At 38.1% G+C, this 288358-nt stretch overlaps 1 protein-coding gene across 4 annotated transcripts; it reads left to right on the forward strand.

Moving 5' to 3' along the window:
* Nucleotides 1–32706: 32706 nt before the first annotated feature.
* LOC122908806 (interleukin 1 receptor accessory protein) lies at nt 32707–161312 on the forward strand. 4 transcript variants are annotated; one of them, XM_044252001.1, is made up of 12 exons: nt 32707–32865; nt 79584–79648; nt 117560–117845; nt 121547–121733; nt 133518–133683; nt 135951–136022; nt 138167–138293; nt 140817–140965; nt 149939–150082; nt 151428–151571; nt 160423–161001; nt 161288–161312. In XM_044252001.1, coding segments are annotated over exons 2-12 (1920 nt in total). In that variant the 5' UTR covers nt 32707–32865; nt 79584; the 3' UTR covers nt 161290–161312. The 4 variants fall into 4 exon arrangements, with proteins under 4 accessions (XP_044107936.1, XP_044107935.1, XP_044107934.1 ...); XM_044252000.1 differs by lacking the exon at nt 161288–161312 and adding an exon at nt 37485–37527 and having other exon boundaries at nt 160423–161141; XM_044251999.1 differs by lacking the exon at nt 161288–161312 and having other exon boundaries at nt 160423–161141.
* Nucleotides 161313–288358: the final 127046 nt, after the last annotated feature.

Below are 288358 nucleotides of genomic sequence, written 5' to 3' on the forward strand. Positions count from 1 at the left end.
CTCTGCTCAGCAGGGAGCCTGCTTCCTCCTCTCTCTCTGCCTGCTTGTGATCTCTGTCTGTCAAATAAATAAGTAAAATCTTTAAAAAAAAAAAAAAAAGAAAGAAAGAAATAATTTAACGTCATCCCCCCCCTCCCCCGTGGCTCAGTCCGTTGAGCAGCATTGGACTCTTCTCTCACCTCAGGGCTTGATCTCAGGGTTGTGAGTTCAAGCCCTGCACTGGGCTCTATGTTGGGTGTGGAGCCTACTTGAAAGAAAGAGAAAAGAAAGAATTTAATGTCAGTGTTTTAGTTAATGGAACCATAATTATCTTCCTAACAAATATTACCACATATGTCTTATGAGGCATTGACTGTAACAGCTCGTACTTGAGGGACGGGTGGAGCAAGAGTTTTAGTTTAAAAGCTTCTTACAAATGTAAAAATAAAATAAATCCAGCCATGACAAAACCAGGAAAATGTTTTAACGTTTCTTTAATTAGCCCCTAAGTAGTTTGGAAATAACTTAAGAATAACAGAAAGTGGCCCTTTTTAGGGGGTGCCTGGGTGGCTCAGTCCGTGACCTCAGTCCGCATCTAACTCTTGATCGCAGGGTTGTGAGTTCGAGTCCTGTGTTGGGCTCCATGCTGGGTGTGAAGCCTACTTAAAATGGCCCCATTTTAGGGGGAGGATTCATCAGCAGAGTTCTCAGCAATGAAGAGTCTTTTATCCTTAGCTGAACCACCTTCATATGGTAGGATGTCAGAGCAAGGATTCACCCTCTTGGTGTGAAAAAGCAGGCTGGCTCTTGAAGGGAAAGAGAAAGGGAGAGGTCAGGAAGAGGAAGGCGGTGTGGACAGAACAAATGGTAATGAGTTCAGAGGAGCCGCTTAATCATTTGCCTACCGTGGGCTTCTATCTGGATCGGACCAAAAGGGCTTCATTTAATGAGAAGATTTATCTTTGGCGTCTATGAAGCGAGAGTTGATCTGACACTGTTTAAACAGGCAACATGAGAATGCAAGCGTTTAAAGCTGGTATATTACTGAAATGTTCAAGAAATCTCATCACAAATACATTCAAAATACACAATCTAAATCCTTTTTAAAGGGCACCTCACATTAATCCCTCAGCTGGGGTTCCTCGCTTTTATAGCATCATTTATCACTTTAATGTAACGTTAGTTTAGCAGCTAAAAGCCAAGGCAGAAAACCTGCTCCGAATGTTGGAACATTAATGACTTGAGCAAAAAGGAAACACTTGAAAGACCAGCCGACGCTCTAGTTCTTTCCCCTAGGTTATAATCACAGATGTAGGAAGCAATTGCTGCTATATAAATAATACTGCAATGTGGTTAATGTTGGCAAGACAAGACTTATTTGGGACAGAAAGGGTAAATAACAAAAGGTTTGACAAACTGACTCCAGGGAGAAATGTGTGTTTATGTGTGCAGAGAGGGAGGGTAAGAGGGAGAGAGATGAGCTCAAACCCTTCTTTGATTCCAGTGCATATTTTTCTAGACAGAAAATCTAGGGGTGGAGATGAGATGCAGGGGGTGGAGGGTGGAAATACCAGGGCATCCTAGCAGCACAGATGGCATCGGGACTCATGCCTCCCACTACACCTGAGGCTGTGGAGGCTGCAGGAGAATGCACGGGTATGTGGATGTGGGGAGGGCTGGGGGCGGCACTCCATTTGGGAGGGGAGAATCCCAGTATTTGTGAAACCAAATTCCCCACACTGCTTCAGCAACTCCTTTTTTTTTGCTTACCTAAAACATACATCTGACATATATCTGACTCTCTCCCTAGCTAAGCAGGATTTGGGGAAAGACATGTACCTTTTCTTGAGTCACCTTGTCCACATTTGTGAAATGCACCAGGGGTCAGATGGTGAGGGTGAGGATGTCTAGATGGACACGTTGAGTCCTTCCAGCACCAATCTTTCATGGATTTACTTTGCTATTATTAATATAGCTGATGACTTTTTTTATGCTATCTTTGGTGCTCTGATTATATCATATCAAAGGACTAACTGTGGGCCTATTTTCCAGGTTTCAGAATTTCCCAAAGGCAGAGCCATGTAGGAACTTCTCAGAACCCTTGATGTCACAGTATTTAGTGACAAAGATTTTCTCCTGACCAAACTCCAGCCAGGGTCCTCTGAACCCTTTTCTTGACGAGGCCTTAACCTTGGCTTACAAAGACGTGAACAAAATACTATCATAACAGATTAAGGCTCTATCCCTAGGAGGACCCTAGGTCCTCTTAAAGTACCTGCTTAAGGAAACTCAAGGCTGCCAAAGAATTGACTGCTTGTTCCAGTCAACACCTGAAATGGGACCCGTGTCTCCCAGCCTGTATTGGAAACCACGAACCAAGTCTGATGAGCGCCGGTTAAGAAATTCAGGTGGGCAGGGCACCTGGGTGGCTCAATGGGTTAAAGCCCCTGAGCTCGGCTCAAGTCCTGATCCCAGAGTCCTGGGATCGAGCCCACGTTGATTCTCTGTTCAGCAGGGAACCTGCTTCCCCCTCTTTCTATGCCTGCCTCTCTGCCTACTTGTGATCTCTGTCTGTCAAATAAATAAATAAAATCTTAAAAAAAAAAAAAATCCAGATGGGCTTCACGGGCATCAACCCCCCCCTTGCTGCTTTTTGTAATTTTGACTTTCCTGACTCTGCTGAGCCCCTGCTCACTCCCTTCTTTCTTCCCTCATTCTCCCTTTAAATGCCCAGTCACTTCTGTGCAAATCAAAGTTGAATTCCGTTCACACTGGACTTTTTTCCTCATTGCAATAGTATATTACTGATTAAAATCTGTTCTTACCTCTTTATTATCTAGCTTTTTTTTTTTTTTTTTGACATTAGACAGCTGAGCACCTCATTTCAAGGTGAATACTTTCCTAACACCCTTTTGGTTCAAAGGGTAAAATACAAGTTTCTTATCATGCATTTTTATATAGTCCATGGTGGGCATTTCCTATCCACCCCACCTCTTCTGTCTTTGGGGCCCATCTGGCTTTTGTTTCAATCTCAAACACAGCAGATGACATTCTCTGCCAGTGAATCCTATTTTCAGCTCTCTTGGGGAAGCTACAGAAGCTGAGCTATGCTTCCAAATTTATTGCCAGGTTTAAAACAATAAAAATCTCATACTTATTATTTCCCTCTGACCTAGGGCAGGGTCTAAAATGACTGACTGCAGTTCCTCTGCAAAGGTATGAAAGTCTGTTTTAAACACGTATTTATATATCAAGTGACTACTTTGGGGTGGCCCTCCGTGGCTTGGGGGTCTCACAGGAGTGCTTCCCTGCAGAACGGAGCCTCTTCCCCAACTGTTAGCAAACAGAGCCTGGGGAGGTAGATTGGGTTTAGCTTTGTGTTGAGCTCTTTCATTCTGCGTAGCAGAAGCTGGGTGATCCCCACATGCTAGTTTGGACTTTGGAATTTTCAGGAAGGATTCTCACCTAAGACAGTGTTAGGGCTCCTGGTAGCTCATCTGTCTTGACTCTGTTTTGCTTTAGAGCTTTGTTACTCAGCAGAGAACCATAAGCATGGTCAAAATCTGAGAGCTTGTTAGAGCTGCAGGATCCCAGATCCTACCCCAGACCCATTCAATCAGAATCAGCATTTTTGAAAAGACCTCCAGGTGAGCCTAATGCACCTGAAAGTTTGAGAAGCACTGCTGTTGAGAAGCACACTCTGACTCTTTCTTCTTCCTGTAATCATTACAATTCTGAATCCTTGTCTTCCTGATATGCTCAACAGGCTAGAGATAAAGAATTTTCCTTACTCTCTAGATGCTTCCTACATAGACTACAGGTTTGCTCAGTAACCTGCCCCACCCTACAGAGTCACCTCTTTGCCTGCCTACCCCGGAGCATCTCTCATTCATGTCCCATTTTCCTCCAAAAATACAGGACTTGCCACCTGCAGGCTGGTCACTCCCTAGCCCCACTGTAATGTCCATCTTGGTTAATGCATCTTGGTTAACACACCTGGTTCTAGGTCAGCCTGAGCCCATGAGCCTTATACTGTGGAGCATACCCCTTTTGTGCCTAGAGCTGCCCAGAGAACCAAGATCAGATGAATCGCAGTGCTGCCCCACAGTGCTGACTGGGGATTCTAGAACACTGGGGACCTAGAGACACAAAATATGGGATTTAGCTCCATCTAGGAGATAACATAATTTCACTTATATATCTTTGTTGTGGGACTCGAATGATAATGTGTACAGAAGCACTTGGTCTAGTCAAGCACTAAAACACTATTTGACCAAAGGTAGTTGTGGGATTGAATTGTAGATCCACATTGCATCTCTCTTACAGATATAATTTAGAAAATATTTAGGGACTGTGATAAATGAGGGGCAAAAACTTAAGGGGAAAAAAATTCTCATTTAAAATGGGATTATGGGGACGCCTGGGTGGCTCAGTGGGTTAAAACCTCTGCCTTCAGCTCAGGCCATGATCCCAGGGTCCTGGGATCAAGCCCTGCATCTGGCTCTCTGCTCAGCAGGGAGTCTGCTTCCTCCTCTCTCTCTGCCTGCCTCTCTGTTTGCTGTTGATCTCTGTCTGTCAAATAAATAAATAAACTCTTTAAAAAAATAAAATAAAATGGAATTATGATTAAATATATTTCCTTTAATTTTATTTTTTGTTCAGGTTGTTGTATGGGTTTAACACATTTTTGAACCTTCTCCAAAAAGACAGAGGGGGAAAGAGCTGAGTAGACACTCCTTACTTTGGCATTCCAGAGCCTCTGTGATGTGATCACAACATACCAACATTTTCCCATTTCTCACTTCATTTCTCCCTTTACCATCACCGATGTCACTCACATAATTATTTCTTCACCTATTTACTTTCCTTGAACACATTTTGAGTTGTTGCCTTTTCTCTCAACCTAAAATGCTTCCTTCTCCTTCCATCTGTACTTGTGGAAAGCTAAGGTTTTGTTTGTTTGTATGCCAAAAAGCCTCACATTTCTTTATTATCCTAAATGATGTATATCTGGATTTGTGTCTGTCCAGGAAATGTGAGGGGAAATGTTATCTCAGTCACTGTTGTTAGAGGGGCATCTTTTTCTTTTAGGATCATGCAAGAATCTGAAGGGAGAGGGCTTACAGAATCCAGGAAACTTGGACAACAATTTATGTACCTCAATCATGCATATCTTTATGCATGATTTACAGACAAGTTGAAAGAGAGCTGTGACCAAATTTGACCCACAGGCTGGAAGTTGATGACCTCAGCCCTAGACTTTAAGATACAAATTCTTACCTATCCACCTAGAATGGCGGAAAGAGAAAAATTTTCAACTGACTTTTCATTTTCATAAATTTCTTACAACTCTGATAAGACAGAATTTGAAGTTGAATAGATGATCCCACTCCACGTATTGAAACTCTGCGAAGTCTTCCCAGCTTAGCTCAGATGCCATGACTTTCCTGGACACAAGGAGTACTTTCTACATTGGAATCAATTAGTATCTCTTCTGTGTTGGATAACATTTGTATCCTTCCTTTGCTCCCCTCTTCTCTTCCTCCCTCCCTCCAGTTCTTCTTGCTTTCCTCTGACTTGTTTAATGTCTGGGATTCAAATTCAGGGGATAGTGTAACTCAAATTCAGGGGATAGTGTAACTCAAAGACTGGGCTCTTAGTCATGGAACTTACAATATAATGAATGCACTGGTTAATTAGCCAAGCCAATCCTCTTCTAAAGAAATTTCATGTGGATTTAAACATGACTGCCTTGTATTAAAATAGTTTATAGATATAAACTTTTCCTCTATCATACCTTATATAATGCTTTTGAAGGGAATATTTATACCTGATTGGTTTTTTGATCTCCTATAGCACCTGACACAGTAATTGTCCCATGAACTTTCCCTCATATTTTATGTAAGCATAAAAAAATATGTATTGAACTATTTATCCATATCTGAACATTACCAGTTCCTTAGGCTCTGGTTTAAACTCCTTTAACAATTACCTCTCTCCGTATATAAGAAGATTCAGAAAAACATTCCATAGCATCAAGGGGAATCTGATGTCCCTTGTGATTTTGTGTGTTGGAAAATGTAACAGACAAGGAGGCAGGAGACATAGACTTGAGCTCTGATTCTGTGAGTCTATGTCATACACATCATTTTTCCTCTCAGAACTATTTCTCCCATAAAATGAGGTGTGGACCAAATGATACCCAATCTCCTTTCAACCCTGGCAGTGAAAAAAAGTGGCTTGAGACCCAGGCATGGTAAGATGCAAATCCAACATCCGTATGAATTTAACAAATTATTTAATCTCTAAGACAAGTATAGTGCTTACCATAATACTTGGAAACTAGAGTGCTCTCAGTAATTATTAGTTATTTTAATTATTATACTATTCTCAATTATTATAAATTCTTTATGGTGACTTTATCTAAGGCACCTATCTATATATGGTAGCTCATTTTCTATTATGGGCTGTAACATCTTTCATTGCTTACATTAATGCACCTTAAATTGTCTATAGTTACATATCGTGCTTGAGACACTAATATGGACATGGAAACTGAAAAACTGAATCATGCAAGGAGTTGTTTTATAATTGACATTTCCTTGATTTATTTCCCACTCATTTGACTTGCTTTTCTTTTCAACCTGAATTGACCAGATTTATGGTTTTGTGTAGGCACAACCCATGTCTGAACCTTGGAAACTGATAAAAGAAAAGAAGATCAAGACAGTGAACTCTTTATATTTATGAATCTTTCTGAAAATTCATCAAGCGTTTCACTTTTACCAAAAGCAATCAGCAGAGACAGGCAATACACATGATTTCTCATTGAGAAAATAGTCAACTCCCTCTCCTTTGGGGAGAGTTATAAAATGTTAAGAACTTGTCTTAAAATATGAATCTACTGAAGACCCAGCTTTCATTTAGAGTCATTAGAGTGTTTAGCTTCAACTCCATACAGATCCAAATTTGTGGTTCTTTATTCTATACCGATACATCTATTATGCTTTGCACATTCTGTTATTTGAAAGTTTAACAAATCTTCCCTCTTTGTTTTTAATCCAGTAGCAGAAACATTGAACCAAATTAGACACAAGATGGATTTCTCTGTCACTCCACCAGAATCTTCTCTCCAGTTGAGAGAGATACTTTAGAAGTTCCTAAAAGATAGAAATATCCAGACAGAAACCACCTAAGGGTGGTGAGGGGGTCAACTTTACTCTCAATTGTGCCAATAGCTCCTACCCTTCTTTTTCATTACAGAATGGTTTCACAGTATTAAAAATAGGAAAAGAAGGGACAGTTTTTGGAGCTAAACTGAAATGCATTTTTTCAATGACCCAAATTGCTCCTCAAACCTTCCGTAGGGTTGGTTGCTAGACCTGTTTTTGACAATCTTCTCTCCTTACTCTATTCATTCCATTTGTATGACACTGAGGTCATTATAAATTGAAAGTTATCTTTCTTTAAACTATGATATTCTCTAAGATGCTATTTTTTTAAAACAATTAAAAGCTTCATCCTCTCTACAATAAATACAACTCCGTGCTGAAATGTATGACAATCTTAATTCCACTGATGTAGCAGTCTGGGTCCAGTCAAGAGGGAAATGGAAACCACTTAGATTAAACAGGGGAAATTGAATATTAAAAAAAAAATAACCACTATAAGGGAGTTACTGCAAGATATAAAGAAACTCTATATGATGCCCTGGGGCTAATGGAGTGCCAAGAAAGCTCATACTTGGAAGAAGTTCAGACCCCATAGGAGAAGGTATGGTTTAGCCACAGGATAACAAAGATGGCTAGAACTGGGCTGGAGATCAGGACAAACAATAGATAATCCTCTGACTACAGGTGAACTGCAGGAAATCAGCAGTCTGTGGCACAGGGGCACCGTGGAAATGCTGGCAGCCCCCCGGGCAGAAGGGCTTCAGAGCCAGGCTGTCCATGCTGAGTTGAAGAAGGGCCGTACAGATGAAACCACTGCTGGGTATGTGACCCTCCAGACCATAGGAGCTTAGCACTCACCCAGAATCTGAGCAGGTGGCTGAGAGGTTATCATCAGACAGAGGCTGTAGGATCCTAGAGAGGCTGTCTTCTGAGCTCGTGGCTGAGGGAGGCTCCACCAGATTATTTTCACATCCGCTTGCAGACCCCCAGGAGGCATAGGGAGTCTCTTCCTTCCACAATGTCCCACTGGTGCACTCTATTGAGCAATCTTGGTGCTCTCTTTTAAGGAGAAATGATTATAAACATTCCAGTGTTGAGGCACCCTGGTAGCTCTGTTGGTTAAGCATCTGCCTTTGGCTCACACCATGATCTCAGCTTACTGGGGTGGAGTCCCACATGGGAGTCCCTGCTCAACAGGGAGCCTGCTTCTCCCTCTCCCTCTGCAGCTCCCCCTGCTTGTGTTTTCTCTGTCAAATAAATAAACAAAATCTTAAAAAAAAAAAAAATTCCAGTGTTGATCAGAGGATGTTTTGAAGGATACATTTGGAGAAGAAAGACAATAAATTGCTAACTTAGTTTTCTAATTTTATTGTAACTTAGCTGTAATATGGGAGAAAGTTCTCTATACTTAAGAATCAAACAATCAGAATTAAAATACTAGTTTTACTTATAAATGTTAGTTGTGTGTAATTTAAGGTATACATTTTGCTTTCCCAAGTTTTCTTGTCTGTAAACGATGCACACTACCTTCCTCAAAAGATTACTGGAAGGATTAAATGAGATGTATAAGTGAGAGCACCTAGTACTGAAAATGTAGATGTATTTTATTTATTCTATGTCTCTTGAAATCATCACATTTTGCTAATGTAATGCTTTTGCTAATCCTTGCTTCAGGAAGCTAGATTGTTGACAAAAAATAAGATTAATTCCATCACTCACTTTTAGGTGTCGAAGAGGCTGTGGAGGTCACTGATCCTCCGTTGACAGTTGAGGAAAATGGATCCTAGAGTCCAAAAGTGACTTAACCCGGTTTATATGGAGATAAGGTGGCAGGAATAAAATTGAGACTTGGATATACCAGCTGGCTGATCAGAATTAATAATGAAACCCAAAGCAAAAACCCCAAATAAGAAAAGTTCAGTTTTTAATTTGGTTTTAACTTATCTCCGTGGTTGGTGGGTGTGTGGTAATAAGAGCAATGAATCAAGTTAGTCGGGAGGGTTAGGGAGGATTTGTGTGCTATGGATCTATTTTGGTTTGTGAAGAACCCTTTGTAATCTGACCCGAGTGTACTCTCTAATTTAGATGATGACAAGGTTTACTGTAAAAAGGGGTCTTTTCATCATTAGATGTCAGGTTCATGTTTTTTCTGGAGCAATTGTTCGGAACTCTTTCTGAAAAGCACTCTTCCCTAATTGTTTAATATACTTACTAGTTCCTAAATCCCGTCACAGTTTTAGCCCCAGCATTACTCTGCCCTCTTTGAGGAGTGAGCTCAGTACGAAATGCTGGTTGCTAAGCAGTGCCTATTTTTACTCCACTTGAGCAGAACAGAGAGGCCCACTCAATGAGATGTTATCATTGACACTAGCTGCAAAGCGACTTCTGCAGGTGAAGCATTCATGGGTGTTTCTGTATGAACTCTATGGACTCCATAGTGTGGCATCCAGGATGGGGGTGTAAAACTGAGGCCGAAAACCTGCCCAAGGAATGTGTTAATAAAATAATAGAAAAACCTCAAAATATATCAACTCATCAAATACTTATTGAGCTCCAAATATGGTTTGGCATTTGGAACAAATTACTGGACTAAATAAATTATTGACCAGATCTCCTGCCCCTGATTATATAGTTTATAGATTAGATGGGATAAGAGACAGAAAAACAAAAGCACCAGAATGACAAATTGGGATAAGAAATAAACATGTAGCTTAGACAGAATAACACTGAGAAGGGGAGTGTGTGTGTGTGTGTGTGTGTGTGTGTTTTGTTGTTTTTTTTGTTTGTTTGTTTTGTTTTGTTTTTTTCAGACCCATTTAACAGTTAAGACAGAGGGCTGCTGACATTGACCTTCCCATACACATCTTTGTTTTGTTGTTGTTGCTTGTTTGTTCGTTTTTAATCTTAAAATTATCTATCTATTTATTTATTTATTTTCTTTGTTAGTCACAGTGCAGTACATCATTATTTTTTGATATAGTGTTCCGTAATTCATTGTTTGCGTATAACACCCGTGTTTTAAATAAGAACAAGGAAGACAGCTTTCTGAAGCCAAAGTATAAGGACCAAGTAGGTGCCACTCCTGGGATATGTATTCCAGCTCCAGCTGCTCCTTCTGCAGCAAATGCTCTGGGGGATGCAGGGCAGGTGGGAAACGGAGAACAGGGCCGGAGGGAGGGATGGAAGAGCGTGCTATGGAGGAACTGAGAAAAGACCTCAGTTTGAGCTGCATTTAGTGAGTTAAAGACTTGAGGTTGAAGTTACAGACAGAAATTTGGTTTCAGCTACAGAGAGTGAAAGACAATCACTTGGACAGCTTAATGCTGTGAGTGATTTGATCCATTTACATTTTTATTTTTTTATTACTTTTTAAAAGATTTATTTATTTATTTATTTGAAAGAGAGTGCGTAGCAGAGGGAAGGAGCAGATGGAGAGGGAAAAGAAAATCTCCAGCAGATGCCTCCTGAGCAGGGAAGCCCCTCACAAGGGGCTCTATCTCAGGACCCGGAGACCATGACCTGAGCTGAAATCAAGAGTCAGAAGCTTAACTGACTGAGCCATGCAGGCGCCCCAATCCATTTACATTTGGAAAAGGTCATATTCATTTCCAGGAAGGAAACTGATAGGAAGAGGATAAGAATGAAGCAGAGAGTCCAGTTAGGAGTCCATGGCAAAGGTCCAGGAGAAAGAACGATGGATATTTGATAAGACAGGTGACAGTGGAGACAGCAGAAAGACAAATTTGAAATGTATTTAGGAGGTAGAAGAAATGTAACTCGATGAGGAACTTTTGGTCTTCCACCACAAACCTGCTCATTTTACAGTCTTCCCCTTTGAGTTTATGGCCATACATCCTTGTTCCACGGAGTCCTTCCCTCAGACCCTTCTTTCCAACAGTTAGCATTCAATTGTTTTTTTGTTTTTTTTTTTTTTAGATTTTATTTATTTATTTGACAGAGAGAAATCACAAGTAGGCAGAGAGGCAGGCAGAGAGAGAGAGAGGGAAGCAGGCTCCCTGCTGAGCAGAGAGCCCGATGCGGGACTCGATCCCAGGACCCTGAGATCATGACCTGAGCCGAAGGCAGCGGCTCAACCCACTGAGCCACCCAGCCGCCCCAGCATTCTATTGGTTTTATGTTAAAAATGTATCTAGAATCAACCACCTCTCACCATCTCTACCTCTAAATCCCTAGCTGAAACCGCTATCATTTCTCATCTAGATCACTGCAACAGACTGCCTGCTTCTGCCGTTTTCCCTGCAGTCTGTGATCACGGCAACACTCAGAAATACCCCATCCCTTGAAAAATGGATCTGATCGTGCTGATCCTCTGCTCAGAATCCACCAGCAGCTTCGCATCTCACTCTGAATGAGAGATAAATACCTTACACTGTGGTCACACTCCATGGCGTGGCCAGCCATCATATGTCGGATTTCCACTGTAGTACGCACACTGGTGTCCTCCCTATTCCTCCGACATGACAAGCTTGCTCCTACCTGAGCCTTTGCCCTTCTATTCCGTCCTCTTGGAATCTCTTTCTCCAGTTTGCTATGCGATCCCTGCCTCACCTGTTAAATCTGTTCAAATGCTACCTTCTCCAATAGACCTTCTCTGACTGCCCTGGATAAGATCATACTCTTCCCAGCACCCTCTACTCCATTTCTTCCTTATTCTTTTTCACATAATTTATTTCATCTGACATACTGTATATTTTATTTTTATTTTGCACTAGATGTTAAACTTCATTAACTGGTGAAAATTTTTAAATATACTTTAATTGTTAGGACAACTTTGTATTTTCAAAAAAATTGAGAAGACAGAAGAGAGTACCCATACACCTGGCACCCGGTTTCTCTTATTATTAACATATCCCTCTACTATGGTGCCGTTGTCACAATTAATGAATCAATACTGAAACATTACTTTTATTGACGAAAGACTGTAGTTTAGTCAAATTTCCTTAGTTTCTCTGTAATACCCTTTTCTAATCCAGGATCCCATCCAGAACATGGTATTACATTGAGTTGTTGCCATGTGTCCTTAGGCTCCCCTTGGCTTGGACAGTTTCTCGGACATTCCTTGTTTTTGATGATTTTGAGAGTTTTAAAGCGTACTGGTCAGATACATTATAGGAGAGCACAAAATATCCTCTTTTGGGAATTTTCTGATGTTATTCTCATGATTAGACTGATGTTATGAGTTTTGGACAGGAAGGTCACAGAAGTCAAGTGTCATTTTCATTACATATAGAGTGTCCCTACTATTATTATGACTTATGTGCTGCCCTTGATCACCTGACTGATGTAGGTTTTTCAGGATTCTCCAGTGTACTGTTATTTTCCTTCTACCCACTCTTTCGCGTTGTAATCTTTGGAAGGAAGTCACTACATTCAGTCCATATTTAAGGAAGAATGATTACACTCCAACTCCTAGGAGACAAAGTGTCTTGTGAATTATTTGGGATTCTTCTGCATGGGAGATTTGTCTCTTCTCACCAATTTAATAAATTACCATTTATTTTTATCAGTATAAACTTGAGGATATTTTATTTTATACTTTAGGTTAGATTCCAATCCTACTTTATTTATTTATTTATGTATTTATTTATTTATTTTCAAATTGTCCCAGCTCTGGCCAGTGGGAACTCTTTCAGTCACTCTTGTGCCCATCAGATGTATTACTATCAATTTCTTTTAAAGCACTTTACTACTTTATTGTATTAAGAGGTGCTCTAGGCTCATCTTGAATATTTCCTGCCCCAGTTCTAGAATCAGCCATTCCTCCAAGAAGCAGTGGTGAATCTTTGTCAGTTCAATTATTTCTATATCCCTAAACCCAGTCAGTACCTGGCATAGAGGATTTCCTTCATAATTTTTTTTGAATGAATGAATGAATGAATCAAGGAATGAATTAGAAGCATGACTGATGAATAGGGCTCTTTGGGTCAGAATCCCCTCTGCATATCTGTTTTCTTACCAGGGAAGGTGGGATCTAGCACTTCGGCAGAAAACCTTCCATGAGCAGGATTGACGGCCTAACTTTGCATCATTCTCAAATATTATTATATTTTAAGCAAAAGTCAACTTGAGCAGGGTGTATGGAAATTTGCAATTCATTTATTTTTAATTACTAAGCATTGCTTTCTTTAGTCAGAATTAATCACTCTCCCCTCAAAACTCCCTACCTCTTCTGCCCTAATTAGAGAACTTATTTATTCTTCCTCACTTGTCTTATCTTTCTTTCTGTCTCTCAGTTGGCAACAGGGACCATGTCTTATTTTGTGCGGGGCCCATAGCACCAGGGCAGCTGACACACAGGAAGCTCTCAGTAAGTTGTCAAAGAGGATGGGTTGCAGAAAGAGAGATTATGAGAAAAAGATGAACTGTCATTGTTTGAAGGAATTGTTCAAATTACAAAGCAAATATAGTCAAAGATTACATTTTTAGCCATGGACAGTTGGCTGAAAAATTTGAACAATTGTGGGACAGAGGAAATTAAAAGAAAAAAAAGAAGAAGAAGAAGACGAAGAAGAAGAAGAAGAAGAATCCATTCTCTGATGGGGTCAAATAACTCTCCTTTTTTCCCACTTGTATTTTCTGTTGTTTCTTATGAATTCAAATAAACAAGAGTCTTTTTCTGTATACACTATCACCAAACTTAGGATGACCCTGAGATATGGTGTAACTAACTCATTTAAAGATAGAGGAATTGTGACTCAGAGGATGGAGAAATGATCTGTCCATGGTCACAGTCCCTGCAGTCTTGCCTTCATTCTCCTAACTGCCATGCCACCTCGTTAGCATCTAAGCAGGAGCGCTCACTGAGATTAACATTCCTGGGTAAAAGTGGATGGTCACAGTTAGTTACCTTTTCCATTGGAAGATACATGCTGGCTGCATCACATAGTGGAAAGTATAACTGAACTAATTCAAAGGTCTTACAATTTTATGCATTTAACTTTCCTTTAAGTAGGAGAGGGAGTGCATTATTTAAATGCCAGGAAAGACAAAGTTCTTACTTCCAAATATTAAACAGCTGAAACTTAGAACAGAAGAGGAGAAAGTGTGCAACAGGTAGCAAGTACTGAGCAGGTACAAGTTGCCTTTAGACAGCTTGTTATTTAGTTTGCTGTCTCATGCTTCAGCAGGCGTATACTATTAGGAGATGTTAAATTGTCCCTGGTCACAGGGCTCTTCAGTAGCAGAGCTGAGACTCACACCCAGATTCTGTGAATTCCATGTCTGGGCATATATGTCCTCTTTACTGCACCACAATACTTCCACTCCCCAGGACTTGAACTATTCTGATTATAGTTTAAAGCCAAGTCTCACTGTGCCTGTGATACCCATTCTATCGATACTGCATTGATTTAATTCATTAGTTACGGCATTCACCATTCAATCCAGTTTAGTTCAAACAATATTTACTAACTTCCGACTGTGTTTTGGGACACAACATACCATGCGTGGGGTCAAAATAGAGATGGATTCACCTGATCTTAAATTGGAAACACGTGCACATTTAACTCTCTTGAAGGGAATGTATGGAAACTTCTTAAGCAGATGGACAAAGTGTTATATAAAGTATTGTGCATGTGTGTTTGTGTGTACACACACATATATATAGTAAGAGTACTGCCTGGGCTGTGTGGGCAGTGCATGGGCACTGGTGTATACATGCATAAGAAAAATCAGCACTATAAATTTATAGTTGCCCTCTATACATATCATATCTATATATATCATACACATATATAAATGCTATTATTTAATTTTTGTAGGTTCTGTAACCCACCCCTCCACCTTGAGGCCTAAAGCTTAAAATGGAACTTAGTGGTTATGTGTTAGCTTGTATACAACTCAGGAAAAAATGCACACTCACTTTTAATGTATTTTTTCCATGATGATGACAGTGGTGATGATCTGCTTATGGCTCAAGATTTTAGAGACAGAGAAAACAAGAATAACAACAAAAAGATGAAAAGAAAAAAATAGAAAAAGGACTGGATGAAAAAAAAATTTTCTTAAGAAAAGAGACTTCTTCACAAGGACTTGGGATTTTCTCATAAGTTCATTTGTTATTTCAGTCTTGGCACATTGTAAAAGCATGCCTTATTTGTCAAATTCCAAATTTATAACTCTCCCTTCCTATTCTCTAGTCTCAAATTAATTTTCTCTGTCATACCTCAAAGAAATTCAGAAAAAAAAATGCTCTTAGGCTGCTCCATTTGTCCTGACATACATAAATGGTGAGTTTATAATAGTCATTTTATCTAGCTAATCTCTTCAGAACATTTGTTCTTTAGTCACTGTGAAATTCACATATAAGAGCAGGTCACTTGCAGTCAGACCTTTAAAATTTTTCGTAGTAGTATGCATGTCTTGCTGTCATATGTTGTCTCTCCCTCACTGTCCTTTGTAAGAGATGATCCCAAGTAGGAAGTCATGTGCTTGAGTCCAGACAATTGGATAATCCCTCTTTCCTATCTCCTTTGAAATTTTAGCTATATGGATGCTAAGACTTCTATTAGCAGAAAATAAAACATAGTATTTAAAACCACTTAATGAGCAGAACTAATCTATTTCACGTGAAAACCTAGAGTAGGAATAGTAGGGGCAAAGAGAGACCTTAATTTTTTGGATGGAGATTACTCTAGGAAGAACCAACATAGGATACAAAGTGAGAATGTGTGATCTTAGATTTTAGCAGAATTGTTTAAAACGAAGGAATATACATGGAGGAGACAGTTTGCCAGATAGAGGAAATTAGGGTGATTTCTTTAATTTTTATTTTTTTCTAAATTCCTTTGCACTCTGTAACTGTTTATAGCTCCCATCTTCTTTCTGTGGTATCTGTTTGTCTACTTTTTTTTTTTAAGATTTTATTTATTTATTTGTCAGAGAGAGAGAGGTTAAAGCAGGGGAAGCAGCAGGCAGAGGGAGAAGCAGGCTCCCTGCTGAGCAAGGAGCCTGATGCAGAACTTGATCCCAGAACCCTGAGATCATGACCTGAGCCAAAGGCAGACACTTAACCCACTGAGCCACCAAGGTTTCCCTGTTTGTCTACTCTCACCCCTTCTGAGATTCTAAAAATTTGTTGAGAGCAGAGAATGGGTCAGATTTAGAATATTCTTCCCCAGGGGCGCCTGGGTGGCTCAGTGGGTTAAGCCGCTGCCTTTGGCTCAGGTCATGATCTCAGGGTCCTGGGATCGAGTCCCGCATCAGGCTCTCTGCTTAGCAGGGAGCCTGCTTCCCTCTCTCTCTCTGCCTGCCTCTCCATCTACTTGTGATTTCTCTCTGTCAAATAAATACATAAAATCTTAAAAAAAAAAAGAATATTCTTCCCCATAATCCTTGCACAGTACTTTGTAAGTAGTGGATGCGTGGTAAACAATGATTTATCGGCTGCAGGCCTGAGAAGGGAAGCAAGGCTGATATGAAGAACATGTATATTATAGCATGTGGTTTCTGTATCCTTGAATTGTGCTGTCAATCAGTTGAATTTTTTGTCCCATATCTTAGATTAAGACAGGCCAATGCAGTGGTAAAGCCAGCCACATTATTTAATATTCCCTAATACACCAGAGCTTCTTAAGTGACCAGATACCAGGTTATCATATCAGCAAGACTGGCCTGTGAAGCCACATCACATGGCACTTGGGCTCATGACAGACAGTTGCTGTCAACAATGCCTGGGAAGGATGCTGGCAGTCTCCCTCTTGAGATGCCAATTTTACCTAATTAGTTTGCAGACTAGACCATTTTACCCACTCCTTTTACACTAAGATGCTTTTCAAAACCTTAGCTCTGAGTGGTGGGTCTTCAAAGGTAAGGTAGAAAATGTCAAAGGTAATGATTATTTAATCAGAACAGAATATGAAAACCATTGCTGTAGCAGTCCATATGAAATAATAATGACGGTTACAATAATTTTAATAAAAATCATCTTTTTTTGTCTTTCTCAAGGGGAAGTCAGCTTGTCTCAGTAAATCACAATATAGGACTAGGTGTAGACTCAGAATACTGTGAAGCCAGATGATGAAGAAACTGACTAGTTCTGTGGGACTTGGAGATAGGCAAATTATAAGGTCAGGTCTGCAAGGCCGTATGAGGGCTTGTGTTGGAACACATCTTGTACTGTGTGAACCAAAGCAGTGCTGTCACGAGAACACGGGGTGGCCAATCTGGATCCAGGTCCCTTTGCTGACAATTTTTATATATTTGCAAGTTACATTACCCAATCTGAGCCTCATGCTAAAATGGGAATAATAATTACTGCTTCTTAGGTTTCTTATGTATTGTTTTGAGGATCAGGTTATAGAGATTAATGCCCTATATGGTACACTGAAGTGCATAAACATAAAAATTGTAATTGTTACAGCAATTCCAGGAAGACTCTTTCCCTCTTTTTAAACAGTAAGGTAGGAGCTGGGTCCCCAATTGCTTTTTGTTTGGTACTTTGGACTCCTTATAATAAATCAGGAGAGAATTTTATAACCAAATGTTTCCGGCTGCAATGTTGATCCAGCAAAAAGTGTTTATTGAATGCTTGTGTTAATCAATAAATGTATATGAAATACCTATCACATGGGAAGAATTGTGTTGGACTTTGGGGAGAATGAGAATTAGTATCAGCTATGGTTCTCTTACGGTACCTGTAGTTCCTTGGGAACAAGAGACAAATTAGAAATTAATTTTAAGTCAAGGAGTGGGGGCGGAAACTTCCATTTTCTGTTCACAAATAATGTACTAGACACCTGGTAGGCAATTCAAATGCATAATCCCTTTTCATCCTCACTGGTAACTTACCTTTCGAGATAAAGGTTTTTTAATCTACAGGTATAGAGAGTCACATATCATTCAAGAATCCATCATCAATTAGAAAGTTGAACAACAGCCCAAGCTGGGTTTTGGGCAAATAGTAGGAAGGGCCAGTCAAGTATGGTGGGGCCTGTTGTGAGTGTTCCTTACTCTATTGTTTTTAATATGCTCCCACTTCCATGTGCTCACAGAGCCACATTTTGGGGACATATAGTTCGGCACTATCTTTCCTTCTATCTCTTTTTCCAGGGTTCTGCTTCATAAGGAACTCTTCATTAAATCTCAACTGTTTTATAGATGGTGGTTTCAATGATTTCACTTAGGCTCACAGAATAGTTGACTATCACAAAGGAAATGAAGGCTCTTACCTCATTTTTACAGTTACAAAAAAAAATGTGGCATGTTAAATAACCTCTAGAAACATCCGACATGTTTGTGAATTTTAAATATGTTATAAATTATTTTGTGAAGAAAAAAATGTATATTTATTGAATGAATAAACACTTAAAGCTGACATTTTAAAGCTTCCTTTAAAAAGTACTTATTATAAAGAATATTTACTGAATTATGTTTTTCTGTTGATGCGCATTACAGAATTGGAGATACAGTAAACAATAGCAAATTTTTTTTGCAACATTAGATATGAACAAAAACAAAGCTTACTAATCTCATAATACCAAACATCTAAAAGGAAAAAAATCAATAAAACAATAATAATCATATTAAAAAAGAATCACAAATTAGATCTGCTAAAACATAAACCATTCAATAATACTCTTAGTTTCTTTGTATCCTTGAGATTTTCTGTAGTTCATGGTTCAAATTCCAGTTTATGCACTGCCCTTATCCCAGACTAAATACATCTTCTGATTTCTCTTTCTAAAAAGGCTTCTCTATGTGGAAGTTACTTATGTGTGCACTTTTCCATGGTGAAGGAGCTTAAGGGTACACTTATCATTTCTTTAATAAAGAAAAGTTTATGAACTTGTGTACCTCATGTATATTTGGGAGTAACTCCCCAAGATAGCCTGAACCACCAGCTTAAATGCCATGTTTAGCTAAAGACAAAAATAAAGTGGAGGCAGAGAGGTCACTTATGGGGAGGTTACCGGAAAAACCACAATAAGCAAGAGTGAGCTCTGTGATACGGATTTAAATCCATGCCCTTTCCATTGATAACATTCTCTTAAAAGATTTTCTTTATGTATTTGAAAGAGAAAGATCATGAGAGGAAGACACAGAGGGAGAAAGAGGAAAGGAAGAAGCAGACTCCCTGCTGAGCAGGGATTCCCAATGCTGGGCCCAATCCCAGGACCCCAGGATCACGACCTAAACTGAAGGCAGCCACTTAACCAATTGAGCCACCCAGGCACCCCAACAGTACACTTATCATAATAAGCACTGAGAGATATACAGAATCACTGAATCACTGTATTGAACACCTGTATGCTAACTATACTGCAATTAAAACAAAAAAAGTTAAAAAGAAAAGAACACTTATTTTTTATTCTTTCCCATAAAAGAAATGATATTAAAACTCTGTTTTTGGAGGAGTAGTATCAATTTATTCTTTCACAAATATTATTGTAGAATAGCATAAATAAAATATCACAAACTTTATACATATACAGTCCTACACATCTTAATGCTTTACTTATTTTCATTTTTATATTTGATTGCATGTCTATAAATATGAGTTTTGAATTGTTTTCGAATTTAAATATCATAAGATTTTTTAGGTTATTTATAATTTTAACATCTAAGGATACTCTATCACATGACCTGTCAATATGGACTATAATTTTCTTACTTCCTAAATATCAGGTTGCCATTATTTTCTTTAAATTTTTAATGAAATACACATAATATTAAATTTACCATCCTAACCACTTTTAAGTGTACAGTTTAGTAGTAAGTACATTCATGATCTTATGTAACCAACATCCAGAAACATTTTCTTTTTTTTTTCTTCAGAAACCTATTCTTTCTTTTTTTTTAATTTTTTTTCCAATTTATTTTCAGAAAAACAGTATTCATTATTTTTTTCACCACACCCAGTGCTCCATGCAAGCTGTGCCCTCTATAATACCCACCACTTGGTACCCCACCCTCCCATCCCCCCGCCACTTCAAACCCCTCAGATTGTTTTTCAGAGTCCATAGTCTCTCATGGTTCACCTCCCCTTCCAATTTACCCAAAAGCACATACCCTCCCCAATGTCCATAACGCTACCCCCCTTCTTCCAACCCCCCTCCCCCCAGCAACCCACAGTTTGTTTCGTGAGATTAAGAGTCACTTATGGTTTGTCTCCCTCCCTATCCCATCTTGTTTCATGGAATCCTTGAGGAGAACACAGGCAGCAACCTCTTCAACCTAGCTGCAGCAACATCTTCCTAGGAACATTGCCAAAGGCAAGGGAAGCAAAGGCAAAAATGAACTATTGGGATTTCATCAAGATCAAAAACTTTTGCACAGCAAAGGAAACAGTTAACAAAATCAAAAGACAACTGACAGAATGGGAGAAGATATTTGCAAACGACATATCAGATAAAGGACTAGTGTCCAAAATCTATAAAGAACTTAACAAACTCAACACCCAAAGAACAAATAATCCAATCAAGAAATGGGCAGAGGACATGAACAGACATTTCTGCAAAGAAGACATCCAGATGGCCAACAGACACATAGTAAAGTGCTCCATATCACTCGGCATCAGGGAAATACAAATCAAAACCACAATGAGATATCACCTCACACCGGTCAGAATGGCTAAAATCAACAAGTCAGGAAATGACAGATGCTGGCGAGGATGCGGAGAAAGGGGAACCCTCCTACACTGTTGGTGGGAATGCAAGCTGGTGCAACCCCTCTGGAAAACAGCATGGAGGTTCCTCAAAATGTTGAAAATAGAACTGCCCTATGACCTAGCAATTGCACTACTGTGTATTTACCCTAAAGATACAAACGTAGTGATCCAAAGGGGCATGTGCACCTGAATGTTTATAGCAGCAATGTCCACAATAGCCAAACTATGGAAAGAACCTAGATGTCCATCAACAGATGAATGGATCAAGAAGATGTGGTATATATACAGAAGGGAATATGCAGCCATCAAAAGAAACGAAATCTTGCCATTTGCGACAACATGGATGGAACTAGAGCGTATCATGCTTAGCGAAATAAGTCAAGCGGAGAAAGACAACTATCATATGATCTCCCTGATATGAGGAAGTGGTGATGCAACATGGAGGCTTAAGTGGGTAGGAGAAAAATCCATGAAACCTATTCTTTCTATGGCAAGACCAAAAATCTATACTCATTAGACAATAACTCCCCTTTCTCCGTACTCCTAACCCTCGGTAACCATCATTTTATTGTCTGTCTCTGTGAATTTGACTACTCTAGGTGCCTCATGTAAGTGGGAATCATATAGCATTTGTCTTTTGTGATGGCTTACTTCACTTAGCATGATGTCTTCAAGATTCATTCACATTGTGCATGTATCAGGATGTCCTTCTTTTTTCAGAGTGAATAATATTGGATTGAATGTATATACCACCTTAAGTTTATCCACTTGTCAGTCAATGAACACTTGGGTTGCTTCTACTTTTTGACTATTGTGAATAATGCTGCTATTAAGAGAGGTTTACAAATACCTATCTGAGACCTTGCTTTCAATTTTTTATCCAAAAGTGGAATTTATGGAATCAAATAGTAATTTTATTTTTTAAAAAATTTTGGAGTAATTACACTGTTTTCCATAGAAGCTGAACCATTTTACATTCCACCAAGAGTGTACAAGGATTCCAATTTTTCCATATCTTTGCCAACATCTGCTATTTCCTTTTTCTTTTCTTTTCTTTTCTGTTTTTGTTTTATTTTGTTTTTCTATGTGATGGCATTTCCTTGTGGCTTTCATTTATATTTACTTGCTGATGAGTGATGTTGAACATGTTCTCATGTGATTGCTGGCCATTTGTATAACTTCTTCGAAAAAATGTGTTTACCCATTTTTTAGTTGAGCTATTTTTGTTGTTGTTGTTGTTATTAAGTTGTAGAAGTTCTTTATGTATTCTAGGTATTAACCTTAGAACTATTGCATTTTCTAATCAATATCTTTGTGGATACATTTTCCTCTTTGAATTATTTCTTTAGGTAAATTTTTTCTGACTCAAAGAATATAACATTTTTAAGATCTTGATTTTAATTGCCAAATTACTTCTTCAAAGAGTTGTGGTTATTAACTTTAGCATCATGAGAATATAACAGTGTACCAGTAATCCCAAAATTTCATTATCAAAATTAGTTTTAAATCTTTTTCAATAACAAGTGTAAAAATGTTCTTTATTGTTTACATTTGCATTCCTTTGATAACAACTGAGGTTCAATACTGTTCCAAATATGTTTAGAACTATGTTTCCTTATTTATTAATAGTTCGGTTACATATTTGTCTATTTAACTACTGGGATGTGATGTTTGTCACATGACTTTTCAAATATTCTGCAATATTAACTCTATACATATATCTCAATTTTAGTAATGTTTTAGTTTTCACAACCAAAAGTTGTGTGTGTATGTATGCATAATAAAGCTCCTTGACTTTTTTTAAAAATTATTTATTTATTTATTTGACAGGCAGAGATCACAAGTAGGCAGAGAGGCAGACAGAGAGAGGAGGGGGAAGCAGGGTCCCTGCTGAGCAGAGAGCCCGATGCAGGGTTCGATCCCAGAGCCCTGGGATCATGACCCGAGCCAAAGGCAGAGGCCTAACCCACTGAGCCATCCAGGTGCCCCAAGCTCCTTGACTTTTAAAATGTGGTACTAGATTTTACCTTCTACTATATTTTCTACAATTGTATATTTTCTATGATTTTTTTTTTTTAAAGCAAGGTCAACCTGTACAAAAATTTTTCAAGGTACCTCACAATTGACATGTAGAGCTGTGGAATTTATACAATCTGAGTCTCTCCTGAGTGGTGACCAAAATGTCAGCCTATGTTATTACGTAGCCACCTGAACATATTGGTGGAAGGAAATGCATTTAGAAACATAGCACCAATAAATAAAATGGCCTTCAGGGGCAATGAAAGTGTCTTGGTGTCAGCGGGAGCAATCAAAAGCATATTGGAAGCACTGTGGCCAAGAAAAGAAAGTAGGGTCCTGGTTTGGGGGTGGAAGGAAGGCTGAGAAATGCTATCCCATGAATTTTACAGAACAATAAAATTAAGGTCTCTGACCACAGAGGGTCTTTACAAGGACCCAGGATGAGTGGTGATATTAAATCCTGAGACCTTGGCCAAATTCCAACTTGGGTAATTGCATTCGGTCAATTTTAAATTCCCTCTGCAGTTTCTAATGCAATGCCCTTCTGTGCTTCCTGTTGCTAACCTGCTGCATGCAACTGATCTACGTGGATAAGTAACTGGGGCTCTCTACCCTGGAGAGCCTTGAAGGTTCCAGAGGGAAAGTCATTACAAATGTCATTTTTGTCTTTCACTTTCGTGGAACCCACCTCATAACACTTAGACTGCTACAGAAAAGTCTTTGAGTGTTTAAGTGTGGGGTATTTGGGATGGGTATTCTTCCATGAGTCTACTGACACCTCTCCGGTAGTTGGGGACAGCAAGAATGATCTTCTGACTTCAGCTCAGACAATCTAAGTTATCTGACCCTTCTAAATCCTATCACCTGTGTGACCTGAAGCAACTCATTCCTTTGCTTGTCAACTTTGAAGGGCTTCCCAAGGTTTCCAAAGACGATGCTTTAATATAGCTAAGCCTGCCATGACGAGATTCCAACTAGCCTTCCTTAACTTATTTTTACCTACTCCCAGCAATAGAGACTAACGTCAAGAAACAAGTGACATTTCTTTCTTTTCTCCTTGTTGCGAACATTCACACCACCCTGCCTCTGTCCCTGCAGTGTTTACTGCCTAAGTGCCTCCCACCTCCCTCCTTTCTTGACAAATCCAGTCCATCTTGTAAGACGGATCTCAAATACCCTCTCCATGAATCTTCCCTGATTTCCCAGCTGGAAGTCATCTTGTATTCCATAGTGTGAGTGTGAATGTGTATGGTTGCTCAGTTTTCATAGGCAAAATCTATCTTTTTAAGTTTATTGTGCATTTTCTGTGGGGTACAATACAGGGTTTTACGTGCTCTAGTTGTTTCAATCTCTGAATTGTTTTCATCCTCGTTTTCACATGATAACCTTTCTAAATATCAAAACAGATCTTACATAAGTAAACAATATGATAGTTCATTTGAGATTAATAAGCATATGCAAAAACAATCAAATAATCTCTTAATTGGTCTTCCTTCCTGTGGACTTTATGTGATACTCAACCGTGACAAATGTGCAAATTTTATTAAATGTATTTTGCACTTAATTATCTTAATTACTCTTAATTATCTATTGTGATAAAAACCCTGGGGTCATTCTCTCAGATAAATACATTTTAAATATACAGCTTTGGAGTTAGATTAAATGACTATTTGTGAACTTTTCTAAATTTATGTTTGAACTAAAACATGATCTAATATATGCACTAATATATGACCAGCAAATTCAGTCATTCTCTAATCAAATTTCAATTATTAGAATCACTCTGGAGTGATTAATTTCACTCTATGCCCACAACCCGCAGGTCAGCCTAAAGACTGGGCATCTCTAATTATTAAAGACAAAATGAACTGTACCAAAAAACCCACGAAAACAAAATTAAAAAGCAAGTTCATGACCATTTTAAAGGTAAAGAATCAGAAGCTTGGCGAGTAGACATGACTGTGTCCAGTGGCACAGAGAATGAACAGTCACACCCAGATGGCAACCCAGGTCATCTTGCCCCAGTTAAGTGTACCATTATGCCTCTTTCCTCTCTGAAGCATCCACTCGTCCTTCTATTTTGCAGGATTTCTCCATATCTGGGCTAACTCTCTGACAACTATGACTTTCACAGGTTATAATTGTAGGAATACAACAAGCCAGTATGCTAATTATGAATAAATTTCCAAATTAGAGAAGTCTCATTGTTGCTTTTCTTTTTCCTGGTTGGTATTTAGACAGAGCCATATTCGCCCCAGGCCCAGCGATCCCAAGGTATGCCTCTGATGCTGTGCTTAATAACGACAACCTCTGACTTTAGGGAATGCACATGCTCCCTCAAGAGGCGCCCCTGTTGAGTGACTCACTCATTTTCTAGGGAGGTTATCGCTTAATAACTCATGAGTTCCCATGAATCGTATGTGCATGAATAAAGACTTTCCGGGGGAGTACTTTACTGCAACGGAAATGAAGATATTGGCTATCATAGAAAGTCAAAGTCTGTCACCTGTGGTAATGGGATTTTCTTGATCTGAGTACTAGTTATGTGGTTGTATTTACTTTGTGAAAATTCATTATGCTCTACACATGTGATGAGTGCAAATTTACATATTCATGTTACACTTCCATAAAATATTTATCTACAATAATAACAAAAATGCTAACAAGACAGCACTGCCTTAGCCTGGCTTTTAGAGCAGGGCAGAGAGCAAGGGAAAAAATGCCAAGTTGTAGAGTCAAAGCTTAAACCCCGGCTTTCTACCTTCTTAGCTCTGTGCAAGCCATATTACTTCACTGGGCCTCACAGATTTCTTCATACGTCTCGAATAGGATTAAAAAAAATACCTATCTCCTGGAGATGTCCTATGTCCTGGAGATGACATGATGCTTGTAAAAAGCGCCAGGAGTAGAGAGCACCTGGCCCTCGGTAGGCATCAGTAATGCACGCATTTGTTCAAACACTTTTTATGTCAAGCACCATTCTGGGATGTAAAGCCCAGCAAGTTAGAGTTCTTGCTCTCTAATGGTTCATTTCAAGAGGACTTCCCTCCTTTCTTTCAATATCTAATTAAAATACAGTTTTCCAGCCCTTTCTCCCACTGCTTCCCACATGTTCTACAGACAGTGAGAGGATTCACCCCACTCTCCTTTCCCACCTCTCAGGGCCATGTGCAAGCCTCTCCCTCTGGGCATCCATGAGCATTGTGCTATGCTGTCTCTTTCCAGAACACTTACCACCTCGTGTTGCAGTTCTTCTATTTATATATGGCATAGAACTTGGATGGATGAATAAATGAATGTTCCTTGTCACATACAGTTGCTCACCCCTTCCCTTCTTGTCATCATGAATCGCAGTTCCACCTGTCTTTCCAGTCCCTCCTACTGGCACCTTCTCAGTTTCCTTCCTTGATCCCCTCCAAGCAGAAGCAACTTTCCTTCCTGCATACTCCAAAAGTATTTTATTTGACCTTTCTCATGGACCTTAGTGTAGCACGGAGAAGTCTGGCCTTCAGAAGGTGTTAAATCTGAGGCTTGCCACTGGATTCAACTCCAACCAGCTGTGTGGCCTTAGGCAAGCAAGCTTCTCTGACTTTATTTTCTCCAAACGGAAAGTAGGGAAAACTAGGTCTATCTTTTAAAACCATTGTAAAGTTTAGAAATCATGCATGTCGGAAGGCCATGCCATGTAAGAGTTGTTCGTTGAAGAAGAGATACTATTCCAACCCTTCTCTGCAGAATCTAAGTAGACATTGTGTCTTCTTCTATAATGAAAGATCCATGCCTACCCTACCACAGCATCCCCCACAGGGCCTGCATAGAGCAAATGTTGAACCCATGTTTGAATAAACGAATGAATAGAAGATAAAACAAATTTATTAATGCTGGTGGCAGAGAAAAAAATCCCATACAAAGTCTCTGAATCCCAGAGGACATTTGAAAACCCTTCTCTGGCGATGAATAATATAAGCGCCTGACTGCTAAGAGATCATTCAGTTTTCCTGCTGCAGCACGGGGAAGGGGGGGGAGAAGCAGGAGAGGAAGGCTGAATGACATAGCCCTCTTATAGTGTTGTAGGAACAAGCAAATATTAGCATGACTTTACCTGGCACTGATTGGTTGTTACTCACCAGATGGTGAACCACAAAGATTAAGTCTGCTCTAAAGAATATTGCGGTGGCTTGGCTTATGGGATAATATAGGTGATGATATTTCTATAAAGAGAATCCCTTCAATTCGGATTAGATTTTGGAGGCTGGAAGCTGGTAAATGTGTTGTTAACTACATACAAGGCCAAGTGAGCACCATAAAGGTAAGTTTCTCCTTTCTGCATGCAAAGTTCTTGTCTTTACATTTCCTGCTGTAGTGAAGTGTCAACATTGCATAATAACCATCCTCCAAGACTTTATTAAAATCCTGACCTTTACTTCAAAGCTTCTGTTTGGAAGGAGAAAAGCAGGGTGAGAAAATGAGGTCTTTTCTAACAGTCTCCAGGAGCTTTAGGCCATAGGCCAAGAAGACTCAGGCTGTCTTTTGGAAAACATGTCTTTGCCCGTCACCCTGTCACTCATCTAGATCTGCTCCTGTGACGGATTGTGCAGGAGGAGCCTGACTATGAACACAAGCATTCCAAGGGAGGCGAAGCTAGCTTTAAAGGAGAAGCAACGGGGAGAATGGGGTGTCTGGTTCTGCGACGATGGGTATCTAGTGGGAGAATCTAGCGGCCTCTGAGCAGGACAGAATTCTTAGCACATAACAACTCCACCCAAACCCCTGTGCTAAGTAAGAGACTGGACCAAACTCTAGCATGACTTTTGACTTTTAGCAGCATAAGGCTGTGCCCCTGTGATGACCCCAGCCTCCCACTAAAATGCCTGTCTGAGAAAGCTCACGGCTGCCAGGAAAATTTCCTGTCTGTTCTAGCCAACATCTGATGATAGGCTTCTGACCTCCTTTTCTTAGAGCATTTACTAAAAAGGGCTCACGATTGTGAATATGTATCTCAACACTGAAGGAGCTTTCTCAAGGACCTGAGAGCCACTGCTCTGAAATGTCATCATAAGGAAGGACAGTCTCTGTGGAGGACAGGAGCTTAACTTCAATAACTGCCGACCAGAAGATACAGCTGGCCTAATCGTATTTACATTGGCCAATCTCCTGTTATTTTCTTTTTTTTTTCCTGACTGTCCTGAACCCTTCTCCTCCCTACTCCCTCATTCTCTTGAAACACTCGAATTTCCTCTGCACAAATCAGAATGAAGCTTAGTTGTTTTTTTTTCTTTTAATTTACATTTGAAGCATTTCTAGATTTCAAGCTGTCAGTAGTCACAGAAAAATCCATCTTCTTTGGAATTAACTAATGTCCAGCTGTGTTGAACTTTGACACCTCCATACGGAGTCACCTGATCCCGGGGCTCACCCCTACCCCTAGGCTAAGAGAGTTCTGGAAGGGATCCAGGAAATCCCCCCCTTCACCTCTCTTCTTCCAGGGCTTCACCTCACATAGCCTGCTAGATTGAAGGATAGGAAGGAGGAAAGTCTCCCTCTGCACAGCCAAATTTCCTCTTCCAAACCACTTGACTTTCAATAATATTTGGGCACCTGAGCACATATCACTGGTGAGATAAGCCTGAGCTCTTAGTAGTCTCAGCTTAACAAAACTATGTTCAACCTGCTTCTCTACCTACACCTAGATGAACCAAACCAAGGGGAGAGGGGCTTTCATTAGGGGCAGAGACTCTAAGGAGCAAGAAGGAGCACTGACTTGGAAAACAGGGCACTGCAGAGGCAATGGGAAATGGCATGGTTGAGCCTTGCAAGGGGACAGCCAGAGAGCAGCTATTGGGCTTGGATGGAGACCGAAGGGAAAAGGGCTAAGGAATCTAAAAAGGGGAACGTAAAAAGACAGAGAAGGTGACACCATTAATTGTTTCATTGTTCACATTTTTCCTTTTGGCTCAGTCCTGCTCTTCACCTTCCATCCAAAAACTTAAAGTAGAATGTCTCTGCTCTGTACTTTCTTTCCTCTGCACCCAGCCAAGAAAAGCTTATTGTTTTATTTCTTCTCTTCCAATTATTCTGGCAAAAAGATGTAAATCAAAGGAAGGGGCAAGGAACTGGTCATTTAATATCTTTGGGTCTCAGTTGAATCATGAGAGTTTTGGACTGGATTCATAGTTTAGCAAATGTTTAATAAATGAGTAGTATGTCCAGACTACTGTCTATATGCTAGGGAAATATCATATCTCCCTCCTGGAACTTACATAGCAGTGAAGGCAATATCCTAAAGACAAATTTAAAAAAATAACAAAATTCAGATAGGGAATGAAAGTAGTATTTGATATGGTTGTCAGGAAAGAGATCCATGAGAAGGTGACACCTGAGCAGGGATGTGAATGAAGTAAGGGAGCAGGCCAGGGGGGAAGAGGATTCCAGACAGAGGGAACTGGAAGAGCAAAGGGCCCAGCATGAGAACATGTTAACATGGGCAGGCAGCAGAGAGGAGCACACAATAAGAGACCTGGAAAAGTAATTCAGTGCCAAATCATAAAGGATCTTGTGGCTACTGTAAGCACTCTGGAAATTTCTCTAATCATGATGAGAATTCATTGAATATTTGAGAGCAGAAGATGACATTTTATTACTAGTAAAAATAACTATTAATATTTATATGGTACTTCATATGTGCCCATCTCTTTTCCAATGAATTCATTTAATTTTACAACTCTCTGATGTAGACATTATAATATTAGTTAATTTTACAGATGATGAAACTGAGGCACAAAGAAGATAAGTAAATTGATCAGTTATATTAATACGTTACAGATTTTGACCTTGAACCCAGGTGGTCTGCCTCCAAGGTCCTGGCCCTCAATGCCTAGCCTGTATTTATTTTCTGATTTCCATTGCTAAGACCCTCCGAAGTGTGAAAAAAGACCTTGGAGGCAAGAGTTTAAGCAGAGGGCCAATGAAGGGAGAGAAGAAGTGATGTGGGGTGTGGTGGTTGTGGTGAAGAGAAGTAGTGGTGAGATTTGAGCTGTATTTTGAATGTAGAGGAAACCATATTTGCTGCTGGATTGCAGCAGATGAGCTCTGAGAAAAAGCCAGGGATCCATGGCGAATCCAACTTTCTGGCCTGAGCAACTGAGTAGAAGATGGTCTTGCTTACAAAACTGGGGAAGCTGGGAGAAGGGATGGTTTGGTGAGGGGTGGAAATAGTTTTTTTTTTTTTTCTTAATATGTAAGGTTTGAAATATATATATATATGAAACACCCAAGAAGATATATAAAGGAAGCAACAGGGTAAATACAGTCTGGGTTTCAGACTGTAGATATAAATTCGTGGGACATTGTCACACCAATGTTTGAGAATGCTACGTGTCTGGATGTGATCTCCCACGGAGGGAACATAAGCACATCAAGGATAGGCTCTGGGCCATTCTAACCTTCAGAGATGAGGAAGAGGTGAAGGATCCAAGAAAAGAGTCTGGAAAGGAGCAGCAATGAATCAATGGAAAACAAGAAGTCAGGTAAGATGGAGTTCGGAGGAGAAACTGATCAACTGTGGGAAATGCTACTGATGGGTCAAGTGAGATGAACACTGAGAATTAGCTACTGAATTTGGCTAGGAGGAGGTCATTTGGTACCTTGACTCTAAAGTGTTAGAGCATCAGGCATCTTCTACACACCCAACACTGTTAGGTGCTGATACCAGTAAGATCTCAGTCATTCATTCATTTAGGGGACAATTGTTCACTGAATGCCTAGTATGTGAGTTTGAAAACATTTTTTCTTAGTTGTTATAATAACATTTTGACATTAAAGCAAATTTTAAAATTATGCCTATACTGTCATAATCCCAACACATTAACACTTTTCCACATTTCTTTCAATTATTGGACATACATTTCCGTAATTGTTACACAAAGTTATTAGTTATTTCATAAGCCTTTTTTGTTTGTAGACATATTTTCATAATACCTTAATTTGACAGCAGATATTTTATTGTATGAATATACACCGTTAGTTATTTCCTGATTTTCCATTCCCAACCATTTATGTTATCTTAAGACTACGATAGATATTATAATGATTGTTTTTCTGTATGTCTGTCATCCTCATTAAGCTATGAGTATTCCTTCCAAGTCCAGGATTATATGTGGTTCAGTTTTGAACCACCAACATGTCCCAGGCACTCAGTCTTGACTTCTAGGAGGTATAGTGGAGCAGCTAATAAGAAGACTCACTGCCTTGGTTCTTATCTTGTGTTCTCCACTTGTAGGTTTGTAGCCATGGGCAAGATACAACTTCTCTATAGCTCATTGATAAATTACACATCATAATAGTACACTTGAATGAGCTGATATATGCAATGTGCCTAGTACAATGTAAGCACCTATATAAGTGCTTGATAAGTGTATTATATAAGAACAAGCGTCCATGCCCTGAATATGTTCAACGAATGAATAATAAACCAAGGAACAATTTTATTTGTGCTTTGCACAGGTAATTTTAAAATAATCTTTTGGATTATTTGCTTTTGGGCTCAGTAACCATATTGTGAGCATGTACTACGTGTCAGGTATCCAGAGACAAATAATCATTTCTTTGGATTAATTTCCCTAAGTGCTATCAGTAAATCCAAGAACAGGAACATTTCCACAGCTTTGTTTATCCTATTATTTTGCCTTGGGGATTTAAGCTCCTTGAAGGCAGGGGCACTGTCTGAGTTTCACACTGCTGGCCATTGTTATAGAGACTGCCACCTGCTAGTTCCGACTGCTAGTTCGTTCAGCCCCCTTTCTTTTTTCATATCCTTTTTTCTCCTTTACTTAATTGCTTTCTCTGGATCTCGATTTCTTGGATAATTTAATAATATTCAATTAGGTAACTCTGAAGGTGGAAGGAAAAAATTGAGGAGGTGGTGGTGGGCAAGGCATGCGTGAAGAGACAAGTCTACGTGGTAGACAGCCTTTGTGAGGAGGGGTCAAAAATGCGGACAGGTGACGACAGGGCACTGCCAGTCAGGAACAAATCACGAGGGACTACCAACAGAAGATTCTTGAACAAAGAACAATGAAACTCATTATAAACCCTGTTAGGATGATTATGCAGACTACCATCTAGAATAGGAGAGAGCACTTGAGGTCTCTGGCAGAAATCTGGAGAAATGGGAATGAATGAAAGGAAAGAAACATTTTTTGAGATTATTTCCTTCTATAACGATTCATTCATTCATTCAATACACATGTACTGGGGGCCTATTTTGTGCCAGGCACTGTGCTAGGCACTGGGTATCCGCCCATGGAAAATACAGATTCAGTCCTGCTGTCATGACCATTTGTTTATCCCACGACTGTCACTTGTGGCGAAGCAAGAGCTCCGGAACACCAAAATTGAGTCTGTTTCTTCCTGTCGCACTCTGTGCTTGGCACATGGTGGGCGCGCTCACATCCTGTAGTCTGAACTGATTCATGGCTTTGGTGCAGCAGGACAGCTAAGTACACAGAGCCGGGGAGAAAAGGCAGGGTGGCATCGATCTCGCCTGGAAGACCAGGACCCTGCAATGAACGCATGTGTGCAAATCTGTGTATAGTGGGGGCGTATCTTCCCAGTGCGCCTGGCTGCGGGCCAATCACCGGGACCCACCCTCTCCTCTGCGGGCGCGTTCAAGCCAGCCCAGGCGGTGGCGGAGCGCAGACCCGGCCAGGCGCAGCCTCGCGTCGGTTCGCAGGCAGGCCCAGCGCGGCTCCTCCTCGCCGCGGGCGGGGCTGCCCTCGGTGCCGCCCCGCGGCCGGGGCTCCGCGAAGCTCCGAGCGCCGGGGCGGGCGAGCCAGGGAGGCGGGTGGAGTCCGGGCAGCGCGGCGGCGACCAATCGCGCCGCGCAGGGGGAGGAGCCCCAAAGGGGGAAAAAGAAAGTGCGGCGGAAAGTAAGAGGCTCATTGGGGGAAGACTAGCCGGATCAGAGTCCCCGGGGTCCGCTTTGGCCAGACTCACCGAAAGAAGCAGTGTCGGGCGACCCTGCCACCCGTCCCCACTGGTTCTCTGCGCCCGCTCTGCTTCCCAAGAAAGGTGAGTCTCTCCCTGTCGTGAGGGCTCGGAGGAATCACCTACCCACAGGATCTCAGGGTGGAAGGACTCCTGAAAATCGTCTCGTTCAACCCTCTTATTTTCCAGAAGGACAAACTGAGGCACAGAGCGAGGCAGCAGCTGGGATAGATCACACAGCTAGTTAGTGCTGTGGTCGGGACTCGAACCCAACTGTCCAGAACCCCATCTTTGCTTTGTGCAGATTGAGGTACCGCAGTTTGGGGACGGCTGCGCGTTGCTGCACCCCAGTTCCAGCCCTCTGAGGGATCTACCCTGGCGTACCCCCGCCTGGGTATCTCCAGAGCGCTGCTGCGAGGGTGAGGATAGAAGAGGGCAGTGTGTCCCAGCGTGTCTCATGCCAGGAGCTGTGACAGCCCGAGGAAAGGCTGCTTGCAGCCTCGCTCCGTCCTCCCTGACCTGCTTTCTCAGAAAGATACCCCTGCCGAGGGTGTCTGGCTGGCTCCTGGGGGAGGCGGTGGCGAGGGGAGGGACGTCGGGGCGCGGATGACTGGGGTTGGTACTCACAGCTGTCTCCCAGCGCGGGGAGGAAGCTGGTGGTCCCGTAGGGGATAGGATGCCCCTCGGTTAGGAATGGCTAGCTTCATGGAGCCGTGGTCCCCGTCAATTCTGAGTGCCGGGAGGCAACAAGGAAGCTGAGTTGAAGGGAAAAATCACAAGCAGAAAAGCAAACTTCTGCCGTTTTCTTTAAGAACCAGTACCCAGTCAGTCTTTCCCCCACCACCGGCCGTGAAATTGAGATCCACCGCCGCTGGGAGGGCTTCTGCTGCTCCTTTCCACAGATCCTGGGTTAGCTGCCAGCTGAGGAGGAGTATTTAGACCTGGTTTTGATTCCAGCTCTGCCGACTATTAGCTGTGTGAACTTGGTGGGGCAAGTTATCCAATCTTCTCGGTACTCAGTTTTTGTCCCTGGCCGCCACAGGGAGATGATAAAGATCACAATGAGCCCTGAGGGTAGTTGGAAGGATGAAATGGGATAATTCAAATGGTGTGTCTAGCGCAGTGCCTGGCCTGACATCTGGTTAATTTGAGATTGGTGTACACTATTGTAAATATTGTTACACACTAACCCTGGAGACAGTGGATTTTCAGAACGGTGATTTCATACTACCTTAAAGTGATTTTTTTTTTTTTTTTTTAATCTGGAATGCTGTGGCATTTTCTTATTTGGAGTTTGAACAGCTTTTATAGAAAGTGTTTTCTGAGTGCTGTCTCCATGTGACTTTGATCATGGATGCTTGAGCTGGAAATACCAAATTAATGTTTCTCAGTGATACCGAGCCCCCTCGTTTTTAGGCCAAGTCTCTGTCTGTGAAGCCCTGGTCTGAGGCACCCTTTATTTGCAAAGACGGTCTTGAATTTGATGAGAAGTAGGAAGACAAGAGAAGTTGGAAGTTCCTTTTATGTTACAGACTGTGCTAATCCTTGTTTTCCTGCTGTCTTAGGTCAGACAAGCAACTTTATGTTTTCTTTAATAGAGGAAAACAGCAACACAATTCTCACGTATTTCTTTGGGATTATGCCATTATGTTGCTAAATTCAGTCCCTCTGGACACAGGCATACCTTATTTAAACATAAATACTACACATGCCTACTCTAGTCGTCCTTAATTATTGTTATTTTAAAATGAATAGGTCCCCTCATATATCCCCACGAGGCTCATGAAAATGGATTTTATTCTGATTGACTTTATACAGTTATTTACTAGTGTCTCCTGGCTATGCCGTTAAGTCCCCGAATTGAGTGTTCAGCATTTATAGTTGGCTGCCTGCTTCCCAGTTCCTTCCATTTGCGTGGGGTATTGATGAGTGCATAGGAGGGGGTGTGATACATCTTGAGGGAAGAGAAGAACTTGGCCATGCCCCTGTAGGTACCTCCTGCACCAAGCATTTGCAGGGGATGGGATCTCTTGCTTCCATCAGCCTGTTCTGTGTGCATGCATTGTGTGTGATCAGCGGGCCAGGATACGTCCGACTGTGTGCCTGAGAACTAGGGGGCCTGTGGGCAAAAGGAAGATGTTAAAAAATGAGGTCAGAACAAGGGGATGGAAGGGAGATTGGAAGGTAATTTTTTTTGGTTCTGGCTCTTTAAAGAAAGGATACCCAGTTATACCTTTCCTTCTTATCCGGATTATTTGTTACAAAATTCATACATATAGATAGATAGAGAGAACTTTAAAATTTCCAAAACATATTCCATCTATATCTCTTTCTTGCTACTTGCGATAGCCCTGAGAGAAGGACACGGGGGGCATATTAATGGTGGAAGGAGCTTAGGTTTTGTGGTCAAATTCAAATTTCAGTTCTAATTCCTCTGCAGCTAGGTCATACTGAGCAGTTTTTTTCACCATTTAGGGCTTTTGTTTTACTCAGTTCTAAAATGGAAAGGAGAATGCTTACCCCGAGAATTCGTGTGAGGATAAAATTAAGTGGAATAATGTAAAATCTATGTAGTGAGTAGTTGCTCATTAAGCGGTATCTCTTCTTAGCTGGTCTCAAAAGAGATTGAGTGAGACTCAGAGAAAGGAGAGGTTGCTAAGAGTCACATGGTTATTATGTTTCAGCCTGGAAGTAGAGCTTACACCTTGTAATTTCTAGTTAAGGGTTTTTCCCTGTCACACCCTACCCCGTCACTGCTCCAATGAATTCTTTAACAATTTACCTCAGTTAAGGTGACCTTATTGGGCTGGTGTAGGGGATCCTTTCTGTCCCAAAGAGGAAATTTCCTTGCTGAAGGAACAGCCCATAAGCATGCTCTGTAGAGGTTAGGGGGGTCAGCTCCTAGGAGAGCAAGTTCAAAAGCCCTGGATCTCTAAAGCAACGTTCCTACTCTCCTGCCTTTAAATAATGCAGCTTCCATTCCTAAGAGGAAGGGGACTGTGAAGACATGAAGTTCAGAATTATATTACGTATTTCTTCCTGTTCTGAGTGTTTTCTTCTATCTGTCATCCTTGTGCTAATTCATAGGGCAGTAAGAAGGTTGTGCAACAAATGTCATGAGTGACCATTGTGTTCTTCACTTCTCTCACTAATGCTGGGGCTACAGGATGGAATGGAGAGCAGTAGGCAGAGGCAGCATTTGCAAAAAAGACCACTCGCTGCTTGTTGACAGTGCTGATCACTGGTCTGGAGCCTCAGTCCTCCCTGTGGAAACTGATGGCTGCAGGCTTATGTAGGAAAATGAACAGATCTGTTTCTGGCCCAGGCAATGGGGCCATTTATCCATTGAGACTCCCCATAGGCCATCAGGTTTCTCTGCTTTGCAGCAAGCAGACAAGCTTGCAAATGCAGTTCTGGGAGAAACGTTTTTGCTCCTTGCTTTTGGCATTTGGAAGCATATGTTTGCCAAAAGGTATCCAGTTAGCGTCATCTTACCTGGCACTGTTAGAAAAGCAGAATGTGGCTGGACGAAATCGGAGGAGGAGGCAGAAGAGAGAAAAAAAAAAAAAAAGGTTATCTCCAGCATACACACAGTTTCATTTGTTGCTCAACTTTGTCAGGGCTTCTGCTGGTGACACAGATGTAGGATCTGGTGAGTCACTGTCGCCTTGCCCGTGAAATATTAAAGAGAGCCACCTACTGTGCTCTTTGCAAATTTTGGAAATTGCTTTGTGGGTGAAATAAAAACCCCAAAGAATGGAAAAGTTACAGAACATTTGGCATCCGATCTTTTGTGGGATTAATTCGGTTTAGTTACTCATTGGCTCAGGTTTGTTTGTTTGCTTGTTTTCTCTTTTAGAAATTGAGAATGTACCAAGGGGATTGTGGCACTGATGGGGAGACCTCCTGGTAGCCTGACTTGATTCTGCCCAGCTCTGGCACCTGGGGCAGTGTCCAGTTGTAGAATCTGCCAGGGACCTGAGGCAAGTTAGGGTACTGTGGTGAGCCTCTGTCTCCTCAGCCAGGAAACAGGAACACTGATGCCTGCCCAGAAGCTGGAGTCCCTATCCCAGCACCTTATTCACGGGAGGCATTTAATAAATGTGAATTCTGCCATTAGTTCTTTCAATTTATTAGTCTGTTAAATTGTGAAAATCAAAATGTAATAGCTATTCGCTACTGAACTCCATTGTGGATTGTACTGTTTTATAAGTATCACCTCATTTAATCCCTGCAGTGACCCTGTGTATTTTTGGAGGCAACTGAGGCTCAGAGACGTTTAGTAGGTTGAAAGGTCTGAGACTGTGTGGCCTCTGGACTAGAAGGGAGAGCCTGGACGGGGTCCGATGACCCACCCATCCCCATCCTGCCATTCTGAGTCGGGGATTACCTTGCCTGGAACTGAAAAGTCTCTAGCTCTGGGCTTCAAATGGGAGGTTCTTCTGCCCCAATACATTGTTATTTTTCATTAAGATTCCCTTCAACTCCAAAATCCTGTCTCCATATCTCATTGTAAAAGTCAAAGCTAGAAGGGGAAAGGGGAATAAAGAGAAAATATCCTTATGTTTTATGCCAAGAGATCTATTTTCCGGTCAGACAGAGGAGGGCAAAGGAAATCAGCATTCATTGGTGCGTGCACTTCTGTCATTTCACTTAAGCATAAAAATAACTCTCAGATATATATTATTATCTGCCTTTTACAGATGAAAGAACGAAGGCTCAGGGAGACTTACGGACTTGCTCAAGGTTAGTCAATTAGTAAGAACTAGAACTGGTGTGTTTCTGAGCACAAAGACATTAGGGCTACCTGACTGTGTTTGCTAGACACCACACCATCAAATCAGAGGACTTGGAGAGTTAGATTCAGGAATGTCCCCTCCCTGTGTCCTCATACCATACCATCGCAGTAGCCCTGTCCTTTCCTCCTCTACCTTCCTGTGCCTGCTGCTAGAATCCTTGCCTCGTTCTTCCCAGTCTGTGGGACCACATGAAATGCTTGTACCATCTTCTTTCTATCTCTACTGTGAATTTCAAACCTTATTTGTTTGTTTTTACTCTGGGCCAGTAATTTGTCCCCATTGTTTCTTGTCCAAGTCCCTGATTAGCACCTAAGCAGCGGAAGAACAGAGCACAGTGCCTTGTATGTAAAAAGTGCAGAGTGAAGGGAATGATGGCTTCATACTGTGTCGGGTGGGTCCAGTGTTGACATTCTCATTTTCTTACACTTCACTCTATTACGAATTATCTCAAAGGCTGTCTATATAAACTTGGAAGGTAGCTTTCATTTCCTTTAATGTTATGTTTACAAAACCAGAAAAATGCTAAGGAGTCACAGTCTCTAAGAAGGTTGGACATCCCTAGCTCAATGATGGACAAAAAGACATTTTTATCCTAAGAAAAAAGGGCGTTTTGCAGCAAACGTAGGGAAGGAAGAGCTTGCTTGCATGTATTGACAGCAAGGCCAGTGTCAAGTGTCATAAATTAATTACCTGAAAGAAAGTAGGAATTTTCCAGGGAGGTGGGCAGCTGCAATGAACTTCGAGCTTAAGATTTCTAAAAACAGTGAAGAATGAGCATCCATCTGGCTATTATTTGATATAATTGGAATAAAGGCAGGTGACCTTTTATATCTAGCTTCCATCAGGAGAAGGCTGTGGTTTCTACCTGTCTGGCACATAAGTCCTTATGATTACACTGGCTTCCTTGTTTCCCAATCAATGCTAAAGGCAACAGAAAAGAGAACCAGTCATTTTATAAACTCTAATATCTGAAAGTGTTCTTTTCATAGGTAACACAGTTCCTTAAGCCAGTTATGGTTAGATGCTATGGTAACTTTGCTCAAGTTATTTGGTCTGTCTTTGCTTTCTTTTCTCTTCTTTTCTTTTTTTAAAGAATTTATTTATTTGAGAGAGAGAGGGTGAGAGAGAGAGAGAGAGAGAGCGTCATAGTGGGGAGAAGGAGAAGCAGGCTTCCTGCTGAGCAGGGAGTCAGACACATGGGCATTGATCCCAGGACCCTGGGATCATGAGCTCAGCCAAACGCAGGTGCTTAACAGACTGAGCCACCCAGGTGCCCTCTGTTTTACTTTCATCATCTATAAAACGGGATAATGAAACCCATTTCATCAGGCTTTGATAGGTGTCAATCATATGCTATAACATTTGTTAAGGGCCTGATGCATTGGAATTTTAACCTTTATTATGATTAACAGCTGCCGTGATACTCAGTTGCATGCCCAGATTGATATGGGAACAGAAAGTTTAAGACTTAGGTTCAAATAATAACAGTTTTAGTTATGTAGAACTTTAACCACCCAAAATGACTTTTATTACATACACAGGCACACACACTTTTTTTTTTTTTATAATAATCTGAGGTAATTAAGGCATGCGTTGCCAACAACATTTATATACTGAGTCTGAGAGGTTAAATATTGCTAAGGCCACACAGCACGTAGTGGATCTGGGGCTTGGACCCCAGCTTTCTAACTCCAAGTTATGTTTTTTCCCCCCACTTAATGATTCAGTCTAACAGCCCCACTGCTGGTTAATTGCTTTTCCTTCTCAGACTCCTTTTTCTCATTTCTAAAATGAGAAATTTAGACAAGGTGCCTTCTAAGGTATGATATTCTATGAATCTGTGTCTGTGGAGTGATGACTTGGGAGATACCATGAAAAGCTAAGAGAAGAACAGCTGTGTTCTTTCCACAGAGGAACCCACACACCATGATGTGGTGGAGGCCCCGAGTCCCAGATACCCAGCAGCCTAACTGTCCTCAGTGAGACCCACAACTGAGCACCACATTGGGAGTTAGATCCATAAAGACACCTTCCGTGTCCTTCAGGATGTGATTCTACCACATTCCCATGACCTGTTAACTATTTTCCTCGTCAGGATCCAGGTTGGGGGCTGGGAAGAGAGAATAGCTGGCTGGCTTATGCACACTGACATTTATTGTATGGGAAATGAAAAAAAAGAGGCTTTTCATATAAAGCAAGCTCTGTATCACCATTAATCACCATAATCTTCCACAAAGAAGTAAAGAGATAAAATATTTGGCTTTCATTTGAATTTTAGCATTATGAGTGCATATTTTCTGCTTTCTTCTTTTGAGCTAATTTAGTGCCCATGGAAGAAGCTTGGCTTTCATTGAATAAATATAGGAGTTCTTTCAACTTACAGAAATGATGGATGCTGGAGACTGGAAATACACACTAAATAGCACTTTTCTGGAAGATTAGACTTCGGTTTCCAATTAAAGAATGAAACAATGGCAGGGGTTGGGGACTGAATGGTTAGAGTTGGTGGTGGAAAGTTGGCTGGTTTAGAGTCATTGAATCCTAGTTATTGCTTGCTTAGCCTGTGTAGACTTAGTTTCCTCATCTGAGAAATGGCAATTAGCATACTCTAGCTCTCTCCTAGATATATATTACCAAGGTTAAAATCAGATGAAATGTTTTAAATCCCTAGCACTTAATACCAGGCACCCAAAGTGCCCTCCATAAACATCCATTCCTCTCCTCACTCAGCACTGTTATATACCCCAAAGCCTCAGCCCTATGATGAAATTCACACAAAACACAGATGAAGAGGGGGTGTGTATTGAGTAGATGTTTCCACTGGTCTCAGGAAATCTTCCCCAATTTGATGAACAATGGGGATGGTAAGGATAGGAAGTGAGAGTGATGTTTACCTTAAAATATCTGCAAAATTTTCATGTGGAGGAGGAATTAGACTGGTGAGAAATTGTGGTGCATGGACCATCTCCATCTGAATCATCTGGACAACTCATTAAGGAAGCAGGTAGTTAGGGCCTCTGCACTGAAGTCTCAGTATCACTGGATCAGTCTAGATCAAGAGGGAGCATATTGTAGGAGTCTGGAGTCTTGCTACATAGGTTCATATTCTGGCTCCATTTGTATAATTCTGGACAAGTGACTTAATTTCTTTGTGTGAAATGAGATAAACACAGTATGTAACTCATTGGATTGTTAGTGATGACTAAGTTAATACAAATGAAGTTCCCAGAATGGTGACTGGCACAAGAAACCACACATTATCTCGTTCAGTGTGTAAGATGGTCTTTAAAATACGTGGTAAGGCCATGTATGATTTACATTGTTTCCTGTCTACCCCACTCTCTCAGATAACCACTAAGCTAACTCCTTCATCTCCTTGAAACTTTTGCTGCAATGTCTTCTCAGCAAAGCCTATTTGGTTGCTCTATATAAACTTACCTCCTTCCTGCTTCCCATCTCCACCCATGCCGGTGTTCATCTCACTGACCCACTCTGCTTTTCCGTTTTCCATAGCGGTTGTCACCGTTACCAGCTTCCACATATTTAGTCTGTCCATTGTTTATTGTCTAATTCACCCCCCACTAGAACACAACACTCACAAGGCCAGAGACCCCGCTCCTTGCTCTATCATGAACAGGGCCTCACGCATAGCAGCTGCTTAGTCATGAGGAAATGATGAGTAAATATACATGCATAGACAGGTGTTTATATATTTATATATAATTTATATATAATTATATATATAATTATTTGTCCTCAAGGGGTAGAAAGAAAGAGTTGGAACTGGACAAGAAAATAAATTACAGGGCGCCTGGGTGGCTCAGTGGGTTGGGCCGCTGCCTTCGGCTCGGGTCATGATCTCGGGGTCCTGGGATCGAGTCCCGCGTCGGGCTCTCTGCTCAGCAGGGAGCCTGCTTCCCTCTCTCTCTCTCTCTCTGCCTGCCTCTCTGCCTGCTTGTGATCTCTCTCTGTCAAATAAATAAATAAAATCTTTAAAAAAAAAAAAAGAAAAGAAATTACATATGTAATACTGAAATTAAAAAAAAAACTTGTTTCATACACATACATATACACACGTATATACACTAATACACATATGTATGCATATTGCCTTGTGAAAGTGGCATTTAAATTAAGGGAAAAGCCTGTGAAGGAGCCAAGCTGGTCTGAGATGGTGGTTGAGGTAGGAGGGGCCAGGTGAAAGGGGGAGTAGGACTGGGAATAAAGTCCCAAAATAAGCTGGGAGGTCACCGGAAAAATTGAAGGAGGGTGGTGACCAGGTGTGCTGTATTTGGAGCCAGAGAGTGAAGGAAAATGGAAGAATTTATGTATAAGATGAGTTAAACTGCTCTGATCTCATATAAGGACCTATGAACAGAGGAGAAAGAAGGTTGAGTCATTTATAGACTTCCCCATTAGAATGTCTCAAAACAAACACACACACACTCAAATAGGTAAAAGAGGCAAAACCAGATTCCTTTGCTTTATCTCAAACGATATCTTCTTATTTCCACATGTACCAATTAATGGGTGAAAATGTATGCACTGTTGCTCAATTCAATTCAGCTGGAAATTTTACAGTTCTTGTGTAGGTGTTTTATGTAATCAGACCCCCCCAAAACACTGGACCCAGAGCTATTTCCTTATAAGAGCTATTTCCTTATATTTTCCTTATAAGATTCTTAGTAGCAGTTTCTGAAATCCGATGTATCAAGGAGTAAGCATATGAAAAGCAAATTTATTTCCACGTAAGATCAATTTCTTCTCTCTGGCTCTACAAAGGTAAATAAATGGTGCCTAACTCTTCAAGAAGTGGAACTCCTCTGTGAAGTCTTTACTGATATGGGTATGTAGTCTCACATATGCCAGGCATCCTTCAAGTGCTTTACAAATATTAGCTTGTTGAAACCAAGAATAACAGTCCTCTATTATTTCTCTTTGTAGAACGGAAAACCGAGGCTCGAAGTCATGGAGGTTAGTTAGCGGTAGAGCCAGTATTTGAACTTGGGGCAAGTGTAACCATATGGTTACACAAATGTAACCATTCTGCCTTCTGATTGTAAGTGACCCCGAATATTTTTTTTCGTCTTTGTCCCACTTCATGGTGATTCATTTGAAGGAGTAGTTCAATAAATGTCTTGAATCAGTGAATGCATACGTAACCTATTCTTTCATGTTATATTATTTCATTAGCATATAGTGGTAAAACGTGGCTTTTAGACCGAGACGGTCAGTATAGGGTCATGCTACTCACTGTCTCTGGGATATGGCAAATTTACTTAACATCTTTAAACTTGTGTCCTCATCTGCATTGTTGGCACAAGAATAAAAGCATCGTTAGGATTAAGTATGTGCATGAAGTGCTTAGCACAGTGCCTAGAACATAATTAGTGCTCAGTCCATTTGAGCTATTTTTATTATTTTTTGAACTAAAATAACCTCCCCAAACATCCATACACTTACATACTCAGGCAGTTTTTCAGTTGTGCTTATTTTATTAACTTCCTTTAAAAAATCAGAGCCAAAGACCCAATCATATAATCAGTGATACTAATTTTGTTCCAGGAAATTACAGTCCCTTAACCTCAGCAGAAAACTCCTACAGGTAGAAGGACCAGTCCTAGGGAATGATGTGGGAGCAACAATGCTGCAGGACTGTCCTGTCCATCTCTGACATCTGACATACCTGCAGACAGGTATTTCTCACCCTGCCCACCCTCCTCCTCAGGCTGACCTGGCTTGTGGGAAAGTTATTTTGTACTCCAGTGATGGTTCGAGAACATTCTGGGTGACAAAAAAGAAAACAAAAGAAGACTCATATTTTACCCTAGTTAACACTTAATGAGACTCATTTATAGAATGTACTGGAAGTTTTGGACCTTTTGCTAATTCGTAATCACTCACATTGAGCCTGTGCTTCTTGTGTGCCAAGAGCTGTGCTGAATGCTTTGTTTTTATTGTCTCATTCAGTCCTGTTACAATCTTATTTAAAGTTGAAATTTTAATTTTAAACTAGGGGGGAAAATGAGAGTGTTAAGAGTTGCCTCCATAGGTGTATCGGGGAGGCTGTGATGATAAAATCGAGTATTTCTTGCCTGTGTTTTGCCACAGCTTTGCTCCAAAACAGACTGTGCAGGGTTGCAGCACCGTCGGACTCTCTCGGGACCTTCCCTGCAGTGAAGAGATGTTTGGCAGAGAAATGAGGCAAAGGTTGTATGGGGAAGGCAAGAAGCTTCATTCTAGTTGACAGTTTATTTTGCCCTGGAAGAAACTAGTAACAATGAACTCAGTCCTCTTTTGCTGATTGCATTTGCTTGCTTCTTTGTAAGAAGCCAATATGGTGCTGACATACAGTGACCTTCTTTGTTTTTTTGTTGTGATATACTGAAAAGGTGTAACTTTTATTGTCCCACCTCTCCCAAGTTTGATGATTTCCTCAGAGGAAAGGTCCACACACACAACACACATGCACGTGCTCACAAACATGAGGACAGTGCCCCAGTCATAGCTGACACTCTCTATATATTTGCTGAATGAATGCATGAGAAAAACAAAATAAAACAAAACAAAATAACACACACACACACACTCCCACCCCCCCGAATGGTAGGGGCTATGGATTTTTTTTTTTTTTTTAAGATTTTATTTATTTATTTGAGAGAAAGACAGAGAGAGCTGAGTGAGGAGAAGCTCAGAGAGAGAAGCAGACTCCCTGTGGAGCTGGGAGCCCCAAGCGGGACTCGATCCTGAGACTTCGGGATCATGACCTGAGCCAAAGGCAGTCGTCCAACCAACTGAGCCACCCAGGCGTCCTGGTTTTTTTTTTTTTTTTTTTTTTAATGGTAAGATTCGGTATAACTTTTTTCCAAAATTTTTGTTTTAAAAATAATTTCAGAAGAAGATTATTCTAAGATGTGTGGTGTTACTTCATCTTGGTGATTCAGGACAGCTTATTGGAGTGGACTATAATTCCTTTAAAATTTATTGAGGTGAGATCATTTACCCATGTACTAAATGGCCCTAGACTGGTATACTTTTACATTTGTGTAATCTGATTTTCATAAATTTTCTGACCTCTCTCTCTTTCATTGTCTGCTATTTTTTTCTTGCTTTCAGCATGTCTTGCTGTAGCAGCTTTCTTTCCATTCCCCATATAATTAGCTGTTTCCGCTTTACTCTAGACTAGGGAGTGGGCTCATGAGTTTTGTTAGAACTGTGTGTACGATAAAAATAAACAGGATTGGATTCGGCTCTTAGACAGGCTCTTCTCTAAGGGAAGGGGATGGGAAGTGGCTACCAAAGAATCTCCACACGAGAGAGGCTATGGCATATACAGGAACTCCAGGTTTTAGTTACCTGTGGTATTAAAAAGGGACTGATAGCATTGATCATTCATTTACTTGTTTGGGCCATAAGCATTTGCCAAAAACCTTTTGTAGGCAAGACACGGGTGAGATACAGAGGTTAAAATATAGTCACACAAACACAACCCCTGAAGAATAAGAATTTATAGATCATTTTGAAAGATGTGATATTCACAGGCAATCAACTTGTATAATATTTAGAAGAGGGTAGGAATAGACAACATAACTTTAATAGATTATGGAAAAACATGTTTAGTTTTAAAGAGACAGCTGTGCCATTCAGGAAGGGGTTTCGAGGACCTGGTGTCTGAAGAAAGTCTTGAATCGATGGGCAGGTTTTGGACCTAGAGTAGAGGGGAAGAGCATGTACAAGTTAGGGTCCAACCGAGGGAGCGTGAATGAAATGGGTGGGGGATATGGAATATGGGATTTGTCGTAGGGATTAGACCTACAACTGCGGGAGAAGCTGAAACATTTAAGTCCAAAAGAGGACAATGGGAGATGAGAAAAAGTCACTCACTCAGGACCCTAAGGAGGAGGTGGCCACGAAGTCTGTGGAAGACCACTTCCACCTCTGGTAGGCAGGCCACTGGGAAGAAAAAAAAGCTGGATGTGAAGGGGAAGAGAAAACCTGGAACCCAGGAGGACAAGCTGCAACCCCTAACTATCTCTCACTGTACCTAACCTAGATGATGTGGGTGGCCCGTAGAAGGAGCTGGTGGGCTTAGCCACAGAGCTCTGCACCTGCTGGCCTTGGACTTGGAGAGGTTGGAGGGAGAGATTTGTCAGGAGCTGAAGGCATGGTGGGTGTGGCTGCTGCCCCCTCTTAAGAGGTCAGCCACTAGATCAGCAATGATGTATGTGAGAGGCAGTTAGTAGTACCCAGGGGCCTACAAAGGCTCTTGCAAAACAATGGATACTGCTGCACTTTTCCCATCCAGATCTCATGTACAGTTCCCTGTGGCTACCCTGAAGAATCATACAGAGAATGGGATTCTGGAAAACACAATTCCAGTTGAACTAAAGTGACACAGTTAAAAACCACAAGTGATGCTCCAGATAAAGGGAAAAGGATGAAAACATGAAGTGAAGGAAGGAAGCTGGTGCCTTGCTTGGGGAGAGCCCAGTTTTACTGGGAGATGGTATTTGAGCTCTGGAGTCATTGAAGATCATACTTAAAAAACGTTGACCCAAGGCCATATTGCTGAGGTCCTTAAATATTCTCTTGAGGAAGTTGCTCCTAAACCTGTAAGGCAAGGAGAAACACTGAATATTTTGAGCAAGGGAGGGGGCATTACCAGATCTGTGTTTTAGACAGATCTGATATTGTGTCATAGGCATTGGAGTTTAGGAAAGGAATGGGGGGACAACTGAACATTCTATTATCATAACCCAGGCAAGGAAACTTGCGTTCTTCTATTTTCACTTGGGAAAGTGACTCAGAATCATAAGTGATTGTTCAGAACAATACTAAAAATATTAGTGTACAATTGCAAGCCAAGTTGATTTGATGTATGGCTAGTATGTTGACTCTAATATCTTTATGGCAATGACTCTTTGATAATGACTCTTTAAAATTCCCTGATGATTCTGCCTTCAGTATGTGAAAGGCTAGAAAAAGTGTACATGTAGCTGGAACATTGACCAACATGAAACTGGCTTACGCAACCATGTCAATTCCATTCTGAGAGGAAGATCCTCTAAAAATAAATATCACTTACTTAATTTAGTAAATAATGCTTTTTGGCTTTACTGAGTAAAGAGTAAGAGTATTCCTTCTGTTTGTCCAAGTGCTTAACAGTTTGCAAATGACTTACATGTCCCTTATCTCATTTGATTTGACAAGGACTCTGTGAGGTCACCTAAGTGGCAAAACTGAAGCTCAGAGGCTGTGGTAACCATCAAGAGCCCACTTATCCCTTGATTCAAGAGCACTCACTGCACTTGCATAGATTCAGTGGACACCTTGCTGTGGTTCATCCCTCCATTTCGCACTAGGCACCACTGCCTGATAGTCTTGGGGCACATTCCTGTTCTTCCATGTTCCTGTTTTAAATCTGCTCATAGTTTTGGGACTTCATTACCTCTAAGGTCTTTTAACACCCAGAGTGCAGGCCCTTTGTAACCTCTCTGTGACAGTTCCAGCTGTCTCATCCCTGACCCCCTTGTAGGTTTTTTGCTTCTTCACACCAAAACACAGAACACCAAACGCAGGGTAAAGAAGAACTGCTTTACCAAAGCATACCTGAACAGGTATCTTAACACCCCCAGGAGATCCACACATCTTCGAATTAGGTCATTCCTATCAGCGTTTCCAAGCACATACTCCCATATGTTTATAAAACCTATCTCCTGGCTTCCTACCTATTGAAACACAGCAGAACTTAACTCATTTGTCTTGACTTATTTAAAACACACACACCTACTGCTCTATCTGCTGAGATGGCAATGGCCAACAGCGAGTGAATACAAAACCTAAAACCTCTATTCAGTGCACCCCGATCCTCTTAGAGGGATCCTTAAGGCATACCAAATTGGGGAGATAACCTCAGGTTCTGTGCTTTGGGGTGTGTAGGATTTTTGCAGTTACTGGTACAGAGACATCGTTCAGGGGAGAAGGAGGAGGCATCCAGAAATCAAGCCTTATTATCTGTCTTTACACAGACTACTCTTTTTTTTTTTTTTTTTTTTAAGATTTTAGATATTTATTTGACACAGAAAGAGAGATCATAAGTAGGCAGAGAGGCAGGCAGAGAGAGAGGGAGAAACAGGCTCCCTGCTGAGCAGAGAGCCCAATGCAGGACTCGATCCCAGGACCCTGAGATCATGACCTGAGCTGAAGGCAGAGGCTTAACCCTCTGAGCCACCCAGGTGCCCCTACACAGACTACTCTTAATGGTCCTCCAAGAATGCTAGAAAGTTAGGGTCAAAGGCTAAGCTCCTGGCTCTGCCAATACAACAGAGAGGGATGTGTCTTGTTTAGAGTTAGCCGAAACTCTGTACTTCGTCTTCTAAGTTCTGGTACCGTGTACTTTCCACTGTAATGTGCTGCTTCTCTTGCTTTCATTCTCCCACGTGAGAACTGACCTCATTTCACCCTACCAGAAATATGGGTTTTCTGCTTCCTGCATTGCTATGCTATGTAGGAAAACGTTCCGGAGAATTGAAGGCTAGACTTCTGGTGATAATAATAAGAAATAATAGCTGTGAAATCAGAGTGTTTACTGTGTGCCAGGTGCTTTATAATATGATCTCACGTAATTGTTATACTTGATTCCATGAGATGCTTGACCCGACCCAATAAGGCAACGGAGAGTCTGTGTGGTTAAGAAGCTTACATAGCTCCAGAGGATTTGAGTTCAGTATATGTGAGTCTGAAGCCCGTGCTGAAACTTTATGCTTCCTTCACAGTGCTGAGGCATGCCTTCTATCCTGTGGCCCCATCCAGTTTGCCTACGGGTTCGTGGGCATCTATGACAGATGTTCGGTTACTTGTACACTGATCAGTCTGACAATTCCCTAGAAATCCTGCTTGAGCTAACCCACTGATCATTTTGCTTCCTCAGCTCCTTTTTCAATTTCCTTTTAAGCCTAAATAGCATAGGAAGTGCCTTAATCAATTGACACCAGCTCTTCCTAGTTTAATGATCTTTTCATTTTGTCAGTATCCTTTTCTAACAATTGAGGTTTAGAGCAAGGGAGGGAATAAGTGCTTTGCAAAAGCCTTAGTCGCCCATTTTGGAAAGTGAGGTCAATGGAGATATGACAATGCTGCTTTGAAATGCCAGAACCCCTGGGCTAAATGCCGCCCCCCCCCCCCCCCCCCCCCCGCCGGTGTCTGTGGAAGAGAGAAGACCTCTGATATGGCACCAGAGACCTCAACCAGGACAAGTAGGTACAAATTCCAGAGGATCTGAGTCCAGCGCAACCTAAGGAGACACTTATTACAGTACAGGCCATATGAAAACTAACTCGGTAATGAGTTCATCCTCATTAGAGATATTTAAAGAGGGACTACACATCCACTTGGCAAGGATGTTAGAGGGATATTTGAATTTTGGAAAATGTTTGAATCAAAATGATATTTGAGGGCCTTTCCGGCCTTGGGCTTCTGTGTTGAATTCACTTAGAAACTTCGTATTGGGAATAAAGCTTTCCCCTTGTTATAATTAACACCAACTAGTGATGTCGCCTCCTCCCTCCCCCCATGCTTTCCCCTTCGAACAACTGCTCGATTTAAGAAGGGGCCCTAGGATGAGGAAGGATGTGGTTCTTTCCCGCTTGGCAGCACTCCGTGTCAGAATGGAGGACTTGTGTCTGGGCCTGGCACCGATCCGTCGGGGCCTCTCACCAGCCCAGTGGTGTCTGTGACCGGAGCACGTGGGAGGTGCACATCCGTGGAGGAAAACCTCCCACTGGCTGCCGGCTCGGGATTTTAAAATTTTTTTACATCACTAATGAATACAGTCTTGCCCAGGGCAGGCCTCTTGGAGGAATGGAGACACACCCTGAAACAAGCCCTAGTCAGCCCAGACAAGCATCCCCTGAGAAAGAGCCACTCTGAAGCTGGCAGCATATGAGAAAGTGTCTTTGAGAGCAGTTTCTTCTTGCCGTTTCAAAGGAGAGCCGCTTGCAGGCCAGGATATCAGGAGGGCAAAGCTCCTTTTTCCCCCGATTTTCTTTCTTATTTCTTTTTTAATTGGCTTACCACTAATCTGAAAGCTGCACCGTTCGGAAATGATAATCCTTTGATTGAACATCAGAATTGAGACACGGCCTCGGTTCTCGAAGGAAGGAGTGGTACAATGAGAGAAAGTGTCCAGAAGTTGATTAACAGCTTTAAATTAAAAGAACAAAACGAGGCAAAACTTAACAGCAGGTCACACCGACGAGTGCCATATGTAAGAATAGACGGTGCTTTCCCATCAAATCCAGTGATCTTTCCCCACAGGATTTACAAAGACCTTACCAATCTCCAACCTAGGTCAACTTTTTTTTTTTTTTTTTTTTTAAGGGAAAGCTATAACTAAGTATGTTTTGCTCAAATCTTTCATGTGTGGATATCTCAAAGTATGAAGTGCTATTATAGGGAAGCTTCAGGAGCTCACAGCTGTCTTGTCCCCAGCAGATAAACATGTGAAAAACTTCATAGCTGCGAGGACTCCTTTAGGGATCTGGTCCAATACTGCCTGGAGGTAGTTTGGCCAAGATCCCCCATGTACACCATAAATCTTCACAGAGTCGTGGGAAGAGAACAGCGGCTTTAGCTTTGCCGGCAGCTGACTCGCTGCTCCTGCGCTGTCTTCCTTTGACACAGGATCATTGCCTGTTTAGATGTGACTCTTCCTTGGGATATAAATGGGGTGTTATTTTTAGGGGACCGTTATATTTCCTAGTAATTTTTCAAAGTTGGGAGGCAGTGTGGCTTTATCAGAGGAAAGTATGAACTGGGAATCAGAAGCAATCCCACATTTTCACGAGCAGTCTCTCGACCTCCTGAAAGTCATGGATCCTTCCTGGGCTCCTATTTCCTAAATAGTGCCAAAATAAATAACACTATTTGATCTCCAAGGCCCTTTCTCGTTTTCTAGAGGTGATCTTCATAAGAATATAGAAAAACAGGGAGAGAATTAAAAAAACAACACAACAACCAAGTGGAGTATAGGGCTTAGGAAAAGAAGTCCCTCCTTTTAAACAGAGCTCAGAATGTCTTTGTTGCAATAAGCCTTTGTAGCAAATATGTGAAACTTTGTCTCTATTGCATACTGCATGGTACTTGGATTTCCCCTATTTGTCTCATTTCTATTTGCTAAAACCTGATTAGAAACATGAATCATAGCCCTGAGGAAACTTCGAGATCTTCAGATTCAGTTCACTCACTTTACCGGTAACAACCCCAAGGCCCTTGCCCAGAGTTACACAGAGCCTCGAATGGGTTTCTCCTGCCTCCAAACGCAGTTTTCTTTCAAATACACGGCCTACTCAGTTTATTTAGCAATGATGAGTATTCAGAAAAAGAGTCAGGCTAGATTCTCAAAGTCGAATGATCCTCAACAATACTTTACAGGCTAGTGAGGAGATACACACACACACACACACACACACACACACACGACGTGTTTTTTTCCCATGCTAAATGTGTTGGACATCGTTCCCTTTTGTGCAGCCTTCTTCCTGGCCAAAAAACACTGCCTTGCATTCTCCTGGGCTTAGAACATTTACTTTTCCAAGGAAAACCATGCCTTACCACTCACTCTCTGTTCTCCAGCGGGACCACTCACTTTCACATTTCTGATCACAGGATTGCTTGAAGGTAGAACCTCAGCTCTCTGAAAAGACTCCAGGATAACTACTTTCTGGGTTGTAGAGCATGATGAAGAGCTAAGGCTGTAGTTTCTCATTGACAATTTTGTAATTGTGTGGAAGCCACAAACAGTTGCAGAAGATTCAGCTCTCCTGGATCATAGTTCTGATTATTTCGAACAACCAGCCGACCTTGGATCAATCGTGTTATCTTTGTGTTTTTGTTTTTCTGTCTGTCAAGTGAAAAAGTGACTCAAGGCCTTCCCCAAGTCTTCTATGATCAAGGCTCTTGTTGTAACTGTTTTAACAGCATGTCTTTCTAAAGTGTATTCCATACCACACAGCTGTCTAACAGCGAGTATCCTGAGAAATTATACCTTTAATTAATAATTCAGGGCCATGATTTTGAACATCAGTTATTTTATACTGTGCATAATGATGTCCTCGGGGCCTGTTGAAATATGTAAGACTCTATCACTAAATGGCCCCAGACTGCATATCACTGTTTATTATTATTTTGCTTGTTTTTTTTTTTTTTTTTAGTTTTCTTGAAATAGCTCAACTTTTTCACTGCCATCAACATGCCTGCTTATAAAAGCCTTTTGCCTTCCATCCAAATTCGCTTTTCTTCTGCACTTTGGGATAAGGACTCAGATAAGCAACTTATTTGAATGAAGATCTGAGAGTACGAGAAGTGAAGTTGTTTTGTTTTGTTTTGTTTTTTTAAGTTGGTACAGAACTCATTCTGGTGAATATTTAGAGCACTGGTTTGCCTAGTTGTTAGCTGCTGGGTATTTGCTTGATAATTGACACTGGCTACTAACTGAGTTACCCATTGCTGAGTTATAAACATATGCCTTTGATTCTGTGTATTTTGCTTTTATCCCTTTTTAGTTGTTATGCTTCTTAGCCACTGGAAGCACTTTGGATTTTTACTGTGTAAATGCTAGGGACTTATGGATTTTTTTTTTTTCTATTTATACTAAAATCACCACAAGCCTAAATGTGGTATGAAGAGAGCAAATTTCTGAAAATAGTCAAAATGCCATCAATAGGGAAATGGTTAAATACATGATGGGATAGCTGGATAATGGAACTGTATTTAGCCATTAAGAGGAGTGAAATATAATTATATGAGCTGGTCTGGATACATGTGAATGAGATATTGTTAAAGAAAGAAGCAACTTGCGGCACCTGGGTGGCTCAGTGGGTTAGACCTCTGCCTTCGGCTCAGGTCATGATCTCAGGGTCCTGGGATCGAGCCCCGCATCGGGCTCTCTGCTCAGCAGGGAGCCTGCTTCCTCCTCTCTCTCTCTCTGCCTGCCTCTCTGCCTGCTTGTGATCGCTCTCTGTCAAATAAATAAATAAAAATCTTTAAAAAAAAAAAAAAAGAGGGGGAAGGGGGGTTGGGAGAAGGGGGGTAGGGTTATGGACATTGGGGAGGGTATGTGCTTTTGGGTAAATTGGAAGGGGAGATGAACCATGAGAGACTATGGACTCTGAAAAACAATTTGAGGGGTTTGAAGTGGCGGGGGGGTGGGAGGTTGGGGTACCAGGTGGTGGGTATTATAGAGGGCACAGCTTGCATGGAGCACTGGGTGTGGTGAAAAAATAATGAATACTGTTTTTCTGAAAATAAATAAATTGGAAAAAAAAAAGAAAGAAGCAACTTGTGGATCCATACATGATTTAATTTTTGTACAAAGAAAAATAAGGAAAAATTATATGCAAAATATGTAAAAATCTAAAACTAGCAGTTATGTTTGATTATATTGGAAGTGGGATTAAGAAATGCTGACAAGAGGGGTGCCTGGGTGGCTCAGTGGCATAAGCCTCTGCCTTCAGCTCTGGTCATGATCTCAGGGTCCTGGGATCGAGCCCCTTGTCTTGCTCTCTGCTTAGCAGGGAGCCTGCTTCCCCCCACCCCCTGTTTGCCTCTCTGCCTACTTGTGATCTCTCTCTCTCTCTCTCTGTCAAATAAATAAATAAAATCTAAAAAGAAAGAAAGAAAGAAAGAAAGAAATGCTGACAAGAGCGGAGAGGGAGATGTAATGTTTTGACTTTCTACCTACTATAATTTTTATAAGGGGGATAATAGGATTGATAATAGGATTATTGGTCATTTTCCTCTAATAATTTAATTATGTACATTTAAAAGCATGCAGCAGAGTTGAAAATCTGTTACAGTGAGCACCCATATAACCCTACCTTGATTCTACTATTTTTTTTAAAGATTTTATTTATTTGACAGAGATCACAAGTAGGCAGAGAGGCAGGCAGAGAAAGAGGAGGAAGCAGGCTCCCCGCTGAGCAGAGAGCTGGATAGGGGGCTCAATCCCAGGACCCTGGGATCATGACCTGAGCTGAAGGCAGAGGCTTTAACCCACTGAGCCACCCAGGCGCCCCTATACTATTAATGTTGTTTAACACCTGCTTTATCACATCCCCATTCATTTATGTATCTTTGGGTGATTCTTAATGTTTTTATGTTTTTGACTACTTCCAGACTTATTTAAGGAGTCCACATGGAGTCTCTTGCTAAGTGAGACTTATATCCTGCCCCAAAGAGCCATAATGACCTTTATGGATTCTACTGATTTGGACAGACACAGAAACAAATACTGATAGAGGATTTATTAGACACCTTTACCTTAGTACCTTAGATGCCTTATTTTTTCTTTTTTTTATTATTATTATTAATAATGTTGGTAGAGGAGGCAATGAACTTGTCATCTAGGGGTTTGGCAGTTTACTTGAACTTCACAGGCATGCTCTGAGCTCCTCTGTCCTGTGCCACCATGCGTTGACTGTGCTGTGCCTTTCCATGTTGGCTGCTGTGCCTTTCCATGTTGGCTGCTATATACTCCTTTAAAAAAAAAAATTCAATTAATTAGCATATAGTGTATTATTAGTTTCAGAGATAGAGTTCAGTGATTTATCAGTCTTTTATAATACCCAGTATAAGCCTCATTTAGCTTCCTTTTCTAGGATAATACATTATGAAATGTTTTGGATATTATCAGATCTTGATGATATGAGATCTTGATTTATGAGAATAAATACAAATCCTTGATGATTCCACTGAGCCACTGTTTGAGTATAGGGTTGCCCATGGCAGCCAGTATAAAAGCTTGGGACAGACTGTATTTGGTTTCAGTCCTGTATAGTCTTGTTTGAAGATAGGTTATTTGGCTGTGGATGGGCTCTGTTTGGGTGAAAGGCAATTATAGTGAAGAACAATAATGACTTTGGGTACTTAGGTAAAATGTCCAAATGAATAAGTTTAGACCAGACCTACATCCTAGGATGTTTTATTCTGCTTCATTTATTTTAACAGGAGGACTTTGCTTCCCTCGTTGGAGATGATTTTGAAACTTAGAATGATGAGAGAAAGTTCTGGAGATGGATGGTCCCATCCTCTCCCCAAAAAAGAGTCAAATCCATATGATCCCCATCATTTCTTCCTTGCTGATCATTCCAGACCTGTCTCCCATAAGTTCTCATCACCCCCTTTGCAGATTACACTCTAGTCGTACCAGATACCTTGCTTTTCTCTAAATTTCTTATGCATTTCTCTGCTTTCTCAACATCCTTTCTCTTTTTTCAATTCTTTCTCCTCTTTCCTTGCCTCCTCTCCTCTACACTCCCCGCTCTCCTCTGTGTGGTCCTTCTGCTCCACACCTACTTGCACAGACACACACATCTATAACATCTGAAGTTCTGCCTGTTTACAGGCAGAATCTTCTCTGTGGAACCTATCTGAACCTATCACCTGGAAAGAATCACTTCTAACTTAGCATTTCCATAGCCTTTGGCTTGCATTTTATTACTTAGACTGTGGCTTCTCAGTCTGTGGTTTGTGGCACAGTTGCAACAGCTTTGTGGGTGACTAGAAATGCAAAATCTTGAGTCTTGTCTTGAGTCTAGTGAATCAGAATCTCCCATTCTACCAAGATCCGCAGATCATCCTTTTTTTTTTTTTTTCCGCAGATCATCCTTATGCACATTACTATTCAAGAAGCTCCATCTTAGAATGGATATCTAACTTTGCCTTTCACTTGAATGCTTTTGTGTCAGTGGATTCTGATAGACTGTGTCTTGTGATCAGAGCCTGTATCTTCCTCACCTTTCATCTGCAGGACAGAGTGGATGGCTTTGCGCATAGTAGAAGCCCTTCAGTGTGTGTTGTTGAATGAAAGCCTCTGCTTTCAATGAGCTTGGATATGTGAGAGAAATCTATGAATAAAAGGCATTTTCATGATTCTTGTCAGCAAGATATCTTTCAGATGGTCTCAGTCATGCCATTGCTGTGGTCAGGTTTTATAGACCCTGGCACAAAAGGGCTTCCCCCATATCAAATCTGTTTTCTCCTTTCACTTCTTTGAAAAGTACTTCGATGACATGGACTATTTGAGTTTTCAGAAGCTCGTGGGAATTCACTGTCCAAAGGATTATATTAAGGCACAGAAAAAACATTTTGTACTGATATTTTATTAATAGGATTATAAAAATCTGTACAAATGGCATAGTTGTGTATTTGTTTTAAGAATTGGAAGCCTGATCACAGGGTCAGAGTAATGTCCAGAGTTAGATTTTGGTGCATCTGATCTCAGGAAAATAACATTGTTTTAGTTGATTGTATTTGCTTTTTGAAAACTTGGAAAGGGAGAAGCTTCATAATTTCAAAAGGATTTCTTTGGTCTCCTCTTAGTCATTCCCTTCAGATTCTTTCCGCCAGCATCTCTGTCTTGCCTACTGTCCCTGGCATTATTGTTTTCCTAATTGTCTGGCACTTCTGTCTTCTAGTTTCTACATCTTTGTTTTATAGTTTTCTTATTCATTCCACTCATTTTTCCCATAACCAAACTTCTGGTGATGTTCCTCACCATTCCCAAAACTGCTGAGTTTAATTACTATAATTACCATAAATATAAATAAAAGTAAATATAGTAAATGGATATATAAGATAAAACAGATAATTAAAATAAAATTAAAAATAAAAATATCAGCAAATATGATGATAAATCAAGTAAAATAAATATAATCATATAAATAATATAATTATAAGTAAAATAAAAATAGAGTAAATAAATAAGCAAACAGGTGATTATTTGACCTATATAAGAACAAGCCCAGTGAACACCTGCTATTTTTCCCTGTTATTAAAAACAAATCTTGAATATGTAATGCCTGTTTCATCTATTTTGAAGGGATTATTAAGATTATGAAAATTGTTTGAATACTTCTTTCTAGTTATATTCATTAATTTATTTAGAAGATGTTTTCTAGTCCTGTGCTCTCCATGTGACATTGTCATAGATGTAAAGGAGAATTACAGAAAAAACGCAATTTGTTTTGCCTTCAAGCCTTTAAGGTGCTCACAATGAAATAGAAGAGATTGAGACATCTATAGGAATAGCTATAGTACTGGTAGAAAGTATAGTATGGTAGAAAGGGATAAATACTCACAACCACGTAACAAAGTTGCACAGAGTTTTTGTTTACAGAAATCCAGGATGTGCAGACATGGAAGGAAGTTCATTAGAAACCGTAGGATGGAGTTTCTGTGAACTCTGATTACTGTATTCATATCCGTATTTTTTCTCTTACTCTCTCCCTCTGTTCCTCCCTCCTTCTCAAGTTCTCTTTGCCTTTCTTCCCTTTTGCCATTCCATTTTTTGTCTTTGCTGAAGGCTTAGAATTCTCCTTTTGGAAGTAATTTCACAAAACTTTTTCATGAGCCTGTCTGTAGGGAAATTTCTTCCTGTCCTGCATGTACCACTCACTGGCTTTCATAACTATCAATACTCATTATTTTAAAATTTATTATTCCTTTTCTTCCTCAAGCTCATTGGCCTCTTTCTTTTGGTTTATCTGCCAGTTTGTAATAACGAGAGTTAGGCTTTTCTCTCATGTGTGTCTATGTTTTAGTTTTTTTCCCCACTAAAATTGATTTTAGTGAAAATTACAGATTTTATAGAATAGGTGTTGTAGTTTTATATATAACTGGGGAAATATAATTAAGAATGAAATTTCTCAGTCCAGAAATCCTTTCCACAAACGTAAGAGAAAATGAAAACACTCTTATTACTAAGTAAGCATTTAACCAGAATATGAAGCATATCACCGGCAACCCACTAAGAGATGGCAAACTCAGAAAAAAATCTTGGCCTTTCCTATGGCCACACAGCTCTTGGCATACACATTTTCAAGATAAACCACAACTTGTATTCAGCAAATGACATCCTTTACTTGGTAATTGTTAGTTAATTGGCTTTATCCAAATGAAAAACTTCTCATGTCTTTAATTTTTTAAAATCTTATTTTATTGTGGTAAGAATACTTAAGATCTGCACTCTTAACCAGTTTGTGTTGTGTACAACACATTATTGTTGACTGTACATACAATGTTGTCCATCAGATCTCTAGAATTCATCTTTCTTGGCGGTACCAGGGTGGCTCAGTTGTTAGGCCTCTGCTTTTGGCTGGGGATGTGATCCCAGTATCCTGGGATCAGCCCTGCATCAGGCTCCCTGCTCGCAGGATGCCTGCTTCTCCCTCTCCCACTCCCCCTGCTAGTGCTCCCTCTCTCGCTGTCTCTCTGCCCAATAAATAAATAAATAAAATCTGAAAAAAAATAAAATAAAAAAGAGTTGGATGCTCTAGAATTCTTCTTTCTTAGCTGAAACCTTATGCCCATTCATTAGTAGCTCACATTTACCTCTCCCTGCAGCCCCTGGCAACCACCATTCCACTCTGATTCTACGAAGTTGAATATTCTTCTTATACATAGAATCAGGTAGCATTTGTCTTCCCGTCATTGGTTATTTCAGTTAGCGTGATGTCCTCAAAGCTCATCCACCTTTTCCCTTATTTCCTTCTTTTCTGTGACCCTAGAATTTCCTCCTTTTTAAGGCTGAGTGGTGGGTATTATTTTGTATTTATATATCACATTTTTTTTTTTAATCCATTCATTTGTGGTTGAGCATTTAGGTTTTCTCCATGTCTTGACTATTGTGAATAGTGCTGCAATGAGTATGGGAGTGAAGATACCTCTTTGAGATCCTTATTTCAGTTGCTTTTGGATAAATACCCAGGAGTGAGATCGCTGGATCTGAGGGGAAGTAGTTTTGCAATTTAGAGCAAGGCGCCCAACAAAGTTAAGTATCTGTTCTCCAACAGAAACTAGATGTATCCCTTCTATCTTAGATGTTTACCTTTCCAAGAGATGGCCCCCAGGTCTTTGAGAAAGACATTTTTGTGTCACAAAAGTGACAAGAGACCTGCCTAGTCTTCAAAAGGATTTATGTACATAAAGGGAGGGGAAAGTACCTAATAATTGCTAGTTTTCTAAAGTAAATGCTCTGATAAAAAGGGGGGGTGGGGGTGGGTGGGTATGGGAATCTCTTCCCTTATTTTCAAGGAAAATTAAGCTTTTTAAAAAAATTTCCATTTGTTTTTGCAGACAAAAATTGTATTTGTTTTTATATCTTAATATGTTTAACTAATACATTTCAGAATTAAAGTCATTTTTTTTCCTGAGTTTTTGATCAACCAGAGATTCAACTGAAGTTTGCCTTTGGCTTTGTATAACAAATTCTATACCTTCATGATGAATCTGATTTGAAAACTCTTGAACTTTTTTTTTGATTTTTATTTTTTGTGGTCAAGTATATGTACAATTTACCATTTTAACCATTTTTAAGTGCACATTTCTGTGTGGTAAGTACATTCACTATTACCACCATCCATCTCCAGAACTTTCTCATCATTCCAAGTTTCAACAGAAACAGTACCCTTTAAGCACTAACTTCCTATACCCTCCACCTCCAGCCCCTGGCAACCACCATCATTAGCATTTTAACTTACCTATGAAAAACTGTCCGTGAAATTTCAATATCCTGCTTATTGCGGTAAGTAAAGTTCTGTTTGCCCAGGATTTGAAACACAAAGGTGTCTTCTTGGGAAACTGACTGGGAAAAAGGATTCTAAAACCTTTGAATGTGGTGCCCCCATTTACACAATTGATGTTGCACTAATTACAAATAATCGAAGTCTGTGCAGTTCCCAGAGATACCTCATTTGTGCCACTCCATTACTTGCAAAGTAATAAAAAACGCTTTTCGAGTGAAATATTTTTTGCTTCTAATTCAGGGATTTTACCAACGTCGCCTGGCATTTTCCACGACCTTTGCTCCGGGGAATCTTTATTGTTTTTAATTGATCTTTTGGGTTGTTCTGTGAAACCCAGCAAGCTACACATTGAACGCTTCCTTCATATACGGAGCTCATAGGCTGCCATGGGTGTTGGAGAGAATGATGTAGGAGAATCGGTCAGCAATCTGCGGCAATCAGAGCCTTATTTAAAACCAACTCTGCTATTTGATTGCCGTGATAGCTTGAGTAGGACACTTCACCTTTTTGCACCTAATCTCTTCATCTGTAAAACAGGAAAATTATAATTCTCTCTGAATAAGCGCCATGAATATCAAATAAAATAAGACCTGAAAAGTAGTGCCATGCATGCGGTGAAACCATGACTTACTCCAGTTGAGGTATAAAGGAGGGGTTTGGAAAATAGCTGTTGAATTAACAGATAATTGTTCTCAGAGTTAAGTTGCCTAGGGGTCTCTCCTCTCTCTACATCTTCCTGGCTTGGCTTATTACCTCTCCACTCTCTGTTTCCCTCTGGTTCCTGCTCGCACCCTTCTCCCCTGACCCAAATCATGCTTCAGGTAAAAACTCCAGTGTTCGGGGTTTTGGGAGTGATAGGAAGGGGCCAAAAGAATGTCTGTCACTCCTCCCATTGATCTTCCTATTGAATCCAGATGCTTCCTCAGCGGTTCTGAGGAGGTAGAAATGGCAGTTAGAAATATGGTCATCCCCAGGAACAGGGGCAGTTAGGAAGAAGGGAATTTATTTTTGCCCAGCAGCAGCAGGCTCAGGGGATTTCACCCTGGCCAAAAAAAAGTAATGAGCTGCAATAATGTCGAATCAAATATTGCGAATCCAAATGACGTAATATTTCGGGGCTAGTTTCCTGTGTGGACACTTGGGTGGGAGCTCGCGGGGGTGTCAGTTGTTCAGTGTCTCCCTGCATAGGATAAATGCAAATGTTTGTAGTGGAAGGCATAACCAAGTCCTCCACGGGCAAAGCAGATGGCAGTCCCAGGCCATTCTTGTAAATTGTCTGACAGATTTTAGTGAGAAAACACCTCCCTAAAGATGATCTGGAGAAAGAAATGAGTGTTGAGAGACCAGAGGTGTAGAAAACAAGTGAGAGAGGAACGATATTTTCCTAGACTGAGAAACAGCCTGTAGAATCACTGTATTCTGAAGACCATAGTCATTCAGACCCAAGGCACCGAGCACATTCTGTGTGCCCTGAATTCATGCTAGGCCCTGGGAGACAAGCAGTGTTCAGAGGTAGACCTCTGTCTCCCTCAAGATCTGGTAGATCTTGAGATCGCAAGGATCTCACGAGGGAAAACACACAGGCTTAATGGTCCTACAAAGTAGAAAATTACGTTATTGGAACCATGAGGCAAAGTTGTAGGGAGAAAGGATAAATTGAATCAGGCTAAGAGGGGCAGGGACATTTCATGAAGGAAATGCTTTTGCGAATAGGTCGCAAAGGATGGGTAGGGTTTGTGCATGTGAAGAGGGGAATGCAGGTCACTCTGGATAGAAGAGATGATTGAAAAGCATGGGAGGCAGGACGGTGATTTGTAGCACCATCCGTATGAGCCTGTGGCCCGAGTCTGGGTTCTGTGAGGAGAGTTTTGAAAGAGGGCTGGGTGAGAAGTTGTGGCACCAGATGCTAGAGGATCCATAATATCCTCTGAAGGACATCAGGGAAATAGAATTTAGCTGTACTGTGTGGGAAAATTGATTTAGTTCTTGTCATCAGTGGCCGTTAGCAGTATCCTCATGGCACTCAAAACTCACCCAAGGCTTCTACTGCCTTCTTGTCTGTGATGTGGTGGTAAGCATGGCTTCTTTTGGCTTTGGAGAGAACAAGATTTTGGTCTGATTTTCAAGTGTCAGTGGACAGAAAGAAGTATTTACCTGCAAAAAACAACAACAAAAAAACCTACCAGTGTTTAGGTCAGCCTAATGAACATACATATTTTTCTCATCTTTCTCTTTTTCAGTGAAAGGCAGACCAATTAAAAATAATAACACTTTTAATTCTTCTAGCATGTATGAAGGTTACAGAGGTGAAAGGGTTATTTGCCAGGTCCCTTTATGTGTTTATTCCTTTTCTAATTGGAGAAATAAGAGCTCCGCACTGTTTTCTGACTCTTTATCCGTGATGTCTTATGTTCTGATTTGACAACGGTCTTTAAGCATCCAGAATGCTAGAAGAAGTGAAATCATAATCAACTCCAATTAGCTATACTGGCTGAGCATAGCATTGGCATACTTACATTCACCAGCATGCCTTATGTCTCATTTTAGCTAGTCATTATGCTATTACTTCTCCATCAAATTGCCATGGGGATGTCTTAGTAAATTAGAAAATTGATTTGAATTTCCCACTTTTTTCCCCAATTAAGAATTCATGACCCATGCCTCATGAGGAGTTTTTAATAATATGTCCTATGAGAGAATTTATGGGAATTTCTCAAAGCTTGGTCTATTGCTGGGTGCCTTATACAGATGACCCCTCCCCCCGCCTTTTTTTTTTTTTTTTTTGAAGGAACTTCAGTCTGCATTTCTAAACTGTGCCAAGAATCCTATCCTAGTATTGGAGGTATTTAAAACAAACAAAAAAAAATTTTTAAAGATCTTATTTATTTATTTGATACAGAGAGAGAGAGAGAGAGAGTGAGTGAGCCCAAGCAGGGGGAGCTGCAGTCAGGCAGAGAGGGAGAAGCAGGCTCCCCACTGAATGGGGATCCTGATGTGGGGCTTGATCCTAGGAGCCTCAGATCATGACCTGAGCTAAAGGCAGATGCTTACCTGATTGAGCCACCCAGATGCTCCAGAGGGGTTTGAAGTGGCGGGGGGGTGGGAGGTTGGGGTACCAGGTGGTGGGTATTATAGAGGGCACAGATTGCATGGAGCACTGGGTGTGGTGAAAAAATAATGAATACTGTTTTTCTGAAAATAAATAAATTGAAAAAATTTAAAAAAAAATTTTAAAAAGTCACTTAAGTTAGAAGAGCATGGTAAATGATTCCTAAGTAATTCTGTTCAGTGTGCTTTATTAACATCCTAAAGGCTCTGAGAAGGCCTGTAAAAAAAAAAAAAAGATAACTTTGTAACCTAATTTTTCATCTCATATTAATCACCTAATATTTTTCTAAAATGAGGACATAGTACCAAAATGTGATTTATTGAAATCATTCTCTAGAAGCCCTAGCTGGACAATATGGATCAATATGTAGCCTTTGGAGGGTTTCGGTTGATCCTAGAATAAAACAAAAGTATCAAGAGCCTTGGATTTGGTAGGTGTATTAGAACTATGTATTGAATTCATTCCTTACCTACTAGGATTTAGGTGAGGATTTTTTTGTAACTTGTCTGTGTCAACAGAGCTTCTACATCTGATACTATTTTCCTGAATCTGAAGAAACACCGAAGGGGACTGAAATAATAGGACATTAATTTCTGCTGCAGAATGCCAATCTTGCTGACCCTGCGGGGTTATTGCAGAGTGAGATTAATTATGCAGATGTGCCCCCCTAGGCTTTGGAGTTGAAGTACCCTGTTGTAATTCACTGCAGGATCATTCATGTAGCCCGCATATTGATATGATTATTATTCCACCAAGGTTTCATCCGCCCCTAGACAATTACAGAACCATTTACCAGCATCTCTCATTGACTTCTTATTTAAAATTCCCAGGGCCACAGCAGGCATTCAGATCCTTTTGTTGGAGACAGCTACAGATCAATGGCAAGAAGCAACATGGGATTTCCTTTAGGACATGACAAATGCTGAGATTGTTTGCTAAGCAGAAGATAGACATTGAGACTTCAGTAGAAATAGTATTTCTGGCCCCATGTCTCTGACACAAACATTTAAAATAATGGCAGCAAGAGAGGGAGCATATAGTAGAAAGATCATGAGATTTGGGGTCAAGGTATCTGAGTTTGAACATTGGTGTCACCATTTATTATCTGTGGACCTCTAGGGAAATCACTACTTTTTCTGTAAAATGGGGTTTATATTAATTATCAAACTCCTAGCAGTCTTCAAAGGTTTAAGCGAATCTTTCTCTCTATATATCAATATGTAAGCTTTGTGGATGGCAAGCTTTTTCTGTAAAATGGGGTTTATGTTAATTATCAAACTCCTGGCAGTCTTCAGAGGTTTAAGCGAATCTCTTTCTATATATGTATCAATATGTAAGCTTTGTGGATGGAAAAGTGTTTTAATAATATTTGTGTGTGCATGTGTGCTAATGAGAACACCTTCCATTCTTGAACTGGCAGTGTTGGCATAATTGAACAAGAGTTTATGGCTCCATTGCTTGGGTAATGTCCTAGTAACTCCTGTAATCACCAGTACTGCTACCTAGGGTAAAATGTGGTAACCATGCATTGATATGATTAGCAGCTCCAGGAAGTGTAAGCCCTTGAAATGATGTGCAGAATAAAGTTTCTATTTCTTAAATTTTTTAAAAAAGATTTTATTTATTTATTATCAGAGAGAGATACAGCGAGAATAGGAACAAGAACAGGGGGAGTGCGAGAAGGAAAGCAGGCTTCCTGCCAAGCAGGGAGCCCGATGCAGGGCTCGATCCCAGGACCCTGGGAGATGCTTAATGACTGAGCCACCCAGGTACCCCAAAGTTTCTATTTCTAATAGTTGTTCTTAGTCTATGGTTTTAGGGACTTCATAATATTTGTTTATTTAGAATTTTTCAACAAGTTTTCCTTCATGTTCTCTGCTCAGTGACAAAAAGTGAGACTCATTTTATTTTAATTTTGCCCTAAATGCCTTTCTTCCTATGCATGGCTACATTTCAGAGTGTTACCTGTCTGCAGAGTCCAGCTGTAATGCCGTGTTATTCAGTGTTATTCAAGGAATCTCTCACCATGCCCAATCCCATTTGCCGCCCCTCCCCCCCAAATTAAAATGCAGGAAATTCCATCTTCAGAGCATGTTGCTTGGATTGATTTGTATACTTAATAATAGCATGAGCAAACACAGCTAAACTGCTTTGTACAGTTAAGGAGATAATAATAGCAAATATTCTTTTAGGCATTTTGTATATGTTAACTCATCTAATTCTGTCATAAAACACATGAAGTATATACTGTTATTCTCCCCCATATTACAGTTGAAGAAACTAAGGCACAGATGGATTAAGTGGCCTACCAATATTCTACCAGTACTAAGAGTCAGAACCAGGGATTGGAACATTTAACTAAAAAAACAGACTTACCTATAGTTTTGTAATTAGCACCATTCATGTGAGAGATCCCTATTCGGTTGTGAGTTCCTGGATGTTCAAATCTGTTTCATACTTTAGCATTTAGTGTAGCCTAGTAGGTGCTCAGTTATCATTTATTAATTTTGCATTGGAAAAACTAATGGTGCAGCCATAAAATCCCCATTTGTATTTCATATATATATATATATATAGTGTGTGTGTGTGTGTGTGTGTGTGTGTGTATGTATATGTTCTGATCTCCTACTCAATTTTCTTGTCAAAGCATTTTAAAACCTCATATTAAGCCCTGCTTGAGCACCTCTCTGTGAGGACACTTTTTTTTTTTTTTTTCTAAGTAGCATATCTGTTGAAAATAGGGTTACTTGAGTTTTTAGTGGTTTATGGATCGGTAGGTAATAGCACTATAAAATTCCAGCTCATTTTCATTCTGATGAAAGGAGAATTGCACAGTCTTACTTTCTTTGCAATAAAGTCACCAAATGTCAAATGCATATGGTAAGAACTGTGGCCTGAGCCCCCCACCCCTTCCCTCCATCCAGAGTGATCTGGTGGACTGAGGTCACATCCCAGACTATGGGACTTGTGGGTGCACATTGCCATCTGTTAGGATGATCCTGGTGTCCAAAAATCCGTGAAAGAAGCCATAGAATTTTCTCAACAGGGACACAGACTCACACAGACTCACACAGTGTTAGTTCATGAGGGGATTTTCTTTAACACTTTAGATCCAGAGAGATGATATTTTCTTTAAGACTCTAATTTTGGCTTATGTGGGTTTCCAGAAAGACTTGGAATATTATCCCTGCATTTCAGCGTCAAGACTAGGGGTAGGGATGGAGAGGATGCATTCTCCAGTAGGCAGAATGGCTGAAAGCAGAGGCTGTCTTGAAGGCCCCATGCTTTCTCACAATTAGCAGTATCAGCCTGGTACATGGTAAGTCTTCTGTGAAAACTCTAAATTAACTTATGATTTTAACTCTTCTTAGTAAAATTAATTGTGGAAACTGAGTTACCTGGAGAATAAAGTTCAGTGGCAAAGTCACAAAGCTCATTAATGCAAGAGTCAAGACTAGGACCCATCCCTCTTATTTCTCAGCGTAATTGACAATGAGGAGTCCCTAGGTGCTACAGGGTCTGTTTGAGTTGCTGAAGATACTGAAGCTTCCAGTTTCCTGAACATGAGAGCAGACAAAGCTCTGGTTTGATTGATGATGGCCAGCCAGTCATTTTTTTTTCTGACAGAAGCAGAGATGACACAGAGATGTCCTCTTGTGAAAGGACAGCTAACTGTGTTTTTAAGACCAAGGGTGGTTGAGACCCATTCAAGTCTAATTTCTGAAGGCAAGTTTCACTTTTTAGGCAATGGGTCTTGAGGAGAGCCACAGGACTCACAGTGACATCTGTCTAGACCCACTCTTAGAGGAGAATACTTCCTCTGGGTGGCCTTGAGCCTCCCTGAAGAATCACGTTTGGGTGTGAATACAGTGTTAAATAAGAGCATCAACATCTCCTATTTGCATCACATGTCCCTCTTATAAAGCTTTTCGATAAATAGTATCTAATTTGATCCTTACAGCAGCCTATGAAGTAAATATTTATAATCCTATCTTATCAATAAGGATACCAGAGTCCACAATAAATTATCCAAGGGGCACACAGTTAAAGAGTGACCAACAGCAAACTAGAACAGAGGTTGCTTGTGTCCTAGGGGGATGTTCTTTCTACTTCCCAGAAGTTGCCCTATGCATATATACATGTTTATTTTGTAACAGCATTGGACTGTGAGCATAGACTTGGAGTCCTGGTCCAAATGAGAGATGAAAAGAAAAACCTAAATAAAAACAGATTGGGATAGAAATTTCTCAGGGCTCTACAAGAAGTACAGATACCTGTTTAGAGTTTTTAGAAAGGTGTCGTTTACTTTTAGCCAGCGACATGATGAGAGATTACCAGGAAAGTCTGTAGAGTGAAGAAGCAGCTGTAGGAAAGTTTGGATTCCCTTCCTTTCCCTTGTGGCCAGTTTATTCTCAAATTGGGCAACTTTAAGAAGCATCTGGATCTGATGGATTGAGGATTGATCTGGGAATTAGGGTTTGGGCTCTCCCTTACCTGATTAGATTTTTTTACTATCTATAGAGGTATTTCCAATGGAACCCTAGGAGATATAACACATAAAAAAGGGGTTCATGGTCAAATAACTTTGGTAATGCTGCATTGAAACAAGTAAACCAAAATATTTACTTGACAGATGACCAGAGCCTTTAAAATGCTAATATATATGTGAATCTCTAAGAAAGAGCTTTGTGACATGTCACTTTTCAAAATCATTTGGCCCCGTGGTCCTTTGGAAGAAGGCTCACTATGGGATGTGATAGTTTGGTAGTTTTCCTCATGTACTTTGGTGTGATTGTATTACACATGACCGTATACCTGTTCTTGTCTCTATTTTTCTCTTTCTATTTAGTGCTTGTAAATCTGGACTTTGCTCCCAAACTGTGAGATCCATGATTATAAGAACTGTATGTTTGTTTCTCTATGCCACACAGTTTCTATTAAAGTCTATGAAATAGGAGCTCAGTAAATCTTTATCTGAACAAAATTTGATTCTGTAGATGCAGAAGCTAGAGCATATAGTCTTTATGGAGAAATCAATGGAAACTTGGCCACAGTTTTGTTACCTGTGGCTTCTCTAACAGTGTGTAGATGTTGTCTTCCTCTCTTTCTGTCTTTCTCTCAGGCAGCATCCTGATCTCCAGACCATCCCTTTATTTATTTATTTATTTATTTATTTTTTAAAAAGATTTATTTATTTATTTGACAGACAGAGAACACAGGTAGGCAGAGAGGCAGGCCGAGAGAGAGAGAGAGAGAGAGAGAGAGAAGCAGGCTTCCTGCTGAGCAGAGAGACCAATGTGGGGCTTGATCCCAGAACCCTGGGATCGTGACTTGAGCCGAAGGCAGAGGCTTTAACCCACTGAGCCACCCAGGCACCCCAGACCATCCCTTTAAATTACAGGTTATTGGTGGCAGTGTTCTTATATAAAATTAAGGGTTGAAAACCTGAGATGGCAAAGAAGCTGTTCTGTGCTGGGAAAGGTGATGAATTCCCTAACCTGGAGGTTACCGGATCTGAGCCTATAAGGTGATATGACTGTTTTGTGTCTGTGATGCTTGTGATTTCTTCACCTAATTCCCTACTTAAAGTTCAGATGGCATCATATTTCCCCAGGAGATGGTTCCTCCTTCTCATCTGTTGTGAAATGTCTCTGGTATAGCACTGTCCTCTAGGTTCTGGGTGTTTCTGTATTTCAGGACTGTAAGCTCCAGGAGGACAGGGGCGTTTTCCTTCCCTCATCTGACTTCGGACTGTGTCCAGAGCTTGATAAATATTTGTTGAGTGAATTGGAAGAATCTTAAGTATATTCTTCATAAATATTCCTGCCCTCCAACCTTAAAACGCCCTGAAATGATTCTCCATCATATTCTGTGTTGGATTTTAAGCTACTTTCTTGATTTAAAAAAGTTTATAGTGCCACTCTGTACTTTTCTCTAAACTCTCCCTGTTTTATCTATTTATTTATTTATTTATTAAAGATTTATTTATTTATTTGAAAGAGAGAGCGAGGTTGGGGGCAGAGAGAATCTTGAGACTATGAGCAGACTCTGAGCTGAGCACAGAGCCCAATGTGGGGCTTGATCTCACAACCCTGAGATCACAACCCTGTGCTGACCTTCCATCATAACTTGAGATCATTACATGAGCGGAAACCAAGAGTCAGATGCTTAACCAAGAGTCAGATGCTTAACCAAGAGTCAGCTGCCCCTCTCTCCCTGTTATTAAACCACACTTTAACTTCAGTCAAGCAAAATTTTTCTATAATATTTTAAAGAAGCATTACATATTAACAGTAAAATACATAAATTCTAAGTGTACAGATTGGTGAATTGTTACAAACTCATCATCGTGTAGCCATCACCTAACTATAAAATAGGATATTATCAGATCTTGGAAGACTTATACTCGCCCCTCTCTGTCAGTATGCCCAAGGCAATCGAGGTTCTGATTTGAATTAAATAATAATTAATAGCTGTAATTTCATAACAAAAACCAAAATATAACACATTATATTAGTATAACCCCATCTAATTACAAAACCTCTGTCTATGTGTTGCATCATTTGTCCTCTGCGACCACCTCATGAGATAGTCATGGCAGAGGCTTTTACTTCCATTGAAAAAAAATGGGATATTATAAGACTAGAGAAGGAAAACCTCCTGGACCATAATTTCTCAACTTCAAATTTAATTGTAGAGGGTATCATAATAATCGTGGCTTTTCCTTAAGTTACTGGATTTAAAACTGCTTTCAGTCAGAAGGTTATCTTCTCTGAAATATCTAGAGAATAGGGCACTAAATTTGGACCTGGTACATGCAAAGGTAGGACATGGCAAATTTTGCCCAATGGTCAATGGTCAACTTGAACCAAATAAGTTGGGCTCTTCTTTGTAAATAATATTAATGGTAGCTCACATTGGCCTATTGGCCATTTTTCACATTTCTAATCTGATTTAATAAGAGCTAGTAATATTTAATAAGGGCATTTACTGAGAGCTTTCTTATATGCTTGGATGGTGCTAATTACCAAGTTTATTCTTCCCAACAAACTAATAAGGTGGGTATTAGTTTCTGTCACTCCCACCGTACAAAATTCATACCTCAGTCTAAGTACAGAATACTTAACCATCAAATTGTCCAACCTCTAGGAAGAGGGTAAAATGGAATACTTTCCTTGTCCCCATTAAGAAGTATCCATGAAGACTTAGCATGTCAGTCTTAAATTAGTCATTAAGGCAGTAACCAGTTTATAACTCTTAAGTGGTGGTTGTGAATCTTTCCCTCCTCTCTCAGGCTGTTCAAGATCAAACGGGCAAACATGAACTCCAAGTGTAGTGCTCTTCTTAAGATTTCTTTCACCTTCATCTCACTGAAAACCTAGTTCTAGTTCTCTCTTCTGAAGGATGAAACTTGATCCTATTTCTTCCCTCACCCCACAGAACATGTTGCTATTCAAAATATTTAAGAACAAAAGGAAATCAATCTGTTCCCAATCTATTCCAAGCTTCTAAAGATGGCAGGTGGTATATTATATATGTCCTCTCAGAGTTCCAAACACTTTGAAGCTATTTAGTAACAAAGGGAAAGGCCATATCTAAGATGAGCGTGCTAATGTTTTCTGGAGCGAACTTTGACTTTGCTGTTGTATCAAGGTTAGCAACACTGGCTTCATATGCTGAAAGTTGGGACATTTCATTGATCTTTCTGTGTGCCTCTACTCCTGGACTTTTCTGGAACATTCAGTACTTAACAACAGGACAGTGTTATTTTCAAAGTAAATGTTGAAAATAGAAACCATATTTAGGTTAAAACAGCTTTCATTTATTTAAACTGTCTGAAAGGGTTCACAAATCATTTGTGGAGCTTTTAAAAAGGAAGACTCATGCCACTTAAAATTTTTTTTAATTAACATACAATAAAATTGACTTTTTTTTTTTTAAAGCACAGCTCTATGAATAATAACTCATGTATAGACTCATTTAATCACTGACCCAATCAGGGTATGGAACTCTACTATCCCCCAAAGGATGCTTTTGTGCTATGACTTCAGAGTTAACACCTGTCCACTCACTACCTCTAACCCCTGATCTGTTCTCTCTCATTCTAGTTTTGTCTTTTTGGGAATGTCTTTTATTTTATTTTAATTTTTTAAAAAGATTTTATTTATTTATTTGACAGAGTTCATGAGTAGGCAGAGAGGCAGGCAGAGAGAGAGGGGGAGTCAGGCTCCTTGCTGAGCAGAGAGCCCCACATGGGACTTGATCCCAAGACCCTAGGATCACGACCTGAGCCAAAGGCAGAGGCTCAACCCACGGAGCCACTCAGGCACCCCATGAATGTCTTTTAAATGGAATTAGACTGTTGGTAATCCATTGAGACTGGCGTTTTTCCCTTAACATAATGCCTTTGAGATTCTTCCAAGTTGTTATGGACAGCTTATTGTTTTGTATGACGGAAAAGTAGTCTGTTTTTCAGATGTACAAGAGTTTATCCATTCGCCTGTTGAAGGACATTGGCGTTGTTTCTAGTTTTTGACGATTAATAACAGAGTTGCAGTAAACATTCATGTACAGGTTTTTGTGTGAACGTAAGTTTCCAGTTCTCCTGGGTGAATACCCAGGAGTGGGATCCTATGGCAAGTGTATGTTTAACTTTATAAGAAGCTTCCAGGTTGTTTTCCAGAGGCTATGCCATTTTATAGTCCCAGCAGGATGGTTTCAGCAGCTCTGAATTATCTTCTGCACTCAGCATTGCTGGTATTTCTTACTTTAGTGATTCTGAAAAGTGTGTAGGGATATCTAATTTTGTTTTTAGATTTTCATTTCCCCTATGGCTAATGATGTTAAACATCCTTTCCTGTGTTAATTTACCTTCTAAATATCCTTTTCCGTAAAATGTCTCTTAAAGACTTTTGACATTTTAGGGGTGCCCGGGTGGCCCAGTCAGTTAGGGATCTGATTTCATCTCAGGTCATGGTCCCAGAGTCCTGGGGTCTAGCCCCATGTCAGGCTCTTTGCTCAGCAGGGAGCCTGCTTCTCTTTATCCCCCTCTGCCTGCCACTCCCCCTCCTGTGCTCTCTCTTTGGGTCAAATAAATAAATAAAAAATCTTGAAAAAAAAAAAAGACTTTTTACATTTTAAAATTGGGTTCTTTAGATGGGTAAAGAAGAGGTGGAGTTTGTATGCAACCTATAGACAGAATGAAATTTTACCATTCATGACAACATGGATGGATGGAGGAGATATTATGCTAAGTGATGTAAGTCAGACAAAAAAAGGCGGGTACCATCCGAGTTCACTTATATTTGGAATCTAAAATACAAACAAAAAACAGAAATAGATTTATAAACACAGAGAACAAACTAGCGGTTACAAGAGGGAATGGGGGAGTGAGTAAAATAGATGAAGGTGATTAAGAGGCACACACTTCCAGTTATAAAATAAATAAGTCACAGGGCTGAAAAGTACAGTATAAAGAATATAGTCAGTATTTTAGTAACTTTGTATGGTGACAGATGGTAACGACACTTAGCATGGCAAACAACTGGTAATATATATAATTGTCACATCACCATGTTGTATACCTGAAACTAATATAATATTCTGTCAACTATACTTCAATTTAAAAAAAAGTTGGGTTGTTTATAGTACAATTCCTACAGTTTTATTATTCCTTTTCAAAATGTTGTTCAATATTGAAGGTATTTCTCGTTCCATATAAGTTTTAAAATCAGCTCGTCTGTATCTATAAATAAATCTTGCTAAGATTTTTTTCTTGGAATTTTACTAAGTCTGTCAATAATTTGGGGAGAGAATTTACATCTTTTCTATGCGGAGTCTTTCAATCTATGAATATGGTATGCCTCCTGCATTATTTTCAGTTACCACTCTAATAAATAGTCAAAAACTTAGTGACTTAAAACAACATTCATTTATTATATCACAGTTTCTGTGAGACAGAAGTTCAGATAAAATGTTCTCTGCCTGAGTCTTACAAAGTTAAAATTAAAGTGTCTGCAAGGCCGTGTTCCTTTCTGGAGGCTCTGGGGAAGAATACAGTTCCAAAGTTGGGCAGAAGTTTTTTTTTTTTTTTAAGTTTTTATTTAAATTCCAGTTAGTTAACATACAGTGTAATATTAGTTGCAGGTGTACAATCTAGTGATTCAACAATTCCATACAACACCCAGTGCTCATGGCAAGAGTGCGCCTTAATCCCCATAACCTACTTAATCCATTTCTCTACCCACCTCCCTTTTGGTAACCACCAGTTTGTTCTCTATAGTTGAGTCCGTTTCTTAGTTTCTCTCTCTTTTTCTTCCCTTTGACCATTTACTTTGTTTCTTAAACTCCACATATTAGTGAAATCATATAGTATATTTGCTTTCTCTGACTGAATTATTTCACTCAACGTAATACTATCTAGCTCCATCCATGTCGTTGCAAATGGCCAGATTTCATTCTTTTTATGGCTAAATTATATATATGTATATATATATATATATATATATACACACACACATATGTAATATCCCACATCTTCTTTATCCATTCATCACCTTCATCAATCAGTGGACACTTGAGCTATTTCCATAATTTAGCTACTGTAAATAATGCTGCTGGAAACATTGTGGTGCATATAGCCCTTTGAATAGCATTTTTTTAATAGTATTTTTATATTTTTTGGTAAATACCTTGTAGTGAGACTGCAGGACAGTAAGGTAGCTCAATTTTTAACTTCCTGAGGAACCTCAATACTATTTTCCGCAGTGGCTGCACCAGTTGTATTCCCGTTGACAGTGTAAGTGTAAGAGGTTTCCTCTTTCACCACATCCTCAGGGTACCGGGAGCATTTTATTCCCTATGTTGTAGGCCATAGGTACCTTTTGTCTTACTGGCTATCAGGCTGTCAGCTGAAGGTATCTTTCAGCTCTGGAGTATCACAGGCATTCCTTGACAGGTTGCTACATTTATCTTTAACATCAAAAGACTTTTGGGTTCTCTTCTTGCTTCACATTTCTTTATCTATCCATTGTATCTCTCTCACTTTAACCAGAGAAACTTCTTTGCTTCTAGGGGTTGATGTGATCAGATTGAGCCCATGTGGATAATCCAGTATAATCTTCATATTTTGAGGTCCATACCCTTAATTATATTTGCATAGTTCTCTAGCTAAGTAGGTAACAAAACAGGTTGCAGGAATTTAGGGCATGGGGCCATTTTGCCAACCACATATTTCTATTTATTTAGGTTATTTTTAATTTATTTTACCAACATTTTGTATATTTCAGCATACAGACCTTCCACATGTTGGTTAGACTCTTACCCAGCGTTTCTTTTTTACTTACTGTGATGAGTATTTTAAAAAGTTTTTTCCATTGTTATTGCTAGTATATAGTAATATATTTAATTTTTCTGTGTTGACTATGTACTCTGTGACTTGACTTATTTAGTTCTTTTTTTGTGATAGATTCTTGGGGGTTTTCTATGTTGGAAATTGCATCATCTGTGAATAGCCTTATTGTATTAGTTTAGACTTCCAGTATGATGTTGAATAATAATGTAAATGAACATCCTTGCTTTGCTCCGAATCTGAGTGGAAAAGTATTCAGTTTTCAACATTAGATGTGATATTAGATGTAGGTTTTTTGAAGATACTCTTTATTGGCTTGAGGAGGTTCCCTTCTACTCTTAGTTTGCTAAGGCTTATATCATGAATAGATACTGAATTTTGTCAAATGTTCTTCTTGGATCAATTGACATAATCATGTGGTTTTGGTTTCTTTAGATATTTCAAATACTGAATCCAGACTTGCATATCAGGGATAAACTGTTTGGTTTTGGGATATCTATACAGTTATTTTCTTATGCTATCTATGGCAGAGTTTAGAATCAAAGTGATATTGTGTATCATAGAATGAATTGGTAGCTGTTCAGTCTTTAATTTTATGAACGAGATTATGTAGAATTGATGTTATTTAATTTTTAAATGTTTGATAGAATTCACCAGTGAGATCATCTGGAGCTTGGGAATTTCTTTTTTGTAAGGTTTCTAGCTTCAATTTTAATCTTTGAAAATAATTATAGACCAATAAGATTCTTCTTTTCATTTTGGATGAGCTTTGATAGTTTGTGGGTTTTGAGATATTGGTATATTTCATTTAAATTGTATAGTTTATGTGCCAGATAATTTAGTATTCTCTTATTACCATCTTAATGCCCATACAATCAGTAGTGATGTACCCTCTTTCATTTCTGATATTAGTGATATGTATCCTTTTTTCCCCTTCTTGGTTCACCTGGCTAGAGTTTTAGCAATTTTTGTTGTTGTTGTTGTTGTTTTCAAAGAGCTAACTTTTGGCTTCTTTGTTTTTTCTCTTTTAAAATTTTTGATCTCTATTCTTTTCTTTTTGCTTGCTTGTTTTATTCTTTTCTTACTCTAGGTTCTTAAGGTAGAAGATTAGATTATTGACTTGAAATTTTTCTTTTCTAATATAAACCTTCTAATACTACAAATTATCCTCTAAGCACTATTTTAACTGCATCCCACACATTTTGGTATGTTGTATTTTCATTTTTGTTCAGTTTAAAATATTTTCTAATAATTGTCTGTTTTAACCCATCAGTTATTTAGACACACAATTGGTCCTTGAACAGCCTAGGTTTGAATTGTGCAGATACACTTATACACAAATTTTTTTCAATAAATGTTCTACAGTAATGTAAATGTGTTTTCTCTTCCTTATGACTTTCTCAATAACATTTTCTTTTCTCTAGCTTACTTTATTATAAGAATATACAATATAATACATATACAAAATATACATTAATTGACTTTTTATGTTATTGGTAAGGCTTCCAGTTAAAAGTAAGCTCTTAGTAGTTCAGTTTTGGGGAAACTAAAAGTTATGCATGGATTTTTAACTGTGTGAATGGTTGACACCCCTAATCCTGTGTTGTTCAAGGGTCAGCTGTAAATTCCTTAATTTCTAGGCGTTTGAATATTATCCTGCTATTCTTCTTTTATTTATTTCTAGTTTAATTCTATGGTTAGAGGATATATGTTCAATTATTTTAAACATGTTTAAGGTTTGATTTACGGTACATGACATAGCTGATCTTGCTGAATGTCCTATATATACTTGAAAAGAATATTCTATTATTTAATTTTGGAGTCCTCATATAATTGTTTTATCCATTCTACCCAGGTTTATAGCTGGATTCATTGAGAGCAAAAGAGTAGATTATGCTTATGATTATTATTTTAATCAGAATTAGAGTCTTCCATGTCACTTTGCTGACACTTTTGATTACTGATAAATATTCTTTTCTGAAGTATTCTTCACAAGGGTCCATTTATGGTTCAAACACTGCATAAAAGATTGATGGTGAAAATAACTTTGATTTCTTAATAAATGCCATCTCTCCTTTTCTGTAAAATAAGATGATTAATAACTTGTCCTATGCCCTTTAGAAGCTTGTTTGTCATCTTAGGTGAGCATACATACAAGATCTGCTCAAACTTTATTAATAAGTTAGAGAAGTAAGTTAGATACAGTTACTGACTATCAGTAAGTTAGGACCTGTATGAGTCAGGGCTCAAGAAGAGAATTTGGCTGCAGGGCATGGAGATGACCATCTAGGGTTTGTGGCTTGGTGTTAATGACCAGGTTTTCAGTGGACAGATCAGAGCAAAGGACATCTGTCCTCCAGGAATGAAGCGGGTGATAAGAGCATTGTGGTAACAGGAGGCTTATCCAGCTTGGGAAAACCTTACAAATTTCAGGGGACAAATTCAGGCTTTTGTAAGAGTGCTGAAAAGCACCAGGTTGAAGTTCAAAGCCTCAGCTAGGTTGGTGGGCTTCAGAGAGTGACTGGGATCGGGGTATGGGCTATGTGTGGAATCAGGAAACTGAGGGAGAAATCCAGCCCTGTGGCCTGGAGAAATGTGCAGAAGGAAGGCAAATGTGATTCATAGGTAATTCCAGCCTTGGGGCAGCAGACCTAGTTTCATCCTGTCACCTGTGGACTGGGTGAGAGAATCACTGGTCAGAGCTGATGCAGACAGAGGTAAGGAGATCCTGAAGCTTATAAAACCTAGAGAATGCAGGCAACGGAATTATTCATAACCAGGAGTTACTGTTAAAGTGGTGACCACACGTTAACAGTCATCATTAATATTGTTGTGGATTACATAGAAATGAGTGTATATTTGAAACTCTTTGCCAGGTAGTATAGACATCCGAGTTGATATATCAGGAAACAATGAAATTAAATATGAGAGAAGTACTCAGATCTAAGAGCGGACTATGAAAATGATTATATAGTAGGTATAATGGGTAGCGTGGAAAAGGCCGACTGGGAATTTATTTTTGTAAGTTGCAATCATCTGAAGCAAGGGCAGAATCTTTTAAACACCATGGCAATAATCTAAAGCTAGGTTGTAATTCAGACCATGAGAAACCGTGTGTTATTAGCAGGTTCCTTTGCTTTCTGACAGCTTCTCCATCTCTGAAAATATCCAGCACTCTCTCTCCCCAAGAAACAAGAACCAAAAATGTATGACTAGTCACAATAATAAAATTCTGAGGGAGAATTCAAGATGATGTTAAATGAACCAGCCAACCTCCTCCCACTAACCTTGGTACCTTTAGTCTGTCAAAACCAGCCTGCACAATCACATTTCCTTCTCAGTCTCCTTCATTCTAATTCATCGCAGGACAGGACTGACCCTGGATTTGTGTTTGCACACAGGTTATCTTTAGATTGGCTTTACCTTGATGACCTGACTTCTTGCTGCCTCTGACATAATCCAGTTACTCAGGGGAATATCAATTAAGGCCCTCAATCACACTAATTAGAATGTCTTCTAAGTGCTGCCCTAGGAATTCAGCAGCTTATAAATAGGCAAATTGGGAAAATCTAGAGGTGTGAGTTTTGTTTTGTTTTGTTTTCATAGCCGAAAGCAATTTAGGAGGTAGAGTGCTTTAGCATAGCTGAGTATTGGAGCTGAAGTTACTGTGCCCTGAATCTGCAATGAAATATCTAGTTGTTTTCCACTGACAATGGATTAATGCAGAATTATTAATTACTTTTATTAATGAGTTGGATGAAGACATAGGTGGCATGCTGATCAAGATGATAGATGACACAAAGCTAGGAATTAAACAATTATTTTGATGACAAGTTCAGGAGACAAAATGAATTTAAGACAGAATATAGTCGCAATCCATCCAACACATGCCCAGAAGAAATGATCTCCAGCAGGCACAATCCGATGCTCACATCAGTCTTCTAATCAGAAGCCTTCAGTGGTTCCCTATTTTCTGTTTAAATTAAATCCCAAGTCCTTTGCTATTCAGGGCCTTGCCATATTCTGATCCTAATACTCCCTGCCTTCCAACAAAGTCTTCTGTAGTTCTTTTACTAATACCTTGTGCTTGAGCCAAACCGAATTATCTACAGACTATTTCCTTTTTATGTTCCATGCTTTGCCTATCTCTGAACATTATTCCCCACGGAGTTTCTTTTCCCCACTTTCCTTCTGTTTCAGTTCAGTTCTTGCTCAGTCAAAAGCTACTTCTTGTTCTTGGTCTTTTTTCATTGCTTTGGATGGAATTATCTCTTTCTCTTGCTGATCTTCAGCGATACTTATCTGTTCCTCTCTGTGTTTATCACTGTTTAGTTTGTATCGTCATTATTTTGGTACCCATTTTAAGTCTCTTCTAGTGCTTAGTGCTCTACCTTCTGTCTGAGAAATCTTTGCATGTCTTGTAGTGGCCCTACATGTGTCTTCTTCATAGTTGACGATGATGAAATAGCTTATCTCCTCTCCTGGGGAGAACTGCCTTTAGAGGAGACTTTACATCTTGCTCACCAGAGGCCCCTGCAACTGTGTCAAGGAGACATGTAAACAGAAAGTGCCTCACACATGTTTCATTGAACAAATGAAGGACTGACGAAAGAGTTCCTTAAGTTAACGGTGTAAGAATTGGAAGAGAAGGGTGGTGGTAAGAAAGAAACCTTTAATCTCTGGGATTAAAAATGGCTGTTTAGGATATAATAAATTCACTTGTCACTTTTGAACAGTCATGCTAAAGAAGGAAGTACAATATGAACTAGAGATTTGTGGTGATGTGTGGTCAAGAGAGGTGACCGCTTTTGGAAATGTGCATTGTCCTTTAAAGTGATCATACACTCTGGATTGCTTAGGCTGTACCAGTTTATACCTTTTGTTTCAGTGGCACCCTCTTACAGCTGTCTCCTTTTAAGTGCTATTATCGGGCTACCCTATTTATCAAATACCTCTTTGACCTTTTCAGGATGGTAGGTCCCTTTGGTAGTGAAACTTGTGCCATTGCATTAGTTGGCCGGGGGGTATCAGTCTCATTTCTGGCACTTACTAGAGATGTGATCAGGACAATGACCAAGACGTCTGTAAGCACTCTTATGTGGCTGCTCTGTTCAAAATAGCAACAGTCTTGAATATGGAATTTTTCAGTAATATCCAGGTTTCAGTATTTATAACCCTATCAAGATTTTATCATGGGGAAGATATGTCTAGGGCAGTAGGGAAATAAATATCTCACAGAGTTGTTAAATCTCTAGGTCTTCTGTATTAGAGATCACACAACCAAATGTAAGGGCAGAGTTCTTGCTACTTGGCTGTTCTAGCTGGCTATCAGTAGAAAGGCTGAAGGTCACAAAAACTGGACTCCAGCTTCATCATTTGTCTCTTCCAGGGAGAGGAGGAGAGCGGGCACAGCAGAGAGTGAGGTTTAGATCTTCCCCTTTACTCCAAATTCCAAGTGTGGTGGACTATAGACCAAGTCTGCATCCAGGATTTCTAGACCTTCTAGTCATCACTATGAAGGATAAGTGTCTGGATCATAAAATGTTAATAGTTGGGAACAGACCACATGAATGCCAAGGAGGGAAAGAAGATCAAATTTATCTGCCAGAAATGTGACTCCTGGTGAAAAAAGTCAAGAGGAATATTTTCCTTAAGTAGGCAGTTGTAGTTGAATGATTAAGAGATAGTTCTGCAGCCAGAGTGCTGAAGCTTAATCATTATTCTCCTACTTTCTAGGCAAAAGATGTTGGTTATCTTATTTAAACTTGTCTCAGTTTCCTTATCTGTACTATGGGTGTTAAAAAAAAAATCTTATTGGTTGGTTCCTGCAATTAAATTAGTTAATATTGTAGACATGCTAGAATAGTTCCTCATCCATCCTTAGCTTGTGTATGCGGTAATTATTACTTAAGCTCTAGAGTGTGGTAAAGTACTCTCCCTTAACTTTGTATTTATGTTGACAGGATGGGACTCCTGTGGTGTGTGATGAGTCTCTACTTCTATGGGATCCTGCAAAGTGATGCCTCAGGTAAGCGAATAACTTTTGACAATCTATTAAAATATGAATTATCTATAGGATAATGTGTCAAATTTTTCTGAAAAATGTGTTAAGACTACATAAGGTTTATATCCGTTGTCTTCTCTGGTACCACAGAATCATAGATGTGACACAATCATCAATTTTGGTGATGATACCTCTAGTCTTCAGGGGACAAAATGTACTTAGGGCAGTGGTCTGATTTGTATAAATATAGGAATTTTCCATCACCTTCACATCCAAACGAACTAGAATCCTGCTTCTCTCCCTTTACCTCAGGTCCGATGGGAAAAGAAATGACAGTGATGGTAGCATGTCTCTGTTTTCCAAACTTCAGCCAGTGGTAGAAGAGGCATTGAGGCTAATAGTCTATTAAGACCTTTTAAGAGCAAATGAATAACGATGATTTCTTGTCATACTGCTACAATCTAGGAGAAAAAGGACCTACAGTTACATTCATCCCCCCACCCCACCCTTTGGGTGTTGTTCCTTAAGAGACATTGAGTTTGAATTACCAAGCTCAGTCATCGGGTCTGGATCATATGAAATCAGAGCCAGAAGGGATCTGAAAATTCATCTTTCCAGAACTCCTCTCATCTCCAGAATTACTGGACCACTCTGTGGTTACTCTAACTAGTGATCATCTCATCACAGTCCATATGTCTTTGGACTGACCAAGTTCTTAGAAAGTTTTTAGTGTATATAATTGAAATCCATTTCTGTCATTTCCACATTTCTCTGGTTCAACTCCTTGAATTTCATAGAGGATACTCAGTCCAGTGGTTCTTTAATTTTAATTCAGAGAACCTAGATATCTTCATTTGAAAAGGCTCCTCATGTATAATTCCCCTGAAGACCACAGACAATACTTTAAATATCAGCTTTAATTCCTCTTCTGTGTGAGAGGTCTTCAAAAATGTTAAAATAATGATCGCATAGCCATGACATTGTTTTCCAATATATTTCTTCAATCGTTCTTCACATGGTATGGATTGGATCCCTTCTTATTCTGATTATCTTTTCTGGGTATGTGTTTCGATTTCTATACCACTTAAAGAATTTGGGTGGCTCAGTTGGTTGGGCATCTGCCTTTGGCCCAGGTCATGATCCCGGCGTCCTGGGATCGAGTCCCACATCGGGCTCCTTGCTCGGCAGGGAGCCTGCTTCTCCCTCTGCCTCTGCCTGCCTCTCTGTCTGCCTGTGCTCGCTCTCTCCCCCTCTCTCTCTGACAAATAAATAAATAAACTTTAAAAAAAAAATTAAGAATTTAATTGATACCAAAAATAAGACTAAAAGGCATATAACTAGGACAGAATGCAGCTCAATGCTGAGAGAAGTGGAGATAACTTCCAAACTTGTTGACCCTTTTCTCATGGAAAGCATATTTCCTAATCTGGCTGATATTCAGCATATGCTGGGGTACACTAGTACTAGTACACATACAGAGCTCCTGGCTATTTAAACCAGTGTTTGCCCTGCTTGATTAAGTATCCCATTTGACTGGTCAGTGGTGGTGATGTCCTGATTTTTAAATATGTTACAGACCCCTGATTATTATTAGTTCTTATTTGATTTAGTTCAGTGCTTGAATATTATCTGCTTACAGAGGCCTTACTTAACTTAACCACTTTAGCTAAAATAGCCCTCCCTATCAAACCTCTCTGTATCTACCTATAGTTTCCTTCCTGACTCATCTCATCATTTCTCGACACCATGTTAACTTTCTCTTGTCTCCTCCTCCTCTGCTTTTCCTTCTCTCTGTTCTTTTCCTTCCCATCCTCCTCCTTTCCCTTCTTTTTCTCTCTTTCCCTCCTTCCCTTTCTCCTTTCATCCCTATTTCACTGCTTGTAAATGGTCCAAGGTCAGGAACTTAGCCCCTTTGTTTTTTACCCAAATACTTGGAATAATGATTGGCACATAGACACATAGTAGGTATGCACTCTCTCTTTCTATCTATATATTATAAATAGATGGATATATATATATATATCCATATATATGTGTATATTTATGTGTATGTAAATATATGTATATATGCATATACACACACGCGCGCGCACGCGCACACACACACACACACACACATATTATAAATGGATGGAAAAAAAGTCTTTTCACTTCCCCTTTGCCAAAATTGGCCAATTTTATAACGGGACTTGTTTGGATTAATGCCAATAATTCATCAATGTAGTTTTATGTCCTGCCTTACCTAGAAGGAAAAGGGAGAGGTGATCATGTTATTCTTGCTGAGATCTGAGTGACATCCCAGAAGTTTCTGGGCTCTGGTATCTCTCCAGCAGTCTTGGCAGTGTTGCCTTTCTGAATGACCTTTACTGTAATCCATCTAAGGAGGTTCCCTACCCCCACCCCAAATGCTATTGGAAAGTGAGCTTTCTACCCAGGAACTGTGACTCATAATTCTGCCAGGGAAACTGACTTCTTGAATAAGATAAGTTCTCATACCAGTCCCATTGAGTCACCATGGGAGCAGGAAACATGTTGTAATCCCCTCAGCCCATCTGGCACATACTCATTTGCCTTCCTTATGAAAAGGTATATTGTGTCTGTGTCAGTGATGCACTTCCTAGTTGGAGGAAGAGGAACAAAAAGGAAGTGTTGTTGACAAAAATAAAAAGGACGACTAACTCTGGGCTACTAGGGGACGGAAGGGACCATTGCATATTTTGAAGGAATCAATGAACCTCTCGCGCATCAAGGTATTACTTCTTACAATGATGTAGATGTTGGCAGACTTGTTGGCCTTTCATGAGGTGCTTCCTGGGCTTCAGGTACCCATATTAATGGAATCACAGATTGATGTGAAGAACAAAGAAGAAATAACCAGAAAATTCTAAAACAATGTACATGCATATGATATTAGTAGGAGTTTTGTCTGGTTGTTCTGGGCCTTTTTACACGAACCCTTTTCTTAAGGGAAGGCTCACATTTAAGAAAGAGGCCATATGAACATAAGAGCTTTAGTTTCATGCAGGTTTTTTTTAAGTTATTTTAAAAAATTTTATATATGTACATATATATGCATATATATGTGTGTGTATATATGTATATATATATAATTTTTTTTGAGAGAGAAATAGCATGGGCATGAGTAGAGGTGGGGGTGGGGGAGAAAAAGAGGGAGAGGGAGAGAGAAAATCAAGCAGACTCCCCCATGGAGCGCAGAGCCCAATGTAGTGCTTGATCTCATGACCCTAAGATTATGACCTGAGCCCAAATCAAGAGTTAGCTACTCAAACAACTGAGCTGCTCAGACACCCCCATGCAGTGTGTTTTAAGTGCAGTGAACTTCACTTTAAGGCCCAGAATTCTGACTCTAGAACACAGTCTTTCTTGTAGCAGTACTGTGATTTCATTATTCATTCAGGAAAGTGGGAGCAACATTTCCATCTCAGGTGTCCATATACACAAATACTTAAAAACAAGCATTTACTTTTAAGGAATTAAAGCTTGGATAATTATAATGGTGGTGGTATAACTATAATGTGATAGTTATGTGGTAATAATAAAACTTCCTTTGCTGAGAAAGCACTTTGCATTTTGCGTTTTCAATGTCATTTGACTCTCACACCCAAACTATAGTGTAGTCAGGCTGTTGTAACCCAATTTGGGGGAAAAGAAACTTAGAATCAGAGTAGTTAAATGAATTACCCAAAGTCACACAGCTAATAAGTAATATAACTGCGAGTTCAACTAGTTCCTCCATTCTCAAGATGCATACTATTTTAGCTAAATATACTCCTCTTGGACTGCACTGGGATATATACTTTTTTTTTTTTTTTTTTTTTTTTTTAAGATTAAGATCCAAGAGGTCACAGGTTCTGCTAACTGTTAAGGAACCTTTCAGTAATAAATTTCTGTGCTTTTTAGATAAGAAGTATCTTCCCTCCCAACTCCCCTGCTTAGGTGGTTTCTTTAGGAGGAAAAATCTTACACTATAATGTAAGCTCAAAATTCAATATTCCCATTTTTGCTTGTTATGGTATTGAATATTTCCAATACTAAACTCAAAGTTCTGTTTTGCAAGAATTCTGAAAGCAAACTTGTCACACATTTCTCTTGTGGTGTGTTCCATTGCCAGGATGTTAGAAAGTTGAACTGTTAAAACTGCCTTTACTTTACTTTATTTGCAACTTGTGATGCCAAGTCAGGGAGAGGGTGAGAGTGGTACAACATATAATATGGTGAATTAAAAAAAAAAATTACCACATCAAAATTATTTGTTACAGATACCACATTAAAAAGAGCAATGCATTTTCTTTCCCAAGTGCACACACACACACACACACACACACACAGACCTTTGAATATAGCTTTTTTATTTCAAAGTCAATGAACAGTTGACAGTGTGCCAGGTGCGGGGCTAAATTTCACACACATTATCATTAATGTCACAGAAGATGCTGGGGGCTGGGGCTGGGGGGATGAGTAGAGAGTCTTAAACACATTTTATAGTTCAGGAAAAGAAGAACCAGGGAAGTGACCCAAGATAACAGTGTTCATGGTGGTATGTCTGATAGATCTAGGTTTTGAAGGCTACCTCAACTCCAAAAGAGAGCCCTTTTCTTTAAATGGTATTGCCTTCTTTTAGGACTTTGTTCTGCTAATAGCTGTTAGATCCCATGATTTCATTTCCATTAATTTTGAGGAATTTGCAGAGGGTAGAAATACTCTTTTGGCTTATTGAGAGTGAATAACACTATGTAAAACAAACAAATAAGTAAGTAAAAACACTGGTTTACCAAGAATCAAGAGTCATTGCTTGACATTATGAGTGTTTGACTATATAGGTATTTAATACATTCAAGAAGTCATTTAATCACCCATCAGTCACTATGACCTTACCTATAAACCTAACCAACCAATCAACAATAGCAAAGCTCTGGCCAATTTTGCTTTCTTGCTTTTTTATTAAAGAACATTCAGGTCATTATTATATATTGTGGACATATACTCTTCCTGTTATTTAATTAAGTGATTTCTAATGGCAAGTGTTTGTCTTACAATGATTTTACTTTAATCTAAAGATCATGTGTTTGACAGTTTTATGTTACAGAATCCAGGGCAAATAAGGGAAGGTTTTTTGGAAATATCTTCCAGTCAAGTCTGACAGAAAGAAGAGAAAATAAATACCAAGCAAAATACCATGACAGAGCAGAGAATGTTATTGGCCTTGTAGGGAGGTACTGGTGAACACATCTCAGTCCAGGAACAATTGCTCTTTTCCAGGAGAAAATGCCTCTCTTATTTGGGAATGGAACAGAGCAGTGAGACTAAGGGATAGCGTGAGGGTATTTAGAAGCCAAGCTGGGAGGGCAGGTTGGGGACAGTTTGTGGATGACAGGAATCCCTCCAGGTAAAGAGGATATTTGTGTTGAATATATTTCAGATATAGTTGGCTAGCTCTTTTCTCTTGTTTTATTTTGTCTTAACTTTCATAAGGGTTTATAATATTTCTGATGCTATGTTTTGGTTCTTTGGTTAGGACTCAATTTGTTGCCAGCCCTGGTGGCCTCATATTATTTGAATATGCTTTTTGAAAAACTCCATACTTGGATGTACTTGTGACATTCAGTCCTGTCTCTGTTGCCCATGGCTGGTCATCCTGAACACACTTCGTTTCTATGCAATTTAGTCCAACATTTTGAGAATGTCTGACGAATACAGTTTCATTTTATTCTTAGACCTAAAGGTCATTGGAATTATAACATTTCACCCTACTGTCCTTTAAATGCTGCCTCTTGGGAGCAGATATCTTCACTCTTTTTCTTTTTTCTTTTCTTTTCCTTTCCGTTCCCCTTCCTTCCTTCCTTCATTTCTTTCTCTCTCTCTCTCTCTTTTTCTTTCTTGAAACACACTGGTGCTTATTTTTTAAGTTAACTTATGCTTCCCAAGAGTGAATATTTTGTAACCTGATTGAAAAGAGGTTTGACTCACATAATTTATGGGTCTGATGCTGACTTTGCAAATATAAACTCTCCTGAATAGCTTTTTGTATCATAGTGATAATTCTATGTTTAGAAAAATGACCTGATTCTTCCTTCACATGGCTGCGTTAGTTAAGAGAAACCAGGATTTTTGCATGGAATGTATTTTGTGTATAGGGTTACTGGTGACGGTGTCTGGTCTGGTTTTTGAGAATCTGTTCAGGTTTAAATCACCATCATTTCCACGTTCCCTCCTCCCCCACCCCCACCCCCACCCCAGAACATTTGTTTCTGCCTTATTGAGGTGAGCTTTATAAAACCAGACCACGGTCTTGATGACCAGTGACTTAGTCTTGGGCCAGTTCTCACCCATTTTTATTCCACTGTTTTAAAAATGTCTTTTCTCCTTAGCTGAGTAACTTTAGGGAGGGGGGGAATATATATATATATAAAAGACCACATATATATATATATATATATATATAAAATCTTCACTTTCAAGGTAAAAACACAATGATTGTCTCATTTTTAAATCCACTAAGGGCTGGTGTCTCTCGTTATTTATTTTTGAGGGACAAAGAGAAAATGGATCCATTTTACAAATAATCTGGGAACCTCAGTCAATAACCTCAAGTACCTGTTATTGAAATCTATAAAAGCTGATGTAGAGAATTGCCTTCTTTTGTCTTGCTCTCTTTTTGAGGCAATAGGAACATGATAATACAAGATGGCTGAGAAGATGAGAGAAAACAGATCAAATAATCACACCCTCAATAATCTAGACTTGGCTGAGCTGTGTTTTCATGAATTTTATTTCTCTTTCTGCTGTCAGAATCAAAACTCTTGTTATAGCTATACATTAGTGAGAAAGAAATACCACTTTCCTACAGTGTTTGTAGAGTCTGGACTAATGATAATTTAAGTCTCTTTGTTCAGCAGCTCATTGTTTTGTTTTGTTTCATTTCCTTTTGAGATACTCTCATATTTTTTTGAACTGCTCCTTGAAGTAGGCAGGAGTACGCACTTTGATATGTACATCAAGGTACTGATGTTTGCATTTTCCTGTAACTTATGTAACAGAATGTTGTGGTCCCTTTAAAGTTTTGACTTGCTGTGTCAGCAAGAGGGAACAAGTGAAAAGTATTTGCCATCTTTGCTTCCCAGTGGAACTTGTGGGTCCTGCACCATAAATGTAGATACTCAAAAGGAAAAGAACAGAGAGTGAATCCTTCAGTCCCTAATGGCTTTTCTATGTAAATATAATTCTTTCATAATATTGTATTGTGAGTTTTGATATTCTAATTACTTAAACTTGCATACAAGTGCAACCATAGCTGGAATATAGGACTGCATTATTGTTAAAGCAAACACAGATATACAAATTATTGTTACTAAGTGGATCTCAACCATTATTAACCATTATTTACTAGAGCTTTGTTTGTCCTTTTTTACTTTGGGGAGAAACCCTTAATCATTTGCTGTGGACTTGTTTGCTGTTTAAACACATTATTCCTAATAGCTTAAATTGATGTGGCTGTGTTAACTTTGTTCTCTAGATCCTTTAGGAGTTCAGACTGCCCCCAAAAGTTGCTTGATGAACTAATTTTTGCTTTTCAGAGAGAAAGCATTAATTTTATCCTCATATTTTTTAATTTGCTTTGAACTTTTTGATCTGTCTGGTCCCCTAGAGAAAACTGAATTTCTCTTATGCAAGACTTTTGACATCTATGCCTTTTCATCACTTTTACTGTCTACTCAAGGTAAAGGATGATGAAGAGAAGGAGCAGGGATGGGGAGAGAAAAGGAAGGGAAGGGAGGGAGAGAATAGATACAGACAGACATATAGATAGAGACAGAAAGACTGAGAGAAAGGGGAGAGAGGGAGAAAGGGAGAGAAGGAGGAACAGGAGGAGGAGAAAAGAGTTAGAGATACAAAGAGAGAGAGATACAGATTTAGGCTTCCCACAGAGGGCCTTGCTGGATTTGATACAATCTAGGTATATACTTTCTTTCAGATTATTAAAAAAGCCCATTTGTTAGTACCACTCTTTTTTTTTTTTTCAAATTTACCCAATTTATTTATTTTCAGAAAAACAGTATTCATTATTTTTTCACCACACCCAGTGCTCCATGCAAGCTGTGCCCTCTATAATACCCACCACCTGGTACCCCAACCTCCCACCCCCCCGCCACTTCAAACCCCTCAGATTGTTTTTCAGAGTCCATAGTCTCTCATGGTTCATCTCCCCTTCCAATTTACCCAAAAGCACATACCCTCCCCAATGTCCATAACCCTACCCCCCTTCTCTCAACCCCCCTCCCCCCAGCAACCCACAGTTTGTTTCGTGAGATTAAGAGTCACTTATGGTTTGTCTCCCTCCCTATCCCATCTTGTTTCATGGATTCTTCTCCTACCCACTTAAGCCCCCATGTTGCATCACCACTCCCTCATATCAGGGAGATCATATGATAGTTGTCTTTCTCCGCTTGACTTATTTCGCTAAGCATGATACGCTCTAGTTCCATCCATGTTGTCGCAAATGGCAAGATTTCGTTTCTTTTGATGGCTGCATAGTATTCCATTGTGTATATATACCACATCTTCTTGATCCATTCATCTGTTGATGGACATCTAGGTTCTTTCCATAGTTTGGCTATTGTGGACATTGCTGCTATAAACATTCGGGTGCACGTGCCCCTTTGGGTCACTACGTTTGTATCTTTAGGGTAAATTCCCAGTAGTGCAATTGCTGGGTCATAGGGCAGTTCTATTTTCAACATTTTGAGGAACCTCCATGCTGTTTTCCAGAGGGGTTGCACCAGCTTGCATTCCCACCAACAGTGTAGGAGGGTTCCCCTTTCTCCGCATCCTCGCCAGCATCTGTCATTTCCTGACTTGTTGATTTTAGCCATTCTGACTGGTGTGAGGTGATATCTCATTGTGGTTTTGATTTGTATTTCCCTGATGCCGAGTGATATGGAGCACTTTTTCATGTGTCTGTTGGCCATCTGGATGTCTCCTTGCAGAAACGTCTGTTCATGTCCTCTGCCCATTTCTTGATTGGATTATTTGTTCTTTGGGTGTTGAGTTTGTTAAGTTCTTTATAGATTTTGGACACTAGTCCTTTATCTGATATGTCGTTTGCAAATATCTTCTCCCATTCTGTCAGTTGTCTTTTGGTTTTGTTAACTGTTTCCTTTGCTGTGCAAAAGCTTTTGATTTTGATGAAATCCCAAAAGTTCATTTTTGCCCTTGCTTCCCTTGCCTTTGGCGATCTTCCTAGGAAGATGTTGCTGCGGCTGAGGTCGAAGAGGTTGCTGCCTGTGTTCTCCTCAAGGATTTTGATGGATTCCTTTCTCACATTGAGGTCCTTAATCCATTTTGAATCTATTTTTGTGTGTGGTGTAAGGAAATGGTCCAATTTCATTTTTCTGCACGTGGCTGTCCAATTTTCCCAACACCATTTATTGAAGAGGCTGTCTTTTTTCCATTGGACATTCTTTCCTGCTTTGTCGAAGATTAGTTGACCATAGAGTTGAGGGTCTATTTCTGGGCTCTCTATTCTGTTCCATTGGTCTATGTGTCTGTTTTTGTGCCAGTACCAAGACAGAAGAAAGAGAAATTAAGGAGTCAATCCCATTTACAATTGCACCCCAAACCATAAGATACCTAGGAATAAACCTAACCAAAGAGGCTAAGAATCTATACTCAGAAAACTATAAAGTACTCATGAAAGAAATTGAGGAAGACACAAAGAAATGGAAAAATGTTCCATGCTCCTGGATTGGAAGAATAAATATTGTGAAAATGTCTATGCTACCTAAAGCAATCTACACATTTAATGCAATTCCTATCAAAGTACCATCCATCTTTTTCAAAGAAATGGAACAAATAATTTTAAAATTTATATGGAACCAGAAAAGACCTCGAATAGCCAAAGGGATATTGAAAAACAAAGCCAAAGTTGGTGGCATCACAATTCCGGACTTCAAGCTTTATTACAAAGCTGTCATCATCAAGACAGCATGGTACTGTTAGTACCACTCTTAAGTACTCTCCCTTCCCCCCTGAACTTTATATTAGATAGTATTCTTTTTGAATGTTTCATTTTTTTTTCCTAGGTTTTTAAAATCTTTTTCACATTTTTACTCTTTCTCTCCTTCCTAATGTGTTAAATGATGAGAGCAAATAGAAGCCTTAAATATTATAGAGATGTCCTTAAATCTAGTTCCCTCCAGGCATGAGAGCCATCAACATATCCAGGGATAATGTTTTGTCAACCACATATTTTGCACAATACTTTTATTCTGACGGAAGTGTATAGCAGACACGGTGAGAGCAAAGAGCTGTACATAGTCTTCACAATAATGAAGAGGAGACAGCAGTCAGGAATGAGTGACTCTGTATCCCCCTTTGCACTCTGCATTCATAAAGTCTAAGGCAGAAACAATCTGCTGTTGTTTGCACTTGACACTGAGCCGTAACACGTCTTTTCTCGTAGCAGTATATTGCTTGAGGCTCAGTAGCATCCCAACGTGTATTCAGGTCTCAGGAGGAAGGTGTGGCTTGGGAGAATAATGAAATCATGGAGATTATGACTAGAAGAGTTAGTAAGTGAAAGTGTTGGAGGAGTCACTCCCACTGCATGCAGTTTTCTTAGTGAGATACATAGTGAGGGGCTATCGGGAAGAACTTGAAGCAGGGTCTGTGTTCCTGTTTGCTTTATTAGAGCAAACTCTTAGATATCTCACCTTTATTACTCCAAATATTCTGTTATTAAAAGGGTTGTTTCTCCCATCTACAATGCAGTGATAATTGATGACAATAATAATAGTCATGAAGCATTACACACTGTTGAATTTTTTTAATCGCTAGAGGAAGACCATGTTAAGCTAAGCATGGCTTTAAATCTCTTTTATTCTAATTCCCTGTAAATTGGTAATAACTATATAGTGGAGTGTGTGTGTGTAATAGAAGAGGAGGAAGGTGAGGGAAAGAACATTAATTGAACCAGGGAATGATTGCAGATATATAATATTACATACATTTTTATGAACAGCCCCATTAGATAGAGATAGGAATTGTCTTTTCTTTACCAGTAAGGAACTCCAGATTCAGAAAAGTGAATTTAAAAAGTTAACTTAATAACTTACTATAGCTATTAGGTGGGACAGCTTATATATCTGGTTTTTTTTTTAAGATTTTATTTATTTATTTGACAGACAAGATCACAAGCAGGCAGAGAGGCAGGCAGAGAGAGAGGGGGAAGCAGGCTCCCCGCTGAGCAGAGAGCCTGACGCAGGGCTTGATCCCAGGACCCTGAGATCATGACCTGAGCCGAAGACAGAGGCTTTAACCCACTGAGCCACCCAGGCGCCCCCAACTTGTATACCTGTTTGACTTTAAAACGCATGCACGCTATTTGTGTTATATTGTGTTATGTTGCCACTGCATTCTTTACAGTTAAAACTCTTGGCTTTCAAAATATGCCAACTACAGCTATCTTTCACTAGTTGATGATATGGAGCACACACATTTGAAAAGAAACATTCAACCAATTAAAAACAAAACAAAACAAAACACAGACATAGGATGTGATTTTTCATGTTGCAGATACTATTTTAAATTGATTTGATCCAAGGTTCCTGAAACATACACAGTGTCCTTCCATTGCGTATGTTCAGATTATATACATGTTCCCAAGGTTATAAAAATGTTTCTAAAGGAAAGAGAGCAGTTCTAAATAAGACTGCAGATGGACAAAAGAATGGTGGTTCAGTGCAGATGCAGTGGATCTGAGTGGAGCGGGAGGCCATTACCTTTAGTACGCTGCAAGATTGCTTTGGCTCTATTCATTTGGCTTCCCATGTGGCTAACTCAGAGAGACTAACTGTAGCTCCCTATCTTTTCCTTCTTACTCAACTACAGCAGCTCTGTCCTTCCTCCTAGGTGTTGAGGGACTTAGTAAATGATGTTTGCATGTGGCTCCAAGAGTTTTTTGGTACCCAGCTGTATAAAGCTCTAGAAAATTCTTCTCAGTCTAAAAATAACAATTTTTTTTTTCCTGCTAGGTTTTGGCAGTGATTGGGTGTGAATTTTGAAATTTGTTGATGGTTTCACTCCAAGTTCCATTTTATTCCTGATGGAGCTGGAATGTTTACCTTTTTCAGAAACTGTCACGTGTGTGTGTGTGTGTGTGTGCGCGCGCAAAACAGCCAGAATAATTGCCACCTAGATTCAACAAATGTACAGAAGATTGGGCTGGGGGCATTATCACCAATCCAAACATAGATATGTTATTTCACTCACTGTAAACTCTACAGAATTGAATGCCTGATTTTTTTTTTTCAGGTTTAATGCACAAATCCTCTTCAGTCTCAGGGAAATCAATATTTTCCATATGTTAGTTATCTGTGTTGAAACATGCAATACTTTAATCATAGGAGGATGGTAAGCACTCCCCTCTTCATTTGAGAATGCACCTTTGTGATTTAAAAGGAACAAATCACAGCTCTATATAACCTCCCCACTTAGCAAAGCTGGTTTTTCATGATTAGATGTGAAACCTAGCACAGTAGGTGTTTCCTGGGCGCCTGTTATGGGCAAAGTTTTGTAGCACAGGGAATGTAAACGTGAGTAAGACCCTTGGCATTCATTCATTCATAGTGTATGGATATGTGCTAGATGCTGTGCTTGCCTATACTTATTTGTAAAGAAGACAGAAATAATCTCTGCTTTCATGGAGCTTACAGTCTTTGCAAGAGTGTGGGAGAAAAGAAAATAAATAAACACATTAAAAAAAATAACCCTCTTCTTTGAAGATTATCTGTAGGGCATTCCATTCATGGAAAGTAAGAGGATGGAACTCCCTTTGTTGGGTGATGAGGGAATATCCATTTGAGTGGATGATGTTCTCTTGAGAATTGAAGGATGACAAAGAACCACTACGCAAAGCAAAGAGAAGGCTGTGCCGTGGTGCCTGTGAAGACCCTAAGCTCTGAGGATCCTGACGACAGTTGTTGCTGCAGTGGCAAGAACTCCGGAGAAAGGGACATGAGCTGTGGAGGAGAGCAGAGGCAGGATCCAGTGCATATTAAGGGTGCCATTACATTTTCCTTGGCTGCAACAAAGTCATTGAAAGGATTTGAGCTGGTCCCTGACATCATCTAGTTTTCACATGTTCATGCTAGCTGTTTGTGGGAAATAGATTGGAGATTTCAGTGTCTCTCAGTATGGTGGACAAGGTTTCCTGAACAAGGCTTCTGCTGTAAAGCAACTAGAAATACTGCATTTAAAAATAAATGTCTTTGAAATTGAATTGCTGAGTTAGTAAGAAATCCTCAGAGGACAAAATTGAAGTGAAACCGGGAATCCAGAAAAGAAAGGAAGCCAGCTCTGCAGCTGGCAGCTGCCCAAGGTAGCATCCAGAATTAGGGGGAAAAGATATATTTAAATGCTAGAACATTTGGATAATTTATTTAAAGATAAAGTTACATTCTTACCTTTTGCCTAACCCCAAAGAAACCTCAGTTGAATGAAATATTTAAATGTGAAAAATGAATTAAATCCTAAAAGTACTAGAAGAAAATGTATGCAAACTTTTTCATAATGTTGAAGTAGAGAATGACTTTCCAGGTTTATCATCAACGGTAGGGGCCATTAAAGAATTGATATATTTGACTACATAAAGATTGACACAGTTAGTATAGCATTAAAATATTTTAAGTTAAAGGACAAATGAAAAATTGGAAAATATGGGATGTGGCAAAGTTAAGGTGTGTGTTTTGCACACACACCAAAAACATCCTTCCGATGTAAAGGAGACTATGAAAATTGAGCAAAGATTTTTAACTTGCAGTTCAGGCAATTCAAAAAAAGGTAAAAGCAAATTGATCATAGTAAAAAGCTCAAGATCATGAGTAAGAAGATAGGTGCAAATTAAATCAATAGTTAGGTATCATCTTTCACCCATTACCTTGGCAATGACTGAAGAGAACAAATCCTACATAGCACTGGTCAGGACATGGTGATCCAATGACCAAATGTAGTGTTTGTATACCCTGTGGGTGAGAGTGTAGTTGGAACAGGCATTGTAGAGGGCACTGTGGCTAATTGTTCCAAAGACACCAGAGTGCCTCCCATTAGCCTTGTAATGAGCTGTCCACACATACATGCTAAGGAAATAATCAGAGAAGTCCATCAAGATGTATTCGCAAGTTCATTTTTCATGAGTTGTTAAAGTGGGTAATATTGTAAACACTGTCAAAATATCCATTGGTAGAGGAAGCTTAAATGATTTGTTCTGTCAGTAATGCAGGAAAACCATTGAGACGTTAAAAGCATACTTTTGTATTTATTAATATGGAAGTTGGTTTATAATAGACATTTACTGTTTAAAAACAGGTACCATACAGCAGTACTCGTCTGCAAACTTTAAAAACAGTGGCAGCAGGATCACACCAGCCTCTCATGAGAGGCTGTTCAATGTTCAGGAATTGTGTGAGCCTGTTGGTAAATTGTGGGTAGTTTGAAATTGAACATAGTGAGAGTATTTGCCCCATGGAATTTGATAAACAAATTGTACAAAGCAGGTTCCTTCCACCCCGCAGCTGGTTTACTGCTCAACACCGTGGGCATGTGTGTATGTAGTATGTGCATATGTGTAGAAAACCTTCAGTAGAATATACCCAAATATTATTAGTGATTATTTTTAAAAAGTGGAATTAAGTTTGAATTTATTTCCACCCTTTTAAAATAATTTTATGTATATCCGAATATATTACAATCGATTATATTTATAATTACAAATAAAGGGTAACTTAATTTTTGGAAGAAAGAATGAAGACCTAAACCATTGGCGTTCTTGGGATGGTAACCAAGGAACAATTGCAAGGTACTGTTGGTTAATAAGCTCTTTGTTTCTATCTGTAAATAACGTTGTTCATAACTTTACTAGCACGTGGTGATTTCAATATTCATGAAATGACCTTGGTAGACTACTAAATTTAAAGACTGGTAAGGGAGAAGAGATATTACTTTTGAATTTCTACATTATAACTATGGCTGATATTTGTGTTATGCAATTTCAAGAAAGTAAACATTTAGCCACCCAAATTGTTGGAAGTTGAAATCAATGGAGTCCCCATGTCTCTGCTTCAAAGTTTGCTTATGCTAGATACCCAGCGCCCCAAAATACTCATGAACAATAATTTTTGCCAAGTTTGTCAGCTCATTTAAACATTTCTGTTGATTACAGGCAGTTTTCTGTTTTTGTTTTGATTCTGTTTTTTTTTAAGTTACCAGTGCTACAGAATGTACTCAGCCAGGTGTCAATATTTCAACATCTGTGGACATGATTACAAATGTGTTAAACAAATGAATGTGTCTTCTTTCACCGGTCAGCTGTCCTTCATTTCTCCATCAGTAAACCTATGTAGTTTTAGGCTCATTATGTGCCAGGTACAGTTCACATTGTATCAACTAAGCATGATAGTGGTGAATGCAATTACATAGTATTTTAGAGTTTTAAAAAATGCTTACATTATTGATAATCAGAATAGCAATAAAAAGGGTGTCATATTTCTTTTTCACAGATAAGGAAGCAGAGACTTGGAGAAGTTAGAAGACTTAGCCATAGCCATGCAGACAGTAGACAGAAGAATCAGGACTCCAGCCCTTGTTGTCAGTCCCAAATCCATTATTCTTTTCCCTGGCAGACATAGAGGTTCTCAACCCCTTTCACTGCTAAGGACGTGATTTATTTCAATTTTTTTCTAGACTCCATGTTTGAAAGCAATAGAAACCATTCTTGTTAGCCTGTATCTTAAACCTAAATTAAGAACATATTCATCATCCAAGAAAGAAACTCTGTATCCATTGGTTGCCAATCTCCATCTCTTCTCCCGGTTTCCCTCAGCCTCAGGCAACCACTAGTCTCCTTTCTGTCTCTATAGATCTGCCTACTCTGGCCATTTCATAGAAATGGAATTATATGTGGATTTTTGTAACTTTCTTAGCATAATGTCTTCACTTAAGTTTTTAAATTACATCCATGCTGTAGCATGTATCAGTACTTCCTTACTTTTCATTGATGAGTAATATTCCATCATTTATTCACTCATCATTGATGGACATTTGGGTTATTTTCATGTTTTGTCTATTATAAATAGACAAATGCTGTGAACATTTGTCTATAAGTTTTTGTATGGGTATGTATTTCATTTCTCTTGAGTATATACCTAGTAGGGGAATTGCTGAGTCATAGGGTAATTCTGTTTAACATTTTGAAATACTGCCAAAATATCTTCCATTGTAAAAGCCTTTTTAAAGTTTTGAATAGCAGATGAGTTTCAGGTTGGGTGCACTACTTCAGCCACTTTTAGGAATGGCTTCTTAAGATAAAACACATTACATCAAAAAAGATCATGGTCAGTTCCCAAGACTTAGCCCATTACTTAGCCCATTACTCTCTGATCCAGGAGAGGAATATCTGAGTATTTTCTTTTTTGTCAGTGTAATGAATTTAAATCTCATTGCTATGGGAGTTCAGAAAATGTCCTGGGTCAGAAATGCCCTGAATAATTCACAATATATGATGCAGATATTTCCAAAAAAAAAAAAAAAAAAAAAAAAAAAAGGACTCCAGTCAGATCTTGGCTTCATGTGATTCTTTGTCCTTATCTATAAAATGAAAATGATAATATCACAAAGCTATTATGGAGATACAATGAGATAACATAATTCAAAGGTTTTTTTTTTTTTTTTTCATAATCGGCAAAGCAAGTAAGTAAGCAGAAGCTCAGTTGATGAACTTTAAATCTGACAACACTTGGCATATGGGTAAGCACTAATATTTTTCTGTATTGAGAGATTAGGATTGAGACTTTTACATTCGAAGGTAGGTGTTTACCCCCAAGAATACAACTTCCAAAGCAATTAAACCCTTGCCCAGAAGGGCTTTAATTTTCTCCATATGTTTCTTTACTTATCAATCTTCTAAGAATGCAAAGGCAAATAGTAACATATTCTTCAAAACCAATTGCTTGAAAATTATGCTATGGTACCATGATTCTCTGCCACTTATTTTGGCCTTGATGACTCTAAATCAGCTGAGATTTGTATTGTTTTTAATTTATATTTTTCAATATAATTGCAAAAGAAAATGCATTCACTTATTGAGCAGGGATTTATTGAGATACTTTGATGAGCCAGGCGTTTGCTAAGCATTACGATAAAATGGTGAACAAATAGGTCCTGTTCCTATCTTCATGTGATTTACAATCTCCTGTATCTTAGTCTAAATGTCTTAGGGTCAGGGGCCTGGATGGCTCAATAGGTTAAAGCCTCTGCCTTTGGATCAGGTCATGATCCCAGGGACCTGGGATCGAGCCCCACATCGGGCTTTCTGCTGCACGGGGAGCCTGCTTCTTCCTCTCTCTCTCTCTCTGCCTGCCTCTCTGCCTACTTGTGATCTCTGTCAAATAAATAAATAAAATCTTTAAAAAAAATTAAAAAAATAGGGGCACCTGGGTGGCTCAGTGGGTTAAGTTGCTGCCTTCGGCTCAGGTCATGATCTCGGGGTCCTGGGATCGAGCCCCACATCGGGCTCCCTGCTCAGGGAGCCTGCTTCCCTCTCTCTCTCTCTGCCTGCCTCTCCATCTACTTGTGATTTCTCTCTGTAAAATAAATAAATAAAATCTTAAAAAAAAAAAATTAAAAAAATAAATGTCTTAGGGTCTCTGTTATTGACCAGGACCCATGGATGGCACCATCTCTGTGCTTGCTTTAAAAGTGAAAAATAATATACTCTGGTTTCTCTTCAGAATAGAGCAGAGGTTGAATTTGGACTTTAAAAAGTATAAATAAGAAATAACACAAAGGGCATTAAATGGCTTGATATTGTGGTTTAGCTGTGTCGCTACTTTGTTGGGTGACCTTGGATAAGTTAACCTTTCTGAATCTGTGTTTCCTCATCTGTAACATTGTCTAGCGCCTTCTGAGTCTAACCTTCCAGGATTCCATAATTGCTATTGTAAATTTGAGGTTCAAGAGCTTCTGAACCAAGTTGCCTTTTTTTTTTTTTTTATCACTCCATCTTAGATCTTTCCTGTGGCTTTGTTTACTTCTAACTACCATCCTTGTCCAAGCCTTGACTTTTCTGTAATAGCTTCATAACTGGCTATTCCTCCTCTACTCTTGTTCCCTATAACTTTTTCTTCCCATGGCAACCAATTTATAATGTTAAATTAAATAACCTATCTCCTCTGATGGAAATTGTGGAAGTGTTTCCCATTATTCTGAGAATAAAATTTCAATTCCTTACTGTGGCCTATATGGCTCCATATGTTTGGGTCCGTACCTATTGATTCAACCTCTTTATTTTTCGTTTTCTTGATCTTGGCAATGAAGTTTTCTGAGATATTTCAGACATTCACATAGAGTGTTCCCCTTCTACTCTAAGGCTATCACACTCTCCCCTCAACTTTGTTCCTCACATCCTATAGCACTCTGTACGAAAGTTGGTTCTTCAGAGAGATACAGAACTCACTGTTATATATTCTTTCATGTTACCCTGCACTTCTTTTTCATTGAACCTGTTATAATAGCATTTAACTTATTAAGTGTGTAATTATTTACTTATTTACTTACTTACTTAGTTAATTTTTTATTTAATTTCTGTCTTCTTCCCTGGAATGAAAGCTCCATATCTTTAGTGCCTGGTAGAATACTTTACACTTACCAAGTGCTCAGTAAATGCTCAGTGAATGAATGAATTGATATAATAATTGGCTAAAATTCTAGTCTTTACATCAGCTATGAGGTCATTTGCATGGGAGACCATAATGCATAGATCAGGAAGTTAGAGGAAGAATTGACTTTTATTTCTCTGCAGTTATTGGTCTCTGATTTTATTACAGTGGCCTTCCTCATTGCACCTGATTTGAAACAAATATCCACCAAACTGTGTGAGCCAGACACTGTGTTGTGTTGTCAGGATGCTAACCTTTGAGTTCACAGTCTAGCAGGAGATCAGCCATAACTCCAGATAACAATTCTGCAAGGTGGGAAGTAGTTTTACAAGAGATAGCCAGCCATATCTAGAGAGGTAGAGACCAACTGGGCCCGAGGGCATCTGTGTGATTGAACTTCTTGGAAAGGGTTGGGAAAAGGCACTTTAATGAGTCCATAAGCGAATTCTTGCCTCCCACCAGTCCTTGCAAATAAAGCAAAATCTCGATCAAGCAGCTGGAATTATTTAGATCCATTTTTATTCTACACTACTCTGGACATTTTAGAATTTTTTTTTTAATTTTCTCTTTTATTTACATACAGTATAATTCAGTTTTTAGTGTGAAGAGTCTCTGAATTGGGGCAAATGCATACAGCGGCATAAAAGCTGCTATACTTGAGATACAAAAAAACTCCATTGTGCCCCCAAATTTCTCTCATGCTTCTGCTGTACAGTCAACCTTCCCTGACCTCAAGCCCCTAGCAGTCACTGATCTGTTTTATGTTCCTATAATCATGCTTCATCTGGAATGTTATTTATTGTGTTTTTAAAAGATTTTATTTATCTATTTGAGAGAGAGAGACAAAGCAAGAGAGAGAGAGAGCACACACAAGTGAGGGGGAGTGGGAAGGACGGAGGGAGGGGTAAGGGAGAAGGAGACTCCCCTCCAAGCAGGGAGCTTGGTGTCGGGCCCAGTCTCAGGCCCTGAGATCATGACCTGATCCGAAGGAGACACTTAACTGACTGAGCCACCGAGGCACCCCCAGAATGTCATTTATTTATTTTTATTATGTTCAATTAGCCAATAAATAACACATCATTAGTTTTTGATGTAGTAGTCAACGATTCATTAGTTGTGTCTAACACCCAGTGCTCATTGTCACACGTGCCCTCCTAAATACCCATCAGAATGTCATTTAGGTGGAATCATACGGTACTAGATGTTTTTTGCTTAGCATAATGTATTTTAGATGCATTCATATTATTGAGTATATCAGAAGTTCATTTCTTGGCTGTTGAGTCGTATTTCATTGAATAGCTGTACCACAGTTTGTTTATTCATTCACTAGCTAAAGTTCATTTGGCTGCTTCAAGGTTTTGACAATTATGATTAAGTCTACTATAAACATCTGTGCATAGGCTTTTGTCTGGACATAGGTTTTCATTTCTCTTGGGTAAATATCTAGAGCTAATATTGGTAGGTCCTACTATAAGTGTATGTTTAACTTAATATGAAAATGTCAAGCTGTTTTCTAAAGTGATTATACTTCATTGTGCCTTCCCATCAGCAAAGAGTGGTAAGAGTTTCATCTTCTGCGTATCTTCCCCAAAACTTGGTATTTTCCATTTTTAAAATATTAGCCTTTCTAGTAAGTATGGAGTAGTATCATGTTTGATTTTTAATTTGCAACTAATGACCAATGATTTGGGATATGTTTTCATGGGTGCACTTGCTGTCTGTATATCTTCTTTCATAAACTATTGAAATCTTTTGTCCCTTTTTAAATTTTCTTATTGAATTTTGAGAGCTTCTTATCTAACCTAGATATAAGTCCTTTATCAGATGTGTAATTATAAAATACTTTCTTCTTGTCTGTGGCTTATCTTTGCTGACCTTTAATTTTTCAAGTAATTTTAAAATCCTGTTCCCAGTCCTATCATCAGATCTACTACTCTTCTCTGCTTAGAATATCTACAGACCTTTTTGGCTTTTTTAGGCACAGTGGGGCTGTGGTGATGGAAAGGAGAACTGTCCTGTTAGCAAGGAGCCCTTAGGTAGTTGGAAGGAGAATCTCGGCATTGAAACATCCATAACCATGGAATGGTGGTCTATGTGCCGTAAGGGATGTCTAGATCGTCTGCTCCATTACAGAACACTGTCATTCATTCATTCATTCATTCATTCATATATTTCTGGTTATTAAAATAGTTTGAGGACAGGCTCAAGAGAGAAACAGTAAAGGTTCTGGATAATTAAATTTAGGAACTCGACTAAAGTAGCCGCCCCTCTATAGCCCCGTGGATTATCAGTGGTGATGATGGGGGTTGGGAGATGGAGAGATGGAGAGAGAACAGCAGTGCCTTTCTCACCTTGAAAAATCTCTGTCCTCCACTCCAGCAACTGCAGAGCAAAAGGCCCACCTTAGAAGCGACGAGCTTCGCTGCCTCCCCACTCCTGCCTGCCCAGGTTTCTGTAATGGTCTCTTTTGTCTTCATTTGTGGTTTGTACAAGGAAAGGCAGAGATAACAAGTTGATAGAGACATTCCATACTTGACTCACGTGGAGTTGCACACATGTATGACCCCTCAGACAGCCTCAGGGCACAAATATATTTTCCCATGGAAACATCTCTGCCATGCTTGTAATGAGTATGTGTCATTTCATGCTTCCAGAACCACCAGTGACTGCCAGTTGCTACCGAGATAAAGTAGGAACCCCGTCCCCCCCGTGTATACCCCTAGTCTCCCTCTCTCAGGCTCTGCTCCAACGTCACTCATCCCGGAGTCCAGCCCCGGCTGACTGACAGGCTCCTCACAGCTCCCGCGCCCTCTAAGCCTTTTCTTATGATGTCCCGTCAGCCCGGATTCCTCCGCTTGTGTCTGTCAGCACACACTATATTCATTTTCCAGGCTTAATTCCAATGTCACCTCTTCTGTGAAGGTTTCATTGACCTTCTCACCTCTCACAGTCAGAAATAAGAACGACTTCTGCCTTCTTGTGATGTGCCACATCATTTTCTTTATAGCATTTCCTTCATGTTGTTGACATAATTTTCTGCACAGTCTCTCCAGAGAGTGAGATCTTTGAGACGAGAGACCGTGTCTTCCTTGCGTCTTTATCTCCCCAGTGGAAACGGCACCGTATAAACTGTTGCATGTGGTAGGTTCTCACTGAGGGTTTATTGAATGAAGGACATGCCATAACCCACAGTTCACCTTTCTCTGTGACCCAGACGGAAGAGGTGTCTGAGTGCTGGTAGCTGTAACTGGAGGGGACAGGGTGATCTTATGTGCTCTAAGCGAAGGCAGTTTTGTTTCCCCATTGGCTGTGATTATGCTCTCCTGTCTAGGATAAGAAAAGCATGATTTGATTTTGAGTAATAAGCTGTGCAGCTCTAATTGTGTGCCTTAAATGCCTTCCATATTTCTGCTTAAGGTGATTTTCTACCAGCGTGAAATGTTCTCCTTCGCAGACAGTTGATGGAGGAGCTGAGTCATGCCTGACTATACTTAATAAGACCGAGGCAGCCAATGCCCGAGGGAGCTGCCTTCGAGGACAAGCTGACATTTCTGACTTCCCTGCTTTTTAAAAAGTGGGTGGTGTGGTGAGGGAAAGTTGAGCATTGAAGATAGCTTCAGAGTCCCCACTGGAAACATGACTAGATAATGACACTCTAATTCAGACAGATGTGATCTGCCCCATTGCCTCTTGGCTGTGACATGTGCCTTCTGATGCTGGGAGCAGCTAATCAAGGATTTGATGCTTCTCATTAAAGAGACTCGGTTTGTTCCACTTTATATTAACTAGTGCTGCCCACCCGCTGCAGCTCCACTCTTTTCCCTGAAAAAACTGCCTTGATTTTACAATTTTAAGATTCAGTCTAGAAAACACTCTTGACGTTCACATTGATTCTAAACCCATCATACTGTGGAGGTGGAAGGGGCTCGAAATCATCTGGTTTTACCTTCTTACGTATTATACGTGAAAAAAGCCGAATGCAAGAAAAAAGAAATTACTTGGCCACAGTCAGGGTTCAATTTTAGACTCTGGAATGAGGCAGATCTGTGTTAGAATCCTCTCTCACATACTTCCTATGGCTAAAAGATAAACGGAGGTATATGAAGCATTTTAAGAGTTTATTTGAGTAAATATCATTTGAAGTAGGCAGCACCAAATTGGAAGTGGTTGGGAGCACTCCACCAACACGAACTGGGGGCAAGACTTTTTTTTTTTTTTAAGATTTTATTTATTTATTTATAAAAGATTTTTATTTATTTATTTGACAGAAAGAGATCACAACTAGGCCGAGAGGCAGGCAGAAAGAGAGGAAAGGAAACAGGCTCAGCGGGGAGCCTGTTTCCTTTCCTCTAGCAGAGATGCGGGGCTTGATCTCAGGACCCGGGATCATGACCTGAGCCGAAGGCAGAGGAAACCCACTGAGCCACCCAGGCGCACCAGATTTTATTTATTTATCTGAGCGAGAGAGAGAGAGAGAGAGAAAGAGAGAGAAAGGGAGCATGAGTGAGAGCAAGCACAAGTGAGGGGCAGAAGTTGAGGGAGCGGCAAGCTCTCCGCTGAGCAGGGAACCCGATGTGGGGCTCCATCCCAGGACCCTGGGATCTAGACCTGACCCAAAGGGAGACCCTTAACTGACTGAGCCGTCCAGGTGCCCCTGGGGCCAAGAGTTTTATAGAGAAGAGGCAGAAGCAAAGCAATAAAATTGTTTCACTACAGCTTAGGCAATTTGCATTAGCTAATAAGGTCTAGTTGGCTGTTTGTGATCAGTTTCCCTGCGTTTTGATTTGTTGACCTTGAGGCATTGCAGCCTTAGGCTTTGGTTTGCTTAGGTAGGCTGCTAAGGCATTAAAATCACCTCAGTCTAATGGCCTTCTTGTTTAATTAATTTAACTCTGTGCAATTGGGTGGATATTCTTTCCCTTACCTAAGACTCACACTCCTCATTTATTAAATGGGGGCAATAATAAAACTATCTGAGAGAGTGGTTTTGGGAATTGAAAGAGGTCATAAAATTACCTCACTTGATACCTGACATATGGGAAGCATTCACTATTAGGTGGTGGTGGTGGTACTTATAATAATAATAATGGCGGTCACACTGACAGGGTTAGGGCAAGAAATAAGGTCTCCCAATCCCATGGTGTTATTCTCTATGGAGAATACTGCAATGTATACCTCAGGAACTATTTTTAATGTCAAGGAAGTTTAAAAATATCTGTCTGAAATTGCATCCCTTTATTCAAAGAAAGACACATCTGGATGGCTCAGTTGATTAAGCGACTGCCTTTGGCTCAGGTCATGATCCCGGAATCCTGGGATGGAGTCCCACATTGGGCTCTCTGCTTGCCAAGGAGTCTGTTTCTCCCACTGACCTCTCTCCTCTCGGACTCTCTTTCTCTCATTCTGTCTCTCTCTCTCAAATAAATTATTCGAAGAGAGGCTGAGTAACTAGTTTGGTCTAAGACAGAAGGGAAGAACATGGTTTGAGATGCCGGTTGACATAAAGAATCAAAGTGAGTGAGAAGAACAGAGGGAAGAGATGACACACAAAGTCTCTAAACGGGAAACCAAAGGACGAAGCATGATACCAGAGAGCCTGAGAGGATAAATGGAGAAAGGACTGGCTCTGCGAGGGTTACTGGTTCTGGATTCAGAAAGCTCTGCTGCCTGCTAGCACCGTGACTTTCCCAAATCATTCCAGAGCCTCTCTTTCCAAACTCCAAAATGGGGCAACAATGCCTCCTTCTGTATCCAATGTGTCTAAAACTGCCAGGTAAAATATAAATTATTATGCATCCAGTTATGGATTTGTAATCTTGAATGTATGGTAGGGAGAACAAGGCAATGATTCTTAATTGATGAGTGTGGAACATATCCCTGCCTCTAAGTGTATGGAAACAGCAAACTGTATTTCTAATCAATGACTTTCTTTATTAGTCTCTCCACGGGGTAGGGAACCTTTAGCACTGGGAGGCTGAAAATGCCCAGAGATGAACATTCTGAGCTGGACAGTTTTGCCTGGGGATTTATACCTGGATAAACACACCCCCAGAGATATATAGACCTGGACCACTTCACTTGTACCATGAAGCTCCTTGTTCTCGTGGCAAGGACAGCACACCCTTTTCCTGATCTTGCACCAATTTCTCTTATTGTCATTTCATTTTTCTACTTTACAGTAATTATTTTGCTTTTTTTTCCTATGGTAGACCATCAGTGTATGGACCATGGTGAATGTGTATAGAGAGGGAACTAGTGTGCCATGAGAAAAAGGGCTCACAATTGGAAGGATAGTATGGAAGACACTCTACACTTTTATATCCTTAGAGTTAAACTGGTTTTACTTCATATATGAGAAGTTCCTCCTCCTGTTTTGCTTCCTAAGTTGTTAAGAGCTCTGGAGTTTAGAAAAGTTGGTTTGTCGTTTCCCCTTTCTCTTCAGTACTATGTAGAGTAGAGGCAAATGTCCTTCACGTTAAGACTACAGTGAGTCAGGGGCGCCTGGGTGGCTCAGTGGGTTAAGCCGCTGCCTTTGGCTCAGGTCATGACCGCAGGGTCCTGGGATCGAGCCCCGCATCGGGCTCTCTGCTCAACTGGGAGCCTGCTTCCTTCTCTCTCTCTGCTTGCCTCTCTGCCTGCTTGTGATCTCTCTCTGTCAAATAAATAAATAAAATCTTTAAAAAAAAAAAAAAAAAAAAGACTACAGTGAGTCAAGAAGCTGAATGTATTGCCCTAGCGTTGTATGGGGGACAGATGGTGGCAGCCCTCGTGGTGAGCAGGGCCTAATGTGCAGAGTGGCTGAATCACTGGTGTACACCTGAAACTAATGCAACATTGTGTGTCAACTGTACTTAAAAGCACACAAACAAACAGACTGTAAATATACATATAAAAATTCAACCTCTGACATACTGGGGAAAAAGAAAAAAAAAAAGATTGATTGATGTCAGTGTAGTGAAACTCACATAGTTGGCTTCACAGGCGAAAGTTACATGTGATTGGGGGCAAATAACTAGGACTCTGGAAGGTTTCATCCTGCCTCTGCTACTAACCAGTCTTTCCCTCAGGCACTCCTTCATCCCCCTGGGCTCAAAGCCTAATCTGTATAATGTGTCATGTTGCTGGCTGATTCAGAAGGCCTCCTTCCAGTTCCAACATGTAGCAGTTTCTAAGATGCAAAGGGGATTATAGGTGACTTAAATATTTAGAAATGTGGACCATGATTATATCTTGAGATTTGTCTTCCCAAGATCTGTTTCCTCTCCTGGGGAGTCGACACGTATCTAGGTGAGGGACCACTGAAAACCCAGCCACTCAGAACTCCTCTCTTGTGAATTCTTCCGACCACCCCCTCATCATTCACAACCAGACATGTCCCCAAACTCCATTGCTTATGCTCTCAGCTTCTGATGTTTCCTTCCCCTGGTTTTCTCTCGAATCTTTTGTCTTCTGCTTGTCACTACCAGCCTTCAAGAAAAATCTACATGCTTGACACATTATTAAAATTGAATGAGACTGCACTGGCATTTCACAGGTGATGCCTCTCTTAAATGCAGTGGCAAGATTGTAGCCTGTGTCTCTTCCTGGCAGGTGATGAAGATCTCAAACACCCTTTCACTCCAGGCAATTTCCTGAGGATTGCTGGGGAGGTTGCTGGCAAGGCTCACAAGATGCTCTTTCCTTTGGCTTTGTAGTTGTGTGTAGAATATGGTTGCACATCTTGAGGTGGAGGAATCGTATAGCTCCTAATTGAGTACATCCCTTGGGGTGCTTTCACTGAACAAGTCTCCCTGAACCTCCAGTTGAGAAGTCAGTTGTGGGGAGGGAGGGCACAAAGACCCGTTGGGTACCTAGAGGGCTTTACACTTGCATCACACCGTTGAGTGGAAAAGTGATTGTTCAAGCCATCTTTGCTAATTAAGAAGTCAGTCCATGCTTTGCCTGCCTCCCACATTTTAGGACTCAAATCTTAATTTTGTGTTTTCTGTCCCTGGCTCTGGTAAAATATAATAAAAACTCATGAACAAAGACACACAATAATTCCTTTCCCCTGTCCTCTGCTGTCTTTCTAGTTCTTAATTCCCTCATCAGTAAAAATCAACATAATAGTGGTAGCTAAAATGTATTCAGTTCATACAGGTGCGCCCAGGAATGTGGGGTTTTTTTTTCAGTGTATGATCTTTTTTACCCCTGTCAACACTCCTATGTGGTAAGTACTTTCATTCACTTTGTGTTTTGCTTCCTGCACTATTACATATGAGGGAATAGGATCCTTCTTTCCAGGTGCCACAAGTACGGTCCACATTACCACCTACTTTACTTTCAGCAGCAAAGACAAGATCTGCATATTAGCATCTACCTGTAGAATGAGAGGGAGGAAAAGAATAAAAGTGTAGCTTCATCATGCAGAATGCACACAAAGTTAACTCCTATGGCCCACCATTAGTGTTATTTGTTCCAATATTCTGAGGGGTTTTGTTTTATTTTGTTTTGTTTTTTTTTTTTTGTTTTTTGTTTTTTGCCTATTTCATCCTCTGTTTTGAAGCGGAATATAATATTGTACTATTTACATTCCCAATACCAACTGAGATAATTTCTGCAGATACGTATTTGAAATATCTATTTTGCCCAGATGATATAATAGAAAGGACATGACATTTGGGTTGAAAAGAAGTGATTCTGTGCTTGCCACTCACGAGCTCAACATCATTTATTAAGTTAGCTCTCGGGGCTCAGTTGCCCCATTCACAAAATGAAAGAGTTGTTTTGGGGTTCCTGGGTGGCTCAGTGGGTTAAAGCCTCCACATCCGGCTCAGGTCATGATCTCAGGGTCCTGGGATCAAGCACCGCATCGGGCTCTCTGCTCAGCAGGAAGCCTGCTCTCTCTCTCTCTGCCTACTTGTGATCTCTGTCTGTCAAATAAATAAAATCTTAAAAAAAAAAAAAGGGTTGTTTTAAATGATTTTTAAATTGCCTTGTGGTCTAATGCCCTGAAACACTTTGTCAGAGGTAAGCCCCCATAGGCTAAATGTTAACATTTACTGGGTCACTTTCAGTTTGAAATTGGATACACTCAGTTTGGAATTAAGAGAGGAATGTAATATTAATAATAATGAGGACCACTGAACAGCTCTTGCTAAATACTTTTAAAAGCACTGTCTCATTTAATCTTCAGATCTGCCTTCTTTGACCGTGGGAATATTTAATTTACTTGCATGTACTCACATGGGAAGCAAGTGACAGGACAAGGGTTTGAACTGGGATTGTCAGACTCCAGAGACCAGCTACTATGTCTGCCATCGGGAAAGTCGTTTCAGGATATAAGAGACTTGGTTTGGTCCCTCCCCATCTCTATCCTAGATTGTTGGCCCCGTCTCAGACCTGTTTTTATTTTCTCTTAGCTTCCTTCACTCTGCTGTGGGATGGGATATTACCAGCTATTCTTCTGGCCCTGGGAGCTACGACTAGTTCTAAGACCCATATGATTCTATGATAAAGGGTGAAGTAACTTTACTTCCAATGCTGACAATATGATTCTTGAATGGAAATCTGAAAGCAAGAGACCATGTTTTTTCTTACATTTTGTTTACGGCCGCTGACATTCATAGGACCCTGAATAAATATTATGTAATAATGAAAATAGCGAGTGAAAGGCTGCTTGATTATTATATGAGAATAGTAATTGGATCTTTACATCTTAATCACGGACTAGAAAAGATTGCATGGGGGGGGCATAAAGACTGCTTAGACTTTCCACAGTGTACTGTGCCACACTTGACATAAGCCAGTTTATTTATTGTCACAACAGCCCTGCAAAGAAAATCATTCCCTTCAGCCACATGAGGATGCTCATTACAGTGATTTTTTTTTTTTTTTTTTTAAGAAAATAATGGCACCATGATACAGAGCCAGCACACCCGGAATCCATTCTTTAGCCTGCTAACCCCTGCTGCAAGTTTGATGAGAGAAACAGAGATGTTTGTAGGTAGCTATTAGATGATGCTATGCCATGTTCTTCCTCATTGTGTGCAGCAGCAGGAGGGGGGCTGCTGGACCTTCCTTGGACATTAACACATGATGATTAAGGGTGCTTTTGTTAGAGCTCTGAAAACCGGTTGTGGACTGACTTCATGGAGACAAGGAAGAGCCTGCTGACCTTCCGCAGCTCCTCTAGACCCAGGGACTGGAAACCTCTCTGGAGACCCCAGGGTGTTTCCTCAGGTCCTCAGACGTGAGGGCAACTTTGTGGAGCATGGCATTCACATTCACAAACTCAGAGAAAAGAACCTCTACATGACAGATTGTGTGAACACCAAACTGTTCAGAGCTCTGGGTGTACTGGTCCTGTAATGATAATTCGGTTCTGAACTACCCCAACTCTCAGACATCCTTTAGATAATTTGATTTTGTACCTTTAAGTAGCACCTACAGTAGTATATATTCTGAATTTAAACTTCATAGATTGTTTATTTTTGTCTGTGAAGGTTCATTTTCCTTTTTTTTTTAACCTCTTCCTTTTCATTTTTTTCTTTGTTTTCATGTTTGCCTGGTAATTATTTTCTCCTCATTTGTTTTTAAACTGGCCAGACTCACCCCCCTTTTTTCTAAAGATTTTATTTATGTATTGGGGTGAGAGCATGCATGTGCAGGGGGGAGGGGCAGAGGGAGAAGGAGAGGGAGAAGCAGACCCCCCTGGTGAGCAGAGAGAGCCTGATGATGGACTCAGTCCCAGGACCCTGGGATCATGACACAAGCCAAAGGCAGACGCTTAACTGACTGAGCCACCCAGATGCCCCCAGACTCACCCCTTTCAACTGATATAAAATAGCAGTCTTCAGGTCAGCATCAAGATGAATGTCCCGTGCCGCAGGGAGGAGTGTCACACAGTCGGGAACAAACTCTGATGACACCTGCAAAATTAAGGCTGTAGCTTGTGGATCCCCCACCCCCTGCCCCCGTCAACCAGCTTTCTGAATTTGGCATTCTTTCCTTATCTGGCGAATCTTATCATCTGCTCAGGGCTATTTCTCATTTTCTCCAAATTACTCAATCAAGAAAACTCCCTTTTTTGGTGGGAGTAAGGTATGTCTAATTATCTGGTCCAGGAAAACCATCTGCCGAGTTATTAGCGCAGTGTTGTTGAACAGCACAAGCGACATGAGGATGTCTGATGGATGCTCAGAGCCACTCGCTTCCTTCCTCCCCCACCCCAACTCCTCTCTCTTCTTTTGATAGCTTAGTTGATAACCACAGAACTTCAGAAACACTTTCTAGACCTTTGCTTGAGTAGCTCTCCCCTGAATTTAAAAAAAAAAAAAAAAAAAGAAAGAAAGAAAAGAAATCTGTTTTAATGGTATTTTTTCTACTTACATCCTACTCTAGGAAATGTAGTTTGTGGATTTTTTTTTTTTTTTAAACTGGTTGTTCACTACATAACATTGTTGGAAAATTATCCTGGTGTTTTAAAATATTTTTTTCCATGGAAGGACAAAAAGCAAATATATGTTTTTATATGTAGTCCATCAAAGAGGTAGACTCACCAGGTGGTCCACAACTTGCTGACTTGAACAGATGAAATAAGACATTGTTATTCTTTAGTATGATAACTAGCTGTGGAGAAGGAGACAGAAAATAACAGTGGTTTAAACTAATACGTAGCTAATGCTAATGGGCTTAGGAATCATCTGAGGATCTTATTCAACTGGAGATTCTGATTCAGTTAGTCTGGGCAGGGCAGAGGATCTGCAGTTCTGACAAGCTCACAAGCTGCTGGTGACACTGGTAGGTTATGGGCATGCTTGAAGTAGCAAGGATATGCAGAAGTTTATTTCTCATGTAAAGTCTAGAGCTAGAAAGCTCAGGGTTGGTGAGGCAGCACCTTATGTAACTCCCTTCACTTTCCCATTCCACCATTTTCCGAGTGTGGCCTTCTTTCTCCTGGTCCGTGATGTAACATCCATATTCCAAGCAGCAGGATGGGAGAAATGGGATGGGAACAGGAGCATAGGAAACATAGAAAGACATGAGCACCTCTCAAGAATGGGTTTTAGGATCATGAAATTTCAAATGTATCCCATTGGTTAGAACTATGTCACCTGAACACTTCCAAGTGAGAGGAAAGCTTGGGAAATGTAGCCTTTATCCTGAATGGCTCCGTGCTCAGATAAAAATTCCCATACTTTTGAAAAAGGGGATGTGTGTGGACATGGTAAATGGGCATGTCTAGCAGTCTCTTCAGTAGACTGGAGTGAGGAAAGTGTTTTCCGTAGAAAATGGCAGTCCACAGGTTAATCTTAGGTAATATGTGCATAGACTTTACAGTTGCTATGTATAGTACTTTATGTCTTGGACTCATTCAGTTTTCATAACTACTCTACAGAGTAGAGTACATTCAAATAAATTCAAGTATGAACTTGAATTTCTGGTTTGGGAAGCGGAGGTTCATAATGGCTGAGGGACTTACCCTGACTACCCTCTTTAAAACTGCATGCTCCTCCTTCTTTCTTCTTCCCCTTCCGTCATGCCTGATCTGTCTTACCAGGTTTTATGTGTTTCTTTGTTCCATTGACTTACTTCCAGGATATGCTATGCATTTCTTACTCAGTGTGTCAACTGTTTATCGTCAGTCTCCCTGTGTTATGTGAGCTCCATGCGACCTTGTTTTGTTCCCCAGTGTCTTCTGAGCCTCAACTTTAGCATTTGCCACAGGACAGGATGCTCAGTATGTAGTTTTTAAATGAATTAATAAAGCCAGAAGGTGTCAAAGCCTGCCTCTGAATCCTGTCTGTAATCCTCCATCATGCTGCTCTCTGGGCTCTGTGCCACACGCCTCTTCTGTCAGGGCTCCTGCTAGTGTTTCCGCGTCTGGCACCCTGGATCGTGCCTCAGAAACTCACCGACTCTTAACCTGTTGCCTTACTCTTTGTCATCCTGCCACTCATGCAACATTGCTTACACCTTGGATTCTCCCTGGATCACAGTCCCAGGCTCAATTTTCCCGAGAAGCCACGCACACCTTTAGAAAAACACAATTAAGCAAAACTGTAAGAATGTATTGTAAAACCAGCCTTTCCATGATTCTTACTCTCTGCCCTCAGGCCTATGTAAGATTCCTAGAATGTACCGAAGGGACAGTTTTTAAAGCACACGGAGTACCGGTTGAAGATGTCAAAAAAGGGACTGTTTCTGATCACAATCCAATCTCAGGACTACCCTTCCCCTCTCCCACCTAACAGAATAGAATATAATCATATAATAGCTGTTGCTCTGCGTAGTAGTCTGTTATAATAGTTGGTTCATTCCACCAGGTATTTTCATTTCGTCTTTCTTTTTTCCCAGGTTGTCAGCTTCCTGACAGGTAGGGACCTACTCAGATTTATTAGGCGAACTTAGCCTAATAGGTACTAAGCTCCTTTCATTCTACTGCGCCCTTTAATCCTCATTCAGCACTATGGGACACATGCAGGAACTGAGTCTGAGAGGGGAAGCATTTTGTCCAAGGTGATATGTCAAATACGGGGCCCATGGCAAATAATTCCTTGTGGAATGTAATTCTACCTCAGGTCTTTCAATATTTAAATTTTTTCCTCTTTCTTTTCTATACCTGAGCTCCCTGAATTTTTAAGTCTACATGTCTCTCTACCCCAGCACCCAGCACAGTTCCTTGCTCACAGCAGGTTCTGAATGAATATTTAATAAATACAAATATATGAATAGCTTTCCTGTGGGAAATATCTTGCTTTGAATGTGTGAGCACAGATTTGGGACAAGCATCCGAGATCTATGTTCAGGCAGCTTTTATTTGTGCTACCACTCAGGCAAAAGTAAGTCAATTAATCTCTCTGTCTCCGTTTCCTGGCATGTAATGTGGGAATGGGCATGAAAGCCCAAGAGGGTGTTGTGAGATTAATTAGTTAAAATGTATACCCTGCTATATAAATGCTAATTGCTGTCAGGAGCGTGGGTTGGATTTTCCAGTGACTTGGCTTTGGGAGGCTTGCACATTCCATTAGTCCTCTGTGCCACCAAGCCTCAGCCTTAAGAAATCCTCTGGCCGAGGGAAACGATGACTTTGTGGCTCCCCATGTTGAAGGCCAATTTAGAGAGGACTTCTACTGTGGAGTCAACTGCGTAAGAAAGGACATTCTAAACAAAAAGGTAATTCTCTCTGCCAATAACTTGCTAAATTCCCTTAGCTGTTATTAGAGACAAATCTATTTGCATAACAGCCTTTTTCCCCAGTCTTTTCTTCGGCTGGTGCCTGCAGTGAATCATATAATTAATTTGGTATTACATGACACTTCAGCCTGTTGCCATAGATTTTATTTTTATTTTGTCATTGAATAATTTAAAATGCTTTGAAAAATACCCTCAGGTGGCCGGTGAGGGAAACTTAAAAACTCACAGAACAAATTTCAAATGGGCAAATACCCTATAGGAAAAGCTCAGTACCTTTTTTGGCTAATGTTTAGGAATACCGGTATGTGTGTTTTCAGTCCCTAATGGAATGGAGGCTGATTCACTTTATAGATATGTTCATTTGGCCCATGGAACATTCTGTAAAGGAGATACCTACCAGGTGTAATGATCTCTTTTCCACTTTCAGATGAATCGCATTTAAATTGATTGAAAAGATATTAAGTCTCAGGAATCAACCCCAAATCTTGGTGATTTCTCTATATTTGAATTTTAGTATGTAAGGTCCTGTAACAAACACTGTTTTAAAATGTGTCTGTGCTTGACTTACTGAATTATGTTATAGAAGGAAAATTCTGCCATCTTTTAGTAGTCAAGATAAGAAAAGCTAGTCACTGTAACAACATGCCCCCCCAAGTCTCAGTGATTTACTTATTTATTTGTTTTTAAAAATATTTAATTTATTTCTTTGACAGAAGGAGAGATCACAAGGAGGCAGAGAGGTGGGTAGAGAGAAGGGGGAAGCAGGCTCCCTGATAAGCAGAGAGCCTGATGTGGGGCTCAATCCCAGGATCCTGAGATCATGTCCTAAGCTGAAGGAGAGGCCCAACCCATTGAGCCAACCAGGCACCCCAGTCTAAGGGATTTAAATCAACACCACAGAAGTTGATTTTTTTGTTCAACTACAGCCCCTTGAGAGAGCAATGGCATCTCTGTGGAGCTCTGCTCTAAGCAATGGCAGAGATCTAGTCTCCTTCATCCTGTGAGGCTACCATATTCAAACTTTTCTGGCCCTTGGGGTCTCCATGTGAGGGCAGGCGAAAGCGTCAGGGATTATGCTGGGAGTTTGAAGTTAAACCATTTCTGGCCTCATTCATTGGCCAGAACCAAAACAAATGGCCCCAATTCAGCTGCTCAGGATATCCATGTAGAATCCATACAGGCCAAGGGAAACCAGGGTTCAGGAATACTTAGACAGTCTCTGCTACTTCTGCCCTTGCGGTCACCAGAGTTCCATTTCATACTTCCTAAGTTGGTGAGGTGTCACACTAACTTGTGGTTGAGATGTCACACCAGCTCTCTGTTCATCTCCCTTTCCGCAGTGTGCATTCTCCTACTTTTACAGAAGAAAAATTGACCTGTCACTTATCATCTGTCTTACTAGTAATCATTCCCAGGATGGTAAAGACCTCCAGGGACCAAACAAAGTGACAATTTGTAATATTGGTGTCAGGAAGTCTCCTTTAATCAAAGCACCATTAACCCTCAGAAGGGCTTCCTCTTTCCCTCCAGTTTACCAGTGTGTCTGTTAAGAGAGTCATGGCCCGAGACTGCTGTCTACTGGTCCAAGTAGGGGCGATCTGAATAGAGATATCTTAGAGAGTAGGATAGCAGGAAAGAGGATAATTTTTCATTTAATCGCCTTGCCTCTCCCATCATCCAGATTTGGAAAATTGTGCAGAGCTCTTGAGAGAGGTGCCTTTAGGAACAGTGTAAAGAATATTTTTATGCCATGCACAGGGAGGTAGTCTCTTTGTTATTCAGATAACAAATAATATGGTGAAGTTCCAGACACCATCAGCTGCCCAGCTGCCTATGCTTCTTTTTATTTTTTAAACTATCATCTTATAATTGAAAAGTGAAATGACTGTCATGCCAAAACATATTGATACAAATTTTGGAATTAAAAAATGAAATCAAGGGTTTTTTTCCTAATAGAGAAGAAATACATTAGGATGGTTAAACACTGAGAATGGCTTTGCCAATTTTGTTGCATGATGGATATGCCCTTCCTACCTTCCTTTTTTCTTTTCCTAATTATTATTTTAATGATGTTCAAAGGAAATCATTCATGGAGATTTTTTTTTGAAGGCCAGTATATTAAAAGGCTTATAAAAAATACTCTTTCTGCCTCAACTTTCCTCACATCTGTTAGCTCTCTTCTTCAGAGGCTTAATACTTAATACTTAAAATACTTTTAAGTATTTTATTTATTTCTTCTAGCATTTCCTATCTGTATTTTCTTAATCAACTTGTGTATATTACTACTTTTCATTTAGTCAACCCTGGACACTATTTTGTTCACTTTTTAATCATAGTCCGTAGTTAATAAACATCTCATTGATGTTTTTCTCTCTTAAATGTCCATCCCCTCTCCCTTCCTTACCCATTCCTCTCCAGCTAATAATACTACAGTATTTGGTTAGATCAATAATCATTTAATGAATATGCCTTCACATATTAATGAACTATGATTATGTTTACTTCCTTATTTTTGGAAGTTATTAAGTGCCTTGACTTCATAAGCTTACTTTAATTTGGACCTTTGGGGTAACTGTTTTCATGTTTTATAATTGCCTTTTAGCATAATTTTCCACAGTGCTAATTTCATCAGATAATTTATTAGTCACAATTTTTCTTTTTTCAATTGGACATTTCTATTACCTTTTACTTACACTGGTTCACCCCAAACCCTGCTGCATAGCTGTTAGCCTGGGATCTCCTTCATTGTTATTCTGGGGAATTCCTTCCCCTCTCTCTTGAATTGGATCCCCTCTTCCTCAATCCCATAATTTTCTCTCTTCTTTTCCCCCCCTCTCATTTTGGTAACATGTCCCTTGGAAGCCTCCTGATAAAGAGCTTATGGGAATGAAAATTACTAAGTCTTGATGTGTCTGAAAACATCACCTTCACAGCTGATTGTTTCCTTGGGTTTAGATTCACGATTGGATATAATTTCCCCTCACCTATATTGCTTCATTATCTTCTAGCTTCTAGTCTTGTTTTTTCGAAATTCCCATAGCCATTCTGATTCCTGTCTTTTCTTTTTTTTTTTAAAGTTTCCAGTCTGGAAACCTTGTGGTAGCCAGGTATTTTTTTTTTTTTTAATTTTATTTATTTATTTGACAGACAGAGAGGCAGACAGAGAGAGAGAGAGAGGAGGAAGCAGGCTCCCCGCTGAGCAGAGAGCCCAATGCAGGGCTCGATCCCAGGACCCTGTGATCATGACCTGAGCCGAAGGCAGAGGGTTTAACCCACTGAGCCACCCAGGCGCCCCATGATTCCTGTCTTTTCTATGTGATCGCTTTTCGGTCTCTTTTCTTACTCTTTAACAGTTTTTAGAATCTTCTCTTTTTCCATAATTTTAGAAAATATTTTTGTGGGTTGTCTATTTTCATCAACTTATTTAATTGACAGATCTCTTCTGTTTTTTTTTTTTTTTTCTTTTTTTCTTTTCCTTCTTTTGCTGTATGTCATTTACATCAAGGGACCCAAACTAAAGGAGGAGGCTTAGTCTCTGCACTTTTATATTTATCAGAGCAAAAGAAAAGGGAACATGGTAAAATATGCTCGAGCCCTTAAGATAGCAACACAAGTGACACTACATCGTATTGGGCAAACTCAGTCACATGTGCTCTCCTCCAAAAGGGCAGGAAAGTAGATTCTTACAATATGCCTAGAAGGAGAACCCAGAGATAATGGGCAAATGGCAATAGTGATTCCTTATTGTGGGGCTGGCAGTTCCTTCTGGGTGTTCCCAGTATTCTGAATTGCTCTTTGGTGTGCTCCCCAGTTTTCCCCTACAGGTTGAGGATTTATCCATTAATTTTAATTTTTTAAAACAGTTGAACATTTCTTTAATTTGATAAAAATATATCATTTCTCAGCTCTAGGAGACAGGATGAAAGCCATGGTGTATAAATAGACGAAAAACAAAACAAAGCGAAGTATTTAAATGGGCCGAACTGGTTACAGTTTGTCGATTTTGATGTTACTAGCTTTTCTTCTGCTCTTGCTCTTACTTGGGGTTAAGTCTTGAAAAAATTATTTTGGTTTTAGTGGAGTTTCAGAAAGGAGTGAAAGTGGTTGTATATATTCCATCTGACGTTATGTATCTGAAAAACTGTGGTTGTAATATCCTATAAACCAAATGAACTGATTCTGCAACTTCATAGCTTTAATGAAAATGTATTTGAAGAATCTGCTAAGATAGATGTTTCATTTAAAAAATTACTATCACGTTTGTATTGGTGTGAACAACATTTTGATCTTCCCAATTCTTTCTTTGTATATTGGATTGTAAAAGGTGTTTCTTGTTAAAGGCATAGGTATTATAAATAATAGTAATTTGTTGAGTCTCAGAAAAGCCAGTTTGTTAAATTTCGCAGAGATCTATTACTTACGTAGGGATTTATTGCTTACAAATCCTTCTGCAAGTCATAAAGCTTCAAATTCTTTGCTTTTATCAAAATTAAATTTCCAAAAATTTAATTGTTCTCTCCATTATCTGCTGCCACAAAAATGTTGTCTTAATATGCAACCATAAACTTTAGTGACAAACTTCATTTTATTTATTACATATACAGTTTTGCTCCTGAGACTATGATGTAGATAGATATCTTTGTCTGGGCAGATCTAGCCCCCAAATCAGGAGACCTGGGAAGAACCGAGAGTCTTGGAGGGTTATCTTTTCAGTTACAATTTTCTCCTCAGAACCTCCTCTGTCTCCAGAGGGCAAAAGAGCACATGATTTCTTTTTCAGGTGAGATTCTCCCCCATACCTTATAGGGCATGACAAGCTCAAGTCATTATCCAAGAGGTAATGAAAAGATGCTAAAGGAAGATACAGAAATCATTTCTTCATCCCACAGTGCCCGTTCCACGCAATTATTACAGAGAGGTTACTGAACATCACCAGACAGGGGGGTTCCTGGAAAAGATCGGGTGTCCTGAGAAGGCCTTTAACATGAGGTGACTCACTAGCCCTTTCTTTCCTTTTTGATCGTTCCAGAACGCTGTGATGACTGGGGACTAGATACCATGAGGCAGATCCAAGTGTTTGAAGATGAGCCAGCTCGCCTCAAGTGCCCACTCTTTGAACACTTCTTGAAATACAACTACAGCACAGCCCACTCAGCTGGCCTGACTCTGATCTGGTATTGGACGAGGCAGGACCGGGACCTGGAGGAGCCAATTAACTTCCGTCTCCCTGACAACCGCATTAGTAAGGAGAAAGATGTGCTCTGGTTCCGACCCACCCTCCTCAACGACACTGGCAACTACACCTGCATGTTAAGGTAGCCTGATTCTTGGTGGGGACTTTCTCTTTTCCCTTTCGTTCCTTGGCTTTTATCTGGAGGATGCATCTGCTATGAAGCTATGGCAGAGAAGGAAACATCTAGAAAAAGTTACACCTCACCTCAGTGGATTAGCAGATGTTGCCCAAGAGGTGTGCAGAGAAAACGGTTGCACTCCTGAGCTCTTTCTCCATAACTGGTTCCTTCTCAAACCCTGACATATATCAAGATTATCTAATGATGGAGTCTTGTTTATTTTTTTCCTTTTCCCTGATATTAGAACCTGCCTGCATTTCTGCCTCACCTGAAAGCATCTATTTCCCTAGACAATGAGCACAGTAGAGAGCAGAACCCATTCATTTCTGTTGTTCTTGGCATCTTTCGATGTCCCTGATACAGAAGAAAGCCTTAGGATGTCTTATGGAAGAAGAATATTTGGGAGATATCAAATGTATTTAGAATAATGCCTTTCAAACTTTTTCACCAAAATTGCCTTACAAAGCAAATAAGCACCATATCACTGGGAATCTAAGAATATAGTCCAAAGAACCCCACCAATACTGCAAAATTTCTTTCAAGTCCACTTTGTTGAATCTTAAAAATTCATATAGATTTTGCATTGTAAACCATAATATACCTATTCTTCTATTACCACAGAACTGTTCTTGTTCTGAAAATAAATAAATAAATAAATAAGCTTTAAAAAACTGAGCCCCGGGGCCCCTGGGTGGCTTAGTGGGTTAGCCCTCTGCCTTCAGCTCGGGTCATGATCTCAGAGTCCTGGGATCGAGCTCCACATCGGACTCTCTGCTCAGCAGGGAGCCTGCTTCCCCAACCTCTGCCTGCCTCTCTGTCTACTTGTGCTCTCTCTCTCTCTCTGTCAAATAAATACATAAAATCTTTAAAAGAAAAAAACAAAACAACAACGGAAAAAAAAAAAACAAAAAACAACTGAGGCCCCTCTAAAGAATAGTCATTTTTAAGGCTTGGATCTTTGGCTACTCTTTTCCCAAGGTCCCCTTTTAGCTTCCAAGACTTACTTTGTTTTTTAAATTCCCATCTGGTTTGTGGATTATGGTTTGTTTTTGTTTTTGTTTTGTGTTTGTTTTGTTTTTATACAGTTTCCTACTGTTTAATAGGTGCAGTATGCACCTATTAGTTTGCTAGGGCTACTAAAACAAAATACCACAGAAAAGTGGCTTAAGTAACAGAAATTTGTGTTCTTGCAGTCCTGGAGGCTGGAATTCCAAGATCAAGGTGTTGGCAGGGTTGGTCTCATTTCTCTCTTTGGTTTGTGGACCGCCATCTTCTTTCCATCTCTTCACATGATCTACCCCCTGCATCATCTCTGTCCTATTCTCCTCTTCTTATAAGCATATCAATCATATTGGATTAGGGCCCACCATACTCATTTTACCTTAATCACTTCTTTCAAGACTTGTCTCCAAATATGGTCACATTCTGAATTACTGGAGGTTAAGAATTCAACATATGAATTTGGGGGACACAATTCAGCCCATAACAATAGGGCTGAATGATGTAACGATACAACAGCATAGAATAACATAAGAATAGATAGTCCCACACTGTCTTCTGAATGCCCTTTGTCTCTCATGGATATTGACCATTTTCTGATAGAGAAATGTGACTACATTTTGATATATTTAAGCTAAGCTGTGTTACGATTAAGTGAAAAAGGACTTCTCTGTCACAGAATGCATTTTCATTATTGTGGCCTTGGGAGTCCCTTGGAACCTCTGAAGGCCCTTTTGAGGATTTCACCTGATTCTTTAGTTTTATTGGAATGAACTCTAGACTAGTTTGTAGGCTTCCAAAGAGCACTGTCCACTCTTTAGGCCCAAGACAGCTTTGTAGGAGAAGTTAAGACAGATTATAGTGGAAAGAGCATGGGATGAAAGACACAGAAACCAGGCTGGCATCCCAACCCTTATGCTACTCAGCTGGTGACCTGAGGCACGTCACTCTGTGTCTGAGAGCTTTGGCATCTGTATCCACCCAATGAGAAAAGCAGCCTAAAATCTCCTTTCCATCTTTGGAAATTGTTAATCTGTTACAGGTGGACATCAGAAATAGCTGGGAAAGCGTCATCAGTAGCTTTCTGGATGACCTTGTTCTCTTCTCTGCATTTTAGTGTTTCATTAACTCTATTTCTGTTTCCTACTTATCTAGAGCTCTTCTTCAAACTTTTCTAACCTTTACATTATGGGAGCAGCATGGCTGTTAAGGCCTGAGAATTCCTTTAATGTGATTTACCAATTTCCAGATGGCCATCTCTTCAGTTTACCTGTCTGCTTATCTTCTCTGTCCCTAAAGAAAATCTAGAAGTGAACTTGTCTTGTGGAGATACCAGAAGCTTCCCACAGTCCTGAGGCGATTCCTAAGTGGAGAATGTCCTTGAACTGACCCATGTAAAATCAAAGGCCTGATGTCTTAGGGCCATAAATTGAGATTCATCCTCCAGGATTGTACCACTTATATTCTTGTTTCAATATTCCTCTGAGAATAACATCCAGATTTTGCTTTAGAAACCAGAAAAATCAGTCCTACCACTGTTCATTATTTTTTTTAAGTCAGAGAATATATCTTATGAAGCTGAAAATTACCCCCTGTATAATTTCCACCTATAGAATACTTCTTCTACCTGGTAGACCTTTTGCTATTTCTAGGTGGTGATTATAGCTGCCACTGTCCCTTCTCACCTTATTATCATTGTCATAAGTCATCTTTAAACATCTCTTCTTCCCATCCTGCAAGGGAAATGCATCCCCCATTTCACTGTATTTAGCCTCAATTAATTACTTAATGAATATCTATATGTATTTGGCACTTTGAATTGAAATCACAAAAAAACGGTAGGCAGTGAATGACCCATTTACCCATAACCCTAAGAAATCAGTTATTTTTATTATCTGTATTCTCTTTATTGTTTTCCTGTGCACAGATGCATGTTTTACATCCATTCCATTTATTTTTGAAACATTTAGTTAGTGCCTACTGAAAGTTTAGACACTGTACTACATGCAAAGAACAAAAGAAGATACATGTGACCATGCCCTTGTTTGGACTATGATAAAGTCAATCAAGGAAATGTCTGAAGTGCTCAGAGAATGAGAACCCTAATTTAGAAATGGGTTGCATGGAAGATGGCATGGAAAGCCTCCATATGTAAGGTGGACTGATGTCTTAGGGCCATAAATTAAGATTCATCCTCCAGGATTGTACCACTTGTATTCTTGTTTCAAAATTCCTCTGAGGATAACATCCAGATTTTACTTTGGAAACCAGAAAAATCAGTCCTACCACTGTCCATTATTTTTTTTTTTTTAAGTCAGAGAATATATCTTATGAGGCTGAAAATTATCCCCTGTATAAGGGAGGAGAAGATCCCCTAGGCAGACTAAATGACCTGTGTGGACATTCAAATGTAAATGCAATTCCCCAGTCATCCTAAAATGTAAATATTTTAGTATATCAACAGTAGCTAATTGTGTCTGTTTTTATTTTGTGACCTCAAATTGGTAGAGGAAATACCTCCATAATGCACTTAATTTCTATGTGAACTCACATATAAATGAAATCTCAATGCGCAGCATTATTTCACTTAGCTCATTTTCATGTGATTGCTGCATCAAATCCAATGCAAAGGCAATTGCCCATTTATTGGCTATTTCTCTTTTCAGGAACACCACATACTGCAGCAAAGTTGCATTTCCTCTGGAAGTGGTTCAGAAAGACAGCTGCTTCAATTCCTCCATGAAACTCCCACTGCATAAGCTGTATATAGAGTATGGTGTTCAGAAGATCACGTGTCCAAATGTAGATGGGTTCTTTCCTTCCACTGTCAAACCAACCATCACTTGGTACATGGTAAGCAAACTCAGGAGCATCTTACGCTCTCTAAAATCGCAATGTCTGTCCTTGACTCTTCAGTTTATGTTGAAACTGAGATTTCTCTCGTCAGATTTTTTATTTCTTCCTTAATAATTTTATGCAAATCTTTTACCACGTCTTTACTTTGTGCCATTTTTACTTACCTGTGTTCCATTTTGAGGAAGTGGTGAAGAATGCTTTGTCTCAACTCACCATGTCCTAAATTACATTCACTGGACAACTAGAACTACCATATTTCTATTAACTTCCTGTGAGATACCATTTGAGAAATGCCTGCTTGCTCTTTTCACTGCTAAGTGAGGTCAGAAGCTGCTCGCTCATCTGGTGAATGTCAGCTCCTTGATTAGTCGGCACTGTATTCTACTATCTGTGTGTGTTCTCATGTTTATCCTCATTTGTGGGCACAGCCCATCTGTGGTCTCTTCCACATCTGAGAGACTTGGCAAGTATTTAGTCAAAAATGAAGATGTTGGAAGATGGCACCTGTGGCAGCAGCCTTATTTTTTTTTTTTTTTTTTTTAATCTCCTCACATACCCACATATGCCAAAGCTAAAAACTACTGGACAACATTTAGAACAAACTCAGGGATAAGTTAGCCACAAGAATCACTTTCGATAACATAAGTGAAACAAACCACATATAGAATCAGTGTCTAGGGAAGAGGGGCAGATGGAAATCATGTGGTCCCTGATAGACTGGAGAACAAGGAACCAGCGGTCCTCACTGTAAAGTATGGTGGGCCAGTTTGAGAACAGGAGTTGAAGTTAGGAAGAGTTTTACTTTCTAACAGAGAATGAGTCCAAGAGGCCCATAGTAAGAAGTTCTGAAGCAGCAGACTCAACAAATCTCAAGATTGTAGTTTGGAAGAGGGAGCTTTGTGAAGTTAGAAAATCCTGCCAAATTCAAAATCCCAGAAAAAAACACATTTAACATAAAAATGAATAACAAAAAGAGCCAGGATAGGGGTGTCTGGGGGGCTCAGGTCTTGATCTTGGGGTTCTGAGATCGAGCCCCATGTCGGGCTCCACGCTCAATATAGAGTCTGCTTCAGATTCTCTTTCTCCCTCTCTGCCTCTCCCTGCTCACATGTGCTCTCTTTCTCTAAACAGATAAAAATAAAACTTTAAAATAAAAGAACCAAGGTAAAATCCCGTTCAAACTTGAGAAGAAAAAGGAGAATATGAAGCAGAATAACATTCTACCAAAAAAAAAGAAGCATGCTAGAGAAATATAATGTGACTTACTAGTTAAAAAATGAGCTAAAAGATATTAAGAAATGAGATGTGAAAGAATAACATAGATCAATAAGAATTAGAAACATCCAAAATTAGAAAGTTCGGAAGATGGAAATAAGTCATTCAGAAAGGAAGCTAAAACTAAGAGGGACATAGCAACAAATGAACATGATAGGTAATGCCTTAAGATGAACAGAAAGTAGAAAGGAGAAGGAATTTAAAATTAAAGATAAATGATGAATAAAAATAGGAAGGTTAGAATGGATATACCAGTAACACATAAAGTAGACTGTAGACAATGAGTATTGCCAGAGATAAAGAGGACTTTTCAGAATAATAAAAGGGTCAATTCATCAGGAAGTCGTAAAAATAGTACAAGTATATGTGCCTCGCAGCAGTGTGTCTAACTGCATGAAGCAAAAGTTGACAGATTTAAAAGAAGAAATAGACAATTCATAATCATAGTTTAAAATGTTAGCATCTAATGGTTTAAGTCATTAATGAAATGACTTAGCAGCCAACTTTAAGAGTTTTCCATTGGCCAATAATGGAACAATTTGAGCTTCAGTAAGGTTATTAATCACAATGGGTTGAATCTTATGAATTAAATTTAAATCCATAAGTTCATAATGATATTTTAAAATAATTGGTCACATTTAGTGGATGATAGGAAATCAATTTGTTATCTTGAAAACGAGTAAAGGGAAAAAATCAGCTATTTATTCTTCTTTTCCTGTAAGAAATGTGCACTGAGTAATGAAATAGTGCAGAGAAATGTGTTTTTATAAAAGTATATAATCATTTGCAGCCCCTAATGAACTAATAAATCTGAGCATGAAGCATCAGTGACTGATACCATCATAAGAAAGGGAATAGCTAGACATATTCCTTCTTATGAAAGAATAAAATATCATTTATAATTGTGCCAAATGGATTAAATCTGAGTCTGAAAAACAAAATAAAAAAAAAAAAAACAACAAACCAAACACCAGTTAGATCCTATTGCCATTTTGCAGGATATAGAGAGAAGAGAGGAATGTATTGACCTATACCATGAGTTTGCAGTTAGCAAAATCCAGACTGGAAAATTCTATAGGCCAAATGTCCTGGATTATTCAACCAATAAATTGCAAGGAAAAGAAAGGCATGATGTGGGAATGTGTAGGTTTTGAGACATGTAAGACACATTTAACATTGGATAAAACTATAGTGTCTAAGGATGGGCATGTAGGTGATAAAATTATAAATGAAAAATAAGAAATTGATTTTACCATGAAAGTGTAGATAGTGGCTACTTTGACGGGGGAGGAAAAGAGCTGTGATTGACATGGGGCATGTGGAAGGCCTTCAGGGGTGACTAATAACAATCTATTCTGGACCTGCATGGTGCTTACAGAGTATTTGCTTTATAATAATACATGAACTTATACATACATTTGAGTGATTTTTGTATATATTTTATGCTAAAGTAAAATGATTAAGAGAGGGAGGGAAGGAAGAAGAAAGAAAATGAAAGAGAGATAGAAAGACTGACTTAAGATACATAACAACTAGTTGCAATGTATGGACCTTAATTAGATTGTGTTTTCTTCAGACAAACTATAGAGCAAGTTATGAGAAAACCACTGAACTCTGAAAACAGAATATTGATAATACAATGAGTTGTCACTTTTTAAATTGTTATAATAATACTATAGTTATGCTTGCCGAAGACAAGGTCTTGTCATTTGGAGAAATACATAAAAATCTTTACAAGTGAAATTATATAATGTCTGTGATTTGCTTCACAATAATCTTGGGTGGGTGCAGTGAGTGGGTGTAGATGAAATAAGACATAGGTTGAATTTATACTTTTGAGGCTAGGTACAGGTACAGTTGATCATTGTATATTCTATGATCATAATGTTCCATAGCAGACAGCATAAAAAATGATTAAAATAATAATATTAACAATTTTACATTAATAAGTATAATGCATTTTCCAATTTAAAAAAAAATATATTCTTCTCTTTACCTGCAATTGAGTTCTCTCATCTCTAACCCTGTTCACTTTTCCTATACTTTGAATACTCAATGGTCTGAAAAAAATTAATTTTATTTCCTTATATATTCTATTTTTTTTCCCTTTTTCTTGATGCATACCTACCTGGAAGGCCCCCTCTTCTTTCTTTAGAACAGTTCAAATTCTACCACCTTTATGGAATGTTCTCTCTTCTTTCCAGCTAGAAATATTTTTTTCCCTAATATAATTCCAAAGCAACTTATTTATGCCTATCTCCATGTCACTTTTCACTTCCTTTATTGTTTCACTGTCATCCATGTATACATTCAACAGCTGTTGAAGATCAATTGTATTCAGTGCAATATGTCAGGGGTTTGGGGGAACACAGTGATGAATAAGATATATGTCCTACCTTGCATAGTTCCAAAAAGATCCTACACTTTAATACAGACAAGTTTATAAATAAGAATTCTTACTCTTATTAAAAAGTGGAATTCTAATTTCCGTATGAGTACCAAAGAGAATTAATTGTTGGTTCTAAGAAGAGGGAGAAATGTACATGTATGTATCCTGTGAGATTGACTATTTCTTGAGGTTGAAGTTATGACTTTCCCATCTCTATGTCCTCAAAGATTTCTAGATTTTTTTTTGTTTTTCTGGTTGGATGAATGTTGGTGCTATTAACCAAGGTATGAGACAGCAGAGAAGGAGTGGTTTAGGGGCAATGAGATATCTGTGAGATCTCTAGGGAGCAGTGACCTATAGGTTGTGGTTATATGTATATGGGTCTGGAGAGTAGAAGAAAAAACTGGAGATAGAGAATTGGATGCATCTCTGTGATAGTTGAATCCTTTAAGAAAAAGACAAAATACAAAATAAAATCATAAAGGATAAGGGCTAAAGTCAAAATCTGGAGAGAATGTTCATAGGGTGAATGAAGACAAGAAAAAAAGTCATAGCAGTGAAAATGCAATGGCACATCCCCAGCAATGTTCAGGTGACTAAGAGGACAACCAGTAACAAGACATCCTTCCTATTCTCTGATTCTGGAAAGGTTGTTATTGATGTGCTGCTTTTTATTTCTCCATCCTTGAGTAATTGACTGATACCTTTAATCCTGAGAGTTCTGCAGTCTTGGGAACAAAATCAGAGTTCTTGGCAGGGGGATTCTTCCATCCCTGTATAGCAGGGATGACATTGCTTTCTATTTCCTACCCTCTACAGTCACCTCCTGCATCTGCATGGATATCCTGGCTCTCCTACAGTAGTTCTCTTTCCATTGTTATCAGCTGAATTCCCTACCTTGACATTGGAGAAATAGTTTCTTTTAGTTGTAACTACGAGAGTTAAGACACATTAATCAGTTCCGGCAAATTTGTTTTTCTGTTGGCAGAGGGTGAAAACTGATGAATTGAGAAAAGGAAAAGGAAACTAACATTTCTTGCATTTTCCTAGTAAAATACCTTGTACTGGGTACTTTATATGTTATATGTAATACTCACCACATCCTTCAGAGTTGATATCATTAGGAACCAGAGGCTCAGAGAGGTAAACCGTAATAGCTAACTTTTACTGAGCACAGGAATTCTTCCAAATATTTTGATTATTTTAATTCTCTCAACATTAAGTAGGGTCTATCATTTTCTCCATTTTATCATTAAGAAGACTCAAGTACAGAGTGGTTGAGAGATTTTTCCTGATCCCATAGCTTTAAATTATTTTATATAATTTACTGGAAACAGTCCAGCCAGTAATGGGGGAATCTGGGAACCCACTTTCGTTGGGTTCCAAAGCTAATACTCTTCAGAAATGATACAGGGAGGGTGCTTCAATCTTTATTTCTGGAGTGTGAGGTGCTTTGAAGGACAGAGCCAGCTTTGCACACAGGCTAGGTCACAAGGGAGACTGGGGGCCATAAGGGAACCAGTGGCTCGATCACCCAGGGAAGTCAGAAGGGGCTCAGAAAACTGGGATTGGTGGGAACAGAAAATCAGAAGTTTCTCTTTAAGAATTGCAGGAGAAATGGGATGGGCTTGAATTTTTCTTCTCTGCATGTCTTCTGTCCTGCTGTTTTCTACATGGCCGAGAGTTCTTCAGTCTGGACCAGAATTCATAGTCCCTAGTTCGACAATCCTCTGAGTTAAATTGATGTTCTGTAAATGTTTGTCAAATGAGCCAGGTTTTGTTACTAGCCTGGAAGCTGAACCATGGTTTGGAAGTGATTTACTGAATTTCAAATAGCCAGCTTATAAAAGAACTTTTGAAACACAACACATGTATAAATTGGGGGCTGCATGTTTATTCACATAGGGACTTCTGAATGCATAGGCCTAAAGGTAAGTGTGATCCTGTCGTTGTTGTTACAATTATTATTGGATTTACCCAGAGACAAAAGCTTTAGAATATGGTGAGCCGTCCTGACTTTCATACTACTGGATCATTTCTTGTTCTCATTTTTATAACTGGATATTTCAATAGTTTTCTCCAGAGGCACTTGTAAAAACAAAGGCAATTTCCCCCTTCTTACTGAGGATCAGAGGAACCACTTTAGAGATGTGTTGGATATTACCTTGATAGCAGCTGCTGAAAAGCTCTCAGCTGCCATTTAGCAGGATAGATATCATTCCAGATCTCAATTTGCAAAAAGCTGGTTTTCCTTGTACTCAGTGTGATCATTAAAATTAGAATAATGCCTCCACCTCTAACTTTCAGTGACGTGAATCGGAATTGGCTAGATATTGTTTATAAATCTCTCAGAAAGGGGCGCCTGGGTGACTCAGTGAGTTGGGCGTCTGCCTTCGGCTCCAGTCGTGGTCTCAGGGTCCTGGGATCGGGCCACACGTTGAGCTCTCTGCTCAGCAGAGAGCCTGCTTCCCCGCCCCCGCCACCCCTATGCCTGGCTCTCTGCCTACTTGTGATCTCTGTCTGTCAAATAAATAAATGGAATCTTAAAAAAAAAAAAAATCTATGAGAAAATTGAAAAGCTTTGCTTTTTCGGACATAGTACCGTCAGGAAAACATGTCTGAAACAATGCCAAGCTTGGCCTTCTTGTTGGCATGGCATGTATTTTTAGGTTAGTCCAAGGTCTATGTAATTGACTTTATTTTAAGGTGCTTTTTTCAATCTGATTGACATCTTAGTTTGGTTATCTCTTTCCTTTCTCTGTAGTCCCAATGTAGTGATTTTTAACCTTTGGTATAAAGGAAGTATGTATCAGATTTTCTTTCCAAGCCATACACGTTGAATTATTTGTATGCATATGTACGCATAGCATTTTATGTATAGTTTCTGGACTTCTGAGGATTAAGGTCCATCCTTTAAACTTGAACCCCATTCAAGCATCTGAGAAATCTTGAAGCTGACGTAGGCTGAATGAATCACCCACTCTGTATTGTGAAAGCACTCAAGTTATATCTCATCTTTGTTACTGTAATGATTGCATTTCTCTCTTCTGTACTGGGTAGTGACCTCTTTCTAACCCTTGAATAACAAGCACACAGCCCAAAACAGGGCCAATATACTTTGTATTTAGGAACTGATTCAATAATTGAATGAATTGGACTGGATTGGAAAATTCCATGAGAATAAGGTTCATTTCTGTTTTCACTGTCTGCAATATGCCCAGCTCCTAACACAGTACCTGTCACATGGGAGGCATTTTGTTAAGTGTTTGTTGTGTAAACACTGGATGATGGATGATGTAATTCTGAAGTTCATTGGAAGTGACTGGTGGATAGAACTCTGAGAAGACTTTGTGAACAAATAAGATGCATTTCATAGCAACTTAATCTTGGGTGCAAAAATGTCAATAGATATTCGTAACTATTCTAATGTTATATCTCAAACTCTTTGTATCCTCACCCAGTTTCCCTGTCCATCCTACAACTGCCTCATCCCATGTATTACAATCCTTGTATTCATCTTCTTGTTATCATGTGCATACCGCTTGAACTTCCAACACCATGTCTTGTGTCTTTCCTTCTCTCATATTTCTAACCTACCACACAAATGTACTGAGCATTTCCCATGTGCTAAGTATTGGGCAAGTTGCTGCCCATGCAGGTAACAGTACTCATCCACCCCCCACATACCCCTGGGAATTAGTTTTCTAGAGGAAGAAATAAGCATGGAAAGAGATCATAAAGTTGGTTAAGGCCTAACACAGAGGGTAAAATGCTGTAAGAGTATAGGAGATTTTTTTTAAATTTTATTTATTTATTTGTCAGGGAGAGAGAGAGAGCATAAGCCGGGGGAACTGTAGGCAGGGGGAGAGAGAGCTCTCCATTGAACAAGGATCCTGATGCAAGATTGGATCCCAAGACCCTGGGTTCAAGAGCTGAAGGCAGACTCTTCAGCAGCCGAGCCAGGCAGACATCCCATGCAGGGGATTTTTCTCACATTTTCCCCATGTCTAGGGTGTCACTTCCCCAAGTCTCCCCTCCTCCCACATAGCTGGTGATATTCTACTTGCCATTTAACAATCAGACCCACATCTTCCTCCTCCAGGAAGTTTTTCTAAATGTTTTGTGTTTAATCTTTTCCCTCACTTCCCCACCCCAGTATGCTTCTCATTGTATTTGTTGCAATTCTGCACTAGACTGCATGCCTCTAGGTGAGGAACTATACCATTTCCATTCTTGTGCCCTCCTACAATTCTTTAAAAGTTGTAGGTTTATTGAATGGAAATATCTGTCCTTTTTTAGTCACGACTTCCCCCCACTCACACCCCATGCTTCAGCACGCGATTTATTTCCTCTCAAAGATCTTAGAGTCATTTCTCGTGCTGTTCTTTACCTATATATTGTGGTAGGTTGCTATGGTTACCACTACGTATTAGAAACGTTTATCTCCTCTCGAACTTCTCTCTTTTGAATTCAAAATGAGGAACTGATTGGTCAACTAAGTGGATGACTTGTTTTCTAGTCAGACAAGTGTTTGCTTCACAGTAGAAATCAGCTTACCAGTAATCATTTCTTATATTTGGAAACATTTTTTTTTTTAATTCTTTGGATATCTAGATTTTTGTTCAAACCTTTTTTTTCCCCTTGATTCCAAAGAAATGATTTTGAAACATGCAGTATTTATTTTTAGGAATACTTTATTGTGCTTAAAAACATACTGTGTGTCTCAGGTACGTGTGCCAAAGGGTCTAGAGATGCAACAGCTTATAAGAATTAGAGTTCATCACACGTGATAGGCTAAAGTTGATGGTTATTTATAGTTCACCAATGTCCCAAAGCTACCCCTACCATGCACGTGCATGCTTAGAATGTAAAATATTTATTTTATATCCTTTTCCAACATGCTATAGGTCTAATAACTTTGAAGTGGCTTTTTTGTATTTCTTTTCTTGATACTTCTTTTGGTTAAAACTAGTTAATTTACATTTTTTGAGTGGTCAGGTTTTCTGAATAGTAGATCAGACCTGAAACTTTTCCATCAGTTTTTTGGGAATATTCCTTAATTTGAAAAATTTTTTTTTTTTCTAGACAAAGCAGCTCCGAGAAAGACCTTTTCCTGGCCTACATTTTTATCCTTTGTGAAAAAGAAAAATCTCACAAGAAAGCATACTTACACCATCAACTCATGGGCCCATTGAATACCCTTAAGCATATCCAGCCCGAATTTCAAGTTCATGCTCATGGGTTTAGTTAAGAGGAAGAAAAACAAGAGAGCTAGCAAGAGATCAACACATAGCTATTTTGTACCATTTTCCTTGCTTGCTCTGTTTCTCTGTTCATGATAAGTTCATAAGAGTTGACCCTTTGTTTTACTCAATTCTATATTCTTAGAACCTCAAACAGTGGCCTGGTACATGGCTTATGATTCATAATCAAGGATGAATGAACTAATGAGTGAATGAATGAAAAGGCTTTGAGTTAGAGGTGTTTCTTCATATTTGTAGCACGTACTATAAATCCTAAATCAAATGTGTTTAAATAGTTTTCACATAAGTGATACTTGATAAGTCAAAGAAATAAGTTTCTTTTAGTACATTCTTAAAAAGTGCTGTTGACAAGGGCAGTAGTAATTTTTAACTTCTTATCCGGAACAGTATGTTTTCCAGTTTATCATGAATTGTGGGAATCCACCTCGTCTAAGTGATAGAGATGTAGCACACTATTAACACTGGGGCTGGCCTGGGTGTGGCATATGTGCAGGACCACAGGATAGGGTAGGGAGACAGTGTCAGGTGGACTTAAAACAAGGGCCTCAAAACAGGTGGATCTAGATGTAAATTTTAGCTCTGACACTACCTAGCTCTATGACAGTGGCAATCTCTTAACCTTTCTAGGCCTTTATACCCTCATCTATAAAATGAACATAAAAGCATTCCAGACTTGCTAAGTTTGGAATAAAGGTCAGATGGGATAATGGAGTGCATGTAAATACATGTGCCCATGCAATTTTTCCAGCCCAAGGAGAGGTGTTCATTCTTAGTTAAGAAGCTAGTGTAAAACCTTTGTTCATCTGTCTGGAAATCTGAGCTTTAGCTTTGCTCTGTGTTATCTAGAATATCTCTTTATCTGTCTGTCTCATTATTTTTTTTCACCTGCAAAACTAGAGCATATTTAGTCTGATCTGTCTACTTCATGGGGATTTAAGAACAGCTAAGCTAACAAATGAGAGAAGAAAATAGCTTTGAACTGTTTAAATGAAAGGTGCCACAAAAATCAGATAGAGTTCTATAGATAGTCTAAACTCAATTTAAACCAAATCTGACATAAATTCATTAGAAGAGTACAGGTCTCTGTGGCCTTATACTTTGTGATAACCTAAGAGGATTGAAATATTTTGCTGATGTGACAAGTGTCTAGAAACACTGCTTATCAAAACAGGATAAATTGCATTCAGAAAATAACTGAGCATATAACAGCTTCCTCTTGATGATCATCTCCATGAATCAAAAGTGTAGCGATATTCTTAAAAGACATAGTTCCTATGACAAAGGATTGCAAAATATGCCACTCAGTGTAACTGTCATATTTCAAAACACATGCTACAGGAATTGAAGTAAGAAAACCTTACATATTCAAGAATCAGAGTTACATATGTAGATACAGTAAATCTAAAGTACAAGTCAATAATAACCTTCCTGAATTTTCGAGATCTAAAGGACCTTGGGCATAACCCAGTTCATTTTTGTCACAGATTAATTAATGATTTAAAAAAGAAAAAGAAGTTTTTCTAAAAGCGAATGTTCCACATGTAATTTTTGGACAGTTGATGTATTTTTTTTCTTTGAGAGGAAAAACAACAACAACAACAACAACAACAAATAAAACAATATAAGCCAATTGGTGAGGCTCAGAGAGCCAGAACAGGATCCCAGTTATGTTTTTTTTTTTAATTTTTTTTTTAAGATTTTATTTATTTATTTGACAGACAGAGATCACAAGTAGGCAGAGAGGCAGGCAGAGAGAAAGTAAGGGAAACAGGCTCCCTGCTGAGCAGAGAGCCCAATGCGGGGCTCCATCCTAGGACCCTGAGACCATAACCTGAGCCGAAGGCAGAGGCTTAACCCACTGAGTCACCCAGGCGCCCCGGATCCCAGTTATGTTGAGTGAGGTATTTCAATCTCAAAATTTTACAAATCAGTAGAAGTATATAAAAGCAAAATTTGGAGTAGAAATAAATGACTCTTGATAAGACTTATAAAATATCTTTTCATTTTAGATTCTGAAGTCTGTAATATTTAATTATAAAAAGAAAATGAGATAAGTAGAAGGAAATGCCAAAAATGTTTGTCAGTGACCAATAAAGAGATTCAGCAGAGCCATCAAGGATGCTGAAACCAGGGGTACCTGGGTGGCTCAGTAGGTTAAGTGGCTGCCTTTGGCTCAGGTCAGGATCCCAGGGTCCTGGAATTGAGCCCTTTGTCTGGCTGGCTCCCTGTTCAGCGGGGAGTCTGCTTCTCCCTCTGCCCCTCCCCCTGTTTGTACTCTCTTTCTCTCTCTTTCAAATAAATAAATAAAACCTTAAAAAAAAGTAAAGAGAGATAAAACAAAACAAAACAACAACAAACACTGAAATCAGGCACCTAAAATGAGACCTCAATTGTCAGAGTGGCTGGCTTCCCAAATTAATATAATCACTAAACAAATGTGGAAAAATGAAAAATAAGCATTTCTTAAATAGCAGCACATGAACTTCCTTAAGATGCCCAAGTTGTTTTCCAAAACTTTAACCTTGTTTAACAATTTTTTTTTGTAACCTTGTTTAACTATTAACATGGATTTCCAAAATTTAAATATAGGATCCTGAGACAGGAAGCTTGTACTTTAGAATCCGTATTTCAGTTAGAAGTCCTATTTTCCTTTTGTAGAAAGTATAATGAAACTTCACACTTATTCTTTGCAGAAACGTCATCAAAAACTCAACCAAAATAGTTTGTAAAGGATACAGCTGGCATAGATATTTGTATGTTCTGTGCAAAATTAGCTGTGTGTGTATATATGCATTTGTATGTTTTCTGTGCATGTATTTAAATGCTGAACATCTTTTCTTTTACTTCTTCTAGGGCTGTCAGAAAATACAGAACTTTAATAATGTGGTAGCTGAAGGCCTGAACTTGAGTTTTCTCATCGCCTTGGTTTCAAACAATGGAGATTACACATGTGTTGTTACATATCCAGAAAATGGGCGTACCTTCCATCTCACTAGGACTCTGACTGTAAAGGTGGTAGGTAAGCATGATTTTTAAGTGCACACAACAAAAATGCAATAACTCTGTTTTGGCTCTTGATAGTTTATTACAAACAAGTGTGTCCATTCTATGAGGGAAGAGGTTTATCTCTTTTTGTTCCCTGCACTATCCCTAGAGCTACAGCAATTCCACATACAGAGTAGGGATCCGATAACTGTTGGTCTACTGAATGAAAGAGGATGTGAATGAATGAAGGCAGTTTGGGGAATGAAAAGAGTGCCAGAGGTATCTGTATTCCGCTTGTACTCTTGCCATTTATTTTATTTTATTTTAAGATTTTATTTATTTATTTGATAGAGAGAGAGATCATAAGTAGGCAGAGCAGCAGGCAGAGAGAGGGGGAGAAGCAGGCTCCTTGCTGAGCAGAGAGCCCGATGGGGCCTCGATCCCAGGACCCTGGGATCATGACCTGAGCCAAAGGCAGGGGTTTAACACTCTAAGCCACCCAGGTGCCCCTACCTTTGCTATTTATTAGTAATATGACTTTGATCAGGGTCTGAGTCTCCTTATTTGTACTCTGGGACTAAGAGTACCTAACAATCAGTATAGCTGAGAATATTAGAAATAATATACATATTATGCGAGTCCAGTTCCAGGCAAACAGCAGAGACTCAATGAATTAAGTAGTTAAAATTAATGTAAAAAAAAAAAAGTGTTGTATTTGAATTCAATCAACTCTTCCTGTGGACTGGAATTGGGGTAGCCAAAACTGTTTGCTGGTGGTATTTAATCATTGCTTTGCACTGGTTGAGAGAACAGGGGATGAGAAATTCAGAAAGTGGAAAGACAATGTCCAGACAGAGTCAAAAGACTCCCATCAAACCCAGAAATCGAGAGAACCAGTGTCAGCATTTAGGGGAGAGCCCTAAATACCATTGTACCCATGATACTAAAAATGAGAGCATATCAGAGTGAGAATTTTTCACACCCCATCTTTTCATAGATGGAAGCGTCGAGACCCAGTAACACAAAGTAACCTGTTTAGAGATGCTCTGTGAGTTAGTGTAAGAAGTGATTTCCAGATCTCAGGTTTCTGATTCTGGTGCAGTGCTTTCTCTATTACCCTGACACCAGGTTCAGCATAATTTTTAAGGGCTCTAACATAATAGGGAAAATAAAATTCAAATTGAAAAATTTTGTAATCACCTCTCCTCTTCCTTTGCCTGCTTTTGGAATAATGCTGAGCTGGGGATTAATTCAGAAGAAAAACCAGACTAAGTTTAGAACTTAACACAAATGGGCTTTGTAAGCCAAATGAATAATCTAACCTTAAATCTGTCTTGGCAATTGTTTCTGATACAGATACTTAAACACATCTGTTTTGGGGAAGTTGAGAACAGGCATGCTTGCTCACCTTGATTTATAGCTAGAGAAGTTGATAGACACTGATGTGTGGTAGGGTTCTAATCCAACTTTCAAGCAACACAAGTTTGTTTTTAAAGCTGTGAAGTACTGAGTACTTACTATATACCAGTAGGATGCTTTAACATGCATTACTTAATTTAATATGCATGACTTAATTTAATCTTTCTAATGAACCTGTGCGGTGAGTTTAATTATCCTCATTTAAGAGGTGAGGAAAATTAGCTTCTCAAAGATTAAGCAAAAAACCAGAGTTGTATGGCTAGTATATGGCCAAGGAAGAAGAGCCTTGGTTGTTAAATACTTGAAGCTTCTGTTCTTAAACACTACACTGTAAAACCCCTTCAGGGTATTTTCCTTTCAATTTAGAAATACAGAATGTTATAAAGAGCAGCAGTCCTGTGAACAAGTAGTCAACTGCCAGAGGCATTGGATAGACTGATGGGCTGGCCTCACAATTGTGGTTTTGAATTTTCCATTTACTTATTCATTCATTTAATATTTACTTCTTTAACCAGGTCCTATACTAGATACCTGGGGCATGTTCTGGAGAAATATTTAGAAAAGAAACAATTGAGGAAGATATGAAAACTATTTATTTTAAAATCCGAGAAGGGTATTTCGTGTACTCTTTGGGAAGCAAAAACACTGGTTGAATCTCCATCCAAAAACATGGAGGCTACTTTTCATGTTCTATTTGTCTCTTTGCTTGTCTGAAATGAATGACTCTCCATTGAGCTGTGGGCTTTTGCAAGAAGAATTGACAAACTGTGCCAGGAAGTTGGGCAAACTTTACAAAAGAACTGCTCTTGGAAATGAGTTTTGAGAGATGAGGGCTACATGATTTAACATCATCTCTCTTTTGTTTCTTCCTCTCTAAAACAGGCTCTCCAAAAGATGCATTGCCTCCTCAGATCTATTCACCCAATGATCTTGTGGTCTACGAGAAAGAACCGGGTAATTATAGCTGTGCCTCTTAATTTTAGTTAGATTCTCTTAATGACAAGGAAGAAAATGTCATTTAAGTTAATGCATGCAAATAGAGGGCTTTGTAAGGAAACACATGAATTGAAACTGAAATGTTGTCAGAAACCAAGGCAGCTCTGGAGATTAGCTCCTCCATCAGAGATCTCTCAGGCATCTTTAGGATTCTCAGGTTCTCTCTCCATAGCTACTCCCTTCTTCCCCTGGCTCTTCTCTCCTGATTAGTGATTTCTGTCTGATGTACATGTTAGCTTGCACACAGCTTGGTTTTCCAAGGCTGAGATGTGAGCACAAGATATCCTTTAAGCTTCTGCTTCACTGCAGAGGGGCAAGAGTTGGAGCTTGGAGGTTAGACTGTGAGTTTAACGGGTTAACAGCTGGTAGAACTAGTATGCCCTGATTAGAATGCTATGGGGTGTTCCCTATGGCTATCTGGGTCTCCTTTAAAAAAGGAGGTTTTTTTAGTTTTCGTAATTTTCCATTCTGGACAAAAATCATTTGCAACTGACCGAATAAGCCATCGTGTGTTATTCTTCTGGCTTAAAACCTCCCACAGTTAAACTGAAAACCATAGAAAATTTTACAATTTTCTATATTGTATCCTTTACAATAAACTCTCTCCAACCCAATGAAAGGTATAATAGAACATATTTTTAAAATTGTACTAAAGATAACAGAGGTTGTGATCAAATGCAGGTAGAGCACAATGATGCCCTCCTAAAACTAAGATAAGGTTTCAAATAGCAAGCTGCCTGTTAAAAAAAAAAAAAAAAAAAAAAAAAAAAACAAAGGGGTCTTCCAACTCCAAATGGACCAAATTTCCTAGAATTCATTTGTATAGTTTTGTACAGTAAAGTGCACATTCTTCCTGCTATCTGAGTAAACCCTTACTAATGATCTAGTCTACCTGTCATATGGTTACAGACTCTATGTTCATGTTATCTTCTTGCATATTAACATAGAAACCAAAAGGGAAAACATAAGAATCATGCATTAGAAGAGGGGGTGGGGTAGGACCACTCATTGAGACAAACTTGCTTTCAAATTTGGATGACAATATAATTTGTCATCTCAACCTGCACACTTTTTGAGAGTGAAAGCAGTTGATATCAAGAACTAACTAAGAAAGCAAGCATAGAACAGAGCTTTCCTGGGTAACCTGGAATGGAAGTCAGTCTTGGTCAAACTCTGCTCTGCCTCGTATTAACAGTTTCATCTAGGGAGAGCAGATAACATCTTGAAGCGTCAGTTTTCACATCTATAAAACATGAATTTAAAAAAACACCCCATAATATTTTGTTTAAATCGTATAAGACCACTAGTAAGTATAAACACTTAGCACGGTGAGTATGTGAAGTTCTTAAGTGAGGGTGCCGCTGCTCTTCTTCTTCTTATCATTTTCTGCCCGGAGAGCCTCCAGATGGAACCTCATGTTCCATCTCAGGAAGATAACATAGATTTGTTATTTATAAGTGCTAGTATTTATAAAGATGTAAATTTTTGTTTTATATGTATACACACACACACACACACACACACACACACACCTTTATATGTAAATTGTCTTTTTTTTTTCCCCAATTTATTTATTTTCAGAAAAACATTATTCATTATTTTTTCACCACACCCAGTGCTCCATGCAAGCTGTGCCCTCTTTTAACTTATTGACCACATCCTGACAACCCGAGCATTTCAAGATGTGGCCTGCTCCTAAGTGTTGGCACTGCCCCATCTTTTCTGGGCCAAGCACCAAAGGTCTGGAGAATCTCTCCTTAGTCACTGTTCGTGAGGGAAATAACAAAGGTTAGGGGTAGTCCATGGAAGTTTCGGGCTAAAAAGGATGTTGTCAGAGCCTCTTTGAACAAATACTGTGGTACAGCATATATGGATTGTATAAAAAAGATGGCCATTCTGGAAAGCTTGCGTAAAACTGCTGTATTTCTTTTCTTGGTTTGTTTATTTTGCAATGAGGTATGGTACGGTACTATGGTAGGCCACTTGAAACTTACTCAGAAATAGAGTTTTAAGTACACTTTTATAGCTTCTGATTAGTCTCAGAGTGAAACCAGTATAGCCTTGTGAAGGTTACATACTGATGGGTTAACTTGTTTTTTTAGGAGAGGAGCTGCTCATCCCCTGTACAGTCTATTTTACTTTCCTAAAGGATGCTCGCAATGAGGTTTGGTGGACCATTGACGGAAAAAAGCCAGACGACACCAATATTGATGTAACTGTTAATGAAAGGTACCATTGGCTCAGACAAGGGGTGATCAATGCTTGTCCCTCAGTTGAATGCCTTCTGGTGTATACTGATCATTGAAAGTAAAAATTCTGACTTTGGTGCATCATTACCCCAAATCTGCAAGATTCTCAAGTCTTTAGTGGCCACATCCCCAATTAGGATCCCTGGACTTGCAATTCAAGACCCAGATATCTTCTGATGGTCACACATTCATGATTCCCACTTGAAAGTAGATGGGATGCGGGATGCCTGGGTGGCTCAGTCGTTAAGTGTTTGCCTTGGGCTCAGGTCATGATCCCAGGGTCCTGGGATTGAGCCCCGCATGGCGCTCCCTGCTCAGTGAGAAGTCTGCTTCTCCCTCTCACACTCCCCCTGCTTGCGTTGCCTCTCTCGTTCCCTCTCTCACTGTATCTCTCTCTGTCAAATAAATAAATAAAATCTTAAAAAAAAAAAAAAAGTAGATGGGATGCATAGCCCACATGAATGAGAGGCCACAATACAAGGCTCTGAATACATGAAAGCTGGTTGGCATGGGCCTGTTCTTTTCTTTCTCTGGTCTGGAGTCTAGACCTCTGTATTTATGCCTCAGATAAACTGTGTTATTTATCTTGTCTTGCTATCTTCCTCCTCATTCTTAACTCACATAACAATGTCACGTTTATAATTGATAGTTATTTTTTAAAAATATTGACTAAATACATTCATGTTCTTTAAATTTTATTTTTTTTTAAAGTGGATGAAGTGGTAATATAGCCCACTCTTAAAGTAACTTTTTTTGAAGGGTGTTAGGTCGACAAGGAGGAAAATATGGGTCTTTGAAGATAAAAGATCCTTTTGTAAATGAAGTACACAACTGCAAGACAATTGGTTCATGGCGATAGTAAATAAAAAGCAGCAGCTGACCAACTACTTGACCAAGTAGTTCTAAGACGGGAGCCTTAACATGATATACAAATGGATCTTTAGCTACTTGAACTTCTGGGATTCAAAAGCTAGGTCATTCCTTGTAGTAAATTCAGACTTTGTGCAGAGGTTATAAGATGTCTGCTTTACACTAAGTGCTATGCAAGATACTTCGTCCCTAGCTGAGTAGATTTTATCAGAATAAGAGTGATAGAGCAGAAATTTCAATATTTCGTGATAAATGCAGTGACTGGAGAATATTGGATGTTATCGGAAGCTTGAGTTGAAGATTCCCGTCAGTGTTAGGGGATTAGGCAGTGCTTCTCAGATGGTACAGTACCTAAATAAAGATTTGAAGGATGAGTAGAAATAAACTAGGTAAAGAAATAGAAAGAATGTTCCTGGTAAAAGGAACCTCATGTGCGATGGCTGGAATTTAGAGAAGCAACACATATTTAAAGGCACAGAAGGAGCCTCCTGAAACGAGCAGTTTTTGCAGAAGGAATAGATTCAAGATGTGGCTGGAGGCACAAAGGGAGAGTTATTGATCCCTTCAGGATTTCTGAATATTGTGGTTCCTATCCTCATAATAATACCGAATGAATGATAATGAAAGTCATGCTGTCCATCCTCACTGCTGCTGCAACACAGCTCAGTGCCCGGAGTGGAGTGGTGCAGTTCATTTAAGGCTAAACCCATCACAACCCTTGACCAAGTTCTCATGACCAATGGTCTGCCTCACTGGAAGGAGTACCTGGATGTCAGCTATAGGAGAGAGATTTTGTTTTATCTTTGGAGCAAGTAGTTCCAAGGGATTTTAAATCGTGGTCTTGGACCCAAAGCACTTGATCTCTGACATGCTAAGATTTGGATGTATTTTCATAAAGCATACTTGCTTCGAGAAGTCCCTTCTTTTTATATGTTAGGATTTAACCCATGGAGTTTCATCCTTTTTATTATCTACTCTCTTTTCTCTTTTCTCTTCTTTATTTGTATTCTATCTATGTTCAAAATCCAAGCTTTGGGAACCCCTGAAATGAATGAACTATTGCTGAGGATGGTAGTAATAGCCTATATGAATATGTATTAAGCATTGTTCTAATACTTACACATTGATGTACTCAGTCGTCAGAGTGCTTGAGTGAGTCAATACATGTGCCGTACTGCGTAGGCATTGCTACTTACCTCTCTTTCAAAGGAGGAACTCAAAACTTGAAAAGATTAGTTACTGTACCCAAAGTAAATAGCCAGTAAGTGGCAAAGCTTGGATGAAAACCCAGATGGATAAGGCCTCAGAAGCATCTCTCTACACTGATACAGAATACTGTCTCAGAAGTTTGAGGGAAGGAGACATTTTACTCTGAAGAGAGATCTGCTGTATGTTGCCAGCACTAGGATTTGATCTAGATACTGGGATTGTGTGTGCTATAAAAGGTAAAGAATGGCACTGGAATCTAGAAGCTATCCTCCCTTTGTAACCATTGGCTCTCAGGCAACACAGCTCATGGATGTTCTGGCTGCCCTCACTTGGGGGCCCTGTGGTTGTCTCCTTATCTGATTCATTCCCAGAACATGGCCCTGTGGTATCACTCATGCTTTGATTTTCTTTCCCCTATTTCTAGTATAAGTTTGACCCAAACCGAAGATGAAACGAGGACTCAGATTTTGAACATCAAAAAAGTTACTGCTGAGGATCTCAAGCGCAACTATGTCTGTCATGCTAGAAATGCCAAAGGGGAGGTTGACAAAGCAGCCAAGGTGAAACAGAAAGGTAATGGATGCCCTCAGCAGATGAATCTGTGAACTCCAAGTGTAACAGTGTGGTGATAAGGAAAACGAGAAGACAGTGCTCCAGCAGCTAGCACATCTGGCACATAGTAATGAATCAAAGGTGAATTGAAAAAATCTTGAGGGATAGTTTCCATCTATGTGAAGACTCTCAAAATATTGTTTCTTATGCTTTCAGTAACTTAGTGCACAAATGTGGCCCAAAAAAGCCATACGATTATGAAAATAAGGCATAATTTTATATCAGTACAGTCATGAAAAATGGAAAATAAAGAAAATATTTAAAGCTACCAAAGATATAATAAAGCTGGTATAATCCCATATAATTGGTGGATTGTAAAGACCCTTTTAGAAATCATTGATGGCAGAGTTCGAGGGTCATAAAAATGACCATACCATATGACTTAATACTTTTGGAATTCTTCCTGAACAAATAACAGAAAGAGAATTATGTACCCATTGCTATTCTTAGAAGCATTATCTATAATAATGAAACATTATAAATAGCAACCATCTAATTATTTTCAAGTAGTTAAGGAAAATATGAAATATTTCTTCTCGAAAATATAATTTTAAAATGATCATTTTAAATACTATGTATCAGTATTCAAACAGATTTATAACATACCACTAGCCACAATTGCTAATATGAAAACTATTTAAATTATGACTTAAAGTAATGTAAAAGAATTTCTATGTTGATATTACTAATTTTTTTATAAAATAAATAAAAGTGATAAAGCTCTCTTGTGTGAGCTGTTGCTACTGAAACAGACTGTGTCTAAAATTATCTTTGGGTCTCTCACCTAACACAGAACCCCAGATAATCACTCCCTTCAAGAATGTGTTTCAATGACCTAGAGAAAGATAATGATGATTTATCACACATGTAGTCATGTCATTCAGAATCATTGTGGATCCTTGTGTCAGAGAGAGCCTGTAATACTTATAACAAAAAAAAAAAAAAAAAAACAAACAACTCATACCTATTACATTTTGCAGTGGGATTTAACCCTCCCCCCCCCTTTTTTTAAAGCTGATGCAAAAACAGGCTTCACTTTAACATTTCATTACAATTTAGAAAGTAAAAAGCAAAGTACTGAAGTCTATATGCCACTTAAGAAGTCTTAGTGGATTGGTTCTGAAGAGTTCATCACTTCTGCCCCTCAGAAGCCAGTGTCAAGCAGTGAGACTCAACTGAATAATATAAGAAGTTTCCCAAATTAGTTCGTAAGAACACTACTAGGACTCTTTATAGTACTGTAGTTCATTATTTGTACTCTAGACTCAGATGGCCTGTGTTGGAATCCTGGTTTCTGTGCATCCTAGCTCTGTGATCTTGAAAAAAACACTTAACCTCTCTGAGCTTCAACTTCTTTATATTTAAAGTAGGCAAATGATACCACTGACTCATGAGATTGTTTTAAGGTACTCAGCACAATTACTGTCCTATATACATGTATATTAAGTGCTCAACAAATATTAAGTCTACTTATTATTTCCACAAACTTTTCACAGGTGTTATTTGACAAAGGCTTTGACAGTAAATAAAGTATCATTAAAGGCTACGTTAAACAAAACCAATCAAGTTATTTTAGTCAAGGGCCCTTTGGAGTCTTTCACACTATTAACAGTTGGATATCTGAGGGGACTGGAACATAGGAGGCAGGGTGGGTTTGGGTTTTTTTTCCCCCAAATATATTTGATTCCTGAAGTATGGGGCATTTCGTGGGAGTCGTTTTTTGAAACATGAGCTCTGGGAAACAATTATGGAGGAGGACATAAATTAATTACTTATTATCAGATAGATATGATTAAACAATCAACTAAAATCATGTTTGTTCTTGGAGTGATGGAGAATTCTGCCAGAGCTATGTGAGTAGCTCCCTTTCTCACAGGGCCATGCTCTGAATGGCTGAGTGCGAATGGCGTCAGGAATGTGAAATGACAGGTGCATCCACTAGATTGGCTGATCTCTGCTGAAATTACATCAGTATTATGTAGAATCCAGCCTGGGCTGTGTACATCCTGTGGTACCAGAAGTGTTGTGGATTTGTTACTTGGCTCCTATTCTGGGCCAGGTAATGCTGGGATTCAGAGGTGATAATCTGGGTTCACATTCATACGTTCTATGTATGAGTCCTTCTCTGGATTCATTGACAAAGCATTCTATGTCTTTCATCAAAAAATTGACAGGAAGGGCTCAGAATAAGAAGAATTCACTGGGCTAGGTCTTTGGACAGCACAATTTCATCTAGTCAGTTAAAGCGAAGTATGAAAGGAGAGGCAGCTAATGTAAGTGTGTTAAACATGTGGTGATTTTATAATAGGAGAGAGGTAGGGACTAAGGCAAGGTGTGCTGAACTTCATGAGAAACTGCCAAACCTATTTCCAAAGAGGTTGTACCATTTTCTACTTCCTCTAGCAGTGTATATAAATTCCAGGTGCTCTACATCCTTACCAACTTTTGGAGTTGTCAGACTTTTCAATTTTAGCCATTGTAGTAAATGGGTACTAGTATCCCGCTACATTTTTTTAATTTGCATTTTCAGATACTAATGATGTTAAGTACTGTTTTATGGACATTCTGAAAATAGTTCTTCCTTTATGGAGTATCTATTAAAATCTTCAGCCCATCTTGTTCTTGGGTTGCTTGTTAATATATATATGTCAGATATATGACTTTGTGAACATTTTCATCATTGTACAGAATTTTATTTTATTTTATTTTATTTTTATTATTATTATTAATTTTATTTTGATGAGAAGAATTTTAAAACATTGATGAAGTTCATTTTATCAATTCTTCTATTATGGTTTATACTTCCTAAATCCTGTATTAGCAATCTTTAATTTTTAAAAATGATTTTTAAAATCTTGATTTTTTTTTTTATACTTAGGCCTATGATTCATTTCAACATTTTTGTTTACACTGTGAAGTATGGATTAAGGTTTAGATTTTTGCTTTATTTTTGTTTTCCATATAGAAATCAGTTGTTCTAACCTCATATTGAAAAATCTCTCCCTTTTTTATTGAATTGTTTTGACAACTTAGCCTAAAAAATTAACTGTATGAGTGTGGGTCTATTTCTCCTTTCCTATTCTGTTCTATCAATGTTTGTCATTAGTCCAATACTACTTTATCTTGACTAATAGCTTTAAAGTAAGTCATGAAGTCAGAAACTATTGTCTTCCTCCTTTTTTCTTTTCAAAGATTAATCTAAATATTCTGAAGACCATATTATCCTTTCATATAGATTTTAGTATTGGCTTGTCAATTTCTACATGAGTCTGCTGGGCTTAGATTGGATCATATTAAATTTATAAACCAATTTGGGGAGAACTGAAGTCTTAATGATATTGAATTTTCCAATCCATGAACATGATATATCTCTCAATTTACTTAATTTTCATTGATTTTTCTCAGCTCCTTTTTTTTCCTAGTTTTATTTATACAGGCTTACACATGTTAAATTTATTCCTAAGTATTTTATTTTTGTTGCTATTGTAGTGGTATTTTTTTAATTCTACTTTTCAATTGCTCATTGATCATAACTAGAAATGAATTAGTTGATTTTTATGTTTTGATCTTGGTCTTTTGACTTTTTCTAACTTTACTGCTTAAATAGGCTTTCTTCTTGTTTTGTTAGGTTCCTTAGCATTTTCTATACACTTGATTGTGTCACCATATATAAGCATACTTTCCCTCCTTACTTTTCAAACGTTATGCCTTTGATTTCTTTTTTCTGCCTTTTTTTCTCTCTTGGACTTCCCAGTTCCATGATCAGTAGAAATCAAAGCAGCTTCACTTGCATTGTTCCCTATCTTAGAAGATATGCATTCAGTTTTTATATATTAAATATGATGTTAATTATAGGTTTTTCGAAGCTGACTTTTATCTATATGAGAGATTAATCTATTTTTGGTTTGTGTAGAGAATTATTTATAATTCTCATGTCTGTGTGTGTGTGTGTGTGTGTGTGTATGAGTATCTGTTGAAATTTATCAAATTTTTGGCGTGGTTTCATTTGACTATATCTTACTTAGGTTTCTTTAAACTTCTTGGTTCCATGGGTTTATTATATTTTTCATTTAGTTTGAAAAAACTTCAGCAGTTACTTCTTTAGATATGTTTTGCTCATTCATTCATTCATTCATTCATTCTTTCCTTTTCTTCTAGTAATCCCATTAAATTTAGTACTGATCACTCAAGGATGTTCTACAGGCCACTGAGGTGCTCATTTTCATTTCATTCTTTCTTTGTTCCTGTGTTTCAGTTTAGGTAGTTTCTAGCTTTCCACTAATAATTTCTTCTTTGATGTTTAGTCTGCAGCAATTTTAATTTCAGAATTGTATTTTTCAGTTTTTGGATTTCCATTTCTCCATAAAAACATCTTGATATTTCCTATTTGTTCTTAATGATGTCCATCGTCTTCTTTTTTAATTCAACAGGAATATTTATAATACTCATTTTAAAGTGCTTATCTACTAGTTCCATCATCTTTGTCAATTTTGATTTTTTTTAAAGATTGATTTATTTATTTGAGAGAGAGAGAGCATGCAAGCAGGGTGGGGAGGGGCAGAAGAGAGAGAGAGAATCTTAGGCAGACTCACTACTGAGAGCAAAACCCAAGGTGGGGCTCCATCTTAGGACCCTGAGATCATGATCTCAGTCAAAGCCAAGAGTCAGACACTTAGCTGATAGAGCTGTCCAGGTGCCCCTCTGATTCTGTTTTTGTTGGCTGATTTTTCTTCTCATTATGGGTGGTTTTTTATTTTGTTTTGCTTTTTCTTGTCTTTTTTTTTTTTTTTAACATATGCTGGACATTATGTATGTTGCATTATTGAGTGTCTGATTTTTGAAAGTGAGTATTGTTTTGTCCTCACAGGTAGTTATTTTGCTGGCTTAACAGCTTGCTTTTTTGAAGTGTTCTGCTTCCCATTGCTAGAGGACATCTGAAAAATAGTCTTTTCTCCAAGGCTACATTGGACATATCTAGACTATCTGGGCTGTCTACTAACACATGGGAGCTACCAAAAGTGTCTTTACTCAGGTCTTAACTTAAGTGTCCCCCAACCCTGCATGTGCACCTTGAGCTGTTCAGCTCCTGGTTTCCTGGCAGCTGTTCCTTCTCTGGTAGTTTTTCTTTGACTGGCACCTTTTCTTTGCTTGATCTTATCAAGTGTCATCCAACCTATGCAGAGCTTTATATTTTTCCAAAGATTTGAGATCACCCTTGGAGATTTATAGAGCACTTTTTCCACACAATGTTTTTCCCTCTTTACCCAGCCCTGTGAACTCAGCCCAACTCCGTAGTTCTGAAGTATGCTTTCTGAGTACTTACCTGACCATGATGACTGTACCTGTGGTTTTCTCTGTTCTCTGCCATAGTCTGAAAGTGACTTCAGGCAAAAAAACCAGGGTGATGGTGGGGCTCAACTTTTTGGTGTCCTTTCTCACATGGTTCACACACAGAACAACTACCAGCACGGTCCACCTTAGGAAAAGGGCCACTGTAAATACTACAGAGAGAAAGCCACTCCTATATCCATTCCTTCTCTAAGGCCAGAAACTGAAGGGTAAAATGCACACATTTTAAAATACTATGATAGTCAAACAAAGCAAGTCTGCTGGTTAATTCAGGGATAGGTCTCTGGTTTACCATCATCTAAATAAAGCATTCTAATTGTTTGTAATTCAGAGAAATGGTCATTACGTGGTTCCCCAAATTAAAAGTCTCAGCAATTTAGTGAAGAATAGACACAGGTTCTGTGGCAGGAGATACTTGGAAGTCCAAGCAGCTGGTGTGAAGCTCAGAGCCTCAGTAGACAGCAAGGTCCCACCTCACGAAGAGAAAGAAAATAAGTTAGTTTCCCAAGGAGACAGAAGGTTGGAGACCGATAACTTGAAACAGGGAAAAAGACTGGAGCTAAGGTCTTGGACTGGTTTAACTCAGAGTGGTTAGCTGGAAACGTGGACCTTGGCACCTGTTACTACCGTTGAACTGCAAAAGGAGTGGAGGAAATTCTAATCCAGGGAATAACAGCAGAGCAAGTGGCAAAAATTGGCTCTATCCTAAGTCAATTATATGTGAGATCGAAGAGTGAAGCAGTTTAGGAGTGCAATTTGGTCAAATTGCATCACCCCTTCCTGACTGGAAACCCTTTGGTTTGGGATTGCATCAGAGTAAAATCTGTATGCCAAAACAACAGAGGTTCTGGCTGGGGCAGACAGAAAATGTGGGCTGAGGGTCATCCTTTCCCTGCAAGCCAGCAAAGCTTTATATAAAAGCTTTTTTGAACATTTTCTGCATGTGATTCAAGCCATTTAGAAATTCAGGCTTGTGGATTATTTATCTCAATAGTTCAATTAATTAAACAGTATTAGGAACTTCTGGATATCATCAAGATGGCCCCCACAAAATACAATCTGTAAATATGACACATGTCATGAAATGACCCAAAACCAAAGTAAAAATCCACACTAAAAATAAAACAGGCTGGAGTAGAATGAATGTTACAGAGGGAAATTTATGAGAGTAATTGATCTCTTGGTCATTAGGCAAGATATCTATTGATATTTTTTCTTATATCCGTTTCAGGTAAGTGCATCCGCCAACCTCTTTTTCCCCCCCTCCCTATTACAAAATGTCCAGCTAGAAGGAGCCAAAATAACTGAGCAAATAATGAAGATGACAGTGGGAATTACCCCAGAGTACTGTTAACATAACATGTGCTCAGAAATACCGAGGACGCAGCAGATTTCATGCCAGCTACCCAAACTGATCTTACTAAATTCTCAACAATTGCACTGAGATAGCTTTTGACATTCGGTGGTGGAGTCTTCTTATTTTAAACACCATTATTCATGGAATGAGCATGAGAATACCTGGTAATAATTCCGCATTGCTGAGTTCCAGTCTATCTCTGAGATAGGATTAGCATCGGAGTTGAGGATAATGAACTTGAAACTCTAGGAACTTCAGGCTCAGCTCCAGACTGCTTACCATTTTCCCCTTAGGATACATACCTGTTTTAAAAGGGATTTTTTTCCACTAGTATTTGATCTATAATTAAACTCCATGGCAGAGCTCTGCAAAGATCTCTGGACTTTGGAGTCAGAGAGCAGGGATAACAATCCCAGCTTTGAACTAAATTCCTCTGTGCCTCACCTTGGCAAGCCCTTAACACGATGCTCAGGTGATCAAAAGCCTTTTCTCATTACCTGAACCCATATATCTCTTCTGCCCCAGCCCAGCCTCTCAGTACTCCCCATCACATTACCTTGCTTTATTTCCTTTATAGCATTGATCACTACCTAGAATTCGTTGTCCTATTATTTATTTCCTTGCATTAGAATATTAACCCTAACTGGGCAGAAACCCCTTTGGTCTGATCTACTCTTGTATCCCCAGCAGCTTCTGGCAAATAATAGATGTTAATAAGTAATTGTCAATAAGTAATTGTCAACAAATATTACATAATTTAAACCACTCCTGCTTCAGATCCAAATATTCTCTTCCTTCTTCAAACACTTAGACTTCATTATCACAAGCTAATAAAGCAACCAAATGAAGTTGTTGATACATAGTAGTACAAGATTTCAATGTTTCTGAAGTAGATGGTGTTATATCTGGAAACATTCATTGAGATCCTACGTATTCTAGTGGTAGGATAGATGAAGGAGACATAGGCTTCCCTAGAAGACTATAAATTACAGTTTAGTGAGGAGTGAGAGAGAATGGAGCAGCAGGCTTGTAGACAAATTACAATATAAAACAAATACTGTATAATAGAACTATAGACAATGAGAAGAGTAGGAATTTCTGTCAGGCAGATGTCAGGTTGCAAAAGGAATTTTCTTCTAGGAAAGCTTACACAAAATAATGACGTATGAGCATGGACTTGAAAACTAAAGAAAGAGAAAGAACTATTTTCCCCAGAATTCACAGCGTGAACAAAGACACGAAGCAATATCTTCCTCACGTTTTTGAGGGAAAGGTACTGATAAATGAGACAGTAGGGTGGTTGGTGGTTTAGTCATGACAGACCTTGTTTACAGGACTGAGTTAAAACTTTTCTAGTTTTTGGAAGTCAGGAAGTACCTCATTCTATTTCTGATAGTTGCAAAGAAATTTCTAAAATATCTGTCATATAAAAGTAAGCAGATAACATGGGAATCTGTCCATACCTGGATATTGCAAGTTAATTTTCAGAAAGTGTGTCCTAGAAGTGTAAGCCTGAGAGATACTTTCAGACCTGAGCATACTCAGCATTTGGTGGATACCCTCTGTTTCTATCCAATGAAAATAAGACTTTGAGGCTTTTTTCCAAATATATAGGAAAGGTAATTAATTTTTTTTTCCATATGGCACTGACGAGAGGATGGAATTAAGACTAATGGAAGCACATTAAGATTTTCACTCAGTCCAAAGGCTCTAAGAATTAAATTTCCATCTGAATCATGGTCTGGTCTGGGTAGTAGTAGTAAGGATTCCATCCCAAAAGATGGACACATGGGAGATGAAATAACACTTTTCAAAAATAATTTATGGAAATTTGTGTGTCAGATCATGAGTTGAATGAGATGACCTTCTAAATTCTTTCCAATGCTGGTATTGGAAAATACCATTAATATACCATTTATATGTCTATATATATACCATTTATAATACCATTTATATACCTTTAATATGTATTTATATAACATCAAAGTCTATTCAAGTCATCAAGTAGTTTAAAACACCAATATCAGGTGCTGAAAATGAAAAGATAAATATGACACAGTCTGGCATTAAAACATAATGCTTAAAGCCTATCATGTTATCTCTGCTTTTCACACATATAAGTCAGGTTCATGGCTCAGCTGCCTGGCTTACCCGGCTATTTGCAGGATGATAGATCACTGTGATCACCACGTAGAAGTCAATTGTTTTTTTGTTTGCTCCATTGATAGCTCCAAGATACACAGTGGAATTAGCATGTGGTTTTGGAGCCACAGTCCTGCTGGTAGTGATTCTCATTGTTGTTTACCACGTTTACTGGCTGGAGATGGTCTTATTTTACCGGGCTCATTTTGGAACAGATGAAACCATTTTAGGTGAGTAACAAAAGCTTGATCTAAATACCTTCTTCTACAGTCATTTTCAGAAAACATGTTGCCTAGATAAAAGCTAGAATAACTGGGAGATTTAATCAAACTATCTTTGGTTTCAGCTCTTACTATTAAAAATTCTAATATATATTATTTTGCTTTCTTGGTTCAATATTTGTTTAGTCTAGATTAGCCTATCCAAATAGCAATATAATTTAAAATTTATTTTTATAAAATTTATATATACTTACATAATTTAAAATTTTCTAGTGGTCATAGTAAGAAAAGTAAAAACAAAGTGAAATTTACTTTAATCATATATCTTATTTAACCCAATGTATTTGACATATTATGATCTTAGCATATTGTGCATATTTAAAAGCTAATGGCGATATTTTAGTCTTATTTTTTGGTATTCAAAATCTCACAATTTAACCTGTGTTGTATTTTAAACTGAAAGCCCATCTGCATTCAGACCAGCTGCATTGCAAGCGTCCGAGCGCTACGTGTAGCTGTGTTTGCTGTAACTGGACAGTGCAGGTCCACACTCTGTACTTAAAGAGTGGTCCAGGAACCAGCAACATCAGCATCACATGGGAGCTTGTTAAAAGGAGAATCTTAAGCCTAATGCCTGTGTTCTGAGTCAGGAATCTACATTTTGACATGATTCCCAAGTGATTAAAGGGCACATTGAAGTTTTGGAAGCACGGTACGAGTGTAAATTTGCCTGGTGACAACGAAGGAACAATTAAACATACTGATTCTTAGACTCCTCCCATAAAGATTTCCAGCCCGTCGGTTTGTGGAAGAGACAAAGAACCTATATTTTTACTGAGAGTGATGTTTATAATTAGGCACCTTTGGGAAAGACGGGTTTATGGAATCTGAGTATATTTTTAATTGCAGTTATTTTCAGGTATAAATAATTTAGAGCCTTTCTAAAAGTTTTTCTCCATTTATAATTCTAATGTATTAGTAGTGACAAACTAGGGTGGGAACCATAAATTCTCTGTATGGTATTAATTGCCAACACCTATGATTGACTATTTGTGTCCTGATTATGTTAATTCATAGTTGAATGAGCCAAACCTCATTAATTCTCCACTATAAAAACAAAACTTAGTGATGTGAGAGTAGAAGACATATCAGATAAAATTTGCAATTACACCTTAAAATAGTCATTTTGCCTGGAGACCTGTCACAAGTGGGAAATCAAACTGGAATCTGTCAGATAATTCATACATGTAAGAAAGTTGAAAATGTCTAATACGCACAAGTTCGATTTAAGAAAAAATGCAGTACAATTAGGAAATTTTTCTAATATATATTGGATCTCTCTTCCTTTTGCTAGATGGGAAGGAATATGATATTTATGTATCTTATGCAAGAAATGCTGAGGAAGAAGAGTTTGTGTTACTGACCCTCCGTGGTGTCTTGGAGAATGAATTTGGATACAAGCTGTGCATCTTTGACCGTGACAGTCTACCTGGGGGAAGTAGGTATTTCTCATGAATACAGGTGATGCCACCCTTCATGCAAAGGGAATCCTTAGTTTGGGGTCATGTGTGAGAGTCATGGTCGGGTTCTTTGTTGGCATCATTGGATACTGAATGTTCAGGTGTTTGATGTAATGGAGACTTCTTTAGGAATGAAATTACCTTGTGAGTTATAGATCATTGAGGTGCCATTTATGGTACTAGAATAGTTCCCCTTGTGAGCTTTAAGAACTCCAAGTCAGAAAAGTGTAGGTGCACGGTGGATTAGGACTCTATAAAATGCCTCAGTTTTAAATGTTCTGCTTAGGGACGCCTTGGTGGCTCAGTTGGTTGAGCAGCAGCCTTCGGCTCAGGTCATGATCCCTGCATCCTGGGATCGAGTCCCACATCGGGCTCCTTGCTCGGCGGGGAGCCTGCTTCTCCCTCTGCCTCTGCCTGCCATTCTGTCTGCCTGTGCTCACTCTCTCTCCCTCTCTTTCTCTGACAAATAAATAAAATCTTTTAAAAAATTTAAAAAAATAAATATTCTACTTACACACATTTAGATTTTTAGAAAGTTTAAGCTAACCTGCATTAATTTCCCTTTTTGGGGGGGGCGCAAACATTGAGTTTAAACAACACTTATACCAAGACTGAGGTTTACTTGCTTTTACTAAGAATGAGTTTGTGAAGAGAATGCATGGCATCTTTCTTGATAGTACTCACTGATAATAATTAGATTATTTCCCTGTGACATTTGCTAATTTCCTTTTCCTCACTTTTATTTTCTAGCAAGCCAATGCTATTTAAATCTCCCCTTTTCTTGGGTCTGTTTCTTCCTTTCTACCAGCTCATAGATTTGAGATGTAGTTTAAAATTTTAAAAAAGCCAGTATATTCTAGAAACTTGAATTGCTGAATGTTTTCAGCAATAAAAGTGCATCTCAAATTTTTAAGTCCACCCAGTAATATACAAAGTGATGTTCCATTTCACTCTGTTTTAATAAATACATAATAGCATTCCTAAACTCACTGTTAAACTTTGTGCTGTTGAAATGCATGTAATGTGTTTAATCCTCAGCAAAACAAACTAATTTTCCTCCCCTCCAATCCTTTTTGTGTTCATCATTTCAGATGTTCTAAAAATGTTATATGGATAATGGAGATATAAAATAGACTTAAACGTTTATTCTCTTTCCGAATTAGCCGGACCACTTATTTTATCTCCTCAGCCATTACCTAAAACTCCATCATGTTAGTGTTCTACAGTGGCTGTATCTCTCAGTATTATTTTGCCCGGAAATGGTGACATGATTATACAAGTTAAGGGACAAATTCCATTCACTTTAAGACTTAAAATCCTAAGTCACTTATTCATCCATTTACTCGTTCATTCTGCCACTCGACAAATACTTAGTACAGTGTGAAGTTTATAGAAAGACAAACAGTATAACAACAATGACCCTCCAGAAGGGGTTGATAATGCTTTGAAGAATTCAAGTTCTATGTAATTACTCTTGCATCTTGCTTCTGATGGTTGATCCTTGTGATCTGCCTTCTCCCTGCTGCTCTTCGTCCTCTTTGCCTCTGGGTCTCTGTCCATGCTCACACGTGGTCGGCCTCCAGCAGTACTGCATGGAGCAGGTGATTACTGATTCCTGGATTGTCCTCCAGGCTGCACATGGAATTTTAATTGCAAGTCTTTCCCCTTTGCCTCTGTACCTGTGAAGAGGGAGGAGCAGAATGACTGCTTTGAGGAGTACTGTAAGCCATGAAATGGCTTTCCACAGCACTAGTGCATTCCCTGGAATTGGCTTCTATTGGAATCCCAGGTAAAAGATTATACCGTCCTGGATAAGCAGCCTTGAGGAGATGGATTATTTCCAAGAATTTGGTAATGGGAACTAACCAGATCCCATGACAACAGAATAAAATTACACTGAATTTCCATTTTCTCTGTTTCTTCTTCTTTTCTGACCTGAGGAAAGCATTTGCCTATTAGTGAAGGCAGACACATCAGCTAGCAGCCTACTGAAACACGTGTCTTCATAGTAATGAGAGGAGTTTAAGGAGAAAGATGTAGGGAATAATTTAGGCTCTAGAACAGAGAGCAGAATAGAAAGCTGAGCTGAGAATGTGATGCCAGCCAAAATGCCATTCAGTTGGCTAGATTTTTTTTTTTTTTTAAGTTCCTATTCTAAGGACATAGTGATACCAGTCTGAGTCAGGTAGGAGTCCGGCAGCAGAGAGAGACTTTCAGAAAATGAATGTTCCTACTCTTGCTTTCCTCTGTTAGTGAGAAATGAATTTCCAGGATTTTGCCTCTATAATGATTATCTTTTTGAATAGCCACTGGCATGAGAGAGTAAATACATGGGTATTTTGGGGGAGAAGGGGCTCAAGAGCTGATTTGGCTAGGCTGCAGCATGCCACGTGGTTTGAGGAAATTGATAGCTGTTCAACCCATCTATTTCTCATAATGATTTTGAGGACCAGGGTTATAGAAGTATACTTGGCTTCATGCCTGTTTGGAATTTTTTGGGGGGTTAAATATGTGCATACAGTTTTCAGTATCTTGAAGGAGTGTGGCATTTATTTGACAGAGTAAGTGGGTCCAAGGATTACGTCGTTGCAAATGTTCTTGGTAAAAGTTTCATCCCAATTCCCAGGCTGTTACCCTAAGTTTCCTACACTTCCCTACACTACACTCAAGCCCCAGGCTTTTGGGGAGTTCTTGGCCAACACTAATCCCCATGGTGTTTTCTTTCTCAGTTGTCACAGATGAGACCTTGAGCTTCATTCAGAAAAGCAGACGCCTCCTGGTTGTCCTAAGCCCCAACTACGTGCTCCAGGGAACCCAAGCTCTTCTGGAGCTCAAGGCTGGCCTAGAAAACATGGCCTCTCGGGGCAACATCAACGTCATTTTAGTACAGTACAAGGCGGTGAAGGAGACGAAAGTGAAAGAACTGAAGAGGGCTAAGACGGTGCTCACGGTCATTAAATGGAAAGGGGAGAAATCCAAGTACCCACAGGGCAGGTTCTGGAAGCAGCTGCAGGTGGCCATGCCAGTGAAGAAAAGTTCCAGGTGGTCTAGGAGTGGCGAGCAGGGTCTCTCCTATTCATCCTTGAAAAATGTATGAAAGGGACAATGAAATGGGTAAAAAGAACCAAGGGCACTCCGGGAAGGAAGAGTACCCTTTCTTTACTCCCAACTTGATGTTTCACAGACAGAAAAGAATTCTGTCAAAGCCTCCCCATAGGGACACATTCAGGGTGACTGTAGGACTGGTCCTTCTGCTTCCTCAGGCAATGCTATGGTTTAGAATGGCCGCGCCACCAGTCCGTCACCAGGGAATGACGTCACTATGTTCTTGGCAGGCAAAGACTTGGTTGATGTGAATTTCCTCTTTCTGCATCCTCTGCCCCTGTTCCCACATCTCTATCCCCTCTTTCTCTCTCATTGTTTATAATCTTAACATTGTGGGGCAGTCTTTTGCTGTGGATTTCAAGACCCCTTAAAAGATAACTTACCTTTTGACAAGGTCATTATGGGTTTCCGAGTCATTAAAAAGATGATCGGTGCCCAAATTCATTTGAGCTGACGACAATGAGCCCTTCTGCTCATTCTGCTGGGCACTGCCCTGTGGCAGCCAGACTGACACCCACATAGGACGGTACGAAGCGGTGAAACTGAAAGTGTTCCTTATGACGGTTTGAAAGGGGTTACCTGCATTTTCTCCTACCAAATCCCTTATGCCCTCCATCTCGGTCATCGATGTCACATTTGTCAATTTGAAATACATACCGTATTTGTCTTTATTTCAGTAAACTCCTGGATATCTGTAGGTCGACCCGTACTTGTCACTTCATCTTCCCTATCTACTGTATCTCATATCAACCACTTAGAGTTTGCAGATGGCTCTACACTTGGTTCAGTCTGACAGGAAGCTTCTAATGGTGCTAAGAGAGAGTGAAATAACAGCAAAATGCTTTTAGGGCATTTTCTGGCTTGTGAGAAAAGCACAGAACAGGGCGTTCAGCAATTTGTCTTTTCATCTCAGCCTTGCTAATGTGAATATTAGAAAAGTGATTTCTCCTCACATGTTCTGTCTCTCCACTGTAAAATGTGGAAGTTAGACTCAGTGACCTTGCAAGTTGCTTTTGGCATTAATACTCTAAGAGAATTAACTGGACCACCCAGTATTTTCCATATTTTATTCACTGGTATAATTAATACACTCAGTCTAAACATGTCAGTCTGGAAAGTCTCTTCCATGAAACTTGTTTTACTTTAAGTAAAATCTTAAGACTTGGAAAAGTGAAAACTAAGTCCAGAGTTTACAGAGTGGTGAATACCTGCAGTGTACACACACACACACACACACACACACACACACGTATGTGTATGTACATACCAACGAATCTTGTATGTTTAGATCTACATTGTATGTAGATCTATACACATGTTGATTGTATATGTGTGTACATATGTATGTATGCATTTGTGTGTGTGTATATATATGCACACACCCTTATGTACACATACATGTGACTTTAAATAGCTATTGGCACAATATTACAAACCACTGGGACTCTCATCCAGTTTTTAAGTTACGTTTTTACTGTAATTCTTTTGTTTCCTGTACATTATTTGTAAAATCACAGCTCACAGAGTAGTCGTTGTTAGTTCTCACCTTCCCTAAATTAGTAGGAATAACTTACTGCTGCTACATTTGGTCTGGGTGCAGTGGAATCTGTTGGACACAGAGCTTCTGTGGTCACTGCTGAGCAGTACCAGTCCCTTGGCATTAATTGATCATCTACTATGTTGCAAGCATACACTCTTAGAAACTAAACTATGATAATCTCAGTGTTCAACTACTAGGGAGATAAATCTCTCTTTGGACTGTTAAGTAGTGGAGAAAAGGAAAATAAAATACTTATAAATAAGGCTGAGCATCCTGTGAAACACCATAATTCATAATTTAAGGGAACCCTTATCCCAGCATTATGAATGTTGAAAACCAATTCTAAAACTATCTCCTGCATTTAAGTGTCCTTCATCAGTGTTAAAGCCCATAATAAATCATTTCTCTATAGTGAAAATATCATTTTAAATTGAAGAAAAGAAAAACTTCATGAATTCCTGACTATAAAACTATGGTATGGAGTCATTCTTGGATTTTTTTTTTTTTTTTTTGTCTTTGTAATGCTTCTCTTTGCTACAAACCACAATTACTCTTCCTGTTAACTCTTCATCCTCAAGACCAGAGGAGGGCTGACTCCAGATAAGCTTTGAATATCAATTGCATGAGCTTTAGGTAATGGGGAACTGTCCCATCACAAGGCGGACATTCTCTTGCCATTGCTGCATTCTTTTGCACTTTTGGATTGATATTTATCCCAAATGCTTTTGGGTACCCCTAGAAACTTCTTGATATTCCTTTTCCTATTTGTCTACTGATCTTTGATATTGAACTTTTCCAAATGCTAAAATCTAAACATCTCATATCTAAATGATACATTTTGTCTCATTCTTAGTGAATTTTGTTTCGAGGTTTTTTTGTTTGTCTCATTCTTAAGAGAATTTTGTTTCAAGGTTTTTTTGTTTGTTTTAAGTCCCAGAAGATACCTGTTACAAAATTTTTGAGGGAGATGAAGAAATATAATTTTGAGAGCAAGGAAAAATTGCTCCATAATATTAAAAAAACTATCTCTAATGCTTAAAAAAACCTTAATGGTTCCAGGTATATGATATAAAGATCTTCTGCACCCAAGTTAACAAAGAACCATGACATATAAAGTGTCTAATTATATGATCACATAAAATTTATTTGATTATCTTTTATGTTGTAACTTAGGTGATTCCCTAGGATTCTAATAAACGAGCATTCCATTGTATTGGGAAACAAAAGCATCACTCCACTTGCTAATTATCCATTTATTTCTATAGGTTTTAATATTTTAAGGTTATCTTATTATCTTTTTTATTTTATTCATAAAATTTTGTATTTTCCATTTTCCATTTGATTTGTAAATTTGTTTATTTTAAAAATAAACCATTTATTTTCAGATTTGAATTTTATTTTGTGCATGTGTTTTATGTCTTTATGTTCATGTTTGGGCATAGAAATGAGAGTAAGAAGAATTAATGATACACATAAAAAGAAATGTTAGAAACTACATTAGTTAAATTTCTCTTTCTGACAGAAATCTGAGAAAAATGGGAATTTTATATCAAGAACATTTTTTACATGTGAATAAAAGAGTTATTTAAATAAAATTAATTGTTCTAGTGTGCCAGGTGTGTGTGTGTGTGTGTGTATGTGTGCATGTGTGCCTGTGCATGTATGTGTATGTGTGTGTTTGTGTGTGTATGGAGACAAAGAACAAATAACAGAGCAGCTAAAAGAGATCAATGAGCTAGGAGATTAAATGTTGCAGTAGTATTTTTTATTCACATGTATTTTAAAGTAAACAGACAGAATTTTTAAAATTTATTATTCACTTATAAATCCACTTCTAAATCCATATTAAGGTGATTCTTTAAAGTTACCATGAAGAATTGATTCAAATTCAATTAACATCAGCCCTACATTAGTTTAATATTGTGTTCACTAGATTTAACCAAAGTGATTAATTCAAATGTCTACAATCTGTAGACATTTACATATTGGTATTTTTAATTTTTAACCATCCTGTAAGTTTACTCTTATTGTATGCATTTTATGGATGTATGATTTGCTGCCCTTGCATACATCAATAACCTACCAGAGAACAAAACTACAGTCCTAGTTTTCCTCTAGGCGAATTCCAGGGAGATTATGACTTAAAGGCAGGAGTATTCTAGAGCATTGATGAATTCTAGATCAGAAAACATTACTTCAAAATTAATTTAGTGTCACACAAGACATCTGGTCTCATCAGTCTATAGCCACACCTTCCTTTTTTGAACCCAACAGAATAAATGACCCAGTTTATGTCTCCCTCTCTGAATAATCTTCAGTATTGAAACATAACAATTCACATTCTCAACTGCAGTTTTACAATATGAAAAGTACTAAAATTGGCCATAAAGGAGGCAGCTTCCTTCAAAATAATGTGTGAAGATCCCTAGGTATAGCCCATTCCCCCAAATGATAAGCATCTTCTCCATCACATTCCTCAATGTTATCCACTACTCATATCTGTTTCTTTAGCATTGCCCTATTTCAAATGAAAATTTTACATTTTCAGGATGGGGTGCCAATAATTAGAAAAATACACACAGTCTTTCTTTAGAAGATCTAGGACAGCATTTGATTTTCAACAGTGATATCCCCATTGGACAGAATGTTCATTGTCTTAATGTGACTATTTTGAAGTAAAATGCACAATACACACACATGAACACACATACAATTTGAGTGCACAGAGTTCCTTTTGGTGAAATCCATCCATGCTGCCTTAAGGTTATATCGTATTTCTCATGAGACAGGAGGAGCAGTAGATATTCTACTTGTACATTCTCTGGTTTATGAAAGGCAAGTACAAAAGTTCTCAGTAGGACTGGGACAAAGAAGTGTCCAACACACACACACACGCACACACACGTGCACGTGCACACACACAGGCTTTGAAGATAAATAAAACTTTAGATTTATCTTTTAAGATCAAAGTAAAAATTCTCTAAAACTACTTCACACTTTTGACAAAACTAGTTAAAGGATCCTCAAAATTGAGCACATGTCTCTTCCAATTACCCTTCAAATTCATGTTAAATTTACTAATTGGAAAGAACTAATCTGGCAAGGAGCACAGCTCTTTCACTCTCTCAAATTCATAACGATCAACATTCACTGCAAACTTTCAGCTTGTCTTCACAGACTAGAAGGTCTCTCCATCACTGTTTCATCACTGGCCCCAAAAGAGTAGGTACTCAACCTCCTGGTCTGTCTTCACCTGTTTTCAGCATTGTCAATGGCTGATTTACACATTTGGAAATCCTGTGTCCTTCAGAAAATCACATTGTTTAATTCCTTAAATCTCGTGATGAGCTAAGAATTACATTTATCTCTGGGACTTTCCATAGGAATCTGGCCAAATCCTCCTCCATACCTATTAAAAGTTAGTGCTTTGTCAGAAGTCTTAACTAATTGATACCTGCCCATTGTCTGTTGTTACCCCTTTAATTGATTTTTAATCCAATTTTTTACACTTATACATGAAAAAAAGAGAGATTTTAGTTGATAACAAAATCAATACTATGAACTGTCTGATGTTGTGTCCAAAATTTTAAGAATCAAAAGATGTAACTGTGGTTTTTAGGAGATGGTAATTCCCTGTTGCTCTTTGCTGATCAGACTATGTCTGGAGCATTGTGTTGAGGCCAGTTCAAGGTATTACTCTCAGGAAATACTATGTAAATTGAATGTTATTCAGAGGAAAATGATAAAAGTGGAGGAAGTGACTTGATACCATGTCTTATGGGGAACAAGATAAAAATTCTAAAGTTGATCCTAATCTAAAAATGAGAAGAAAATACAGTGAGGTAAAAATAGTTGTGAAATATTTTAAACATGTGAAAATATCAGATCTAAGACCACCAGGTAAAATTGACAGTGGAGAATATTTCAAAAAATTAATTTACCAACAGGTGAAATTAACTGATTTTAGAGGTGGTATATTCCTTATCCACGAAGGTAGCAGAGACTTGGCAATCATTGATAAGAGTGGTGTTTAAGTGAGATTCATTAACTGGGTAGATTACTTAACACTGAGATCCTATATTCTTAAGTGTTTACTTACTGCTTCTTTGTAGGATGGACAATGATGAACTACAGCTTATGTAAAGTTTCACTAGGCATTGTCCTATCTTTCCATTTTCCTGTAGATACAGTGGAAGCAGTCTTTGACTTCATTCAGAGAAGCCGAAGGATGATTGTTGTCCTGAGCCCAGACTATGTGACAGAAAAAAGCATCAGCATGCTGGAGTTTAAACTGGGTGTCATGTGCCAGAACTCTATTTCCACCAAGCTTATTGTGGTTGAGTACCGTCCCCTTGAGCACCCACACCCAAGCATCCTGCAGCTGAAGGAATCTGTGTCTTTTGTGAGCTGGAAGGGAGAAAAGTCCAAACATTCTGGCTCTAAATTCTGGAAGGCCTTGCGGTTGGCACTTCCCCTGAGAAGTCTGAGTGCCAGCTCTGGCTGGAATGAAAGCTGTTCTTCCCAGTCTGACATCAGTCTGGACCATGTTCAAAGGAGGAGAAGTCGTTTGAAAGAGCCCCCAGAACTCCAGGGCTCAGGGAGAGCATCAGGCACCTCTCCGGCCCCAGACATGATGTCCAAGCACAGAGGGAAGTCCTCTGCAGCCTGTCGCTGCTGTGTCACCTACTGTGAAGGAGAGAGTCACCTTAGGAGCAAGAGCCGGGCAGAGATACATACCCAGCCCCAGTGGGAGACACACCTCTGTAAGCCTGTTCCCCAAGAATCAGAAACTCAATGGATACAAAATGGCACCAGATTGGAGCCCCCTGCTTCCCAGATCTCAGCCCTTGCTCTTCACCATTTTACGGATTTATCCAATAACAATGACTTCTATATCTTATAATTACTGTGTGGTGGGTGGTGGCTGCTATCTATCTATACCAGCCCTCTTTGTGTTATGAACCTATGGGAGTAATTGACATTTTTATCATCTAATGGACTACCAGACTGTGTCCCCTTTATTGATTTTTAAAAACTATTTATTTCTAGGAGACAAAAGACCTGAGGACCCGAATCCAGAATTATTGCTTCTAATGGCCTCAGAAGAGCACACTCTTCTTGGGCCCTAGAAGGTCAGTATGTGAAAGTTGCCTAAAGTCTGATCCTCTATCTTGCCCAATGGTTTCAAACTGAGCAAAGAATTTAAATATGTTTCCTTTGAGTTTGTTGATCAATGTCATATTATGAGTCAGTCAGGTGTACTTGGGCTATGACACTTACAGGGTATGTGTATCCCAAAAGAGCATTGTGGAAATGAGTTGATTGTGGTGGAAGCTGTAGGAATAAGCTCTACTAAAAACCTACAGCACATTTTTCTTGGAAGAACCAAACACACACACACACACACACACACACAGATACATGGTGTTCTGTCTCACTGTAAACTAGTGTTCTATAAACTGCCTAAAGTTGTTAGCATCAATAAAGTTATATTTTTATGTGATTTTATTTGTACTAACAAATTTTTACCTCTCTCTCCCCTCTTATTTTTATGGCTCTTGAATTCATATCAGAAGAGTATTCCACTTCAGGAAATCAAGACTTGGTTTAGGTACTAGGAAAGTTCAAGGTGTCTCTTTAGTTTCTTTCTAATGTGTGTGGAGGGGAGATTGGGGAAAGGACAGAAAGAGAGAGAAAATATTTCAAATGAAATGGAAGTTTACACAAAAAAATCTCCTATTTTTAGAACTGAGAGCTGAAAAATCCAGTATTATTAGGGATTCAGTGTAGCATTTGGTGTATGTAACCCTTCTTCACATTCAAGGTTCTGAGAAGGGATAGTCAGTCCAAGTGCCTACAAGAATCAGAAAGTAAGAAAAAAGAGAAAAGGGGGCTAGAAATAATCATAATACACATGCTGTCCATCTAAGACCTATATGTATAGAGATAGGTATATGTACATATTTCTTTACTTGAAACATCTTAACACAGTCATAAAAGGCACATGGCATTTGATCTGCCAGTGAGGGAGATAATAGAGATGATTGGACCTGTGGGTAATTGAAGAATATTCCTTAAAAAGGAAGCAACCTCTACTCAGTTCCATCATGATAGTTTTCACTCAGTCCCATTGTTGGCAGATTGTCCAGTTTTTCAGAAGAATCTAAAAATTAAGGTTTGTAAGTAGTCTCTCAATTATGGGATGTCTTAATCTTAAAACAAAAGAAAAAAAAAAAAAAACAACCAAATCACATGAACATGTAGTCAGCCTGAGGGCCACCAGTTTGTAATTTCGGAACTGAAGTATTTACCCAAAGAGTATATATCTGAGTGGGAATTCAAGCGTCCTTGGCAATACTGAGACTAGAGAACACAGACAGGACCTAAGGACATAATGGGAGACTTCTATTCCCTTCCCAAATCAAAAACATCTGAATCGTCAAAAATAAGGCTGATCTGACCTACCACTTCACCAGAGGAGAAAAAAATCTGGAAAATAGTATGCCCTCCATCTTCTCTGATGGAAGAGTGTGGGTCCCCTGAGTGGTGAGGTTGCTATAAGAAAATTAGAAGCACAATCTGCTTCCCCTGAATAGGAGCAGAATGAAAAGAGCAGAGTACCATACCAGACATGAGCAGTCACCTTTAATACGTTAGTGCTGGCTGCTAGTAAGCTGTGCCCCAATGAATGTCAACATTTTTCAGCCAGTAATAGTGAAGGATGGGTGGAGAAAGAAGCCAGACATTCTGTTCCACTACTCCACTTGGAAAGAAAAGCAGAAAATCCCTTCTCTGTTGAAACAAACTATTATACCCCTTTCCTCTTGAAAGAAAAAGAGGTGAGAATAAGGACACCCCAGAGTAAATGTGACTCATCATGGAACTTGTAATTAGGAAATGATAGGACACCTTACCTGAATATCTCATAGAAAACAATTGAGCACAATAGATATGCTATACTGCATTTCTTTATGAAGAGATTAATCCATCCTTGATGTGTGTTCAAGGATCTTCACATGGAAGAGAGATAGCAGTTAGTTTCCCAATCTATTTAAATGGAGTAATGTATGTTGCTCCAAATCCTAAAAAGGGAGAGAATTTTTTTACCCATAATCAGTCTTATTCTGTATGAGCTCAGTGTCCCAACTGCAAAATATCTTTGGAAAAATTGAGAATTACTTGTGTCATTTATGAATTATTTTTTTGTTTGTGAAAAAAATAAAGGATAAGTGGCAACAGCATGGAAATTAAACATGGGTTCTTATGAATGAGTAGCTAGATAACCGTGTTCTCAAAAGCTAAGTTAGTTTTGGTCAGTATCAATTTCCATTAACAATATATGGCCAAGATAAGCAGTGTAAAGTCATAGCTTTTGGCATTAGCTACCCAGGGGTCAGAAAGATAATGGACCATACTTCTACTGTATGAAGAAAGGCTAGGAGGTTATGTTATTAGTCTCTGACCCAACATTCCATACTTGAGTGTAATATTCATTGCCATATATTTCAATGAGGCAAATGATAAGAAAATTTCCTCAGGGGTCATGCATATTCATAACTAATATGATATGATTGCAGGTTAAATGGATATCATTTACATAGGAATATTGCCTATTTAGGAGCAGGAGTTTTAAGTCAAGTAGAGATGAATGTGAGTATTGCTTCTCTCCTAATTATCTGATTGACCATGGGCTCTCTGGGCCTCAATCTCCTACAAGTTAAATGGAGATAATATTATTAACCTCACTGGGTTTTGTGGGCAATAAACGATATAATGCATGTAAGTGCATAGCACAGTGCCTGGAATATTATAAGTGCTTTTGTAAGTGTTGGTCAGTACTATTCCCATAGTGAAATCATGCTCATGGTTGCATAAACTTACATTTGTATCATGATTTATGACTCACAAATTGATTTCATATGTATCACTTTTCTTTCCTTATCTTTCTTTTTTTTTTTTAACTCTCACAAAATGCACAAAAGCAGTACATAGCAGGAACGTATTATCCAGATTAAGTGACTTTTCTAACGACACTCAGCCAGTTAGCAATATGGTTGGGCCTCTGATCTAGGCTTCTGACACTTGATCCAGTACCAATGCTGGAACTATTCCTATAAAATTAATGTGGAAGTATTTCTAATTGTAACTATTTAATTTGGACCATTATACACTCAAATCAACAAGTCAATGTAAACCTACAAGCAGCTAATTAAATGTCATATCAAGTGTCTGATGTGTCATCTGGCCTTGTCATATTATGATTTTATATAATTAATTTTTAATATTATAACATTTATTTAAGAATTTAAAAAGTAGAACCATTTTTTTGTGTCTTCCAGACTTTATAATCAGGTTATAATTTTTTCCTCTCAAAATAAATTATTTGTATTTGTCTTAATGGAAAATAAAAATGTACCCACAATTTACCTTGAAAAACAAATTTAATCTTTCAGAAGTGATGATCTGCACTGTGAGTTCTAGTCACCATCTCTTATAACCAGTAAAACCTTGAATAATGTGTTCACTTCCACTTTGAAAAGTTGAAATGGTCGGTAAAACTAATAAGTGTGAAACTGCCATCATAATAAATTGGCCTAGTTATAAAGATATAAGAACACAGAAGGACAATCAATGGTTTAAAAATTTTTGTGTCTAAAAATTTGGGGGGCATCTTACAGCAGAGATCCTGGGAAAAGTTCCTCCCCCAGGGGAGCTGGTTTATTGGGTGCTGAACATTGTCTAGGAGTCTGCTTTTTGATATTGTGCACTTGATAATTCAGATAAGGTATTCCATGGGTCAACTACTACTTACAAGAATTCTTTTAAACCCTTCCCGTATTTTTTTATATTATTATTCAGGTTTAAGAGGAGAAAAGCTTTATTAGGAAAAAAGCTTTATTTATCTATTTCTGGTCCAGGGCTTCTCAAAATGTGTTCTTTGATGCATCCATATTGGAACCATGTTAAAGTGCATATTTCTTGACCCATCCAAGAATAAATAAAATACCTCTAGAGTAGGTAGAGTGGGTAGAGTAGAGTGGGGCAGATTTGCACTTGGAACAAACTTTCTGGGTGATTCTGATGCACAAAAAGTTTAAGAACCATTAATTTTATTTCTCTTTAACTCCTCTTTTACCCTTGTAGGCTCTGATTTTCTCCAGCCAAGAAGGACTACAAATCATCCTTTTAACAAGGTGTTTGCAGGCAATAGATGAAAATACTAAGGCACACTTAGCCCTTGAGTTGCCTTGGCACAGGAGACAATTAAGTAGAGGAGTGGTTGATACAGTGTATTTCTAATATATGAAGCATCAAACACTGACATTTGAAATCTGGTACGATTGCTGTAGTCATCACATGTATTAATCAGATTCAGATAAGCTATACTAAGTAACCCCAACACTTTAGTAGGTTTACATAACAAGACCTATTTCTTGTTTATGCTGTATGTCCAGATAGGGGTTTACCTTTTTGTAGTTTTGCCATCTGAAATGTGTAGCTCCCTGCTATTCTACTTCAGCCTAAATATGAGACCACTCTCACTTACAATCCATTGGTCAAAACTAGCTGTGGCATAGATCTAGTCATAGGGAAGGCTGGAAAATGCATTTTTCCTGTGTTTCTGGGAAGAGAAAAATGAAATGGAACTTGGTGAACACATAGCATTGTCTTTGCCTAAGAATGAGATACTGAGATTGCCTGAAGAGGCAAGAGAACTACAACTGGAGTTATGTTACATACTTTGATAATGAAGAAATGGAATGATTCCTGCCAACACCCCACCACCACTTGCCAAGGTGTCAAGTCAGATACTTATTTTAAAACTGTACAAAAATGAACAAGGCTTGTCACTAATTTTCATAAAGGAAAATTGTTGAAGTCATGCATAATAATTACAGCTCCTGGCTAAAGAAAATGTTTTTAAAAATTGGTAAGTTTCTGTATTTGGTTAATTTCCATTCAGTGGCTTTAGGTAGTTCTCTAAGAATGTGGTGCTCAAACCATCTGTCAATGAGCCATTTCATTTTTGAATATCCAGGGAACCTCAGAAGGAGTGAAGACATTTAGAACACAGCAGAGCATGTAACACGGTTATTAGAAAGCCTCCCTTGATATATTTATCTGAAGAGCTAAATGGGGAATTTGAACTGAACATGCTAGAGCCTAGATGAAGGAAGAGACAAATGCTGCTGTGGGTATTATGAAGTCGGCTGCTATCTATGCATCTGCTCTCTCTACGATTTGGATTCTCTCTATTAAAGATTTGCATTTTTATGACTTGTCTAATGTTGTGCAGTATCATTTGGTCATGACGAAATCTCTCTTTGGTTTGGCGAAGATCAGGGTTGAGGGTGCCTCGTTCCATACTAACAAGTTATGATGCTGAACAAAGATAAAGTTGGATTGCTTAGTTTGGTGAGGAGATTGTTGACACTCAAAATTCTCTAGAGAGTAATTTATGAAGTTTTTCTCTTGGATAATACAAAACACTAATAAATATTTACATGGGAAAAAATGGTGCTTTGAAATGGGTTCATAGAAAGAAAGCAGAAAGATTCCAAATCTGAACTCAGATCATGAACTATTTTTATCCTACTTTAGGTGATGGAAATTTTAATACTCTATTGCTTTAGTGGAAAAAAAAAGATCAAAGCTATAATGTGTTTATTTTTCATTTAAGACGCAAAGCCATACATAATAACTTATTACTTTTCTATTGCCAGAAACTATGCTATATGCTTGCAGTGAGCTTGTAATTCAATACCATGCTTCAAAATACCGGAGGCAAGTGGTTCTTTAAAAAATAAAAAATAAAAAAATTGCACGTATTAGAGGCCTTCTTCAGACCACTAAACTCCCCAAATTATTTAGATGTACACTCTTGTAAACAATAACTGACTTAAGTACCTTTACAATATTTGTAAATATTCCCATGAAAAATCAGTGATGACATATTATACATTTGGAGAAAAAAGAGTTAAAAGCAAATCCTGATCTTTTAGACAATATTTTGTTTTTCTTAAAGAGCAAACCTTAAAACTTACTGCCAAATTCTGGAATTTGAGTCCTTTATTTTCATATCTTGTCTTGAAATTGCATGAAGTAGGAGAAAAACAAAATGCAGAAAACAAAATTATAGAAATAATCAATGTAGTTAATCAACCGGAGAGCCAAAGAAGGCTAGAATGCTGGTATTTATTATATCTATGTCATTGGTCATCTACAATAGACAAAATATTCAAAGCATAACAACTTGGCTATTAGCAAAGACCATTAAATGACTTCTTAGAAGAACCAAAAGAAAAAAAAGTGTGAATAAGTGAACCCACTCACTCCTTTACAAACCTTAGTACTATAACATAAAAGAGACATCCAGAACAATTCCCAGAGCTAAAATATGGAGTAAGTGCCAGAGTTTGGGGAATAAAACGTAAATGGTCACTTCTATAAATAAGGGCTTTTGATATAATGGGATCAGGAGACCTGAACTGGAGTGTCAGTTCTCTTTACTGTGTGACTTTCAGATACTTTTGCTCTCAAATTTTTAATGTCCCCACATATTATATGGGTATAACATAATATCTACTTCATTAGACTGTTGTAAGGGTAAAATAATAAATGTGAACCTCTAACATCTGTAAACTATACGCTTGGTAGTGATATTATTATTATTATGACATTATAAATAAAACCTGTGGAAAAGAAAGAGGTTCAAGAGAAAGTTCCTAAACCTGCTGAATATTAGGGAATGGTCCAGAGCACATAGTCTAACTGTAATCCTTCATCACATAAAAATTAAAGAATGAACACTACAATTTCATATGACTCTAAATGTTGAAGACTACAAAAGAAATCACAGACTCTGAAAAAGTAATTTTTTTAAAAAAATGCATTTGTTTTGTACTACCATATAATTAGTGTATATATATATATATATATACACTAATATATACATATATAACTTCCTAATACCAACTTAAAATAACACATATTGATTATCTCACATTTTCCATGGGTCTGGGTCAGGAATTTGGGAGAGGCTTAACTGGGCGTTTCTCACTCAGAGTTTCTTACTCACTTACTCGTGAGGTTGCTGTCAAACTGTTAACCAGTGCAACGTCCCTCTGAACACCACCGGAACCGGAAGAACCATGTCCAAATGCAGGCACATAAGTTTTAGTCAGAAGCCTAGAGTGCCTAAGCACCTCTATAGGCTGGTTGAGCATCCTAGTGGCACATAGCTGGCTCATCCCAGAGCAAGAGATTCCAAAGAGAGAGAGCAAGTAGGAAACCACAGTGCCTTCAAGACCCAGTCTCCAAAGTGACACATTATCACTTCTGCAATATTCTGTTGACTAGAAATGATTCCCTAAATCCCTTCCAAATTCAGGAGGAAGGGAATTCAGCTCTAGCTTTTGAAGGAGTATCAAAAAATTGGGGGACACCTTTTAGAGCCAGAACTATAAAATAGACAACCATTTGTTTTCAACTGAATAAATTCAAGTCCAGAAAAGGAAAATGACTGGTCCTCAGGCTTCCTAACTTTGTCCCTAACATAGTAAGCTAACTAGCTGTAGAGGTGCCACAACTCAAATGAGAACTGTCTTGTTCTAGCTAGAACATTTCTTTTTCCTGGTGGAAGATGAAGAATGGGGAAGAATTCAGTCATCTGTAGTCTGGTTACCTCTGTCTGTTTTCTCCCTGTCTGTCTGCTGCACTTACTTTACCCTTTTCTTTCTCCCTTCGTTGTCTCTGTCTCTGTCTCTCTCTCAAACTCCTCCTCCCATCCACCCTCCCTCCCTTCCTCCCCTTTCCCTCATTTGGGGTTCTAGTCCACAGGCTCTGAGAGTTGCCGGAGGAACAGATGAACAAAGCTGGTTAGTCACATTCTTTCCCTGGGCTTTGAGTATTGAAACGAATTTTGGACACCTGGATGGTTCAGTGGGTTAAGTCTCTGCCTTTGGCTCAGGTCATGATCTCAGGGTCCTGGGATCGAGCCTCCTGTTGGGCTCTCTGCTCAACAGGGAGCCTGCACCATTCCCCCACTCTCTGCCTGCCTCTATGCCTACTTGTGATCTCTCTCTCTGTAAAATAAATAAATAAAATCTTAAAAAAAAAAAAGAAACAACTTTTATTTTAACCTCTAAAAAGACTGAAAGTGACTGTTTATCCCAAAAAGCAGCCACTGAGAGAGGAAAAATGAGGAGGTAATTGCTTTCTCTGAAGTAACCCAGCTTCTCATCTTAACTCTGAACAGAAATGGTTATATATATATATATATATATATATATATATATATAATCAAAGCATTTCTCTTCTGTATCTCACACTTCTGAGACCCAAAAATGGATGGAATTGGACTAGCAAGTCTGTAGGACATTATCATTCTATCCTTCTTTGATTCACTGAGTAATGTATAGATAACCCCCTCTCCTCCTCCCGTAACACACACACACATCAACATTCAAGGTCTAGTGAGATTTGAAAGAATATTTAAAAGGTGAAAGTGCTCTTCTCAAAGAGTCATAAAGAAAGCTTCTATTTGTTTAGACCTAGTTTCTGTAATGCCTTTCTCCCTTGTAAAGCTAAACAGCTAACTTCTCTTCTCCTCCCTTACCTACTATCCATCACTGTCTGGGGCTCATGGCTATGAGAAGATAGATCAAGTTTACCAGGAGCCTACTGATAGTTCAACTCTGGTGCCTCCAATTTCTCTAAACCAATTTTAATCATAAGTCTCAAGATCACTACTTTGTAAATGAGACTAAAGAAATACTACCTTTTGTCTTCCTAACAGCTTTATGCCCTTATTTTTTTACCCAAGCAAACTTCTTTTATGATAAATATCCATATGGATATGATGCCAAAAAACATAAAGGGACCTAATTTTGAAATTACACAGTGTAGAAACGGCATCAGGAATGAGATCTGAGCTCTAATCCAAATTATAATTATTCTCCCCTCCCCTCCTCCTCCTTCACTTTTCTTCTTCTTCTTCTTCTTCTTCTTCTTCTTCTTCCTGCTTTTGTTAAGAGACATTGAGAAAAGCACTAAACTGTGCAGTGTTCTCCCCATCAATACAGTTCAAGGATCACTATGTGTCTTTCCATCTCTGATATTCTATGAATTAGTATAATAGTAACAATGAGGTACTTTCCTGTGTGTTTCAGGGTATAACCAGGGTTCTTTCCAAGTAATCTGAAGTCAGATATCTAAGAAATTCGATTCTCTGCAAGCGCATAAAATGCTAGTTAAGTTGCACAAAGTGAAACCAGATCTCAGAGATCTCTTCTCTCCACTCATCCTGAGTCAATTGCTTGCCAGACCGATTCTACTTCCAAAAAGCTTTTCAAAATTCTCTCCTCTTCTCCCCAAGAATTCTATGGATTTAAACTACATGTACTCCAAAGACTGTTTCCTGAATAAGCTCTGTACTTTTATGCTCCATGTGCCTCTGCTAATATTTCTTCTGCTTGGAATGCTCACTCTTCTCCCCTGCCCTGTAAGTGCTCTTTCAATGCTTTCACACCAGTGAAACTGTCCCAGGCAGCGTTGAATGTTCCTTCCTTTATTCTTGTGTTGCTCATAACACTTCTGTTTTTGAATTATGAATTTCTCTATCTCTCTCACCTGCTGTACTGTAAGCTCCCATGGGCTAATGCTATAGATTGAATCTCTAATTTGACCACTTAGCGTGATGACAAGCACATAACAGTTTTTCCATTCATGTTTCCTTAAACAAATTAAGTATCATTGACCACTATCATTGGAAACAAAGTAATAGAGTTCTCCTCTTCCTTTCTTCTATTTCCCCTCCATTATAGCTGCAGTGTTATATACAAGGCACCATTTTAGGCTTTTGTTCATCGCTCTATAAAATGAATTCCAATATTGGAATCCTGGGGCTCCCAACACCACATCCAGTATCACTAAATCTGGCCCTTGGCATTGCTTGAGGGCAGATGATCCATGAACTAGTAGGGGTGGAAAGAGCCCCAGCTGTGCCATGCCTGGCCGGGGTGCCCCCCTCACATTAAGGACGCCCAGCCCTGCCACAGTCTATCTGCTGTAACAGCTGAGGCTGGAGTCAGTACCATGCTCATCAGCAGATGTTCTGTTTGTGATATCGCTATTAAATAGACTCAGAATGACAGAACACTGAGCTGTGATAAACATGCTCTACCTACAGTGTACCACAGAGTATTTCTGGCTAAGGAATTCAAGCAGAAAAACATTAAACATCTTTATTGTTTTAAAATCTACATGATATTAGAACAATGAAATAAAGTGCTGTGTTGATTCAAGGTCAGTTGATAATTATGGCATCCGTTCTTCCAAGCACCCTGCATAATACATTCTTTTCCTTTGTGGGTCAATGTACTCTCCACAATGTATGTGACAGTCCTCCCTTCCTCACCACCCCTGTGGTTTAAGACTCTTTACCTCTCCTAGTGGCTTTTTAGTTTATTTGGATGTCCTCAGTCTTCCCTCTCCAAACGTGGATACACTATCACCAAATCAATCTTTCTAGTATACAACTCTGACTGTGATATTTCAAATCTCAAAGAGTATAATTCGGCATCTAATTTCCTACAAGATAAAATTTGTTTTGGTTTGTTTTACTCTGCATTGGAGGCACTCTGTTCTCTGGCCTCAGCCTATCTTCAGCAACTTACTTTTTCTGATTCCCTATTCACTCAGCACACAACCCTACTAAAAGAATTACTGTTTCTTGAATACTTTTTCCATCAATGTGACCTTGTTCAGGTGGTTTACTGTCTGGGGAATCTCTTCTTTTCATCTCACATGTCACCCTCAAGGTGCAATCCAAATTCCATTTTTCTGATACCACCAGCAGACAATATTTTCTTTCTTATTATATGTCCCATAACATTTCTTTTGGGTTTTTTGTTTGTTTATTCACTTACACAACAATAATAATTAAATGTGTAGTCTGTGCCCGAAGCCACTGTAAAATTCAAAACATATCAATGAACAAAACAGACCAAATTGCTTCCTCTTCTCAGTGGCAAGAGACAGAAAATAAATAAGTAAAATCCAGGCATGTTAAATTTTAATAAATTTCAGCAGATTCAGATTCAGCAGAGATGTGGGATAGAAAGTGTTAAGAGGGGATTTTCAATTTTAAATAGTATTCATAGAAAGCCCCAAGGAGAAGATAGTTTTTGAGTGAAGATCTAAGCACTGTGAAGGAGTGAACGAACTTAATAGCAAGTGTAAAAGGCATAAGATGTTTAAAAAAAAAAAAAAAAAAGGAAAGAAAAGAGGAGTCCTGTGGTTGGAATATAAGAAGTATGTGAGAGAATAGAAAATGAAATCACTATAGTGAGGTGATAATAATGTATATGCTTGTAGACCATTTTAAGGACTTTTCAGTTTACTCTGAGTATAATGGCAAATGTATCATCCATAGTTCCAGCAGGAACAGATGGCATACATAAACTAGGAAATTTAATGATAGTTTAATAAACTCTACTTACAAATGTGTGAATAAGATTTAAGAAACCTAATATGGACTCTTACAGTACCTAGTATTAGTAGCTGTGGGCAGGCAGCATATCTACCATTGTCTTAAAGTAGCAAGGGGAGGGGAAATGAGGAACCAAGGGTGTCTGTATGGAGTGAGCTACCAGGCAGCCCCTGTGGCTTTTAATAGAGGGAAATATTCAACACTTGTTGACCATTTAGAATTGGAGGAAAACCTACATCTCACACTCCTCCTGTCCACCAATCTCTGTCCAGTGACTTTCATTGCTCAATTCAACCAGAGCCTAAAGATCAAGGAATATTGTACACATAATCTAAAAAATTCTGTATCTTTATCCATAAAACAAGGTAGGGAAAGACAGAAAGGATCTAGGGATCACACAGAAGATCTTCAGATCTGGGATCTCTTGGAGGGTTCTGAGCAGAGGGGAACATGATATAACTTTAGCTTATTAAGATATTGATTCTTTTGAAGAATAATTCTTCTTTTGAAGATTAAACTCTAGGGGAACATGATCACAGATGAGAGGCTACTACAGTAAACAAAATGAGATATTATGGAGATTTGTATTAGCATGACCCAAGGGAGTGGAGAGAAATGGTTGTAAACTATGCTTTTTAAAGAAGTTAAGTTTACAGGGTCGCCTGTGTAGCTCAGTTGGTTGAGCCTCTAACTCTTGATTTTGGCTCAGGTCATGATCTTATGGGTCAGGAGATGGAGCCTGGAGTTGGGATATGCACTCGCAGGAGTCTACTTGAGATTCTCTTTCTCTGCCCCTAATCCCACTTGCACACATGCACTCTCTCTCTCTAAAATTAATAAATAATTTTTTTAAAGTTAAGCTTATAGGAACTTCTGGCATATTAGATAAAATATTTGAAAGTATGAAGTATAAAATGTAAGCATAAAGTATAAAGATAAAGATAAAGATAAAGATAAATTCATTGTTTGGCCCTAAGACACTGTAAAGGAGGAATAACAGTGTTGACCAAGAGAGTATATTAGAGATTATTTTTTTTTTTTAAGTTCAATAAGTTTTAGACTTCAAAGTGATCATGTTTAGGAGACATCCTAGTGCTAGGAAGCCATCATTCAAGAGGAAGGATTGGTAAGGATGTATTCCTTTTGAAATCATCAGAAGCCATTAGGAAAAAAGTGGATGTCTTGAGGAAAAAAACCTCCAAGTAGTATCCTTGAGGCATCTCATTAATGGAAGGTCAAATGATGAGAAGGACGCAATGAGGAATCCCCAAAAAAAAAAAAAAAAAAGAGCCAGGAAGAATGTAGAACTGTACATGTAGCATACAGTATACTACAGTGTACATAGTGTACAGTGAGGTAGGTGGAAGACAGGACAACTGGAGAAGAGAACCTCAAAAAATTGAGAGGCTAAGGGGTGCCTGGGTGGCTCAGTGGGTTTAAGCTTCTGCCTTCTGCTCATGTCATGATCCCAGGGTCCTGGGATCGAGCCCTGCATTGGGCTCTCTGCTCAGTGGAGAGCCTGTCTCTCTCCCTCCCTCTCTCTCTGCCTACGTGTGATCTCTGTCTGTCAAATAAATAAATAAAATATTAAAAAAAATAATTGAGAGGCTAAAATAGTAGGACGAGAATTTATGGGAATATTTTATATCAATAATTAAGACAGTACTATTTAGAGAGTGACAGTGTCACAAAGGGAGGGATCACAATTTGATACATGACTACATTGAAGAGAAAATCTGGGTAGTATACTGGAATTTAAAGCTGGAGAATTTTATAAAGGAGAGGGAGAAAAGAATCTAGAAGCAAAACAAAGGGAAAGGAGAACACTTATTTCATGGCCAGACTGGTTATATAAGCGGTGTGGGAAGAACATAACCACTACTTGAGCAGGTTAAAGAACAAACAGTATTCTCAAGGTAAACCAGCTTCTACTAGAATAAGAAGAATGGGTAATTTAGAGAGAAGAAACAGAGGATATCAGATATTCTGCTGACGATTGACCATGACTTCCAGGTAGCTTGGTGAAAGTGGTATAGTGCTTGAAGAGGGGAAGGGGAAGTGGTCAGAAATAGGGAAAAACAGAAACACATGTGAATTATAATGTAGATCTCTGGACCTTCGGTTCATAGGTCATCTACGATGCAAGTAATCAGATGGATCCAAGCAGACAGATAGATGGGAGATTAGACCAAGTTGGGGGGGTAGGGGTCACGAAGAGATCTATGAGGAGGAGACTTTAAATGGTTAGAGATGACGAGAGCATCTTAAGTGTATTATGGTCATAGTTGATGCAAACTTGGACAAAGCACGATAGGATTGATTCCAATATTCTCTAGGGAGAAAAAGTCATGAGGCTGGGAGTGCTGGACTTAAAGAGATCACTGGTTTTTCCAGGAGCATAGACAGTTGTGGTGCTCTCTTTTAACCCAAATTAATGGCAGTGTGAGGGATTAAAAAACTTCGTTCTCCTATATATAGCGATTTGTTTATATATTTTATAGCACCCAATTACAGTTCCTTGAAAGCATGATTATTGCTGTTTCCTTAGTTTTTCTATACTCTTTCCAAGATCTTACACTTGGAAGCTACTTTAGAAGCCATTTTGAAGTAATGATCTAGTCACCCTCAGTTCCTACTGATCATTCACTTTTCTATTCTACCCCAAGTTTTCTTAGTATAACTTTTCAGTGCTTGTCCTTGGAATGTCTAGTGTTTCAAGTGTCCTTCCCCTACCAGATGTGATACTGTATGGATGTGATTGCTATGACATTTAACCACAACAACAACTTAATCCCATTTCTCTAAACTATTACCCTCTTGAACCATCCCTATGTATTTGCTATCCTCTTTGACCCAAATACCCACTACTCTATCTTCCACAACTTACTCACTTTATGAATTTTTATACATTATTTGAGACATAACACAAATATTACTAACAAATACATGAGTAAGACTTTTTTTTTTTTCCTTTGCAATCCAGTATCCATATTCCATTTTTGGAATAATAACATTCTGATTATTTTTAGAGCATTCAACCCTTATTTCTCTCAATTCTTAATTTCTGGTTGAGATTAGATCTGGAAGAAGGCATATAACTTAAACCTACCCAATCAGGAGTATTTTTTCCCAACTCCTATAACTAATTGATAAAAGGCATGTGGTCCAAATCAATTCAAAGAAATTGAACGGGGACTACTACCGGAACTTTCAAAAAGGAAAATGATCTTTTGATGAGGTTACTTGGAGAATAGAAGCTGCTAAGCTGTCATCTGCTGGATAACACCAACAGAGGGAAAAAGAGGAGCCAGTCAATGAAGAGATAATAACTTCCTGAAGACTATTTTGAGTTCCTGGATCCAGCAATATCTACAACACTTTCTCTCTGGACTTAACAACAATATGATGCAATATTTTCTTTTCTCTTTAAAACAGTTGGATTTCATTTATAAATAAAAGAACCATGACTAATGCAATAATTTAATATGATGGAGCATCAGAAGTCCTGTGTCCATTAATCAAAACCCAAGCTCCTGAGAATTACTGGGCTTTCAGGGACCCCTAACATGACAGTGTCTTTGACGTGGAGAGAAAAGCCCTTGTCTAGGACTCTCCCCTCAGCTTTAATTCTCTATTTATACTTCAAGTATGATGAATAACAGCAGTTGGGCCATTAATGCAGAGATAATTAGCCAAAGATAATTAAGAGGAAATTCTTCTTCCTTTTGAAAGCCACCCAAAGTCTACAATTAAAGGTTCACTCAATTATGACTGTGCCTATATTCAACACAAGTCACATACTCTGAAGATAAAACCTGCCCTTGAGAGAAACAAAGAAAAGTTTAAAATCAAACTATCTCAAAGGAAGTCTGCTTCCTATTACATTTTATTAAACTGCTTACCCTTAGGAAGAATTTCAATATATTTTATTCGTGAATTTCAAATTTTTATTCAGAGCTATAAATCAATTAATTAATCAGTTATTGTTAATTCAGCAATCCAGAAAAGAACAGAGAAAGGTTACACACCAAAAAGGCAGAGAGAACTTTTCCAAACAGACTGCATAATTACTTGCCAATTTTGAAAAGTAGATCAAAGACATACCATGTTAGTTATTCATGTGAAACACATTATCTTTTGAAAAATTATAAGAGAAAACATAAAATACTCCTCTGGAGTATAACAGAATTACAGTCACAACCTTAATACACTACATTGTTTTGTTACATACACTTTCATCTGAAAAATCCTAGCCAAATATCTGCATTGAAAACTATCAAAGAATTATATTAATTGTATAAAACAGGCCATAATTATTGGCCATTAAGTTCAATTAACCGTAGACAGTGACTGTCTCCTGAAGCATATTTCTGATGGCTTACATTGATTAAACTGTATGAAAAAAAAAAGCCACAGCTTCATCCTTTATCAATAACTGCATTTATAGAGAGTGTTTTCCTTAAAAAACTAAAATATTTCTTCCAACCATATAGGCCTTTTCTATTTTGCTGACCCTGAAATTTGCTATAAAAGATTGTGTTGGAAGGCAGCAGGGGACTGACTGGAAAGAGACGGAGATGAAGGATTTACCTTCCTTCACTCACATCCTGACATTCAATCATTCTAAGAACAACAAGGAGCTGGTATAATTATTCCCATTTCAAAAATTAGATAGCCAAGATTCAGAAAAATTAATTTACTCAGGATCAAGCAGCTATGAAATAGCAGAACGAATATTTGGAAACCAGATATACCTGACTCCCAAGACTAAGCTTTGTCAACAAATCAGGCTGTTTCATAACATTTCAAAGCAACATGATTCTTAAATGATTGTTTAAAAATGTTGGCATATTATTGGCATATTATATAATTGACATATTATAATAATGAAATACGAAATATGACCAAGAATGGCTTGATGATTAATAAGCTTTATTACTTTGTCATTACAGATCACGGAAAATAATAGAACTACATACATGGTCTTGTGAATCAAAATTTAACTTTCTATTATAATGATAGCAATAACAACAAGTCATCGTTCTATAATGTTCAGTTTAAAAATATTTGCACATACACTACTTCCTTCTGATTCCAATCTTATAACAACCTGTAAGTAGGCAGAGCCAATTTTATCCTCACTATTTTAAAGTAGCAGAAATTGAGAGACAGAGAAGTGTTTTCTCAGGTCAAATGGATGCAAAACTTAAATGAAAACACAGGCCATTCATCCATTCATTGATGGATTCACTTTTTTAATAAACAATTTTGCATATCCATTATGTAATACTCTTATTTCTTAAGTGATATCCAGTCTATTATTCATTTCACAAACCTGCACCTTACATTACAGAGTATATGAAATATGTTAATAACAGTGCCTACCAAAGACTAACTAACATCTTTTCAAGTCCCAACCTAAAATCCCTACTAAAAGAAGGTGACTTAGGTTGTTCTTGGAGTTAGCACACTTAGACTGGCTCAAGAGCAGCAAATCCATACACTGGCTGCTAACATATGGTCTAGCATAAAATATCTGCTCACAGAGACCATGTCTATTGATAGGAAGACATTCAAAAAGAGACAACCGAGGGAGTAGAAGTGCCAGACTTCGAGTTATAGGTTGGGCTAAACAGGGCATGAGCTCTTGATCTTACTCTGAAAACATAGTAATGTGAGCTAATATATTTTAAATAAATTAAAAACAATTAGACAGGCTATAAAGAAAAAAAAGGGAAATATATAGATGTCATAAATGAAAAATAATCCCAGACCCATAGCAATAATCAAGAGCTGAAGCCATGTTGTTTCTGGGAAAGTAAGAATATATGTAGTGACTTGAATATTTAATGCTGCATGCAAAAATTAATCAATAGAGTCAGAAATGTAGCTGGGCTCTTAGTCTAAGCCAGAAGCCAAGTAAGTGCTACTCTGTGTATGCATAGAGTCCTGAAAATCTCTGAAATCTCTGCTCATTAAGCAATGGCTTCTGAAGTCATAGGCATGAATGGAATCACCAGCAAGAGTTTGAGATCTTAGCCCCATACTCCTATGCAGCCCAAATTAATACTACCTGAAATATTTGGAAGAACCTCAACTGAAAAAAACACATAAAAATTGGAACCAGTCTACCCAGAAGGCCTAGGCCAAGGCAATGATAAAATTGCTCCATAGAGGAACTTCCAGAACTACAAACTTGCCTAAGACTCCCTAGGAAGGTGACCACTGAAGATGTTCTTAGTTATAGATATGAAAAGTAGAAAGGCAAACCACAGACTTAGATAGGATCACAGGAAAAATTAAATATAAGAAATATACTTTAAAATTAGTGTGGGGGCACCTGGATGGCTCAGTTGGTTAGGTGTCTGCTTTTGGCTCAGGTCAGGAGCCCAGGGTCCTGGGATCAAGCCCCATATTGGGCTCCCTACTCAGCAGGGAGATGATTCTCCCTCTTCCTCTGCCTACCACTCTGCCTACTTGTGCTCTCTCTCAGTCAAATAAATAACATCTTAAAAATAAAATAAAATAAAATTAGTGTATTTATTTGTTGACAGTGCTCAAAGTGATTTTTAAAAACCTGATATAAAAGAAAAAAAAGACAGAAAATTATGATATAAAAATAAATAGTTTTGACCACCAATGAACTTCTTATCAGCAAAAATTGAGGCTAGCTGACTTTTGAAATAAGATTATCAAAACTTTGAGGAAAAAATAAAGCTGTCACCCTAAAATTATATACCAGCTAAACTATAATTCAAATCTGTGGATGAAATAAACACATTTTCAAAAAGAAACAAATGCCAAGTAAAAGTACTCCCCATGGAATTTATAAATAGAAAATATACTCAAGCAAGAAAGAAAGTAAATCCAGAGGAAATATCATGTAGGGGTGCCTGGGTGGCTCAGGTGGTTAAGCATCTGACTTCAGCTCAGGTCATGATCTCCAGGTCCTGGGATCAAGCCCTCCATCAGGCTCCCAGCTCAGTGGGGAGTCTGCTTCTCCCTTTCCCTCTGACTTTCCCCCTGGCTTGTATGTGCGTCTCTCTCTCAAATAGATGAATAAAATCTTAAAAAAAAAAAAAAAAAAGAAAGTACCATGCAAGAAGCAAATAAGAGCAAGGAATTAAATAAATATATTAATAAATAAACAAAAATATTAAATAGTATTTTTAAATAAAAATTTTTTTGCATATGTAAAAAAAGAAGGTGGAATTAAAATGCTAAACAACATGGGAGAGTGGAAAGGAATAATTAAGACACTTCTTTTTTTTTTTCAATTTATTTATTTTCAGAAAAACATTATTCATTATTTTTTCACCACACCCAGTGCTCCATGCAAGCCGTGCCCTCTATAATACCCACCACCTGGTACCCTAACCTCCCACCCCCCCACCACTTCAAACCCCTCAGATTGTTGTTCAGAGTCCATAGTCTCTCATGGTTCACCTCCCCTTCCAGTTTACCCAAATTCCCTTCTCCTCTCTAACACCCCTTGTCCTCCATGCTATTTGTTATGCTCCACAAATAAGTGAAACCATATGATAATTGACTCTCTCTGCTTGACTTATTTCACTCAGCATAATCTCTTCCAGTCCCGTCCATGTTGCTACAAAAATTGGGTATTCATCCTTTCTGATGGAGGCATAATACTCCATAGTGTATATGGACCACATCTTCCTTATCCATTCATCCGTTGAAGGGCATCTTGGTTCTTTCCATAGTTTGGCGACCGTGGCCATTGCTGCTATAAACATTAGGGTACAGATGGCCCTTCTTTTCACAACATCTGTGTCTTTGGGGTAAATACCCAGGGGTGCAATTGCAGGGTCATAGGGAAGCTCTATTTTTAATTTCTTGAGGAATCTCCACACTGTTCTCCAAAGAGGCTGCACCAACCTGCATTCCCACCAACAGTGGAAGAGGGTTCCTCTTTCTCCACATCCTCTCCAACACATGTTGTTTCCTGTTTTGTTAATTTTGGCCATTCTAACTGGTGTAAGGTGATATCTCAATGTGGTTTTAATTTGAATCTCCCTGAGGGCTAATTATGATGAACATTTTTTCATGTGTCTGATAGCCATTTGTATGTCTTGATTGGAGAAGTGTCTTTTCATATCTTCTGCCCATTTTTTGACGTGTTTGCCTGTTTCGTGTGTGTTGAGTTTGAGGAGTTCATTATAGATCCTGGATATCAACCTTTTGTCTGTACTGTCATTTGCAAATATCTTCTCCCACTTCTTCTTAAGGTAGATATATCTTTTTCTTGTTTAGGAGAAATAAGTGTTAAGTTTAATGTTTTAGAAACACTAAAAAATATTTTGGTCTTTTTAAAATATAATAGAAGCCATTAAAATAGTATAAATTATAACTTTAAAAGTGGTAGATTGATGGGGCACCTGGGTGTTTCAGTGGGTTAAGCCCTCTGCCTCCGGCTCAGGTCATGATCCCAGGGTCCTGGGATTGAGCCCCACATTAGGCTCTCTGCTCAGCGGTGAGCCTGCTTCCCCCCATCACTCTGCCTGCCTCTCTGCCTACTTGTAATCTCTCTCTGTCAAATAAATAAATAAAATCTTTTTTTTAAAAAAGTGGTAGATTGATATGGAGGGAAAAATATTGGTAGTTCTGAGAAAAGACAATGCTTTCAGTCCAACAGAAGGCAAGAAAGGGAGATAGCAAAAAAAAAAAAAAAAATGCATGGTAGGGGGCACCTGGGTGGCTCAGTCTCTCTCTGCTTGCCTCTCTGCCTACTTGTGATCTCTGTCTGTCAAGTGAATAAATAAAACCTTTAAAAAAAATGCATGGTAAAGAGATCACACAAACTAAGATGGTAAAAGTAAGTTAAATATACTAGTAATTAATAAAGCTGTAATCTCTTCAAAAAACTTCAAAGCAAAGGAAATACTAAAGGAAATATGAAGGAGTATACTTATCTATATCAGAAGATCATGTACTCTAAATTCACATTAAAAGATACTTCTGTAGAGTAGGAAGAGAAATGTAAATGAGATTCGTTGGAAAGGGGTTCAATTTACCTGTAGCTTTTTGCTTCTTTTAGGAATAAAGAGACTTGAAGCAAATATTGTAATGTTATCAATCATTAAGTCTGAGTGGTGAGTATGTGGGTATTTTTAAATACCATGTCAGTGCTTTAATTTTTTAAAATGTCTCCATTTTTCATCAGAAGTCATAAATCATATTAATAGATCACTGAAGTGAATGTCACAAACTCTGCTTTTGTTGGATGTCAATAGATAATTCCATACCTGGGATTTCTAAGAAACAGCAACAAATATTCAAGGTCCCTTTGAGCACTTTCCTCATTTACTGACACATTGAAATAAACTCACTTTACTTAAAGTAGCTCAGGAGAGTCTTTATTGCTTTTAATTTAAATATTTTGCCTGGAGCTAAGATGGTAGCTTAGTAGGAGGGCCCTAGGCCTCTCACATCTCTTCAACACAACTAGATAACCATCAAATCATTCTGAATATCAAAGAAATCCACCTGAGGACTGACAGAACAAATGCACAACTAGAGGGAGAGAAGAGGCCAGCCACATCGAGGAAGGGAAGAAGTGTGGAGACATGGTTTGGGGTAAAAACAGATTGTGGGTTCTGTGGAAGGGAGCTCTGGTCATGGACAGTGAAGAGAAAGAGCAGAGCACACAGGGGAATGCACAAGGAGGACACATCTTCAAAATCATTGACTGGGAAAATGAGAGGTTGATTACCCTAAGTTTTTGCAGTTGGTGGGGCTTGAAGTCTGGAGTTTTAAAGGTTGGCAGGCCTGGCTGAGCTAGAGCCCTGAGGGCACTGTCCTGCTCCTGGAGAGAAGGCGGAGAAACAACCCAGGGGCAGATGGCAGAGAGGCAGAGATCTGAAGAACTCCAGGGGCACACAGCAGGAAGAGTGTTGGCTCTTCTTGGAGTGGGATACTGAGAAAAGACATCCACAGAGATGTCTCTCTGGGGAAAAAGGAGATGGTGAGTGCCATTTCCCTCCCTAAGCCCTCAGGATAGGCTCAGAGACAAATGCTGAGGGCCGCTCCCTGGACACTGGCTACATGGTCTATTTGCTGCAGGTCCCATACCCTTACACTCTGGTATGACTGCCCTTCTCAGTCAAAATTGTATTTGTCCCAGTGCCCCAAGACCTTCCAGCCCCTGCCAGCACAGACCCCTGCCAACACCACATCCCTAAAGCCTAGAGTTTTAAAAGTTAACAGGCTTGGCTGAAATAGAGCCCAGAGGGCACAGCACTGGTCCTGGAAAGAAGGTGGCAGGCAAACCTGAGTCAGAGAGATTGAAAGCAGCAGACTGAAAAATGTCTGGGATGCACAGAGGGAGGTTGTTGGCTCTTCTCAGAGTGCTTCCCTGGAAGCAGCAAGCACAGAGAACCCTCTGTGGGGACAAAAGAGCTGGCTGGTGCCATTTGACTTCCTGCCTTTCAGCAAAACCACAGAGCTACCTACATGCCATAAGCAGCACAGCACTGACGCAGGCTGCCTAATGTGTGAAGGGTCCCACACCTGCTGTGTTCTGCCAGTATTGCCCTTCTAGGGTACATTTGCCTGAGTCCCAGCATGGTGGGCTCCTTCCCCCAGAAGACCAGCAAGAGTGACAGCTCACACCACATCTCCCAACCAGAGAGCCCAGCAAGACTTCAGCTGAAGTATTATGAGATCTCATTTAACAAGCAGACCAAAACACACTTGGTTAAAACTTGTCACACTCTGGCCTAGGTCGCAACACTCCTCACTGCAGGCAAGGAGAGCCTCTGAAGACAACTGGCTTAAAGCATAGAGCAGCCAAAACACAGCAGCAGAGTGCTCTCAGCAAACACCAGACACACTCCCTGAAGCACCAGTCACTGGACACTATATGACCGCTTCTCATACGGTCATTGCTCTCATGAGAGGAAACATAATAAGCTTTTCTAATATAGAGAATACAGAGACTTCTTAGACAAAATGCCAAGATGACGGAATTCATCCCAAATGAAACAACAAGATAAGGTCATGACTAGAGATTGAATCAAAACATATAGAAATAATATGCCTGGCAGATAATTTAAAGGAACAATCACAAGGATACTTGCTATGCTTGAGGAAAGAATGGAAGACTTCAGGGAGGCCCTTACCACACAAATTAAAGTTAAAAAAAAAAAAAGTCAGAGATGAAAAATATGTTAAGTGAGATTTGAAACAATATGGATGCAATGAACCCAAATGGAAGAATCAGAGGAATGAGTAAGTGATACAGAGCATAAATGATGGGAAATAATGAAGTTGAACAAAAGAGAGAAAGAAGAATTATGGAACATGAGAGTAGATTTGGGGAATTCACTGGCTACATCAGACATAACAACATTTTTATTATAGGAGTTCCAGAAGAAGAGGAAAAGGTGTAGAAAAATTATTTGAGGAAATTCTTAATGAGGGTAAGGAAACAGATGTCCAGATCCAGGAGACACAGAATTCCAGTAAAATCAACCAATGCAGACCAACACCAGGACATATTACAATAAAATTGGCAAAATATAGTGATAAAGGAAAAATCCTAAAAACAGAAAGATGAAATAAGTCCCTAACTTACCAGGGAAGACCCATAAGTCTAGCTAGATCTTTCAACAAAAATTTGTCAAACCAGCAAAATGAACAAAACAGGAAACAACATGTGTGGAGAGGATGTGGAGGATGTGGAGAAAGGGGAACCCTCCTACACTGTTGGTGGGAATGCAAGTTGGTGCAGCCACTTTGGAAAACAGTGTGGATATTTCTCAAGAAATTAAAAATAGAGCTTCCCTATGACCCTGCAATTGCACTCCTGGGTATTTACCCCAAAGATACAGATGTAGTGAAAAGAAGGGCCATCTGTACCCCAATGTTTATAGCAGCAATGGCCATGGTCGCCAAACTGTGGAAAGAACCAAGATGCCCTTCAACGGATGAATGGATAAGGAAGATGTGGTCCATATACACTATGGAGTATTATGCCTCCATCAGAAAGGATGAATACCCAACTTTTGTATCAACATGGACAGGACTGGAAGAGATTATGCTGAGTGAAATAGGCCAAGCAGAGAGAGTCAATTATCATATGGTTTCACCTATTTGTGGAGCATAACAAATAACATGGAGGACAAAGGGAGATGGAGAGAAGGGAGTTGAGGGAAATTGGAAGGGGAGGTGAACCATGAGAGACTATGGACTCTGAAAAACAATCTGAGGGTTTTGAAGGGGTGGGGGGTGGGAGGTTGGGGGAACCAGGTGGTGGGTATTAGAGAGGGCACGGATTGCATGGAGCACTGGGTGTGGTGCAAAAACAATGAATACTGTTACGCTGAAAAAAATAAATAAATTAAAAAAAAAAAAAAACTAATGATGAACTGTACAGTGACTAACATAATAAAAAAATTTTTTTTTGTTAAGCCAGAAGGGAGTGGCATGATATATTCAATATGATGAATAGGAAAAATCTACAACCAAGAATACTCTATTTAACAAAGCTGTCATTCAGAAAAAAAGAACAGATAAAGAGCTTCCCAGACAAACAAAAACTTAAGGAGTTCATGACCACTACACCAGCCTTGTAAGAAATGTTAAAAGGGACTCTTTGAGTAGAAAGGAAATACCAAAAGTGACAAAGACAAGAAAGGAAGAGAGAAGATCTCCAGAAACAATGAAACAAGTAAAAAATTTCACTAAATACATATCCATCAGTAATTATTTTGAATGTAAATGGACTAAATGCTCTGATCAAAAGACATAGGGTGGCAGCACCTGATTGGCTCAGTCAGTTAAACATCTTCCTTTCACTCAGGTCATGATCCCCGGGTCCTGAGATCAAGGCCCACATCAGGCTCCCTGCTCAATGGAAACCCTGCTTCTCCTTCTCCCTCTGCTGCTCCCCCTGCTTGTGCTTACTCTCCCTTGCTCTCTCTCTCTATCAAACGAATAAATAAAATCTTAAAAAAAAAAAAAAGACATACAGTGTCAGAATGGATTAAAAAAAAAAGACCCATCTATAAGCTTTCTATAAAAGACTTATTTTATTTATTTATTTGTTTATTTATTTATATTTAGAGAGAGAGCAAAGGAGAAGGGTATAGGGAGAGGGAGAGAATTTTTTTTTTAATTTATTTATTTACTTGAAGAGAGAGAGAGAGAGTCAGGTTGGGGAGCAGAAAGAGAGGGAGAGAGAAATCTAAGCAGTCTCCATACTGAGCATGGAGCCTGATGCAGAGCTTGATCTCACAAACCATCATATCACAACCTGTTCTGAAAACAAGAGTCAGAGACCTAACCAACTGTGCCACCCAGGTGCTCAGAGAGAGAATCTTAAGGAAGTTCCATAGCTGGTGCACAGCCTGAAGCAGAGTTCCATTTCACGACCATGAGATCATGACTCGAGCTGAAATCAAGTCAGATGCCTAACCAACTGACCCACACAGGTGCCTCAAAGACTCATTTTAGACCCAAGTCACCTGCAGATTGAAAGTGAGGGGACAGAGAAACATTTATCATGCAAATGACATCAAAACAAAGGTGGAGTAGCAGTATTTACATCAAACAAGCTAGATTTTAAACCAGACTATAACAAGAGATGAAGAAAGGCACTATATCATAATGAAGTGGCCTATCCAACAAGAAGATCTAGCAATTATAAATATTTATACCCCTAACATGGGAGCACTCAAATTTCAATGAAACCAGGAGCTGTTAAAAATAATAATAATAATAACAAACATAAAGAAACTAATTGGTAATAATAAAATAATAGTAGGAGACTTTAACACCCCATTTAAAACAATGGAGAGATCATCTAAGCAGAAAATCTTCAAGGAAACAATGGCTTTGAGTGACACACTAGACTAAATGGACTTAACAAATATTTTCAGGACATTTCATCCCAAAGCAGCAGAATACATTTTTTTTCAAGCACAAAAAAGGGTACATGCTCAAGAACAGATCACATACTGAGTCCAAAATCAGGCCCCACTAAATGTGAAAATATTGAGATCATACCACACATATTTTCTTGCCACAATGTTGTGAAAGTTGAAGTTGACCACAGGGAAGAATCTGGAAAGATGACAATTACATGTAGGTTAAAAAACATGCTACTAAATAATGAATGGGTCAACAAGGAAATCAAAGAAGAAATAAAAAATACATGGAAACAAATGAAAATGAAAACATGACAGTCCAAATCCTTTGGGATGTTGCAAAAACAGTCCTAAGAGACAGGTATAGAGCAATACAGGCCTACCTCAAGAAGCAAGAAAAATCTCAAATGAACAATCTAACCTTACACCTAAAGGAGCTAGAAAAAGAACAAAAAGCTAATCCTAAAACCAGCAGAAGAAGGGAAATAATAATGAAATAAACAGATCAATGAAACCAGGAGCTTTTTTTTTTTTTTGAAAAAAGAATCAATGAAATTAATTTACCTCTAGCTAGACTAATCAAGAAAAGGAGAAAGGATTCAAATAATTAAATCACAAATGAGAGAGGAAAAATAACTAACAGCACAGAAATACAATCATAAAATATTATGAAAAACAATATACCAACAGATTAAATATAGAAGAAATAGATAAATTCCCAAAAACATAAAAACTACCAAAATTTAAAAAGGAGGAAATAGAAAATTTGAACAGACCAATAACCAGCAAATAATTAAATCAGTTAAAAAATAAAAACAAAAATCCTAGTAAGCAAAAGTCCAGGATAAGATGTCTTCAAAGGCAAATTCTACCTAGCATTTAAAGAAGAGTTAATATCTATTCTTCTCAAATTGTTCAAAAACTAGAAATGGAAGGAAAACTTCCAAATTCATTTTGTAAGTCCAGCATTACCCTGATATCAAAACCAAAGACTCTACTAAAATATAGAATTATAGGCTAATATCCCTGATGAACATAGATGCAAACATTTTCAATAAAATACTAGCAAATCAAGCCCAACAATACATTAAGAAAAATCATTCACCACAATCAAGTAGGATTTATTCCTATGCTTCAACATTTGTAAATCAATCAATGTGATAACATTAATAAAAGAAATGATGAGAACCATACGTTCCTTTCAATAGATGCAGATAGAGCATTGACAAAGTAAAACATCCATTTAAGATAAAAACCCTTAACAAAATATGGATTGAGAGAACATACCTCAACATATTAAACACCATATACAGAAAACCCCACAACTAATATCCTAAATGGGGAAACATTGATTACTTTTCCTCTATGGTCTGGAACAAGATGGAAAAGTCCACTCTCACCACTGTTATTTAATATAATACTGGAAGTCCTAGTCTCACCAATAAGACCACACAAAGAAATGAAATGTATCCAAACTGGCAAGAAAGAAGTCAAACTTCCATTATTTGCAGATGGCATGATACTCTACATGGGCAACCCAAAATCCTTCACCAAAAAACTTATTAGAACTTGATATATGAATTCAGTAAAGTCACAGGATACAAAATCAACATACAGAAGTCTGTTGTGTTTCTATACACCAATGATGAAGCAGCAGAAAGAGAAATCAAAGAATAAATCATATTTACAATTGCACCAAAACCCATAAGATATCTAGGAATAAATCCAAACGAAAGAAGTAAAAGATCTGTATGCTGAAAACTAGAAAACACTGATGTAAGAAATTGAGGATGACACAAAGAAATAGAAAAACATTTCATGCTCATGCATTGGAAGAACAAAGACTGTTAAAATGTCTATATTACCCAAAGTAATCTAAATATTTAATGCAATCCTTATAAAAATACCAACAGTATCTTTTGTAGAGCTAGAACAAACAATCCTAAAATTTATATGGAATCACAAAAGACCCTAAATAGCCAAAGCAATCTTGAAAAAGAAAAGCAAAGCTGGAGGCATCAAAATTCCAGACTTCAAGTTATATTACCAAGCTGTAGTGATCAAGACAGTGTAGCACTGGCACACATACATTAATAGAACAGACAGAAAAACCAGAAATGAACCTGTAACTACATGGTCAGTTAATCTTTGACAAAGCAGGAAAGAATATCCGATGGAAAAAATACAATCTCTTCAATAAATGGTTTCGGGAAAATTGGACTATCACATGCAAAAGAGTGAAACTGGACCACTTTCTTAAATCATATACAAAAATAAACTAAAAATGAATGAAAGATCTAAATGTGAGACAAGAAACCATTAAAACCCTAGAGGAGAAAATGGGCAACAACCTCTTTGACCTTGGCCACAGTTAGACATATCTTCAAAGGCAAGGGAAACAAGAGCAAAAATGAACTATTGGGACTTCATTTAAAAAAAAAAAAAAAAAAGGAAGGGGTGCCTGAGTGGCTCAGTGGGTTAAAGCCTCTGCCTTCGGCTCAGGTCATGATGCCAGGGTCCTGGGATTGAGCCCCACATCGTGCTCTCTGCTCGACGGGGAGCCTGCTTCCTCCTCTCTCCTCTCTGCTTGCCTCTCTGCCTACTTGTGATCTCTCTCTGTCAAATAAATAAAATCTTAAAAAAAAAAAAAAAGAACAAAAAACAAAAACAAAACCAAAAAAAACTAAAAGGAAACCTATGGAATGGGAGAAGATATTTGCAAATGACATATCTGATAAGGGATTAGTATCCAAATTACATAAAGATCTTACCAAATTCAACACACAGAAAAATTAATAATCCACTTAAAAAATGGGCAGAAGACATGAATAGACTTTTTTTTTTTTAATTCCCAAAGAAGGCATATATATGACTAACAGACACATGAAAAGATGCACAGCATCACTCATCATTAGCTAAATACAAATTAAAACAACAATGAGATATCACCTCACACCAGTCACAATGGCTAAAATCAACAACACAGGAAATGACATGTATTGACAAGGCTGCAGAGAAAGGGGAACCCTCCTGCACTGTTGGTGTGAATGCAAATGTTTTCCAAAATGCTGCAGCCATTTTGGAAAACAGGATGAGTTTCCACCAAAATCTAAAAGTGGAACTATCCTACAACCCAGTAATTGTACTGGAAGATATTTACCCAAAGAATACAAAAATACTAATTTGAAGGGATACATGTACCCTGATGTTCATTAGCAGCATTATTAACAATAGCTAAATTATGAAAAGAGCCCAAAAGTCCATTGAATAAGATGAATGGATAAAGAAGCAGTCACACACACACACACACTGAAATATTACTCAGCCATAAGACAAAGTAAAATCTTGTCATTTGCAACCATGTGGTTGGAGCTAGAGAGTATAATGCTAAGTGAAATAAGTCAGGCAAAGACAGATGAATACCATATGATTTCACTTATATGTGGAATTTTAAAAACAAAACAAACAAACATTGGGAGTGGGGGAGAAGGGAAAACAAAGAAACTCTTTTTTTAAATTATTTTTATTTCTATTTTTATTTATTTATTATTTAATTATTTATTTTTAAGTTATTATTTATTTTAATTTTTTAAATATTTTTATTAACATATAATGTATTATTTGCCCCAGGGGTACAGGTCTGTGAATCATCAGACTTACACATTTCACAACATTCACCATAACCCATACCCTTCTCAGTTCGCATAACCCAAATACCCTATCCCTACACCCCCACCCCCCAGCAATCCTCAGTTTGTTTTGTGAGATTAAGAGTCTCTTATGGTTTGTCCTCCCAATCTCATCTTGTTTCATTTTTCCTTCCTTACACCCCAAAACCCACTGCCCTGCCTCTCAAATTTCTGATCAGTGAGATCACAAAATAACTGTCTTTCTCTGATTGACTTATTTCACTCATTTCATGGAACCTCTAGTTCCATCCACATTGTTGCAAATGGAAAGATTTCATTTCTTTTGATGCCTGCATAATATTCCATTGTGTGTGTGTGTGTGTGTGTGTGTGTGTATCACCTCTTCTTTATCCATTCATCTGCTGATGGACATCTAGGTTCTTTCCATAGTTTGGCTATTGCGGACATTGCTGCTATAAACATTTGGGTGTATGTGCCCCTTTGAATCACTACTTTTGTAACTTTAGGATAAATACCTAGTAGTGCAATTGCTGGGTCCTAGGGTAGCTCTATTTTCAACTTTTTGAGGAGCCTCCATGCTGTTGTCCAGAGTGGCTGCACCAGCTTGCATTCCAGCCAAGAGTGTAGGAGTATTCCCCCTTCTCTGCATCCTCACCAACATCTGTCCTTTGCTGACTTGTTAATTTTAGCCATTCTGACTGGTGTGAAGTAGTATGTCACGGTGGTTTTGATTTGTATTTCCCTGATGCCGAATGATGTTGAGCACTTTTTCATGTGTCTGTTGGCCATTTGGATGTCTTATTTGCAGAAATGTTTCTTCATGTCTTCTGCCCATTTCTTTTTTTTTTTTTTTTTAAGATTTTATTTATTTATTTGATAGACAGAGATCACAAGTAGGTGAAGAGTGGAAAGCAGGCTCCCCACTGAGCCGAGAGCCCAGTGCAGGCCTCGATCCCAGGACTCTGGGATCATGATGTAAGCTGAGGACAGAGGCTTTAACCCACTGAGCCACCCAGGCGCCCCAAGCCCATTTCTTAATTGGATTATTTGTTCTTTGGGTGTTGAGTTTGACAAGTTCTTCATAGATTTCAGATGCTAGCCCCTTATTTGATATGTCATTTGTGAATATCTTCTCCCATTCTGTCAGTTGTCTTTTGGTTTTATTGACTGTTTCCTTTGCTATGCAAAAGTTTTTTATCTGGCTGAAGTCCCAGTAGTTCATTTTTGCCCTTGCTTCCCTTGCCTTTGGCTATCTTTCTAGGAAGAAGTTGCAGTAGCTGAGGTCGAAGAGGTTGCTGCCTGTGTTCACATCAAGGATTTTGATGGATTCCTGTCTCACATTGGGGTCTTTCATCCATTTTGAGTCTATTTTTGTGTGTGGTGTAAGGAAGTGGTCCAATTTCATTTTTCTGCATGTGACTGTCCAATTTTCCCAGCCCCGTTTGTTGAAGACAAACCTCATTTGTTTTTTTTTTTCCACTGGACATTCTTTACTGCTTTGTTGAAGATTAGTTGGCCATAGAGTTGAGGGTCTATTTCTGTTCTCTCTATTCTGTTCCATTGATCTATGTGTCTGTTTTTGTGCCAGTACCATACTATTTTAATGACTGTAGCTTTGTAATAGAGCTTGAAGTCTGGAATTGTGATGCCTCCAACTTTGGCTTTCTTTTTCAACATTTCTCTGGCTATTTGGCTATTCCTGAGGTCTTTTCTGGTTCCATATAAATGTCAGGATTATTTGTTCCATTTATTTGAAAAAAAAAAAGGTGGTATTTTGATAGGGATTGCATTAAATGTGTAGATTGCTTTAGGTAGCATAGACTTTTCACAGTATTTGTTCTTCCAATCCATGAACATGGAATATTTTTCCATTTCTTTGTATCTTCCTCAATTTCTTTCATGAATACTTTATAGTTTTCTGAGTGCGGGTTCTTTGCCTCTTTGGTTAGGTTTATTCCTAGGTATCTTATGGTTTTGGGTGCAATTGTAAATTGATCAACTCTTTAATTTCTCTTTCTTCTGTCTTGCTGTTGATATATAGAAATGCAACTGATTTCTGAGCATTAATTTTATATCCTGACACTTTACTGAATTCCTGTATGATTCTAGTAGCTTTGGAGTGGAAACTTTTGGGTTTTCTGCATAAAGTATTATATCATCTGCAAAGAGTGAGAGTTTGACTTCTTTACTGATTTGGATGCCTTTTATTTCTTTTTGTTGTCTGATTTCTGAGGCTAGGACTTCTAGTACTATGTTGAATAGCAGTGGTGATAATGGACATCCCTGACATGTTCCTGAACATAGGGGAAAAGCTCTCAGTTTTTCCCATTGAGAATGATATTCACTGTGGGTTTTTCATGGATGGCTTTGATGGTATTGAGGTATTTACCCTCTATCCCTACACTTTGAAGAATTTTGATCAAGAAAGGATGCTGAACTTTGGCAGATGCTTTTTAAGCATCTATTGAGAGTATCATATGGTTCTTATTTTTTCCTTTATTAATGTATTGCTTCACATTGATTGACTTGCAGATGTTGAACCATCCTTGCAGCCCAGGAATAAATCCCACCTGATTGTTGTGAATAATCCTTTTAATGTACCGTTGGATCCTATTGGCTAGTATATTGGTGAGAATTTTTGCATCCGTGCTCTTCAAGGATACTGGTCTGTAATTCTCCTTTTTGATGGAGTCTTTGGTTTTAGGACCAAGTTAATGCCAGCCTCATAAAATGAGTTTGGAAGTTTCCCTTCCGTTTCTATTTTTTGGAACAGTTTCAGGAGAATAGGTATTAATTCTTCTTTAAATGTTTGGTAGAATTCCCCTGGGAAGCCATTTGGCCCTGGGCTCTTGTTGTTTTTTTTTTTGTTTGTTTTTTTGTTTTTTTAAAGATTTTATTATTTATTTGACAGAGAGAGATCACAAGTAGGCAGAGAGGCAGGCAGAGAGAGAGAGGAGGAAGCAGGCTCCCTGCTGAGCAGAGAGCCTGATGCAGGACTCGATCCCAGGACCCTAGGATCATGACCTGAGCCGAAGGCAGCGGCTTAACCCACTGAGCCACCCAGGCGCCCCAAGACCCTGGGCTCTTTTTTGTTAGGAGGTTTTTGATGACTGCTTCAATCTCCTTACTGGTTATGGGTCTGTTCAGGTTTTCTATTTCTTCCTGGTTCAGTTTTGGTAGTTTAGGTTTTCTATTTCTTCCTGGTTCAGTTTTGGTAGTTTATATGTCTCTAGTGATGCATCCATTTCTTCCAGATTGTCAAATTTGTGTATAGTTGCTCATAATATGTTCTTCAAGAAACAGACTCTTAACTACAAAGAACAAACTATTGGTTACCAGAGGGGTGAAGGAATGGGTTAAATAGGTGATGGGGATTAAGGAGGGCACTTGTGATGAGCACCAGGTGTTGTATGTAAGTGTTGAATCACTAAATTGTAACTCTGAAACTAATATTGTATTGTATGCTAACTGGAATTTAAATAAAACTTGAAAAAAATAAAAATAAAAATTTTATATTTTACACCAGACACCAACTTTCTCTTGTTTACTCTTGCATGGTGTATTTTTTTTAACCTATTATTTTCAATCAGCCTGTGCTCTGTGTTTAAAGTATATTTCTTATAAATAGCATGTGGTCATTGTTGGGCTTTTTTGTTTTTTGTTTTTTGTTTTTTAATTTTTTTTTTAAATTAAGTTTGCCAATCTTTGCCTTTTAATTGAAGAGTTTAGCTCATTTTTATTTAATATAACTATTGATATGATTTAAATTTCCACTTACTCTATTTACATTTTTGTTTTTGTTTTTGTTTTTGTTTGGAGGGGGAGAGTAAATCATTGTCTTAGTATTCTTTTTTGCCCTCTGAACTGGCTTTTTAATTAAACTAGCTTACACTGTTTTTTTAATAGTTGGTCTAGAGATTATAATAAACATCTTTAAATATTCACAGTTTACCTTCAAATAATATTATAGAGTTTTACTTCATGTGATCTGAAACAGTATGATACCATTTTCAGCCCTTCTCATCTGTTATGTTCTAGTTGTTTCATATTTGACTTCTACATATTATATACATCATAATATATTATTATTTTATTCTACATAGTTAACAGTATTTCACATTTAAAACCACATGTCAAAATAAGAAACTTTTCTAAAAACTATTTTTATATTTGCCCAGATATTTATCTTTTCTCATGTTCTTCATTTCCTCCTGCTGATAGAGAGTTCCATCTGGTATTTATTTTTTTTAGCCTGAGTAATTTCAGTTAGCATTTGAAAAGTTTTTATAGTGCAGGTCAGCTGGAAACAAATTCTCTCCAATTTTGTCTGTCTGAAAATGTTTTTATTTTGAAAGATATTTTTGCTGACTATAGAACCCAATGTAAATATTTATGTTTTGTTCAAGGGTGACACTTTAAAGATTTCTAGTGAGAAGTCAGCAGCCATTTATACTCCTGCTATTCTCTATGCAATATGTCTTTCTCCTTGTATGTATTAAAACTAAGTTAATTTTGATATAATTTACATAAATTAATAAAATTCACATGTTATGGGAATACATTTATGACATAAGTAAATATATACACATACATGTATATTTTTAAAATATATATATTTATTTATTTGAGAGAGAAAACACAAGTGAGGGGAAGTACAGAATGGGAAGGAGAGGGACAAGTAACCTCTGCACCCAGTACAAAGCTAGTACAAAGCTTGACATGGGGCTCAATCCCAGGACCAAAGATCATGACTTGAGACAAAACCAAGAGTCTGATCCCTAACAGACTGAGTCACACAGGTGAACCATATATTTGTATAAGTGTATAATCACCCTCTTTATCATGATATAGAATGTCTCCATCACTCCAGAAAGTTTTCTCTTCCAAATTCCTATGTTTTTGCTAAGAAGTCTGCTATATCTGTTTTGTTTTGCTGTATGCAGTGAGTTGCTTTTCTTTGTTTACATTCAAAGCTTCCCCTTTATCTTTGATTTATACTAGTTTGAATACAAGATTACTATGTGTGCTCTCCTTGTTTCTACTATCATCGAGGTTTGCTAACTTCTTTTGAGTTGATTGGATGATTTATCTTGGACTTATAAGTTATATTTTTCAGCAAACTTAGGAAATTTTGGCCACCATTATTTCAAAATATTTTCTATTCAATTCTCCTTTATTTCATTTTATGAGATTACCAATTACACATATGGTACACTATTTGTTATGGTCTTACGGATAACTGAAATTCTGTTCCTTTTGTTTTCTATTATTTTTTCTCTTTGTTCTTTGACTAGGAATTTTCTATTGACTTATCATCAAGTGTACTTACACAGTATTTTGCCACCTCCAATCTGCTCTTAAGTTCAAGAATTCAAGAGTGAAAATTTCACTTCAGATACTGTAAATTTTAGGTCTAGAATTTCCATTTAGTTTTTCTTTTAAGGTTCCATTTCTCTGCCAATATTCACCACTTGTTCATTCATTACAGCTGTATTTTCCTTTAAATACTTGAACATATTTATAATATAGTATCTGTTTGAAAGTTCTTGTCTGTTAATTCTAACATTGTATCATCTTGTAGTCTGTATTGTTTTTTTCTAAACAATTGATCACATTTTTATTTCTTCATGTCTCATTATTTTTTATATTATACTGCACATTTTCTTAATATGTTGTGGAGACACTGAATCCTCTCATCTTCCAATGAAACATAATGATTTTTTTTTCTAGCAATTGAAAGTAAAATTCTTGTGTCAAAATTCAAACTCCTTTCTCCTGTCTTTGGCAGTAGGTGAAATCTCTGCTTAGTTCTTTCATCCTACTGGTTTTTGCCTTCCTTTTGGTTGTCTGGATTCCATCCTGCATTTATGTAGTTCAGGGGTCAGTCAAGGATCTGGGCAGAGTAATATGTGGGTTTTGTAGTTCTCCCTCTCTGGATCCTTCTTTCTCAGGATTTCCCAATTCGTTTTTCAGGCAGGACAGTAGCATTCAAACTCCTAACCCTTTCTCTCCAAATAGTGGCTTTGTGCCCAAATTCCAGCTGCAGTATGGTGTGCAAACTGGAGAATTTCTTCAGCCAAAAAAGGGACATTAATGCAAACTTCACCCTCTTTTAAGGATAGACTCCCCTCCAGTTTGTCTATTTTTTGTCATTCCTCAGTACTTTCTACTGTTTTTTCTTATTGTGTTCAATGTTTATAATTGTAACCTGTTAGAGGGCCAGATTGATAAAATCTATTCCATCATTACTGGAAGCAGATTTCCCTTCATTCTTATTTTGATTTGTTATGACAGAATATGATTATAATTGCTTCAAGTACTTCATAAGAGAAAATGCATATTTTTATGAAATCAAATATTACTGGTGTAGGGACTCAGAGACCACTTTCTTAACCTTGCAGCAATTAACTTCAGTTATCAATTGCAATGAGTTAATTTGTAGAAGAGGGGTGGGAATGGAGTTGACCTGCCTTCCCAACAGGAGGAACAGTTTTGGTGAGAACTTTTGTGTTCTCAGGATACATGTGAAAATGTCAGTGTGGCAAGAGCAAAAAAAGTGAGGAAAAACTTTGGCTGTAGGAATTAACAGTGGCCAGATCATGCAGAGCTTTATAAACTATGGTAAGTATTTTGATTTTCAGCTTGAGAATAATGGAGAACTATGAAAGGATTTTTTAACAAAGAAAAGAGATGATAGAACTATTTTGTGAAGACTATCACCTTCTATAAGAAGAGTGTTTATAGAAAGGGATAAAAATAAAGGAAGGAGACCAGTCATGGGTTATTCTAGTAATGGTACAAATGAGAATTGATAGTAGCTTAGACTACTAAGTACTTATATTGAAAAACAGAAGACAGATTTAAGGAATGATTAGGTGATAAAGGTAGAACTGGATAGAAATGGGTGTAGAAAGGAGAAAAGTGTTTCCCTTCACATGGAGAGGAATCACATGTGTCCCTTTTATTTAATGAAGTAATTCTAAACATATAAAACTATGTCTGGAACACAAGAAGTCAAATTAATTGACTTCTTTATTTATTCTGTATAACTGAATGAGTGACATCACTTTTCTTCAAGATAAGGAACACTGTTAAACACCGATAAAACAGGGCTTGGGATTTTTGGGTTTCTTTGTTTGCTTTAAGTTATTGTGGTTTTGTTTTAACCTGGTTGGAAACATCATTAGCTCAATGTTAGGGATGATGATCTTGGAATAACTTTGATATACCCAAGTAGAAATATCAAGTCGGCAGTTAGATTAAGATTCTAGATCACAGAAGAAATCTCTGGGCTAACGTACTATGAATCATCTTATTCAGTGGTAACTGAATCCATGGGTAAAAATTAGATTACTTAAATTGCAAGTCTGGAGTTGGGAAAAAAAAGACTACTTCATGTTAAGTCATATTTTAATTCAAAATTTATATATTTAGTTGTCGGGGACCGCCTCCGGCCGGGAAAGTCCCCGCCATTACAAGATGGCGCTTGGCTCACTGCCAGCAAAATACGCTGCAAGTGAACGAACTTTCTGGTGAACCCCGCCTAAAGGAGGACATAGTCATTGGCTGTTTCAAATTTAATCAGCATAGTAACAGGACTCTCATTGGCTCTCCCCATTGTTTGGCCCCTTATTGGTCACCCTGCTCACTGATTGGTCATGTAAATGTATATAAGTGTGTAGGCTTGCGGAAATAAAGAGAGAGAAGATACATCTGAACCAGGGCTTCTTGTCGTCCTTGCGGGTCGAGGGCGACATTTAGTAAAGAAGAAAGAACCAAGAAGAGTAAAAATAAAGGATCATAGAGGTAGGAAAAACAAAGAAACGACAACAACAACAAAAACAAACAAAAAACCCAAGAGAATATGGTATTCCAAAGGCCAAAGAACAATGTTTCTACGAGAAAGGTTGCTCCTTAGAAGCAAGTAAATTAAAGACTGCAAAATATCGATTAGGTTTGGTTATATGGAAGTTGTTGTCAGTAAAAGTCACACCTTTATGCCCCTATTTCTTCAATTTTTCTCATAGCAGTTTATTCTCCAAAAAGGAAACATGGGTACAGATAAAATAAACACATAGGATACATTTTTTAAAAACTCTATCTTTGAGGGTAGTTTTATGTTTATTTATTGGTACAGCCTCCTGCTCAGAGATTCTTTTTTGGTATGCCTTGCAATTTTTCTTTATAGACTGACATGATGTAGCAAGTAAAAGGAACTGCTGTAAATAAGTCTTTAGTAAACTGGTGGTGAGGTGTGAGAGGAGGGGAAGTTTTCTACAGTCTTATGATGAGGTATCATTCTTTTAGCTACTTGGTTATAAGTGTTACTCTACAAGTGTTTCTCAGTGTTTTCCTCTGCCTGAAGTAGAGTAGAGTAGGCTTGAGTTAGTTGTTTTCATCCCCAGGTCAGTAGATTCTGATAATGCCCCAGTAGGTTAGGCTCTGGTTCACTAATTCCCCCTTGAAGGCAGGCCTTGTTAAGAAGGACAGAGTGCTCTGGTATATTGCAAAATGGTGCCTTTCCTCTTCCCCCTGAGAGAAGCCCCAAGGAATGTTTTTCCTATTTTACTATAAGAACCAGATCAAACTCCTGGAGGTAAATCTCACAACATTGTGTTGACTCACCTAACTGTGCTCCACCCTCCGGAGTTTTTAACTCAAGAATTGTCTGTGCGGAGACAACTCAGACCTGTCAGAGCCTTTAGCAACTCATCAGTCACCGTTCAGGTCTCCCACACTGACACTGGTTCTGTGAACGGTCTGCATTTATGAGCCTCTGCTCTGGTGAGCTGCAACTCCCCGTTTACACCTGTCAGTCTCTCCAATCTTTGGGGCAGTAGGTTCCCTGAGTCCTTGCCTGTCTTATGGATCTAAGAAGAGTTGTTGATTTTTCAATCTGTTCGTCTTTTTACTTGTTTTGGGGGTAGAGGGGTGACTTCCAAGCTCTACTTAATGCCATTTAGATGATAAGATTTAAGGCAAGATACTCAAATATACTCCAGTCCTTGATGTAACAGTGAGGTTATAATTGATACTTGTCATCGTTTTCCTTCTCCCCAACTATTCATTCTAGGGTTTCATTTTCCTTGGTTAGCATATTGGCTAGTCTGAGTTGCTTTCCTGGTCTACGCCCTTATTTGCCTTCTTCAGCTGTGTTTACTGCTGTCATCCAGTAATTATTACTGGTTATAGAAACAACATGGCAGTTCCAAATATACACCTTCTTGCTTGTGTTAGGTGACAGGAAACATCAACTTCTGATAATCTTGGATTATTGCATTCCTTTTTATCAATTTCTTACTTTACCTATTGAACCAATGATGAAAGGAGCCAAATTGAAGTTCATGAGAAATCTTACTGTGGCCCTGGTAAAAGTGTTTACTCCTCTAGGAACCGTGGAGTCTAATTTGGCAATGCCGAAGAGTGCAGTGATGAGCAGGACGAATTATGCAATTGAGGTGAGGGAGAAAAGGAGAGAGTGGTGGATCTTGTTTTCCCCATATATGTTTTAAGTCCCAGATAGAGCACTACGCATCAAGTTTTCCTCTTAAAGAAAGAAAGAAAGAAAGAAAGAAAGAAAGAAAAAGAGTACACTATTTTAACTTCCAATTGCATGTACTTTTGTGGCTTTTTTCCTTTTCTTTAGGATTGGAAATCCAAGTGAATCTAGTATATATTTTTTCCACCCAAGAAAAGGGCAGGGTGTGTGTATGTGTGTGTGTGTGTGTGTGTGTGTGTGTATCCATCTGTCTAAAAGTTAAGTCATGGGAAGTATCATATTCTCTAAATATTGTGCATCTAGTTATTTCTACCATATTTCAACTTAAAATGTCCTGCAATTCTGTTTTAATCTTCTTTCCCTCTCCACACCCCCATAGCACATATTTGAGATACCATAGTCTAAACTTGCAACCCACCCTTACTATTTAAGGAATCCCCCCCAACACATCTGTGCATTTAGCTTAAGACTAGCTGAAGAGTTTTTTGTTGGTGTGTGCTGTGTGGGTTTCCCAACTGGAGTCCTAATTTGCAACACCTACAGCTTGCTCAGCTCATTCTGATGCTAGGGTGGTTTCCTTCTGTGAATAAATGTCAGTGAGGTGCTCTAGGCAAAGCTATTGCCCTCACGGAGCCTATGAATTTAGTTTGTTCCAGGAATAGACTCCCTATTCCAATATGCAAGTGAACATTTAGAGTAGGTATATTAGCTAAGCCAGCTTTAGGAGATTAAAAGGAATGACTCTTGCTGCTGAAGGCTAAAGGACATGCTTTGCTGTACATCATAATGCTTCATCCAAACCAATTATACGCAAACATTTTTTGAGTGCCTACTATAGGCCAAGCACATTTCATATTCTACAAATGTTCATGAGGTCTACTGTGAGCAAGTAAGTCTGCTAGGAATAAGCAGAAAAATACATAAATTAAAGAAAGGATGTAAAAACTAGTAAGAGTAATAGGACAAGCTTAATAATTACAAAACATAAGACAGAGGAAAATAAGATCGTGCTGATGACAGCAAAATGTTGGAGCATGTAATACCAGCCTTTGTCTCCCCACACCAAAAGAAAAAAAAAAAAAAAAAAAAAGGACACCTACTTACAAGTGCAGATAGCCTTAGTAGGGCCAATTAAAAACCGGGAGAACGTACTGAGCAACCAAAACAAAACAAGAAACAGAGAATAGCCACAAAGAAAGGACTGCTGTGGAGATCAGCATAGCTAAGACACCTAGACCTGGCTAGGAACAAAGAAGGCAGCAGATGGTACCATGACCCTTAGTGGTCTCCTCTGTGGGGACCACAGCTGTCTGTAACAGCCATGGAATCCTTGCAGCTTTCATAATGGAGGGTCCAGTACTGTTCATCAGCACGGAACCTAGTGACCTTCTCAACAGGGGACATCAGCAGATTTTGTCCCCGAGGTAAGCAACAGCCATCTATGCCTGAGACCCCCTACTCTCACTGCAAGAAGGTGATGATTTTGTGGCTCCAAGAAGAAGCCACTGTTGCCTACCATGGGACTGGGATCCCCTTGACACCAACCCCAATACTTCCTGGACTCGAGAGCTATGGCCACTCCATGCATACCTGTATTCCAGATCCTGGCTCTAGAATTACACTCTCTCTGCACATACACTACTCCAGAAGCTGGCTTCACAGTTGTGCCATGAGTGCCCACACCTGGGACATCACTAGAGCAGTAGTGTAGTAGTTATAGAACACCATCAAGAAGATGAAACACACGCCAGAGGAATACCAGAAGGAGGAGGAAAAAAAAAGAGAGAAAAGAAAACTTCTTTAAGAAATGATGGCTAAAAACTTCCCAAACTGGAGAGAGATATAGATATCCAGGTATAAGGAGCCCAAAGGTCTCCAAACAGGTTCAACCCAAAGAAAATGTCACCAAGTTACATTATAATCAAGCTATAAAAATCAAAAACAAAGGGAGAATTTTGAAAGGAGCAAGAGAAAAAATAATCAGCACATACAAGGGAACCTCCATAAGACTATCAGCAAATTTATCAGCAGAAACCATATGTGCCAAAGATAATGAATGATATATTCAAAGTGTTAAAAACAACAACAAAAAAGCTGACCCTCAAGATTTATATACCCAACAAAGCTCTCTTTTAGATGTGAAGGAGAAATAAAGGCATTCCAGGACAAGCAAATCCAAAAGAGTTCATCACCACTAGACTTGCCTTATAAAAAATGCTAAAGGAAGCTCTTCAAGTTGAAACAAAAGGAAACTAATTAATAAATGGAAGTATAAAAGTAAAAAACTCACTGATAAAAGTTAGTATATAGTCAAATTCAGAATACTCTCTCTAATACTCTAGTTGTGGAGTGTCAGTCATTGAACTCTGGTATGAAGAATAGTAATAATATATTAACAACTATAGGTATGATAATTTGTTAATGGATACATAATGTAAAAACAGGAAAATTATGACATCAAAATCAAAATGGTAGAGAAAAGGGATACATTTTTGTATGCAATTAAAATTAAGTCATTATCAGCTTAAAATAGACAGTTATATCTTATTTATACCTCATGATAACCACAAAGCAAAAAGTTATAATAAGTACACAGAAGATAAAGAGAAAACAACCAAAAAATACCACTAAAGATATAATCAAACTAAATAAGAAGATAGCAAGAGATGAAGGAAACAAAAGAATCACAACCAGAATCATAAAATACTAATATTAGTATCATAAAATACTAATAGTAAGTACTTACCTACCAATAATCTTTTTTTTAAGATCATATTTATTCATTCATTCAAGAGAGAAAGCACAGACCAGAGTGAGGGGCAGGCAGAAGGAGAAGAAGATGGAGACTCCCATGGAGCAGGGAGCCTGATGTGGGGCTTGATCACTGGACGCTGGGATCATGACCTGAGCCTAAAGGAGATGCTTAATTGACTGAGCCACCCAGGCACCCCAAAAATGTAAGTGGATTAAACGCTCTAATCAAAAGACAGAAGGTGTTTAAATGGATACCACAACAAGATCCAATAATATACTGCCTGTGGGAAACTCACTCCAACTTTAAGGGCACACATAGGGATAGAAAAAAAAGCATGTTATTACAGAAGAATGAAACTGGACCATTTCTTTACACCACACACAAAAATAGACTCAAAATGGATGAAAAACCTCAATGTGAGAAAGAAATCCATCAAAAGCCTTGAGGTGAACCCTGGCAGCAAAGGAAACAGCCAACAAAACCAAAAGACAACTAACAGAATGGGAGAAGATAGTCACATATGACATATCAGATAAAGGGCTACTATCCAAAGTCTATGAAGAACTTGTCAAACTCAACACCCAAAGAACAAAAAATTCAATTAAGAAATGAGCAGAAGACATAAAGAGACGTTTCTACAAAGAGGACATCCCAATGGCCAACAGACACATGAAAAAGTGCTCAACATCATTCGGCATCAGGGAAATGCAAATCAAAACCACCGTGACATACTACTTCACACCAGTCAGAATGGCTAAAATTAACAAGTCAGCAAAGGACAGATGTTGGTGAGGATGCAGAGAAGGGGGAATACTCCTATACTCTTGGCTGGAATGCAAGCTGGTGCAGCCACTCTGGACAACAGCATGGAGGCTCCTCAAAAAGTTGAAAATAGAGCTACCCTAGGACCCAGCAATTGCACTACTAGGTATTTATCCTAAAGTTACAAAAGTAGTGATTCAAAGGGGCACATACACCCAAATGTTTATAGCAGCAATGTCCGCAATAGCCAAACTATGGAAAGAACCTAGATGTCCATCAGCAGATGAATGGATAAAGAAGAGGTGATACACACACACACACACACACACACACACACACACACACAGTGGAATACTATGCAGCCATTTAAAAAACCCCAAATCATGCCATTTGCAATGACATGGATGGAACTAGAGGGTATCATGCTAAGTGAAATCAGTTAATCAGAGAAAGACAATTATCATATGATCTCTCTCACATGAGGAATTTGAGAGGCATGTCAGGGGATCATGGGGTCTAGGGAGGGAAAAAATGAAATGAAACATGATGGGATTGGGAGGGAGAAAAACAATAAGAGACCTTTAATCTCAGGAAACAAACTGAGGGTTGCTGGGGGTTGGGGGGTAGGGAGGGTGGCTGGGTTATGGACACCGGGGAGGGTAAGTGCTATGGTGAGTGCTATGGAATGTGTAATACTGATGATTACAGGATTACACAGGATTACAGGATTACACAGGATTCACAGACCTGTACCCCTGAGGCAAATAATACATTATATGTTAATTAAAAAAAAAAAAGAAAGAAAGAAAGAAAAAAGATGTTTCAGGCAAATCCTAGCCAAAAGAGACCAGGAATGGATATAACTATCCCAGACAAGACTTGTTTCAAAAATTGTAATGAGGGACAAAGAAGATAATATGAAGAAGGTAATTATATAATTATAAAGAGATCAATTCATTAAAATAATATAACAATTATATATGCACTGAACATCAGAGCACCTAAATATATAAATCCAATATTAATAGAATTGAAGAGAGAAATAGATAGCAGTACAATAATAGTAGGGGACTTCAATACCAAAATTTCAACAATGGATTTATCATCCATATAGAAAATGAATAAGGAAATACTAGATTTGACATTTTAGACTTGCACTCTAGAACAAATGGACCTAAGCGACATATACAGGACATTCCATCCAACAGCAGCAGACTATATACTCTTCTCAAGTGTACTCAGAACATTCTCCAGGATTGATCATATTAGGCCACAAAACAAGTTTGGATATATTAAAGAAGATTGAAGTCATATAAGCACCTTTTCTGACCACAGTGTTAGGAACCTAGAAATCAACAATGAAAAGAAAACTGAAAATTGAACAAATATGTGGAAATTACCACACAACTCCTGAACAACCAAGTAGTCAAAGAAGAAATCAAATAAGAGAAATCAAAATCTTGAAGCAAATGAAAGTGGAAACACAACATACCAAAACTATGAAATTCAGTAATAGCAGTGCTAAGTTTATAGCAATAAACTCCTATATTGGGACACCTGGGTGGCTCAGGCGGTTGGGCAACTGCCTTCGACTCAGGTCATGATCCCGGGGTTCTGGGATCGAGCCCGGCATCAGGGTCCCTGCTCAGCAAAGAGGCTGCTTCTCTCTCTCCCTCTGCCTGCTGCTCTGCCTACTCGTACTTTCTATGTCTGTGTCAAATAAATTGAAAAAAACCTTAAAAAAAAAAACAACTCCTACTTTAAGAAAAAGAAAAAGCTCAAACAAACAATCTAAACTCCATCTTACAGAAGTAGAGAAAGAGGAACAAGTCAAGCCTAAAATTAGCAGCAGAAAACAATAACACAGACCAGATTCAAAATAAATGAAATAAAGATGGAATAACGAAAAGATTGAAGAAACTAGGAATCGGTTTCTTGAAAAGATAAACAAAGGAGATAAACCTTTCACTAAACTAACCAAGAAAAAAATGAGACAAGAATCAAATAAATAGGGGCGCCTGGGTGGCTCAGTGGGTTAAGCCGCTGCCTTTGGCTCAGGTCATGATCTCAGGGTCCTGGGATCGAGTCCCGCATCGGGCTCTCTGCTCAACAGGGAGCCTGCTTCCCTCTCTCTCTCTGCCTGCCTCTCTGTCTACTTGTGATCTCTCTCTGTCAAATAAATAAATAAAATCTTTTAAAAAAAAATCAAATAAATAAGAGGAACTGTAGCTGATATTACAAATACAAAGAATCATAAGAGACTACTGTAAATGATTCTAATCAACAAATTGGTGACTTAGAAGAAATAAGAAAAATTCCTAGAAACATACAACCTACCAGGACTGAGTCATGAAAAAATATAAAATCTGAACAGACCGATAATAAGTAATGGGGGTTAATCAGTAAGTGTGACACACATGTATTAAAAAGGAAGTTTAAAAGTCCTATGATCATTTCAACAGGAACATTAGAAGTAAAATTCAATATGCTTTTATAAGAAACACTCCCAACAAATTAGGTATAGAAGAGATGTATTCAAACATAATAAAGGCTATCCATAACAAGCCCAAAGCTAACAATGTATTCATTTGCAAAAAGCTAAAATATTTTTCTTTAAGGTCAAAAAGAAGACAAAAGTTATCCACTCTGATCACTTCTATGAAACATGGTACTGGAAGTCCTAACCAGAGCAATGAGCCAAGAAAAGAAAATAAAAGGCTGCCAAAACAGAAAGATGTGCCATTGCTTCTGTTTGTCAATGACATGATCTTGTAGATAGAAAACCCTAAAGAATCTATCAATAAACAGTTGAGATTAATAAATAAATTCATAAAAATTGCAGGATATAAAATCAACATGCAAAAACCAGAAGCTTTGCTATACACTAACAATAAACTATCTAAAAAAGAAATTTAAATAAAACAATCCTATTTACAAGAGCATCAAAAAGAGTAAAATACTCAGCAATACATTTAACCAAGTAGGTGAAAGATCTGTACACTAAACCTATGACACACTGATGGAAAAAAATGGAAGATAACACAAATAAATGGAAAAAAAATTCCTGGAGCATAGTCTGGAAGAGTTAATATTGTGAAAATGTCTGTACAACCCAAAGCACTTTACAGATTTTATGCAATCGCTATCAAAATTCCAATGCCAGTTTTCACAGAAACAAATTTTAAAAAATCCTAAAAATCATATGGGACCACGCAAGATTTCTAACAGAAAAGTCAATCTTGAGCAGGAAGAGTAAAGCTAACAGACATCAAACTTCCTGATTTCAAGTTACATAGTTATATTAATCAAAACTGTATGATACCGGTGTAAAAGAACAGACCTGTAGACCAATGGAATATAATAGCCTACAAATAAATCCATGCATACATAATTAACTAATATTTGACAAGGGAGCCAAGAATATGCAAAGAGGGAAAGTTAGTCTCTTCAATAAATGGTTTTGTGAAAAATTCAAATGCTGAAGAATGAAATTGGACCCTTATCTTACATCACACATAAAATTGATTCTAAGTGGATTAAAGACTTAAGAGTAAGACCCGAAATCATAAAACTCCTGGGAAAATTGTCCTTGATATTGGTCTTGGCAATACTTTTTTTTTTTTTGTATCTGATACCAAAAGCACATGCAACAAAAGGATAAACAAGTGAACCTATATCAAACTAAAAAGTTTCTGCACAGCAAAAGAAACAATCACTGAGTGAAAAGATAAGCTATGGAATAAAAATATTTCCAAACTGTATATCTGAAAGGGGGCAAATATCCACATTATGTAAGCAACTCAGACAATTCAGTAACAAAAAATAAAAAATAAACAAACAAAAAACCCCCAATAATCCAATTAAAAAATGAGCAAATAATCCAAATACAGATTTTTCCAAAGAATATATGCAAATGGCCAACAGACACATAAAAAAAATTCATATGAAATGTTGTACGAGGCACTGTGTGGCTCAATGTGTTAAGCGTCTGCTTTTGGCTCAGGTCGTGGTCTCAGGGTCCTGGGATCAAGCCCCACACTGGACTCTCTGCTCGTCAGGGTGCCTGCTTCCTCGTCTCTCTTTGCCTGCTGCTCTGCCTACTTGTGATCTCTCTCCCTCTGTCAAATAAGTTAAAAAAAAAAAAATCTTAAAAAAAAATGTTGGTCAAAGGTACAAACCTTTGGTTATAAAATAAAGTATGGAGGTCTGATATATAGTATGATGATTATAATTAATAATAGTGTACCTTACACTTGAAATTTGTCAAAAGAGTAAAAAATCCCAAGTGTTTTCACAACACACACATGCAAAGAGTAACTATGTGAGGTGACAGATATGTTCATTCGTCTAATTATGGTGATCATTTCACTTTATACGCACATATCAAAACATAATTTACATCTTTAGTATGTATAATTGGTATTTGCCAGTCTTACATCTAAAAAACTTGAAAAAAGGAGATAAATTAGGATGCATTCCAACAAAGAGTTATGGGTTTTAAATACAATGTAAATGTGAAATCTTTTTAAAACTCTCAAGTACTGGGACACCTGGGTGGCTTAGTCTGTTAAGCGTCTGCCTTCTGCTTAGGTCATGATTCCAGGGTCCTGAGATCTAGCCCTGAGAAGGCGGGGAATCTGCTTCTCCCTCTTTCCCCACCTCCATTTGCACATGTGTGCACTCTCTTTCTTAAATAAATAAATATTTTTAAAATTCTCTACAGTATTGTAAAAATATAAATTGGGCATTAGCAAGCTTTCCTTGGTAAGAAGTGGGTCAACGCTGAAGTTTGGAACCAATATTTCTCCTTTCCCCTGGTCTTTTTCTCTCCAAAAACTCTTCTTTCAAAAATCTCATATATATATAAAATCATAATTATACATAATATATTTAATGATAAATATATATATATATATGTATATATATATAAAATGCTTTCCCCCCAAAGGGAAATCTTTAATGGAAACATACTAAATTAAATAAATAAAATCGCCTTAGATTGAGCTGGACAAAGTACCAGAGCCCCAGTTACTCAATCCTCTCTCCACTACCTTTACCTCTTTAGCAAACTCTGTGAGGTCATTATCTCATAACCTATTGTGAAAGCACTGCATTACCAGATTTCTAAGATCACTTACATTTTTGGTATTCATGGGTGTGAGACTAATGTCTACCTGACCCTATATTTTTTTTAGCTAATCAGGCTTATAGTCTGTGGGTTAAGTTACCTAGTGGCAAATTTTCTGATCTCCCAGGTTCCTCTTCATACAGTGTCCTATCTATTCCACTTAGCCTCTAGCATCTGCTACTTAAAGCCTGCATATGACTTACTTCAGCTTTCTTACATCGAAATTATACGAGGCATTATGAACTTTATATCCCAGAATTCTCCCAGGACTTGGACTTAGACTTCCCCTTTGTTTCTTCTGGTCCTGGACACCAGCGTGGACTAAAAAACCATGCTAGCTTTCTCCCACTCAAAACCACAAATTTGCATAGGTAGCTAATGGACTGGGCTGGCCTTAGTTTCCAGTAGAGAAAATTTAGGCTAAAATCTTTGACAAAGTAGTTATCAGTCCTTGAGTGTTTGTTTTGTTGTCTGTTTGTTTTATCACAACAGGGAAGAAAGCCTTAGTTTGAATATCTGACATACATAGTTTCAAATTTTAACATTCCAGAGTTGTAGGAGGACTTGGGGAAAACCGAGAAAATTGAAGAAATCCCCCAAATATGGAAGGTTACCACCTTTACTGAGATGAATCTACTGGAATTACCAAGAAACGGCCAACGTAAAGGATTCAAAACAGAAAAATCACTTCATATTTCTCATGCAGGTTTTGAGTGGGGAAAAGAGGAAAAAAGTTTTATCTAGCTCCCCCTGGTGGTGGATTTCTGAAATGTAAGACTACCTAATTGTTCAGCAACTTTTTTTCACAATCCTGTGGACCTACTAGGCACGTCTAAATAAAAATTAACTCAGAAATTGAATTACAATTCTTTGCAACTTCATACCCCTAGAAAAATACACTGGTGCTTGGTGTTACAGCAAAATACAGTATAGGAAATAAAAAAGAAAAAACAGTTTCAAAAATTAATTTTCATGATCCCCTGCCTTAGAATTCTAAGAATTATGAATGTCCGAGGAGCAGAAATAATTTGAAGCAACAAATGTTATTAATTAATTAATATTTATTTATTCCTGAGGCAAATTGTGAAATGCTTTATATAGCTCTTTTTTCAGTAAGCAAAGATGATCTAACACAAATTTTGAAATGAAATGATGATACTTGTTTCTAATTGATAAATCTGGTAGCAGTATGGGAAATGAGGGGGAGGGGAGAACAGGGAGGATTAAGGGATTGGATGACAAAGGGACTCTGTGACCAAAGACTTGTAGGTGAAAGATGATAAGGAAAGAACTTCAACTAGGGCAGTAGCAGTAAGTGGAAAGAGCTCAGATCCTGGTGACATTTCTGGAATACAGTTCACAGGGTTTGGTCATTGAGTCAATAAAATTGACAGAGTGGGAGGAATGGAGGATGGAAACTTCATGTCCGTGGGCCCATGGAATTTTCCATTGAACTTCAGATCACGTCACTACCTTCCTGCCATTGTACTTACCCATATCTTTCTTCCTTGACGCCATAGTGAAATCCTTATCTAATCTGGATCAGAGTGAGAGAGGGTGAGATGTATGGACGAGTCTGCCTAATCATTTAACCTGAGAACCAGATCATGTAGATTGACTTAAACTGTTGTTTGAGGACAAGCTATAAAATCAAATCTGTTACCTGGTATAAAATTAGGGAAGATAAGAAAGGTGATGAAGGTGAAGGAAATCAGCCATGTCAGCTCTACTTTGCTTATATAATATAGCATCTTTGTTTATTTATAACTTTATTGTTCATGTTATAACATCTTCTGTACCAGGCATTTTGTTAGGCACTTAGGATTTAAATAAAAAGCAAAGGAAATCCTAGCTGTCAGTAATTTTTCCACCTGGTGGTTGAAATAGGTAAGTAAGCAGGCAGTTCTAACAGTTATATATATATATATATATATACACACACACACACACACACACACATATATAATGTATAAAATATACAATGTATAATATAACACATATACATTATCTAATGTATAATACATACATATTTTTTAATAAAATTAAAGATTATTCAAGGAGGCAGGAGAGGACAAAGGAGGCAAAGCCCAGATTTGGAAAGTTTAGGAAGCCTCCCTAAAAATGATATCTAAAGTAAAACTTAAAGAATGAGTAAGCAATCCTGAGGGAAGGAGGAAATGACAGTCCTTCTAGGTAGAAGAGGAGCCAGTAAAAAGTTCTAGAGAATTAGGAGTATATCAATATGCCTGAAACATTAAAAAAGAGAGAAGGGAAAAAAAATAAGAAGGTTGGGAGAAATGGGCATAATGAGAGGTGAATTTTCAAAAATAACCAGGGACTAGATCATGCACAGTATGCATCTATTCAGTTTGTACAGGGTATTCTTCTGCTCCTAATTCCTATCTTATTATTAGGAAGTTCGCTATGGGCCTTAGCATTTAAATAATGTCCTTTTTGGTTGGCATATGTGGGTCATTTTTACCTTTTAGGGATTCTCCAAACCAAAAGCCTCAATCTCAGAAATTTTCTCCTGCTAGAAGAAAATCTTTTTGTAACAACATGACTGTGCTGTGCTTCAGCCATAAATAAGGCCCCCTTGCACGCAATTTTATAGGAGGCATTGCTGGTCTAGTGTCTAAATGGGAAAGAGAATCAGAGGCTGGTATGTTGTATTTGAGAAGTGACTCATCTACTACCTTCTCAATTCCAACCAATACTTTTTTTTATATAAATTAATTTTAAATATTTTTCCAAACCACTCAAAATGTAATACCCTCCTCTACCCTCCACAGCACAAGCTTACCTGAAAAGATTCTGCAAAAACTTTCCTCAGACCTAAAAGAAGAAATGGATTGTAAAGTGATCTTTGGGCTGGTATAAAAAGCAACAGGGAAATTGTGGAATAGATTCTTACCATCATAAGAAATAATGATACTCTACAAAGGGAGTGAGATACTGAGGTTATTTATATTACTTCAAGATAAGCTAATATAGGGAAATAATATACTTGTGTTCTCTATCACTGTTGGCTTTCTTTGAGGGATGAGAAGCTTGAGAAGGATTACAGAGATCCACTTCCTAGGCCAAGAACAGGTTTGTCAAACATGATTAACACTCAGGGCGATAGTGTGAAATAGGGTGAGTATGTAGGTATGTCTGTGGGGAGTAGGCACTTGAAATACATCTTGTGGCTCATGTTAGGAAGTCCAAAATATGCTAACAAGTTCAGACTTTATATTCAGATGCTACTGAAAAAACACCACAGTGTTTTAAGCAAGACTAATTGTGTAAATATTAGTCAAGCTGTCATGCGTGGACTGAGCTGGAGGAAAACACAGTGAAGGAAGGGATGCTTGTCGGAAATGTACGCCACAGTCTGGGCTAGAAATGGTGGTTGATCTAGTGTGGTAGGAGTGTGGAGGTGAAGACATGGGAAGATTTAAGAGATTTTCAGTACGTAAAGCAACAAGACTTGGAAATAAATTGGACATATCAATTGTGATGAACAATAGTTTAGAGAAGTTTTTGCCTCAGATTTGCTGTGAATACATACTACTACCGCTTACATGTGGGGTTTTTTGGTTTTGTTTTGTTTTCTTGACTGTGGGAGCATACTGGACCTACACTCAGGGGAGAGTGGAAGGGCCATAGTTATTGTTCCAGAAACAGACCTCAACCAATGACAAATGGGCACCTGACATAATCCTCAGCTCCCTTTCTCTCTGAGACATACCCATGAGCTCCTTCTACTAGAGTTCTCTATTTCCTTGGCATGTTCCCTCCACGTGCCAGTGGTAACTGGCTTTCCCATGTGCCTTTAGTTGACATTTGTTCAATTCCTCCTTTGCTTCCACACACCTCTGTGTTTCCTGGGATCACTTGAATATTATGTTCAGTGTCTTTTGGGGAGAAACATGAAGGGCAGCTTTCACTGGAAAGTGATTTATGATGGGATGAAAATGAAGAGTTAAAATTTGGGGAAAGTAAATCTAAAATACTCTACTCAGATTAAGTTTTAGTTTAATTTAGTTTCTTAAGGCCTTCTTAGGGGTTATTCCACAAGCCTGCTTCTAGAAGTCCAGTTTTTAAAGATTTGATCTAAGGCCTGGCCCTCTTTTCTTGGCTGATTACTCTTTTTAGAAATTAATCTGCTATCCCATTGAATGCTGGACTTATATCCCCATTTATTCTGGATTATGTCACTTATGCTGAATAAAATTTAAATATATTGTCCAAATTGCATTAAACAATATTTTCTCTTATGAGTTGATGTTAACTAAACATATTGTGATGATCATTTTGCAATAGTTGTTGAATTTTGTTGTATATTTGACACAAATATAATACTATATGCTCAATTATATCTCAATTTTAAAAAAGCCCACTGGAACATACATAGGATTATATTTGCCACTGTTTTATACAAAAATATGACTGTCTTATTGGTACATCTCTTCTTCTTGTTTATTTAACTTTAACCCTTCACATCAACTAGCTCAAATTCATCCTTTTTAAATGGCTATATAATATTCCACAGCATGGACGTACCACATTTGTTCATTCATTGCACTGTTAAGGAGCATTCTCTTTGTTTTTCAGTTTTGATTTATTTTATTTCACCACTATGACTAATGCTACAATAAACATTCTTGTGCATATAGCCTCCAAAAGAATAATTTTGATATCTTTTTTCACTTTTTATCTCATTTAGATAGGATAAAATATGGTATTATGAGCTGAATTGTGTCTCCCAAAGTTTATGTATTGAAAGTTTAATCCCCAATGCGATTGTACTCAGTGATGGAGCCTTTCGGGGGTCATTAAGACTAAATGAGTCCATAAAGTGGGACCCTAATCCAAGAGAGCTGGTGTTCTTGTATGAAGAGGAAGAATTACTATTTTCTCCTGCCCACCGTTTCTCCCTCCCTTCCCCTTTCTCTTTCTCTCTTTCTACATGCTCACAGAAGAAACGCCATGTGGGTACACAGCATGAAAGTGGCAGTCGATAAACCAAGAGAGCTCTCAACAGAAATGGAATCAGCCAGCACCTGATTTGGGACTGCCACCCTCCAGAACTGTGAAAATATGAATTTCTGTTGATTAAACCACCTGGTTTGTGGTATAATGTTATGGCAGCCTGAGCTGATTAATATATATATGGGTACATTGATTTTTTAAAAAATGTCATCATTATTTCCAAATGTCTATATTGTCTTTCTTACTTTATTTTATTTTCTTATTTTTTATAATCCTTTTTCTTAAGACAATGGATTTTGAACCTGGATTTTCCTTTACATTGGTCAAATTCCTTAACTTTCTTTGATTTAATTTTTTTTTTCAAATGTAAAAGGGGAACAATATTAATACTTGTTTCCTCAGAGGATTTGTTGTGAAGATTAACACATTATTACATTGAAAGTCTTTTAAACATACATGCATTTTTTATTCCGGTTATAAAGTTTCTATCTTATTCCTTTATTTTAAATGAAACAATCATCATTTTCAACAAATTAAATCAAACCTTTCTATTATTCTCATACTCTAACATAGCTCTTTCCTGTCCTTGGAAAGACACTCCCCCTCTCAATTTCTTCTTGCCGCAGACTCCTTTCCCCTGGTAGATAGAGCTTCACAAACTCATCGTTATTCTTCCTCGCAAAGGGTAGTCAAACAGACCATCTATTGAGTTTCCCACCAGATCAATTGACAATTGATTCCGTTTGGTCACTAGGCAACATATTTTAGGAAAAGAATGTTGTGAATACTGTTTTTGCTTTAATTCTCCAGGAATAAAAAATTCTTCGAATAATCCTCTGCTTTGATCTAGGATCTATGTGAGCTTAAAAAGCATTCACGCTGTCTGCTGTTACTTGCCTGTTACTCCATAAAATCTTCCAAAGGATATAATCTACATCAAGACATATGGATAGAAGATACATATTTATATGTTCAAAAATAATACCAAGAAAGAAAGAGTGTTTGGAAAGAGTATACAGGAAGATAGACTGCCAAAATAAACAAATAAAAAAGAAAGGAAAGAAAACTGGTTTGAGCGGAAACACTCTGGCACCAGTGCCTCAGTACCAATTTCCCTTCGAATTCTCACCATCCTTTGTAGAACTGGGGCATTCTTTTCCGTCTCTTTTTCCACAGTGGCCACTGGAGGGCATTGCCCGTCAGCCTTGAGGGAGGTAAGCAACAAGTCTGTAACCTGGGGAAAGGACAAGGTGAGACATGTCAGTAGGGTCAGAGAGCTAAGCTATAACTGATTATCTCAAGGCAAGATTTTGCTGGTACCAAGAATGAAGTTTAAGAGTTCTTAAAATGTGGTGGGTGTTCGCCCTAGATTTTATTCTCCTCCCACTCACTCTTAACAAAGATGTTGTAATTCACTTGCAGCTTAATGGCTGCATTGCCTTAAATTCTATCATCAGCGTGTTACTCAACACTTTGGTATGAATTGAGCTTCTGAAATTCTATTTTAATGATGATGGGTGGTTTCACTATTAAAAGATGGCAGAAGCTGGTCTTTTTCAAATGGAAATAGTTCCTTTAGGAAAGCAAAATATTACGTTGTAACATTTGAACACACCTGCAAAGTCCTTATTAAGTTGATTTAAAGTGTGACACATTGCTAAGCTACTTGAGGCTTGATTCATTCGACCTACATACTATCCAATTAGACCGCTGGCAAAGCATGACTTCAATTTCCGAATCCCTAAAGCAGTCATTTAGCACGTCTACTGATTCTGCTCGTGGGGTACTGATGCTTCTTCCATGTGCCTTGAAGCTGGATCTTCGCCTGCACCTTGTTAAATTTGAGTTCTACCCTCTCATTACCCATGTTGGAATAGTCTGAGTTCAAGACTGCAGGGGGCATGTTTTGAATGCATGTTAATGTGTATATGCGTGGATTGTCTATGTAAACAGCTTTACAGTTTAAGGTCTATTCCTGGCCACTCAGTGGCAAGAACTGGTTTTACATTTGGTTTGTCTGAATGAATATTGAGTTCATTTGCCTGAATTACAAAGTGCACGAAGCAGGTGTTCTAACCTAATGTATCTGCAGAACTTTTCAGCTGACCCTCAGTCCTATGCTCTCCTGCATTGTTTCTCACATCAAAAACTGTTCCTCCTCAATGTCTTTTCTTTTCCTTCTCTCCCTGATGTCAGAACTCTAGCATGCCCAGGGGATAGACATGAAACCTATTTCCTGTGTCTGCTTCATTTCCTTAGTGGTCTCCCCCAGCTTTATAACTTTTAAAACCACCTATAGCCTAGCAATGGATAAATTTGTATCTCCAGGCTATTCCTCTCACATACACTCCAAATTCTTATATCCAAATGCCTACTTGACATGTCACTTGAGTGGCTAATAAGTACCTCGAACTTATGTCCAATACCGAACTGCTGATATTTCATTCAAATCTTCATTTCTCTCTAAGTTTAAAGTAACTTCTGGCTCCCCAGGTGAAAAAGTTTGGAGTCCCTATGACCCTCTATCTCTCACCTTAAACCAAATCCATAAGTTATATTTATAAAGACATTTATAGCTTACAAAATATTTTAAAGATAATTGTTTCGTTTGGGCCCCAAGCTTCTCCACCTACACAAATAGAAAAAGATAAAGAAATTGGGTCTCTAGTTGGTTAAGAAATTTATTCATAGTCACACAGTTTGGAGTTGAACCTTAAGTCCAAATCTTCAGATTAAGTCTTGCTAGTCTTAGAAGTAGTGGTGAACACTAAATTTTCCACTGGTCCATTGCAAAATGAGAATAATAACATTGAAGTACTTTGTCACAAAGCTTAAAGCATTTCACTTAAAGAAGTGTCCTTCCTTCTTAGACATATCCTTTGTGATATCTAATGTCATAATGTCCTCTATTTTATAATAATAGTGATAATATTCATACATGCCTTAATGAATCAAAATAAAAAATAATTTCTATTTGAAAAATATTATGGTCTGTAATATACAGAATCTGGAAATCACTGAATATACTCTCATGTCTCAGGTCACAAGATGTGGGGAGCAGGTTACATTCTTAGTAACATATTTTTCTTCTAGTCTATACTTGGGTTTTAGAGTCTGCTTGTTTTTATATTCCCTTAATGCAAATTAATCATTCTAAAACAGGAAAGACTAAACAGACATGTTCTATAGGTATGCCTCATGTATGAAGCTCTTTTCTGGTCCTCTGCTTCTATTCAGGAATTGAGATTATAATAATTTGGGAAGTGTACAAAATTCAAATTACTTTAAGGTAAATAGTGACATTCATATCACTAAAAAGTTCAAAGGCAATAATGATTATATTTAGGGAAACTGTCTCTGAATTCTATAAAATGTTGCTGAATATTTGTATTTATCTACTTCTTTGTCCCCAATCCCACTGAAATAATGTAACAGATATAAAAATGCATGCACAGAATTCTGTATAACTGGAGAAAAGTACCAGCAGTGATCAGAGCAGTGAAGAGTTTCTGGAAGAGTAGATGCATTCAGTTATTCAACAACTAATTATTGAGGATGTATTGAATGTCAGGCACTCTCCTAGGTATTGGAAATCCTGAAGTGAACATGATATTAAATGTCCTTGTTCTCATAAAGTTTACACTATTGAAAGGTAGATCAGGCAGTTTTGTTTTTTTTTTTAAGGAATTTATCAGATTGCGATAAGTGCAATGCAAATAATTAAGTTAATGTGATAGAAAAATTACTGAGTGCTTGCTCTCATTTGGATAATTATGAAAGCACTGTTTGAAAAGCTGATATTTTAGTTGAGAGATGAACAAGAAGGGACCAGCTGTTTAAAGACCAAGAGAAAAACACTCCTGGGAGAGAGGAGAGCTTATGCAAAGGCCCCAAGACAGGAGTAATCCTACCATGTTTGAGGTTCCAAAAGAAGGCGAGAGGATTGAAAGTAACAAAGTAGGCTATAGAGGGAATCAGAGGTCAGATCGTGTAAGGTTTTGTAGGCAGGTCTCATTCGAAAAAGTCTAAGAAGCCGTTGGAGACACATAGGCAGCAAGTAGCATGATGTGATATGGGATTTTGAAAGACTACTCTGATTAATTTTGGGGAAATGAATTGGAGGAGGTGGTATATGGATTTGGATAATATTGGCTGTAATTGCTCATAGTGGAAGTGGATATAAAAGTTAAAAAATATACTAACTGATAACATAAGGATTCCATAGGTAGGACATCTTCAGCCTTGTTTACTCATTGCCTCAGCAGTAACATCAAAGACTAGAGAGCCCTTTCATCTCTTCGTTTTGACATCATTGATATGTTGGCTTTGTCTCCTGGGCTTCTCCCCCAGCTGGTTGCTGGCTAGCAGCAGTGGCTCCAGATTGCAAGTGCCGACAAGGCAATGGAAGGAGCAAATGCCTGCCAGTAGACCTTCTCTCAGATCTGCCTTTACATTCATGATAATGAAGATTTCCAGTGGAGTGGGAAAAAACCTTCATCTGCTCCCCAAATTTGTCAATCAGACTTCCCAACATGCACATCAAAACATCAACTAACAAAACTCCAAGTTCTCAATTTATGAACCAGAAGAGGGTAGGTTAATTAATGCCTTTAGACAAATTTTTGAGGATACTACATTCAGAGAAATACGCAGGTTTTTTTCAAAAAGAACAATTTGACCTCAAAAATATTATTATTATTATTTTTTAAGATTTTATTTATTTATTTGTCAGAGGCAGAGGGAGAGAAAGCGAGTGAGCGCAGGCAGACAAAGAGGCAGGCAGAGGGAGAAACAGGCTCCCTGCCGAGCAAGTAGCCCGATGTGGGACTCGATCCCAGGACCCTGGGATCATGACCTGAGCCGAAGGCAGCTGCTTAACCAACTGAGCCACCCAGGTGTCCCTTGACCTCAAAAATAAAAGCCCGATTGCAGAAGCAAGGAACAGGTGGCTTAAAATCAGAGTCAACACAACTGACGACAGAACTTCTAAGCTAGAGGACAAAGTCAACAATAAGAGTGCATAGATTTTTTGACCCTCTACAAGTATTTATAAAATTTCAATGAATTAAAAAAAGCGAAAAATAAAGTTGACGATAATGTGATAGTAGTAAACATTAGCAGCAAAAGAACAACAAAAGGCCATCTCCATGGAAAGTATCTTTTAAAAAAGGCTACTTAGAAAGTATTTTTTTAAAGAAGACAACTAAAAAACAAAAGTACTTTTCTTTTCTTAAAGATTTTATTTAGTTATCTGAGAGAGAGATCACAAGTAGGCAGAGAGGCAGACAGAGTTGGGGAAGCAGTCTCCCCACTGAGGAGAAAGCCTAATGTGGGGCTCAATCCCAGAATCCTGAGACCATGATCTGAGCCAAAAGCAGAGGCTTAACCTACTGAGCCACCCAGGTGCCCCACAAAGGTACTTTTAAAGAAAAATTAAGAACTAATTACAGCTAATTATATTGCACAACAGCCACGCAGGTCATCTCACTGAGAGCTGCTACTGATTTACTGAACATATTATAGCACAATATATGGAAATAAGAAGGAAGAGGTCCAAACAGTATTTAGAGGATAAATATTTTGCCATAAATACATGAATTAGAAACTCATTCATGAATCATTTGAGATAAATCAACTATGCTTTCAGCTTTATAAGGAGAGGAACAAATGACACCTAAAAACAAAGATATTTCATTTAGAATTTGATTTTTAGTGAATTTGTCAAAAAATTGGCCAAATAGAATCACAGGTCTTTATGAAATAACACTTAATTCTCTGTATCTAAAATAACAATAAAAGATTTTCAAGGGAAATACAAAACACTTCATAGTTGTGAATAAAACAGCTTTTTTAATATTGAGAAGATTCAGGTTTCTAGAATAATCAAAGACCTGGTAAAAACAGCACGAGGCATAATAAAACACAATCTTTGTTTTCCAGGCAGATTACTTAAAAATTAAACAAACAGACAAACAAACAAACAAAAAACCCTTCTTAATCCTTTAGCAACAGTGATGAATAATCTAAGAAAATTTATAGCTAGCAGTTGAAGGAAAATTAAGTTTCAGTTTTACACAAGTACACAATTGATATTGAAGATTATTTTTTAAAAAGCCCTATCACAAATCCATCCACTTTTAGCCAGCTTCATTATGCAAGGCAAGAATTCTCTTTTCCTCCAACTTTCTGCACCTATTTACATCTATTCAATTCACTTGTTCTTAACAATTATGTTTAGATTACTCATGAAAATTTCATGAGCTATTAAAAAGGTAGCCATCCACTTAAATTATTTTTCTTGCTGACAAATTTTGTAACAGAGACAACATGAATTTATTTGACAAGTAAACCCACGTAGAATAAAAGTTTATGCCTGCATTAATTCTAATGTTGATAATTTGAAGACATAACTATTTTAATTAAGCAGACAAACTACTTGAACTTGAAAAGCATTTGTGTTACTTTCTATATTTCTGAGAGTTTTAGAAATACTTAACTTATATATGAGCTTATTTTAAGCTACTTAAGTAGACCTCTTTTACAGATTTTGGCAATACTGTGTGGAGATAGAATTACATGTATAACATACATCTATAGACCCACATAAACACACAAACAGACACAGAAACCTTATAGCTTCCATTCCAAAATTTTATTCATGAATCACATACAGCAATACAAAACTCATTAGTTCATAAATAATTGTTGAATCCAAATTATGTCAAGTTAAGATTACCTGCTCCCATGGCTAAAGTTTTTATGAATTTTTGTTTAAGATTTGTATTTGCCCTTGACAAGTAGTTTGTAGAGACTATGGACTATATTTTGGGCAAGGGAGCTTCTAAATCCTCTGAATTCTAAAAGCATCTTTCCCCCTATTATTTTCCTTGGTCTCTGTGGGTAGTGTTTTAGTTATCTCCAGGGGTATTTACATTTCAAAGATATGCTAAAATTTACATTTTCAAGGGACAGAGAAAGAATGCAAGATTTTTACCTAAGAGTTTTGGGGTATATTTCTCTATTATCAGAAGTTTTGGGTAATTATTATTTAAAATTTTCCTTTGTATTATAGGTCAGAGGGCATGGGAAGCTTTGTCTGTTTCGCTGACAATCATCACAACACACTTCTCTTGGTTCTCCTCAATTTCCCAGAGATTTCACCGTTTAGTGTCCCAATCAGGCTTTGTCACAAACCCCTGGATCTTAATCCAAGGCAGTTCATGCACTCCTAGCTTGCAAATTGGCATACTAAAGCCTTCAACATATTATTTTTCTCTTCTGCCACCTTGTCTGACAGCCTGGAAGTTGGTAGAGTGGTAGACCCTTCCTTTCTAACCTCAGCTCATCTACCAACTTTTTTTTAACTCGAGCTTCTGCCTCTAATTAGACATTGGTAGCCAGCCAAGCTGTTACATTAAAGGCCATCCCACTGGGGCAGATACGCATTTCCCTTCTTTGCTATGAGTGGTATGCTATAAACAATTCCTCAAACAAATGCATTAGACCAGCCAGCATTTGGGCGGTGTCCCATACTCATACAGTAGTCTATAAGCAACTGCCATTCAGGCCACCCTTTCCCACGTAGATGTTAGTGTCCAACCTGGAGTTTCTCCTAGAGATGCCTCTTTCCCAAGACCTCTTTCTAACGTCTCCTGGCTGGTTCACCAATTATTGGCTTACAACTTTTGAAGTTCCCTGGATGAAATCTGAAGCTGACCCCCATCCACAGAGGGCAAGCAGAGACCAAAGGAAAAGAAGACCACTATAGACTGGTAGGTGGCACTTTTAATAAGCAAGGGAACTTGGGTGGTCATAAGTCAAATAATTCTTGACACCAACCTGCCAGAATCTTAACAGTTTATAGGGAGGGTTTAACAGGGTTCAGTCACATATATAGTCCAGACAGTCTGCACCACATGTTGCTCCTTTGAGGTTGCATCCTTGAAATGGCTCTAGTTATGGGAACAATGGGCAGGGTGTACATTCTAAGGATAGGGGAGGAGGTAAGGAGGCTTTGATTGCCCAGCTTCTGCTCATAGGTCAACCAGTGGTCATGTCCTCTTGATGACCTCCTCCAGCAATGATGGAAATGTACATCAAAATGGGGTAAAATAGAAGCAAATATGTCATCAACAAATGAATTTGATCAGCAGGAAATGTCTATGCAAACTACATTGTGTGTTCGTTTATGAAAGCTGTAGATTGGACGTGTATATCTGACCAAAAGTGAGAACAAATATAGGTCATATTTACTGTGAAAATCACAAGATGATGATAAGAAGCTTCATTTGACTATATTCAGGGCCATGATAGTCAGGACCATATCATGGTACCCAACATAGCTTATTTTATCATAATTACTAATAACAACTTAAGTTTTGTAGTACTTCTTCACAGTCCTTTTAGTTTATGAAATATGATTTATACTCTTTGGACCAGGAATGTGTTCCTGTTGATAAAATTACTGTGAAACAAAACTATGTTCAAAATAAAGAGAAACTTTCTAAAAATCTATTACTATTAGGTGGTGAAGCAATTTCCTTGGAAGGTGAGAATTTTCCTATCCTTTGATTTTTTTTTAATTTTTTTTATTTTTTTAATTTATTTATTTGACACAGAGAGATCACAAGCAGGCAAAGAGAGAGAGAGGAGGAAGCAGGCTCCCTGCGGAGCAGAGAGCCCGATGCGGGACTCGATTCCAGGACCCTGAGATCATGACCTGAGCCGAAGGCAGCGGCTTAACCCACTGAGCCACCCAGGCGGAAATGTTACATAATGGCTAGAAGGTTACTAATAGGTGATACTGGAAAAGAAAGGTATTTGTTGTATCAGATGAGGGTTGGTTTGATCAGGTAGACCCTAAATTCTCTTCCTGTAGTAATATTCTAGGATTTGTGCTTCTGGTATAGAGCTTTTACTAGGATATATTGTATCAATGGACTCCTATTTGAACTGGTAAATAACTCTTAGTATATTTATCTTTGTATTTTCTAGTCATTGTTAACCCTTTCATGAATCCTATAGTTTTACTGAAAAAGGAGAAAATAAGTAATAAATGCTTTTATTCAGATATGATTGTTCCATAAATTCTGGATTTTCTAGCAATGAATGGTGTTGCTCATTTTGAAGCTGGAACTTCTTAGAGATTCTGTTTGGGCTCTGGTAGTGAAGTCAGCGTCACCCTGCACATGTATTCCTCATCTCATCTCCAGTGCTCTTTAAGGATGCCAGGATACTAGTCATGTTGCTATGACTACTGATGGCCAGTCTGATATTATAGTTTGCATCAACATAATGCCTCTTCAGGACTATTTACATAAAAATTGCTAAAATTTACTGAATGCTTCTTATGTACTAGGTATTATTCTCAGGGCTTTACCATATAATCTTCAAAACAGCCCTATGATATTGAAGCTAATTTTATCCTGTTTTTAAGGATGATGAAATTGAGGCACAGAAGAAGTTAATTAATGCACTCAGTATCAACATGAGAGACAGAGAGAGCTCAGATTTAAACTCAGAAAATTTGGATTGCAATCTCCTGAATCTTTAAAATATCTTGCTTCTTATTAAATTTCTACATAAAATGATGTAGTCTATTCTAAAAAAAAAAGTTTTTGTTTTTAAACAAAACTAATGAATGAGACATGGTTGAGATTGAATGGGAAGAATATTACAACTAGAAGTGGAGACTTCAGATTTCTGAAGTCCTGATACACCCCTATTTAATTCTGGGCAAATCATTTAGTGGCTGTTCCTTATCTGTGTAGTGCAAATTGATTTCATATTCTTTATTTGTTTCATTCCAGTCCTTTCACAAATAACCTTTACATCCATGAACTCATCTAAGCTTTACAGAATAGTGGTGATCACCCACTTCCATCCCATACACTCTGTGCACAGATAGTAAGGATCCTTGGACTCCAAAGCCAGTGTCTTTTTCTATTACACCTTGATGGTCTGTTTGATGTACACAAAATCATTTTCTAAAACTGCAATATAATATGCCAATATTAACTTTTATAATTAATGTTGCAAACAAAGATGAATTGGTAATGCTTTCAGTGGAAGGATGTAGCAAAGAAAGGATAATTTTGGAAGTGCTTTTAAGACACCAAACTAGTTTACGTGAAAGCCATGTGCATTCTTAATTGATTTTGCTTAAATCCCAAGACAAATGCTAAACTGGTGGAAAACTATGTTGTTTCTTTGTGCTTCAGTAAATTCCTTATTTTGTAACATGAAATGATAAATGTTTGAACAGCTGCAATTATGAAGTTAAGGAACCAGACAACACACACACACACACACACACACACGTTTTTTATTTTTTTCCTTCAGGGCTATTGATTGGATTCGTGCCACAAAAGGTAATCCATGAGTGACATAAATATATTTTCATTCATTTTGCTGAATCCCTTGCTTGGTGTAACTTTCTCTGTGGGAGGTTAACCTCAAGAATGAAAAGAAAAGAAAAAAATGTGAACAAACCAGCTCTCATGATTTATTGTCTTAGAATCGTTTCTGAGATATTGTTCTCCTTTACCTACAAGTGAAATACTTTTGCAACAATTGAGGACTAATGGGAAGGAGCTGGGGGTGAGATTCAGCTGTGGCCTTGGCCACTGAGCTAATCTTTAGTCTCTATTTTACCTTTGTATACTTAAGAAGTATGAATAGGAGTGTTTGTTATTTCTTATTTAATTTCTTTTTTAAGCACTTACGCTCTAAATATATACTATTATGTAGAGGTGAGCCTGTGTGTCTACTTAATCCATATGCAGTCGCTGTAAATCCTTTTATTGGTTATACATTTGAAATCTGAGAACTCAATACTCTGCCGGTGTTCTGGGAAGTCATATGCAAGCAGCTTACGATATGCCTTAACTCGCCTGTTGTCTGCTACAAATAGATGAAGAGACTTGAATCTGCCCCAACTGTTTACTGAAATACATGTAGATCATATAATATCATATGAATGAAATATGATAGAAAATATGATATGATAGAAAATCATATTTGGAAGGGGCCATAGAACTCATTAACATGTTTCTCAGGGAAACAGAGCCACTTTAAGTATCACTTGAAAGAGGAATTTATAGTAGGAATTAGACCTTACCCAAATGTGGGATGTAGGGAAGAAGTGACAATCTTGGAGGGGAGTTGGAAAATCCATGAAAAGTTCACCAACAGGTCCGTGTTAAGCGCTGATGTGAGTCGACAAACAGATGGGACATATGAGTGGACATTCAGGACATCAAACACATTTAGTCTGTGAATTAAGACCGCAAGGGGGAAGCTGCTGAGGGGTTGAATGGAAATCTCCCCCTGTCAGGAAATTTGGCCTCCGTAAGACTGCAGCCAAATCTTTACTAGTGGGCCTGGGCCATGGGGCTGACAGTGAGAAGGTGAGCTGTAAGCAGAGTGGAAAGAAATACAACTACAAGCAGAGTGTAAGCTGAGGTCTACTGGATACTTCTGCATCTGCTCAGCACCATGCAGAACCAGAGATCTGCGGCCCTGGGGAAAGTGACCCTACTACGTGTAATGACTTAGGAAGTGAAACATTCAGAACAAGATTCAAGGTCTCTTGATTGCTTGGGTGGCTTTTTCACTACATCTTTTGTCTATTTTTTTTAAAGATTTTATTTATTTATTCTGAAAGAGAAAGAACATGAGCAGAGGCAGAGGAAGAGAATCTCAAGCGGACTCCACACTGAGCATGGAGCCTGATGTGGGGCTTGATCTCACCACCCTGAGATCATGACCCAAGGCAAACCAAGAGTTGAGTGCTTAACCAATGGAGCCACCCAGGCACCCCCATCTTTTGTCTAGTTAATATTTATGTATATTCTACATGAACACAATTATTTGAGTTGGACTAAAATCTTTATATAGGTCATTCATCTAATATTTTTATTAGAATTAACATAAAACTTATTATGAACATTAATATGATTGATTTTTTTGGGGTCATTGTTAACATTTCAAGGAAGTTTGCTTCATTTTCCTTAGTAGTAGGAAAAGGACATTTTCTATACAAATGTTAGACAATGAAGACATTATATGACTATTTGAAAGATTTTACACCCAAATGGCATTTCAGGAAAATAACTGATACCAGGGAATGGACTACATATGGCATTTCAGAAAAATAATTGATACCAGGGAAGGACTACATAAAGTTATAACAATTGTACTTGTGATTTATTAAGAGCTTATTATATATCAGTCATTATGTTAAGCACTTCATCTATCACCACATTTTCTCAGTGCTTCTTCCTTGTTTTTAAATGATTTTCATATAAATGTGAAAGCATACACATATACAAATTGATTAGGAAGAACAAACAATGCTATAAAAAGAGCCACATCCTCCTAAGAACAATAATCCTAGCAGAAAATAAATAAAGGGGAGTCTGGATCATGGTTTGGTTTTCAGTTTTCTTTTGACATCAAAGAGTTTCTTTTGGGAAATTCTTTGGAAAAGGCAATTAATGAGCCTTGGGAAATAGAGAAAGTTCCATAGTCTGGCATCTGGCAGATCTGTAAAATAAGCTGGATACTGGATATGGGTGGGAGTGAGATATTTAATCTTTTCTTCTAGGCTCACCATGGTCAACTTCTTGTTCTGAGGAAGTGGTGGGGTGAATGTCCTCAGTTGCCACAGTGACTGGAAGTGAGAGTAGGGACTTCATCAACACATGGTCCATGTTGATAAGAATCTGATAGAGGTTCGCCAGAGCAGAAGGCATCTTGCAATGACAGCCATTGATGTGTCTGCTCCTTGGGCCATGTTGCTTGAATCTGGGCTGCTTGTTCTTTATGTCTCTCATGCAGTTGTCTTCCTGGGATTGTTTCTATCTGCCTCCTGAGTTGGATCACCTGAGTCCTATATCCAAGTGGAAGACAATGTCAGAAGATTTCCGAGAATGGTTCATCTCATCTGTGTGTGTGTAAAATAAAATGTTTCTATCTTATCTTTAGATTTAATTTTTTATTAGGCTGGATTAAAAATTTAGATTTTTCATTACTAAGAATGTAAAGGCATTGTCCAGTTTTCTTCTTGCTGCTTGTGCTGTTTGTTGAGAAATCCAAGCCATTCTGAATTCCAGTCTTATGCATAATATCTAACTTCATTGTTCTCCTCTCTGAAAGCTTATAAAATTTTTTCTTTTTGTATCCTGAGTTCTTATATTTCTTCAATTTGGATTTATTTTCTTCCATTTTATATCAATTCATAGTTCTTATTTCTGGACAAATTCCCCAAATTTCTGTACAAATTTTATAAACACTATCATCTCCTTTCTCTTTCCTCTTCCCTCTTTCTGGAACTCCTCTCACTTATATGTTGAACATCCTAAACTCATTGTCTACATTTTAAAATTTTTTTTTCTCCATTTTCCTAAATCTATTTAACTTTTCTTTTGAGCTCCTCACTTCTGCTATTTCATCTTTTTAATTTCTGATAGTTTTTTTTTTATGGCTCTGAACATGAAAATTTAAGTTTTTCCTAAATTTATTTCCCTTCACCTAGGCTCTATTCCTTTTAAGTTTCTCTTTTCTGTTTATTCTTGTTTCTTTTTCTTTTTTGTTTGATATTTCCCTCAGATATATGCTTATCCTTGGTGGTTGTCTGTTCATGTTTAATAAGGGGAACCCTAAAGTGGTTTGGATGGGCCTTATTATGTGCAAGGTGATTTACCTGGACCCTTGGCGTGATGTTAGTCATACTCTTTAGGCTGGTCAGTTTGGAAGAAAAGACTCCTTCAATATTGTCATTGTATGTTTAATGCCTTAAAACATCTTTCTTGTGTATTTTTAATTTTTTTGGAGGTGAGGAGGTATGATCAAATGCTTTTAAACTAGTATGTGTCGTCATCTTATTAAGCCTCAAGCAAACTAAGATGGGGTGGGTAAATGGAAAGTGTTAATCTTACCCCTTGGAAGTGAAGTTACATGGGTTTTATGAGTTGTCTATATTCTCATAACTTGAATGATTAAGTCAGGATTTGAACACAAGAGAGGCTGATTTCATAGACATTATACTAAAGATGTGTGGACCAGAGCAGTTGCAAGCCTAGAAAACAGCTTCTCTGCCAGTTTATGAGGATCTGGAAGTCATATATATGTATATGGATATATCCATATGCATATCTATATCCATATCCATATATGTACATATATATATATGGACAAATGGACAAAGAAGGAATCAGTACAAAATGCACTTTGAAATGAGAAACAATATTACTTGATTACATAACTTGGGGCATTTTTAATCCTTTTAAACAGACATGTGCATTCTAAATTTTAAATCTGTTGTTCTACATTCAAACTAAAGTCCAAGTGTGTGCATTTCTCTCCAACTCCATTGCCATCTTTTTGTCACTAATCACTCATGTTTTCCTGGATTACCATGGTAGCTTTCTACCTGATCACCTCACATGTATTCATGTCCACTTTTTATATATAACATATATTGAACCTAGAAAAGATATTTTCTAAAACTTGCATCATGGTTTTTTCTGCTTAACATGTTTTAAATTTCTTCCATAATAACAAAAAAGCAAAATATGAATCCTTAATGTGGTCTACAAGGCCTGCATAGGCTGATCTCTATTCATTTCTCCAACCTTTGCTTTTACTTCACTCATCATGCTCTAGCTGTTATGCTTTCATTTCAAATCCTTGAATGTACCTAGAGACTTCCTGCCTTAAGGATTTTGCTTATGCTGTTTGTGCTCTAAATGCTCTTCCTATTGCTGCCAACCTGCAACTACCACATAATCCTCACTCAGCACTCATCTTAAATCAGGTCCTCAAGAGGTGTGGTATACATTCCATGTTAGTTAGGGCCTTTATGCTTCTTAAAATGGTTCAGGCTTTCTACATGTAATATCTAGGCAATCAGGAAAAGGATCTAGAGAATCTGAACAGCCACATCTTTCATTGTGTGTATTTGCTTCTTATATCAACTACAAATGTCAGAAGCATATTTTCAGATAAAAGGGTGCACTTACAAATTTACAGAGTGAGATTTAAACAATCCAGTTGATGTGAGACAGTGAATTGAATTGGGACAGTGAATATCAGGAAACTTGGGGTTTGCTACCAGGTTGATTAGTCACCTCATTCAAGTCAGATTTTCTCTATGGGGTTCCTCTATTCTTGAGATGAAGAGTTTGAACTGGAATAATTCCTGTCGAACCCTCTGGCTCAACATTCTATGCCCCTCTGTTCTAGTACTTGGGTGTCAAATGATTTTCAAATACTGCCAAGAGCTCTATAAAATTTTTCAAAAATTTAAAATAAATCTTAAAACACGTAATTTTTAAGTTGTACTTTTAACAAGATTATGTCCTTGAGTAGGCTTGGATTTGCTTTCATAAGTTCTGTTGTTTTGTTTTATATATATATATATATATATATATGTGTGTGTGTGTGTGTGTGTGTGTGTGTGTGTATAGATAATGGAGTGGGTTAGGTGTTTAAGCATCAGACTCATTTTATTAATTTATTTATTTTTAGAAGTTTTTATTTTATTTTATTTATTTGAGAGAGAGAGAGACTGAGAGACAGCATGAGAGGGGAAAAGGTCAGAGGGAGAAGCAGACTCCCCTTGGAGCTGGGTTCCCAATGCAGGACTCAATCCCGGGACTCCAGGATCATGACCTGAAGCAAAGGCAGTCACTTAACCAACTGAGTCACCCAGGTACCCTAAGCATCTGACTCTTGATTTCAACTCAGGTCATGATCTCAGGGTTGTGGGGTAGAGCCCTGCTTTGGCTTCTGTAGTCTGTTGTCCCTCTCCCTCTGCTACTCCCCCAGCTCACTCACTCACTCTCTCTCAAATAAATAAATAAATTCTTAAAAAAACATTTTTGTATTAATTTTAATTTTACATTAAAATTAAATCATGCTTCCTGAATGTGTACCAGTTGCTATGAGAGAAGTGATGTGTTAAAATTACCACAGAAAACAAAAATACAAAAAATGGAAACATAGTAATTAAATGTCTGAGGATGAGCCTTACAATGGTTACTGTGAGAAGGCCTAAAACTGAAGCATCCTCAAAACTGTGAAAAGAAAAAAGGTGTTTTCTAAATATGCAACTTCCTGCAAATGTTCATAGGGATAGACTCCTGGATGGCCACAAACCAATACTGAAGTAATGACTAGAAGGAAACACTATTGATTAGCCCGTTGCCTCAGCTGTGATGCTAACACTGAAATCTGAATAAGGACACTAATGAGGAATGTTCAAGTTTTAATTTATAGTGACTGACAGGTTTTTTTTAGTTTTTACTTTTTTTTTTAAAATTTCTTTTCAGTGTTCCAGAATTCATTGTTTATGCACCACACCCAGTTCTCCATACAATATTTGCCCTCCATAATACCCACCACCAGGCTCATCCAACTACCCAATCCCGGCCCTCCAAAACCTCAGATTGTTTTTCAGAGTCCATAGTCTCTCATGGTTCATCTCCCCCTCCAATTTCTCCCAACTCCCTTCTCCTCTCCAACTCCCCATGTCCTCCATGTTATTTCTTATGCTCCACAAATAAGTGAAACCATGTGATAATTGACTGTTTCTGCTTGACTTATTTCACTCAGCATAATCTCCTCCAGTCCTGTCCATGTTGATACAAAAGTTGGGTATTCATCCTTTCTGATGGAGGCATGATACTCCATAGTATATTATGGACCACATCTTCCTTTTTGATTTGCCCATTAAAAGTCATCTTGGTTCTTTCCACAATTTGGCAACTGTGGCCATTGCTGCTATGAACATTGGGGTACAGATGGCCCTTCTTTTCACTACATCTGTATCTTTGGGGTAAATACCCAGTAGTACAATTGCAGGGTCATAGGGAAGCTCTATTTTTAATTTCTTAAGGGATCTCCACACTGTTTTCCAAAGTGGCTGCACCAACTTGCATTCCCACCAAAAGTGTAAGAGGGTTCCCCTTTCTCCACATCCTCTCCAACACACATTGTTTACTGTCTTGTTAATTTTGGCCATTCTAACTGGTATAAGGTGGTATCTCAATGTGGTTTTGATTTGAATCTCCCTGATGGCTAGTGATGATGAACATTTTTTCATGTGTCTGTTAGCCATTTGCATGTCTTCATTGGAGAAGTTCTGTTCATATCGTCTGCCCATTTTTAACATGATTATCTGTTTTGTGTGTGTTGAGTTTGAGGAGTTCTTTATAGATCCTGGATATCAGTCCTTTGTCTGTATTGTTATTTGCAAATATCTTCTCCCATTCCGTGGGTTGCCTCTTTGTTTTGTTGACTGTTTCCTTTGCTGTGCAAAAGCTTTTGATCTTGACTGACAGTTTTATGAACAGTCAGAGGGCAATGTTTGCTCATTCTAGTCTGCTAAAGACATCTGTCTTCTCCCAGTAACTCACGATGGGAAGTTATCCTCAAGGAGAATCCTGAGTGGATCCAGATTCATCGCATTTTAACTATGACTCCAGAGAGCATTTAGGGAAACTCTATAAAACAACTATATTGATTTTAATATTTTACAAAACTAAAAGAGCTTGATCTTCACTACTAGTAATATGTTACTGATTATACCTTTTGGAGAAATCTTACAACTGAAACCAGGACTAAGCAAAATTATAAGAACTTAAGAAAGCCATGACAAAGGAGACCAATGAGCAATGGGTCTTGTTCTGCAGACTCTTTCAGCAGCAACTCTAAAAGGCAAGTTTTTGACAAGCATATGGAAGTTGTTATGACATTAATCTCAAAGGTTAATTAAAGTACTATAAGTATTTTATACACTTACAGTGTTGATAATTCCTTATACATGTGAAGCATTTTAGAATTTTCCAAAAGTCTTTCTTATCTACTTTTATCTGCATTATGAGAGCTTAAATAATGCACAACATATCTCAATCATATTTTTTCTTCTAAGCACAATGCTTGGCATATATAACTATGCTGTAAATGCATGTTGAATAAATTAAAAAATTTGATTCATACAAAAATCTATGTAAGGCATATAAACACAAGTATTATTATACAATTTTACCAATCTTTTTATTTTTTTTAAGATTTCATTTCATTTATTTATTTGATGGAGAGAGAGGAATAGCAAGAGAGAGAATACAAGCAGAGGGAGTGGGAGAAGGAGAAGCAGCAGGCTTCCCGCTGAGCAGGGAGCCCGATGTGGAACTCGATGCCAGGACCCTGGGATCATGACTTGAGGTGAAGGCAGATGCTTAATGACAGAGCTATGCAGGCACCCTGATTTCACTTATCTAGAAAGAGTTTTAGTGTGTGGTCACGGTGTCTTATCTAGTTGATGCAAGAAAAAAAAAATGAGTTCTAAATACTCTGCTCTTTCAGCCTTAGAAAAACTTTAGATTAACTCTTGAGGAGGAAAAAGGAAGAAAAATAACCAATAAAAAATCTACAGTGATGGAACTTTTAAAAGAATGTGTACTTTGTTTGACTACTATTATGATGTGTGTGTGTGTGTGTGTGTGTGTATTATATATGACTAGGTAGGCAACATATATTTCTTACATGTATAGAAAACCACCTCAAATCAGAATTTATTTTAATTTATTTGTTCATTTCTCTTACTTTCTGTGCACAGATATATCTTAGTGGTTTTTTGTTTGTTCTGTCTATAGTGACATCACCACTAAATTTTACCTCACAATTTTTATCTTTGTTATTTAGCAGATAAGGAAGGTATTTGAATCTTTCCTCAGATCTCTGATATCTTAAAATAAGGGCAATTTGAATTGAGTCTTAAAAGATCAATGAGTCTGTAGACCAGCTGTAGAGTTGGGTGAAAAGTATACTTCAAATTGAGAAAACCATGTGATGAAATTTCTGAGGTGAGAAACAATTGAAGATACTTGGGAAGATGGGTTTGGCTGAGGCATAAAATACATGAAAGTAGAGGTTTGGGGTCAGAGTTAGATTATGAAACACCTTAAGAGTTAAACAGAGCACTTTGGTCATGAGCAGGAGGAAGCCTTGATAGTTACTGAGCAGAAGATTGGCAGTATGGGTCACTAAACTTGTTTTGGTTTTGTTTTTAACAGTAATGAAGGCATAGCCCACATCTGTGCTTTAGTATGATCATTTTGGTAGTAACAAAAGAAGAGCTGCATGCGTGTGTGTGTGTGTGTGTGTGAGGAGCGAGTACTGGAGCAAGAAGGGGCCAGGGTCAACATCTAAGAAAGACTACTTTAGTAGTCATTTTAAATGGAAAGCATATCTACTTTACTAGATATCTAACACAGAACAAGTTATTTCTTCTCTCCAAGCCTCGCTTTCTTCATCCTGTATCCTATAGGATTGTTGTTAAGATTGAGATTGTATACAATTAAAATCATCATGCCATGTGTATAATAGATACTCAATATGGGTTGATTGCATATTAGGCCTATGAAAATACATTATTTTCATGAATATGTTTCAGTGAAGTATTTTGATCTTTTCTCAGTGAAACATTTCAAAGCTGATACAGCCTATTGGAGAAAGGCAAAAATGCCTAACAACATCTTTCCCAAGGTTGTCCTCTTGACCTCCCTCAGTGAAGAGGGCTTTGCTGAAGGGGCCTATAGGAAGAAGGTCTTGTCACCTGAAGCTTCTGCTCTTTTATACTATACAACAGGAAAGTCAACAAATCCATGAAAGAACATTCTGTCATGCCTGAGAAGCCAAGCATGAGCTCTGGTGTTTGCTCTCCTCCCAGAGTAAGTCAAGCGTGATGTTTCACTTATCTCAGAGTGCTTGTAGACACTTGGTCCTCGTATATGGTTTTGCTTTTCTTCAACCCAACCTGCCTATAAGAGAGAATGGTAGAACTACTTACTCTTCGGTATTTACTGCATTTCTCCTGCCCCATCTTAAATGGCTCAAGCCCTCTTACGACAAATGCCAAGCAGGAGTTCTGTCATATTTCAATGACTGTAAAGGGTTAGCCTGCAACAGATGTCTTAAAATAAGGGAAATTTGAATTGAGTATTAAAAGATCAATGGGTCTGTAGAACAGTTGTAGAGTCTCTTACAATGTTATGGGAATTCAACATGACTATGTAATAGTTTCTTCCCTCAAAATGTTTTTTTTAAGGGGTACCCTATAAGAAATGGGCTGGTTCTATAGCAAAAACTAAGTACTCTTTTTGATCTCTAACTTACGATGTTTAATACTTAAAACAGTCTTCAAGTCTAATTCATCCCATTTTATCTAAGAAGGGTCAGTCATCTGAAATATGCATTTCCATGTTTTGGTTCTTTTTTGGGACACTCTTATCTCTTACACTGCTGGAAAGATAGAACATCAGTATTTTCCTCTCTAAAGGCATTCAAACAGTGGTTTCTCCTCATTTCTATATTGATAAATACTACTTGACACTCAGTTGGATGGCTTTCCTCCTTCTGTCATGGTTGATCCCTGAGATTTTTAAATGGAGCAAATAAGAAGTGAACATTTACACTAAAGGATCTTAGCAGACTGTAGATTTATGACTTTTTGCCTAAATACTTAGAGAATTATATAAATAATTTCTTTGAACTCAAGGTTTTTTTTTTTTTTTTTTTTTAATTTCTGTCATGAGATACAACTCCATGTATGTATACATCTTTGTGGTTGGAAGAACATTGTTTGGGAGAGCTAAGGCATTCCTTTCAATGTTTGGCCATTTGAGTCCTTTTGCTGTGAAATATGGTAAACATTCCTCTGTTATTTATGCCAAGTTTTCATCAGTGACATAAAAACTTATAGATTAGGAAGTAGGGAGAAAGGACTGAGATCTCTGTAGTCAATGTGCCGTATTATGTTGGAATAATCATTTGAAAATTTCATATTAGCTAAATACTAAGAGAAGCCAATAAAAACAAGTAAGTAATTAATCTTTTAAAGTGTCTTCTTGGAACACATAGGGAACTTCTGTGTTTGAGGTTGGTAGTAGCAGTTTAAGATTAGTATTTGTGGGCCTTAATTTCCCAGAGCTGTCTCAAGAAAAGAAAAAGGTAAATTTTCATTTTTGCTTATGATGTGTATTAAAATTCTAGGGTTGAATCTATTTAATTCTTCTATTGAGGGTTTGATGTTGGAATATGTTCAACTTCCTAAGAAAAATCCTCTAAAAATTGTTGCCAAGATATAATTTGACTTCATCATTTAAAAAGCTGGTCTCGGGGAGGAGGAGTCAAGATGGCAGAGAAGTAGCAGGCTGAGACTACCTCAGCTAGCAGGAGATCAGCTAGAGAGCTTATCTAAAGATTGCAAACACCTGCAAATCCATCGGCAGATCGAAGAGAAGAAGAACAGCAATTCTAGAAACAGAAAAACAACCACTTTCTGAAAGGTAGGACTGGCGGAGAAGTGAATCCAAAGCGACGGGAAGATAGACCCCGGGGGGAGGGGCCGGCTCCCGGCAAGCGGCGGAGCAACGGAGCACAAAATCGGGACTTTTAAAAGTCTGTGCCACTGAGGGACATCGCTCCAGAGGCTAAACCGGGGCGAAGCCCACACAGGGTCGGCGTGACCTCAGGTCCCGCGGGGTCACAGAAGGATCGGGGGTGTCTGAGTGTCGCAGAGCTTGCGGATATTGGAACGGGAAAGCCGGCTGCAGAGACAGAGCCGACAGTAAGCTCGCAGCTCGGAGTTGCCTTGAACCAGTCGCAAGCTCGGTGAGCTCGGAGTGCGGCCGGAGGTTAGGGAGACACGAGTTACTAGGAGCTGTTCGCTGAGGGCACACTGGGGAGCGGGACCCCGGGCTCTCGGCTCCTCCGGGCCGGAGACCAGGAGGCCGCCATTTGTATTCCTGTCCTCCGGAACTCTACGGAAAGCGCTCAGGGAACAAAAGCTCCTGAAAGCAAAGCCGAGAGGATCACTCAGCCCGGCCCCTGGTAAGGGCGGTGCAGTTCCGCCTGGGGCAAAGACACTTGAGAATCACTACACCAGGCCCCTCCCCCAGAAGATCAACAAGAAATCCAGGCAAGACCAAGTTCACCTACCAAGGAGTGTAGATTCAATACCAAGGAGAGAGCAGCAGAATTCCAGAGGAGTAGAAAACAAACCACGGAAATCATGGCTTTCTGCCTCTGATTTTTTAGTCTTGCAGTTAATTTAATTTTTTTCTTTTTCATTTTTTTTTCTCTTCTTCTGCTAAAATTTTTTTTAACTTTTACCCTTTTCTTTTTTAACGTTTTTTAACTAGATTATCTAACATATATATTTTTTTCTTTTTTATACTTTTCTTTTTTTTTTTTTTTGAAACAAATCTAATTTTTATTTAGTGATTCAATAGACAGTTCAGCATATTTCTTCTTCCTCAAGATCATGTTTGTTATGAACTTCAAAATATGGCATGGTGCGTAGAGATATAAATGAAGATATTTTTTTTTCCAATTTATTTATTTTCAGAAAAACAGTATTCATTATTTTTTCACCATACCCAGTGCTCCATGCAAGCCGTGCCCTCTATAATACCCACCACCTGGTACCCCAACCTCCCACCCCCCCACCACTTCAAACCCCTCAGATTGTTTTTCAGAGTCCATAGTCTCTCATGGTTCATCTCCCCTTCCAATTTACCCCAAAGCACATACCCTCCCCAATGTCCATAACCCTACCCCCCTTCTCCCAACCCCCCTCCCCCCAGCAACCCACAGTTTGTTTCGTGAGATTAAGAGTCACTTATGGTTTGTCTCCCTCCCTATCCCATCTTGTTTCATGGATTCTTCTCCTACCCACTTAAGCCCCCATGTTGCATCACCACTTCCTCATATTAGGGAGATCATATGATAGTTGTCTTTCTCCGCTTGACTTATTTCGCTAAGCATGATACGCTCTAGTTCCATCCATGTTGTCGCAAATGGCAAGATTTCATTTCTTTTGATGGCTGCATAGTATTCCATTGTGTATATATACCACATCTTCTTGATCCATTCATCTGTTGATGGACATCTAGGTTCTTTCCATAGTTTGGCTATTGTGGACATTGCTGCTATAAACATTCGGGTGCATGTGCCCCTTTGGATCACTACGTTTGTATCTTTAGGGTAAATTCCCAGTAGTGCAATTGCTGGGTCATAGGGCAGTTCTATTTTCAACATTTTGAGGAACCTCCATGCTGTTTTCCAGAGGGGTTGCACCAGCTTGCATTCCCACCAACAGTGTAGGAGGGTTCCCCTTTCTCCGCATCCTCGCCAGCATCTGTCATTTCCTGACTTGTTGATTTTAGCCATTCTGACTGGTGTGAGGTGATATCTCATTGTGGTTTTGATTTGTATTTCCCTGATGCCGAGTGATATGGAGCACTTTTTCATGTGTCTGTTGGCCATCTGGATGTCTTCTTTGCAGAAATGTCTGTTCATGTCCTCTGCCCATTTCTTGATTGGATTATTTGTTCTTTGGGTGTTGAGTTTGTTAAGTTCTTTATAGATTTTGGACACTAGTCCTTTATCTGATATGTCATTTGCAAATATCTTCTCCCATTCTGTCAGTTGTCTTTTGGTTTTGTTAACTGTTTCCTTTGCTGTGCAAAAGCTTTTGATTTTGATGAAATCCCAAAAGTTCATTTTTGCCCTTGCTTCCCTTGCCTTTGGCGATGTTCCTAGGAAGATGTTGCTGCGGCTGAGGTCGAAGAGGTTGCTGCCTGTGTTCTCCTCAAGGATTTTGATGGATTCCTTTCTCACATTGAGGTCCTTAATCCATTTTGAATCTATTTTTGTGTGTGGTGTAAGGAAATGGTCCAATTTCATTTTTCTGCACGTGGCTGTCCAATTTTCCCAACACCATTTATTGAAGAGGCTGTCTTTTTTCCATTGGACATTCTTTCCTGCTTTGTCGAAGATTAGTTGACCATAGAGTTGAGGGTCTATTTCTGGGCTCTCTATTCTGTTCCATTGGTCTATGTGTCTGTTCTTGTGCCAGTACCATGCTGTCTTGATGATGACAGCTTTGTAATAAAGCTTGAAGTCTGGAATTGTGATGCCACCAACTTTGGCTTTGTTTTTCAATATCCCTTTGGCTATTCGAGGTCTTTTCTGGTTCCATATAAATTTTAAAATTATTTGTTCCATTTCTTTGAAAAAGATGGATGGTACTTTGATAGGAATTGCATTAAATGTGTAGATTGCTTTAGGTAGCATAGACATTTTCACAATATTTATTCTTCCAATCCAGGAGCATGGAACATTTTTCCATTTCTTTGTGTCTTCCTCAATTTCTTTCATGAGTACTTTATAGTTTTCTGAGTATAGATTCTTAGCCTCTTTGGTTAGGTTTATTCCTAGGTATCTTATGGTTTGGGGTGCAATTGTAAATGGGATTGACTCCTTAATTTCTCTTTCTTCTGTCTTGTTGTTGGTGTAGAGAAATGCAACTGATTTCTGTGCATTGATCTTATATCCTGACACTTTACTGAATTCCTGTATAAGTTCTAGCAGTTTTGGAGTGGAGTCTTTTGGGTTTTCCACATAGAGTATTATATCATCTGCGAAGAGTGATAATTTGACTTCTTCTTTGCCGATTTGGATGCCTTTAATTTCCTTTTGTTGTCTGATTGCTGAGGCTAGGACTTCTAGTACTATGTTGAATAGCAGTGGTGATAATGGACATCCCTGCCGTGTTCCTGACCTTAGTGGAAAAGCTTTCAGTTTTTCTCCATTGAGAATGATATTTGCAGTGGGTTTTTCATAGATGGCTTTGATGATATTGAGGTATGTGCCCTCTATCCCTACACTTTGAAGGGTTTTGATCAGGAAGGGATGCTGTACTTTGTCAAATGCTTTTTCAGCATCTATTGAGAGTATCATATGGTTCTTGTTCTTTCTTTTATTGATGTGTTGTATCACATTGACTGATTTGCGGATGTTGAACCAACCTTGTAGCCCTGGGATAAATCCCACTTGGTCGTGGTGAATAATCCTTTTAATGTACTGTTGAATCCTATTGGCTAGTACTTTGGTGAGAATTTTTGCATCTGTGTTCATCAAGGATATTGTTCTATAGCTCTCTTTTTTGATGGGATCCTTGTCTGGTTTTGGGATCAAGGTGATTTTATGGCCTCATAAAATGAGTTTGGGAGTTTTCCTTCCATTTCTATTTTTTGGAACAGTTTCAGGAGAATAGGAATTAGTTCTTCTTTAAATGTTTGGTAGAATTCCCCCGGGAAGCCATCTGGCCCTGGGCTTTTGTTTGTTTGGAGATTTTTAATGACTGTTTCAATCTCCTTACTGGTTATGGGTCTGTTCAGGCTTTCTATTTCTTCCTGGTTCAATTTTGGTAGTTTATATGTTTCTAGGAATGCATCCATTTCTTCCAGATTGTCAAATTTGTTGGCGTAGAGTTGCTCATAGTATGTTCTTATAATAGTTTGTATTTCTAAGGTGTTAGTTGTGATCTCTCCTCTTTCATTCATGATTTTATTTATTTGGGTCCTTTCTCTTTTCTTTTTGATAAGTCTGGCCAAGGGTTTATCAATTTTATTAATTCTTTCAAAGAACCAGCTCCTAGTTTGGTTGATTTGTTCTATTGTTTTTTTGGTTTCTATTTCTTTGATTTCTGCTCTGATCTTTATGATTTCTCTTCTCCTGCTGGGCTTAGGGTTTCTTTCTTGTTCTTTCTCCAGCTCCTTTAGGTATAGGGTTAGGTTGTGTACCTGAGACCTTTCTTGTTTCTTGAGAAAAGCTTGTACCGCTATATATTTTCCTCTCAGGACTGCCTTTGTTGTGTCCCACAGATTTTGAACCGTTGTATTTTCATTATCATTTGTTTCCATGATTTTTTTCAATTCTTCTTTAATTTCCCGGTTGACCCATTCATTCTTTAGAAGGATGCTGTTCAGTCTCCATGTATTTGTGTTCTTTCCAGACTTCCTCTTGTGGTTGAGTTCTAGCTTCAGAGCATTGTGGTCTGAAAATATGCAGGGAATGATCCCAATCTTTTGATACTGGTTGAGTCCTGATTTAGGACCGAGGATGTGATCTATTCTGGAGAATGTTCCATGTGCACTAGAGAAGAATGTGTATTCTGTTGCTTTGGGATGAAATGTTCTGAATATATCTGTGATGTCCATCTCATCCAGTGTATCATTTAAGGCCTTTATTTCCCTGTTGATCTTTTGCTTGGATGATCTGTCCATTTCAGTGAGGGGAGTGTTAAAGTCCCCTACGATTATTGTATTATTGTTGATGTGTTTCTTTGATTTTGTTATTAATTGGTTTATATAGTTGGCTGCTCCCACATTGGGGGCATAGATATTTAAAATTGTTAGATCTTCTTGTTGGACAGACCCTTTGAGTATGATATAGTGTCCTTCCTCATCTCTTATTATAGTCTTTGGCTTAAAATCTAAGTGATCTGATATAAGGATTGCCACTCCTGCTTTTTTCTGATGTCCATTAGCATGGTAAATTCTTTTCCACCCCCTCACTTTAAGTCTGGAGGTGTCTTCGGGTTTAAAATGGGTTTCTTGGAGGCAACATATAGATGGGTTTTGTTTTTTTATCCATTCTGATACCCTGTGTCTTTTGATTGGGGCATTTAGCCCATTAACATTCAGGGTAACTATTGAGAGATATGATTTTAGTGCCATTGTATTGCCTGTAAGGTGACTGTTACTGTATATTGTCTCTGTTCCTTTCTGATCTACCACTTGTAGGCTCTCTCTTTGCTTAGAGGACCCCTTTCAGTATTTCCTGTAGAGCTGGTTTGGTGTTTGCAAATTCTTTCAGTTTTTGTTTGTCCTGGAAGCTTTTAATCTCTCCTTCTATTTTCAATGATAGCCTAGTTGGATATAGTATTCTTGGCTGCATGTTTTTCTCGTTTAGTGCTCTGAAAATATCATGCCAGCTCTTTCTGGCCTGCCAGGTCTCTGTGGATAAGTCAGCTGCCAATCTAATACTTTTACCATTGTATGTTACAGACTTCTTTTCCCGGGCTGCTTTCAGGATTTTCTCTTTGTCACTAAGGCTTGTAAATTTTACTATTAGGTGACGGGGTGTGGGCCTATTCTTATTGATTTTGAGGGGCGTTCTCTGAACCTCCTGAATTTTGATGCTCGTTCCCTTTGCCATATTGGGGAAATTCTCCCCAATAATTCTCTCCAGTATACCTTCTGCTCCCCTCTCTCTTTCTTCTTCTTCTGGAATCCCAATTATTCTAATGTTGTTTCGTCTTATGGTGTCACTTATCTCTCGAATTCTCTCCTCATGGTCCAGTAGCTGTTTGTCCCTCTTTTGCTCAGCTTCTTTATTCTCTGTCATTTGGTCTTCTATATCGCTAATTCTTTCTTCTGCCTCATTTATCCTAGCAGTGAGAGCCTCCATTTTTGATTGAACCTCATTAATAGCTTTTTTGATTTCAACTTGGTTGGATTTTAGTTCTTTTATTTCTCCAGAAAGGGCTTTTATATCTCTGGAGAGGGTTTCTCTAATATCTTCCATGCCTTTTTCAAGCCCGGCTATAACCTTGAGAACTGTCATTTTGAACTCTAGATCTGACATATTACCAATGTCTGTATTGATTAGGTCCCTAGCCTTTGGTACTGCCTCTTGTTCTTTTTTTTGTTGTGAATTTTTCCGCCTTGTCATTTTGTCCAGCTAAGAGTATATGAAGGAGCAAGTGAAATACTAAAAGGGTGGCAACAATCCCAGGAAAATATGCTTTAACCAAATCAGAAGAGATCCCAAATCGTGAGGGGGGATTTCTCCTCCCTCACAATTGGGTGAGGGATCTCCTCTGATTGGGATCTCCTTTGATTGGGATCTCCCAATCTCTTCTGATTGGGATCTCTTCTGATTTGGGGATAAAAAGAGGTTCAAAAAGAAAGAAAGAAAAAAATAAAAAAAGAATTAAAAAAAAGAGATTGAATTAAAAATTCAATCAAGAATTTAAAAAAGAATTAAGAAAAAAAAAGATTGAAGAGATTAGGATCTCTTCTTTCAGAAAGTGGTTGTTTTTCTGTTTCTAGAATTGCTGTTCTTCTTCTCTTCGATCTGCCGATGGATTTGCAGGTGTTTGCAATCTTTAGATAAGCTCTCTAGCTGATCTCCTGCTAGCTGAGGTAGTCTCAGCCTGCTACTTCTCCGCCATCTTGACTCCTCCTAAATGTTTGATGTCTACTTTTCTTTTTTTAATCCTTTTTTTTTCTTTCTTTATTTTTGAACCTCTTTTTATCCCCAAATCAGAAGAGATCCCAATCTCTTCAATCTTTTTTTTCTTAATTCTTTTTTAAATTCTTGATTGAATTTTTAATTCAATCTCTTTTTTTTAATTCTTTTTTTTTCTTTTTTTTCTTTCTTTCTTTTTGAACCTCTTTTTATCCCCAAATCAGAAGAGATCCCAATCAGAAGAGATTGGAAGATCCCAATCAGAAGAGATTGGGAGATCCCAATCAGAGGAGATCCCAATCAGAGGAGATCCCTCACCCAATCGTGAGGGGGGAAAAATCCCCCCTCACGATTTGGGATCTCTTCTGATTTGGTTAAAGCATATTTTCCTGGGATTGTTGCCACCCTTTTAGTATTTTACTTGCTCCTTCATATACTCTTAGCTGGACAAAATGACAAGGCGGAAAAATTCACAACAAAAAAAAGAACAAGAAGCAGTACCGAAGGCTAGGGACCTAATCAATACAGACATTGGTAATATGTCAGATCTAGAGTTCAAAATGACAATTCTCAAGGTTCTAGCCAGGCTTGAAAAAGGCATGGAAGATATTAGAGAAAACCTCTCCAGAGATATAAAAGCCCTTTCTGGAGAAATAAAAGAACTAAAATCTAACCAAGTTGAAATCAAAAAAGCTATTAATGAGGTTCAATCAAAAATGGAGGCTCTCACTGCTAGGATAAATGAGGCAGAAGAAAGAATTAGCGATATAGAAGACCAAATGACAGAGAATAAAGAAGCTGAGCAAAAGAGGGACAAATAGCTACTGGACCATGAGGGGAGAATTCGAGAGATAAGTGACACCATAAGACAAAACAACATTAGAATAATTGGGATTCCAGAAGAAGAAGAAAGAGAGAGGGGAGCAGAAGGTATACTGGAGAGAATTATTGGGGAGAATTTCCCCAATATGGCAAAGGGAACGAGCATCAAAATTCAGGAGGTTCAGAGAACGCCCCTGAACATCAATAAGAATAGGCCCACACCCCGTCACCTAATAGTAAAATTTACAAGCCTTAGTGACAAGAGAAAATCCTGAAAGCAGCCCGGGAAAAGAAGTCTGTAACATACAATGGTAAAAGTATTAGATTGGCAGCTGATTTATCCACAGAGACCTGGCAGGCCAGAAAGAGCTGGCATGACATTTTCAGAGCACTAAACGAGAAAAACATGCAGCCAAGAATACTATATCCAACTAGGCTATCATTGAAAATAGAAGGAGAGATTAAAAGCTTCCAGGACAAACAAAAACTGAAAGAATTTGCAAACACCAAACCAGCTCTACAGGAAATACTGAAAGGGGTCCTCTAAGCAAAGAGAGAGCCTACAAGTGGTAGATCAGAAAGGAACAGAGACAATATACAGTAACAGTCACCTTACAGGCAATACAATGGCACTAAAATCATATCTCTCAATAGTTACCCTGAATGTTAATGGGCTAAATGCCCCAATCAAAGGACACAGGGTATCAGAATGGATAAAAAAACAAAACCCATCTATATGTTGCCTCCAAGAAACTCATTTTAAGCCCGAAGACACCTCCAGATTTAAAGTGAGGGGGTGGAAAAGAATTTACCATGCTAATGGACATCAGAAAAAAGCAGGAGTGGCAATTCTTATATCAGATCACTTAGATTTTAAGCCAAAGACTATAATAAGAGATGAGGAAGGACACTATATCATACTCAAAGGGTCTGTCCAACAAGAAGATCTAACAATTTTAAATATCTATGCCCCCAATGTGGGAGCAGCCAACTATATAAACCAATTAATAACAAAATCAAAGAAACACATCAACAATAATACAATAATCGTAGGGGACTTTAACACTCCCCTCACTGAAATGGACAGATCATCCAAGCAAAAGATCAACAGGGAAATAAAGGCCTTAAATGATACACTGGATGAGATGGACATCACAGATATATTCAGAACATTTCATCCCAAAGCAACAGAATACACATTCTTCTCTAGTGCACATGGAACATTCTCCAGAATAGATCACATCCTCGGTCCTAAATCAGGACTCAACCGGTATCAAAAGATTGGGATCATCCCTGCATATTTTCAGACCACAATGCTCTGAAGCTAGAACTCAACCACAAGAGGAAGTTTGGAAAGAACCCAAATACATGGAGACTGAACAGCATCCTTCTAAAGAATGAATGGGTCAACCGGGAAATTAAAGAAGAATTGAAAAAAATCATGGAAACAAATGATAATGAAAATACAACGGTTCAAAATCTGTGGGACACAACAAAGGCAGTCCTGAGAGGAAAATATATAGCGGTACAAGCTTTTCTCAAGAAACAAGAAAGGTCTCAGGTACACAACCTAACCCTACACCTAAAGGAGCTGGAGAAAGAACAAGAAAGAAACCCTAAGCCCAGCAGGAGAAGAGAAATCATAAAGATCAGAGCAGAAATCAATGAAATAGAAACCAAAAAAAACAATAGAACAAATCAACCAAACTAAGAGCTGGTTCTTTGAAAGAATTAATAAAATTGATAAACCCTTGGCCAGACTTATCAAAAATAAAAGAGAAAAGACCCAAATAAATAAAATCATGAATGAAAGAGGAGAGATCACAACTAACACCTTAGAAATACAAACTATTATAAGAACATACTATGAGCAACTCTACGCCAACAAATTTGACAATCTGGAAGAAATGGATGCATTCCTAGAAACATATAAACTACCAAAATTGAACCAGGAAGAAATAGAAAGCCTGAACAGACCCATAACCAGTAAGGAGATTGAAACAGTCATTAAAAATCTCCAAACAAACAAAAGCCCAGGGCCAGATGGCTTCCCGGGGGAATTCTACCAAACATTTAAAGAAGAACTAATTCCTATTCTCCTGAAACTGTTCCAAAAAATAGAAATGGAAGGAAAACTCCCAAACTCATTTTATGAGGCCAGCATCACCTTGATCCCAAAAGCAGACTAGGATCCCATCAAAAAAGAGAGCTATAGAACAATATCCTTGATGAACACAGATGCAAAAATTCTCACCAAAATACTAGCCAATAGGATTCAACAGTACATTAAAAGGATTATTCACCTGACCAAGTGGGATTTATCCCAGGGCTGCAAGGTTGGTTCAACATCCGCAAATCAGTCAATGTGATACAACACATCAATAAAAGAAAGAACAAGAACCATATGATACTCTCAATAGATGCTGAAAAAGCATTTGACAAAGTACAGCATCCCTTCCTGATCAAAACCCTTCAAAGTGTAGGGATAGAGGGCACATACCTCAATATCATCAAAGCCATCTATGAAAAACCCACTGCAAATATCATTCTCAATGGAGAAAAACTGAAAGCTTTTCCACTAAGGTCAGGAACACGGCAGGGATGTCCATTATCACCACTGCTATTCAACATAGTACTAGAAGTCCTAGCCTCAGCAATCAGACAACAAAAGGAAATTAAAGGCATCCAAATCGGCAAAGAAGAAGTCAAATTATCACTCTTCACAGATGATATAATACTCTATGTGGAAAACCCAAAAGACTCCACTCCAAAACTGCTAGAACTTATACAGGAATTCAGTAAAGTGTCAGGATATAAGATCAATGCACAGAAATCAGTTGCATTTCTCTACACTAACAGCAAGACAGAAGAAAGAGAAATTAAGGAGTCAATCCCATTTACAATTGCACCCCAAACCATAAGATACCTAGGAATAAACCTAACCAAAGAGGCTAAGAATCTATACTCAGAAAACTATAAAGTACTCATGAAAGAAATTGAGGAAGACACAAAGAAATGGAAAAATGTTCCATGCTCCTGGATTGGAAGAATAAATATTGTGAAAATGTCTATGCTACCTAAAGCAATCTACACATTTAATGCAATTCCTATCAAAGTACCATCCATCTTTTTCAAAGAAATGGAACAAATAATTTTAAAATTTATATGGAACCAGAAAAGACCTCGAATAGCCAAAGGGATATTGAAAAACAAAGCCAAAGTTGGTGGCATCACAATTCCGGACTTCAAGCTTTATTACAAAGCTGTCATCATCAAGATAGCATGGTACTGGCACAAAAACAGACACATAGACCAATGGAACAGAATAGAGAGCCCAGAAATAGACCCTCATCTCTATGGTCAACTAATCTTCGACAAAGCAGGAAAGCATGTCCAATGGAAAAAAGACAGCCTCTTCAATAAATGGTGTTGTGAAAATTGTACAGCCACGTGCAGAAAAATGAAATTGGACCATTTCCTTACACCACACACAAAAATAGATTCAAAATGGATTAAGGACCTCAATGTGAGAAAGGAATCCATCAAAATCCTTGAGGAGAACACAGGCAGCAACCTCTTCGACCTCAGCCGCAGCAACATCTTCCTAGGAACATCGCCAAAGCAAGGGAAGCAAAGGCAAAAATGAACTTTTGGGATTTCATCAAAATCAAAAGCTTTTGCACAGCAAAGGAAACAGTTAACAAAACCAAAAGACAACTGACAGAATGGGAGCAGATATTTGCAAATGACATATCAGATAAAGGACTAGTGTCCAAAATCTATAAAGAACTTAGCAAACTCAACACCCAAGGAACAAATAATCCAATCAAGAAATGGGCAGAGGACATGAACAGACGTTTCTGCAAGGAGACATCCAGATGGCCAACAGACACATGAAAAAGTGCTCCATATCACTCGGCATCAGGGAAATACAAATCAAAACCACAATGAGATATCACCTCACACCAGTCAGAATGGCTAAAATCAACAAGTCAGGAAATGACAGATGCTGGCGAGGATGCGGAGAAAGGGGAACCCTCCTACACTGTTGGTGGGAATGCAAGCTGGTGCAACCCCTCTGGAAAACAGCATGGAGGTTCCTCAAAATGTTGAAAATAGAACTGCCCTATGACCCAGCAATTGCACTACTGGGAATTTACCCTAAAGATACAAACGTAGTGATCCAAAGGGGCACGTGCACCCGAATGTTTATAGCAGCAATGTCCACAATAGCCAAACTATGGAAAGAACCTAGATGTCCATCAACAGATGAATGGATCTAGAAGATGTGGTATATATACACGATGGAATACTATGCAGCCATCAAAAGAAATGAAATCTTGCCATTTGCGACAACATGGATGGAACTAGAGCGTATCATGCTTAGCGAAATAAGTCAAGCGGAGAAAGACAACTATCATATGATCTCCCTGATATGAGGAAGTGGTGATGCAACATGGGGGCTTAAGTGGGTAGGAGAAGAATCCATGAAACAAGATGGGATAGGGAAGGAGACAAACCATAAGTGACTCTTAATCTCACAAAACAAACTGTGGGTTGCTGGGGGGAGGGGGGTTTGGAGAAGGGGGGTAGGGTTATGGACATTGGGGAGGGTATGTGCTTTTGGGTAAATTGGAAGGGGAGGTGAACCATGAGAGACTATGGACTCTGAAAAACAATCTGAGGCGTTTGAAGTGGCGGGGGGGTGAGAGGTTGGGGTACCAGGTGGTGGGTATTATAGAGGGCACAGCTTGCATGGAGTACTGGGTGTGGTGAAAAAATAATGAATACTGTTTTTCTGAAAATAAATAAATTGGAAAAAAAAATAAAAATAAAAAGCTGGTCTCTAAATAAATAAATAAATAAATAAAATAATAATAAAAAAAATAAAAAGCTGGTCTCCTGATTTCTACCATGAAGTGGAAGGAAAATTGGATCTAAAAATTGGATGCTTTAGTAACTACTGAATTTATAGTCCTAGTTAATTTAATCTAAAAGATTGGTATTTGTTTTTGTTCAACCCAACAGAGTATGTTAAGTGCAGCTCAACATTTTGGGCGATCTAAATCTGTTATTAACTCTATGCAGACAAATTTTCCTTCTGTTAAGCCACTACTAGTTACTGGTATGAATTTATCACCTGGAAAAGCCAAGTTGATATTTGCACACATACAGACCTCTAATTAACTTAGGTCCAAATTGTTCACTGAAAACATCAGCACATTTCTCTTATGTTGGAGAAAATGGCTGTATTTTAGTTCAAAATTCTGTTAGTTGTCAATGGAAAAGAGTCAAATCCGAATCTATATTCCTAATAGAATGCCTTATTAACTTTTTCAGTCAGTAAATACTATTAGAACAATTAATATACTTACATAGACTTGAAAAGTAGAGGATCTCTGATTGTTTATTACTATTTTAAGAATCTCTGAATGAATTACATATATTTAATCATATATGAAGGACATCCATTAGAACATCTTAAACCCACTGCTTTTGTTTCTTTGACCTCATCTGTCAGAAAACTCCAATGGCTATCTGGTTTCAAGTGTATCCACCCCAGTGAAGTGGCAAAAATCCTTTCAGAATAAATACATTGATTCCTTTTCCAAGTTTTGCTACTTGTATGTGCAAGAGTCATCCCTTTAGACAAGACAGACAGATTTGTATTCTTGGTTCTTTCTGTTAAGGTGAATTTGAGTATTTTCTATCTAAGGCAAGATACGATCTTACCAATACTAAGAGTGACCTTTGGCCTTGACATCAGAAAACAGCCCCTAAGACTGTACTTTGTCTTTGCTTCCTGTCCCATTTTGTTTCTGTACAGACGAAGTCTGCTGCTAAAGGCTGATGTCTGAGACCATGGCTGTCATCAAAAGACTACTCTTTGAGATCTCTTTTACCAGGGCCGAAAACCTAAGGCAAAATAGAGTTTTTCCTGTGCATTTATCCAAACAGCATTTCCTATGAACCAAGTTGTTACATTTTTCTTCCTACTGGATTATTTCTTTACCTATTTCCCCTACAAAAAAATGGTTTTATTAAACTGTTCTAAGTGAATTTTTCACCCAAGGGAGTCATTCCTTCAAAAGGAGAGGTGGTGTGTGAGGACAATCTCATAAGACTAATGTAAACTTTTTTTTTTTTCCCCTGTGCAGTTATACTATTAAAGAACACTTAATCTCCTGAAAGACACCTAAGATTACTTTGGTACTCAGAAGAGAAAATCACCAGAAGGAGCTCTGATGACCACAACCCAGATTTAGTTACAGAAAGAGGCTGATGACATTTAGAGAACCACAAGCTGATTGGTAGGCATATTCTTTAACAGGACACTCACATATATAAGGCAATCAGTCATATTGTAAAGTATCATATTTTAATAAAGTCAGTGCTTTGTATAATAACAATAATATGACTCATAGATAAAAATACATGGGTACACTGTATGTTGGCACTACATTAAATGTTCTACCTACAAAATTTTCTTTAATTATAATATCAGTCTTAGGAGGAAGGTGTATTATCTATCCTTCCATTTTATAAATGAGGAAAGTGGGGGGGCGTTAAATAAACAAATAATGATAATAATAATAATCATAACAAACTCTTACCCAATATTTATTATTTATTAGGCCTTAGTTTTAAGAGTTCAATTGTATTAAATTGTTTAACCCACCATAAAACCCACCGAGTAGATATTATAATTAGTCCCAATTTTTAGATATTTTAATTAGTCCCAAATAGAAGCATGGAGAGGTTAAGTAATTGCTCAAAATCTCAGCTAGTAAGAGGTGGAGCTAGATTGCCCTGCTGGTTTCTGGTTCCCAAGCCATCCTCCTCCTGCGGTATTGAATACCTCTGCCTCTCAGAGAGTTGATTCCCGGTGATTAATGACTGCTTTGTGTGAGTGCTGGGCCTTGATTTCACAGTCTATGCTCTTGATTGCAGTATTTTGTTCTATTAGCTCTCATTTACTAAGCACACAGTCACTGTGGTTAGTGCCATGCCCTGGTGCTTTCGTTGCATATGCATGTAAGAGTGAGTGTACAGAGATCATCTTTGCCCTTAAAATTTTTACTTTTGGGGAATGAAACAGTTTACCTTTTAGTTAAGGGACCTACTAACCCAACTAAATACCAGAATAATTTCTCCCAGGATCTTTCTGGAGTCATTAGGGATCTCTCCTAATGGCTTCTGTAACTTTGACTACGGAATGAGCCAAGAGTCTCTCAGTCAATACAGTCCTTGAGTTTCTTAAAGGACTTAATAATCAGTAAGAGATAAGCTACTGCTGAAAGTTCTCCCCGCTCACTAAGACACAAATGGCTGAACTGACGGCTGGACTCTGTGGAGGTATGCCAGCTTCAAAGGGCTTAGCTCCTTGCTTTCTTAGGTGAGAAAGTTATGGTGTGACATGAAGGAATGAATGTTAATGAGTCCAACCTGCAATTCAATTATTTTATGATCCTCAAATAGTCTCTATAAACCAGATGTAGTGTAGGGAAGAAGATATTATTCCTTTCTGGAGACACAAAATAAAATTGAAAGGAAAGTAGATTTTTTAAGAAAACATGATCCTAAAAGTTTTGCTAAATTTATGACTTATAACACCCTAAGTGTTACATGAAATGAGGCTAAACTAGGAGTCTGCTGCCCAAGTTCAAGCCCTCACTTAAATCTTAGATTCCGTCTTACAGATAAAATATTGCTCTATGTAGTAGACTTGGCTTTTATTAAAGGAAGTGGCATATTCTCACAGTCTCTCTCTGGTTAACAGCAACCTCTTCCTTTTCTGAGCTCTTACAGTTGATACAGCTCATCTGAACTGCCATATGTTGTGATGTCATGGATTACCATTTATTATTATAAATGGGGCTCTATATTATGTTATTATGTCACATTATTTAGCACCATTGTAAGCTCTTTAAGGGTGAGGTCTATGAATTCCAACCCTTCACAGTCCCTGTTCCAACTTTTCACAGTGCCTATTCCTTGCCAAATGTGGGAGTTTTGTAATTGTTAACGGATTGAGATTAGGTTGCCAGTAGAAAGCTATTCTTTTCAAATTAATGCTTACCAAAGATATCAGTGGAATTCAAGCTTAATATTTACTGATTGATAATAATGACTGCATTAAACTAGAGACATAACTTCATGCAAATAGTTGCAACTAATTATAGCATGTAAATATGATGATGGATACAATGACTAAAACGATTGTCAGCTAATACAAGCTTATCATTTGCAAGATCATATGTAGTCCTTTCGCTTAAAGATGGCTTTTGAGCATTGACATATCCAACAAATGATGTATTTGCACTAGTAATCATGTGGGGAAGAACTAGTATTTTTTGGATGACTTCTCATAAAAATAGAGAGTATAAATTCACCCTTCTAGACTCAAATGACCAAAAAGAATTGTAATTTCACTACTGTTTTTCCTGAGAGGTTTTGTTTCTCATCTTAGTTTGAACTGGGCAAGGACATTTTAAATCTAGCTCTTGGAGTTAGGAGGCTGTGGATCAGTGTAATATGAAGATTGCAGTTATATACTAGGACCGCGGAAAGAGCACTATTCACAGTCTGGATTATCTGATTAGAAGTCCTGGCAGCTTTCTGTGTGACCTTGAGCAAGTAATGTCTGTATTACAGTCCCCTAACAATAGCATACTCTGATTCCCGAAAACAAAAGTTTTAGATTCTTACTCCCACCGTTGGTCCCAAGTCTGCTATTCTTCTTTCATTCTAGGACTTTATCTTGCTATCTAAGAGTTCCTCTCTTTGGAATGAAAACTTCAAGTTCATAAAGAAAACAATCTAAAGGTTGAAATAGGCTTTTGTGTTGTAAAGAGCTCTATAGTCTCAAGAGATATCTAGTTGACTGTGTAATAAATGCTCTTGGCAGTTTGGATGTCAGACAGTTAACTAGGTCAAAGTGGGTGATTTGGATTGATGCTATTTACCTGTTTTCCTATTGTACAACTTTATTTGCTTTGGATAAATTATTCTTAATAAATAAACTCAAGTCAGAAATTGGGTGCCTTTCTCTCACCTCTATTGCTTAACACTGTGTTATAATGGGCAAGGGATGTGTTAGCCTTGAACTGTAGTTCTCCATGTGTAAAGTAAGGATCGTAATACCCATCTAACAGAATCTTCATAAATGTTAAATGAGCATTATCTAAAATATTTATACCCTACCAAATATTTTCAAATTCAAGGGATGATAATAATGACATTTTCAGAGAATGAACTAAAGATTTGAGGGAGATGCAGTTATTCCTTTAGATGTTAAATAAATGTACAGTGTTCTATGTAAAATGCCAACAGTTTTGAAGTTAAGGTAGCTTTAAAACTGTGTGGGCTTACTCTTAAACTCGAACCTTCGACCAAGATTTGCCTTAACAAAAAGGAATCATTCACCTGAATACAGACTATTTACTATGTAAAAATAAATAATAATAATATACTATTATAACTGTTATCACTATCATGATAATAGTAATTTTGATAATATTGATATCATATTTCCAGAATGATCAACCTCCAATTTCTTTTAAAGTGATGAAATATTTTTTTTTTCTATGAGTGCAGCTTACTACACGTGAGGAACATTTTTTATCTATATCTTTTCTTGGAGATGTTGTGGAGTGGGGTGGAGCAGTTCCTTTTTCCACACAAAGGACATTAAGAGTAACTTAGGACAAATACATACTTACTGGAATGGAAGAAGAAATACAGGTATATATGGGAAGAGAGTTCCCTTTTTTGTTTGAACTGAATCTGTTTTCCCTTCAAAAGGAGAATCTAGCCCATGGCCTTGAATAGGAGCTTAGCTCAGAATCTGAAGTGTTGTACTAGATGTTTCAACACCTGCTCCGAAATCCCATTATTTCAAGAATTAAAGTTGAGCCACAGAAGTCCAGGACTGGTAATTTCTTAGCCAGCTTGTGAAAATCCCAATGCTTCTGAACTATGTACAGCCAGAGAGCATGAGTGCATTGCTTGCCTGGAAACGTTAGCAATCACATCATCATAATATAGGGATTTGGCAGCCTGTCTTCATAAGTCACCTTCACAGCTGAAATGCGTGAGTTCATTTTCAAGTCCTTTGAGAAGTAAAGCATTCAAAAATAACAAGGGATATTGAAGGCATTCATTAAGGAACTAATTCTTCCCAACTTTGTTTTGGAGATTAGCTTGGGAAGCAGTGGCTACTCTGGGGTTTGTGGTTATGAAGATGAAAATTACCCAGAGCAGGCCCCTGCCAGGAGGTCCCAGAAAATGGAAAGTTACTAACAGTAAGCTAGAGATGACTGGAAGCCCTACTGGGAGCAAGAGATAGCCAGCCATTTCTGCTTCTGTAAACAGGCTTCTGGCCACAGGCTCCCTGCTCTACTGTTCTCACCTAAAGCAGTCCCCAGCCCCCAGTTTAAACCCACCCACCAGGAGTCAGCATAGCCCTTGGAACCTATAAAAGCCCTATAACCCCATTGCTGGGGTCCAGAGCTTCGAGCATGAGCTCATTTGTGTCCATCAGCGTAAAATAAATCCGAGTTTTCCTACTTCTCCCAGTGTCACTTGGTCTCTCATTGGTCTGATTATTTTCCGCAACATTTTGAAGCAGTAGATATACATTAACAGGAGTAAGCAATGTTGAGAGGTACACACTGGGGTCTGTGGTGTGTGTTTATGAGCTATTCGGTTCAAAAAAAAAGGGGGGCAGAGAAAAACTTAAAAGCAGCTTAAAGATATTAAAGAAAAAAATCCAGCTACTTGCTGGTAAACAAAATTATCTCATTTTACTGAGGGTATCTCATTTTAAAAAATAGAATGTTCTAATCTCATCAAGTTCTTTGGAGTATTTTTCATATGAGCTAATTAAATGTTATACAAATTATAGATGGCATGATGAGGTAGGGAATTTGCCTTTATATGAAAAACTCTAAATGTGTGATTGCTTATCTAGAGTGAACAAGGGGCAGAATAGTCAGAATTTAAGGAGACACATCCTAGATAATAACTGGCCAGGTAGGTAGACGGCGAATCTTATCTTTGAATTTTGTTTGTTTTAATGGGAAAATGATTCTGTCTCACCTAGGAACTTATTACACTGAATTCTAGTTTTCAGGTAGGTAACATATATCAGGACTGCCTATGAAACAAAAATAAATGGAGGGGGAGTTTCTGTCCCCCAAAACTCTGACTTAAACATTTGAGAAGGCCCTAGAGTTGTGCCCAGTTAAACCAACTCATTTCACAGATGTACCCATGCAAACATACATTTCTTCTGAATTAATCTTGCCCAGACATTAACTTTTGCTATCCATATTCTTTCAAAATAACCAGTTTTCCCTCCCCTAGTTTCTCTATTAGACAATAAGAAAATTAACTGAGATTAACACCTATTCTGAACTGAAATTCTATGCACAACAAGCTTCTCTGTTAATCTATTTGCAAATGATTCCAATTAATAAATATTGTCTGAATGTCAGCTAGGGGCCAGACATTGGGCTAGGTTCAGGAATCTGAAGATGAGTAACACCCAGTTCCTGACCACAAGCTGCTCACAGTTTAACTACAGAGACAGAGATCCAGTGTGTAAGCTGTGAGAATCAATGCCTTTTTCCTTGGGCTATGTCATACTTTATACTGATCCTATAATCTCACTGCATTTTTCTTGTGTCTCTGTGTGCACATACATCATTCCAAGTGGGTTAAAAGTCTGCTGAGGGTAAAGAAATACTATAGACCTATAGGTCTGTTCGTATCTAGCATATAACAGGAATAAATAAATAAAAACTGATTAAGGGTAAAAAGTGGGTGGTTGGGTTATGGACATTGGGGAGGGTATATGGTATGGTGAGTGCTGTGAAATGTGTAAGCCTGATGATTCACAGACCTGTACCCCTGGGGCAGTTAATACATTATATGTTAATAAAAATAATTAATTAAAAAAAAAAAAAACAGAAAATGGAGTAGTGCAGATTTGCTTGTTGACAATCGTTAGTCAAGTTGTCTTAATCTTGAATAATGGTGTAGAATCCACCTGTTTCTAAAGTAGAAAATTCAAGGTCATTTGCTTGTTCTCCACAGTCTTTACATCCATATCCAAAAAGATTTGTACCAAAGAGCACAGAAGCCGAGTGATTATATTATATTTTTATTTTCCTTGATTTGCTTGGAAAAAAGTGATCATTCCAGGACTTCTGAAAAGGACATGGCATTGAATTTCAGACACTTTTCCCCCACTCTGCCTTCTGCTCTTTCACCAAAGCTATATTCCTAGAGAGCAGATTTGATCTCTTTTTCCTGCCCTTAAAAACCTCTTTTGACACTCCAACGCTTACAAAAGAAAATTCAAACACGTCAGTGGATGAATTTCTTCCTTCTTTTTGTCTCAACTTCTGTCTTCAGGCCCATCTACAAACACTCTCCCCACTGTACCTCAAATAAATCAGCCATCTCTTCAGACTGCCTCTTGCCACATGCAATAATTTCTCCTGAAGGGGTCTTTCCTTCTTGATATGCCAGATAAAACCCCAATCAGGTTATAATTCAATCCTCAGTATCATATTTATGAAGCTTCCCTGAATGATCCTTCTAAAGGTAGTAGTTTTCTGCTTTATATAGTGAAGTTCAATTTTCAAGCTTCTACTCAGAGTCCAATTCTAAAAATTTTGCTACTCCAGTCTTGCCACCGAGTGTAACATTTGTGAATCTGTCAGTCCTTTGAAGTAAGGTCATTACAACTACAGGAATTCTTTCTAAAACACAGATAGCTTCAGAAGAGCTAACACACTAACAATCCCTGGAATTTACCTAACACTTCACAGTTTACAATAAATTTACATATTCAATTTCAGACCAGGAAGACAAATATTTCTACTCAATAATATTCAAACCAGAGAGCTAGCCTTATTTTTTTTGTGCAGCTAAATGTTTTGAGAGACCTTTTGAATTTTTCAGGTCTACATATTTCTGGTCAAGGTTTCTCCTGATAATTTCTGCTCTTTTTTTTTTTTTTTTTGAATTTTATTTTATTTTATTTTTTTCAGTTCCTAAACTCATTGTTTATGCACCACACCCAGTGTTCCATGCAATACGTGCCCTCCAAAATACCTACCAGCAGGCTCACCCCCCACCTCCCTAACCCTCAGTTTGTTTCTCAGGGTTCACAGTTTCTCATGGATTCTGTTCTTCTGGCTAGTGAATAGACAGTCTTCCCAGAAGAGGCTCAGCTGAAGGTAGCAGAGGACCACATGGAAACCAATGCTGAGAACAGTAGCTTTTCTCAAAAACACTTTGCGCTCTCTATTTTTTTCAAAGCATGTGCCCCTATGTGCGTGCACGTGCATGCACACACACACATATACATTTTCAAAACACTATACTTTCAAAATAAATTTATGATATGCAGTTAGTTTTTAAAGGAAGAAGTAGATATGACAAAATTTCTATTATCTAAGGTTAAACACTATTCTGATTGTGGTCTTTACTTTTACTGCCTTTTTTATTATTATACAGACACATGCAGTTGACACTTGAAAGTTGTGTTGGTCACTAATAGTGTGATTTGAATATTTTCATATCTTTGATACTCCTTTGAAGCCAAAATTTATAAAATGTTCATTGCAGTTTGATTGAAAACTCAGAGATTTATACAGAGCTAAATCCAATCAAAGTTCAGCTGTTTAACCTATTAGAAGAAAAAGTGGAGGATGATACCTACCCAAGGAAGTTTTGGGGAAGACACCATGTCCTAGACATCTCTCTTATAATTCCTTGTGACAGCTATGCTACATGACATGATTAAGCCTTATTTTCCTATAAAAGATGATGATTTACTCTTAATTCTCTGTGATGTATTTCAAAAATGAGAACTTTCCTCTATATACATATATCCTTACACAAGACTCTGTTGGACCTCAGTTTCTCCATGTATAAAACAAATGTGTCAGTCAGATAGTTTTTTTGTTTTTTAATAAACATATAATGTATGATTAGCCCCAGGGGTACAGGTCTGTGAATCGCCAGGTTTACACACTTCACAGCACTCACCATGTCACACACCCTCCCCAATGTCCATAACCCCACCCCCCTTTCCCTACCACCACCACCCTGCCCTGCCACCCTCAGATTGTTTTGTGACATTAAGAGTCTCTTATGCTTTGTTTCCCTCCTGATCCCATTTTGTTTCATTTATTCCTTTCCTACCCCCCAAAACCCTATGTTGCCTCTCAAGTTCCTCGTATCAGGGAGATCATATGATAATTGTCTTTCTCTGATTGACTTATTTCCGCTAAGCATAATACCCTCTAGTTCATTCCATCCATGTCCTCACAAATCAGCCAGATAGTTTTAAAAGCTTTATCCCGCATGAATATTTCCAGTTTCTGAATCAATTTTCTAGGCTTCCATTTTAAATATAATCAACCTATTATCATTAGAATCAAAACAGTCACTCTATCTTTTTAAAAGCTTTATAGTTTCATTCAGTTAAATTCCCAGCAGTTTGCTAGGCCTATGATTTTGCAAGCATGGTGGCTAATTCATGACTTTTAAACAGAGCTTTAAACTCAAAGCAAAGCCTCAAACTATGTTACTTATTAATACACTGTTTCTTTTAACACTAAATTCTTAGACACTGGTTTGTGGCCAAGTGATCTATTCTGATTTTCTCAGCTTCATTGTTAATTCAATTCAAATTGTCATCTGGCTTTGTCCACTTCATTACTATAAAGTAGCTTCTAAACTTTCCAAGCCTATAAACTCGAACCAGGTCTGCATCTCAATTCTCACTTTTGAATGTAAGAAAGGATGGAATGCACCATAAGGGAGCTCTCTCGGGGCTCCCAGTTCCCACCTCGATCCCCTTCTAACAGTATCATGCTGCCTTTCTGATGTTACTTTGTGAAAGTGTCTCTTTTGATACATACTCAAAAATGTTCCTTTATTTAACACTAAAGGAAATGGTGGTAGGTAATCACGTTGCTACCTTCCATCCTCCTGACCTTTAGATTTTATGCTAAGCGATTTCCTGGAAGTGAATCCTACCACATCAAATGCATTTTTTTTTCTTCCAAAAGTCATTAACTTGCTCTACCTTCTGAATTCATCATGACTCACAGGTGTAACGGTCCCTTGAGGAATTGCTAAATGTCTCAGACATTTCAGAGATGTTCTGGGTCAAATTACCATTTAGAAAGAGGACACTTAAATTAGAGGTGAATAAAATAGTTGAAAATCAACCGATTTACTCCCTGAAGGAAGCAGGAATGTCTCAATTATATGCAGTATCAGGTCAGGCCTCCCTGGAGATTTTACAGTGATATATGCTTCCAGTGTCCCTGAAAAATCAAGTCTTTATGGATGACCTAATTTAGTTATAAAAATAATTGCCGTAAAGGGTAATATTCACCTTACAGTAGACTAAAACATATGCCTTTTAAAATTCATTAGTGCATTTGATTCACTTAGAAATATTACTTATCTATTATCAGGTCTCAATTCCTCTTCCTCATTTGTTTTTCTTCATTCAAACCTGTTCAAATGAGCTCGCAAAATCTTCCTTAGTAAAAGCTGCTCATTCTCATGCAGGAAACTTTATGCCACTTCCTCTTTTCCTTGTGCTGCCTAGCTTTTGTTTTGAGTGATAATAAATTATGCTTCTTTCTTTTCTCCATTAGTTTGTAAGCAACCTTATGTAAGAAACTAGGCTTATTCTCTTTCCCTAGATAAAGAGGTTTATCCCTCTTTCCCAGCATAGGTCCTGGAGTCTAGTAGGAATTCAACAGATGCATGAATTTTTGCTGAACAAAGCTGGTACGTGTTTTGTTTTACTCACTGTGCCACCCACGGAAATGCTTGAAAATGTATGGGTTAATGATAATTACAAAAATAAGTGTTTTCCTTAAATCTGTGGCAAGAGACTCAGAATTGTTCCATTTGTGTTCAAAAGAATAGTTTTTAGTTTTGAGTTGGAAGCCAAGAGAATAAGCTGATTTTGTATGTGAAGAAAACAAAATTCATAAGCCATTTAAGCCACCCAACCGAAACACAAACAGGAGTGGGTTGTTAGGTGTTTACATTAGATTTAACTTCCATTTTTTTAAACGAGGAACTAGCGTTAACTCCGTTTCCAAAAAGTGATAATTTACCAGCAAACGATCAGGTTTGTCTGCATGGCAACAGGATTGGCAGTACTCAGAAAAGGGATCCAACAAAGAGAAATGACCAAATTACCCAAAGTGTCAACCCCAACCTATTTATTTGATTTCATCCATCTCACAGCACTTTAGACTTCCTCAACAAATAAAGGCACAAAAGCGGAGTTAGGTCAGTCATCCTTTTTGGGGAATTTATCTTGCTCACAAGCAAAAGAATGTAAAGTTAGTTTTTCCAACATCTATTACAGCATTTAACAATATGAAGCAAATCCAAAACATCAGCTGAAACTATTAGCTTTAAAAGAAACTCTTTATTTAAATAAAGGCTGCATTCTCAAAGGATATTCTACATTATAGTTGCAATTTTACATCTGCCAAAAAAAAAAAAAAATCTAGGAAATTAAGAACTGAAGCAATGCAGTCATAGGAATGATTATTTACCATATTTTTTGAAGAGCCCAATAGTATTTATTCCATAGTCAAGATAATCAATATGAAGATTTTGTCTACTTCTAAATGTATTCATCTCACTTATGCACTAAGATTAAGGAAATGACTAGAGTATGTGTCTGAAGACATATTGCACACACAGTGAGATGTTTCTAGAACATAATTCTCTTTGTCACCTGGCTTCCATAAGTCCTGATCTTAACGAGAAGTGTGTATATGGGGGTATTGGGCACAATTCATTTCAGAACCTCTACTTTAGATCAGCTAGGCTTTTTTATTTTATTTTATTTTATTTTTATTATTTTTTTTTTTTAGAAAGAGCTGAGTATTTCCTTTTCTCCAATGAATTGTTTTATTTTTCTTAATGGCTGTTGGTTTCTTTGGCAAAGAATGAAGAAGGTATTTATTTTACATATATGGAACAGGATTGCACGGCTTTTTTCTCCACAGGACTCTGCCTCTTTTTCAAAGGATAGATTCTGGATCTAAGAATTTTCTCATATAAGGAAATTGGATAAGGGATCACTATTTTTCTTTGCAGCTGGTACATAAGATTTCTGCACACCTTTTAACTTCTTCTGGTTATACAGGTATAGCCCCTACCTCCATTCTTGCAATCACTATTGTCAGCTAGTTATCTTCTCAGATTCCTAATGTTCTAGACCCCATGGTTATCACCCCAACCTTACAGGTATTTCTAGGTCACTTCTGATGATTAAATGCCAACATCTGGCCTTTCCTATTTTCCCCACATCCAACCACCCTTATTGAAACTGAAGACCCTGGCTCCATCATCATCTCCAATAATCAACTCTGGCTTAAAGAGAACAGTCAGTACTAACATTCTCAGTAAGGCAGTGGTCCCCACTCATACTCTCTCTTAGTGAAGAGAGTTTCATCTTGGCCTTCTCACATAACATGGGGAAGTGATGGGTTCTCTAGTCTCACAAATTATATCCATTCTAACTTGCCCACGTCCTTATGCCTTCTGATTGCTTTTACAACATTCTAACAAAACAGTTCTTGTTCATGTACTATTTGCCATATTTATTGTGTCCAAGATCTAAAGAACCATTCCAGCAATGTTTCAGGACCAACTCTAAATGCCCGTGCTGTAAGGTTAAATCTTGAGTCACAGAAAGTTCTTCTATATCAATAAATATTCTTTTATGCTGCCTTATACTCAACACTTCCACCCTGGCCCACAGCTCTAAGGAGTCCCATACCTTCTCTTGGTTTCCTCTTATACACATTTGCTAAAATGTGAAACAACTTTACAGTAAAGCTATCTATTATCTGAGCAGAGAGTATATTTCCTGCTCAACCTATGCTGAAATTTGACTCTAGTTATTAGTCTACAGGCAATCAGGAGAGACTGGGACAGATTTTAAGAAGGAAAAGCATCAGGGCACCTGGGTGGTTGGTGTGTTAAAGCCTCTGCCTTTGGCTCAGGTCATGGTCCCAAGGTCCTGGCATCAGGCCAAGCCCCGTGTAGGGCTCTCTGCTCAGCAGGGAGCCTGCTTCCCTTCCTCTTTCTCTCTGCCTGCCTCTCTGCCTACTTTTGATCTCTGTTTGTCAAATAAATAAATAAAATCTTAAAAGAAGAAGAAAAAGAAGAAGGAGTTGGAGGAGTAGGAGGAGGAGGAAAAGCATCATCTTGCAAGATCTCCACCTCAGATAAATCATCATATTGCCTCCAGGCAAACCTCAAGGCCAGTGTCTATCAGGAATCTGAAGTGAAGGACTGGGAAAAGTGAGACAAAGAAGAGGGAAAAGTCAGTTATCATTATGGGGAATTAGGGCTTAATTCTGCTGGGCCCAAATAAGAAACTATGCTGAACATAGTTCAGAATTGTCCTTAGAATGGGTAAAAATCCTGGGGGCATTGATTTATCCATTCCTATGCTCTGTTTGTTGAGGGTTTCCTCCAGCAGTATTAATTCCCTTATACTTAGAGGTAGTGTCTGAACATGGCAGAACAGCTTTCAAGGAAAGCCAGGCAGGGAGTCTTTGAGGCATATTCTTGATGGGGGTCATAGAAAGTACATAGAATATTCCATCAGTCATACTGAAATCAAATGAGCAGAGGGAGGGTATCTTGGCACATCACATGCATTCAGTTAAAAAGGATGATTATCATGTCAATCCCACTTTGTAAGATTATTCTTGACTCACAATTTCTGCAGGACAATTTCCATGCTCTTAGCAAGTTGTACAATACCCTCTTTAAATTGACTTGTGCTTATTCTTCAGGACTCACATACATAGAAATCTACTCTCTAATTACTTCACTATCTATTCATGTAGATCTTGGTGTCTACAAGTTTCTAAACATTTATAACTTCCTGACTTTGCATCTATTCTGCCTGACATATCATTAAATCTCATCACCCTTTCTATACAGAATAAACTTAAAAGTCCTTAGTGTGATATTCAAAGCTCTACAATGATTGTCTCTACTGCTTTGTAATTGTGATATCATTTTCCAAACACCTTAGAAAATCTTTATTACTTGTTTTTTTAAAGTCTCAATACAATGGTCACATGCATTATGAAGCATTGTGAGACTTATCCACACCACCCAGACTTCATCCTCACTTGTTGACTTTATATGCTATTATGGTGCTTATCATTTTACATCATGATTATTGGTCACCTGCATTAGCATGTAAGCTGCTGGAAATAAGATACATTGTCTCACTTGAATATTTATATCTCCAGTACTAGTTGTCCAGTTATTAAGTATTGAATCAATAAAGAACTGAAGATGAGATTTTTATATCTTTTAAATTTTATATAAAAAGTAAAATCAGCTCTTTGATGGCTACTCTGCTGACTCAACCCTACTTAAAATTAAAGAAATACAGATTTTAAATACAATATTTTATTTCCGTTTATACCTTAAGTTAGAGTTAACAAATGTGATTGAGTTACACTTGTATAAAATATCTTAGTGAAAATAGAGATAAATTCAAATAGACACTTGGAGAATAATATATATAACTGTATTATACTGTTTTAAAGAAGAAAGGAATTAATTTAGGTATTTGAATAAGGAAGCAGTAGACAGAAAGTTAAAATATCTTTAAAAAATGAAATGCATCCCATCAAAACTCATGTAGAAAATGTTATGAATAATTTAAGCATTTGATCAATAAGGGCTGTTGATATTTTCATAATATTCAAAAGACTCAGTCTCTGTCAAGTGCTAATGCATTGTAGAAACATAAGATTCAGCTGGTGGAGGAATGAAAGCCTTTATTTCCTGAAAGTTAATAACAATTGTTGGCAGCTGAATTACAAAATCATAATAAATCACATCAACTTTTTAGTCTTTTTTCACATTTGTAAAATAGGGAGATGGAATTTCATAAGCTGAATTTATCATTCAGGTAAATGAAAGTTATCATAATTTTTCTTCCTGCCACTAACCTCAACTCATCTTTTAATTTTTTTTTCTTTTTTAAGAAAGCTATCAGACTAAGCTCCCTCACCATTTTACTGTCCCTCCTTTTCCCATCAGGGTCCATACAAAGTTCGAGATAGACTAAGATCGAGGTATAAATGATCTAGAAAGAGAAACCCCCACACATACTTATATATTTATTTACTTATGATCTATTTCTCCTCCATTAGTCTTTAGGAATCATGAAGTTTGGTACTTGTTTGTATTCACTTCTGAGTTCCTGTTACCTTGAATGTGGTAGGATGTAAAAATTCAATAAATCCTTGTTGAATCAATGCATAGTTTAACTTTCAGTTTATCTGGGGTTAGAACGTTTTGTTCTGTTACGTAGGAGTTAATAGATATACACTTAATGATTATCCCAATAAAATAAAACAAAAATAGTTTTTAAAATGCAAATTTTAGGTAGACTTACAATAAAGTAAAACATTATCAAAGGCCCAAACCAAAGTCAAGGCAGGTATCAAAAGATAGGAAAGCTTGGGAGGCAATTTTCATCCAAAGATATTTCATCTGCCATTTTAAGGATTGCATACAGTGATGTAGACATAATGTGAATTCTAAGGCCAGCTGAGGTGAATGCCAACTAGAGAACACCAATATAAGGTTAGGATTACAAATGATCATAGCTTGGGGGGGTGGGAGGTTGGGGTACCAGGTGGTGGGTATTATAGAGGGCACGGATTGCACGGAGCACTGGGTGTGGTGAAAAAATAATGAATACTGTTTTTCTGAAAATAAATTAATTAATTAAAAAAAAAGAAACAGGAAAAAAATAAAAACAAAAAAACAAAAAAGAAAGAGCAGGTGAGGAAAAAAGGTCGATGTTCAGAAAGTGATAGGCAAAAAGTTTGCTTTTTTATATCTTGGGTTTTGAGAAAGGGGGAAAAAAAATTTCCTGGAAAATTTCACAAACATAAATTGACTCTCATATGGTTTTGTAACTCAGAGTTATACACTTATATGAACCAACAAAACTTAGTTTTTTGTTTTTGTTTTTTTTTTTTAGTCTTTATTTTATTTGTTTCTCTTCTCATTTTTATTAGTTCCTTCTTTCTGCTAACTTTGGGCTTAGTTTCTTCTTTTTGTTGTTCCTTGATGCATACAAGGTAGGCTGTTTATTTGGGATCTTTTTTCTTAACATGGGCATTTTTTTTCCAATTTATTTATTTTCAGAAAAACAGTATTCATTATTTTTTCACCACACCCAGTGCTCCGTGCAAGCCGTGCCCTCTATAATACCCACCACCTGGTACCCCAACCTTCCACCCCACCGCCACTTCAAACCCCTCAGATTGTTTTTCAGAGTCCATAGTCTCTCATGGTTCACCTCCCCTTCCAATTTACCCAAAAGCACATATCCTCCCCAATGTCCATAACCCTACCCCCCTTCTCCCAAACCCCCTCCCCCCAGCAACCCACAGTTTGTTTTGTGAGATTAAGAGTCACTTATGGTTTGTCTCCCTCCCTATCCCATCTTGTTTCATGGATTCTTCTCCTACCCACTTAAGCCCCCATGTTGCATCACCACTTCCTCATATCAGGGAGATCATATGATAGTTGTCTTTCTCCGCTTGACTTATTTCGCTAAGCATGATATGCTCTAGTTCCACCCATGTTGTCGCAAATGGCGATTTTGTTTCTTTTGATGGCTGCATAGTATTCCATTGTGTATATATACCACATCTTCTTGATCCATTCATCTGTTGATGGACATCTAGGTTCTTTCCATAGTTTGGCTATTGTGGACATTGCTGCTATAAACATTCGGGTGCACGTGCCCCTTTGGATCACTATGTTTGTATCTTTAGGGTAAATACCCAGTAGTGCAATTGCTGGGTCATAGGGCATAGGTCATAGGGCAGTTCTATTTTCAACATTTTGAGGAACCTCCATGCTGTTTTCCAGAGTGGTTGCACCAGCTTGCATTCCCACCAACAGTGTAGGAGGGTTCCCCTTTCTCCACATAACATGGGCATTTTTCATTATAAACTTCAATCTTAAAAAATATGCTCACTGTTCTTTTTTTTTTTTTTTTGCTTGATAGAGGCTGTTATTGGTTCTTTTTTATGATTTCTTTTTTTTGAACTTTGTTCAAGTATTGTTTTTCTGATTTTGTTGTGTTGTTTATCTGTGTTCTTTGCAGCTTGGGGAGCTAACCTTAAACTATTATTTTGGTTCCTTTATCAGGCAATTCATAGATCTCCAGTTCTTTGGCGTTGGTTACTGGTCACTTTTTGTGTTCTTTTGATGGTGTCATCCTTCCCTGTTTTCTTGTTTTTGCTTTTTTTTTTTTTTTCAAGTTCCTAATCATTATTGACTTTGAAATACTATTGTCTTTGAAGAAGTAGCCACCTTCACAGTCTTATTTTGACTGCCTTCAGGAGGGAAAAATCTTCACCAGCCAATCCAGCTAGGGATTCTGTGGATCTCAGATCTTTTCTATGACTGTACCTACTCCACTCCCATTCCATTTGGAAAGGAAGTGTTTTCTCATCCTACCAAGCTAGACTGGTTCTGACATCCCATTTTTTTTCTCTAGGGCAGTGCCCTGAAATATTCATAGTAATACACCTTCTCCCAATTCAGTAAAGTTGAGCCCAATGTTTGTGCTCATATATAATCTGCAGAGGCTTCCATGTGCCATCTACAGGTGGCGTGCAACAGCAGAAGGAGTGCTCAGATTACTGGGGTGGCATGTGAACTAGTTTGGGGGTCCTCAGGTAATGCATCCTATGAGGTTCGTCGCAGTATCTTGGTGGAGACTGCCAGGCAGTTAGGAGAAACCATATGCCTTTTTTAGTTTACCCTGGCTACTGTGAATCCTTGCCCCCCTTCTCTGTTCCTAACAACCCTCAGACTCTTTAGCTATCCTGATTCCCTACGTGTTCTATGTGAAGCAACAAAGGAGTGGGTCTTTTGAGCAGTGTCCCACATAGCTGGGGAAGCCAGGTACTTACTATGTTCTCTACTTTTTCCCATGAGAGAAATCATAGGCCAAAAAGTCTTTATTGATACTGAGCTACTTTGGGGGAAGAACGACACAGGTAAAGTAAAACTTCTCTTATTCTCTTCAGTGCATCTATTGTTGGATATTATTGACTTTAGTAGGGTTCGGGGACCTCTCTACTGTACTTCCAGGCTTCCACAAAGTTACTCTTTTGGTGGTTGTTCAAATCAGTGTTTCTGTGTTAAGAATAAGTGTTGAAAACTTTTTCTACAATTTGCTCTACATTCATTCTCTGATGTCATTTTCTATGCTGGGTTCAGCCCATTGCAGGGATCTATAGAAATGGGAGTATTCAAGTCTTAGCTACCAAGTAAAATTGATAATAGCAATAATGTAGAAAATGGTTGATTTCATTCTTGAAATACCAAAAAAATCTATTTTTGATAGTGAAAACAATATATGTTAAGGATTGAACTTAGGTCAAGCATCAACCACCAAAGTCACAACCAATTTGAACTCTGCAGAGCCAGTTAGATTTCACATGGGAACAATTCTGCCTCTCATTAAAACCAACACATTGACAATTACCCAAGTATTGGCTCGGGAAATCAATGATCCTAGCTTTCAGGCTGAAGTCATGAGAAGAATAAATTCAGAATAAACAAAAAACAGTTTTTTAGGTGTGATGTGTCTAATGTTAGACCAAGACAGGATGTCTGGATGCTAATTCCAACTCTGCTTTGGACAAGTTTCTTCCCCTGCGTTGGCCACAATTTATTTCTATGTAAAGTTATTAGGTTAAAATAAAGCTTAGGAATTGAAAATATGACCTAAAGGACAAATGTAATTTGCTTATCTCAGGGTAGGGAATCATCTGATATTTTTAGCACAACTTAGAAGTCTTAATTTGCTGGTATAGCTCACCTAATATGGGCCTGAATTGATTAGGCATTTAAGTTTTAAATTACTGCCTCTGGGAAGGGAGAGAAAGAAAAAGAACTGTTGAGTTTTTCCATAGGAATTATCATCTCTGCAATAGGAGATATGTTTTCATCTCTACATGCCATGCCTAATGAGATTTCTCCCATGAAAAGAGGTTTAAAACACCTTTTTCTTTCACAGTGGAAGTAGAACGCTGATTTTGCAGTGAAGAGGCAGACAAGCAGTGGTCAAATGAGAGAACCAAAGAACCACACATCTGAAGTGGTTCTGCTAAGATGGCATTATATACTAGTTGAAGTATTTTACCATTTGTAACTTGGACATGAAATTATAAAAGTGAGTGAAAATATTTCATTCGTTAAAACAATCAGATTTTTAAAAAATCACTTTCCTTGTCATATAGAATAAACCAAAAAAAAAAAAAAAAAGACACATCCCTAATAATTTTTACCTAAAGTTAAGAAGGTGATTCATTTTGGACACTTGCAAAGCATCTTGCATTTTAGTTTTAGAAAGTTAAACTTATGGATACTATTGTGTCCCCATAAAACTCAGTTGACATCAAAGAAGTCAAAGACTTAAGGGACAACTTGTTCCTTGGGTTTACTTTTTCCTGTTTCTTGTTTGGAACGCAAGCAAGGGCTGGGATTACTTTTGAACCAGCTCATACCAATTTCACAATCTCTTGCTCTGGCATGTTTAACGCAAGTGGTTTTGTTAGATATAAAAAGCTACTCATCCAACGAATCATCTAAGACTTGTTCCTGAAGGGTGTTGGGGGGTGTTGAGTGTGAACTTAAAAAGATTTTAAACTCCCATAACATTTTAAAATCTGAGAATATTTGCTGAAATGTTGCTGTCCTTAGAGATGCAGCATTTGGGGGGGGGTCTCTTGAGGAAAAGCCTTATTTTCCCTCATTTCTTTTGAGTGCCGTTTGGAAAATATTGTACTTTAAAAAAATTTTTTTGGAAAATATTTCAAACTTAAAATTGTTTAAGAAATTAAAACAATACAAAGGACATCTGTATAAATTTTACCCAGACTCATTATCTAGCATTTTGTCTTATTTGCTTGATAATTCTCTCTGTGTGTCAGTCTTGCTCTGTATCTCTTTCTTTCTCTCTCTTGTCTTTCTCCTCATGAAATGGAAACTTTATTCTCTTGCTCATGTTGACTTATTGTGGAGGCATGAAAATGAGACATGGACATTTTTGGTTTAAAAAAACAAAAAACCAAACTGATAATCTGCTAAAGCAACTGCCCCTGGGATCTTTGCAAAAACTCGAAGGGATAAGACATCTGATGCGAAGGAAAGGAAATGTTTCTGCTGGGCCTGAGGACTCAGAAGAATCTGGAGGTTCAATGTCCTCAGCTCATTCAATAAAATGTCCCCACTGCAGACCTCAGATTTCATTCATTTCCTATTAGCATTTTGTCTTTGGCATAAAAGGCCTATCAAGTTTATGCAGTAAGTTGTAACTGGCTACCTTTATAATTAAATCTTGGGCCTCTGCCTTGTAGCTGTAGGAAAAGAGGGTCTTTTTAAATGTTGTCATGGAGGTTTCTTATTTTCAAAGTGTAATTACCTGAGTCTATCACTTTATTTTTTTAAGCTTTTGAAGCTATAAATAAAAGCCAGCAAAATCGCCATCTTTAGAATTACTTTAGCCCTATGTAATTTATTTTCTTCTATTTATTTATTTGCAAGAGAGAGAGTAGGGGTGGGGAGACAGAAGGAGAGGGAGAAGCACTTTCTCTGCAGAGCAGGGAACCCAGTGGGTTGGGGGCAGACAAGGTATCGCAAGACCCTGAGATCATGACCAGAGCTGAAGACAGAAGCTTAACCAACTTGAGTCACCAGGTTCCCCTGCCCTATATAATTTAAATGTCAACTCTTAAAACTACCTCAGAAGTTAAATCTTCACCTTCTATATGCCCCCATGCCCATCTAGTGTTGATGAAATCCCTAGGGACTGTAAGCAAGGGTTATTATCACTGGATCACTTACTACCAGCAATGCAGTCTACAGCTTTCTGACTGTTGAGAGTTCTAGCTTTACAAAACCCGTTCTGAACGTGTGATTTACAGGGTCTTTTCTGTTACCAATCAATTTAAGCCAGTTTGCCCAAGAAGCACATGTGAAATCTAAGTCTCCATGCAGATAATTTAATTTTGAAAGTGATCCTATGAGATAGGAAGGGGAGTGGGTAGAGTATAAAAGAGAATAAAGAAGGCCAGACTAAGAGTAAATTATCATACTGATCACCACAAAGGGAAACTAGAGACCTGTCTTGCTAGATAACTTGGAGGAACCATGTAGAAAGTGTTTGTGTACTACCCCTGAATTTCAGAAAAAGGAAGTATTCATTGGCTCCCAATCCTCATTGATTAAAAGTAGCAGGATAGGCTTTAATTCCTTCAAGATTTGAGATTTTCTGTGTGTCAGAATGGCTCACAGTTTTCTGGCCATTGTCCCACAGTACTGTGATAGAGAAGCTCAGGGGAAAAAGTTACATTATTCCACAGAGCTGATGTGGGGGATTGGGGATAACACTTGCACACAGTAACTTGGCACTGTAAAAATGAGCAAAAAGGAGGGCTGAAATAATGTGAAGTGAGACACAAGGTAAGTCAGTTACATTTGTCATTTAAACAAGGGGGAAGGTATTATCTAAAAGAACATATGTTAGAACAGGAATATTTTACTTTGGAGGTAAAGTTCTGTATTAGTTTCCTTTGTCTGCTGTAACAAATTTTCACAAGGTTGGTGACTTAAAGTAATATAAATGTATTCTTTTACAGTTCTGGTGACCAGAAATCTAAAATTAGATGCAGTGCACTAAATTCAATGTGTCAACACAGCCAACTCCAGTTCCTTCCAGAAGTTGTAGAGAAGAATATATTTCTCTGTTTTTTTCCAGCTTCTAGAGGACCTTTATTTTCTGCAGAAAAACTGATTCAGTGTGAATGTTTGTATCATATATGTATATTATTGTTCCCCAAATAATGATGGTTGACTTAGGATTTTTCAACTTTACAATGGTGTGTGATATACATTCTGTAGAAACCATATTTCAAATTTTGAATTTTAATCTTTTCCTGGGCTAGTATATGAAGTACAACATTCTCTTGTGTTACTGGGCTATAGCATTGAGCTACAGTTTCCATTCAGCCATTTGATCATAAACAACTGATACACTTATAACCATTTTGTATTTCACTTTCAATACAGTATTCAATGGATTACATGAGATACTCAACATTTTATTATTAAATAAGCTTTGTATTAGATGATTTTGCCCAACTGTAGGCTCATGTAAGTGTTCTGAGCATATTTAAGGTAGACTAGGCTAAGCTATGTTATTCAATAAGCTGGATGTATTAAATGTATTTTCAACTTACAATATTTTCAACTAATAATGGGTTTATTGGGATATAACCCTTTCATAAGTCAAGGAAGATCTGGAGATCTATGTATATCTGTCTATCTTATCTATATCTATGTATATCTGGTGGGGGAGGAGATTCATTTTAAAAAATTGTGGTGTTGGAATTCTGGAGGCTGGCGAGTTTGAAATTTTCAGAGCAGGCTGGAACGCTAAAACCCCAGCATAATGTTGATGTTATGTTATGTTTGAAGGCAGTATAAGGGCAGAATTCCTCCTCCCTTTCAGATCTCTCAGTCTTTTTTCTTAGATCTTCAACAGATGGGATGAGGCCTACCTCAATTATGGAAGGTGATCTGCTTTACTCAAAGTCTAACTGATTTAAATCTTAATCACATCTAACAAGTACTTGCCTAGCAATATATGGGCCAGTATTTGACCGCTCATCTGGGCACAGTAGCCTAGCCAAGCTGACATATAAAATTTGCCATCAGAGTTCCCTTCCCCCATCTTTAAAATGCATTACTCCAATCTCTATTTCCATTATCATATGATCTCCTCTGTTGTTTTGATTCCTCTGGCACTTTTCTCATAAGGACCCTTTTTATTATCAGGCCCATAAAGATAATCCAGGATATTTTCTTTATCTCAAGATCATTAATTAGATTATATCTGGAAATTCTCTTTTGCCATATAAAATAATATTTATGGGCTCTGGTGATTAGGGTGTGAATTTAATGGGATGATTTCAGGGGCGCCTGGGTGGCTCAATTGGTTGGACGACTGCCTCAGGCTCAGGGCGTGATCCTGGAGTCCCGGGATCGAGTCCCACATCAGGCTCCCAGCTCCATGGGGAGTCTGCTTCGCTCTCTGACCTTCTCCTCGCTCATGCTCTCTCTCACTGTCTCTCTCTCTCAAATAAATAAATAAAATCTTTAAAAAAAAAAAATAATGGGATGATTTCAGTCTGCCCTGTGGCCCCTGAAGATTTGTGTACATTCCACACACAAAAGATATTCTAAGTCAGGTATAGGAGAGACACTGGGCATGATTTATTTATCCTGTCAAAATTCTACTCCATTTGTGAATGTGTGAAACTAGAAAAGAAGTTATCTGCTCTCAAAATATATTAGTGGGACAGGCATAGGACAACAGTTACAGATTTTCCCATTCTAAAAGGAAGAACATGAAAGGAAGAAAGGTCTTAAGAAGTTTTGAAAGCCAGTTGGATCAGCTCCATGAGGTTTCAAGTCCTGGAAATAATCTGTGGCTCCTGGCTTCACCTTTGGAGTCATCCTCTTTCTTTTTTAAAAGTAGATTTTTAAAAAAGAACAGTTTTAGTTTCACAGCAAAATTCAATAGAAAGCACTGTGAATGCCTATATATTTACTCCCCCCAACACATGCATAGACAGACTTCTCTTACTGGAGTGGTTCCATTCATTAAAATCAATTCACCTACACTGACAATTATTATCACTGAGAATCCATATTTTACAGTAGAGTTTACTGTCGGTAATGTGCATTCTCTGGGTTCTGACAAGTATACAATGACATGTATTCATCATTATAGCATTATATGGAGTATTTCCACAGCCCTAAAGATCTTTCATCTTCCACCTGTTCATCTCTCCTTTCCTCCTAAGTTTTGACAACTGCAGGTCTTTCTGTTCTTTCCATAGTTTTGCCTTTTCCAGAACGTCTTATAGTTGAAATCCACACTAGGTTGCCTTTTTAGGTTGATTTCTTTTGACTTAGCAATATGCATTTAAACTTTCTCTGTGTCTTTTCATGGCTTGCTAGCTCTCTCTTTTTAAAATACTGAATAACATTCCATTGTCTGGATGTGCCACAGTTTATCCATTCACCTACTGAAGGACATCTTCGTTGCTTGCAAGTTTTGGCAATTACGAATAAAACTGCTATAAACATCTGTGTGTAGTTTGTGTGTGTGTGTGTGGACATATATCTTTAGCCAGTTTTAGTAAATACCAAGGAGCCCAACTGCTGGCTTGTATGGTAAGGTTATGTTTAGTTTTGTAAGAAATTGCAAAGCCAGACTTCTGTTCCACACATGAAGACCTCGGAAATTATCCCTCCATTACAGCAAATAAAAAGCTATGAGACTTAAAAATCAGTGACCCTTCTTGAAACCGTAAGAGAGTGGAGGACACAGAGCATACTGCTGCTGCCAGAATTGGAGATACCCACAGGAGAATATAGGGGAACATGGCTTCCTAGAGCAGATTTTCAAGAGGAAAGCACTAGGGAAACCAGTGTCAGGGTGGGGGAAACTGAACTGTAATTGCCAAATTGCTGGAGGCTCTGTAGAGACAACTCTGAAAGTTAAAAACTCCAGGGGGATATGTCACAGGGGAGTTCCCAAAATATTGTGAGATTTATCTCCAGGAGCTTGATCGGGTTCCCACAGTAAGTATGGGAGGAAAAATCTCTTTGGATTTCCAGCAGTGGAGGGGAAAAGGGACCATTTTGAAATACATCAGAACTCTCCTTTCTACTTAACAAGGCCTGCCTGCAGAGGAAACTGGTTAACCAGAGACTACTTAAAATGGTTAATTGGAGTGTTATCAGAACCTGACTGCCTGGTCAGTCCACTCTAACCCACTCTAGCTATTATGGCCGCCTAAAGGAGGAGGAGAAAAGGGAGAAACATTTGTGAAATTCATGCTCCCAAGGCACAAGCTCACTATAAGACTGAGACTTAATAATAAGAAAATAAAACTTTTCCCCTAACATACCTCACCACCATATTGCTAAAGGCCTATTTACAGCGGTTCCTTTTCTTAAGTACCTTATACCTGGACATCAAGAAAAAATTACAAGACATACCAAAAACAAAACAACATAATTTGAAGAGACGAAGCAAGCTTCAGAACTGAAAATGATAGGAATGTTGAAATTATCGGACCAGGAATTTAAAACAACAATAATGAATGTGTTGAGGACTTTAACGGATACAGAAGATAGCATGCAACAGCAGATGGGAAATGTAAGATGAGAGATAGAACTCCTAAGGAAACATCAAAAAGAAATGCCAGAGATTAAAAAAATACTGTAATAGAAATGAAGAATGTCTTTAGCTTATTCGTGGACTGGACCCAAGTAAGAAGGAATCTCTGAGTTAGAAAATATATCAATAGAATCCTCAAAAACCAAAAAATAAGAGAACAGACTTAGAATATACCAGAAGGAAAAGAGAGGAAAGATAGAAGAAATAGCTGAAATAATAATGAGCGAGAATTTGCTTCAGATTAATGTCAGACCACAAGCCACAGATCCAGATAACTCAGAGAACACCAAGCTGCTCCATACAACAGTAACAATAAAACCCTACACTTCAGCATATCATTTAAATTACAAATACAAATGACACCATGCAGAATTTGTCTTTCTCTGTCTGGCTTATTCCACTTGGTGTAATATCTTTAAGTTCCATCCGTGTTGTTTTAAATGGCCAAATTTCCTTCTTTCTCATGGCTGAATAACAATCTAATACACATACACACATTATGTTTATGCTTTTATATCTATATACACCCCATTATGTGTGTGTATAGCCATACTATATCTTCTTTATCCATTCATCTGTTGATCAATAATTAGGTTGTTTTCATATCTTGGCTACTGTGAATAATGCTGCAATGATTATGGGAGTGCAGATATCTCTTTGACATCCTATTTTCATTTCCTATGGATATACACTTAGGAGTGGAATTGAGGGATCATATGATTGTTTTGGTTTTAATTTTTCAGCAAGCTCCATATTGTTTTTCACAGTGGCTGCACCAATTTACACTCTTACTAACACCACATGAAATTTCTCTTTTCTCCACTTCCCTGCCAGCACTTGTTATTTCTTGTCTTTTTAGACAAGAATAGCCATTCTATTGATTTGTTTGTAACAAGCTGTTTTTCTTTTGATTTTAAGATTCTTTCTTTGCCTTTAACTTTGGACAATTTAATTATAATGTGCCATGGTGTGAATTTCTTTAGATTCACTTTATTTGGAACTCTCTGGCCTTCCCTGGTTGTGGATGTCTGTTTCTTTCCCTAGGGTAAGGAAATTTTCAGCCATTACTTCTTTGAATAATCTTTCTGTCCCTTATTGTTTCTCTTTTCCTTCTGGGACACCTATAATGCAAATATTTTTCTACTTGATAGTGTTCCATAAGTCTCTTAAGATATTTTTATTCTTTTTCCTTTTTTTTTCTTGATCCTCTGATTGGATGAATTTCACTGCCCTGCTTCTTGGTTTACTTCGGCTTTGTGGGACCCATGAACCCAATTCTACTGGCCACCAGGGCCAGATAATCAACATATGTATGCTCAGGGTAGCAACCACATAAACCAGAGTGATAGCCATGTATACAGACTCCTTCCTGGGTGATACCAGTGACCAGGAGCAGGCTAAAGGGATAACATGAAGATGGTGCCTGCTGTTTTCCCTGGTTTCCAGGTGGGAATCCAAGGTATCTGCTAGGGGTATGCTGAATTAGAAGCCTACTCTCTGGCAGCAGCTTTTAAAGTATGCAAGTGAGACCTCTTTCAGGAAAAGAGTTGGAGTTAGAGTTTTTGTCTGTAGCCTCTGCACTGAGCTTTGGGTGATAGCCATAGTGAGTCCTCATGAGCCTAAGAACTCTTTATTCCTTTGGTATGGTCTTTTGGGTTAAAGCCCCCTTTGATTTTCAAAGCTAGTGTTTTGGGGGTCCAACTCCCAGATGGAAGTCTTAAAATTTGGGATACTTGTTGTTGCCCCCAAAACTTTTGCCATTGGACAGAAGCTGGGAATTAAGAATTCTCTTGTATATATGTTGCTGTGGTGTGGGTGGGGTTTATAGACAATGTGTCAGCCTTTCCTGCACATTTTGAGTAGTTTCTTATTTGTTGGAGGAGTAGAAGTCACTTAGCTAGATTCTGGATTCTTTTTAATGGAATTGTTTCATATATAACTATATATTTTGTGTGTCCAGAAGAGGAGGTGACTTCAGGAGCCTCCTTTGTAACCATTTTGGACTGGGACTCCCCAAAACACCTAGTACAAGTAATTACCTGTCTACTTATTTTCCATTCTGTAATGTTTTATCTTGTCTTGCTACTTTTTTTTTTACACTGAATGCTTTTGTAAAAATTATGCACTTTTTAAAAACAATACTCATTTATAGAAGCCCACGTCATAGTTGTACATGAATAAATTGACAATAAAAAGTAATAATGCATTTCTTCTGTAATTACAATTTATCATTTACTTTACAAAGGAATGTGACTATACAACATTTTTAAAATATTAAGGATAGGTTGAAAATACATTTTACATTTTAATAATATATAAAAATTGAATAATGAATAATGAATTGTTTCTGGGTTCCACAGAAAGCAGAGCCTGAACTAAAGTGTTTATCTGAGACTGTGTTACATGGAAGTGCAATACCGGAGAGCAGGAGTGAGGGGAAAGGTGAATGAAGCAAAGAAAAGGAAAAGCCAGTTACCAGGACATGTTATTGATTTGGATGCTGCAAAATGCAATTGATTGCTGATATCCTAGCCACCAATAAGCTGCATAAACCTCATCCCTCAACAGCTTATTTTAGGGATGGTGGGGAGGAGAATTACTCAATAGCTGCTGTTTCCCATTCATCGATATCTCACCCAAGAATGGGTAATTCTCAACTGCATTTCATGGATGTTTGGTTGGGTGTCATTGCTTCCCAAGCCTTTCAGTCAACAGAAAAATCATGGGAGAGGAAACAAGAGATGCATGGCACAGTGAGATGGAATGGTGCTCTCATAGTTCATGCAAAGCTGGTATCCATAGCAGACAACACAAACAAAAGACAAATGAGGCCAAGAAACTTCGAAGCAGTACGTGAAGAGTTATCTTTTACAAGTCTCAAAAGCACAAATATTTGTTGTGTAATTTGTTTCTAATTATACAATAAAATATATAAATAATGTTTAGGTGAATATTTCACACGTAGCACACTCAAAATGTGTTTACTTAAATATTTACATCTCCTCACTATTGCCAAAAATCTGGAGACATTTGGTTTGTCCCAAAATTGATCATTAATCTTTTTACTACCAGTTTTCCTCCTGAAGAGAGATAATTAATATTTATGATAAATTATACAAAAGTACTAAGTGAAAGATTTTGGAATTCATCTTTTCCATTTAGATGTCTAGCACCAGACTGTCTTGACATCTGCATAAAGATTTGAAGAAAAGTGGTCTGAGAATTTGTTTAACTAGAAGTAGGCTGAAATTTAATCCCCATAGTTGGATGCGTGGGCAAATACTTTGCCATGCAGCAAAGATTATCAATACACTCACCTGAAAAAGCAGTTGATATTTACATTAATGTCCGTACCCTCCTCATTTTTTTTCCCTACATCACATACTTTTTGCTGAATATTCAAACAGAAAATACTTTATCTCTGAAAATAAGATTTCGGTTTAATGCTTTTACTTCGCAAATCTTTCAAAGCAGCTTGTTTTCAAAAGTATTTAAACAGATTTGCAGATGGTAGAGATTTAACATTTTGGTAGATGACATATGTAGCTTTTTCAGTAGGAAAATCTTATGATGATATAATTCATTTTACATGTAGCATGTATGAATGTATTCTATAAAACTTGTGTGTGAGAAGCACTATATTTGCATTTTTTTCTCCTAGATTAACTTAAACCTAGCGTGAGATCCTATCTCCCAACCTGGGAGAATATCCAATATTACTCATTATGGTGTCTCCCAAGCTTACTTGATTTCAAGATAATGGGAAACTATTTAGTACTTTGCTATTGCCATCACCATGATGTGCTTCTTATCCTATAAAATGCTACTGTGGAGGCTAATCCTTTGCTTGTGTGTGTGTGTGTGTGTGTGTGTTCTCTGAAGCTAAGCCCAGAGGCATGATTACTGGTACTCTAAAGGAGTGGTACTGAAAAGCCATCCTGCATGTGTGTTGGCCTGTCCTTCCCCCAGTTATCCAGACAGTTCTCTTTGTGGGAGTAGAGGCTAAGATCCTGACACCCATGAGTGCTCTGGTGCTTCCATAACTCTACAGATGGAGTACCCAACTCTCCCTCCAGGTCTGGCTGTCTCTCTCTCTCTTACTGCCCAAATACTTGTCTCTTTCCTCCCTACCCCTTTAGAGAAAGTAGCTGAATTTCTTCCTCACAGAGCTGGATAGGGTTTTTCTTCCACAATTAAAATCCAGAGAAAGTTATTAATTTTCCCAAAGCAATAAGAAAGAGTCAGACATTATCATTTCAGTGGAAATCTTGACACAAATGTAATTCTATGTCTTCCCCATAAAAATGTTTGCGAGCTAAATTTAATGCTTAATTATAGTAATGATTGTTAATTTTTTTTTCAGTAGCTGTATTCTTTCCCTAGACTGAGTTCCTTCCCCCAAATTATTTCAATATTTAACTTTACTGTGTCGTGTGTCCTTTATTATAAGATGCTTCTAACCTTTTCTGTAACAATACTGGGTACAGGGGAGGAAGGAATACTTTAAAATATTTTACAAACAATAGAACATGTTTTGCATACATTAAGAAATTTCTCTTCAAGGTAACCTTCCTTGCATGAATGCTCTTGAAGTATGAGTGATAACCTCTTCCGTTATCTACTCAGTAGTTTTTGGCTTCCATTCTCAGTGTGTGTGCACTCACACATGGTCTGTAACACGTATACGAAATGATTGCACGGAACTGCACTAAGCTGAGTGGGGCATCCTGTATTTTGGGTAGAGCCTCAGGAGGTGAAGAAGAGATCCTTAATTTCAACTTATAGTACATATTTAAGTTTCTGTTTAAGAGTTGTTCCTTTCTCTTTTGATAAAATGTAAAATCCAAGTGAGACTTCTTTGAAGCAAAGAAGGATCATTCAGTACAAAAGGATATAGACCACAGGCACAGACACAGAAAGCTCACGGTAGTAAAATAAAGACATTCACATCATCTTCAGAGACACAGCACATCACTTAGACACAGCCATTCATATCAGGGCTTATAGAAGAAAATTAAAGCCTCCCATAGAAATAACATTTCTCCCACAGAATAAAATCTGAGATATTGGTGTTTAGGAGACAATTCATTTATAAACTGACCTTTAACCACTGAACTATCTTTACCTTTAGTACCCTTACTCACTGACATTAAAAGAGAGATTATAGAAATTGTCCAAAGTTACACAGCTAGATGACTGATGGAAAAATGATTTAACTTAGAATATTTCTACTCTAAAAAGTATGTCTTTTCCATTTGCAGAACACAGGGCATTTACTTAGTGCTGATATTAATACTGCATCCTTGGGAATATTACAGTTTGGACAGCAGGACAGGATGAGTGTGAACCTAACCTCTACAGCTAAGGTTCAGTTATAAATAGAAAATCTTATTTCTGTTGACATTTCGGTTTATTTCATTATTAAGAGAGAAGAAACCTTTGCTTTCTTATTAAATGTTGAGTGCCTGGTGTATAAAATATGGTTAGGTGGGAAAGGAATAAAAAAATCAGGGAAACACAGAGACCAAAGAGAAAGAGAAAACCCGTAAAAGTGGCTTATCAAAGGGGTAAAATGTATTGCAAAAACATATTCATTTTTCCTGCTAGTCACTATGATTTAAAGGGCTACATATTATAATTAAGAGACAACATACACAAAAATTCTAATCAATTATCTATTCACTGATTTTAACTATAAAAAATTTAATTTAAAATCGCAGAACTTGACTCAATTCTGCCTATTTGAGCTGTTTAGTTTGGTTTTGTTCATTTGTTATTTCCATCTGGGATTGAAATATATGCTGCCAAAGTAGGCCTAGGAAGGAGGCTTGTATGGATTTCCCATCTGGAATCTCTGATATGGGGCCAGAAATCTCCTGGGAGACTTTGCATTGGGTCACAGCCAGATTTAGGGGTTGTTATTTTGGTATTTAATGTTAGCATGGAACCAACAGGATATTAAGTGAGGTGCAGAACATCCAGAGGGAAGGCAGGACCTTCAGCAGGTAAGCAATAGTGATTAAGAGCAGAGCTTTTAGAGTCAGGCATTTGATGCTGGATTTAGACAGTTATTGCATATTTGATCTTAGGCAAATGATATAATTCCTCTAAACCTCAAGTTTATCATATGCAGTTATTGGAAGGATTATAAGAAGTGTTCGTAAAGCATTTACCATGATACCTGTTACATAATAGAGCTCAAAAAACCCAATGAAAATGGATTGAGTAATCATTAGTCATCATTTATTATTTTTCAAGATGTTATTTATTTATTTGAGAGAGAGAGATGGAGATAGCAAGAGAGAGGAGAGAGTGTAGGAGTTGGGAGAAGAGAGAAGCAGGGTCCCCACTGAGCAAGGAACTGGAGGCAGGACTCAATCCCAGGACCCTGGGATCATGACCTGAGCCGAAAGCAGACACTTAACCAACTGAACCACCCAGGTGCCCCAGTCATCATTTATTTTTTCTAAATGTATTGCCTAAACAATATTGTAGAACTAACACAAATAAAAAGTGAGAAAAAAACAAACAAACGAACACCCAAAATTCTATTCACTACCTTAAGTGTCAGGCACTAGGTCTTTTTTCCCTTTTTAAAATTATTAACATATACACTAACAATATTTGCATGGTAAAACCACACTATAGATACAGTTTTGTAAGACTAAATAAAATTTCAGCTCCTTAAGGACAGGGATAGTACCTGTCTTTTTCACTACTATAGGTCCACAATGTAATACAGATTTATTGAGTTGAATTGAATAAGAATTTTAAATGTAGTCTTCATCACCATTATTTCTAATAAGTAGACTATAATTTACCTAAATAAATTAATTGTTGCTGTAACCATGGTTTCTAGTTTTCTAAGGATAGTCCTAATATATAACTGTTACAGATCAATAAGTACTTATTTGTTTTTAGTGCCATCTTTCTCTCTAAATCATGTCCTGATTTGAATGAATTACATAATTTTGGTTACCAACTTTTTGACTTTATAAATAATGCTGTGATAGGCATCTTTAATATATAGCTTTATACTTCTGTGATGTTATTCCTGTAGGAGGAATTAACAAGATTAGGATTTAGTCAAGTACAGATATTTTAACATAATTGTAAATCCTTCCATTTTTTGTGTGATTGACTCTTCTAAAAAAGATACTCAATTAACTTTTTTATGATTTCTTATTATATAAAATTATTTGACTTCATCAAAGTATTGATGGATTTAACCATATTGTCATTATTACTTCTCTACCAATAGATTTCAGGATTAATAAAAAAACACAAGTCAAAAAAACCTCAAATAAGACAAAAATGTTACCTGTTCTCTATAGAATTTTAAGTACTTTATACATGATTTCCAAACTGTGGCTTGATTAATCAATTCACTCATTATCTCCAATAGGTATTAAATGTTCTACAGCATTTCCTTATTTTCCTAAATCAAATGATAATTTCCTATATACTCCCAACTTGTTAAGATTGGCAATAACTTGATTATCAATTTTTAATAGACTCCTTACCCCTTTGGAAATTACATGGTCCTAACAAGTGTGTTTATGTGGAGAAGTCTTAGAGTCTGGTTATTTTGATCAGTATTGTTTTCCTTATGCTTGAGACATCTTTATAGAATACCAAGGTTCTCAACCTTCCTCAGTGCTGAAGTCCTTTGAGCATAGCCTTTGAAGGAATGCACATGGCTATTTTCCATCTATTCCCAAGGAGACTATACCTGGCCGGATTCTAAGGTTACCATGTTTTTTAGTCAACTCCAACTGCTATAACAAATCACCATGGACTGTAACATGAACAATAAACATTTATTTCTCACAGTTCTGGAAGCTGGGAAATACAAGATCAAAGTGCTGTCAGATCCAGCGAAGGGTGAGGGCATGCTTCCTGGTTTGCAGATGGCCGTCTCCTCATTTGGTGCAGAGCAGAGAGAGAATGAACTCTCCTGTCTCTTCTTATAAAAGCAATAATCACATTCATGAGGTCTCTGCTTTCATGACCTAATTACCTCTCAAAGGCTCCACCTCCTAATACCATCACAATGGGGTTTAGGACTTTAGTGTATAAATTTTGGAGGGTTGAACACAAACATTCAATTCATGACATTCTTCCTTTAGTACATTCTAGGGTTTCCTGTTGGATAACTTGATCTAATTCCCTCAGAGGCCTAAGTCTTCAAAAACACTGGTTATAAAAATTAATGAGGCAGGAAAGAACAAATGTTGGAAAGGTTGTGGAGAAAGGGGAACTCTCTTACACTGTTTGTGGGAATGCAAGTTGGTGCAGCCATTTTGGAAAACAGTGTGGAGAGTCTTTAAGAAACTAAAAATAGATCTACCCTATGACCCTGCAATTGCACTACTGAGTTTTTACCCCAGAGATACAGATGTAGTAAAAAGAAGGGCCGTATGCACCCCAATGTTCATAGCAGCAATGTCCACAGTCACCAAACTGTGGAAAGAACCAAGATGCTCTTCAATAGAAGAATGGATGAAGAAGATGTGGTCCATACATACAATGGAATATTACTCATCCATCAGAAAGGATGAATACCTAACTTTTACATCAACATGAATGGGACTGGAGGAGATTATGCTGAGTAAAATAAGTCAAGCAGAGAAGATCAATTATCATATCATTTCACTTACTTGCGAAACATAAGAAATAGCATGGAGGACCTTAGGAGAAGGAAAGGAAAAGTGAATTAGGGGAAATCAGAGGGGTAAATAACCATGAGAGACTGTTAACTCTGAGAAACAAACTAAGGATTTTAGAGGGGAAGGAGGTGGGGTGGGGTGAGCTTCGTAGTGGGTATTAAGGAGGGCACATATTGCTTGGAGCTTTGGGTATTATACATAAACAATGAATCTTGAAACACCGCATCAAAAACTAATGGTGTGTTTTTTGGTGAATAACATAACACAATTTAAAACAACAACAACAACAACAAAAAACACTGCTTATGTATGTTGAAAATATCTTCAGATCTTCAGAACTACACCTCCAGTTTGAGGGCATGAAACCCAAAATAGTTATTAATTACTCCTTGAGAGAAGATAACTTAGAACTAAGAACTCCAAGACCTATTTGGTCTCCATTCCTGGAGGAGAAAGGATAGAAGACATGATGGATATTTTCATTTTTCTTTGTTGAGATAATATTAGTTGAACACAGTAGTCCCTCCTTATCCACAGTTTTGCTTTCCATGGTGTTAGTTATCCACAGTCAAATGCAATCTGAAAGTATCATCAAAAGGTCAATAGTAGCCCAATGCTACATCACAGTGCCCATGTCACTCACCTCACTTCATGTCATTATGTACGCACGATATCATCTCACATTATCACAAGAAGGGTAGGTATAAGATCTTTTGAGAGAGAGTGACCACGTTCACCACGTTCACATAACTTTTATTCTCTCTCTCTATGTATGTATATATACATATATATATATATATTTGTTGTTATAATTGTTCTACTTTGTCATTAGTTATTGTTAATTTCTTATTGTGCCTAACTTATAAATTACACTTTATCATAGTATCTATTAAGGAAAAAAAGCATAGTATATATTCATATTCATAGTATATATTGAGTTTTTACTATCTATAGCTTCAAGGCATCCATTGGGAAGGTCTTAGAACTTCCCCTCCATGAATAAGGGGGGACTATAATAAAAAAATATATAATAATAATACTGTCTTCAAATGATACCAGTTGAAACTTTTTTCTTTTTTCTTTTCCAGAGCTTAACTTATTTACTACCTATATGAAGCTCTGTTAAGTGCTATGAGGAGTTAGATGTTTATGTGAAGTGGGGAATAGGATCAAGGTAGAAATTGGTGAACCGATGATAAGGTAATCACCACTCTCAAGTAACTCAGAATCCAGTAGCAAGACAGGTAGCTCACCACTTGTCCAATGGTTAGGAGCAGGTTCAAATCCCAGATATATGTCATTAGCCCTGGTCAAATCCTTGATTTCTCTATACCTTAGTTCTCTAATGTCTAGAATGGCTAATAATAATCCTCTTGGGTTGTTGTGAAGATTATATGAGTTGTATACAATATTATAATAATGTTAATGTAATAACAAAAGCAACTTAGAAGAATGCTTGATGCTTCATATTTAACAAATTTTAGCAATAATCATTAAGGTAATTTTGCCTATAATATGGCGTGAAAGAATCATATAATGTGTTAAGAAGGAAATGAAAAAAAAATTAGATTCTTCTGGGAAGATCAGTGATGCCCTTACAGAGGAAAAGACTTTAAATTGAGCTTTGAAGAACGAGTAGGAATCCAACAGGCAGAGAGATAAGGAGAAGATAATTTCATGATGAGGAAAGAGTGTGATACTTACAAATGGATGGGATATTATATTTGGGAAATGTCAATTAGGTTCGTGTGTTGCATGCAGGATGCAGGAGATTTTCAAGTGAGGCAGCTTGTCACTACATTGGAAATATGAGTGAGGCAATACATTAAGAAGTCTTAGATACAAGCTAAAATATTAATGTTTTCTTCTCTTAGTAAATGAATTATTTTAACAAATAATAATATAATACAATTAGTTATATTACAATATAATTAATATAATAATTATATAATATAAATATTATATTAATATAATAAATAATTATTATTTTAACAGATAATTAATAATATAAGTAGACTTGATGTTTTTTAATGTAAACAATTTACAGTAAGGTTAGGTTTGTGTTAGAAGAGACAGAGACTGGAGACAGGTACATTTCTGAAAGGGTTCTTTAGTGATGATGGAGAGGGTAGAGTTAAAGATTATAGTGTTTTTTTCCTGAGTGAGAGACTATTTATGCCATTAACTGAGCTAAGAAAAATGCTGTACATGTTGGGAATAATCAGTAAAGGAAGTCTGGCCTTTAGGGCTGTCAATCCTGGATGTTTCTACCACTCTAAATTTGGCATGCAGATGGTACCCATTATTATTGTTGTTGTTTAACATTTACTGAGTACCGACAGTGAGCTAAGCCCGGAGTGGAACATTGGCAAGGCATGCACACCTCCACATTCCTACTCCCACCTCCGTCTGGCCCCTTATTTTGTTATTATCATATTTTCTGGATACTGGAAAGTTGGTCACTGGTTATTGACTGAAGAATTATCAATTACATGATAATAGTGAAAAAATCAAAAAGTTTTAGAAGTCCATTCGTTTATCAAACAATACCTCATGGGAAATGGGTACATGATCTTGCCTAAAACTTTGTTTAAATAAGGGCTGTATGTCTTATTGTTTAGTGCTTTGCAATTTTATGACAATTTTGCATTTACTGGCTTATTTTGATCCTAAAACATAGAAAGTTCCTGTTTTACTTCAAAATATTTAAAATCACAGGAAATAATTAGAATGATATAAATATCAGTATTTCATGTACACACAAACACATACACATGTTTTTATTTTTATTTATTTATTTATTTATTTTTGATACGGAGAAAGGGGAACCCTCCTATACTGTTGGTGGGAATGCAAGCTGGTGCAACCACTCTGGAAAACAGCTTGGAGGTTCCTCAAAATGTTAAAAATAGAACTGCCCTATGACCCAGCAATTGCACTACTGGGTATTTACCCTAAGGATACAAACGTAGTGATCCAAAGGGGCACGTGCACCCGAATGTTTATAGCAGCAATGACCACAATAGCCAAACTATGGAAAGAACCTAGATGTCCATCAACAGATGAATGGATCAAGAAGATGTGGTATATATACACAATGGAATACTATGCAGCCATCAAAAGAAATGAAATCTTGCCATTTGCGACAACATGGATGGAACTAGAGCATATCATGCTTAGCGAAATAAGTCAAGCGGAGAAAGACAACTATCATATGATCTCCCTGATATGAGGAAGTGGTGATGCAACATGGGGGCTTAAGTGGGTAGAAGAAGAATAAATGAAACAAGATGGGATTGGGAGGGAGACAAACCATAAGTGACTCTTATCTTACAAAACAAACTGAGGGTTGCTGGGGGGAGAGGGGTTGCAAGAAGTGGAGTGGGGTTATGGACATTGGGGAGGGTATGTGCTTTGGTGAGTGCTGTGAAGTGTGTAAACCTGGCGATTCACAGATCTGTACCCCTGGGGATAAAAATATATATTTATAAAAAAATTTACATACACATGTTTTTAATTAAAGAAAGATATTACTATAGATAAATTCAAAATATCTTTTGTTCTCCAGCCCAGTGTCCTTTTTCTCTCTCCCTGTCTCTCCTAGAGTAACCACCATGATAAAATTTGATATATTTGAAATCCTTTCTGGCCAATGTTGTTGTACTTTTATTACCTAAATGTGCATTTTTATAGAATACGACATTATAGTTTTATTGGTCACATAAAATTAGCCACACACATTCCCCTTTTCTGCTTCTCTGTAATAGTACAAGAAATATTATACAATTGTGTTTTATTAATTTATGCTCTTATTTTTACTGTTTTCTCCTCTATGTACTTTAGGCTTAATGTGTGTGTGTGTGTGTGTGTGTGTGTGTGTGTGTGTGTATTTTCCCTAGCATCCTGATTCAAATTTTTAGGCTTCTAAGTTTCCATTTTTATTTTTGATCACTGATCACAGGAGGTGTTTTGTCTGCTATCAGGGTTTGGAAGTTTTTAAAAGAATTTCTTTGGCCTAGTAAAAATAGAATAATAAATACTCCATGTATGTTTAAATGAATTTATGTTATTCTTGGCATATGTATAATTACTAAGTATAATTATATGAACAGTATAAACTTTGTAAGTATTAAATGAACAAAATAACTTAAATATTTATGTAATTATATATAATGGTTGTATATATATTTTATATCAACATTATTTATTCTTTTTAATCTGCCACAGTGTGGTATTGTCTTAAAGATACATCTGTTATATAATAATAAAGAGCCCAGGGATAGACTTACACATATATGGTTAACTGAATTTCACTAGAAACATGAACACAGTTTAATGGGGAAAGAATAGTCATTTAGGCAAATAGCGCTGCAACTCTTGGATATTCTAATGCAAAACGCTTCATATTTCCACCTTGCACCACACAAAGATGAATTAACTTGAAATGGGTGATAAAAATAAATATCAGACTTAAAATTATGAACTTTAAAAAATTATGAATATTAAAAAATGTGAAACTCTAAAAAAATAGAAACACTGAGAATATCAAATACTGGCAAGAATGTAAAGAAACTGGAATGTTTAGACATATAATAGTGGAAATGCAAAACAGCACAGATATTTTAGAAATCAGTTTGATAATTTCTTATAAAGTTAAACACCTCTTATTTGATCCAGGAATCCCAGCCCTGGATATTTACCCCAAAGAAATGAAGTATATGTTTATAAAACAACAACAACAGCAACAAAAATTTGTGTGGGAAAGTTTATTGCAGTGTTTGTTACTGGTCATTGCCCAAAACTAGAAAGAACTCAAATGTCAGTCAACTGTTAAATGGAAAAACTAAATATGAGACACTATAGAATGGAATTTTATTCAGCAATAAGATGGAAGGGATTGTTGATGCATGCAACATCAACGATGAATGCAAATGTATGAAGCTAAGTGGAAGAGACTGATAAAAAAAATCCACAAATTACATTATCCCATTGATATCATATTCTGGAAAATCCAAAACTATAAAGACATTAAAAACAAACAAAATTTTTGATAGCTGTGATAGCCATGGACTAGATGTGGGGAAAGTAAATGGACAATGAAATCATGTAGGAATTTTGGGGGGTAATGCAAATGTTCTCTATCTTGATTGTGTTACTGGTTGCATGACTGCATAAATTTGTTAGAAATTATAGAGCCATACTCAAAACAAAGGTGCTCTTACTCTATATAAATTAAATTATAATTTGAACTTTTTATATTTCTTTTGCATGGAGGTCTTATACATTTGGAGGGGCAGTATTCTTAAACGCCTTATAATTTTGATACTATTTTAGATGGCATGTACTTTTTAAGTTAAGTTGAACTGTTTGTTAAAGCATAAAATTATGATTAATATTATTATATTGGTCAAGTTCCAACACACCTGTTTAAAAGTTTTATTAATTTTATTTTTTTAAATGTTTTTGGATTTTCTCTAAACAAATAGCTCATTAGTGGATTATAAACATTTTGTTTATTCCTTTTAAAAAGTTCACAGATCTCTTGTCATTTACTCAAGTCTGCAGGGTTTGAAAGTGGCAGAACCATAGCTCCAACAACGCTCTTCTAAATATAAACTCCACAGCATTCTTTGATTCATTCTGCACCTTTATTATTTAATTGCTTTGATTATTTCATGTAAGGTATTTATGTTGGGTATGTATTGTTTGCAAAGCTGCAATGGATATCATTTATGCCAGCCCAGCATCTATTTCCTATTTTCTAGTAACTGAGTCTCAATTTCCATTCAGAAAAAAGAAAATCCAAAAAAAAAAAGAAAGAAAGAAAGAAAGAAAAAGAAAAAAAAAATCCAATGCCGCCCACCCCTATAAATTTAGGTGGACATCCCATTGAATACCACACGTCTTTGGTAAATAGACTATGTGGATCAACAATTGACTCACACCAGGTTTGTCATTCAATCCATGAAATATAACGGATTTATTGGAGGGAGGGGCCTTCTTCCCGTTAGGCTTGCAATCCTGTAGAATATAAGTGTGAGGCTTCCAGGGTCTGCTCTGTGGTGAGAGCCTTACAGGAGATCAGAATGGAGGGGCAGAATTAGAATTCTGATGGTATTTTTGATTCAATTTTCCTAAGACTAAGTTGGGTCCCTGGACTTTTCAGTTATGTGAAACAATAAATTAACTTTTTTTTTTTTTCTTGAACTGGTTTGAGTGTGAGAGTATTCTCTGATACTGATGCATAAAATAGAACATGAGTCTCTGAACAGAGAGGCCTTGCATGTAAGTCAAGGACCTCAAAGACCTTTAAAGAGGGTAACGGGGGTGTCTGGGTGGCTCAGTCACTTGGGCATCTGACTTTTGGTTTCAGCTCAGGTCATGATCTCAGGATCCTGCGATGGAGCCCTGCATTGGTTGGTGCTCAGCATGGAGTCTGCCTGTCTCTCTCCCTCTGCTCCTTCCCCCACCCCACACTGTCTGTGTCTCTTTTTCTTATAAATAAATAAAGACTTTTTAAAAAAAGAAAGAGGATAAGTAATGCACATAAATTTATTATGATAATAACTTTTCTATGTTGCTTCAATGTCTGATTACCTCATTTTGAGACCACTTACAAAAATAAATTGAATTAGATAAATGTGAGCCATTCTTTCATGTAAACCAAGAAACTGATAATAATTTCAATTCCACCAAAAACAGATACAGAGAGAGAAAAAAAAAAAAAACAACGAAGTAAATCTTTATTTGAGTAGAAATACGTAGTCCTAAGAAAGTCACATTTGGATTTTATTTAATGCAATTGGCTGATTTTTGGACTTCATTTCAGAGATCTAGATTCCTTAGTCACTGTGAGTTTTGAAGATCAACAGAGAATGATGTGATTCCAAACATTTAAAAATAAAGGTTTTAACATCCATGGAAAAAAAGCACATGAAGATGACCTCAAGATTTAATATCAAAAGCTGGGAATAAA

Source organism: Neovison vison, chromosome 6 (genome assembly GCF_020171115.1).
Source record: "Neovison vison isolate M4711 chromosome 6, ASM_NN_V1, whole genome shotgun sequence".
NCBI classification, from domain to species: domain Eukaryota; kingdom Metazoa; phylum Chordata; class Mammalia; order Carnivora; family Mustelidae; genus Neogale; species Neogale vison.

What these genes read in the sequence shown, in the direction of transcription:
- LOC122908806 (XM_044252000.1), top strand. Translation starts at nt 79,585, where the DNA reads ATGGGACTCCTGTGGTGTGTGATGAGTCTCTACTTCTATGGGATCCTG. An exon ending in CCTGCAAAGTGATGCCTCAG is followed by an intron (nt 79,649 to 117,559) that starts GTAAGCGAATAA and finishes TGATCGTTCCAG; the next exon opens with AACGCTGTGATGACTGGGGA. An exon ending in AACTACACCTGCATGTTAAG is followed by an intron (nt 117,846 to 121,546) that starts GTAGCCTGATTC and finishes TTCTCTTTTCAG; the next exon opens with GAACACCACATACTGCAGCA.